Genomic DNA, 288,358 nt, shown 5'->3' on the forward strand with positions numbered 1-288,358 from the left:
TTTAATTAAATTGCTTACGAGACCAAAATGTATTTGAACACTGAACATCACATTCCTTGAAAGTCTTTGAAATGGTTTGCTCTTGTCAACATGTTCAGAAATAAGAGAGCAATTATGTCCTAGACATGGCTTTTTCTTTGAAATTACTTCACATACTTCAAGCATTGAAATGCCAGTAGAATCTATTCCAAGAAATCTTCCAAAGACTATTATTGAACACAACATATTTTCATCTAAACACAACCGTTGTTTGGGTATAAAACATAAAACCTCTACAAGTACTTACTCTATGTGTCGGCACATAATGGAATGGACTTGAAAAACAAACTCTGAAACTTTCCTTGCCAAAAAACATGCATGATGTTTTTTCTCAGATTATCAGATGTGAAAAAAACAACATCTTTTAAATAAGCATAGATTTAACACCTGTGTCGTATGAGAAATGAACAGAGCAGAAATACATTTGTCCTTCAAACTGAATAATCTTGCCATATTGTGACATAGACTGTGTAAATTAGCAGGTGGTGTTTCTTCCTTTGTTGTGCCTTGCTGCTGTTTACAAAAGTGACGAGTCACTTAGAAGATTACATGCATGGTGCCACTCTTACACTCCAATCAAAAGTGCATTTCTCTTCTTAAGGCTGACATATTTCCTACATCTCTGTACAGAAGAAGAAAATTACTGCAGGGTAAAAATAACAAACTAAGCATGAACACGTATCACTTTGGTGTTTGATGTTGACTATCATTACAATATTGTTGATGTTTTATAAATTTTGTGGTAACAGTTGTAGATTTTTTTTACTTGGATGTTTATGTAAGTTGCTTTTGCAGGTCTGTTTTAAGTATTTAGGAGAAAGATTTTTAGCTACTATTTCTGTAAGCCTTTAAAAGCGATTCAAAGTTGTGTTTAAATGATTACTGCTGTCATTTGTTTTCATCTTTGAGAGTCACTCATAATAATGTGTCTGTACAAGTTTTATGAAAGATTTATAGACTTGTGAAATGAAATGCTGTTCTTTCAAAAGTTTACTATTAGACTATTCTGGCTTTAACTTGCATAAAAAAACTCATTTTAAGCAGCCTTCACTTGTTTTCTGTAAAACCAAGACCATGGGGGTGGTTTCTGCTGGAAGAGTGGAAAATTTTGACAGTGGAATGGTTAATGACAATCAAAAATGTCCATGTCTAAAAGGAACTTTGTGACCTTTGGCTTCAAGAGGAAAGGTATCCTTCAAATCTTTTTATATTGCTGCTGTATCAAGATCTTCCCATTTCTTGGTGTTTGAATGTATGAAAAGCAAAATAAAAATAAATAAATTAAAAACATCCCCCCCCCCCCCCCCCCCCCCCCCCCTCCCCTGCTATATGCAGCTTCTTTGGAGTGTTTTTTGGAGGATTATTGGGAATTTATAGGTAAGAATAAGAATCTCGCTCTCCTTATTGTAATAAAACAGTTGGATCTGGTCTGATAGATTATAAACAAAAACATTTATCCTTGGTTGTTCTAATGAATAAAAGAACTACTACATTTATGATAAGTTGGATAAGACATTGTTGTCAAGGAAGCTATGATTAACTGAGAACTCTGCTAGAACAAAAGTGAATCAATCAGCATTTGCAAGGAAAAAACAGAGATTGAACAGGGAAACACTGGAAAGAGGAATAGGCACTTAGTCAAAGGAGAGAGAGGCTGATGATAAACATAATGTTGTTTTGACTAGGCTGAGGCAGCTCAATCTAAAAGTCATAGGCACACATCCAGATTTTTTTTAAATTTGGAAAATTGAAATCACATCTTATAATTATATTAAATTATATTTTACTGTAGGTCATCCATGTCTAAGGCTTTCCCATGAGTCTTTATTTCTGCTTGAAGTGTTTTTTTTTTCCGTTTGAAATTCCCAAATAGTTAGTCGAGCAGCCCTGAAATTTCTACACTTTAACTGACCTGTGAGTCAAAAATTAACAGCAAATCCTAACCCATAGAGGGCAGCATTATGCTATTACAATGCGCACTCTGTAGAAGTCCTGGGAAATATGTCCCTGTCGCCTACCGTAGTGACGTTTCGTCAAAACAAGAAGCAGGCTGCTGGTGATTACAGCCGGATAGTTAGTTCAAACTTGGGTTAATAGCTGACTTTTATCATAATGTCTCAGGACGCCTGGTAAGTCATTGTCTTGAATGCAAAAGTAAAATGACTCAGACGTATTTTTAAGGACAACAAATATTATTTCTACGCATTGTAACTACTTTGAATATAGCTAGCGAAAGTGGTAGCTACGAAGATTAGCCAAATAAAATAACATGTATTTTTGTTTCGTGATTAAAAAGTAATCGCTTCGTGTGTCGGGAAGTAGCTTGGTGGTTTTAGATTCGGATTAGAAAACAATTTGTTGTTGTTGTCGTCGTCGTCAGGTCTACTTATAACAGCAAATCAAATAGCGTTAGAGAATGGGGGAAAAGGAATGCTAAAAATGTCACATGATAAAACCAAAGCTTGTGCTGCGTTTCTGACGCTTTATAAGCTACAGTAATATTAAATAATAATATTTAATAACAATGATTCTGATAGCCATTTAGCTCATGCTTTTCGATTAAGGCAATACGTCATCCAAAGTCTTCACTTGATCCATTGTTCAATAGGTTAATTTTTAGTTTGCACAGTTTTATGCTTTAATCATTATTTTCATGATTAAAATATACATTTTAAGTTTAGAAATATTTTATTTATTTATTTTTCATTTGCTACATCCTACACACAAAAAAAGGTTCAAACAAGAAGTTGCCCGAAACTAAAATACAGTGCATCTGTTTAGTGATCTGAAACCTGAGTGTGACAAATATGCAAAAAAATTAATAAAAATAAAAATCAGGAAAGGGGGCAAACACTTTTTCATCAAAGACATTCTGACTTTCACAACAGTATTGATATTAAGGAAGCATAATCAAGATATATAAAGAAAATTCCACATCCTCTTGTGTCAGTTCAAAAGTAGAGGTATTTATCATTGATGGAAAGGCCCCCGTCTCCTGAGTATCTGTTATATATGCATATGCAGTTCTTCCATTTGTGTAACAGGTAACATCTTCTTAGCCCAGTGTGTGGGGGAAAAAATTCTGTGCAATATTGACGCAGGGACCCAAAAAGATTTGCGAATGACTTCTCAGCCAAGCAACATTTGTTACACTGTGAGGATGTTGATCGAAAGTTTAAATTCAGTTTGGTTTTGGAGTAATACAACCATTACACAAAGCATCATGTTTTTTATCTTTTATATTAAACACACAAAGTTTACTTGTAATGAAAAGTACTATAAAAAATAAATATATGAAATCCATGATTATATTAAAATGCTTAGTTTTAATCTTAGTTTTGCTGCTTCATCTTTGGCTACTTGATGATGTTGCAGTTCAAGTTTTCAATTCTCGTTTTTCATTTGCAGGTTACAAAATTACGATGCCACTTGCCGCTTGGCACAGGAAATAGCTGAAAACATCCATGAACGGAACAGACAACAGAGAACGGGGGGGAACCCTGCAAAGGTAGCCTCTTACCTCATAATTACAATAGTATTGCCTTCACATTCCTATTGTCTTGTTGATTGTTCTTAGTAGTGAGCTTATCTTCTGTCTTTTCAGATAAACATGACGCTACGGGCTTCACTTCAGAAGCTGAAACAAAATATCGCTCAGCTCAAGGAGGGTTTGTTGCGGGCATCCTCGTCTCGCCGCATGTATCCTTCAGTTTGGAACTGTGAAGAGCCTGCTTTGCTTACATTGGCAGAGGTGTTCCAATAGGGGGCATTAGAGTGCTTAGAAAATGACCTCAATAATGCAACACGCTTAAGTTTTAGAAACATAACTTGTCCCTGCTCATCAAAAGTGGTTAAAGCATTGCAAATTTTTTGTGTGACCTTATCATGACCTCATCAGAATGCAGTCTGAAGCTGACAGGAGGCAGAATCTCATTGATGACCTGCTAACCAGAGAGAAGCAGCTAAATGCAACTTTCAAGGGCGATATTACAGAGTCTGAACCCTCCAGGTAACATTAGGCATGTTAAGTTATTATAAACGGGATAAAGGGTTAAGAAAGTGAATAGTGCAAAAATCACTAATCACATATTGTCCCGCTTTCAAAGATCTCATTTTATCTTAACATATTTTGATCACAGTAGTGCTTGACGTAGTACTTTATTTACTTCTCCGCCCACTTTGGAATATTTGTTCACCGAAAATTTCTGTCACTTCTCGGTCAGTGTCAGAAGAAGCAAACCAAGCATCACTGATTGATGAACATCCTGCTCAGATCACGCTGCCTTTCATTTTGTAACTTGTCCTCTTTGAGAGTTTTTTTAGTACAATTTCCACCTCTGGTTGCCCAATTACAAATAATGAATCCTCATTCTCTTGTCTGTGTTCTTGACCTGAGAGGTCATAGGCTCTGGTCTCTGCTTTGATGATATGCCACCGGTCACTAACTTTCAGCGAGTCTTTGTACATCCTGTATGACCTCCCCTGGTGCTGTCACTCGGAGGAAAGTCTGTGTGCCTACCATTTTGACAGGGTGCTTAAGTTCATAGCTAATTCTTTTTCGTTAATGGATTTGCTTGCTTTGCACTGTTGATTACACATTTGGCACGCACTCACGCGCAAATGATGGAAACAGAAAGAGCAAGTTTATTACTAGCAATTGACATAGTGTACTCTATACTGTATACTTACACAGCATATTCTGCTAGTTACGGAAAGAGCTTGATACCACCACTGTATATAAAAGATATACATGGATGTCATGGATTCCATATTATAAATCCTCAATGATATTTTGGCCATTGCTATTTAGCAAGCTACATCTGTATGGCGCCATTGCACAAAGCTGTCACATATACCTGTCAGATACTTCTGTGAGGTTCTGCCTTTAGGAGTCTCCACAGAGATCATGTGCCTCCATCTCACACTTTCATTCTTTCAGTCTCACCAACTGTTTGCATGTCCTCCTTCAGCATCTGTGAATCTCCTCTTAGGCCTTCCTCTCTTACCCCTGCCTGGCAGCTCCATCTTCAACATCCTTTGTCCAGTATATCCAATATCACTTTTCTGCACATGTCCAAACCATTCTCTTACCTTCGTCCTCTTGCTTTCCTTCTCTCTCACTGTCTCCTAATATGCCCCTCCCCTTACTCTTCCTAGGAAATGCGCTAATAATATACAAAGATTACATTGAAAATGATTTGTACCAGGCTTTAAGTATATATTTCATTGCTGAAGTCGGGCCCCCTAACATGGGAGTCTCAGGGGATTGCCTCATTCTGTGAGACTGCCTCGTCTTGTGGTTTTAAGGAACCACTGTTTTACACCATTGTAGGTTGACAGTGCTGTGAGGCAGACATGATAACTAGCAAATCTTTAGGTAGAGTCATTATTTTGTGTAAGATTTTAACTGGTGTGGGCCAGGTGATATTTACTTTAACAGGAAGAGATGAGGTTATGTTGTTAACTTTCCCTGGCTTCTCATGGCTGTTTTTTAGTTGCATCCCTGGTACAGCACGCTTTATTGTGGTGGTATTTAATTTTATTTATTTTTTTGACAAGTAGCTAAAATACCAAAATACGAGAACAAAGTTTCTCAGTTTCATCAGCTCAATAGACTTTAGAGAACCTGTGTGCTGATGCCTTGATGGGACTGCCTTTCTCTGATATCTTTCACAAGCTTTGGTTTTGTGATTGATCTGCTTAGTGGTGCTTTGCACTGGCTTTCATCTTTTTACAGACCACACACCCAATTACATAAAAGGCTCTGAAAATAAAAAAAAACTCCAATAAGATTTGCTAGTAAATTAGCTCGGCAAACTGTAATTATGTGGTCATATGGCTTTTGGTTTGCTCAATGAGACCTAAATTTAATGGTGATATGTGGTGGGTAATTTGGATTTGTGGGTAGGATCCATTCCCACTGTGTGGTCTCTGAGGACGGAATGTGGGAAGGAGTAGATTTGGACATGCCTGGATAATCTAAGCTGATTTTTTTTAAACTCTTTTTTTGTGAGAACTTTGGATAGAAAAAAAGTAGAACAACATTGCCAAAGGGACACTTTAATCCATCCCCAAAACAATATATTCCAAGCATCTCCATTTCAGACTAAGAAGGCGGCTATTTTGAAGCCTGCGTTAACCCTGCTGGCCCATGGATCCATCTTCCCACTGTTATGCCTGAACCTTTCCATTGTATTTTATTGCAGTGGAAATAGTTGGAAGTAGTTAAATCTCACCTGTCTAAGTCACTCAGTCCTTAATGGGATGTTCGGGCTTCTGCAGTGGCAGTCTGTGTTTTGTGGGTACCAAGAGATCCACTTGACTGATTCTGGCGCTCCCTGCTGACTTGTTAATTGGATTTTCACACAAAACACTTGCATGGAGGAAGTGGAAGCCTGGCACATAGTCTCAGAGTAATCAAACCTGTTGGAGAGATTAGACTAAATGCCTTGTCTCACCCTCTTTTCAGATTGTATCAGCCTCCGCCTGCCTGCATTGTGAATAGCCTTAATAGCACTTTAGTGGCTACTTCAGAGGTGACTTGAAGCAGTCAGCAGACTGTGAATGGGGGTATGATAAAAGTAGTGTTCTGTGTTAGTTGTGCAAAAAAAGCAAGCTGTTTTCATCTGGGTTTGAAAGGTTGATAAAACAGCAAATACTTAAAATTAAGTACAGTCAAATTATCAGTTTCTGTCTTGATTTCTGGTAAAGCTGTATGTGGTTCAGGTCCTTTATGTTGGGTTTGACCAACAGACAGCGCTGAAGAGACGCAATTAAAACCAGCCTCACTCACAGACCCTGAACCCATCACAGCATGACAGTCAAAACTGGTGGGGGTCAGAAACACAGCTTTAAGCTATTAGGAGGAGAATAGGTTTCAAACCACACAGGGTTGTTTAGCGCAGCACATTATAGTGTAAAGAGCTTTCTTGTATGTCACATTGTCAGAGCAAAACCTCTGCAGTCCATAGTTCTGTGACAGATTAACATGCACTGTTTACATACTGCAAGAGCCGAGGCATTTTCAATCATTAAAAGACAAGCAAATAACCAGTGTTTTTCTGTGATCTGTGGGGGTGTCATAGATCCTAGAAAAAGCATAGAATTGATTGATTTTTTTCTGGTATAGGTAATTGCTGTAATAGTACAGATGTGCATTTTACTTTCATAGTTTAACTGCTGCTTGTGCTTTGTTTGGAAAGTATCAGTAATTTAATTTCCAAAGCAAATTTTTAGTTTTCATTATGGACCTATTTTTTTTTTACTATTTATGTTTGTTTTATTTCGGAAGAATGCTGGGAAACTAAGAATTGTTATGATTATATGTCACAGGTCCACATTGATGGCCGGAGGAGCAGGAGCCAGTGGAGGCACTTCAGCCAACCCTTGGCTGATCAACGAATCGGATGAGACCAAGGGGCTGACCTTTGGAGAGATTAAACAGCAGCAACAACGAGTCATTGAGGGTAACTACATGACTGTTCAAGAACAATTAAAATTATAGTAAATTTCATATATATATATATATATATATATATATAAAAAAAACACCCAGCACGCCCCTGCGGGCGGTTTATCCTTCAAGCTCGGGTCCTCTACCAGAGGCCTGGGAGCTTGAGGGTCCTGCGCAGTATCTTAGCTGTTCCCAGGACTGCGCTCTTCTGGACAGAGATCTCCGATGTTGTTCCCGGGATCTGCTGGAGCCACTCGCCTAGCTTGGGAGTCACCGCACCTAGTGCTCCGATTACCACGGGGACCACCGTTACCTTCACCCTCCACATCCTCTCGAGCTCTTCTCTGAGCCCTTGGTATTTCTCCAGCTTCTCGTGTTCCTTCTTCCTGATATTGCTGTCATTCGGAACCGCTACATCGATCACTACGGCCGTCTTCTTCTGTTTGTCTACCACCACTATGTCCGGTTGGTTAGCCACCACCATTTTGTCCGTCTGTATCTGGAAGTCCCACAGGATCTTAGCTCGGTCATTCTCCACCACCCTTGGGGGCATCTCCCATTTTGACCTCGGGACTTCCAGGTTATACTCGGCACAGATGTTCCTGTACACTATGCCGGCCACTTGGTTATGGCGTTCCATGTATGCCTTGCCTGCTAGCATCTTGCACCCTGCTGTTATGTGCTGGATTGTCTCTGGGGCATCTTTACACAGCCTGCACCTGGGGTCTTGCCTGGTGTGATAGACCCCAGCCTCTATGGATCTTGTGCTCAGAGCTTGTTCTTGTGCTGCCATGATTAGTGTGCTGTCTTTCAGTCCAGCTTTGTCCAGCCACTGGTAGGATTTCTGGATATCAGCCACCTCCTCTATCTGCCGGTGGTACATACCGTGCAGGGCTCTGTCCTTCCATGATGGTTCCTCGTCTCCCTCCTCTTTCTTGGGTTTCTGCTGCCTGAGGTATTCACTGAGCACTCGGTCAGTTGGGGCCATCTTCCCAATGTATTCTTGGATGTTCGTTGTCTCATCCTGGACTGTGGTGCTGACACTCACCAGTCCCCGGCCCCCTTCCTTCCGCTTAGCGTACAGCCTCAGGGTGCTGGACTTGGGGTGAAACCCTCCATGCATGGTAAGGAGCTTTCTTGTCTTGGTGCCGAAACCCATATATATATATATATATATAAGTACAGTACACGTGTAGCATTTATACAGTATCCTGTATTATTTGCCTTAGTAAACATAAGAAGATAACAATAAAGTGTTGGTGGAAGCAGCAAAATAAATAGATAACGAGTAAGTTCCAGGCACTACCATATGTGTATTAAACCTGTGCTGGCCGAACAAAGTATATAACTGCATCATCATAATTCACACCATGAAGGAATATCGTAAACTCACCACTGTTTTTTTTCCCCCTGTCTCTTGGCTCTGACATGACTTGAACACCCAGACATTAGTTCACCTGATTCCATATGACACTTCATTGCAATGTCTCCATTACGGCTCTGGTTATTGTCATTTTGGGATCAGAGATTCCTGTTAAGACAATGAAACCAAACCATATGGAGGTTTTGTGTCCCACGTGGGATTTCTGGTGGAGTTGGGTAATGGCAAGCCCATGAACTTGTGGTTAAAAAACATTCCTGTGGTAAAGAGTGTGTCAAACTTAGAAACCTGCAGAGGCCAAATCTCTTCTCTTCTCTTCTCTTCTCTTCTCTTCTCTTCTCTTCTCTTCTCTTCTCTTCTCTTCTCTTCTCTTCTCTTCTCTTCTCTTCTACGAGCAGCCTGTCATTCCAGTTTCACAAATATTTACGACATATATATGTCACCACTACTACATTTGTCTTTTTTGTGTATCATTCATCACATTCATTTCATTTTGCCTTGTTTTGCAGTCATGGTAAATTACAATACATAAAATCAGTTGATTCATTTTTCGTCTCATGGTCAAGCTTGTAACAGTCTTTGTTTTCTTTCCTCTCATCTCAGCTCAGGATGCAGGCTTGGATGCACTAGCAGCTGTCATCAGCCGACAGAAGATAATGGGCCAGGAGATTGGCAATGAACTGGATGAACAGAATGGTAAGGTTTTATGTGTGTGTGTGTGTGTGTGTGTGTGTGTCTGTACATATTCATCAAATTCCAGACACATTACACAACACAGTGTGAAAGCAGTCAGCCATACCTCTCTTCTGCAGTGGAACTACTTGCCTCATGGACATTAATATTCTCCCACACCACCACATAACTAACAGTGCCCAGCACACACCTACTATTATCAGAGCACCTGGCATCACATTTAGGTCTGCCCCAATGTCCTTTGTCATACATCTGCCTGTGCTAAGGCAGCTTAAATAAATGAAAAAAACAGATCTGCTCACTCAGAACTAATGGTTCTTTTGAGTTATTCCTGGCAAAATATCACTCCTCAATCCATAAATAGCTTCCATCACAGGCAGATGTGCTGTACAGAATTGAGCGCATTGCTCCAGACTTTTTCTTTTTTTTTCACTTAGATGGGTGGTACTTGAGACGCAAGATTTAAAGATGAACATCTGTCAACTGGTAAACAATTACTTTAATGCATTGCTCCCTAAACACTAGAGTGGATAATAGGCAACCTCCTGAGGGTATTGCCTTACCAAGAGGAAGTACATCCATATCTTATCACTTTTTGTAAAAAGAAAATGTAACCGTGAGTGCTATCTCTTAATGTTTGCATTGACAGAAAGCACAGATGCATTAATCTGTCAGTTCCTCTAGTGAAAATCAGGGGGGAAAAGTGAGAGTCAATAAAAGAGGAAAGTAGATATTTTAACACACAGCAATAATAAGGGAGTGGTGAGGCTGAATGACGTTATGCCTAGGATTCTGTCACAGACACTTGAGTATAAGTGGGTAAACTTCAAACTGAAGGTTTCTCTCTCCGTGGTTAGCCAGCTTATCTTAAAAACACGTAACATCAAAGTAGCAGCAATTAGCAGTGACTGTAAACATTGGTGTTGTGTATTTGCAGAGATCCATAGGTGATAAAGCCTAAATCTTATATTGTTGTTGACATTATAAAACAAATTTTCGTAGTGTGATGCCAAGTTAAAGTAAAAAGAATGATTTTTTTTTTTTTTCTTTTCGTTGACTGTCTGATTAACCTTATAGGACCTGCTCGTCTGGTGGTTTTGTTTTTTTCTTCCTTTTCCTAGTACAGTTATGGTTCTGCTTTGATGACCAGCTTCCAGTTGGGAGTAGGAGGCGTTGTACTATCCTGTAATATCCTGTCTGAGCAGTTGTGCCCAAACAAGTCTAGAGGTTGTATAACCGAATGATCTCGGTATGAAAACGTCCAACATTTCCTTCTGCTGTGAGGAAATGACAGGTGTTTAACTGATGATGGTTGACAATGATCAGTGAAGGGAATAGAAAGAAAGGAAATGTGAATGACTTTTGTCTGCTTTCCTGTTGTCACACTGAATCAGAGACAGAGTATTGCTCCAATTATCCAACTAGTGTGTTTATTGTGCCTTGAAAAGTTTTTTTTTCCCCAGCTTGTTGCAAAGTTTTGTTATTAAATATGAACCTGATTGGACAATGGGGGAGTTGAAACTTAAAATTAATTTTTCTTGTTTTATTTTAGCACTGGAAACAAAAACTTGTTTTTAGGCCTCACGTGAATCTTGAAAATAGATTTGCTGGTAGTTGAATTCTTCATTGCTGTAAAGGCCTAAAAATGTGACACCTGTGGGTAATGGACCCCATGTGTTGTAACCTGAACCAAATCTGAAGTAAAAATGTAAAAACCTTCACTTGTTACTACTTTTTTTCTCCTCTCAAGACTGCTAATCAATATATTAGGTAGTAATCTCACTGTATGTGTTGGTTATGGAAGCAGTTTGTGGTGCGTGAAGGAAACTGGCATCTGGGGACATGCGGGATGCTGTTAAAGTGTATAAACATCATTTGATGGAGCGGTCTGAGCTTCTTACAGTTTTCTTGTTCTCAGTCCACATTTTACAGCCAGGACTAAAGTTCTTTTAACTCGTTTACACCAGGTTATGATTTACAGCGCCTGCTCTTCCACTATTTCTTTTTTTTTTATTTTAACCTTCCTATGTTGCTTCCCATGATTGTTCTTTTTCTGCCCTTTCAGTTGCATCTCACTCACTGTTGACAGCAGACTGTTATTTCATAACCTTTTAAAAATGTTTCCCCTTACTCTCTTCCATTTTGTTGTCTTTTTTGTTCGTCACTTGTCAGTAATATCTGTACCCCTTAGACTGGGGGGGTGAAAACGATGAAAAGATGAAAAGGATGAATATGTTATATATTTTTATTTCGTTTTTTAATTGCAAAAACACTTTAAATTTACTTAGTGACAATGTCTCTAGAACTGATTTAGGAAAATGATACAACGGTGACTAAAACTGAAACTACTCTATCCTAGCAGCAACACAACTGTAGATCTTTTGAGTACTTGCATTAAATGTAGCTGTATTCCTAACTTAGATATATTATAATTTCTCCTGCTTAGATACAAACTGTATTTGTATATAAGCATAAAAACTTTAATTATTTGATGCTCTTTGCCATCAAAAATGAAAAATACAGAAATTATTTCCTCTGTACAAAGGATGATTTCTCAAGGCAGTTTTCTTACTTGCATTTAACATAAAAATTGACAACATAAAAAGTCAGAAGAATGTTTTCTGAGAGGTAGAGGAAATGGATTTAAGTTTTAAAGTAGGAGAATGTCAAGACTTCTACTTGATCTTGACAGTTGGCGTAACCTCGGCGTCCGGCTGTCTTTCCGTCTTGTGGGGTTCCTCTTCCCCCTGATCACTGTACTGTAGCAGTGTTTCCCTATAAATAGATTAAGCTCTTTGTAGTTTGGCTCGTCAAGTCTAGCTCATGACCAAAGTGCAGTGGAGGTTGCAGTCATTTCCTTTTGGGGAAACGATTCCGGGTGAGGTCAGCAATGAAGTTGACCCTTTTCAGAGGTTTTAAGATGAACCCAAAGCCCTCAACCCTTCAGTTTGACTGAATCAAAAAGAACTGAAATGTAGAAATGAGCAAGCAGACCATTTATCTCACTTTGCGTTGAGCAAAAGACTAAAATGAGCAAACTGCACATTTTCTAACTTTTCTTTCCAATTGCAGTAAAATACGAAATTCAATCCTTGTTGTTTATGTGGTACAATTAATTAAATGACATGTCATCATCAGTTTTTTTTCTTTTAATGTTTCTTATGTAATGTTGCCAAAGATTATTATGTTCTCATTTCCACAATAAATGTTGCCGAAAATAGTCCGACACCAACTAAAACAGCTCGCGTCAGCTGTAGTTTTCCTCACTACCAAGAAAGATCAACATTAATTTTGCTTTATTGGTGTTGATATTTCTCATATTGCGGCCTGGAGCGGTGACATCAGTCCATGTCAATGTCTTTTACTCATGAGTGACAGACAGTGGCAAGCTCACTAAATTAGCTTTTTTTTGAAAAGGGTGGCCAAAGTTTGAGGCTGTCTCGTTTGTTAGATTTTAAATTGCACATTTGAATTGGATTTGACTGGTAGTGAAATACTGCAGAAGTGAAATATGCCATGTATGGTAAAGGGATGTTCTTTCAAATCTTATATGTAATTAAAAACCAGGAAATGTAAACGCAGAGAGGGAAAGTTTTCTGCTTAGTTTTGGTCAGGAATTTTGTATTTAGCTTATGTTATTCAAATAAATGACTCATTTGATTTTTGCTGTGAGATTGTCAAACATACCAACACTGGCACTGAAACCTGCCATAAGTGTTGCCATAATATGGAATAGGTCTACTATCAGTCTGCGATCGGCAAGTTACATTTACTACTTTTTACATTTACCAACTACTATTGGTTCTTTTTGATATCATTATTGATATTTAATGGCCGCTGCAATGGGTCAGTTTGTGTAACCTTTTGATGCATGTCGCCACCCAGACTGAAGTGTGCTAATTGCCAAGTGTCCACTAATCTTTTAGCTGTTTTTTTTAAAACAGATCACAGTAGACGTAATTTTGAGCTGATTATTAAATCACTGATTTGATTCTGCTCTAGCAGAGCGTTTAAAGGGCCAATATGTGGAGGAATAATGACTTCAAATAAACAGTAGATGGAGAGGAGAGAGGCACTCACTGCTGCACAGTGACATCAGCAGCTACCCCAGAGAACGCAGACCTCTTGGTTGCTCCTACTTTTAGAAACAGCTCAGTGAGCAAATAAACTATACTAATGATGGCACTGGCAGAAAGTCTGTGTGGTTAGAGCTGTTGATTGATTTATTGTTTGTTTGATTCACTTGGTTTGAAAACGAGGCTGGTACTAGTGAGTAGTGTTTTCCAGACGAAATGGAAACGCGTAGAGTTAGCGATGTCCAGAAAAGTGTTGTCATCAAAGGAATGTCAAGCTTGCAATGAGCCGAAAAAGAGCATCAGCTTATGTGACCACCAGATTGGCTGACTGGTGTGTGACTGTGAATTATTGAGAGCTACAGAGGATGAAGGGAAAATGTTCCACACTCTCATAATTTCATTTCTCATAAGAAAATGACAACTTTAAGGACATTGTGAAGGGCTTTAAAGTGGTTTTTTAAACTTAATAGACGTACGTCTGATGGGAAAACAAAAGCCAGCCAAATGAAGACGCTCTGTCCAGCCTGACTTTTGGGGCTATCAGAAATATGCCATAATCAATCACGAGTCCCTGTGTTCTTATTTCTCTATTTATCCATGTTGGTATCCATCTTTGTCTAAGGCCTTTTTGGTGTCTTATTGATAAAGTTGCGAAGGAGAGGGGGCTGACAGTGGCATGAGGGTCACCAATAGTGAATGATGAATAATCTAGTTTGGAACAGTAAAGAAATTAACATTTTGAGACACTAATGGAAAAACGTCTAAAGACATTCCATCAATCATGCTTTCTTTGTCCCCCCTCAGTGGACTAAGACCCTTTCTCTTATTTATAAAAGCTTTCTTGACTGTTTTTGTGATTACACTGGCTTTTTTGTGTAGAATTTCTCGATGTTCCAGGAGTTCCGCCATAAACAGTGATTGATCTCAATGTGATAGTCATTGGTAGTCCTGTTCACTCTGTGGTGGGTTGCATGAAAAAATCCATACATTAAAAGGTTGAATGTTTCCTTATGTGCTTTTCTGACACGGTGGCTCAGTGCCAGTAGGTTACTTTCTATCACACATACTTGTTCTTTGAAGTAATCCCTAACTGCAAAGTTTTCATATCTTTTACTGTTTATTAACATTGATTTCTTTTTGACCGGCTTGTTGCTTGAATAAAGCATTTAAAAAATTTTAAGTACAGCAAAATATTGATGCTGGAAATTAACAAGATTTCCATGGCAATCAAGGGTATGAAAAACGTAGGTGTTTATAAGGAGATTTGACTCTCCAAAACAACCAAAAAAAGGAATAGAATAAAATAATTTCCCACATCCTAACGTGTAGGTTTTCACCCGTCTTTTTTTTCCCCAATGTGTTTTTTGCATTACAAGCAGCAGTCTTTGTTCACCATCTTGACTTTGATTTATCTCGATCCATCTGGAGCAAATGTGTGCTGGTGATAGATGTTTGCAAGAAAGGCCCCACATTAAAAAGCCAGTGGCAGGATTGCTCGTACTCCAGAAAGAAAAATGGTTTGTCAAAGTGGTAAAAGAGAGTCATGGTGGAGACACCCGGAAAAACATTTGTGCTTGCTTTAGCCATCTCACCTGCCACTGTTAAGAAGGTTAGCCATTGCTCAGCAAATACTGAAATCACATCAAAAGGTTTCACAGTAAAACAAAATCTTTTGTGAACATACAACTTCTGTACCACATTGTGACAATTTTATGCATTAGTTATTTTTTAAGCGATTTTTCCAGCCATCGAAAACAACAGGAAACACATTTGTATAAGCGTTTTACATATTCTTTATTATTTAACCACCAATAATGTCAAAAGTCCAACATCAATGGAAAAACAAAGTGTGAAATTGAAAGTGGTATTCTCTAGTGGCCAACTTATGACGAAGCCAGTTTTAAAGCAGTTTGTGCCTTTTTTATGCATCATGGTGACTCATTTTTAGTTTCTCTGTATCATAATGTAAGTGATATTGTAGTACATTAAGAACCACCCGAACCACAGGTCTGTGGATCAAATGATCCTGACGTTGCAGGTTTGTGGGTGCTGATGTTTCTTTTGAAAAGAAATCTAAAATAAAATCTTTTTATGGTCTGTTCAGCTCAAGTATTGCCTCTTTGGCATTGTGACTTTGTTAGTTCCTCTAATAAACTGTGTTGAAGTCAGCTGCCTGTGTTTTAGAAACTGCATACAAAATTGGACAAAATCATATTATCAGAATATTCTGTGTGTATAAGAAAGAGTAGAAAAACCTATAGTTATAGTACACCCCTGCTTCTGTCTCACTGAAAATGAATGGCTATGGAAAAATAAGAGTATCTGTATATCTGTAATGGACAGAATCTGCCAGCTGAGATATTAGCATGCGGCTAGTTATTCTTACTTCCAGCTTTGTAGTAACTTTATCATGTTAACTGCGGAGACAGATTGATTCGACTCCTGTGGGGACCTGATTTTGTTCTAGGTTTATTGTTTTGCTTTCTAGCTTTCATGTCCATGCATGTTTAAAAGTGCTTAGATGCACATTTAACAGACATGCTGTGCATGTGGACAGGCACTCAAAGAAGCCCAGTATACAGTATGATGCAGTAGTGAGTTGTGGTCTATCATACTTAGCTCATTTTCAGACCCGGATCCCTTCCAGATGTCTACCAACAGGCCTGTATGGAGACTGGGCGAGGTTCCCTTCCACTCTCTAGCTAGTCCATCAATTCTCACAATATACATAGCCACCATACTGGCACTTGTAAGCTTTTTCACAAACTATTAATTGTGCATATTACCAAAAAAGAGTAGACTAATGAGGAAAATGGGGGGGAAAAATCCAGAAGGTATGATTTCAACAACCTTTCCCACCACTGTCTTATAAGCAGATGAGACATCGTTGGAAACAAACACTCACTGGGCAAGGTGTTCTTTGATGAATTTGGCTTTATTGCCAGTAATCTATCTTTGTGTGCTTTAGAGTGTCTTATTCTACACCACCTTACTGCCATTTGTTATTATAGATTACACAAATTTTACATATAGTATTCCTGTAACCTTTAAAATAACGGCTTTTAGACTAAGCCATGACTCATGAGTCATCATGACCCATGATAGATAGAGAGAGAGATAGATAGATAGATAATATAATATACAGCAATTGCTAATTTTTGTGAGACTTATTGGAGCTTGTTTTTTTCTTTTCCCACACTCCCAGTATGACACACAACTGTCCAGACATTAATTCACTCATTCAGCTCAGAATGATGACGGATACAGCCTCAACCCATTGCTGCCTTTTTGAATCAGAAGAATTTAATTGAATTAGAAGATTGCCATGGGAGGAAGTCATGCTTTTCAAAATCTATTTGTGTACCACATAAACACCTTAAATAAGGCTTTATTCAGCTATTCTTACTTTACCTCTTGGTGTTACTGTCTACAGTATTAATATACATTTGAATTTTATTTTATAGTAAACCTTATTTATTAGTAATCTTAGTGTGAAAACGTTCTATGCAAAACAAGGAGGAGCTGTGAAGTATATATTTCAAATGAAATTTGACAGTACATTGATGTTTATATTTATTATTGGGGGGCAATCACATTACCTTTATAGCTGTTGGTGGTATTCATGGATGGGAACCTTTGCAATTTACAGCTGCCAGTTCCATTGGCTCTGACCAAAGGGTTCCCTGCCATTTAATGGTGCCTTAGACGGACTCCGACTTGGTCTGGCAGGTTCCTTTTGGCTAACGCAAGTGACAACGGGAACAAATCTCCTCCTCTGTTTATATAATTGCTAACCACTCTGGTTTGGAGGCTGCATTCAAAGGGCCGACTAGCAGAAAGCTGCCTTGCGCTTTCCTCAGCCTCAAGGAAGCATGGGTCATCCCACATAATGAGTGGAAGGACTTACTTTACTAAGTCTGCCTCAACCCACAGCCAGCACGTGGTTCCCATTTAAGCACAGGGGGAACATTGCACCTTCATCTTCTGGGCATTTTTATGTTTTAATGTGTGCGTGTGTGCGCAAGTGCACATATATACATCTGTTCTTTAGCAGCCTGCCCTCAGAGTCTGTGTGTGTGTTTGAAAGTGTGAGTGCCTTGTCTAAGTGTGTGATCATTTTGTTTGTGCCGAAGGTGTGGACCACATGTACAGCACATGTTGTCAAGTTGTGATTGGCACATAGGTCGTATTTATATCTGCATGAAGAGCTAAGAGACCACTGTCCAGTCAGAGAGCTAGACGTTAATGCAAGACCTCACATGTAAGTTGGCGCAATCACAGACGGTGCGGTAGAGAGCATGGTGGGCTAATCTTACAAATGTACTGTGCCGCTAGTAAGGTGAAGCGGTTTTATCCCTTCAGTGATTGAGTGGAGACATTTAAGAAGAGCAAGGGATTAAAAATGAAGGTTAGGAAAGAACCAGGAAGGACAGTATGACAGAAAGCAACGATGAGAATGTGCAATATTGAGATGTGAAGAGGAATTACAGTGAAGACAGCCTAATTGAGCTTACTTATTAAGAAGTTGGTTAACAAATTTTATTAAAGCTATTGCAAAGAAAGAAATGGACAAATGAAGAATCACAAGCAAATTAAAAAAAAATCTAAAGTGGAGGAAATGGTTAAAATGAAAATAAGAGGGAAAAAAATAAACAAGCAAGTAACAAGCACAATAGCTCTTCTTTAAATTGAAAATAAACAAAATATCTTTCGGAACATCAATAATAAAGTATTTTACATGAAGTAAAAAATAGTCATAACTGTGAACTATTAAGTGTTCTGAAATCTCACTGCTTGTTTGTACTAAAATATGTGCAAGGTACTGGTAGACATAACATGCCCCGTATTGTTATTACGCTGGTGGGGCATTTGGCAGAATCAAGCTTCAAGTGGGCCTTTAGATGATGCCTATCAGCTAACCTTCAAAGTGATACATCACTGTTCCATTATAAATTGCAACAAGTCTTTAATCATCTTTAAAAAAGTCTTCTGATCTGTTATCAGCTTCATCTGTTTCACTCTTGACTTAACCCCAGCCTGTAGTTTTGTCTCCAAGCTCCTATTGTGACACATCTGAGCCAAGCAGTACTTTAATGTTGCAGTGTGAATGGGCACACACTTTCCATACTAAGGAAGACCAACACACACCGATGTTTCTCCTAACTGGACAGCTTTGTGGGGGGCATGTTCAGTTAAGTTTTATTTGCATTTATTGAAAAGTGACTGCAAAATGCAGTGAAGACTATGGCGTTATTTTTGTGCCACTATCCTGAGCGCACGTAAAAAAAATTTGAGCACACGTAAAAAAAGTTTGCAGGTGCAAGTTGGAGACCAAAACAGCCAATCAGATTTTTTGCATCCAAGTCTGGATTGGCTGGTTTTGTGGCACAAATATAACGGTGTACAGAAAGAGTTGAGCGCGCACGGCCAGAAATGTTGAGAGCGCGAGCAACACGTTGAGAGCGCGAGCAACACGTTGAGAGCGCGAGCAACACGTTGAGAGTGCGAGCAACACGTTGCGAGAGGGGCTGCTGTTGTGTGTGTGTGTGTGTGTGTGTGTGTGTGTGGATAATAGCAAACACTGAAATACATTTTTTGCACGCAGCAATGACTTTTCACTCAAATTTAGCTTTTCTTTGCTCAAAATAAATTTCTCCTCAAAATGCAACACTTGCACCTGCAAACTTTTTTTACGTGCACTCAAATTATTTTTACGTGCGCTCAGAATAGTGGCACAAAAATAACGCCATAGAAGACTTTCACTGAACTGAAATGAAACAAGGCTACGTGAATTGTTTAAGTAAAGTGAATAAAGTAGTTTGGTTTTGTTTATTTATATTTTTGCTCTTTGCTCTGTGGCCATGATAGAAACACTGTAATTAGTTGTTCAGCAGTAGACTTGTGTAGCCCACACATGAATCCACTAGTGGGCAGTAGAGGCTGTGGCGGCACAGCAGCTGCAGGACTCAGTAAAACTGTGTGATTCCACCTACAAAGTGTAATTATTTAAACTTGTGTCCTTGTGTTGTGGGGGTGGAATGATCCACGTTTAGGCAAGATGAAGAAGGAGTCATAGGATCTCTCACAGGTTTTGTTAATTTGTTTCAATCATCTGAGGAGGGTTCTTCTTCTCCTTCAGTGATCAGCACCGCCTCCTTTTGACTCATCATCTGGAGGAACTCTGTAATTATGCGACAGCTGTAGGTGCAGCTGCTTAAATGCTTTCAGCATATACATGTAATACACTGTCATACTTAATAGGATCAGTATGATAATGACACATTTGTTAGTGTGTGTCATTGATTTATATGAGGGTAGAGTCCAGCTACTTGGGCTACAGTCACATATTTGCCCTAATGTGTTTGTGTCATTGTGTATACATGTGGTTTTCTCACTGTTTAATTGTCTGCGCATCTAGCTGTGTTTTTAAGTGCAGCAAAGCATGTGGTATTGTTGCATCATGTTTTTGTGCCGGTTTCTTTGTACCCTCCATCATTCCTAGCTGCCCACAATTATGTGGGAGGCTGTTGAAATGGGAAGTTATTTCAGCCGCACTGGTGGCCAAACTTTCATTCTGGTTTTCATGAGTAGAGTGCAGTTACCCTAAATCCACCACAAACTTCAGCAGTTCATCTCTCCTGTCAGCCTAGCTTGCCAAATGTCCCTAACTCTGTCAGTTTCAAATTCAAATATATGTTCCTGGCATGACTGTGTTTCAGCGCAATATTTTGGATCGCTTTTTAAAGTTCATAAATATAAATGACATAGAGGGAACAAATAGTTGTGCCATGCTGAGAAAGCTGAGTAAACATATGGAAAACAAATAATACTAAGCTCAATGAAATGGTTTCATAAAAACTTTATTGTTCTGTTTTGAGTCTCTGAAAAGTAATATATCTGTCCATCCCTTTTTTTTTTTTGGCGTAGTTTGCTTAAATATTTGTTTAAATGTTCAAACCTGCTCAGCTAAAACAAACAATTTGAAAATGTAACTTATTCAGATTATCATGTTTCTGTTCTAAGTGCTGCAAGTTATTTGCAGTCAATATGATTGAATTTGGTTGGAAGTAAAAACGCGGTTTGACCTTCTTGTCTTATTTCTATAAAAAACACCTATTAGTATTTAAAGGTTTCAGAGAGGCTTCAGAAATGCCGACTTGAACTCAAGAACCTTTTTGAAAGCTGTACAGACCAAGAGCCAAAGTAAAGTCCGGATTTGATCCCAGCATCTCTGAGAACTTTCCAGGCTGAAAAACACCTCTGTGATGTTTCATGTTCCATGCCCCACTGATCCCCAGAAGATAAATACCCACTGGCCCCAAACTCTTCTCTGCAGGAAAACATCTGTATTAGGTATGATACAACTCTGTAATGCTCAGTGGTGCCTCTGAGAAGCACTGTAAATTAATTCTGCTCCTCTTTGAGACATAAATGCTTGTTGGAAGCATGTCACATACAAGAACCTTGTGTCTTTCTCTAGCTGTGTGTCTGATTCTATGATGCTGATAGACCAAAATGTCTATACATGTGTATTTGTCTCAGTGTCTGAGCATGAGAGCATATGTGTCTTTATGCGTCAGAGTGCATTATGTGTGAAACAGGGTCTGGCTGGAAGATCAAAGTCCCTCCATAACTCCTCAGTCAGTCAGCCGGCCAGCGTATTGCCGGGAAGCTCCACTCACCACAGGGGATGATGAGTTATTTGACTCAGATTATTTCAATTAAAACACATTTGTTCCGTTATTGGGAAAGCCTCTAATCATTTAAAAATAGCAATTGAGAAAGCTCATGCTCAGTTTTATTAGAATGCATGTATAAATGGTTTAGTTCCAGCAACAGTGAAAATGTGTGTGATTTCAGTGTAATTTCATTTTAAAGGAATAATACTTCCTCCCAAGCCTACTTTTTTGTTTTTTAACATTCTGACAGCTAAAATATAAAATCTTGTAGTTTTTAAAAGTTATATGATTTTGAAAAAACTATCTTGTTACAAATAACAGGAAGCAAATGCAGGATTTGAACATAAGTGTTCACATTCTGTAAATGATGGTTAAAGGATCAGGCTGAAGGCAGAGAGCAGAAATCCAGGGGCAGTGGAGAGAATGGCGGGCAATTGGCACTGCAGCTGCAGTGGTGAAAGACCACAGCAAGCAGAGAGAGCTTTTGGTGGTTTGTGGATGGGCAAGGGAACAACAGAGACACAGTCAGGCTGGACATGATGCTGAAGTGTAAGAGAGAAAGTTTAGTAACAACAAACCCTGTGCATTATGTGTGAAACAGGGTCTGACTTGAAGACTTACACTACAATCACTTTTCGTGTAAGTCAGTTTGCATTTTCTTACCACTGCGGTCAGAGTCTAAGTAAATTGAGTGCACACAGGTGAGTTGGTGGGAGGCAGGTAATCGAGCTAGGACAGGGGATGAGCAGAGTCAAGTGAAGGGAGACCCCACCTACACACCATAGACACAGAGAGAGAGACAGATGGGGGGCACAGAGAACATAGGGAATAGGAAACATTGGATAGACTCTTTACCACAGGCATAGTGTTTTTTTGCATGTAAAATTGCTGAAAAGGAAAAATATTCAATGGGCTTTTGTCAAAGGAAATCCTGCATTAATTGTCTTTTTCTTTTACATGACCATTTCATTTTTAATGTAGTCTTCTTAATGTTAATTTGACCATAACAAGGAAGTGCACTAGATAACCTGATTTCTGTTCGAGAATCCAGGTACTTCCCTGTTCTCATGTCCTATGAAACTCATTCAATTAAACTGATGATATTTCATTCTTTGCTATTTCCTTGTTTCTTAATATGCCACCCACTCCCGGGTGTCCTTGCAAATGAAGTGTGATGGTAGTGATGAAGTGTAACCGCGACTGGTTTGGAGGTGCCGTGCCAGTGACAGGGTGGTCCCTGCTTTATACTGCTGCTACTGATGGTGCTGGCACCCTCATGCTCATCACACACACATTGTTTGGTGGCACCTGGCCATAAGAGGGGTGATGATGGTGAAAAGCCTGGTAATAATCAAACTTCTTCTCAGTGCTGTTGGTCTTTGTAGAGCGCTTTAAGAGTTTTAGACCTTTTTTCATCAATTCTAAAAAGTCAGAGCAGATGACTTGTGTAATAATTGTATGCAATACACTGGCAGCTATAATTCATATTCACTGTTCACTTTTCAGTGATGGCTGGCCATCATAACAGTTTAATTTAACAGGATAAAGAGCTGTTTGTAAAGTTTTTTTTCATTCCTTGTAATTCAACACTTTTTTGAGGCTTTCTTTGTGTTGTTTCTGTGGATAGTATCTTATTTAATTGTAATAAATGTTTATATTCTTTTGATGGCTCGTAACTATCTTGGAAAATGTGAGATCATAAAATGTTTTATAGTCACCACTTATCCAAGCTGACATCATTTTCTCTGCTGATGAAGTTTAGGTACTTTTGAGCCAGTACTATCAGTTTACTTTTTTTGTTTGTTTGTTTATATGTGCAGTGCTAATCATTTCCAGTAAAGAACCATGCTGTTTCCAAAGGCTTTATATTTTAATCATGCTGTGCTGCTGGAAAGACTTAGAAAAGGCCACTGCATTTACATAATGAAGTAGAGCTGCAGAAGGAAATGTAAAATTAACATTTAGAAATAAATAAGCTTTGGAATATAAACTGAGAAAAATGCAAAGGGAAAAAACATAAATATATAAAGACTGCATAAATATATATTTTTAAAATGAATTAATAAATGAACGGGAAAGTTGAGAAAAGCAAAAAATAGGGGAATTGATACAAAGAAATACTGAAGCAAGTTAAAATAGTTACATCTACGTATATCTCAAAAAGTAGATTCCTATATTTATTTTTAATAATAATGCATTTCATTTCTATAGTTCTCATTTTAATTATTTATTAGCACTTCATGCTCTCCGTAATGTTCTCACCTGTAATGTTCTTGCTCTATCCCCTTGTCAAAATCTGCCTACACACAGAATGACAAACATAGTTACAAACACCTGCTGGCATTTCAACACCACCTTTGTCGTAGTTTCACTGTCGCAGTTGGTGTTACTGTGAATGTGTTTTTCCTCAGTGACGCACACACATGCAAACACAGACTCACAAGATGAAAACGGTAACAGTCACATTGTTGCGGCTTGTAATGATACCAGCTCTGCTATCATGACTGTTAATGAATCCGAGATTAAGTTTGGAACATCCAAGAATAGGCAACTAGGATGGCCGAAATATTGAAATAAATATGGAAGGTATTGCCTGATCACCTTACCTTTGGTACGTAACATAGCTGGCAAGAAGTGACACTTTCTACATGAGAGACAGAAGAGTGGGGAGGTTGGAGGTGGGGTAGATGATAGTAAGGTTGTAGTATGGTACAGTGTAGAGTAAAAATCGATATGCAGTTTATAAGACCGATACTGTTATTTGGTGATTTAAAAATCCACTATATTGGCAAAATGTTTTTGTTTTGTTTTGTTTTTTTGTTCGGAAAGATAAAAAGATTTCCATAACATTTGTTATGTGTCTTTAAGATTTTGAAGTTTTTGTTTTGGGGCTGCAGTTGGTTAGAATTTAAAGTTTAAGCGTTATTTTCATGCTTCTTGTTGGATGTTGAAGCTCTTCTTGGAACCTTGTTAAGATCTGACCATACAAAATATGATTTTTTTTTCCATTTTGCAAGTGGTCTTAAACTTTTGATTGGGACTGTATAATGCCTTCATATTGTATTTCGAATTGTCTAGTGGATTCCATGGCACAGAGCATTAACATACTTGAACACTGTGAGCACAGTGTTCAAGTATGGTGTTTCTAATAAACTGCTTGGTGAGTGTATATACAAGTATAATTTGAGGCTGAAAGAACTGTGGTAACGTTGCCAGTTTAACTTACTTAACATGGTTGAGACAGCAGCATAACAGATGTTTCTTTGGTGCTTTTTTTCCATATATGAGTCCAGGGCTGTTGGTTTATGCTTAAGAAACATGTCCTATGAAATTTACTGTATCCACATGCATATGCTTGTGCGGAATGGCTAATAGATTATCTGGGGAAAACCCAATGTTTGGTGGGAAAAAAATGTAAAACCTTCACCTTTGTATTTAGTGTCTAACAAATATAAACCCAATGGTTAGTATCAGCTAAAACTGAACTAATGGGCAGGTTTTTGAATTTATGTGCTGTTCTTTGAAGTCTTTGTTTTTTTCTTCCTAATTTTGAGTAAGTCATTCATCAGCTGGTTGTTCTTTTTGGTGTCCGTCATGTGCGGTGATTGATCTTTTGGTAAACGTAACAGGGTTAGAGAGGTGAAACTGTCTGTGGACACACAGCCGGTTTCGGTTTCAGGTTGGCACACAAATGTTTAGGATTAAAGCACGAAATGTGAAAGCATGTATTTAATAGTATTACATGTTGTTGATCAGTGCTTTTCCAGCATATTGGTATATTTGCATCACTTTATGCCAGTTTATGTAATTTATCAGTTCAATACAAACATCCAGACTGCATAAAATAAAACGTATAAGATGAACATTTCAGGTTCATCATTTGTACAGCCACCTGTTTAATACTGTCTAGCTCTCCTTCGAGCCTGGGCTTGGTCTGGAGGAATGTTCAGATGGGTGGTATTAGGTAAAGTATCATTCTGATGAATGCCAGGACCCGTGTTTTGCTAGTTTGAAGTTTGCAGAATAATAAGATGATATTTGACTTATCACTTGAGCCCTGTCAATATTTTATGCTCCCTTGTTGAAAGACTTGCAGTCAGAAATTCAAGGAACTGCAAATCACTGATGTAACAGCGTGAATATTGTTTGAAATGAATACGCAGTAGTGGAGGGCCTCTTTCAGCGATCGTTAGGCTACGTCTTCTCCTGGTAGCATAGTAAAGTTAAATTTATTCCAAAGCTGACAACAAAAGTGCCAATGCAAAGTTTTCATTGAAAGCAAAGGTTGTCCCACAATATGTATAAACATTTCTATAATTCGATCACTGGCAAGTGTGTACATGGCATGAGTTGCAAAAGCAAGACATCCATCATCACTGTGGCAGCCAATAACCTGGTGGGAGAAAATGTAATGATGCAATAAAAGGGTATCTTACCCCCCACCTCAATGTGTTGAGTGGAGGCGTCTGTCAGTGCTTTTGAAACAACTCACTGATTTGTTGGAGCCAGAAACAATGATGCCCAGAAGTGAGACTAATCTGTTCTCATGTGGATCAGTACTTCAGAAGGCCAGATGTTGGGAGTGTAAATTGTGCGTATGTTGATACTATTACAAACCCCATCAGCACACATGCATATTTGGTCAGAAATACACAAAAATTGGTCAATTCTGGGAAGACACTAAATTAGCTTTACTTAAAAAATACGCTTCATGCCATTACCCATGTAAAACTTAAATAATTGTATAGCTTGGAGTCCATGTGTACATCTGTCTGATGGTCTTCCTTATTCAATTTCTTGTCTACATGTACATGTAGACACTTGTCTACATGTACAAGACATTTCTTGTAGTATACATTGTTTTCTACAGCGTTACATCTTTAACTCATTTTCCATCTGGTTTGCCTAAGTGGGAAGATTTGTGTATCATATTTCCACTGTAGTTAAAAAAATGCTATTTAAGATTCTCTGATGTCTAATGAATCTTTTTATGTTTGGTTAGCCCCATGATTAAAAAAAAAAAAGACTTTTGCAGAACTGTTGATGTTGGCAAATGAAGTTATAAATTATTGATCACCATTGTGAATATTTAAACAGTGATAGGAATCCCCGGAATAGAGAGGCTCACCTTTTGTAGCCTGATTGTGCATATCCAATTTTGTCTTCATTGTTTTTGTCTTTAGTTTCAGCATTAAATTGATTGTTGAGTTTTGTGCTTATGTTAAAAACAGGTAAACGCTACATTCCTCACTCATCATAGACCCTCAGGGTTTGTGTACAAAAAGCAGTCAAGGGCCAAAAAGAAAGAAGTTGAAAGAAACTTTTCCAAGACTGTGCAACTTCTTGTAAATACCATAATTGCTATGAGTAGTATCATCATGCTGAGTGCCTTTACGTGTGCCAAGTGAAGTTCCAGTTACACCCAGAGATGTGTGTGTATGTGTGTGTGTTTTAGCAGTACCCTCAAACACAGTCAGTCACACCAGGGCCAATTGGTAACAGTTGTAGCCAGGCCTCCCTGCACTGCAACAAGAGATACCACAGGAGGGGTGACTTAAAAAACCCTTTCTCTTCTCTTTCCCCTTTCTCTGTATCCTCAGGAGAAATCATCTCCTGAATAAGCACAACAAAATTAGACCCACTGACTTAGATTGTGTTTAAATTGGTCACAGGAAACAAGCATTTTCTCTGTGTGCTATGCCCTCTCCTGGAATGAGTCCTAAAATAATACAAAGTTAATACAGCGCATCCTGGAGCCACCATGGGGTGTAACTGTTTATCCAAGTGCCTCCACTGCACACACACAAAAAACCAAAGCTTTGAGCTTGAGTCAGCGTTACAGATCCTTGGGGCAGATATAGATCTGTGATGTGGAAGTGAAATTGTTCAGATTTTGATTAATACCCGCACTTCATCATCTTTGCTGTCTGATTTGTTTTAAAATGAATACATGCATACACTAACAATGACTCTGCATTGTTCTAGATCTAGGTTCTCTCCTACTGTCTATACAGAAACATACACATAGTTATATGTCTATTAAAATCAATCTTTAAAACTGTGGGATGTCCATGCTTTCGCGTAATATTTTTCTTGTTCTCTTTGTTGCTATTGTGCCTTTATTGGTCTGGATAAAGAACTGTAACACAACTTTCCAGTTCCTTATTAACATTGGATCTGGATTGTTGCTTCTTAAGTTGAATCAGACAGTCCACTAATTGCTCAGCGAGATTGGTTCTTAACACACTGAGTTTTAATTAAATAACTGGGCTAATGGAAGAGGGCGTTCTCCTGCAAGGGAATACAGCTCATATGAGAATCTGTGCAGATCAGGGAGTTTTGGCAAACCCCCTTGTGTTATTATTAAGATCATGGCTTTATAGTGGTATAAATGTCTGTTAACGATCATTTCCACTGCAATATAATGCTTTAAATTTCAAAACTCAATCTTTAACATCCTTCCAAAGATATTAGAGGATTCATGGATGGCTGCTCATCTAATCTCAAGGAGGCTTCTCCTGGAAACTCAGCCAGAAGAGGCATTGTATGGTTGTGTTTGAAAAAAATACTCTACAGACGTGTTAGTAGTTTTCTCTGTAGTAAAAATAGTAAAACTAAATATATAAATAACATTCGATTGCTAGTTGAGACAGCAGCTAGAGGGTTTGGGCTACATAAGATACCTCTGACTGGATGATGATGATGATGATGATGATGAGCTACCAGTCCTGGTAACTGGTAATTTGCATCCATCTGTCCATCGTGCCAGATGATCCTGACAGAAAAGATGGAGGAAACAGACCTGAAACTGACCCCAAATGGCAATGTGGCCATAAGATGATTTTGGTTTTTTCGTTTGTTTGTTGTTGTTTTTATTTTAAAGATTCAAGCTCTAGAAGGCACTTGAAGTGGTGTTGAGATAACTCAGGAAAAAGCAGAATAAAGTGACATCATGTGAAAGCAACATCTGTCTCCTATTGGTGTATGTGTGTGTGTTTCAGGGGTCCCATTCTGCTTTTAAATAGGGCCAGGTTTATGCCCATTGTTTTTGTGTTTTTCTTTTTTATGTAAGTGTGAAAAACGTGATGTGTGTCAGCGATAAACTTCTGTCTTTTTTTTTTCCCTCACAATTTGCACCACTGTTCTCTGTAATTCTGAAGCCTTGCTAGTTTTCTCACCCATTGAACACAGCAGAGAGAGAGAGAGAGAGAGAGAGCAGTGCAATAGGTTACTGCAAACAGCTATTTTGCTGTGTTTGGGGGGGGAATCTGCTAAAGAGTCATGACAAGTGGTAAAATCTAGCAACAAAGCTGCTTACTTAGTAACGCTGAGCTGAAGTATTTTGATCACTGTCATGAGCAAGAAGGATGTCAGGACAGGCTGAAATAGTACACATTTCACCTTAACACACAAAACAAGGAAACAACAACAACAAAAAATATCCCAGAATGGGAAAACCTATCCTAACCAGTATACGAACACTTAGATTTTGTGGTACAGAGCTCTGTATTATAGCAGGTGTAACCAAAAATTTCTGGGACTTGGTCCATAAAGTTAAAAACCTCATCTGATTTAAAGTTATTTTGACTGTTTTCTAAAGGAAAATTGTTCCAAGGAAACGCACATGGATTGCCTGGTTCTGTATGAGCTGTAAAACTACTTAAAACTTCTTGTTATGAAAGTAACTGTTCACTAGTTTTTGTTTATGTTTGCTTTGGAAATATTACAAATCGTGAGCTGTTCCTTTGCCTTTCTGTACTTTTCTCTTTGCACCATTTAGTACCAGTTAACCCAGGTTTTAACCTCCTAGGACCTGGCGTCCACATATGTGGACATCACATTTTGGGTTGTCTAGACCAAAATACTAAATATTGCTCTGCAAGGGCCTGATATCCACTTACGAGGACGTTATACTGCCACTGTTCTATCGAAATTTAAAATGAATGTCCTCATATGTGCATCCGATTTTTCTCAGAAACAAAAATCAGGTAAAAAAAACAAAACAAAAACGTAATTCTTTGTTTTTACATTCATCAGGTCCCAATCAGCCCAAATAGCAAAGAGAAATTAAAAATGCATGCCATGAGAGAGTTAATGTCTTTGGAGGTTAATTTGTACAAAGAACTTTCTGGATCTGTGCAGGTTCTTTTTGATGTTTTCTAGGAAAGCCTTATATGGACTTTTGTTTTTAATGAAATTAACCAGTGATTTATACCTTGTTGTAAAAGCTCTGTTTTTACATTCATTGTTAAAGTCTTTATTGTAGACTTTGAGAGTGATACAGCGGCTCCTTAAGAGTGTTCTTGAAAGTTATAAGGTTGTTTTTCTTAACAATGGAAATAATCCTGTCATCATCCACTTTAGACTTCAGTGGTCTTTCAGGCCTTTTGGTGTTGCTGAGCTGGTCAATGCATTCGTTCTTTTGAAGAATGTCCCATGTTGGCTAACCTAAAGCTCTTGCCATCTCTCTGATACTTTCATTTTTGGTTTTCAACCTAAAGATGACCTCTTGCTTGCATAGACATCTCTTTTGACCTCATATTGAAAGCTTCAGTGAACAGTAACTGGATACAAGTATATATCTTTCATCTGCTTATTTGCTCATGAAGTGACAAGAGAGCAGGCTTAACCTTACTGCAACTCAGTCACTGTTTTTCATTGCTTTTGAGCCTCTGAAAATGAGAAACTATGTATAAACATGTCTGTAATTAATTTCTAAACAGTTAATTCAGTACTTTGGTTAGAGACACTGAATTAAATCTGAATGTCTCTAGTTCAATCTTTTCTTGGTTGTTTCATTTAAAAACCATTGTAGTGGATTATAGAGGCCCCGCTGTATATATTTCTATACGAGGAAACTAAAGTATGTTCTTAATGTACTGCAGTGTCTTTAAAGATTACTTTAAAAATAAGACAAAAAAAACAAACAAATCAGAAATCCCATTCTAATTCAGCTACAAATATTTAAAAACAAAGTATGTGTTCAATAAGAGCGCTTGTCTTTTGCATAATTGAGGTGAAATAAGCGTATAGCAGTGCATCCTAAAAAATGACAAACAGGAGAAATTTGTGTACACACATGCCATGCTTTTCCACGCTGTGGTTTTAGAGGTTTATTCAGTGTGATAGCACATTAAATAAATAAACTCTGTCTGAAACAGGGGCTTCTTTGTGGTATAGCTAATCTAAACCAGCACCTGTCACACAGATAAGTTACAATGGGAAACTGAGAATTATGGTGTTAGAAACTTGATTTGATAATAGAGTGAACTGAAGGACTACACATGTAAAAAGGCAGTATATTGTAGTGCAGCCATTCTTAGTGCAAACGTTAATTGAGCGTTTCATTGCAACTATAGTTAAAAATCATGTCCTAGAATGGATGGAAATTCATCAATGAAATGGGATGTTATTGCTGGGCCAGAACTGAATTAAGAAACTTGGCACCAGCGACTGAAAACATCCATGACTAGTTGGAGTGGCATGCAGCACGAATGGTTCAGTGTCTACACCCCTTCTCTGCCTGTAAAGGAAATATTTCTTCCTTCTAAATTGTTGCCTGATGCTTAGATGGTGATGTGGAAGTCTCGAGGGACACTGTACATACGGCAATCTCACGTCTCCCATCTGCTTGTCCTTGCCCCTTAACATTCTGGCCCTTCAAACTTACTTGCTTTTCTTTCCTTCCTCTAATTATTTTTGCAACTTAATTATTTGGTATCAGCCAAAAGGCAAACTGTCTTGTCAAATGGCGATGACTCTAGCTGGGGGAAACAAGGCAGTTTCATTTGAGTTGAAGACATTTGTGCTCACAAAGATAAATGCTGCAGACAGCCCCGAGCCCTCATTGGTGGGAATTCGGTCATGTTGCCCAGTTTTTGAAGATCATATCAACTGAGTACTACTTTGCCATACCGTAGCAATACATTGTTGTTCCCCTTCTGAAGAACACTGCCTGTAAACTTGGCACTAGTTTGTAGATGAGTTTAGCTTCCCATTCCTGTTTAGTTTGTAGTTGTCTGAGTGAATAAGTATACAATGCCATCTTTCAACATTATTACTTTTTAATTTGGAAATTTTTCAGCAGCTGTCTGTTCCCATTTCACATATACACAAAAGAAGAAAGAGAAATACAACAAACCATCAGAAAGAAACTACATCATCGCATGAACATTATAGATTGCTTTATCTCTAAAGTTTGTTCCTTTGACATCAATATTTCATCCTGTCACTGACACATTAACATTATCCATTTCTTAAATTTCACTCTACATTGTTCCTCATAGTCTTGTCATGTGAGTCAGTTGCTCCTTAACATATATTTCACTCGCCGTTTTTAGCCATTCATGTTGTTTTCGTGGTTCCGGTTTGTACCATCTCTGTGTGATGGCTTTTTAGCTGTCTGTTTTTGTTGCTGCACCAGATCTCTGGAGATGACATGTCAACACGGTGGCTTGCTCTAACAAATCACACAGGCTTCCATCTGGACGACCTTCAAGTCAGGAACTCCTACTGAAAGACCTTAGCCACAGCGCCAAACACACACACACAAAAGGAACACACTCTCTTTCTTTGGATCCTAAGGCATAGTCCCAGAAGCCTCAGCTTACGTCTTCAAAACTCATGAGAAATAAGGATCTGATTAAATCCAGGAAGGAGTGAAACCGTTTGAAAGGGCAAGGAGTGCTTTCATATGACCTACTTCCTCTGCCACAACTTATGTCTGTTGGCAGGTTCTGTCTTTTTGTTTGCCGGTCAGGTGTCATGTAATGCAGAACTTGTCTTTCCATCATTGAGAGTCATTTTTATATAGATGGTTACCTTGGGGGGGCAATTCCAACTCCCCAAAAAGTTGGGATGCTGTGTAGCTTGTAAATAAAAATAGAAATGCCGTGATTTGCAAATCTCATTCACTCATATTTTATTCACAATAGAAGATAGAAAACACATGAGGTGTTTAAACCAAAACAAATGTTCACTTTTAAGTTAAAAACAATAGCTCATCTTAAATTTGACGCCAGCAACACATCATAAAAACGTTGGGACAGGACCATGTTTACCACTGCGTAGCATCTCCAGTTTTAGTTGAGAACTGTTGCACATTTGGAGAAAGTGATGTTGTCCCATTCTTGTCTGATATATAAGATTTTAATTGTAGTTCTGTGCAATTAAACAGTTCTGTGTCGTCCATACTTTTTATTTTATTATGAGCGTACTGTTTTCAGTTGATGGAAGCTCTGGATTGGAGGCAGGCCAATTCAGTAACTGGACTTTTCTACTATGAAGCTACGCCATCAGAGATGCAGGCTTTTTAAATGAGCACTCATAACAGGCTGAACGGTTCCTCTCTTCTTTAGTCCAGAGGATGCAGTGTCCATGTTTTCAAATTTCAGTTCTTCTGACTGGTCGATTTTAAGTGACCTTTGGTCCACAGAAGAAGACAATGTTCACATGTGGCTTCTTCTTTGCATGTTAGAGCTTTAACCTTAAATCAGCGGTCCCCAACCCCCGCTCTTTTGGTCGCGAAAGATGAAGCGTTATGCAGATATTGTTCCATAATTTGTTGATGCAGTTCTTTGCAGATTAGTGAACCTCTGGCTCTCTTTACTTCTTAGACAATCTCGCTCTGTAAGATGCTTTTTTTTTTTACCCAATTGTAAAGAAAAGCAGATACAGTTTTTGCAAAACCTGTATTTGTTTTTCTTCTTCTTTGTGCTTTTTATATATTTTTCTCTACAATATATTATGTTGTCTGTGTGTCAGTGACTTGATTAATGCAAAATAAAATCTAAATCTACTAGTGCACATGATCTGACCTGAGCAATTAGCTTGACTGACTTTTTTCCCCTTTTTTTTGTCTTTTTTTGTCTCTTAGAAATTATTGACGACCTTGCACATCTTGTGGACACGACAGATAACAGAATTCGTAATGAAACACGAAGGGTGAAGCTGGTGGAGACGAAGTCGGCCTCTTGCGGTGAGCATTCCTGTTTCTTTCACATGCAAAGCACTTTGTCATGTCTTTGTCTTTTATGCCATGGAGCACAGAAGACCACATAGATCTGTTCATTTAATTAAATATTATAAAACAATCTTTAATAGCATAAATACTTGCCATAAAATATCTGTTGCAGGTTTTTCCCATGCATTTAGCTGTTATAAAGAAAGATAATTGCTTCTGTGGCAGCTATGCACAAAAAGTGCATTTTGCAAGCTAAGCTTCTTGTGATCTTTTGGCATTACAAAGCTATCTTCACCATTAAGCCATTTCAGCAGCGTTGGTGTTACTGCTGCTTTTTCCTTATTTTCCAGAATAGTGTTTAATGGAGCTGAAAAACAATGATGCTGATGGCAATAAGCCCTCTCAGTACAGAGCATGTTGTGAATGAATGGTGGGTGGACTGGTTTTGTCTGTCACGCCTGCTAACAGTGTCCTGGCTTTAAGGGTCTCTCATGCAAGTCCTTTGAGGAATCATCAAATATCCACTGAGGGTTGGCCGTGTCATCAGCCACTGTTGTCTCAACTTCACATTTACAGAGTTGACCTCTTTCCTTAGAAGTTTTGTGAATGTATGACCCTTCTTTAGTATTATCACTGATCTGCTTTGGTTTGTGTAACTTTTGTTTTATTGTGTACAAAAAGACTGCTTCACTCTTTTCAGAGGGTCCCGCTTTTCAGAGGGAAACAGCTGCCACGAGATGTGTGTTAACTGGCTCTAAAGCCAACCTATGGAATGTGGCAGTGAGTGTGAGTGAGGCTGGCTCAGTAGGCCCTGTGAAATGCCAGACCGCATTGCTATGGCAAAGACTGCATTGTTGTGCACGGAGACCTCACAGCCAGGAACAGAGCAGGCAATAGGAAGGTCAGCCCCCCAAATGCTTCATTCTGTTGGTCTTGTCCCCATGGTGCCTGAGCGTGAGTTTGTTTGAAGATCCCAGAGCTTAGATTGTGTTAGAATCAGGACTCTTTTTCTCTTTTTGTTGAACGTTTTTTTGCGAAGTCCCTCGATCTTCACAGGCAGAAGAGTATTCCTGGGCTGTTTGTGCATTTGTTTGTGTGTCCATTCATGTTTATGATCACCTGCAAGTTTGTATGGAGCAAATACATATACATTTGCTTCCTAGTACTAGATTTGAGCCCCTTTTGCATTTAAAGCTTCCTTAATTTTTTAGGTGTAGATTCAACAAGGTGCTGGGAAGATTTTTCTCAGATTTTGGTCCATATTTACATGATACTATTACAAAGTTCCTGCAGATTTGTCAGGAGCACATTCATGACTTGAATATCCCATTTCATCACATCACAAAGGATCTCTACTGGATTTAGATATGGTGACTGTGGAGGCCCTCCTAGTGCAGTGAGCTAAGTGGCAAATCCAGTTGCTTTCATGCTGTTTATGCCAAATTCTGACAATACCATCTGAACATTGCAGCAGAAACAAGACTCATCACACCAGACAATATTTTTCCAATATAGTGTTGTCTAATTTTGGGATCCAGTACAAATTATTGCCTCAGTTTCTTGCAATTAGTTTCAGGACTGGCACTGGTGTGCTCTTCTGCTGCTGTTGGCCATCTGCTTCAAGGTTTAATGCATTTTGCAATCAGAGTCTCTTTTTTGCATACTTTTAGAGTGATGATTTGAGCTACTGTTGTTTTCCTATCTGCTTGAAGCAGTCTAGCCAATATTTTCTGACCTCTGGCATCAACAAGGCCTTTTCAACCAGAGAACTGTCACTCACTGGATAGGATTTGTTTTTCAGACCCTTCTCTGTAAACCCTAGTCATCCATGAAAATCTCAGTAGATCATGAGTTTCTGAAATATTCAGACCAGCCCATCTGGCACCAATAACCATGCCACATTAAATCATCTTTGTTCCCCATTCTGATGCTCAGTTTAATTTTCAGCAGGTCGTCATGACCATGTTTACATGCCTAAATGCATTGATTTAATACCATTGGATTGGCTGAATATTTACATTAATGAGCAGTTGATCAGATGAAACAGGTGAACCTAGTAAAGGTGAGTGCATGTTTGTATTTTTAACAGTATTTAAAGGTATTTCTTATGTCTACCTGTGTGCGTGTGTGTGTGTGTGTGTGTGTGTGTGTATACACATTTGTGTGTTTCTGATTTGTTTTGACAAATGGAAAATTCCCCTGTGGTCTTTTTCACTCTCACCTCTGTTCAATCTTTCTTTTTCTTTTTTTTTCAATCCTTTCTGTCATCCCCACGTTTGTCTTTTCATGTTTGACACTCGTCTTTGTGTCAAGCACAGAAAGAACTGAAAGTACTACATGCCACAAATTGTTTGGAGGGCTTTCCTTCTTTCTTCATGGCAGTGTGTTTGTAATTCCTCAGCTTTAAGGCTTTATTTATTTTTAAGACCACCTTTCATCCAAAACCGGTGTTTGGTGTTATGTCTTAGCTGAGTCCTTGTAAAGTTAGGAACGTCTGGCTGGAACAGCCAAACGCATACTTAACCTCCTAGGACCTGGCGTCCACATATGTGGACATCACATTTTGGGTTGCCTACACCAAAATACTTAATTTTTCTCTACAAGGGCCTGATATCCACTTACGAGGGCATTATGCTGCCACTGTTCTATTGAAGTTTAAAACAAATGTCCTCAAATGTGGATCTCATTTTTCTCAGAAACAAAAATTAGGTAAAGAAAAAAAATCTGCTAATTCTTTGTTTTTAAATTCATCAGGTCCCAATCAGCCCAAACAGGAAAGAAAAAATAAAAAGGAGGTTAACGTAGCATAATGGAAATTAGGGTAGTTTTGAAGATAGGGGCATAGCAAATTTTTGTGCATACATGCAAACATACAAAACAAAACAAAAAACACTATACCAAAAAATTTAGCTGAACGTTTGAAAAGGGCCCAGATATTGCTAAACCATGGTTGCTGGAACACACTGTGCATAACTAGTGCCCTGTAGTGTTGAGAAATATCCATTTTGCTGAAACATATTAGATTCCTGCACAGAGCAGGCTTCAATCCACCCAAGATTCAGATTATTTTGACTGCATTTATAAATCTTCTTCATTCAAAATTTCAGTTTGGTGCACCTCAGATGTTAAGTTTCTATTTCATCATCAGTACCTTGAGGCTGGTGTCTTGATTCTAATAACATGAAAAAACAACCCCAAACAGGAAGCAAGAGTTTTCAAGAGTCCTTCAATAAACATTTGAGAAGTTTGCATTATTCTAGCAAAAAAAGGGGGAGTTGCAGTTTGTTTTTTGGGCTTTTTATTTTTTATATTTTTTTTACGGAATACACCTCATAGGTTTTCCTGAATATGTGTGGCAGATTAGTCTAAATGACGCCAGAAATGCCATTACTGAAAATGTAAGTTAGAGCACATCAAATCAGATAACATCAACTTGAATAACCCTCCCAACAGAGCTTATCTTAAATTTGTAGAGGACCTTTGCGGGAACCCCCTGAATCCCACAGGTGGTTTGCATCAGACGTTGGTTTATGACGGACAGAATTTGACTCTCTTTTGAGAAGAGCGTGTTTGCTTAACATTGTCTATAATTGCAAGTTAGGAGTTACCAAGAAAAACACAAAGTGTGGGAGAGAAATATAACATTAAAACTGTTTTTTGATATTTTATGGCAGGTTTTGTTCCTCTTAACGCCCCAACATGATATACTGTTGGCAGACAGAGATCCCAGTTAAATATGTGTTATATAGCTGATGAAAGGCTTGCTTTAAATTACTGTATACATCCTGTTAATGATGTTTCCACATCAGAGGTTTTTCTCAGTAAGTGGCAAGTTCAAGTAAATTTGCCTCAAGATATCTGTAAATATTTGAAACCATTTTCATATTTCATATTTGACAGGGGTGTAGGGAGCACAGTTTCCTCCTTGGTCATGTGTTCAGACCACAAGATTACACTGCAGTGCATGCAGCTTCATCTGCCAGCTAAGCAGTGCACCAATTAATCTCAGATATATCACATAAATGTATATTTTAGATACACCCTTAAAAATAAATTGCATTTTTAAATGTTGTAAAACATATAAACACTATCAAAAATGAATGCTAGCATGCATTTAAAACAGACGTTTGTGGCACTCTTAATGAGCATTGTATTGTATACTCTGATTTATGAGGTCCCCTGATTTTCCACTTGCGTCACCAAACAGTTAACATTTTCACATAACTGCCTCAAAATTTGGTGCACTTTAATTTCCATTAATTCTTCCTCAAGTATGAATCTTAAGTCTGGCAGTTCTATAAGCTCTCCTGGAACCATGATACGGTTCTATAAACTTTATAGAAATATTACTGTCCTTAAAATAAATGTAAGAAGTTTGGCAATTATCATGGTTTTAAAGATATATATTTTCCCATGTTCAAAGCAGTCACCTCAAGTTGCTTAAAGTCTTTACAGAGTAATACAAATCTGGAAAATATATATAATGTATAACTTCTGTAGGGTTTCCAATTTTCTCCTTAAAGAAGTGCACACGACATATAATTTACAGATGGATAAAGATTTCCGTATGCTGTAGTAGATGAAAATGCAGCCACATTTTAGTTGGACACCATATGTTTTAATATATATGTCAGCAAAATTTTCAACATATTTCTAAAGCTACAATCAATTAAAAATACGTGTCTTTAGTTGTGTTTTTAAAAAATAGGTTCATGTTTATCTTGTTAGCATAAAATGAATCTTTTCTCCTTTGTTTTGTCTTTTTTGTGTACAAAGGGGCGACCGTGGCTCAGGGGGTTGGGAATCGCATCTGTAACCGGAAGGTTGCCGGTTCGATCCCTGGGCTCTCTGTCCTGGTCGTTGTGTCCTTGGGCAAGACACTTTACCCTACTTGCCTACTGGTGTTGGCCAGAGGGGCCGATGGCGCGATATGGCAGCCTCACTTCTGTCAGTCTGCCCCAGGGCAACTGTGGCTACAACCGTAGCTGCCTCCACCAGTGTATGAATGTGAGAGTGAATGAATAGTGGTATTGTAAAGCGCTTTGGGTGCCTTGAAAAGCGCTATATAAATCCAATCCATTATTATCATTATTATTAAAGGCAGGGGAATGACCAGACCAGTTTATGGGCCATCTCTTTCACTCTTTTCTCTCACCAATTATTGGTATTCTCTGCAAGTTGTCTTACTGATGTCTGGAAATTGCTAAGATGGGTTGAACCCAGACCAAGCCCTCCGAAACTTCTGGGTGGTCAGTCTATCAGCAGACACCAACTATCTCCCTCAGCATCAATGTGACAGCAGAGCCCTAATCTATTTGGGAAGTTAACGCCATTATTGTCATTAGCCTCTAGAGGCCCTCTGAGGGTCAGAGTAGGTTATTTAGTTACTGAGGCAGACAGCCATGGTCCAAGGGGAAGGGTGAGGGGCATTGTGGATGCCTAATGTGGCTTCATGACTGGCGGCTACGTGACGATAGAAAGTTAGAAAGAACAAGCGAGAGTCTTGCTTCACAGTAACATGTGTGTGTTGCACGGCTTATTACTGTTGTTGCTATGTGGTGTCAAATGGAGTTGCTGACAGATGTTGGACTAGACTGAATGAAATTCTGATGTCTGAATCTAATATAGACCAGGCCTATCATTTACACCTAAACAAAGATGATTGCTGCGAATTTATGTGTGTATTTGCTTAAAGCTTGAAGCTTTTAAAGAGTCATCACAAGTATTTGAGCATGTGTGTCTGGTTTGACTATTTTATTATGCTCACATGTGTAAGTTATCAAGAGGAGAGGGCCTGACTAAACCAGTGATGGCTCTTAGCATGAATATCCTGTGAATCTATGTAGGAACACATTCCTTTTGTATACAATAAAAAAAAAAAACCTGCTATGCTCAAAGAATTCCCCATATGTAAATAAGGTGACAACTGCCTATAAGTATAAGTAGTAAAACAAAGGAGAAGGTTGACAAGAACGATGCAATAAGATAATGGGGTATAAAGACATCTGGACATGGTACAGGCATGTCTCATATATCCCGGCAAAGAAACCAGCATCAGCCTTGCATTTCATCAAACCACCACTACCACCGCAAGCAATTTGTTCAGCATGGCTTATATCTCACTCTGTCTCTCTCCCCGTGGGAAAGACAACCAATTAAGCCACAGAGGGGAATGCAGAAAGCAAGAGCCAAAGAATGAGAGAAATGCAAACCGAAAGTGAAAGGGCTGGGGATAATACCGGCCGCATGCTAAATAACAATGGACAACTTAAGTCAGTGGGGCCACGTATTGACAGCCCTCAGACCAGCTAGATGTGCAGTTTTTTTTAAATCTTCATTCCTGTGTCACTGTAGAAGAAGTGGGAATGGTGTGGGAATCTGACTTTGGCAAAAACCTTTCCAAATTTTAAATGTGTGCCATGGTTTGTGGTCTGATATATACATATACAGAATGAAAGACCAGCATATCCTAAAGGCAATCAAATCCTCATAATGTACTCTAAACCACACACCATCACTTCTCTCTTACTCTCGCTAACACTCCAGTTGAATTCCATTCAGGTTTATTTATATAGCACCAAATCACAACAACAGCCACCTGGAGATACTTTATACTGTAAGGCCTTACAGTTACCACCGGGAACTCTGTGGACTGCCTTCTCTCATTCCTGATTATCAAAATGAATTGTTAAATTTAAACAGTAACCAGGGCAAGCAGTTACCATCATCCCCTGGATTAAAACACACCTCTCGTGCAAACCACAATAGCCATATTTCAAGTGACATATTTGATAGATTTTAGAAATTCACACTCCATGCTGATTCTATTCTGAATTTGTTATTCACTTAAATAAGGAGTTAAGTTGATATTTTAGTGTTCAAAGTATATTTGCAGTGTATCAGCATATATATAAAATGTAATTATTCAGAAATGTCTCAGATTTCTGAATCATTTTGGAAACAGAGCCCTTAAATCTGGCTGACATAACTGAAAAAACTAGTTCAAAGTTGAAAATGTTTCTATTTCATTGCTCTCTGTGCTGGACACCGCTTTTAATATGCCACAAATAACAGATTACCAGCATATACTGACCCGGCAAGTTTCAGTCAGGCTTTTATAATTTGCAAATTTTAGTTAACACTGAATAAAGTTCAACTTTTATCATCTTATTCTCTAGGTGGCAGTGTCAAAATTAACAAACTGGTATATGGAAAAAGGAATTTGAGCTGGACTACTTTAGTTATGTTAATTAATGCAGTAAATACTCTACATTACACAAGTATTTGTGGCAGTGGTTAAAAAGATAGATCCATATATCCACCAAAATTATTTAAAATATTCCTAAAGCCTTTACTGTGATTCTGTTTTACTTAGAAGATAAAATATCTACCTGTAGTGGATTTTACATGTTATTTTTTTCTTTGCCATTCTCTAGGGCGGTGGCTTTAATAATAATAATAAAAAAAAAAGTAATTTTTTTGAGGTCCCGGGGGCAAAACACTTTGATGAAGTGTGAGTGAGCTTTTGCACATTTTTTTCTCTGCTGCCATAGTATCAGAGAAAAACAATGATTACCCTCTTGAAACAGAATCAGAAACACATGCCTATCACAGTATGCGATCTATGGCAATAAAGCTTTTGTGGCCATTGAACGCATGTAAATTGCATTAAGTCATCAAGAGAAGAATGGTTATATGCTACAAGGGCACTTGGGACTTGTGTTAGATCAAGGACTTTGAAAATTAGTAGTGAGGTATGTAGGCTTCTTACCTCTTCCAAGTGTATTCCCTTGTGTCTGATGAATTCCCCTCCTTCCCTCTGGGTCTGTCTCAAATCAGGTTTGGAGTTTCTCAGCTGCTTGACATTTGACTTTTTAACTTTAAAGTTGAAATTATAATATATATATATATATATATATATATAACTTTTAACACCCAGCACGCCCCTGCGGGCGGTTTATCCTTCAAGCTCGGGTCCTCTACCAGAGGCCTGGGAGCTTGAGGGTCCTGCGCAGTATCTTAGCTGTTCCCAGGACTGCGCTCTTCTGGACAGAGATCTCCGATGTTGTTCCCGGGATCTGCTGGAGCCACTCGCCTAGCTTGGGAGTCACCGCACCTAGTGCTCCGATTACCACGGGGACCACCGTTACCTTCACCCTCCACATCCTCTCGAGCTCTTCTCTGAGCCCTTGGTATTTCTCCAGCTTCTCGTGTTCCTTCTTCCTGATATTGCTGTCATTCGGAACCGCTACATCGATCACTACGGCCGTCTTCTTCTGTTTGTCTACCACCACTATGTCCGGTTGGTTAGCCACCACCATTTTGTCCGTCTGTATCTGGAAGTCCCACAGGATCTTAGCTCGGTCATTCTCCACCACCCTTGGGGGCATCTCCCATTTTGACCTCGGGACTTCCAGATTATACTCGGCACAGCTGTTCCTGTACACTATGCCGGCCACTTGGTTATGGCGTTCCATGTATGCCTTGCCTGCTAGCATCTTGCACCCTGCTGTTATGTGCTGGATTGTCTCTGGGGTATCTTTACACAGCCTGCACCTGGGGTCTTGCCTGGTGTGATAGACCCCAGCCTCTATGGATCTTGTGCTCAGAGCTTGTTCTTGTGCTGCCATGATTAGTGCCTCTGTGCTGTCTTTCAGTCCAGCTTTGTCCAGCCACTGGTAGGATTTCTGGATATCAGCCACCTCCTCTATCTGCCGGTGGTACATACCGTGCAGGGGCCTGTCCTTCCATGATGGTTCCTCGTCTCCCTCCTCTTTCTTGGGTTTCTGCTGCCTGAGGTATTCACTGAGCACTCGGTCAGTTGGGGCCATCTTCCCAATGTATTCTTGGATGTTCGTTGTCTCATCCTGGACTGTGGTGCTGACACTCACCAGTCCCCGGCCCCCTTCCTTCCGCTTAGCGTACAGCCTCAGGGTGCTGGACTTGGGGTGAAACCCTCCATGCATGGTAAGGAGCTTTCTTGTCTTTATGTCAGTGGCTTCTATCTCCTCCTTTGGCCAGCCTATTACCCCAGCAGGGTACCTGATCACGGGCAGGGCGTACGTGTTGATGGCCCGGATCTTGTTCTTACCATTCAGCTGACTCCTCAGGACTTGCCTGACCCTCTGCAGGTACTTGGTGGTTGCAGCTTTTCTAGCGGCCTCTTCATGGTTCCCATTTGCCTGCGGGATCCCCAAGTACTTGTAACTGTCCTCTATGTCTGCAATGTTGCCTTCTGGTAGTTCAATCCCCTCAGATCTGACTACCTTCCCTCTCTTTGTTACCATCCGACTACACTTCTCCAGTCCGAACGACATTCCAATGTCATTGCTGTATAGCCTGGTAGTGTGGATCAGTGAATCGATGTCTCGTTCACTCTTGGCATACAGCTTGATGTCATCCATGTACAGGAGGTGGCTGACAACTGCTCCGTTCCGTAGTCGGTATCCGTAGCCAGTCTTGTTAATGATCTCACTGAGGGGGTTCAGGCCTATGCAGAACAGCAGTGGGGACAGAGCATCTCCTTGGTAGATCCCGCACTTGATGGTGACTTGTGCTATGGGCTTGGAGTTGGCCTCTAGTGTTGTACGCCACATCCCCATTGAGTTCCTGATGAAGGCTCTTAGGGTCCCATTGATCTTGTACAATTCTAGGCATTCCAGTATCCAGCTGTGGGGCATTGAGTCATAGGCCTTCTTGTAATCAATCCAGGCAGTGCACAGGTTGGTCAGTCTGGTCTTGCAGTCTCGGCTGATTGTTCTGTCTACCAGTAGCTGGTGTTTTGCGCCTCTGGTATTCTTGCCAATTCCTTTCTGTGTCCCGCTCATGTATTGACCCATGTGCCTGTTCATCTTAGCCGATATGATGCCTGACAGGAGCTTCCATGTAGTACTGAGGCAGGTTATTGGTCGGTAGTTGGAGGGGACCGGTCCCTTCTTGGGGTCCTTGGGGATCAGGACCGTCCGGCCTTCAGTTAGCCATTCCGGGTGTCTCTCGTTAACTAGCAGCTGGTTCATTTGTGCTGCCAGACGCTCGTGGAGTGCAGTCAGCTTCTTCAGCCAGTAGGCATGAACCATGTCGGGCCCTGGTGCTGTCCAACTCTTCATACTGGAGACCCTTTCTTGGATATCTGCCACTGTGATGGTTACTGGACCCTGTTCAGGGAGGTCGCTGTGGTCTGCCCTCAGATCCTCTAGCCACTGAGCATTGCCGTTATGGGTTGCATCCTTCTCCCATATGCTCTTCCAGTATTGCGCCGTCTCCAGCCTTGGTGGTGCTGTTCTCTTATTGTTCCCTTGCCACTGAGAGTACACCTTTGCTGGTTCTGTGGAGAACAGCTGGTTTATTCTCCTGCCTTCTATCTCTCTGGTGTACCTCCTCAAGCGGCTGGCCAAGGCTGTGAGTCTTTGCTTGGCAGTTTCCAAGGCCTCAGGTATGGACAGCTTGCTGTATTTCTTAGGCACCTTATTTGTCGCACCTTTCTGCAACTCCGTTAGTTGGCTAACCTCCCTCCGTGCTACTTTGATCTTGCCCTCTAGCCTCCTTCTCCATGGAGGGTACTGCCCCTTGTCGCTGTTCAACTTGTAGTCAAGCATCTCACTGATCACTGCTGCCGTATTGTAGATCAGGGGCCCGTTCTTCGTACGTCGCTCACTACATCCAAGATCAAATGACACATCCAAGACCAAACCATCGCGCTAACCGTGAGCTCGCTAATCCGGTTCCCCGAACACACCTGTTGTTGACGATTAGTACAGCTGGACGCAGTAATGTGACATCACTGGGTGTCGTAAAAGGGGCTACGCATCGATAGTAGAAACATTGATCGGCAACCCGCTGATTGGTCGGCGAAAATGTCGAAGGGGCGCGCTCGGTATTTTCCGGCAGCAGAGCAAGAACTCTTGATTGAGGGATTTCAGGAGTTTCAGAGTTTAATTAAAACGCAAGGGAACACTGCAAAGGCTGCAAAAGCAAGGAGAGAGGGCTGGCAGAAAGTTGCTGACAAATTAAACTCGTAAGTAATTCAATAATAACAATAATAATGGAGTGGGTTTATATAGCGCTTTTCAAGGCACTGTCGAGCGCAGATCCACTGAGCGCTCCACACAGACAGCATAGTCAGAAGGAAGAGCACAGGGCAAGCTAGCGAGACAGAAGTTAAGCTCTCCTTGCAACAGGCAAATTGAACCTCATTCAGATCTGGCGTTTGGAATTATTTTGGTTTTCATGTGACGTATGACCCTGAAGGTAAGCGAGTCATGGACTAAAGTAAAACAGTATGTTGGATGTGCCATGCAATGCTCAATTACATTGGTGTGAACTAGTGTGTTAGCGCAGTTAGCTCGTTAACGTGTTGGCCGTCTAGCCCCATGCACGGAGCGATCGGCGGTAGCTCGTTAACGGAGATTTGCCGTGTTGTGGCGTTAAGGTCATTTCAACGAGATTAACCTGAAAGCACTAGTGGGAACACAACGAATATGACTGCACATTTACATCGACATCATCCTAGTGCAAAGACAAAAACAACAAGCATGCTACTAACTTTAGCCGAGTCATTTAGACAGCTGTTAGCACATGATTCTCCTTATGCTGCTGAGAATATAGCCCAGAAGAAGCGGATAGTATAGCTTTTATTTTGGAAAGAGACATTTCTCTGTAATAAACTCTCTTTTCCAAAGATGAGTGATTCCTCAATCAGATACAGGGCTTGCAATATCGCTAGCCCGACGTCCCGGAGCTAGCGATTTTTTCAGTCGGGCTACCAAAATCTATCTCTTCCCTGCCCGTCGGGCTATTGTAGGAAAAATATATGTCAATGCTTTTGCATTCTTTCAGAAATGTAGCTGGGTAATTATGTCATTGGCATCGGTGAGCCACTGTCAATATGTGACATATTGAAGTCGCGTTTGAATTTGCGCTTGTTTTTTTGCTTTCACTTTGCAATCGTGCGAACTGTGTATAGAGAGCAACAGCACTGATCTGTGAGTGATGATAATTTGTGCACCAATTCCTCTGACATCGTCTTATTAATCGTTAGCTTACTATGCAAACATGACAAGTGAAATCTCCCGCAGCAAGCTTAAACATGTGAGAGGTTGATCGCGCAGAGAATCACTGAGCTTATGTGAGTGCGTGTGTAAAAGCATTTCAGTTCTGCTGAGCCAAATAAGACAGGTCAGGGTGAAGAAGTGACAGCCAAATAAAAGCTTACCACAAAACGGAGAAGTTATGACAAATCAGACTATAAGGCAAAAAGAAAGTGCAGCTTTATGGTTTCATGGACAAAATAATTTCTGTGGCTGCAATATGACGAGCTATATAACCAGGGCTGCACATAAGTGGTCCGCAGGTGCGCATTCGCTGTCAAAATAAAAAATGCGCACAAGGGTTAGGGTTAGGGTTAAATTTAAAAACTGTACTTTTGAGTTAAAATATATATTTATAATTTTAATAAATGACAAATTAAAAATGCATGAACATTTTTTTGTATCGAAAAAATATCGAACCGTGACACCAAAGTATCGAACCGAACCGAACCGTGAATTTTGTGTATCGTTGCACCCCTAATATATATATATATATATATATATATATATATAGTTTCAAGCTGAAATTGTTTTATCACCAGGGGCTATAGCAACAAAACATCAAGTAAGAAAATTTAGCATAAATTATCATAGCAAATGAGTTTGGAAAATTGTGTAACTGTATCTGAGCAGCAGTGATTTTTGTTTTTATTTAGCCTTGCTAGACTGGATGGGTGGTGGTTGTTGACTATGATGAAGTCTCATTGCTTTTTAAATAAATGTAGAGCAGTTCATGATTAACACAGACAAAATAAATAAACTTCTGGAGCGGGTGTCCAGTGCTTAACACCCTAAAAAATTAATGCTTACACTGTAACTCATTTTGGTTATTTGGCAACAGAGTGACACATACTGACGTCTATAATTAGTTGGATAAAGACACGGTGTTCGTAGTTTTGTCTCTGGACACGACCACAGTGGATTTTAAATCCAACAATCAATATATGATTGAAGTGCAGACTTTCAGCTTTTACATTACAGACATTTTTATACACAGTTTTTATACACAGTTTCCCAATTTCAAAGACTCCAAACTGGACAATTGACTGGCAAGCAGTTTTGTGGCAAGATGAGGTCTGTTTATTTGTTGTTTCATGACAGATGAAGCAGACATTAATATCTAAAGTTTATATTTAATAGTTTTTATATGTAATTTTAAATGTGAGCCCCAAATGTCAGCGAATGAGGCCAACATTAGGCTGAAGAGGGAAAAAAAAAACTTAATAGAAGGACATCAAAAATTTTACAAGTCACCAAATCAACAGCCAGCGAGTTCACTGGAGAGCTCAGCTACACCAAAAGCACAGAAAGTGATCATCTTGATCAGATGAGACCAAGATTAAGTTGTACTGAAGAGAATGGAGCATGGAGAAGGAAAAGAATTGCTCATGATCCAAAGCATACAACATCATTTGTTAAACAAGGTGAACGCAGTGTCACTAGTGTTTATTGATGATGTTACTGCTGGTGGAAGGAGCCGGATCAATTCTGAAGTGTGCAGGGCTACACTCTGATTCAGCCAAATCCTGCAAAACTGATCACACAGCGCTTCTTAGTCCAAATGGATGATATTCCAAAGCATACTGCAGAAGCAACCCAAGTTTGTCAAGGCAAAAATATATATATTATTCGAGTAAATCACCTGATCTCTGGCCATTATTGCATGTTATAGATTAAGTGATTTCCATCTGATTGCATTCTGTTCTTATTCACACAGCAACCTGTCTTCTTCAGAAGTGTTTTCTCACTGTGTTAGGCGAGAAAAAGCATCCAGATTTTCATTTTTGTGTGTGTGTGAAATTACTTAATGAACCTTGTAGTCTGATGTCCTTTTCCCTCCAATTGTTCTAACATGTCTTTTTTTCCCTCCTTCCTTCTGCTCAGGGATGCTGGTAGTGATCGTACTACTTCTTATAGCCATTATAGTGATTGCTGCGTGGCCTGTGTGATGAAGACAGCAGTGATCATGGACCCGTGTCGGACAGCAACAATGAAAGTCTGGAGCAGAATTTAATCAGCAGTGACATCAAACAGACAGACCCTCATTTAAGCAGATTTACCATACTTGTTCTTCACATTAAGACACAGGTCATTTTGGGCTATCTAATAAAGGAGAAGTGGGGAAAACCCCACAGACAAATGTTTTTATCCAGTATGTCACTCTTGGGTTTAAGGGTATATGTAACCTTTCAAAAGACATTTACTTTCTTTTTTTGTGGGTGTAAATTGTTTAATAGATATTCAAATGTCTTACTAATAAATTAGTAAATCATCAAACTCTTAAATTATTTGGAGATTTGTAAGCATTTTGAAAAAGGTTTATTTTACTGCCTGAACTGTGAGAATGTTGACCTAACAGTAGGACCTCCCGCAGGCAACGGGGACTTTTCTTTCATAAGCCTGTCTGTGGTTGGGCTGAGGTTTGCACTGGATACAGTAATTCCGCAAGCTTTGCAATATTCACACTCACTTATATTTACCCATTTATTACTGTAGCAGCTGTAATGTTATCATTTTGTTTGGATTTTGTAATGTTTATAGAATAGCTCATAGCCAAAACAAACAGCTCGGCTGTGTTACTAACATGGCTCTTTTCCTTCCCTGTAAATCAATTCAGCTTGTAATTTCTAATAAATGACATTTCCATTTTATAGAGCCTGGACTCCTGTCTGCGTTTACGCTCACGCCTCACTCTGAAGTGTTTTGTAACATGATCTTTAGGTAGTGTGGACCTTTGGCAAAGTTTTAACACACTAGTACTACTTTAATTCATTCCATTGTGTATTTTTTCCCCTACTACATTTATAATGATACTGCAACCAGTTAACAGGGATAAACTGAATACATTAAATTCTGTAGACTTACAATTTAAAAAAAAAAAAAAAAAGCAACAGAGGCAAATGATTTTTCAATGTAACAAGAGTTTATTTATTCTGAAAATCTGAATTTAGTTCTACCAGATTGGTGTGTTCAGTAGTTATTATTTCCTTCTTTTAATAACAACGATCTAAATAACCACAAACAAGTAAAAAAAAAAAAAGACAATAAAATCCACAATGTCTTGTGTCATTAAATATATTCATATATAATAACCATAATATATTAGTAGGCATTGTAAAACATTGCAAAAGACTTTGCAATGGTGAAAACAACATTTACAATTCATAGTATGAACACAAAGCAATGCTTTGATGTGTATGTGTATAGCGTTTCATCTGGAAGCTTGTCAAACCATTGCTCAGGAGACGGATGTCAAAGTTACAGCTAGAAGCTATGGAGACCAGAGTCGTGTCATTTTGGATTACACTGTGCCAAATAAAAATAGTTAAAAAAAAAAAAAAAAAGAATTTGACACATAACATTGTTGGTTTAACAATGAAATGCAGTACCGTGCAAAAATTTTGTGTATATGTCAGAATATTGTGATTATCAGTTTTGGAGAATTCAAGAAGGCGCCATCATGTAGCAGCATGTTGGGTATCGATAACAAATATTAAACTGATTGAACAATAAAAAAAATGTCAATATTGACTAGTACAGTCATTTTCTGTATCACAGTTCAATATGCTCAATTTGTCATCATCTAGGATTTTTACTATAAGTAAAATTACAAAATTGAGGATGTTTCCAAGATACTGGTATCAAATCTTTATCTCCTTTTTATGAAAGTTTGAAAGTTTCTTGTCTATCCCTCTTTACACTCACTTGAGCGTTAGAAATTAAATGTAACTTTAGTGAGACAACAATCGCCCATTTAACATGATGTTTTATTGTCTCACAAACATACTGCTCACGGTGTTGTGATTTGGCCTCAAAAGATAAAAAGTTCATGATAAATCAAATACACTTTGGGCTTTTTACAAACCTGAGCATTTTTATCCATGCATTCCTTGGAGAAATCCAAACTGAACTGCACACAAAGTGGTTTGAATCAAGCAGCGACAAGTTATTGTAATGCACCCCATTTGTCCCTTTGCAAGTATTGACATGAAGAGAATTAACATGGCAGGCATTTTTCTTACTGATTCGTTTCTTTTACTGAGCGTACAGTCGTGCATTGTGTTTGCAAAAGAGTGTGCCCTGTAAATGAGTTTATATGCAATCCCACCACACTGCAGGAAGTGCTACAGACGAATACAAGCTGTGAGGTGGATTCTAAAAGTAAATTTAGGTAAGCGTGTTGAGCACTTTCTTAAGGCGCAATAAGCTTCAGTTTTTCATCACTATAGGGATTATTTTCTCTGCCACGTAAGGTAAGAAATTTGTTTCATTGTATCCACTCTGTGCTTTCTACAACCTGAAGATCTTTCAGATCATCTTTTCAGATTTAGTGGTAGTAACAGGCAGGGGGTCAGTTGCAACATTTTTCTCCCTTTGTCCTACTCATACCCATTGTTGAAGATTTTGACATACTGTGGCGAGCTTTCCATAAGTTGGTTTAAAAGAACACATGTCTGAAGAGGTAAATCATATAAATATTTGCATTGTTGCACTTGCGTCATACTATTTGTCTTTGTCAATATCCTCTGAGAACATGCAGTACCAGCAGCTGCAGTGCTGCACTTTCACCCGCACAATTTTAACATTGCATCCATTTTACACAACAACAGACATTGGGTAACTTTCACAGTTCTGATCATTTGTGGCAGAGCAAGCATTGCTGATGAAAGGAAAAACAAACAAGATTTCACATCCCAAATGCCCTTTGGGGTTGCGTTAGGCAGGGCTTTCGGCATAAAACCGAATCAAACCTCCAAAGCTCCCCACTGTGGTGACGCCTCATGACAGGAAGGAAGCGGTTGAGGGTAGTTTCTTATTAATGTCTATTAGGAACAACTCAGGATTTTATGAACATTTTTGTAAAGAGGTTATCAATAAAATGTAGCTGGCTTCTTATTCCCAAGTCACTTGTTAAAGCTTCTATTTTTTTGTGACACAAAGTATATCACAGTTACTGTAACTACTAAAGGTAAAATCAGTGATTTAAATGTTTTTTTCCCTCAGAAATTGAACATTAGTACAGTACCACAAGCAGCACTATTTAGTGAACATTACAATCTCACATGCAGGTTTAGGCAAATGCTTAACTGTGAAATCTGAGGGGCACTGGTTGAAGTAACAAGGACGCTCAGGATTGATTAGATTGAAAATAAAAGTCAATACTGTCATAGATTCTTTTCTGTCACTTGCATGTTGTAAAACTGTAAAAGTCCTGACAGATGAAAATGTAAGACATGCAATTTAGTGTTGCTTGAATTGCATAATATAACTAAATTCAGACAGGAAAGGAATGGCAAGTCTTTCACAGCTAAATGTGTGCATTTCTGTGGCTTAGAAACAATAGCATTTATGGCACAAATCTCAATAAAGGAACTACATATCACTTCCTCAATTGCCACTCAACAGTGAAATCTTTTGTTGAAACAAGCTCACTTCTTAGCGAATAATACAATTTTCCAAGACAACATGCAGAGGCAAAGTTGCAGCGGTAGGTAAGTGGCTTTCTGTCATTTTTGCAACAGCGGAAAATGTCCATAAAATTCAAACATAAAATATAAGGATTTCATATTGGGATAATGAGAACAAAACAAATAATGATATATACTGGTAATAGGTGCAAATCCACAAGAGAAAGGAATCTCAAAGTAAAATAAACCAAATCTGCCAGGTGAGCTCCTTCAACAAAAGTTCGACTGAAAAAAACATATCATCCTAAATAATTCTCTTCATGCTTCTACACAAAAAAGCAGCGACATAAACAGTCTCTTTTCTGTCCATGGTCCTCTGTCTGTCACTCTTCCATTCTTTTTATTTATTTATTTATTTCTTTTTTAATATTTGCCAGCTCAGCTTTTTTTCTTGAAATCATCTCCCTCTTCAGAATCGTCTCCATCTCATCCTGCTTATGGCTTCTTGCACTTGCCTTTCTTCTCGCGCTGCTGGAACTTCCTGAGCCTGCGCGCCCATGTGTCCCTCCACTGGATAACCAGGCTACCTTTATCTGCCACTACTCCACCCTGGCCAGGGGAGTCCTCATCATTTCCCAGCAGCAAGTACTTCTTCCCAGGCTTGATCTTTGGACACTTGCAGGCCACGTCTTTGGCACGGACCCACAGAAACTGGTCCCCACGGCGGATGCGGCTCTCTCCCTGCTTGTAGACGGAGATGATGTTGACAGTAAATTTCCACCACTCACCGGATTTGTCCGCTTTCAGGATGTGCACTTGGACAGCTGCAAAGAAAAGTTGGGAAGCAAAAGACGTGACACGTGATTTCCTTTTACTGGATTCAACAAACATGCAAAAGCGTGTGACTGGTAAAGTTTAGTTTCTCTGTAAGGCTAAAAGTCTGCAGCAGAGTTGTGTGAGGCTGTAACTGGGCACGCTAGTTTTTGAGGCTACTATGATTGAATATATCATTTTCATCACAGATACAAGCATGTAGATGCCACATTCGGTTTCTGCGTTGCATCTTTGCTACTGCGATTTTTCTCAGGTGTGTTTGGATAGACTAAAAGTTCTTTTAACACTTTTACAGTTACATACATATATCAAGTTTATGCATTCAAGTACATTTAATTTGACATTTTACAAGAGGTAGTCTGTTTTTAAGGTGACTGCATGTTAAGTGGCCACACTGAATTAAGCTAATACTAGCCTAAAGGTAGCTTCAGGTAAGCGGTTGGGTATAAAAATCTGCATTTCAAACTTAACTAAATATGCTGTATCATTGCCACAGTTTTTGCATTTGTAACAAAGTAAGCCAGTTACGAATTTGTTGTAAATGGTAGTGAGTTGATGATTTTTCAAGTATATAAAGATCTCTGCCTTCAGAGATCGGGTCAAACCCAGACAGGTTCTTTCTGTTTGGAATTTTTATGTTTTTTAATTTTCTCTAGGAGCTTCTCGGTTTCTCCTCCCATCAAAAAACATGCCAGGTTAATCTTGTGTATCATTTTAAGACATCAATTTGGACGTTTGGTTCCTGCTGTCCAATGCATGCTAAGATTTACAAATCAGAGGTTGATTGACAAGCTCAAAGTCCATGACGACAGTAGGCCAGCAATAAGAGGCTTGCATGTCTGTAAATTTTTCTTTAAAGCAAATCATCCAGCAGATTTTTCACTAAGAGACATTGCGGTAGACCGACTGGCATTGCCTTCCCTACAGCTATGCAGCTAGCATTCCAAAAACACTCAAAACTGTGGCTTTACCTTCTAATTTTAACAGTCCTTCCAAGCCAAAGTTTTTGCTTAAACAATTTAGTCTACAGATTGTTTTGGTCAAATCACTATGTCACTGGATATTTATTGAGCTAATCTCCTGCTTGCATGAGATATGCAGACATTTTTATTATTTTAATGAAGGCCTGGATTTTGTTTCAGTTTCCTATATCAGTCTTACCAAAGAGTAATGATGTCACAAAAGGGGGAAAGGGTTAGCCCATGATGCACATTAGGGATTATGTCACAAAATCCAGAGCTCTGACATTTCCAAGGCTGGAAGATCAAACCTCAGTATCCCCAAGTGTTTTAGATTTAAGAAGGTTTTGTTGATTTGCGTTATTGCAGCAGAGGAAATCTTGGCATTTGAGTGCATTACAGCATTCTTGCATTGCCTCACCAAGGAAATATTTGTTCTTTTTGTATTTTTATTTTCAAAAGGGCTTTACATTGTGACTAAAAGTGCATATCAGACTAATAAGACATTGAATAGGTTGCAGAAACACAGTTTTAATTCTTTAAAGAAGGTCAAATATGATGTGTACAAATCTAAATGGTGACAAATCAACTGAAATTGATTGAAAAGCAAGTACTGAATTGATAAAAGGAGGTAAGAGACATGTTTAAATTGACACCAATGTGCTATTAATCCCAGTAAAGTAAAAATTGGTAACCTAATTCTAACCTAGATTTTTTCTCTATACCTGGTCAAGCTATCAGATGGAGCCCAGTATGCATTATGTCCATTTACTGACACAGCAGCGTGATTTGTAATGTGATTAGGAGACAGGGTAGGGCTATTAAAGACATTAGCTGGAAAGATACTCTGTTATATCACATGATTAATGTACTGATTCTGTCCTGTGAGAGGAGGAGTGAGGGAAAGTGAGAGTGAAGAAGAGGAGGAAAGAGAGCGTGTATCAATATGCATTTTATTGAACCGATCTCTTCCCCCTGTACTTATGACACCAGTTTCGGAATGAACCATCTTGTCACAAGGTCACCTTCAGCACTTATGGAGCTGAACATCTTGGTGGTATTAAGTGTATACCCCTGTACTCAGGCCAGGTTTTGTATTATTGATTTTGAATCACTGCCTTGGGATTCATTTCATAAAATGGTGAAAATCTAAAACTGCTTCTAAAACCTTTTTCCAGCTGCAACAGTGTAGCTGAATAAAGGTGATTTTTGAAAACATATCTGTATCTGCGTGTAATTTTAGTTTCCATTATGCTATTATGTTTCAGTAATACTGGTTAAACCAGATCTTTTGTGTTATGCTTGTAGCACAGTAATTACATGTGCAATTTATTCTTCTGCGATGTATTAATGTATAAAACTATTATTTGTATAATAGTTTTATTTAGGCCTCAGTGTCATGGGAGCCCTAATGACCGTTGGCTGACCTAACAGTGACCTCTGCAGCACCTTGGATATACCAGCTGCCACCATGTACTGTTTGTGTTTGCACAACAGTTGCTGTGCACTGTGGACACTGAGATGCTTAAAGTGGCTGCACCAAGGATTTGCTGAGATGAGACATTTCCCCGGGCTTTGCATCCTCCTGTGACTGCTAATGTGCGTCTGCATATCAAATGCAGAAGCTTGTAGTGTCGTTTCCCTACGCAGCATGGGACACAGATCCCTGCTGATCCTTTCAAAACAGTGCAAAGCTATGGCTCCCTGGAGCCAAGTTCTGCAGATTTACATTGTGTCTCAGTCAGCTTCGCTAAGCTTGAGTAAATACTGCACAGGGTTCTTGTTCTTGTCCGTAATTAGTCTTAAATATTCCGTTGCTAACTATGGATGGAAATGGATCCTTTAATGTATATTCCTGGCACAAAGCCACCCGGCAGAGAGAAGGTGAATTACACAGGGAATGACAAAGAACATAACACCACTGCTGGACTCACAGATTAAATTAAATATTTTAACTATGATCCAGCTCTGAAAAATAATTTAATTTAAGAGTTTGTAAAGGAAATTTAAAAAAACAAACAAACAAACAAACAAACATATATTTTGTCTGTTGTTGTGCATGAACACATTAAATCTGCATGTGTTTATTCGATTGATTGTACACCATCATAACATGGCAGCCAAAGAGAATCCTTTTGGCTTCATGTTTTGATTAAATCACACTTAACAGCAGAGTTTCTATCTCAAGGTTTACGAACCTTCTCTGTTCAGACTCCCTAATTTACACCCTCTACCTAACAAGGCTCTGTATCTACACCCAAAAAGCATTAAAGAGAATCTTTTCTTTTCATTTGTCTCTTGCTTGGCAGTCGTTCAGCCATCAGTACCAGCACACCTACGAGACATGCCAAATCAATTTTGGAGCCTCTCCTGCTGTCTTGTCTTTGGATATGTACATACTGTAGATAAGGGTACTCCGGATTGTGTTGAGTGATCGTTTCTCCAGCGCGTCATACTGATGCCTCTTTTTATCTCTGCATCTCCTCACCCTCAAATGGGTGCTGCCTACTGTTATCACTCAGTTTTAATAGTGGTGTTTTAGTGGTCCAGTGCATTCTGCCATTCTGCGCAATTCCACAAAGCAGTAAATTCATTGGCCAGGAGACTTTGTCTTTACACTCATTTTTCTTTTTTTTCTCCACTTTAAAAAAAAAAGAAAAAGAAAAAGAAAATTCATTTAACTAACTTAAATTAGTCAAGATAAGGGAACAGATTTGTCTCACCATTACCCTAATCAAAGGCATTATGGTGCCACTGTTAAAGGTCATGCATTTCTAGGACACCAGTCATCTGACAGAATGACACCGATGTCTCAGTGTTTCTTGTGCATCATTATTCCCAAACATATTTCCTCATTTGGTGTTTAATAGTAATGGTAGAGGTATTTACTGGGTTGAGATATGCTTGCTAGGCAGACCATATTATGGCATACTCATTTAGTTCCCCCTCATGCCCTACATTTGGGGTGGATTGGTTTTTAAAATTGTATTTGTTACACATCTGTGTTAATGTATAAATAAAATATAATACAACAGCACAATAAAAGTATGCATTTTTAATCTTGATTTTAGAAGAAATGCTAACTTGGTTTTGAAATTTCCAGCATTTTCTGCCTTTTGACAAAAAACAAAAAAAATCACGCGTGGACCGCAACACATTTGAGAGACAAGGTTTTTCTCACGCCACTAGCATCAAGTTAGGCACTGGTGGAAGAGGAGGTGTCTATAAGCTGACCCTTTAACTCCTGCAAATCCTAACAGAACAAAGTCCAGGCATGTCCATCAAGCTGCTGAAGTATGCTCCAGGATGCCGCTGCTTGGTTGACTAGTTCAGCAGCCTGACTTCAATCAGGGGAGGGGCCAGAGGGACAGGAAGAGGGGAGAGGTCATATGTCTTATCCACACCTTGAATGGGGTGGCAGACTGATGGTCACAGGAATTCACCAAGAAACACATCAGCTGTGGGGGAAGTGGCCTTTCTTAATGAGGATCTCTTAAAGAGCTCCCACTGTCTGTCATACTGACTTGCTTTATCCGCTGGAGTCTTATTCGACTGTTCAGAGATAACCCTTCCAGCACACACGCACACACATCTTCTCCCTCTCTGTCCTTCTGTTTGTCTGCCTCTCTCTTCCTCCTTGAAGATCTGTTGTCTTCTGTTTGATCCATTGACTCTCTGTTCTCAGAAAGCTGTAGTAAGACATCAGTAAAATGCCTCGCCTGAAAACTATTGCTGCTTCCCAGCAACGTTCTGGGCTGGATGCATAACACTGAAGGTACTTTGATTGTAGGAGCAAACAAATGCATTCAAAGAAAGACTCTGCAGCAACACTGGGACTCCCTAAAAGTGCAAATTATTTGTTCTTAGAGACAGATTGATCTCAAAGTAAAGCAGATGTCTTCATAATGTAAATGTGAGTGGTTAAACAGGCTGCGCGTTGTTTGTTTACTCACCGTAATCTTTCTTGCAGTACTTCTTCATGTTGATTTTAAGTTTGCCTTTGGATGCCTTGCAGTAAGAGTCACAGTCTGCAAGAATAACAAAGAATCAAATATGATAACGAGTCATAACGCATCAAAGAATCTCTGCAATTTGGTTGCCAGTATTTATTTTTTCTGTGAATTAAACTGTTTGCATTTTTTTTTTAACAATTTCACTGTTCTTGGAAAATAATATTCTCAATTTAAGACATTTGAAAAAAAAATACTTGCACCCACAGCAAATTAACTGATTTTGAATTTTTACTTAATCAGAAAAGAATCATCCCAGAATTTTCCACTTTGTCCTTTGATTAAAGGAAATTTTACCTTCTGAAAAAATCTTATAATTAATTAAATCATTATTAGTTAACATAGTTATACCATACTTAATATGATATTTTAGTAATACCACAATTAATATGGTGGTATTAAATTAATATTAACATGATTATAATAATTCATGATTTTAGTAGGAAAACGTTATATTTGATATTCATAATTATTTAAATAAAACATATCTATTTGAGATTTAAAGCTTTAAATGCTTCTATTGTATGTAGTAGAATCTGGAAAGCCTAAACTTGTTCACTGAGTTTCAAGTTTAGGAAGAAAAATGACAGAACAATAAATAAAGAAATAAATAAACATTTTTTTTATTGTCCAACAGCACAATCTCATCATGTGTGATGGTCTTATAAAAGCACCTGATGTTATCAGCACAGTGTTTTGAGAGATTTAAAAGAAAAAGTGCCAAGAACCCACTCAGACGGTGGGAATAATTTAGGCCTATGCAGACCACCCGACATTTACTTCATCCCCCACCTCCACCCAAATCTCACCACACTTGTCACCTCAGCCCCCGACCTTCTGAAAAAAAAAATAGCCCTGGGATCACTTCAAGGCCCCACAGAGGACCACGTCAAGCTTTTGCATTTATTGCAGGGGGGGCACGCAGGGTTGTCAGCTATTTGAGGGAGTGGAAGGTGGGGAGGTGGAGGGGGTCAATGCCACACAAAGGGAGGTCAGGAAGGGAAAATTAGCCATCCATGAAGTGTTAGGCAAAGGACCCTCATTTTGGGGGTGCGTCCATTCTGGAGCCGTGAAGAAATGAATACCTCATGCAGGCAGCGGTGTCATCCAAATCAGCTTAGAGCACTCTGCTGAGAGGAAGCTCTCAAAGACAAGTATGTATTTACATATTCTTTGAGGCAGATGAGGTGAACATTTGATTTTTCATCCACATCATTTGATGTACACTGTTCAGAAAGATTTTTGGCCAGGAAAATATATTAAAATGTATGTATTCATGAGCGGTGGGGGTCAGGGATATTAGTGTTCACTGTGGTTCAATAAAGAAAATAATGAGCCGCACACTGCAAGCACAGTATGGCATACAGCCACAGGGCTGTATTAAAGGTATGCAAATATACAAGATACGAAATCTCTGCAGGTTAGGAAAATATTTACATCTGTGACTCTACGTGTGTGTCCTCCACGTCATCATATTGTGCTCTTGCAATGGTGTTTTTTAATTATTGAAAGTGAACTGCTTTTACGTTACAGCCTTGTTCCTTGTCCAAATAGACCCACGACAGTATGCCATCAGTTTTATGGTTGGCCATAAGCTGACGCAACCTCCACTTGCCTCAGTAATCCAGAAACTATGTTGCTGCTACGATGTAGTGATTGCCCCATGCAGTGCTGTAATGCATCATCTACTTACAGTGCATGCCAAAATAATGTCATGTTAGGGGAATATCAGGGGAATGAAATCTGTTTTTTCAGTGTTTTTGCTCTCTCTCTCTTTTCAGACTGCCGACAATATTATTATTATTATTATTATTATTATTATTATTATTATTATTATTATTATTATTATTATCAATAATAATAATAATAATAATAATAATAATGATAATAAATTAAGAGAGACAAGGATGAAGAGCATGTTATAGTGTTAAAGAGTGACCAGTGTAGTGGAGGGCAGACTGGCACTTTCAGGCAAACTTGATATGAGCAAACATCATTTATGTGACCAAATCTTTGGTCGTGCTTTTTATTTTCATATTTACTTGAGTTGAATTGAGTTGAATGAGGTTGCCCGGGGAACACCACAACAAGAAAAAATGCACCCCCCCTGCGAAAAAGAGAAGGGGGTGGGAGAATAGATATTGGTAGTGAGCGAAGGGGTGGAGAGGTTGACAAAAAAAGAAAGAAAAAGGGAAATTTAAGGGAGGGGGTGGGAAGAACAAGACAAGGTCCAGAAATTTAAGGAAAACCCCCAAATTGAAGCTGGTAGTCTCGTGAACTGGTTAGAAAGGGCAAAAAGCTGGTGCTGGTGGTAGTAAACAGAGAATGTAACAAAAATAGGAAGAGTACATGAAGAAGGGGAGCCTACATGAGTTGCACCTGATTACCATGTAAATGATCGAAGGGGGAGGGTGCCCCCCCACCCCCCACCCTCCCCCTTCAATGGAAAGGAGGCTTTGTTTTCTCATAACCCCCCTCCCTCCCCGATACCATCATGATACTTCTCTTTGATAGCCTTTCGTTCCCCATTAGTGTACCCCTGAGACACAGCTCCAGGCCCCGCTGAGATCACCCCAAGATCCCCATTTAGGGCCAGGCAGTCCCCTACAGTGAGGACAAATGTTCCCTTTGTGAAAGCGTTACAAGCTGGAGAAGTGGAGGCAGTCCCCTAATACTGAGCTAAGATGTGCTTTGGGCAGAGTAGATGTAGTTACTACAGCGCTTTGTTTCCTGCCTTTCAGCACTGAGAAGTGTGTAACTGAGAGGTGGACCTTTGCCCCTTCTATTAAAGTACTGTACGACTCCTTACCCTAATCGTTTTCATTAAAGCTGCTTCGAGACAGAATGCATTAGTGCTCAGTTTTATGTGTTTGGACCGGTACTTTACAGCGCTGAAAAAAGGAGCAGTACAAATGTCTTCATTACGTTCAGCAACAAATATTCAGAGGACTGCTCAGACTTGTAGATCAAAATCTATACACAGCACTCCTCATCGTACTTTTATTGATTTGCTAATGCTGTCATAATAACAGCAAACCAGAGATATTTAAGATATTTATTTACTTTTTTTTGATGTACTGATCAGTTTTGATATTTGAGGCTATTTTGTGCTAATAGAGCGTTAATGATCAGAGGCTACTAATAAAATTTAAAATGCTTTCAGTTGGTTGTTTTATTGATTTTGTGGTTGATTTTCAAAGTTACAATATTAAAAAAATCTCTTAATTAAAAAATTTATAGTAAGAGGAAATTTCAGAGATATCTTTAAGTAAAAAATGTAAAATGTAAAATAGTATTAGTTAATTTATAAAATACATTGTATTTTATAACATATCCTTATAAGCCAGTAAATTTCCATACACATACAAGTAGCACACACTAACACCAAACCTTTCAGCTTTATTCCCATCTTTATTCTAAAATAGGGGTTTGTTCATATACCATACCTACTATAACAAAGCATTTTATTCTATTTTGTATAGTATGTTATTCTATTTTATCTGATCCTATTCTATTGGGTTTTTCATAACTTTTATGCAGAGGAACTATTTCCCTATGGGGACTAACACATACACATTACATTACATTACATTACATTACTTTCTGCCATGACCTAAAAATGGGTGGGACTAATAAAGGTTTGTCTTATCTTATCTTATCTTATCTTATCTTATCTTATACAAAAAAGTATTGCAAAATGTTTCTTTTTTCTGTCTGTTGACACTGTTTTGGGAATTATGTAGTGATAAAAAGAGTTATCCAAAATCCCTTCAGCATGAACCTTCCACTCAAATGTGTCAACAAAATGAAACGAGAATTTTGAACGTGGTTTTATCCAGTGTTCGTGTTTCCATTGTGGGAAAGTATGCAAATTATAGCAAATTTGCACATATAATGCCTCACTTACATATCTAAACATTAAAATACTCAAAAGCTTGTAAATTAAAAAATAATTGTCTCTATGTAAGTACTCAACTAGTGAAGTTTCATGGTGATACGTGTCATTTTTAGATGAAAATTGAGGCCACAGAAGAGTGCTTAATCTTTTTTATTTTCTTTTTTGTGTGGGCTTGAATTTTTATTTTTCATATTTAAAATGAAGAATGCAATTTGTAGCACTCTTATGGAGAAGTTTGGAGTGTGGCTGCAGTTTTCTGTGAGTGCAAGGTGAAGGAAACATTGCACAGAACACCCGTCAAACTATAATGGATTATTGATGTGATCAAAATTTATCTTGATATCTCTTCATACTGTAAAGAAACATTGACAGCCAGCACCGGGACATAACAGACACCTTGGCATGCAAGCTAAAGTAAACAAAAGCAGTGTGGAGAAATAGCATGGTGAAGGTGAATGCAATGCAAATGAAGCAGTCAGTACTTTAAAGTTATACAGAGAAGGACTGGAATGCAAACAACTTAACATTCAGCCAAGAAGTCTGCATCGTTTGTAGCAGAGTAAATGCCAAAGTGCCTAGCTGTCCTTTAGTATATATATAAAATTAAATATTTAAAATGATTAATAATATTAACATTTGGGTCACAGTGAGAGCTGCTCAGGGAGCTGTGTGATTGCATATACTTGTACAGTATGCACGTGCTACAGCTTTGCAGTTACAGTTGATTTTAAAACTATGCAAAGCTGCTCTTAATGTTTAAATGCAAGTGAACATGTGTGAACATGACCACAGAGGCAAGAGGCATCAAAGGTAGAAGAACAGTGAGACAAGAAGGTGTAAATGATGGCCCGGGAGGAGGGCTTTCTCCCTGAAGCAGACTGATTGAGAAACAAATTGCAGCAAATAAAGCACGTAATTAGATTTCAGAGCCCAGTGTGCTGCCATGCAATGCGCTCCATTGTTCTGTGCCGGGCTGCTTACATTAGAACTGTGAGTTTGGATCCCGTCCAGCAAAGAAAGACAGAGTAAAAAAGGGGAAAGAAAGAAAAGGAGCCCCCTCCTACTTTTTCTCATTGTATTGTCATTGAGCAAAGGATGGTTTGCTTTCAGCCACCAACAGGCAGAGAAGAGAGGCTATTAGAATTCTTGACCCGATTCGAGATTTTATTTTGGGTGGCGTGCAATCAATTCCGATGAGCTGGGGCATCGCCCATTACTGTAACTGCTCCGTTTTAAATCAGCATGGAGTCCTGTAGGGTTTCTCTGAAAGCTTAGCCGGGGGAAATAAATATGGCAAGAATTTAATGGCATAAAGCAGCAAATAAATTTCAGATAAAAGTTTAACGATGATTTGATAACGTGTGCTTCTGTTTTGGCTCTATTTTTTCTTAACTCAGTGTCTTTTTACTTGTATTTATTCTCTCTCTATCTATCCCACGTCGACACGGCCGTAAAGCACGCTGGGCTCGACTCGTACTCAACAGGGTGTGTAAAGCAAGACTCATGTTCAAAAAATCCGAGGAGGGGTTCGCCACAGATCCTGATCACTTCCAGCTTCAGACACGTCACACACACATACAGTATGTAGGGCTGAACCTTGTTATGCTTATAAGTATCATCATGGTCACTCCAATTCTCCTTCTCCTCATCATCATTAGTTACTTTCACATCCTGTGTATTCTGACGGGCCAGGGCGGCCATCGCAGGTCATCTGCAGTTAATCTCCTCCACATTTCGTTGCTGTTCAGACATCTCTGTCGTGACCCGTGGGAGTGGCGACTCACGCCATCCATGACCTACCAGCACAATGTGTGTTTTGTCTGCGCTACACCATCGGAGGTATTCTCCATGCATTCCAACCCTCCGTGTGGTCAGAAAGGGGGGAGAGCCCTACTGCAGGAGACAAATTAATATCCACTCCATGTTCCCTCATAACCTCCATTCACACCCTCCGCCTCCCGGCAAGCTCCACTCCCCGCCTTCAAGCAAGGCGCAAAGAGACACCTGCCTCATAGCTGTCAGCCCAACACCTCATACTCAACACCTCATCCGATTTTTTTCATATTTATTTCTAAATTAACTTTCCGTGTTTCTTAACTCATGCTCAAATCTTTGTCTTCAGAATCTCAATTTTTCACACACTCCATTTACATTTAATTTTTTCTCGTTTTCTTCATTTTCCAAACTTTTTGCAGGTAATCCACCATTTCTCACTTTTGTTCCTCTTCTTCTATCCCTTGTATACATTTTCTTATATGCTTTTAATAAAAAAGTAATAAATGGTAGATAAATTTAATTTAATTGTGTAAATTTAATTTAATGTGGGTAAAGTGCAAACGGCCTCGCTCTCGTGTCTTTTTTGATCTGATCGCCATCTCCCCCGAGTACATTGGGTACAACAAAAGGCATAACGCATTTCAAAAAAAGCTTTAAAAAAGTTGGAATACTCTTTCTCCTGCTGCTAACTAATAATAATGATGCGGATAATAATCATAATCACTTTTTTTTAGTATGCAGTACTGTGCAGAAAAAACGAAACTGTTGAATACTGCATACAAGCCACATCTGTTTGCAATCATGAAGTGATATCATAGCTGCAGGAATACCAGGTTGAGCAGAGGTGGGTTTGCTGTGTGACCCCATGAAGAGGCTCGGAGGATAATGTATGCATCCTCTGGGCCTCAAGACCGGGCGGGCTAGAAGACCAATCGCTATTCATGCTTCTGACATGACCAACAGAGGATGTCCGTCACCTTACAGTCTGCTTGATTTTAGCCTCAAGGAAGAACAGATTGCCTGGTGGGTCATAATTCACACTTTAACACTATCTCCATCAAAAGGGATGATTTAATTAATACAGTTAGTGGAAACGATAAATATGCACAAATTATGTGAAAGTCTATTTTCTTTCAGAATCAGAATCGTGTTTATATGTTTATATGTGCAGACACATACAAGGAATTTGTATGTGTCTTTCCTGTGTTGTCACATTGAATTAGCATTTTTTAAGTTAACAAAATAAATATATAAAAGTAAAAATCCCTCAGAATATGTCCTACACCCTAAAGTAGACAGATTCCTGACAAGGGGCGCCCAGAGAAACTCCAGATATTGTAGCTCTGCACCACCCACAGTGTTATGTGAAGACAAAGCGTGAAACAGAGGGAGACGAAGGAGGTGGAGGAGAGTGAAAAGAGACTTAAAGAGAAAAGAAAAGAGGTGGAGGAGGGTTGGACAACAGCGATAGCTGGACTGTGCTGTCAGTCAAAGCTGTTCAGGGAAGATTTGAAACCTCAGAGCACCAAACAGCTGCAGAAAGCCCTTATGCACACACACACTCGCTTACAGACATGTATATATGTTGGGCCTCTTCCATTTTGATTTGAGAGGGAGAAAAAAAACATGGCACGAGCCAGATCAGCTTTTTCCACTGTGTGTGAAAGAAAAAGTGGTACTGATTCGAACACTGTTCATACAGTCACAGCACGTCTCTTTAGGAAGTAGAAAATGTGGGTTTTTCCACTTTTCTGTTTTCTGGCAGCATTTATGCCATTTCCTGGGTAACTAATTGAGCCTGCCACAACCCTCAGTAGTGACATATCACCAGAAATCTAACCAGTTGATAAGCTGACAGTTGATTCTAGAATCTCTAAATTTGAGCACTAATATTCATTCTTATTTCAGTTACATAGTTATATTTCCCATTATTCTATCTACTCTAATAACTGTTATATACAGATATCAACACTTATATGCAGATTATAAACAAAACTGCATTTAAAGTAGTAGCAGTATCTGATATTCCATGCCTTATCCTCATCTTATGTTCCTCAATTAAAGACTGGACAGCAAACCAAATGTTACAGAACTGTTTGAAACAGAAGAATACCAATACATCCTTTGCTAAGTTACAAAATCCAGATCCCTCCATCACTCCTCCTCTTACTACACTGCATCAGAGAGGAAAGTGCGAGCTGGGAGAGATGAAATATCAAATCAAACAAACTACTGGAGCCCAATGCTGCACACTCAACCAACACCCCACTGTGCCGCAGTTAGACTGATTAATTGTGAAAGTGTGAGAGATTAAAGGAGGCACATCCCAGGGCTGCGGCTAATGGATTTAATATTCATGAACCCCCCAGTAATAAGGAGGGGAAAGGCAAGTGGGATCCAATTTATCCTGCACACTGTTTTTACACTTGTGGAAAAAATATGAGAGGACGAGGAACTAAACTGGTTAAAAAGCTCATACTGAATACATTTATCCTCCCACGGCATTTTCCTCGTTTCCTCTCGAGGACAAATGTGCTTTTATACTGATTTATAGCAACATATAGATAAATGTGTAAAAGAGATTAAATGTTTTACTCTCAGCTGTGCTTACCTGATGGCTCCTCCGTGCTGCTGGATGGGGTTGTAGGAGGTGTGACTGGAATCTCTATTCCCAGAGAAAACATGACAGAGACACAAAGAAAGATCAGTTTCATTATTATGTGTATCTGCAGTGCATGTTCTAATGTTGCTGTGTGGACGTGTGGAGGTTGTTACAGGATGTAAATAGGCACATTTATTAAAGAAGCATGAAAATGTGTCACTGTTAGAGCCAGAAACTTAAACCTCTGTGATATATTCTGGCAAGGTTTCAGTGTTAATATTATAGAAGAAAATTTAGTAAATAAATTCCTGACGGGGCGTCTGGAAGATATCCTAATGGCAATGAACTGTGTCTTGGTGACGCAGGAGTTGAGTCTGAACTTGCTGCATGTTTTTCCTCGTCTGAAGTGCAACTTAGAGACCTATTTATTGTGTATCCTTTCTTGCAAGTTTGGATTCTGGCTTTCTTAAAAGCTTAAAATGTTATTTCATCTACCTGCTGGCTCCTTCAACATAAACAAGTCTGCCCATCTCACGCTTTGCTTCTTCCAAAACGCAAAAAGCATTACTAGGTGCTAAAATTGCATTACTAGCAGGGGGAATAATATATTTAAAGCCACGAAGTTGGTAGACTTTCCAGAATCGACTAATCTTGGTGGCTAATATGTATCTACATTTAAATGTATTAATATTAAATGTCTGTTTCAACGGTTTCCCGTGATTATTTTCATATCGGCTCGAAATAAAATATCTCCCTCTACTGTAACTGCAACTTACTGCAACTTCTGCATGTATGTACATTTCACATTTTGGAGAAGCAAAGTGTGAAATGGACACGGATGCAGAAGTTGCAGTAAGTTGTGGTAGGCCGGCGTGTCTGTTACACGCTTTGTTGTAATATGTCGGTATAATGCTTTTTTTATTTTATTGTTGCATTGTGAAGAGAAAGGGCTCAATCAAAAAGACTTCTAGATTATTCACGTAGACTATGAGGAAAGAAGGAAAAGTGACATGCAAGGAAAGACCCTGATACACTGAGGGAAGTGGTGTGGTGGTTTCAGCAGTGCAGTGAAGAGTGTTTAAGTAGACAAAGAAACAATCAAGTCTTTAGGTCAATTAAAATGAGATTTTCTCAACTTACACAGACAAAAACCTGCTTTCTAAAAGTATGTCTCATCTGCATGCTTGTCCTGGAGGTCCATTTGCTGATGCTGATCTGCTCACATGAGTGCACATCTGCATTATGTGATATTTAAACGATAGGTCTAATTCTAATATTTTACTTGTGTAAATTTAAACTGACAACAGTGGGAAGTAATATAAACTCAAACTCATAAACACATGTACTGAACATTAAACTGGATGAGCAGTCAAATGTTTTGCTTTAAAGGAGAGAGACAATTCATTGAGAGAGTCCGTTAAGTTTTCTTATGCTGGATACTGCAGCCCCTCTCTCTCTTATCCTGTCTTGAGGTACAGACCTTCTCTCAAGCGATTTCATATATTTTGATCTTTTTGTCTTCATTACAATGGCTTGTAAATAATAAATTAAAAGGTAGTACACTTTAGTCATCCCATGAGACATTGTGGTAGCTTAGAGAAGCTGACACAGCTCTTTATTCAGATTAATGGAGCCAACAAGTGTGTGCAGCCATAACCTTGGGGTTCACTTTTAATGGTGTGTTTTTTTAAACTAGGAAAATTCTGGACCTAAAAAAAGATTAGAAGTTGAGAGAGATGCACTCTTCTGAAGAAAAGTGTAAAACAGTGTATGATGGGTTTGTATCACATGTTTGTGTGTGCTATTTGAATATGTACATATGCCTGTCATCACACCTGACCTTTTGCCAGGCCATGTTGTGCTACAGTGAGGCAGATGTGGTAAAGACTGGTTCAACGTACTTATGCAGGGGGCAATGGGCGAGCGGCTCTGCTGGTAGCCTTTAGCACAGCGGTTGCACGTGATACCAGTCACGCCGTCTTTACAGGGACATTGTCCTGTGGTTTGGTTACAGGTTTTGCCAGCAGCACCCACGGGATGGCAATCACATGCTGTGAGGAAACAGAGGAAGAAAGAGAGGCACAGTGAGTGGTCACACACACACACACACACACACACACACACACACACACACACACACACATGTGGGGAGACACAAACATATACTATATCTATAGAGAGTGCAGGTGGGTACACAGCAGCAGTGTGTCAACAACAATAGAGTGGTGAGAGACAGGTGGAGGCGTGCACAGAGAGACAGAACTTACACACGTCCAACGTGGACCCGACCGAGTTGAATCGTGAGTGAAGGAGCAACACATCCTCCAAGTCTACAGACACTTCCTGACATTTTGGCACTCTGTGTGTTGTAGCCATCATTTAAATGCCGCCCTAACACAGATCACAGATATGTCTGTTTATATATGTACCTCTGCAAGTGAGTGAGGCTGAATTTCTATTTGAGCTGGAGACGTGAAGTGAAGAGGAAAGTTTGTGCATGTTTACCAAATGATAAAATAATGGAGGATAATCCTAATTGCCTGTTTCTGATTATTCTCAGGCTTTGAAGGTGAGCCTAAAACGTCTGTCATACTTCCTCCCACACTGGGGGGTCTATCGAACACATATGCTTCAGGAATGTAATCATTTTCCAAAGCCCCCCCCCCCCTCCCCTTCTAATCCAAACCATTAATTTATTTCACAGCCAAACCGGTCGTGTTTGGTGTTGAGTAATAGTTGTCTTAGAGGGGTTATTTTGTGTTTTCATCTGCTTTTGGTCTAAATAGTAGTGATTCTGACATGGAGGGGGAGTTAAGAGAATTAATAGGTCTTTTATACTGCAATTCTTGACAAGCTAATCCAGACCAGACCTAATCTATCACCATTTTCACATTTTTACTTGAAACGCCTGCAAAGCCAAAAACACAGTTTGTCAACAAACTCACAGCGCCATATTCTTCACTGTGGAAAGATTAGATTTTCTGCTTATTTCCTGGAAACCTCGCTGCGCTATCTCTCCGAGTCGGGCCAACTCCGCTCACTCATCTCCCTTCCCTTAAGATTTTTTTTCCCGACTGTGTCAAATGTCACCGTTAAAATCTTCACAGGTGCAGGTTAAATAATGTGTGTCGGGTTTTTTTTAACCACACAGATTGGTCAGTTCCACTAATGTTTTTTTTTCTTTTGGGTGGTTATATGAAAAGATTGAATGGTGTGGTGTCAGTTACAATGCATTGAGATCTTGTGATTTCTTTATCTTTACTTTGATCATGAGCAGGGATGTGGTTTTTATTTAGAGATGGGTTGTATACCTGACGAGCTCTCGGGGAGATCTACGTTACAGTTGTTCTTGGGGAAAACACTGCTCTAAAGCATTAATGTAACTGTAAAAGTTTTCTTTATAACTGACTTCTCACTCTTGGAAATAACACAATTGTTGATTTGTGAGATATTCCAAAAAATCAGCCACACGACTACGGGACAACTCTGTTCTCCAGCTGAAGTAAGTGTTTTTGTGATAAGGTCTATGTGTCAGTGGGGTGCCTCTTCTCTTCTCTGTATCACACTCTGTTTTATCTCTGTTGCTTGTTTCCTGTGTTCCAGCTTCTGTGCTGCTCTTATCTGTTTTTGGTGTGTGTGCATGCATGTGTGTTTGTGTGTTGTGTGAGAGCCAGAGAGCTAGAAAGCGTACTTGGACTGTTGAGCCTTCTTATCAGACTCAGAAAGCCCCCCTCATTGTGTGTGTACCTATTAGTACCTTTATCAGACCAATCTGTCACTGCTTTCATTGCTTAGCTGTTCCCTCAGAGGAACAATACACACATATAGACCCAAACACATGGTTTCAGGAAGCCCAATAAAGACTGTGCAGGCTGCCCCGGCACGTCTTCATGCCTGTAAATTTACGAGAACGTCAGAGGAGTCCGATGCAGAGGAGGCAAAGCGAGTTTCTGCTTGGAGCTTCAGAGAGCTCAGGTTATGCTTTTAAGAGCGTGTGCCCATAATTTCAGCTCAGAGCCTCAAGCCTGCTAGTAAATCAAGGTGCACGGCACATGGTGTACAGGTGGCAAACACTCAGCCTCCTCCTCCTTCTCCTCCACATCTGGTCTTCTTCATCAGCTCGAGAGCCGACTGACTCGCTATCCTGTCCAGTGACAAATTGTCCGACTCAGTGACACACCTGTCGACTAGAAGACTGACTAACTCCAGAGGTGCAAGTGAGAGTTTCTGGTTTAAGTGTGTGTCCACTTAAACGGTTAAGTGGCCTTGTGCTGTGTTTCAGGGATACTCCAGATGGCTTGGGGAGATATGGGGACCAGAGGGCAAGAGGCCCTTCTTTCTCAACACTTCCAAGAAAGAAAAAAACTGAGAGACATCTAAAATAAGACCTGGATTATGTTTATAAGAGAACCTGCGACCATTTTCTAATAACAGAAAACCTGTAACCTGGGGGGTTAGCTATGCATTACTGCCATGTGTCTAGATGAAAAAGGAATTCCTGACACTAAAGGGAGCCTTTGCCGCTGGGAGTTGCGTTTTAAAGAATGAAAAACGTCCGCAGTTAATGAAGAGGGAAGAAGACTTTTTCAAAGGCAAGCGGTCGGGCCCAAGTCTGAGATTGCACAATGCAAGAATTTTGAGTTCTGCCTATCGTTTACCATAAAGCTGGTGTTTGAAGTCTGAACTCCACTCCCTCATTGGGTTTGTGCACACTGTGCCAGTAAGAATAATTTGTTGGCCCTGGATTAAAGCCAAGCTTCCTGAGTCTGTGTTCTATTATAATTAGGTTTCTGCTCCACAAGTATTTTTGAAGAGCAAAAGAAAGATGTGTGTTATTCAGTTGTTTTACTATAAACAGCCTTCTAAATGGCATGCGTACCTAATAGAGGGTGCATTCTTGCTTCTTGTATTTTTTAATGTTTTATTGAGGAGAATAATAGGGCTGCAATGGCCCGAGGAGTCGTGTTTTGGCCACCGCGAGAGCCGAAAATGTTCTTCAAGAGCTTATTTTGTGAATGATGTTTAATGCGCAACACATTAAAGACATGTGTGTTCTGCTAATTGATATCAGCACACCCCTGTAAAGAATAAAAAATACATTTTTAAAAGTTAAAAGCGAAGTAATGAAAAGCAATATTTTTCAAAACCCTCGTAGAAAACATTTTTATGTGTGGTCAATGAGAAAAAATTCAACTGTATCAATCGAAGACATATGCGAAGGAAGGAGGGTCGAAGGGTGCTATTCTGATTGAAACAGACTATCCCTCCGTCAAAGCCTAATTGTCCCCTGTACGCAGAATATGTTCCTCATCATCCAACTGACCAATGTAATTACATGATGGTTGATGTTCACATTTAAAGGCTCTGAAGGTTTGAACTTAATCCATCCATCGCAGAACCAGTGCCAAGCTCGAGATTAATTTGGTACATGTTTTGATGTTCTATGAGGAGAACTAATCAAGAGCAGGTCTTTTTTTATTTGCTGTGGACTTCTCTTGTATTTCTTTAGATATTGTAGTATTTAGCCCACAGAGCAAAGCTTGTGAACTAGATTGGACAGTTCACTCACTCTGCACTGCTTGACAAACATAAGACATGCCTTACTCTCCAAACACTGTATTGCTAAACACACCCTCAAGCTGGTGTATGTTAAATGCCAAATTTCCATGGTAGCAAGGCATTGCTGCTAGCTATTTTGACCCCTCCACCCTTCACAACTCACCTATAGGCTACACATTAGTCCCCAGATTCTCTATATGACATATTTTGAGGGTAGTGAAGCACTCGGAGCCTGGAAACAAAATGTAACCATATTCTGCTACTGTATAACATAATTTTAAAAGACAGGACTAACTTTTGAAATAAGTATAGAAGTCATAAATAAAAAAAATGGATCAGCTACTTAAACTTTAAACAGACATATTGCCATAGAGTTTTATGTATTATCTTTATTAAAGCATCAAAGACCACACAGACTGCTGCTTCTTGTCGTCTTTTCAAATCTGATCATTATCCCTTTAAGCTAAACTGAAATACACTCAGTATGTGTTATTTAGAGGCATCAAAGGGTTAAAGATACAAACAAGAGCTGACTGAAAATCCTTCTGAGTTTACACTCTTTCTCAATGAGGGGTAAAGTAATAAATTTCAGCCTGTGTATGTGGCCACCAGGCAGGGCTAACTTTGTAATAGATGTGCCTCTGCCCTTTTTTTCACTCCAGATGACCTCCTATGGAAACGGGCTGCTTTCTGAGAGGATTGTATTACACATATAAAAGCAAACTGGAGTTCTCCTCGACATGCCCGTGCTCCTGCAGCACTCATTCTTTTCCAAAGGCCACACGGCAAAGGGCTCTCTCTCTTTGAGTTCAATAAATAACCAGACCGCTTAATTGCTGTCACTTCGGTGCAGAGCCTACGCTGCTTGAGGAGCAGACAGAAATTAGTTCTGCGGTTTGAGTTCCATTGAATTATCTTGAGTTATGATGTGGTAAACCTGAGAGAATTTGGCAGGGCAGAACTTTGAAAGCATACGAAGGTGTCTGAGAGAGGGGGGGAAAGCGGAGTGCGGTAACTTTGCAAAGTTCATTAGCAAAGAGAGAGCGACAGACAAAGAGGGCATGTAACACAGTGACACATATCTTTAAAGTCTTCATGAGTAAGTTTCCAAATATAGTTTGGAAAAAAAATGTTTTAATTGGCAAAAGAACGAGTTCATGCTTCGTATCGTTTGTCAGCTTGGGGTAATTACCACAGATCCCCTTATTATAAGTCTAATTTGATGTAACCAAATACCTCTGTAGAACTTGGACAGTGTTTGCTTGTAATTACACTATGCTGGGAGAGGTGGGAGGTGCATAAACCCTGGCAAATTTCATGGATCAAATTGAACAAAACCGTTTGGGTAAGTTGACAGTTTTATAAACAATGATGAAATCTGTTTACACGTCACTTCGGTGAGAGGCAGCGGTGCACGTGAAGGAGCCGAGAAGAAATCAATCCCTAGTGTGGGCGAGATGATTTAGTATTCACTAGTTTCAGAACACTGATGTAATGAGTATATGACATGACTCCACTCCTGCTATGAGCCTCTGGGACTGTCATTATCCTGTAACAATAACATTATTATAGATCATATTATTTAATTGTTCAGCGGTTTCGCAGACTTCATTTATCACAGTGTTGGGTTTTGCATGAAATAAGTGCGTGCATGACAACACTAATGCTGATTTGACTGGTAATTAATATAAATAATAATAATTCCATGATCGGTTAATCTTTTAATGACTTTTTTTCAATTAATCATTCATAATTAAGATATAAATAAAACTGAATGGAATTAAGGTGCTTTTTGAAACGCCAATAAAGTGAAAAATGTTCTTTCCATCATTCTTAGTTTGGAGGGAGGTTGCAGACTGCTTGTTTTGTTTCAAAATACAAAGATATTCAATTACAAATCCAAGTCCAAAAATGTTGGGATGCTGTGTAAAATGTAAATAAAAAAAAACAAAAAAAAACAACAACAACAACAACAGAATGTTTTGACCTAAAATTGAGACATTTTACTTTTTCATGAAAAATATCGACTCATTTTGAATTTAATGGTAACAATACATCTCGAAAAGTTGGGACTGGGAATAAAAGTAAAATGTTGTTGTTGTTTTTTTTTAGGAAGAAACAGATGGAAGGACATTTCTAATTAGGTTAACTGGTTGGTAACATGACTGGGTATGAAAGAGGATCTTAAATAGACAAAGTTTGCCAGGGTTAAAGACTTTAACAAGTCACTGCATTCTAATATTATATTTTACAAAGTATTCAAACTCTTTTGGAATTGAGGTCATGCAATAAAATCAAACTGACAAAAGCAGGAAATTCTTTTGACAAACTGAGAACAGCGTCTCACATTTCATCTTCTGTTATTAGAACTGATTTAGTCAGTTCATTCATTTATTTAATATAGAATTTAAATATAAAAGGATTTCTAATGTACAGTTAAACAGGAAGAGAAGGTGCACAGAGTCTATAGAAGCAGAAGACACAGGTGAAGATGGGGGGAGCAGAGTTTCTCTGAATCCGAATCACTAGTTATCAGGAAAGCTTTACTCGGCTACAGAATGCAGAGCCAGCCCCACATACCCAGATGCACATGCTATACATCACTTTACTCCAGATGTCAGAGGTCCACACTACGTGCATTTTTCACAGCTTTTGACTCGCTGTTTTGACTTAACTTCATGACTCATTTATCCAAAGTTTCGCAACATCAAATTAGTCATCATTGTATGAGAACACATTTCCACATCAGTGAAAACAGATTATTTTTTTCTCTTTCAGCTAAAGCGCTTGCTATTGATGGTAAAAAAATAAAATAAAATAACCCAACCTTTTATTGTGACATTAACTGGGGATTTGTTTTTTTAATACTCATATTGCTTTAACTTTACCAGGATGGTAACTACAACATCATTTTCGTGTTTTATCCTTTTTTTTCCAGCCAAACACATATAATTTCTCATATAAGCGGCACCTGAGCACACGGAGAAATCACCAGTGCAAGAAATTAAAAAGTAATAAAAGTTATCTGTAATCATATGAAACATTGATATAGTTTATGGTTTTAGCAAATATGGTAAAATAGGAAAGATCGCACTACTATCTGTAGCTAATGCTGCCTCTACTATAAATTATAAGAGTGGGTTTACATTTTATATTTGCACAGCAGGACCACGAGGAAACTAGTTTTCCAGTGTGAGGAACTAGCACCAATGAATGTGAGTTATGAGATGCTGAAAGAATCAAGTCTTAGACACACGAGAAGAGATGTAAAAACAACAAAAAAAGAGGTGAAATCTCCCGAATAAGCCAGCCTGGTAGACACAGCAGTAGATTGGGGTTAAACGACACAAAACGTCCTGTCGTGATGAATGCGTGTTTGCATTCCTGGCCGACTGGAGAATGGGCCCGAAGCCATGGAAGGTGTTAAAATCACTTGAGGAATATTGGTCACGAGTGACTCGAGGCGGGGAATTACTTCCAACATTTCTAGAGCTCTTTGTTATTAATTTGTCTTTGCGCGGGGAAGAAAATGTGCTCGATGCGGTTGCTGAATGACAGGAATTTAATGTGACTGAGTGAAACATCTGTGACGTTCTTTTGCATTAGGTCAGTAAATGTTTTCGTTGCAGCAGCATGAAGCATGTCAACACGGAAAAGTGCACGTTCTCCAAGGTTTTATGGTCAATACAGAGAAACGAGCAGACGCTGAGGACAAATATCTTTCATCAGTGGTGTCGTTTGCGTTCGTAATGTGTGCAGCTGACTACAACACAACTTAACACGCCATTGTTTCATCTAAACATGTTTTTTAAAGATGTTTGATGCTTTATAGACATGCTCCCTCTTAAACTAACAAATGGGTGGTTACTTTTTTTAAATTCCTGTTGAATGATATAAGAAAACTCTGGCTCAAACTGTCTGCAGTCTTCGCTCGCTTTTAGAGCGCTCTGAAACCCTCCAACAGGTATGCTTGCATCAGTGTAGATGCTTTATCCATACAGAGTAAATCTGAGGTGTCTCTGGGCCTGTTTGCACAGGGATTCAGTTCCTGTTATCTTTCCCTGCAGCTATAGCAGAAGTGAGAAAACATACTCTCTCTCTTTTCAGTCACCGTCACTTCTTTCTCCGCCTCCACCACCTCTCTGTCTTTGACCCTTATTAGCTACGGTGAGGGCCAATGGCATGCGATTCATCCAGCAGTGAGTAGTGAGCACACCTGCGTAGGGGTGTGTCCCCTTCCTCTCGTCCTCTTCTTCTAACCCATCAGTCCTCCCTCCCTCCCATCTTTCATTCTCCTGCCATCCTTCTGGTCTTGACTTTTTTGCTTTGTTTCCTGCTCTCTTTTCAATTCGTTTTGCAGCCCTTGAACCAGCCTCCCTGGGTTCTCATTAGTCTTTGACTCGCACTGAGGATCACTTCACACCTCAGCTCTGTTTGTTTTTCTTGTCCTGTCATCCCCTCACCCCAGCGCCAACTAAGCCAAATAACTCAGCGTCGACGAGGGAACACCCAGCCCGACCCGCCCATACCACCACCACCGTCGCGACCTCCACAATCCCAAAAGACCCCCAACTCATCTTCGCTGACAGAGGAAGATGAGGGTGAGACAGGCTTAGGAATGTGAAGACCACAAATCCTCTTGTTCCTGCCTTTATATAAAATCCACTCTTGAAAAAAGCAGCGCACATCATAATGTTAACGTATGAAAGCCGAGGGACTCTTGAGTGAAATGGATCAATCCGAGCCCCGGTCACTTACAAAAGAGAAGACAAACAGAGCCCTGTACCTTTGCAGGCTTTTCTGTGTGAGATGGGCTTTGACAGGTCTCTGTAGTAGCCCTCCTTGCAATAGTGGCAGTGGCGACCTGCCGTGTTGTGGCGACAGTTGAGGCAGACTCCTCCGCTCTTCCTCCCCGACAGTTTGTAGAGCTCCATGTTGAAACGACACCTTCGGGCGTGAAGGTTGCAGTTGCAGGCTGTGGGGGAAACACAACAGAATGCAAACAGTTTAAATTAATGCAATTAGATGTTTTACTGAACACATCAATACATCATATCTAATGCACAGTTTCCATTTTCATTATTATTAATGTGTCAGTATATTTTGTGTATTAAGAATGTTTTTTTAATCTATTTGTCAGGATCAGGGTTAGTCTACCTCACTTGATCAAATATTCTGCACAGCTTTTTTCCTTTGCTAAAGGTCCTCTCCAGAGTCCATACTGTACTAGTTAGAAAGTGAAAGGCTTGTATTACCATTTCTCTATTACATGCAAATCCCCTGCAAGTATGTGCGAGACCCCTCTCTGCCTCTTGTTTACTGATGAGTACAGTTGCCAGTGCTGAGTTTAATTAGCCGGCTAATGTTTATTCATGACTTTCTGGCAGCAGAGTGAGGCAGACATGCCCAACTTCATTAGGGCCGGCCGTCCGAGACACCAGTCCTCCTCCACCACAGACACATTCATGCATTATTAACTGCAGCACTTCTGATACAGTTTGTGGCACGACTGTGTGCGGTTCTACACGGTACAGTGTGTGTGTACCTAAAGGGGGTTATCTGGATCCAACTATGTCCCACAGTTGATTCATCCATCCGCGTGTTTCGGCACTGACAGCTCGCTCTATCATCTACCTGTCATAACGGAGGAAGGCTGAGGGCTTACTTCCCTCGGCTTCCCTCAACCAGATTTCTCACTGGTATGCTCAGTGCATGTACATCTCTGAATTTTTATTTTTTTTCTGAACATATCTGGGACCTCTGAGACTTCTTCTCTCCACTCCAAGGACCTAATTACAATATCTAAAACACACACATACATATCTTAGTGTCTTATCAGTAGCGACTATTGGTGGCTTTGCTTCCAGGATGGCAGCGGTTTAATTAGTCATGCTTTTTTTTGCTTGTTGACCATCCCTGCTTTATCATTTTTGTCATAAGACTTACTCAGATTGATCCCATTTTAAAAGTAATCTAAAAAAAAAAAAGAAGAAGAATTATCACAATACTAGAAGATGGTAATATTTCCAAGACATTCAATAGCAATTAAAGATATTTTCTTAACTCTGTTTCAGTAGTCTTTGCTCCAGAGTTCTCCAGTCTTACTTATCTTATTGAGAACTATATTTGTGTCCCAGACATAATGTTTTATTATTGTCTTGAGCTTGATTTACACCTGTTCATGTCTTGATTCTCGTCCACAGCTAGAACCAACCCAGTACTGGGTGTCTATGCTGAAATGTTGTGATGAAAACGTGTTGAGAGATAAAAATGCATAAAGCATCCATTCAAAGACCTTTTATGACAAAATGTTTTGTTAGCTACAACATATAAATACACAATGGATTAGATTATAGGCTTTTTTTGAAATCTCTCAAATGATCTCTGTGTTGAAATCCTTGAGCCAATCAATCCAGACTCTGAATGCCAGGGGGTAGGCTCAGTCTTTTTAGTGTCTCCAGCGTCAAGCCATAGTTGGTGAAAGCTATCTCTGAGCATGCCTGAAGGTAAAAGAGATCACCACAGAGAGGGGGGAAACTAGTGGAGGAGCAGTGTGCAGCCTCTGACCTGCAGACATGCTTTTGTTACACTACAAAAATAGTTTCACACCCTTTCTGAACACAGCCCCCCCAGAGAATTTTCAATTTTGTACCAGAGAGCATACTTCATAAGAGATTATCTCAGATGAATGCCCATCTAAACTTTCATACTCTCTGGGACTGATGTAAGCATGTTCACATCGCTTCTTCAATGACCCTCAACTTAGAAAAAGTGGTTGATCTGCACTTACTGTTTTCAAAATTATATCAACAAGGCTTTGTTCAAATTAAAGCATAGACAAGCTAAAAATTGCTGCCTGGCATGAGTTTATCAGGAGTCCTGCAAAGTTATGTCTGTTATTTAGCCATCAGAGTTTTTATACACACAGGAAAAAAGCCAATTTTATGCCTCTAGTAGTGATTTGGACAATATCTAACACAAATAAAAAATTGTATTGTTTTGTTCTTTTTAATAAGCAGTGTTAGTAAATACTACTTTTACCTTATAGAACAAATTTGGTCTGTTTTCAATCAAGCTAATTGCTTCAGTCTGGATAGCAAGTCTGTAGTCGCCTGTAACCGCCCCCAGGTGAGCAGTAAAAAGAAGTGTGAAGTGATACCTTTTAAACAAGTGTAACAGATTTAGCTGGATGAAGCTAAGCTTACCTACAGCCTTTCAACACCTCCCGTAGAGTGAGCCATGACTATTTGAAATGACAAAATGCTGCATTTAATTGTTGCATCTCTTACAAACTTTTAACCTTCAACTGTAGAATTTAGCAGAAAATTGATTTGTTTATTCGATGCTGCTGTTTCCTGCACTTCCACTGTCTGTGTGTGTTTTGGAAAGTTGGCTAATTAGTTTCTCTGAGTGGTTCCCAGCCTCCATCAACTGACCTCAGTCTCATAGAAGTACTTAGACAGCCTTCCTGCTGCTAATTAGAGGGAAATTTCAAGCAACAGAGCTGGAGGTTGAGGTTAAGCTCATCATACTCACGATAAGCCTGGTAATTGAGCAATGTTGGTCACAGCAATGATTTGTTGTAAAGAGACACTCAAGCAAGTGATTTCTGCCACTTTTACTCCAAATTGACTAAAGCTGCCGGCTGCTCATTACCACAACTGTAAAGACACATTAGGAAGAATAAGCGACTAAGAAAACTGTGAAAAGGAAACACTGATTATACTTTTTTGAACAATATTTATATAGATTTCTAATGTCCCATCCACACATCACATATATATAGATATCTATATATGGCCATCATTCCCACTGGTCTAAAATTATTCCAGCCTACTCGCTCCTTCTCTCACCCAATTCTTACCCTAAACAAATTCAGCAAAGCAAAACCCAACACCACCGCATGCAAGCAGGGGAGCAGCCAGAGGTCTGCTATTCTTTGCCCCACTCTCAAACAAACACCAAGGGGAGTCCACACATGAACAGTTTACTTTTAATCCTATGGATGACCCAAAAGTAATCAGATTAACTTCTAACCCACCCCTAAGACAGAACGGAAAAATACTGACCTTTATACTCTCTCTTTGACTTTGGTGTGAAAACGTTTAAGGAAAGAAAGCCTAAAGTTCACAAAAACTTATCACTGAAAATATTAAGGACCTCAAATAACGTGCTACAAGCCCTGCACCGTAGTGTGCATTAATCTCTATGATGGCAGCATGTAATGCACAATTTTCTCTCGCAAACTTAAAACATACACATATATAGAACCATGCTATTTCTGGATCCACAGTGTTTGCCTGCTCCTTCACCCTTATAACACACAAGCTACAAAAGCTTGGCAGGGTCACTGCTTGTCACGTATGTCACCGAAATCAAATACAGCCACATGGTGTCCTAGTTTAATATAATCAATGCTATTCTACCTGGATATCCGTATTTAGCCGTAATATGTTTTTGATGGACTAAAGGATAATAAGATGTAAAATAAGTTAGTATATAGTATGTTAGTATGTATAAGTACTGCTTTTTTTCTTTTTGAGAAATACAATATGTCTTAATGTGGAGGTCAGGTTATTATGGCAGAAAGCATTTACCCTTAAATTTGCTTAGAGATGCATTAATGAATACGGGATTTACTGGGGCAGCGGGCAGAGCTATATCAGATATGGTTCCGTGTATTAAATAATATGTTGCTTAATTTGTAACATAACTGCAAAACCATCAAAGATGTAGTAGAGTTAAAAGAATAATACAACTCTAAACTGCAGCAGAGTAGAGATAATAATTGAATGGGAAATATTCGTCGTTTACATGTAAATATTACATGTAAATATTACATGTATATTTGAGTAAATGTAGTTTAAGTAAGTGGAGGTGAATGAGCTCAGGCATGCGTATGGCTGTACTGACTGTTAACAGACAGCAGCCGCAAAAATGTTACTGTAAGCTGAAGGATGACACTTGGCATCCTTGTGCTTATAGAAATATGTCAAAAGAAAAACAATGCTGCTATTATGCTGCGGCGTCTGGGATTTCAGCACGGACGTCACAATTGTTTTGCAGCTGAATTGAATCCTGGTTTGTATTGCTGCAACAAAGTGTGATTTAAAGGCATTAGGTTAGTGACAGGTAACTCTAGCACCACCCGTGTTTGTGTGGAGACAAATGAAAATTTCCTGATGGTGGAATTTTCCTATGAAGAGTGAATCACCCATCGCTGATCCACCGACAGCCGCTGTTTCTCCCAAAACAATGAAAGAATTTCACTTTAAAAAAAACCCACTATAATAAGTGTTTAACAAAACAATGTGTGATGTGCAGTCACAGAAATATTTACATTTAATCTGCAGCCAACACGTACTACAAATACTGCTGGTTACATGTAAGCTTATAAAGATGTTTCCACACAATCACTTTAATTGTATCCTGTTTTCAGTATCTGGTTCAAGTGTTTATTTAGTTTTCTATGCATTACATCAGTTCTCACTTTTATCTTGTGCCTGTTGATCCAGGCACGGGCACGGTAAAGGCAAGAATTACTAAATAAAAACAGAATTAAATGAGAGCGTTTTAAGGCACCAAGATGACAGACATACTAAACTCAGCGTTTGAAGTTCTCTTTGGATACAGAAACAATCATGCCATAAAGAATATTTATTATTTTAGATGATGCCACAATAGGGTTAGGGTTTTTTTGAAAAAATAAACACATGTTTCTACACATATTGGTATTAACCTGTAAATTATGTTCTTGTACGCATGAGAAGTCTGTCGTTTTCTTTTGGTTTTCTTTCTGAAATTACCAGAAAATTCTATTCTTTCATCTATTCTGAAGAGAAGAGAAATCAACTATGTTTCATACTGAGGTTTTAAAACTGGGATAAAAAGTCCATTATGACAAATAGAAAATGATCCAAAACACTTCTCACTGCAACACGGAGTTGCAAATCTCTACAGGGTGAGGTGTTGGGAAAAAAATCAGAAAGAATCTCCTCTCTAAATGAGAGGAAGCACTAATAATGAAAAGGAAGGGTGCAATGTGTGAGGGAGTTGATGGTTTTGTGTGTGTGGACCTGTTTGATGTTCATGTATGGTGTGAAGCACCCTGGGAATGCCATGGAACTAGGGTGATGGAGCGTTCGTGCAGGCGAGTGGGAAGAAGTTATGGATGGGAGAGTGAGGCGCCCGCTGCAGAGATTATATCAGGCTAATTTAATTCCTTTATTGCAGCCAATTAGCCGCAGCACTTTAGCCCCCTGTGAGCCCTCTGGCCCTCTTCACTGTGTCTCTAATAACCCCTAACTAAACTCTGGATCTCTGCCGTCCCCAAAGGAGGCCCAGTTTCAGTATTTTTAACAAGCACTTTGCCTCATACACTGCATGTACTAAGGGTGAAAGAATTTTTTTCAAAAAGGAAAAAATATATATAGATGAGAAGTGAAAGAAAGTGCCTGAGAAAAGAAAAAATAAGGCGGACAGAGGGATGGGAAGAGATCAGTGTGCTGCTGTTGCTGCTGCTACTTGCAGGCTTAACTTGAGGAGACTTGACTAATTGAGATCAGGTCATACAGAATATTCATCAGTCCTGCAGTTTTATCAAAGGCAGATTAAAAATGCAGCGTGGACTGATTTCCAGTGGACAGATTCCATTTGCTGTCAAGCAGCCGTAACCTTCTTGTCAGACCCCTTTTCAGTCAACCTGTTTATTTATCTGTCCTTTCTTTATTCCATCATTTAACATATATGGTTTTTAGTTTTAATGTTTTTTTAGTGTAAATTTTGCAACTCAGGGCGCGAGTACGGAGAGCATGATACCAGTTCTGTCGCTGTGTGATAAAATGTAGCTTAGCTGAAAGAGCTGTGAGAACTGGCACGTTTGAGTCCCTCATGATGCTATTAGCAGTGGAGTGAAGGTCAGGATTAAGCTATGGATTTACAGTAGATTGAGGTAAATACTACCAAAAAGAGTAAAACTATACAGTTCTCTATCCAGCTCTCCTCCCAGATCTAGGTGTAATTTTTGAAAAATACAATATCGCCTTCCACTGTTACCCCGATGACGTACAGATCTATTTTGAACTTACTGACGACCTTGCTGTGTCCCTGCACTACTTTCAAGAATGCACGCGGGAGGTCAAAGAATGGTTCCTGAGTAATTCTCTTGTTTTAAAGAGACTGAGATTGTGATGTTCAACAGTAAAATCCCTCGTGCCCAACTCTGTGCTGCCCTGGGTTCCTTTGCTAGCTTTTCTTGTGACTATGTCAGTAACTTGGGTGTACTGCTGGATAGCTCGCTCAAACTCGATAAGCAAGTGTCTGCTGTAGTGAGATCTAGCTTCCACCAACTGCGCCTTATCTCTAAGGCTAGGCATTATGTTCCGCATGAGGACCTGGAGAAGCTTATTCACGCTTTTGTGACCTCCAGGTTGGATTACTGTAACTCTTTGTACTACGGTCTTCCCTCTTCTCTTCTTCTTAGACTGCAAACAGTCCAAAATGCAGCAGCCCGCCTCTTGACTGGTACCAGGAAATTTTGCCCTATTACTCCTGTTCTAGCTAGCTTGCATTGGCTGCCCATAAAGTACCGTATTCAATTTAAAATATTACTCCTTACATTCAAAACTATTAATAAATTAGCACCAAGTTATCTTAGTGAACTTCTCAAACCACATACTCCTGCTAGAACACTTAGATCTGCCACTCAACTACTTCTGACCCAACCCAGATCCCGGCTGAAGTCCCGGGGTGACCGTGCGTTTGCTCTGGCTGCCCCGGTACTGTGGAATACCCTTCCTCTCGACCTCCGTGCATCTGATTCCATTGCACTGTTCAAATCACGACTAAATACCCACTTATTCAATCTTGCCTTTCCCTCTAGTTAATATTTCTTTTATGATTTTATATTATGCACTTTTATGCTCATTTAATTTCTTGTTTGCTGTGTACCTGTTGCTTTCCTATGTATCAGTGACAGCTACCTGCTTGCATACCTAGTACTTGCTTTGGTCCTATTTCTATTATCGTCCTTCTATTCTCTATGTTACTTGTTAAGCACCTTGGCATACCCTTGGTTTTTAAGTGTGCTTCATAAATAAAGTTTATTATTATTATTCATTATTTATATTATTAAAAGTCAGTTATAGAAATATAATATAAGAAGATAAAGTTTTTATTTTCTTGACTTTAATGGTAAACTTGGGCTTATTTTATTAAACAGACTTCTTTAATAGAAATGTAGTTACAAACCATCGTGTCTGATATTTTGTATGTTGTATACTTTAATAATTCCAGTAACTACGTTCTCTCCTGTTAAGTTCCCCTCTGCACTCTGTATCACAAATAAAGCTTATTACCTGTTGTATTTTTTTTTAAAGAAAAAGGAACAAAAATAAAACACAGACATGGCACTATCACTGATTTTTCTTTTTAAATTGTCTTAAAACTGTGGCTTTACTTTAAACTTACGTCAAAGTGGACGAATACTCAAGTCAGTTATGTTTGCACTGAAGAGAAAACAGTTACAGAACATATTTCTTTCTACTGATGTTTAAATACAAAATACAAATGAAACAAATGCAACTGAAAAAAAAATCCCCACAATTTTAAATGCATTTCATTTCATTTGTGTACACGTGGCCTTACGCCCTATAGCAGCGTACAGCAGCGCTAGGCCAGCCCGCTGCATGCTGAGCTAAATGGCCCATATATTCACTCGCTGTCTGCATGGGGAGGCTAATAAGGCCTTTCCTTTTTCAAGAGTCTAACTAGCCACACAGAACCACAACAACAAAGAAAGGCCTAATGGCCTCCAATTTCCCGCATTAGTGCCCATTTAATGGCTGACCTGCCCTCTCGTTAGGCAGCGCAGCATGGGAGCACTTCTCAGCCTCGATGGGTGTGCACGCACTTTCACATCAACACACACACACGTACACACACACACACAGCTTTTCACCCTCCAAAGCCACACTGCCTCAGGCCCCTGCAACACTTCCACCCCACGCTGAGACTGCATAATAGACCAGTTTGTAAAAGGGCTACCCTGTGATCAGTGGTGCATCCATTTGCTGAGTAATCAAGGATCTTTTGTCTGAGCGGTGTGCGTGGAGCAGAAAGCGTGTGTGAGAAGGTATGCGTGCATGCGCAAGTGTAAGCGCGCACGCTTCCATGAGAGAGATTCTCTCTTCCAGTCTGTCTTTATTTTTGCGTCCATCGCCGGTAAAATGTGTGTCTCCAAGTGAGTGTTTGCGTAATTCCCAGATAAAGTGGCGTTGCCTGGAAAAGATCTCCTTCAGTTTGTGTCTATGGGAAAACAACAGCTGATATACAGTGCGGGAATAAAAGGACCCTGGGTTGAGCCACAGAGGGGCTGACGAGAGTGCGTTGTGTATATGTCAGCTATGCCATAAAAATGCCATGGGTGGAGGATGACATTGGCAGGTCCTATTCAGCACTATAGTGGTGAAAGGCCTTTTAGGATGAATAAAGATTCTTGGGCCCTGTCAGGTCTCCATAGCTCCCAGCTGAACAATACCCACTAAGAGCAGCTGTCTTAATAGCATAAGGGGCTGACAGCTTTAGGAGTAATGTAATGCTGAAAGCAGTATCTACATAAACTTTGGCTGAGTCCAGACAACAATCTGCTGTGTGATCTCACAATATAGTCCAACAGTACCGAACTGTTGCTTAGATAGCTTAAACAGTGAATGTGTTCTGTATGTTTCTTGTAGACATTAAGTCTTTAAGGAACCTGAACTGATAACATTGGCAGAGCCATATGACCTCTATATTCAGGAGCCCCATGTGTGAACGGATGTAGTGGCACGATAGCAAAAGATTTCTCCTGAGTGTGATGATGATTGGAACTAACTGGATTTACAGTTCCTGTATCAGGAAGACCAAAATCGCTGGGCTCACTTAAGAGAGCTGTTGAGTTTTTATTGAAAGGCCATGAGTGGGAATAGTGTATAAATGTATTGTGTTTGACTGATGAAGCAATGTTTCCCTTACAAAGTAAGCGTGGATTATTGAAACAAGTGCCTGATGTTTCTTTCCGCCGTCACTGTCTGATCTGATAATCACAGTGTGAACTGTTTGAGACTTAGCTCCTTCTCAAGTATTAGCTGTAAATCAGTTGTGCAATGGTTTGAAACCATAGTACAGCTCCTTGTCACCTGGCTGTCAAAGCCAAGCATAATAACCTTTCTCCACAGTCTTGCTCTCTGTTGTTTTACATCCAGCCATTACCCAGCCCTGTCTCCTTTGCTAGAAGCATCACACGTCTACAAACTCCACTAAGGCATAGGAAACAGGCGAGACAGATCTCCAAATCTTCCCAAAACAAAGGCTCTCCCTGCTCATGTCAAACATCACCTCCAGTCTGTTTACTTAGTGAGTTTGGTTTCTATGGGACTAGCAGATCCATAGTGTTTTGGGTTCATATAACTCCTGGCAGGTCGTCTTGTGCGTTGCTGGCCCTGAGGCTGACGGGGATGGGCTGGTGCTGTCAGTGTTAGACAATAAGACAGAGTTTACACAAGGCTAACTCACGCTCCTCCATAGCTGTGATTCATACTAATCCCACAACCTCTGCAATTAAAGTCATCTTTGTCTTCCAACAATGTCAACTAAAGATTTTAAACCCATCATCTTATAACACAATACATTTGGCCAACATTGATTGGTGACTGTTAGATGAGTAAAATAAATGGTGTTTGAAGTTAGATGCTTTGCAGATTATATAAGCTGGTTTGGCTCTTTAGGCCGAAAACACAGAGAGCGTTTGTTCCACTGTCCCCACTCTTTCTCTTTCTTTCTTATTCGGTTACTTTTTTCCCCCTTTAAATGCATTTTTTATTTACAGCATGTGAAGCAGAGCCCCAGGGTGACGTTCACTACCTTCATTTGGAAGGCACTCCCATTTTGCACCGGCTCCGCCTTGCTTAAGGGTAAGTGGATGAGTGCTGGGGTAGGGATAAGCTAGATTTAGATTTCTTTCTGCTGGGTAAACATTTAAAAATATGATGGGAATTATTGATACAAGTGGTTTCCTGGATCCTTCTGCCTTTTTAACTTCATCCTTTGTTGACACTAAAAGTTCATTATTGACTTTGGAAGCAACAGTTGGCAAAAATATCACCAGAAGGTCCACTCTACAGCTGTCTGGAGATTTTACACGAGCACTTTAAGGACCTGTCATTCTCCCTGACTTAGGAGCAAGTGTTTATTTGGTAAATTTAAGCCAAAATGGACATTTTTGCTTTAATATTTGCATAGAAATGGAAATCAACGCTAAATGGAAGCTCTGCTCAACAATTTATTATATGCTAATTAGCAATTGCAGTGGCATGACCATACTAAGCAGGGGGGCAAACTTTCACCTACACACACACACACACACACGCATTCCTTTGCGAAGTCAGCATTACTAGGCTACCACTTGAACTGTGCAATCTCCCCTCCTCACCTTGCTTCCCTTTCCCGTGGGGAAAACCAGGCATTCTCTGCTGCAGATGTCATTAGTGACAAATTTCTCTATAAAATTTATAAGCCATGAAAATGACTTTAGTTCAGTGGTCAAACAGAGGAGATGGAGAGGAGAGGAAATCCTCTAGTGCTCTAGTAACAGAAAGGGAGTAGAGGAGTGGAGAGATGGAATGTAAAAGAAATAAATCTTAAAGTAAAACACCGTTGCCTCCTGTTCCCCATTCCTCTCATCCCTTTGTGTTTGTCCCTCCTGTTGAACCTCAGAATAAATTGGAGCTCCGCTGCTTGGCTGTCTGACCTCTTTTAAAACCTGTCAGTTACTAACACATAGCACAGTCAGGGGGCAGGTTTCGGCTAAAGACCAGGTTGGAGTATGAAAGAAAATTGTCTTAGCAATTTCATAACCTGCTTTTGCAGTTTGCAGTAGTAGTTTTTTTTTTTTAAACATTTTGCAGGACTTCTCCAAGCTGTCTTGTTAACTAACATATTTTAGTTGCAGTGGAAAAGGACACCGCATACACACAAGCTGGCTGGCTAAAACCTGAAGAATAATTTCACTGACAAACTGCTATGGGAAATAGCAGTATATTTAACAATCTGCAGTTACAGTAGAATTCAAACTGTCTATCTATGTACCTTTGCAAGGAGAGAGTTACAAATTTGCAAAGACATGGGTCGGTGCATTTCGAGCAGGTTGTGATTGTTTGCATACAGTATATAAGCTAAGCAGTAATCTTGAGCCTGTCAAAGTTTCTAATTTCTAATAATAGAAACAGCCTTAGCAAAAGCAAATCAGAAGTTAGGGCTACTAATCATCTCTGTAAGTATGGCCAGTTTTTATTACACCTAGGCTTGAAGGTGGGCAGCAGCATGCAGACAGGTTGATGAAAGAAGTGTACCTGAAGATTTTTCCTGAGCATTTCTGTGTTTGCATACACACACTGTACATTTTTGATTTCTTGCCATCAACTAAAGCACAGTCTCCTCTCCGGAGGAGGGAATGAGTGGGATAGTCACGGAAAGCCAGCTCCTTCACTTCTGTGACACATTTATTGTCCTCAGCTCTCATCCATCTTCAAAATGACACGATTTGAACTTTAACCTGAATTCCTCAACGTCGTTCTAATTCTTTAACCCATCAATGTGCCGGTGGAAAATAATTTGTCGCTGTAGCTGCCTGGCTTCACTTCAGCCATATACTTTGCTTGGTCGACTGTGGGTCACAAATGGACTGTGAAGCCAGCAACAAGCATTACTTTTACCCCAGCTCAGGTGTTTTTCTTGGAAGAAACAGAAGAAAGCAGAGCTGAATGTGGAGAGGTGATCTCATAAAGAAACAGATTTTTCTAGCCTGTGGCAGAAAAACTGGATAAATGATAGAGAAGCAATGTGAATAAGATGACCTGTGCCTATTATCGGGCCTGGAGAAGCATGACTAACAATCTGCAGCTTGTGCGAGTCTGTGATGGACGGGGAACACCGGTGACTGACAAACTCAACTTCAAAGCTACCTACATGCTGGAGGATATGATAAATGAACAGTCATTAGCAACGATCTGCAATTTTGTAGCAGAATACAATCCCCTACAATCTTTCAGACTTATTAGTACAGAACACATTTTAATTGTGTGCTTAATATGAATATGATTGCCTTCTGAAACTATGTGAGTGCATGAACAGTTACAGTAAATGCAGGCAAGCAAGGAGGCCAAATAGTTTTGAATTATTAGAAGAGAAGAAGAGAATCAAATGGATCACAATGTGTCAAGTGCGTGTGCATGCATATGCATCACTTGTGTCAGAAAAGAATTCAGATCTCAATTTGAAACTCTGCTATTGTGAGTCATAACAATAGAGGACCTTCAAGAATATGATGCTATGAATCCAAATCCAACAGATTTAGTATTATTTTCCACTGCAGCTCAAAGTCATTCCAGATTTTCCATCTCCCTGACTGGATCTTTATAACAAGTAAAATGAGCTCTGTCCAGTTTCAGCCTCTATAATTATGTTAATGTATACAGCCACAGGAATGACATGATATAACTTATATAAAAGGCTATTATTTGCAATAACGGCAAACAATAGACCTAAAAGAATAATATGCATTGTGGTAATGTTTGAGGAATTAAAAGTAATTTTTTTAACTTAAAAAAAGGTTATAATAAACGTTATAATACTTAACTTCTGTGTCTCTGCTAACTGTATCCCTGTGGATTATGTTTTTAATTAAGAAACTGCTACATTTTTTTGTACTTTATTGTCCTTTCATCACCAAATCTTTGCTCATTTGCCGATCATTTTAGCATTTATACATCTTTTTGTTATGACAGTGCATTTTAAAATAATTGCATTCATTAAAATTCAGATTTATTTTATATCCAGCTCAAAAAACAATGATCAATCTAAGCAACACTGGACAATAGCACTGTGTTCATAAATAGATACGAGTGCATTTTTTGTCAGTAAAGTAAAAAAACATTTTTTACGGATGCACACTGCCACTTTACTGCGATGTTCGTTAGTAGTGAGTCACGCTTCGGCAGATATGGCAGATGGGTTCTGCGTTAAAGCAGTTTGTCAGCTGGTTTGGTCCACGCCGATTGGTTCTGACACTGATGGGACACAGATATTTTTACTGTACTGTTTCCAGAACCACATTTACTGCACTTCTCTGGCATAGAAAACTGTGGAACAGGCCCTTGTGCACGCAGGCATGAACGTGTGCTTGTACACAAACACATTTACATACTTCCACTTGTTTAACTGCACTGCTAGAACCGAAGCTCTTTAAGTTTTTCCAACAGGAAATTGTTTTCTAACAAAAACTGAAGCATTTCATATCTTCCATAACCAGTTGTGGCACTTCTGACTCAGACAGGAAGGACACATTTGGGAAGTGGAGTCGGAGGTAAAAAAAACCAACTTTCTGATTCAGAAATCCAAAACCTCATTTTAATTTAGTCATTGGTAGAAGGTAATTAGTGAAAGGGGGGAACTGGCATTTGCCAGAGCAAGCAAACAGATGACTTACAGGGAGTAAACTGAGTATTGCGCCACTTTTTTCATTTAAGCGGAGAGGAACTCAAACAACAAGTAAGCGGTATTTTCTAAAATTGAGGAGTTATTGATGCTCCCTCTAATAAGAAAGGTTAAAGGAAGTTAAATGATGTTGTGCAGCTGCAATAGTCAGAACTCCTGCCATCTTTTGGTTCAGCTAAACGTTCTTGCACTCTGAATGACGATTCTCAGAATGATGCCTCCCATACAATGCTAAATATAAGGTATGGACTTATATTTACAATATAATCAAATACAGAAAATTTTAACAGTATGCGTACATGCTAAATAAATTTACAAAACACAGCTAATGTCTGAGTGGAGGAGGAGACGGTTAAAAAAAGAGGATCACAAACTTTCAGTATAAAGGTCTGAGAAAAAAAGGCTTTTGTTCCCCTCCACATTTCAATCCAAAGAACACTATAACCCCCAGTGAAATGTAAGTGCTTGTGTAATTTATGTCAAGAATAATATTACCCCATTGTGATTTTGAGACTGTTGATATTCTTTTATATTTGCACTGGCAGGAGGGCGACTCAGCTACAAGATGATTGTGGGCCAGGAAAATTGACTATAATTATCAAATAGGCCACTTAAACTTAATCTAATGGAAATGGCTTCAGAAAATAGTTTGACCTCTCAGTGCAGCTTTTTTGTCTTAACGTCTTGCAGCTGATTTATGAAGCCCAACAGCATTTCAGCAGCGATGGTGAAAAATCCTTCCGTTGGTATGTTGGCATTTCATACAGATCAAGTCGATGATACCATCATTTGTAAAATCATTATGGCCGGACATCCCAATCTCGCCGACCAACACGCTCACAACTTGCCTATTGTACTGTGACCGAGACCGTGTAAAATACAAAATCCCCTGTGCTGGCAAGAGAGGTGTCATTTCCGATGAGGTCACCGGCCATGGCAGCAGCCTAAACACGAGCCCGTTATTCTTTTCCTTAAACCTAACTCATGTGTTTCTTTTTTCTCTGTATCTTTATTTGTGATCTCTCCACTCTTTATTTTTCATTGACCTTGTTTGTTTTAAGGACACCGAGTTAATTTCATTTCCCGTCAACCACTACGGAAATCCCGCACAGAAACCCAATACTCTCTTTCTTTCTAAAAGTGGAAGCCGTGCCGCTCAGTGTTCACACATAATGAAACTGTGGCTGTCACAGAACAAAAGCCACAGGTTTTAAAGTAACAAGTATTTTTGATAGATTTATGAAATTGCACAGCAGGCAGAATAATGTCCCCTCTTGATGGAGACATAAGGGTTTCCTTTTGTTGTCCACTCTCCGAACATTAGGAAGTTCATGTACTAAAGATCCCACCTGGCTTTGAATGCCTCGAAATACAACTCCAGAAAGGAAGATGATAATAAAGATCATTTTCTGACCCAAAACACTGATTCCTGTTTGCCCCTGAAGGGTCTTCGCATATTCAATAAAAACTGAGTAAGCGTGTGTATCTTTTAAGGTACGATTTCATTTTCCTTTTTGGGAGCATACATTTGATTGGGATTAGTGAGGAAAAAAACAGCGACAAAGCCACAAATTACTAAGCACAGCTTACAGGAACAGGTCTGCATCATCTCCCAGACACACTGCTACATCTGGCCAAGCTCTTTTCCTCTATCCAGCTACCTTTTTCTTCACCCCAAGCTTTTTGACTTTCCTGAGAGACTACAGACCCTCCCTAGTACTTCAGCTTTCATCCCCTGCCAATGACCTGTCCTTGCCATACAGGGAGAAATAAAAATATACAAATATGACAAAAAAAAAAACAAGGAGAGGGCGAAGGGGTAAAAAAAGAAAGCCAGGTCCATTCTCCGGGTTCTTTTTATCATCAGGTAGACATCTGGATATCTACAGAAACCCGATGCATAATCATTTCAGTATCTTTTTGTGTCTCCAGAGGTTAGTGAGTAAGAGATAGAGAGAGAAAGCGAGAGCGAGGCCAAGTTTTCCTTCATGTGTCATCCAGTTCCAGGTCCAGGCTTCAGAAAAAAACACAGAGGGGCCCCTTTTGGAAATTAATTTTTGCCACAAACGATCATCTCATAACAAAAATATTACCATTCATGACTCAATTTCCTCATAATTTCCTTATCAGCCCCCCGTAATTAGCCCCATTTGTTTGCTTTGTCCTCCAGTGAGAGGGTCCCTTTGTTATTAAAACCAGTGACGAGACTCATGCAGGAACCTGATGACTTGTTCAGCTGGCGTGGGGGTCCCCACAGCTGCCGGGGAGCCCCTGCAACCCACACATGCATTCAGCATTACCACTAGAGACGACGCTCTCAACCAAGACCCGGCAGCAGTAGAAGCTGTATAAATGAAAACGACTGTTAACATATTCAGTCACGAGTCTCTTTCTGTCTTTAAGCTGCTCTCTTTTCCTTGTTCCCACTCTCCATCACTTTTTTACTGTGGTCACCCCTCTTCCCCACCACCCTTCCGACTCCATAATGGACCTCCATAAGGAGGAGCTCAATCAGCAGGGGCCAGTGCTTCAGTTCTTTCTGCACTCAGTTGGACACCAACCTTCATTAATTGGCTGTATTGTCCCCGAGGCTGGCAAGGGTTTAATAAGGAGGAAAAGGTCTTAGGTAAAGAAGGCAAGACCATGGCTTTATTCTATTACATGTGCTCGGTTTCTTCTTTTTTTTCTTTTTACTAAAGACCATGAGGGACAGAGAGGGGCTCGTTCTTGTTGAAAATAGCTAAATGAAGAGGAGAGACAAAAAGGGAAGAGAGTGAGAGAGCATATGGATTTGCAGCCCCTTACCCCACTTTTGTCTTATCTGTGAGAGCTAATGAGTGACGGATTAACCTGGGATCACCTCGGGCAAATTGAGATGACCTCGCAAACTTTTCCCCAAGCATCCTCCCAGAAGGCTGCATTCTGCTTCACATGCCAAACACATGCACACAAATATAGAATTTACACTTGAGTGTTTCCCCCCCAAAAAAATTCTTTCTCAAAGATCTTCAATTTAACTTCCTCATAGGGATTTTGTGTCCAAAAACCTGAAAGACAAACTGAAAATGCTGCGCTTAATAGTGTCAAGGACCGTGTATGCAGGAGTCTAACACCTTACTTGCCTAACACCTACTTGTAATTATTTGTGGTTGTGTCCATCATGTTCTTATCGTTGTGCATAACAGATATTTTTACCCTTTAAAAGCTGGAGATTCTGACTTATTTATAATAGATTGTTTATTTCGCTTTCTTGGATCAGATTGCCAAATTCATGGTAAGATGGCAGCTTTTGGGGGATTTGGCACATCGCATCACTGCTCCCCAGTCTCGGTACCTAACATGTGCTCACATGCACTGGCCGCACTTACCTTGGAAAATGTACAAAGCTTTAAAATCCAGCTCTACCTACTCAACATTTTCAGTGTATTTCACAATGTATCCATAAACTTACTGTATCAGATTGGATATTTGCTCAATCAACTTTAGGTAAGTGGATAAAACTTTATAAAGCTGTATTTCGTTTTTTACCATGTAAGAGAACAAATGACCTGAACAGTATTCTCTCCTCAACCTTATTCAGATCTGTTTAATTTGTGCTGACCTCTGCTGACTGACACCAATTTATGCAACTGTATAAATCTGCAACTTCAGCTTCATTTACCACTTAGTTTGAGCCAGGGGGGCTCCAGTTTTTCAGTGAATAAGATAATGGATTGTATGACTTTTAGCTGTATTTATAACTATTCATTATATAGACAACTTTAGTCCCATACAAACAAACACAACAATAATTTAATGGCATGTATGAAAACTGGGTGCTACAAACCCCTGGTGCCCTGCTGGCTAGTTACACAAACACAGAGACACACACATACACAGCCTCCACCATTTGTCACCATCGCTGACAAATTACTGTCAGCTATCCAAAAACAACTACACACACACACATTTACACACACATACACAACAAATTCCAAGGGAAGGGATCTTTTTTTTTGCTGGTGACACGTGAGCACGTGTGGTGCAAAATTAAATGGGTTAGGTCCGCTTGATCTGTCACAGGTGGTTTCTCCATTTTTTGTTTGCACGTGCTTGAGAAAAACGAAGAGAAAGAAGGAATCTGTAAAAGACAAGTGGAAGGATTTTTTTCTTTTGCCCACACATTAACTTCTGTCGATCTAATATCATTAAAACGTTAAGTGCAGAACAAAATGCTTTGAGACTTTGCATCTACAGTCTCCAAGTTTACGGCATAATTAAACCGCAACAGCAGGGGCTTTACTCCTCCGAGGATGATTCCAGCTGTTTGCAGTTCATTCAGATGACTGCAACAGTGTGCTTCAGCAACAGCGGGGGGCGCTCTGATCTGCTCAACTGACTGCTCCGTGGAGGTGTAACTTCATCCAGCCATTAATCATCTATAGCTGTGAGTGTTAAGGACCTCTGCTTCAGAGCACAATGTGCTCACGCTCATGCTAGGTGGTCCTGTCGGCGAGTTGTGCGACTGCTGCCAGGGCAGTTTTTGCCAGGACTTTCACCTTGAATCAAATGCTGAGCTGCTGCATATACAAAAGCCTGCTTCTCTTTTATGTCTCTCTCTCTCTCTCTCTCTCTTACACACACACACATAAGAGAGTATCTGTTTTTTATTGTTGTTGTTCATGCCGACACAGCCCTATCAGCTACAAGAATATTTGGAGGAACTGTTACAAACTGTGCCAAGGCTATCATTTTTAAGTGTGAACAGACCTGGGTAATTGTAGCGTAATGTAGCAACACATGCTGCACCAGCGTCAGTGCTTCTCCTACCTGGAAGTAAAAGAAGGAAAGCAACATGTGAGGATTTTACCTCACATTAGCTAATCACCGCAAGACCCAGAGCGCAGTGCAGGAGAGTTTTAAGAATTTTCTTCACTAAGAATCACTTTCTGTTCTTCTTGCTTCCTTTTTCTTTTTCTTCACATGTTATATATTTGCTTTGGCTACAAATGGCCACAAGTAGGTTGCTGCCTCAAAGAGGTGCTGAGGTCATCAGCTCTGATCCTCTACAGCACCACTGGCCCCGGCCTGAGGATCAGATCTCACATACGCACACACTCGCTGCTTTTTAACTGAAAGCATAATAATCCTCCAGTGCCAGTCTCCCTCTCTCTCTCCCTCTCTTTCTCTGTTTTCTTACTCTGTTTACTGGTCCCTTTATGACCCACGTTAACATGAGTCCGTCTATAGTGGCCATGAATCAGGATTGTGCTTACAGTGTGTTACAGACCCGATGACTGCATGAATGAGTGATCATGACTCGTGCATAAACTGAAGGGCTTAAAGGGGAAGCCTGCTGAATTCTTACATAATGTTACTTAACGTGTTTTAGCAATACTACTGTATATTTAGAAGAAAGAAAAAAGCTGCATAGAATATTTTGTGTGTTATGCACACAAGCTGAACAGATTTTAATAACCACTTAAGTGAGCACCAAAGAGTCCTGAATAGAACTCTATGGGTGCATTTTGCAATGCCAGAGATGGTAGCTGTCTGACCCACTGCCCCACCCTTCTATTAAAAAGCCAATCATCTTCTTTGGCTCAATGTGTATTCCACATCGAGCCAATTGTGGTGTATTGACGCAACTCTCTGAGTAGTGGAATGAATAGCTATCTCAGGGCATTAGAAAGATTGCTGCTGAGTGGTGGGACTTGCCATTACTTTGGTATCACTTGGGTCTGAAGAGTGTGACTGTGAAATCTGAAGGAATGGTTAGAAAACAGTAAGATTACGCAATTTCTTTGACCCAGTCTTTAGCTCTGTGTTAGGGTAAGGCTCAAGACTACATTCGCAGTCACTCACTCAAAACCAAACTACTGAGTGTAGACTGTAATAATGTAGATAATAGCATCAACATCTGAAGAAAGTTTAAATCGCTCAAATCTGCATTCTTCCTAACACCTACCACAGTGTCATTCATTTGGGATAAAAAAGTCCAGTTGTTGAACTTTATGGTTATATGACCCATTGTGTATTGTGTTATGTGTTATTTGTTCAAACACTATACTGACAAGTCATTGTCTTCATCACAAGCTTCAAGTAAAATGTTGGGCTAGCCACGTGATTGAGAAGACACTACCGTACGAGAATGCAGTTTCCTTGGGTTCTCATTCAGATCCGTAGTGAGTTTGATTATTTACACTGTCTCACTTCAGCCGTGCTGTTAGAGCAAGGAATTGCAAAACTGGTGGAGTATTGAAAGAAATGAAACAGAAACAGTGGAGGCTAAATAAATAACTAAATGTCTAAGTGGACGCTGTGAATCTGAGACAATATATGAATTTTCCAAATAATTCCTTTGTGGATAAAGCATTAGTGTAACAGTGTTACTTTTCATCCTCCCACTTATAGTAGCAAAGAGCTGAATCCTGGGAACCTTTCCCACCGAACGGTGCAGACAGTGTCCTGCCTGTCACGTCTATGTGACAGCACTTATTCTGTGGTGTAAGTGCGGGTGCTTAAAATATGTAGGAGACAGGCAGGCTGTGATTCATAGAGCTGAGGAGTGAGGCATTGAAGTGTCTTGTGTCTAATGTGTGAACGCAGACTAATATTGTCTGGTGTGGGTTTTAATTACCCCCAGTCATTTGGTACCCTCTCAAACCAAAGCTTTCCATCACATACACTCCACCACCCCTCTCCCTCCTTATCCGTCTCTTTGTTTCTCTCTCCCACACACTCTCTCTCTCACACACACACACATGTACTCAGGCTGCGATTTATGCCAAAACCACAGCACATGGAGATCCTCCCTCTGCTAAGTCGAACTTTCACTATAGCATCAAGTCATCAATTAATTCATTAAGAGACACCTCCCCAGGCGCTGAATGGCTGCTCACATCCTAGAGAGCATTACTGTTTGCATAAACACCGACTGGTAGAAAATGAAGTTGACAGAGAAATCCAGACACAGTCTCCATTTCTCACTCTCTGTCTCTCTCTCTCTCTCACACACACACACACACACACACACACACACACACACACACACACACACACACACACACACACAGATGTATGCAGGCACACACTCTACAGTAAAAACAAATACACCAAATGATGTCAAGGCCTTCTGACAGAGATGAAAGACACACTGAAACACACAAAGAGGCAGAAAAAAAAAAACAGCTTGCAGACAACAGGCAGGTATTATGACTGAAAGGAGCGTCTTCCCTCTGTCATTGGATACATACACGAGGAACATCTGGAATATCTGAGGAATATCTGTACAGCTGTGTGTGAAAAGCCTGTGTCCCTCTGGTCTTTTGCGTTGCAGAATTTGTACAGATGTTTGGGAGCCACCTAAGTCATGTTTGAACACTGTTTTGGTATATTTGTAATGCATTTAAGTTTTTGCACCTAAGGCAACCTGCCATGATTGAGCTCGCCGAGCTGTCGAAAACCAAGCCTTCCAATAAAAATAACGAAACAGCTGTCATCGCTGTAAGGAAAGCCTACTTTATGCTTGCGGTTTGAACCGGATTAATAAGATAGCCGAAAGTCTTTAGCGGGCATGTGCAGTGCGCCTAGATTTCTCCCTTGAGAATACACCTGATTACTGTGTTTGAGGGAGAAAGAAGAGGAAAAGATCATTTGGATCTCGTTGGCCAGACCAATTATCACCAGCTGCTAGGAGAGTATTGGCACAGATTGAATGGAAACATTTTAAATATGCCACACACACACACACAGAGACGCACACACACGGGGTCAATGTTTTCTTCCACAGGTATGCAGCACTGATCCTTCTGATCATAATCAAGAGCATGATGATGATTATAATGATGACTACAATCTGAGTTTCTGGGCTGTTTGAATGCTGTAATAAAAAAGCTACAGTACACAGTAAGTTGAAGCTTCAGCAAGGGTGACAAGAGGAAGTGAGCGCAGGCCAGAAGCCAACGGAGTAACGCAATATGGCATTCTTTCAGATGCAATATGGCTTCCTACCAGCGATTTCTCAAAAACAAGCTTGAAGTTCCATTTCTGGTACGAGCATGTGCCACAGGCGCTGGCTGAGAAAAGGGACTCACACTGTGAGCAGGGTCTGTGTTGCATTATGCGTTGTAGCCAGAGCAATGAAACAAAACCACAGTCGCCGAAAGGTTCGCTTTGCCCAAAGGACACTGAACTGCACAACAGATACACAGGCTGTGAAATTTCACAGCAGATTTTTGTCTTTTCCGACAGCTGAGCACGTTGCTTTCAAACCAAAAAGTAAGCCAGCCTCGCTTGTATTTTTCCTCTCAGAGCAAACACACTCGCATACACACACGTAATCTATGTGTACATTAACCACAGACATTTTTTGATATACGCTAATTTCCAGTCTTCAAAGGGCTGTCAGAGTTTATTATCAGCACAAAACTGGAATAGCATCAAAATTGAACTGCTTCTTGAACAGGCCTCATGACAAGCAACAACTAGCTCCAAAATTCCAGCTCCGAAAAGGGCCGCTGCCAACTACTGACATTAATTACTTCAAGATCTCCCATGCTTCAACATACCCAACAGTATCTACACTATTTGTCACATCTATTTGAGGGAAAATTATCGCTATTAGGAATGATCTCACTCCTGGGGATTGTACAGTCTCTGGTTGCAAAAGTGTGCAGAGTAGCTGTTTTATTAAAGTCCTCTGATTGTAATTATTTTATTAAATTATCATTATTGATTTACACAAATACTTTAGTATCCTTCTGAGGCTCGAACTCAGAATCCTGCTGAAACAGACGGACTTTTTCATGCAGAGTATTTTTCACCCTGTGCCTCAGGAACTGAATTTCACTTTGGCTACCTCCTTACACAAAGTCTAATTTTAGTTTGTTCACAATCTTACTTGAATTTTTGCTATATTGTGAATGAAACACCCACCTGACTGTACACATGTAATCAGACAGCTCAATAGTTGTACCATCAAAGTATTTTTCTTTATCAGTAAGCGTGCATTTAAAACTCTCAGATGGTGACAGGACTTAACAGCTGTGAATACTGACCAAGGGTGAAAGTTCATAAGTCCAAGTATTTACATTTCAGATGTAACTAGCTTTTGAATTCTTAGCATAGATTCTCAGCTAAATTAGCAATGCGGTGTGTGTCAAAGCATCTCATCCCAACACCTTGTGAGGATATACAAGTGCAAAAATAGAGCTTCGCACTCCCAGATGACAGCAGTAGTAGTGGCTACAGCAGCAGACACAGCTCATATAGTCTCATGTAATCCTACAACAGAAAGGAGAGAGGTTTTCATTTTTACTGCTCCTGCAGTGTGTGTGCGTGCTTCTGTGTGTCTCTCTCCTGGATGTCTTTTTTTAGTGTTTAGTTAGAGCACTTGATATACTGTACCATCAGCCTTGCTTACAATCTGCGTCCACGTTTCTGTCTGTTTGAGAGATACAGCAGGTCTTCGAATCTAAAACAGAAGGGTTCGCCAGTCGTCTGGACCGTGCACGACTTATTTTTTGCAGCGCGGTTTACAAAACCAGTCATAAACACTGATAAGAGCTCATGGAAAGAAGTTCTAGAAGTGAGAGAGAGGCCATTCCCCCCCCCCCCTGTTTGAACTGACGGATAAAGACCTGAAAGAAACTCTGTGCGCGCGCGTGTGAGCATATGTGCGTGCCTACCCATGACTGCACGTCAGAGGAAAAGGGTCAGTGAAACACTGAAGGTGAAGAAAAGTATGACAGTGCAAAGTGCAAAGCTAAGCCGTCAGTTTATTCCCAGCACTGTTTGCTGCCACTGAGACTAACAATGCATCCTGCCGGCAGCTTTGAAGATGAAGGATGCCGGTTTATAAGAGTGCACGGTGAGCTGCTTAAACATTAACCAGAACCTCAGTTTGAAAGGTTACAAACAAACAAAATGGCTAGGAAACATCCGAACTAAGGCCTGTAGGATATCTCTGTTGTCCAGCTGACAACCGACTGGCCGGGACTTCTTTTGCACACATAAAAACATGTGTCTGACTGTATACAACACAACTAAACAATGAAATCAAAAAGGGCAACAAATATCGCAAAGAAAACATGCACCACATGGGTGTAACGTTTGATCACTCTCTGGAAAGGGTTTCACAGAATCAGCCGAAAGCGAGAATACAACCCTCAGTCTAATGTGCTTGGATAGAAATGGCAAACTCTGATTAACTGTTTTGCACATAAAGAGAGCATCTGACAATAAGCCCTGTAGCCTTAATGACAAGTTTTGATACCTTAGAATACATCATTGAGGATGTGGTTTGACAGCTATTAAGAATAATTTCTGGGTTTTTCCAAAGGTAGCTGCAGAAACCCAGTCATGCTGTTCTACAAGCAGGTCTGAAATATGACAGAATCCGCTGTTCAGAAAAGGGCTTCAAGGGTTACTCCTAGTAGGCTGTCAAGATTGCAAAGAGTTAAAGAACAGCATGTCTATGGCTACAGGGCATCATTTGCATTTCAGAATTTTCAGTACTGGATTTTGTCTTATATAGTTGTTGAAAGCACCATGGTTAGCGGAGGAAAAATAAACTCTTGTGTTTTCATTGGTTACAAGAAATTTTGCAAAGTCCTGATAACATTGCTGGAAATGTTTTTGTTATCTCTCTCTCTTGTTGTTGCTCTGGAATGATCCTAAACTTTGTTAAGATGTTGGCAAAAATCCATGAAATTAAGAAAGAAATACATCACCTAACAGAAAACAGCTGTTTTAAAGAATTCATTTATTTGTTCTTCTTGATTTTTATTAATTTATTTTATTTTATTTTTTAGCCACATATCACAAGGCATTAACACAATTTCAAATATAGTTGCATGTGGCTGACACTGTCAGTCAGTTGCCTCTTAACAGCACCTGGGAACATTTGAATGTACTTTGTGTTTTCTGTTGTGTAGATCTTGATAACTGGGGGCAAAACAAGCACAGATCACAAGTCGCCCAAATGATTTAGGGATATGGAAAGAGGTGTAATTTCCACTGGAAATGAGGCTCCGTCTTACTTTCACACGTTGAATTTCTTCCAGTAATATTAAAAAGTGTCCACTTACCACGACAGAAGAGAAAAGACATTAGTTCTTAATTTTATTTCCAGGTATACCATTCAGGAGCTGCAGCAGCAGCAGCAACTGGTAGAAAAAGTGCCCTGCAGAATCCATTTGTCAAGGGTTTAGACTGACACAGTTGAAACCCAGGGCAACATGGTACCCTGTTTTATGCAGTCTAAGAGGCCTTTATAAAGAAAGACCTGCAGGCATTACTCAGTCTTTAAAAAATTATCATCCAATCAAAAACAAACAAGCTAAAAAAAAACAACCCAACTAACTGTATTCTGATTTAGTGCTAAAATTTGTCTATATGTGCTGGAAGTTGACATCAGTGAAATATAACACAGCAAAGCTTTAACTCATAAAGTAGCAGGCCTCTATCCAGGAGACTAATTGTGATCTAAGGTGCAATATGCATGATGACAATGTGGATCATAATTTGTCTAATCTGAAATCAAACCTATGTTTCAGGCTTTAGGAGTGAAAGACCCTACATGCCAACAATGAGTGAGCAAAAGCATAAAGATTGCAAACTGAGAGAGTCTCGTGGAAATATGTACAACTCTATTCTGTAGGTCATTATGGTGGTTGAGTTCAGAGAGGAAGGAGAGCTTCTTCCTGATCCTAAACTCTTTATATGTTGAGTTGTAAAATGAACAACTGAGGAAAATGTATTCACTGCCTCTCTCTTCCTCACACAGTTTCTCCATCATGTGCCCCCCCTCCAACCTATCCGACATACACCCCGCCCCTGGATTAGGTTCATGTACTTCATTTTCACTATTCTCGTCTCACGGCCAGCCCCTCCCTCCGTCCCTGCTGGCCCTTGCAGTACGGCACTTGTCCCCTCATTCTGCATGCTTTTTAGCCCTCTTCCCAATCGTCCTTAATCTTCCTAAATTATTCAAAACACTTTGTCTTCTTCTTGTACCCAAGACATCAAGTAAATTACGCAAAAACTGCAAACTAGGGGAAAAAAAGAATCACATTTGTGATTTTTTTTTCCAGAGAAGCTGAAACCTTCCTTTATCGCCTTCCTTTATTGAACAGTTGACGGGGATTTCTGTAAATGAGCTCGTCATTTAGCCTAAAAGGCTTGAGTGAGGACACTTCCACGTCATTCGTGTTATTTAGCTCATTGCATTACAGACTTAGAATTTGCTGTCGAGACACCCAAATGCATCGAGATGCACATTCAAGATTGCCCGATCTGTCTGATCATGATGGAAGTAATCAACAAAGTTTTACGAGATCCTTTCAACCATCTCCTCTCTTTTGTTCAGATGTTAGTGTGATATTTAAAGTTATCAAAAGGTTCTGTTTTCCATGTAACTCGCCCTCTTCTATTGTTCAGTTTCTTTACAAAGATCTACTTCTCACCAACATTTAGTGTTTGCTTCAGCTTAAAAATGCACACACACTTTCCCAAAACCTGCAAAATGTTAAAAACTAAAATACTTTTCTAAAAATAGCCATTTTCACACTTTTGTGAATCCAGTGCAATGTATCTATCTATCTATCTATCTATCTATATATATATATATATATATATATATATATATATATATATATATATATATATATATATATATATATATATATATATAATTTTATTTTTTCTGGTCAGGTATAAAAAAGTGTAAATGATATTGGTTAAATAAAATAGTTTATATATGATTCAGGGCTTGTGCCTTTTTTCTGTTTAATAATTTTGCCAGTATTTACAAATGTCTCCAAATGTCCCTCTACCCAATGTGATGATAGATCTAACATTAACAAGGACCAACACGTTTTTCATTTATCTCAATGTTTTGTACCTTTAAATGACCAAAAAAACAAACACTTATTTTTAAAAATAGTAAATAAATAATATTGACTAAATAAAGCTGCAAAATCACTTACTTGGGTTAGTTATTAGTTACCTTTATATTTAAAAGCATGCAGGCTAAAATGGGTTACCTGACAAGAAAAACAAACTATAAAGAGTAAAAATACTCTTTTCTTGGGTTTTATTGCTTCCTTGGACAAACTGGGACTTTCTCCTACAGTATGAACAGCTTCCACTGTTTCTGTTGACTTAGCAGCATGTTCACATCTGTCACTAGGAATGTCCCAGAGCTTTAGAAATGGGCAACACTAGCAAACAAAAACCTTTTAAACAGCTGCTATGTGTCAGAGTGGCTGACATGTGCTGTGACTGTCAAACAATATAGAGCCCCTTTCCCCCTGCAGACCTGCAGCTGAATGGAAAATATAAGGGTCTGAATTGGTTTGTGATGGATGTGTCTTTCTGTGATTGTAGAGTGTTACACTGAGGGTTTTGTTTTAGTGTCTATCATCAGTCATCTTTTTGCTTGTCCTTTTCACTCTCTGGCTGTTTCATCGACATCCTACACTGGGGGCTGCACTTCAGATTATTGCAACACTGTTGCTTTTAAGGTCCACGTGATTCTAACACCTCTGTATACAGTAATTAAAATAAAACCAAAGTTATTTTTAAAATAAAATGCAAAGAGAGAATTTTTAATATGAAGCATGGCCAAAGAAAGGACGGTGAATAAAGATCCTCATTAAAGATTTGATACAAATCACCACACAGGAACACTAAAAGAAAAAAAAACTTTTGTTTAAATGTTTTCCAACACTGAGATTCAGGGATGAAACTGACAATTTCACTAATCTGCACAAACAATTCCTAAATGACTTCTTACAGTGTTTGAAATGCCCACAAGTTTTTTCTGAATCTCTAGCCTGCATAACTTGGCCATCCAAGCCATCTGAAAAGCATTCTGCACTATCTGCAATCTACAGGCTTACTTATCCGTGCCAGCTTGTAATAAAATACAACTATTGCAACTTTGATCACTTTTATCACTCAGCAGCTGATGAAACTTGCAGACACAAAGAGCTGACTCGCTGATAAAATCGTGAAATTTGCCTCTTTTGTGTGTAACACCTGTTTCTTTTTGGTATTGCATAAAAAGAAATCATGTAATTAACTATGCTATCCGAATTTGAGGATTTTGCACAGTTATAATCCGTTTTAAAATTGATTTAATTTGAATTACTCACATTTGCAACCAATAAAGCAAATAACATCTCTTCTTCTCTGCAGCATGTTCTCGTGCTTGAATGTAACAATAAACTGTATAACCAATAGCAATAAATCTACTTTTCTGTGCTTTGTGTCATAAGACCTGATCGATTTTGTTGAGAGATACTTGTGTGATTGAGGAACGAAGAAGGGTCTGTTTTCAATTAGCAGTGTGGCGAGTTTTTGCACGATTCTTCAGATAAATTAAAAGGCATCGCTTTATTGTAGCGGTGAAGTCGAGCAATGAGAAATGATGCTGTGGGTCATTAGGCTCAGTGGTCCCGTTTGAGGTGGTTTAAAAGCCTCCATTATGGCCTGCGACGAGCTAAATGGACTTTCAAATTGCATTTCATGTTGCATGTGACTTAAATCCAAATATGCTCGTGGACGTGGGCCGAAGTATTCATTTAAACAGAACCGCAGTAAAGGTTGTATTTGAAGGGACTGTTGGAGCTTAATAAACTAAAGCAATTAAATTATTGGCAGATTTAAAGAAAATATTATTATTATTATTATTATTATTATTATTATTATTATTATTATTATTATTATTATTATTAAACCATATAATTGACACACACAATTTTGCGTAACGAAAATCTTTCCATTTCTCAATCTACCTGGTTAGGTTAATACATTTTCCACATCTCCAACACATCAGCACATCCTGCCACCGCAATTCTAATTTCATAATTTCAGGTTAAGAAACACTTCTCGTCATCAGACAGTCGCTCCGGGATGGAGGGCCGCGGGTGGGACTTACCGACACACTCGTTGGCCTCCCTGGCTGTGGCTCTCTGCCACGGTCTGTCGTAGTGAAAAGGTTTGCACCTGTCGCACTCGGGCCCGGCGGTGTTGTGCTTACACTCACACACCAGATTCCCGTCTCGGTCCTTTACGCACCGAGATGCGTGTCCGTTGCATTTGCATCTCCCTCCGACCTGCAGGTCCGACACTGAGTAGAAATACGAGTCCCGGGCCAGTTCCGAGTCGTCCTCATTCTCGTCGCCGAAAGTGTGCAACCTGCTGAAGATGACCTTAATGTCCGTGGCTGTGACCCAGTCCTGCAGCACCGGGGAGTTGTCAAAGTCATGCGCCGACGGTCTGCCGTCCAGCGTGCTGAAGGCGATGAGCCCGCCGGTCAGAGGGTAGATGTCGGTGTGTGAGTCCGTGCAGACTGCCTCCTGCTCGTTCTGTTTTGTGATAACGGCCCTGTTGGGCTTGTTATACATCTTCCTGCACTGGGTAGAGTAAAACTGAAAGGGTACCCAAGTTTTCCCGTAGTCCATGGACTTGTAAATAGCCATGGATTCGGGTCGGGGCGAGCAGAACTGTAGGCTCACATACGTTACCTCAAACTTCTTGCCGAGGGACAGAGTCAGGGTGACATTTTGCGGGTACTGGATGAAGTTCTCAGACTGCCAGCAGGTGAGGTTGTGAGGGTTGTTAAGATCCGTTAGATACGCTGGTGGGTGATACTTCTTGGGGTCAGAGGCGTCGCAGGTGTGACAGTTTCTGGTTTTCTCCTCTCCTGTCTCGGCAGAGGTCACCAGGCAGTAGCGACTCGGCGTCTTGCCGCAGGTACTGGACACCCTCACTTCCTTCCCGAAGGCGGAGTTGACGAAGTCCGGGATGCAGCGCCGCGGGTTGCCGTGTTCGTCGTAGCAGGGATCCGGAGGAGAGGTCTGTGCTGCAAACATGCTCATCCCGTACCCTCCAGAGGCGCTCCTGCACGACAGGGACACGGCGAGCAGCAAAACCAGCACAACATCCACAGCTCTTATCATGGTGGCTCCGTGATCCCCCAAGTGTGTCTGCAGAGTTGAGAGGGAACACAGAGAGCACGAAGAGTGAGTTATTTTAGTGATGACACAAAAATATATTAATATCTGATAAAAAAAAATATATAAGTGATAAAAAACTGGAGTATATTTATTCCTAATTTTGCTTATCTAAAATCTATAAAAGCTCACTTTACCTGAGATTTATTTTAAATAATGTAAAAGACCGGCGAAGACGCGCTACTTTTCTCACTCGCTGGTCTCGGTTTGTTTGTTTCTTCCAATCTCTTGCGTAAAAATAGAGAAACGGATGGATTTAAGAGTCGCTTGTGTCCTTATAGCAAGTCCCGCTCCTCCTGCCGGTCTTTTCAAAATTTCTCTCCCTCCCTCTCTCGCTCTCTCTCTCTCCACATATTCTCTCGCGCGGATCGGATCTTGCTTGGCACGGCTTTAGGTCAGCTCATCTTGGGTGACAGCAGGCGGAACAACGACGTCCACTGGTGGCGCTTCAGGAGACTGTTGCGGTAGTGGGGCGCAAATTACCTCAGGAGAGAAGACAGAGAAGTGTGAATCTGAGAGACCCCCCCCTCCCCAGTTGATCCGGTACTTTATGCTGGGTTGAGCACGTTTAGCAGAAAACAGTGAAATCACCCTTCCATACAGTAAAAGCCCTGCTATATCCACGAAATATTTGCAGTTTTCTTCCTCTTCTACTTCCTTTTTCTTTCTTTTTGCCCAAGGCCAAACTGGTCCTAATTTACCATTTACTTTAGTATTGGCATTTCACCATTTTAAAAATGACTTAATTTCATTCTGTTATGTGTAATTATTTTTAAACGACATCAACATAAAATGTTTCAGAAGGACAAAAGGAAAGGTCTTATGTCCCTCTCAGGTTTCTGTCCACAGTGGAACAGTTGGAGGGATTAGGTTTACTTAAAATGAAACAGGCACTAAATTGTGGAGTGCGCCAATAATGTGCTCTTTCTACTATGTTAAATTCGAGTGTTTAGATTATTTGGAGAGCAATTAAGCGGTTTTTTTTTTCTTGGTTTCTTATTGGAAACCAAACTGCTTCGGGATAGCAGCCATACTCAGTTGCAGAATGACGCCAGCGTTTGTACTTTCACACGGGTCGGGTCTTGAAAAATAAAACATTTGCACACCAGATTCTAGGCTTTTTTTTCTGTGCAGGGTTTCAGAATACATGCCTCTTGAGTTGGAAATCTTCTGTGACCAGCTGCTCCATGAGACCTGTTGAATATTGGCACAAAAAGTAACCGCGCCATCTTGTGCCCATAGAGGGAAACAGCAGCTCAGCGTTCAGTGACCGGCTGGTACTGTCTGTATATTCCAGGTGATGGAGGTATAACACCACGTAGAATAAAGACATTCACTGCTTAAAGGAGTGAAGGATGGGCTCTTATGATAGCCAGGTCCAGTTTTATTCGTTATCCGGGATATTGTGAGAAATTTTCAAGACATATTACCTGAAATTAACAAATTAAGGCATCAATTACTCATTTCATTCAATGCATTTTTTTTACTTTTTATCTTATACTACCTACACAACAAATTCGCTTTACAAAATCAGTCAGATTGGAAAGTTTGTTAACATGCTCGAAGTTCAGGAATACTAGAAAAGCTACAAGAAAATTCACATTAAATTGTAAAAAATAATGTTTTTGTTTTTTAGGCTCCGTGCTGGTTGAATCTGAGCGCTTTTGTAGACCTCTGCATGTGTTCAGTTGTTGGCATCAGCAGTGAAATCATCAATAAAAAGACGCTGTGCCCGTTCTTTTGGCACCTGAACAAGCCCCAACAGAAGCACAACAACGTCTGACAGATGAAATGCAATTGAGATCACTGGCAGAGTTTTATTTTTGTCCATAGAATTTTGGGGGGGATGTAGCCTACAAAAATATTGCTCAGTGCACTCCCAAAAGTTTATTTTTTTTCCACCTTGTGAGGAATTGACTGCTCATCCTCATGATTCCTCGTGCTGTCAGGTCCTTTGCCATTTCCTAATTTTCCCGTGGTGAGCTGCATTTCCAAAATGAAAGTTTATGGTACAGTACTAGCAAAGCATACACTTTGATGTTGCCAAAACAGAAGTCCACCTCAACCTAAAGGCAACTTAGTCAACTCTGTTGTAGATGAACTGAGATAAAAACCACAAATGAGAAACATTTAGAGGCTGAGTGTTCGTGGTTCCTGTGAATCCTTAACATTTAGGGATCGTGTTTTAAAATAATTTGAGGTGATAAAATTATTTTATACAGTATTGAAATGAAATCGTGTTTCTTTGTATTTTGCTTCTGATGTGCCAGACTTTTGTGTAATTTTGAATTGGGGTCTTGAACAAGACTTGTCCAGTATACTGACGTTCTTTCAAAGTTTTACTTCAGACATTGGCTGCTTTTTCATTTATTTTCAGTCTAGTCTTTGTACCAGATAATTTTCAGAGGAATGTTTTGTTTCCTCGTTCTTTACTTGACACTGACCTATGAATCATTTCGGCATAAAGGGGGACGTAACTTACTGTGCCACTTTTATGATTCATATAACAGACAGCTTTGCATAGAGACAATTGTATTTTTAGGCCCTTTGTTAGTAGCCACCTGTCTCAAAAGCATGAAAATTTTTTCCTTCTGCCCTTTTTTTCCCAAGGTGAATCTACAAAAAATGCCAACACTCTTTCATGGGTATAAAATGGTATTCTTACATCAACAAGGTGATTCCCAGAGAGTTATTAGTAAAAAAAACAAAAACAAAAAAAACTTGTTTTATTTTGGGATGGTGTGCAGCCCATCCTTCAAAAAAACTGAGGAAGTTGTGCAAAAGAAAGAAGTTGCAGGCCTAAACATAACTATCTATGATGATGAACAGTATCTGAAAGTTATGTTCTTAAGAAATGGGAAAAAATCCTGAAAAGAGTTGACGCAGGACTTGAGAGATTACCCAGCTGAAGGGCCAGATGAGACCTTTTCTGATGAAGTTTCAGGAAAACCTTATCAGAACTGGTCTCGGTGGAAGAGTGGCTGTTAAGAAGTCCTTCTTAAGGAAGGTTAACAGGGAGAAAAGCTTGAGGTATGCCAAACTACACAAGAAGTGGATATTGGTGACTACCAGTCTTATGGAGTGACTGATTCAAATGAAAGATGTTGGTTTAGCTTGTTAAAAGAAAGAGATGAGGAGAGAGGTAAAACAACGAGTGTCTACAGCCATCTGTAAAACACAGTGAAGGCTGTGTCATGGTGTGTGGCTGCATTTGAGCCGGTGGTGTTTGAGATGTAGTTAAAAATAATGGAATTATGAACACAGAAAAGTACCGTCAGAATTTGATCACCGCGCAATCTGGAAAGCATGTGACTGGCAACAAGTTTGTTTTTCAGCATGACAAACAAAGTTGTTCTGCTTCTTTGCTCATGTGTTTTAGCATTTTATCTTCAAGTTATTATTTCATGGTTTGTCTTTGGTTTTAAATCCACAAAGCAACTAGACCTATTGCAGTGTAACTAAAGGAGGGTTCAGGGTCACCTGATCCAGCCCCAACTATATGATTTATCAAAAAGGAAAGTTTTAAGCCTGATCGTAAAAGCAGAGAGAGCGTCTATCTCCCAAATCCAAACAGGGAGCTGGTTCCACAGAAGAGGGGCTTTAAAACGGAACTTTCTGTCTCCCATTCTACTCTTTGTAGTCCCACTTAATACTTTTAGTGCAGCGTTGTGGATCAATTGACTATTTTTCAGGGAGTTTTTAAAACAACCTGATAAAAATGAATTACAATAGTCCAACCTAAAAAAAAGATATTTCAGGGAATCCTTTTTTAAGAAATTCACATCCAGCACACGGAACTTTCTTTCTGTGGACAGATCTTTATAAAACATGGTCATCCTGCTCCTTATCTTTTTCATTTGTCTGTGGCTTTACGTCCTGATTTTCAAATATTATAACAATTACAAGTGTGTTTTTATTTCTCTTTGTCAAATTTTTGCTTAGTTTCCATGCACTGTTTGCATCTTCTCTATCAGTCAGTGAAGTTCTGCAGTGCATATCCTTTTGCAGTCTCCCATTCTGTTATTTCCTCCAAGCCTTTTGGCATGACATGGCTACTGAGTTTGCATCAGAGCTGGATAGTCTCATGATAGAACTGGTAGATCCAGCATGATATTTGATGTCACAGTGATCATTGTGACTGACAAAAGACAGGCAACAACAAACAACAAGCTGATAAACAAACCCTACACTAAATCTCTGCGCTCCTTTTTTCATAAATAGACTATATTTAAACATGTATATTTCCTAAAAACTGAGTTTAAGATTACATTGAAGCTCTGTGGGAATATAATATGTCGTTTTAAAATGTATTTTTTATATAAAAAATATACATATATTCTGTGTATTATGTAAAAATTACCTTTCTTTATAACTAGAAACTAAATCTAAATCAATGTTATATTCATTAACTTATATTATATAAGCTTTGGATCCAGATGCTGCTGTGCTGGTAGTGAGTGACAAGAGTTCTGAGCCGAAACGCAGACAGTGTTTACTGTCACTGGTTTGTTTAGCTTGCCATTGCATTTCCCTCTCTTTAAGAGAAGGGGAATTCAAAGTCACACAAATAGATAACATGTAAATGACAAGCAAATCGACAGGGGAAGTAAGGCTAGTGTTTCCCTGACAGAATGGGGTTTGCAGAGAAAATGAAAAACTCAGAGTCCGCAGGTTTGAGTAATTTCTCTGTCATTCAAAATAGTTATTTTTAACACTTGAATTTAAAAGACACCGAAAATACAGAAATACATATCTTGGGTTTAAGTGAACGTAATGTGCGCATAAAACGCACACATGAAGCGTGACTTCTTTTCCGAGGCCAACATCATGCACAGGTCTAGAAACACACGGATTACCACACAGTTCCACTTCCCAGCTCTACACTCTCAGCGGCAGCAGCAGCCGTCGTCATTGTGCTCACATGCGCCTCGCTCATACACTTCCTGTTTGCCGTGTTTGTGAGCCAGTTTTTGTATGTAAAGCGCAGAACGGCGTACGGCTCCGCTCTTTTTACCCAGGATGTGGGTTTGCCTATTAAATCGTGATGTGCGTGTTGAATGAATGGCAGCGACGCTGAACAGGAGACACCTTCCCTTGGATTTTTTGGACTTTTAAGACACGCACAGGGGCTATGGAGGCTGGCCAATAACCCACAGGTAAGACTGTGAAGAAGGAAATATTTTATTCTAAAGGCGACCAGCAGTGTTCCACTCGCAAATGGGTTAACTGTGTACAGATATGTTTGTGTTGAATTTCATGAACCTTTGATATATGACAACAGACTGTTTGTGTCACCTGTGCGCATCTACGTTTGCATCTAAGAGTCGACAGTTTATGACGCCGTCAAAGTGAAGCTGCTTCTGTCATTCATCTATTGTAATCTAGTTGTTCCTCATGTACGTGTGTTTTATGGCACCAGAGCTCGTTTCTCAGCAGTGTTAAAAACTGTTTTGTTTTCTGTCAGCATCAAACACTGATGGGAAACCTGTGATCTGACAGACCTCCACAGTCCTACCATTATGGTGACTTCTGCTTTTCTAGACTTTCTATGTGATTCATGCCTATAGTATTCAGTGAGGAAGTATAGAGATGCAGAAGCACGTGTTAGATGCCTGGATGGTGTCTAAAATATATGTTGTGATTTTTAGAAGGAGAAAAGTACTTGAAGCTAGTGGGACCAGGCGATCAGATGAAGGAAGAGTTGTGGGTCAGCACTTTAAGTTGCACCAATGAGCTGAAAGGTTTCCTGTCCTTGGGGTCATTTTGGTTGCCATGGAAGTCTATTGGAGTTTAACCAGGGATGCAAGCAAAGGATCCCGATTTACTCGAAGCTTCAGTTCAGGGTGAGAAGAAAGACCAAGTTTTTTTGATTGTCCACCCACAGAAATGCCACCAAGCAAACTGCTGAACTCGTGATACCTGTTACTGGGGAAAAAAACAACAACCCTTTGCTGTTCACACATGGGTTACAAGTACAATACAATTAAAGGTCACTCGAGGAGCTTTTTGAATAAAGTGCCTAGTAATTTAGATACTTGTCACCAGTAATGTAATGATGTAGCTGCATTTGTCACACTGTGATTTTGAGTGATATTGAGAAGACAAAACAAAAATATAAGATAAAACTCACTTCAAAAAAGAGAGAAGATTTTTAGACATTCTGCAACATCACTTTTCCATGTTTTGGGCTGAGATTTTGCTTTTTACGTTGCGTGGCCTCAAGCAGACCCAAGTGATGCATCTAATCATATCAGTTGTTTGCAGTTGATGAGACTTCCCACATTTTCCTTTGAAGCTATGAAAGGTTTTGTATAACTTCCTCTGCATATGCAGAAATGATCCCTGGTGATTGTCTTCGCAACCAGATTCACCAGAAATGATCTGCTGTGTTTTTAGGTCAGGATTGTGATCTTTGTAGGCGTTCTATTTGTGACTGGAGTCATGTTTCAGGCGTGCGCATGATTTACCCACTACCCCATGTCACAATTTTCTCAAGAAAGTTAAAAAATGAAAAAGAACTACACGCTACTCCGTGCTTCCACCCCACCCATTAGATGATGACATATTTGTTCTGCACAACGGCAGGAAGGGATCATCTATTTTTCATAGAAATAGTCCAATTTCACAATCGAGTTGGAATACAATCACTCCTATGTTGAGAAATAATAACTGCTGGAGCAGCTCGCGGACCATTTGTTGTATCGAAGAACACGGACAATCAAGCCTGTTGATTTGTGGGTATGAGATTGTTGACCACAATTTCACATCTAGGAGGGTTGACTGCAGAATCCTACCGCTAAAGTGTGTTATTCGTCAAATTGTTTCCTGTTTGTCTCTTTAAGGCTTTGATATCAGTAAAATCTTCGTGCTCACCTTTACGACACATACTGTTGTATATAGTTAGAACACAGACAAACATTCCTATATACTGACTATGCTGCCTATATGCTGTTGTATATAGTATATATAGTTTTTGTTATTTTGTTTGTTTGCTCAGTCTTGTTTGCAGTGCTTCTACTGCCTCCTCTGAGTTTCATAATCTGATATTAAAGAACCTGATATTTGCATTAAAATTTTCATATGTTTATCAGTGTTTATTCAGGAAGTGAAAACCAAAGTTTACATAGAGTGACCAAACAGGCCCTTTGTTTTGCTGCTGTAATTAGCAGCACAACAGCATATGTGTGCATCTCGTTGCATTATTAGTATAAAAGCTGATGATTCTAAACAGCCGTGCACATGCACGCAGAGCTGAAGAGCAAGTTCACCTTCATTATTTCCTAATGAGGTATTTTCTAGATGCTCTAAAGTAGGAAATACAGCATAATAGCATTAAACAAAAGCCACATCCACACAGTGTTACTTTTTGACCTGCTTAGCTTATATATAATGCCAAGTGGTCACCGGTAGAGGTTGTTTGGACTAAAGGGAAGCACTTAATTACAACAGAGCTTTGGAGTTGGACTGCTGTTATTTCCTAAAGCCATAAGAGGCAGGTTCACATCCACTAGGTCAGGGGAAGAGAGTAAGGTTGGATGTGAATATTGAAGTTGTGAAAGGGTTTGGGGCTGGGGTGAGGGTGATGGTGGGGTGTGTGACTGTCAATTAAAATGAGAGGCACGCATGTATTATGCACATATATACACAGAGATCTCGTCCCTGGTCTGTGGGAGTATATCTAAGAGTCTGATCACACCACAACAATAGAGAGGCACCTGCTTCCTCAGCGACGCAGGGAAGCTATCTTCCTGTTAGGAAGCATTCGGTAATGGGATCTGTGGGAGACATGGGAAGAGGTCCGTGAGGAGATGGAGGGAGAGGAAAAAGAGGACATTGTGAGAAAGAGAGGGACGCAGGCTGAGGTGAAACGTTGGATGCGCTGTGGGAAGTTTGATGAAAAACCCTACAAGAAGCACAAGTGAGAAATGGGCTTATAAAGGGAAGATAACCGGGTGGCGGGGGGGGGGGGTGTTCACTCTACACAAAAACCAGTATGTAAGAACAATGTTAATGTCATCGTGACAAAATCAAAACCCAGAATTCATCCTTTGGATTTCATACAGAAGCTGTTTCTGTTTGGATCAGCTGTTGCTTGAATGGCCGGCTTTTCTCAGTGTGGAGCAGGCAGGTAAGCGAAAGGAAAAAGGAACTAAACATTTGTGGGTGGAATAGTGGTATAGTCTGGTGGTTTGGGGATGCTATTATTGACAGAGCGGGGAGTCTATCAGAGTCAAACATTGGCTAAAAGCTTAAAAGATATCTCTGTGAGAGATTACCATTTGGTTGTATGTTGATCTCCTGATGGTAGACAGAGCTATCAGTTAATGTTTTCCTAGTTTGTTTCTTCCTAGAATAGATTGCTTCATGCAGATGTTGAAGATCAAAACATGACACCATCCGTGTTTTTAGTGCATGAACCATGCTTATTTTTTATTTTTTAAGCTCTTTAAGGACTGTCTCTGTAACATAATGCTTACTTCGCTTTACGTTTTTGAAAACTAGCTCTAAACCATAGAAACACTGCTTGTTGTTGTCAGAATGTAAGCCATGAAAAAGTGGAAGTGACCTTGTTGACTCTTAGGGATGTACTGCATACATCCTCTTATGAAACACCACAAAGTCGCTGCATTTGCAACATGACTAGCAGGTCTATGTAAACAACTTCGATGACGCTTATGGTTGAATTTTGCTGCAAAAATCCCTGTAGTTGCATAAGCCCAGAAAATCCGCAACAATCTGGATGTGGTATATAGCTGTTTTTGCCGTATTTCTATTATAGTGTTTATGATTTCCACTGACAGGTTAATAGTTCAGCAGACACCCTCGCTGTTTTTAAGATTAATAATAGCTGGATGTACATCTTACATTGCAAAAGGGTGTGTGATGGCAGCTTCCTAAAATATATCTGACTTTTCTTTGAGAAGAATACCAAACAAAAGCTTAATCATCCATGTTTGGTAAAAGAGTACTGAATAAGTAACATAGAGGGACTATACCAGTTGGTTCTTTCATATGTAACACTTTCACTGCATCATACAGTGCTATCATCTCTTTTATTACCTTTACGTGTCCTCATTGAACGCCACGTTGGATGTAAGAGTCATTACAACTTTAATTTATTAGTTCCTTCCACATCAACTGGGCTCATATCCAGCTCTGTCCAGCCCTGACAATTACCGGAGCACTCAATACAAGGATCCAACGCACACGGCTCTGTAGTCCTGCTCAGTGCCGCTGGAACACTTTTAGAGACAATACATCTCTGGGGAGGAGGGACGGCTGAGAAAAGTGCTGCATGGTGGTTTTGTTTATGCCTAGAGCTGAAGGTATTGTTATTGAATGGTAACTTTAGGAAAGTGGAGTGCTGTGGGATAATTGAGTTTCATTCATCTGGCCTCCTGAACTTGGGATTTGCATGAACTTCCTGACCCGTGCCTATGGCAAGGTTGGAAGTTTGGATGTCAGTGCTGTGCATCTGTACTTAAGCACGAGTTGTGAGTAAAAATAAGGACAATTGTTTGGGGAAACAATAGCGCACATTTTCCTAAAGGTGTTTTGTGCTGTGCTGTGTTGTCAATGTCCACAGCACTGTTCCCTATGAGTTGTTGTGGCTCATAGGGAACAGTCTGACATTTTGAGAAATATCCTTGTTAACTTGCTTGTTAGATGATGATCAACTATTGTTCTGGTTCATAGGTTAATATAAAAGTCACTTAAATACAAATTTACAGTTGGTATCTAAATGTTTTAGCTCATTATGGAGACTGGAAACAGGAAGTGCACTTTCCTTGGTTCTTTCCAAAGATAAAAAACTGCCAAATAGTATCATCTTGTTTAGCTAATCCAAGAAAAAGAGAGGCGTAAAAGCAAGCTGTTTGTTCCGTATCTTCCATAAGGTCATTATAGACATTTATCATTATGACGTCTTTCTTCAACAGATATTATTTTTTTTACACATCTTTTGTGGACACATACAAGCATGTGATTCAGTCTGTGTTAATCCAAGTTAACCAGCTGCTGCCCGTCTAACTCTGGCCAAGAAACAAGCACATTCCCAAATGCCAGCCTGCTCTCAAGCATACAGACTGTTGGTGGCCAGGGTTGTGTTTAGGCTGTGGGGACTTAAATCTAGTTTCACAAACACTAACAAACTTTCCCTTCCTGGGCAATGTCTTAAGTACTTGAATTGCAGACATGTTTTACTGTTACTCTAGAGTGGGGTTACTAATAGACTAACTAGCATTTGATACATGTCAGAAAAAATCTCCAGGTAATCAGTGTAACTCAACTTCCTGTCCTCTGAAGTCAAGGATAAACAGTTATGTGCTTATGTGTGTCAGTGTGTGTCAGTTAGAGTTATTAGGCGTGTAGGTGTATAAAGATCAAGTGAGTAATTTGGTAACACCGTTCATCTGTCAGCCAGCATGTATTTCTAGCTTTCATCTGAAGTGGGGAATTTGTGAACCTGTCAGGGGAAATTTTGAGGAGATATAATCAGACACACAGCTTGATGTCATTACTCATTTCTGGTCCTGGTCTACCATCACTCCATAACCATTCTTGTTGAAGATTACACTGACTAAAAAAAATGTGAATGTGAAATCAGTGTGGAAAAAAAGCCATTACTACTAAATGAAAGTTATTTTTTTTCTTGGTACTGTTGACACCGGTGATGTTTCTGTACACAGCATGCTGATAGTTTTTTTTAAACTTTGGCACATTCAGATTTCACTTAAAGGAATAAAATAACTCTTGAAGGACAAACTCGATTAAGCTGTTGAGCGTTTCTGTCGGGGGGAGGTAGAAGATCTGATTGGTTGCTCTGTTTCTAAAATTGTAAATCTTCTAAAAGCGCTGTCACCTTCATTTTAATTTTAATTTTATTTTTGTTTTTACAGAAGTATTTGTTCTGCTTCTTATATTTGGATGTTTCCTCATGCTTGCACATGCATTTATTGCATTTCCAAATTCTTAAGTGAGTCAGGAGAAACGTATTGAGGAGATACGTAATGCATTATCAGCAAGCTTATTTCTGACCATGTTAAACAATCTTTTTCCAACATTAACTATGGAAAACGCGCCTGTTCTATGTGTACGTGCATTAACAAGTTAGAAGCTGTTTATTGGTTTCAATAATACATTTAGGCCCCAAATTATTGAATATGTTAACCCTAAAACTAGAGTATTGCACATGAAAATGTCTCTCATGCCTCTCTCGTCAATGCAACCGATACAGAGCTACTTTTATATATTAATTAACTAGTTGCGTATGCTTCTGGAGCTCGAACTCATTGTCCAGCCAGCCAACTTTAAGCTTGTTTACATCCTCTTTTAATAGATCGTAGGTTAGTTTCCTCTTCCCATTACAGAGGCTGGTCATGTGTGAGTTTGCTCATGCAGATTATTTGGGAAAAACATGTAAAAATGCATATTCAGCAAGAAATGCTGATGTTTCCCCCAAAATGTTCAAAAAGCTGTTGTCTAACCTGGATGTGAAAACCATCTGTGTAATACAACATATCACACAGCTGGGGTCATCATTGCATCTAATGGGGTCATTACATGCAATTAGGTCATGGTAACATTGTGTAGCTGGACTCTGTTATGGGAAGTCTGGAAAAATCTAAGAATAATTAGATTCATACCATGCCATGGTGAGTTGGATGCAACTAAGGGTGCTTGAAAACCCATGGTTTTCCTGACAAATTATGAGAGAGTGCACTTTTTGTTGTATCGAAAGCAACAGGCTTCTTTGAAAATGGTTTCTGTGGCTATTCCTAATAAGAGTACAAGCTGGCCCACACAGAAACACCTGTTTAATTTGAACTGAAAGGCTAGATCGGGAAATTTTATAGTTGCCCGTGAAAAGAGATGTTCACTTTACCGTTTTCAAACCTATGAACTACTTTCTTCTTTATAAACTGTTTGGTTAGCGGTTAGGTCCAGTTTTCAGCTCTGAAATTGTGTCGTTAACCTTCTGCCACCACAAATGTTGTTCTTCTACATATAAAAACATCCAAGAATTACAAGTGACTACTCAGCCCATTTTAATTTGACTGGCGGACGCCTGTGTTTTTCCTTACGCATATGTCTTATGAGATGTGTTCATAACAGAACTGAAACAGCTTGCCACACCTGGGTTGTCCTCAGTTGCTGCATGAAAAACAGCCAAACGCGCTGATAAACTGAAAGTTTAAAAAAAAAAAGTGAAGTTCAGTACATCCTCATGAGTCAGTGGTAAAATATGACGCACATTTTTGTCATACAGGAATTCTATAACAAGCTCTTCCTCGCCATATCTCTCTCATTTATAGGATTGCAGAGTGTGTGTGTGTGTGTGTGTGTGTGTTAATTTTAAAATCACTTCGGGCAGGGGGGTTTTCTTTTATCCTGTTAAAAATGGTGAAAATTGTTTGCTTTCCAGTTTGTTTTCCTTTAAAATTTTCTCAGTCAAAGCTTGTTGAGCAATATGTAATGTCTTAAATCCAGAAATTCCCATCCTTGTACAATGTAACTGCTGAATACACTATAACTGAAGCAGGTCTGCTTAAAACCGTTGTATTAAAGTGGTCACAGATCCATTTAAGTCTTTAGATAAATATGGCTGCTTTGAGGCAGCGGAGGTTTCTGTCAAATGTGTTTAGGACATTTCAGGAACTATAGCAACAAAACAGTGACACAAATAGCCCTGTGTCTGTTTTCCTTACCACTTAGATTATGGTTTGTGTATCTTCTTCTGACTGATTTTCATACTTGCCGAGTGAACTGCCTTCATGCAAAGTAAATGCGATAACACAACACACTGTTGAGGAAAAGAGAGGAGCATGTGTGTACGTTTGCATGGGAACATTATGCATGAATGTATTTGAAGATAATCTTCCACAGAAGACATTAAAGGGCATTGAGATGCTTATCATATTTCGGTGCTTAATAATCATCTCTCTCCTGCCTCTTTCCAGAACCTGAGTGGTGAATATGCAGCACACCTCTTGTACAGAGGACCGGATCCAGCATGCTCTGGATAGGTGTCTGGATGGACTGCGGCAAAGTCCCACAGCAGCACATCACTGGAACGGTAAGATCCTGCAGTTTTACCAAGGACTTATAGGATCACCGCTAAGATCTGGTTATAAAAGAAGGTTATAATCAGACAGCTGATCCTGTGAAGCCTTAAAAAGCTTTTCTTGGACAAACGCCATCCTCTGAATTTTACAACACCATTTTTTTAATGTGCATCTTTTTAGAGATGTACAGAGCAAATGCTTGGTTGTGCTCCTATCTGCCATGGCAATATAATCACATCATTTGTTTTTGTTAGTGTCGTCACTGCACCAAATATCGTTTAATCTTTATTATTTTTATTCTGAGATAAAGCCACGAGGAGCCTGATTCAGAGTTTCATACACAGAGTCTGAACTCTGTGTGCACAGATATAATTGTTACATTTGTTATATGGAGTTATATTGGTCGCAGCTCATTCTGTCTCTCACTTCACCTCCTTGTATTGTGACTTGTATTGGTTCACTGGCATAGTTTACTGGGACAAAATGTGTGGCTAAGCCATCGTAAATGTCAATAGTTCTGACTAACTAAATCGTATCACGGCATTAACCATGGCTCTTGTTAATATGTTTGTTGTAAGTTTTGTAATTTTATCTGCTTACAGCAGGTTTTTCAGTCTAAAGTGCCATACAATGAACAGAAATCGTTCATTACAGGCGTTCATTTAGAGTGTGGGGTCAAAATTCTGTTTCTAGGAAGGTAAAGGCACCACATTTTCTCAGAAGTATCAACCTCTAGCAAGCACATTTGGACATGTGTAACATGTGGTGTTGACAGAAAAAGTTGTTTGTTCACGAGCTCTTAACACAGGGACTGTGCGCGACATACGCTCAGAAGAGTCTGAGCTGCTTGTTGATGACACTGTTGCTGAAAGATCATTGGTGGAGCACACTATTGGGTGTTGAAGGAAGTTGTGTGAATAGACAGCTGGGAGGAAGTGGTGGTACAGACCGCAGCGTGTGTGTGAGGCGTCAGAAGCAGGAGGTACTGTGATGCAGAGTATAAAAACAGGGCGGAAGATCAAACTGGCATCGGCCTCCGCACGTCAACCAGTGTCAGATAGAATGACGCATACCTGTGCAAACTGATCGGTGGTGATGATGTGATTTTGGCATTTAAAACGTGACCTGAAGGTCTTAGTTTGGTGTTCTCGTTTCATCATTCGTTTTTTCCAATTCAGAGCTTTTATTTTTATTTTTGAAATGCATTGACCGGATAAACTTCCAGGGATATGTAATGTGCTACATTCACGTAAACGTCCACATGTTGAGCACAAGCCGTCTACTGAAGCACTGATGTATTACATTCTGGATCTTAACAGGATCATTCAAAACAGGCAGCTGTATTCCCATAACCAGCAATATTAAAAAAGACTAGAGCTCCCAAGTGGTTAGGTGTGATCATGATGCAAATAGCGCACTGCTTTTTAGAGATGTTAGGTAGCGCACTTGGATGCAAAGGCCTGTTTATAGGACGGCATTTGTGTTTGACTGCTAAAGCTTTAATTCCTTAGATTGATGTGCAATCTAAGTCACGGAGATCGAGGGATCATATCAAAATAACATGCTTGTGAGGAGTCAGGTGTCATTTTCAGTTGTTTTTGTGACTGTGATACACCGCACTCAAAAAAACAGATCGGTGTGGTTTGAAATACTGTATTCACAGATCTACTTTGTTGTTTTTAATTCAGGTTTCTGTTTCACACTGTAACAGAAAACAGTAAAACATTATTATGTATACCAAAAGCTTTATATTGAGACTTTTGATAAAAAGTTAATTGATTATCTGGGACTTGCCAACTGCACTTTTACCAAATTACCCTTTGTGAATAACCTAGTGCAAAATAAATCTTTCAAACTGAGATCTTATCTTGTTTTTATTTTATTTTTTTCTAACAACAGGAAATCCATCCTGTCGTATTTGTACATACGCAAACATCCTTAGTGAAACAGTGAACAAAAGGTGATAATACACACCTATGATACGCACCAGAAGTGACAGCTTGAGACTTCAAAAAGCTGTTGGGTGTTTTTTGCAAACCAGTGTCAGAGCCTAGCACAATATTGTCCAGTGCCTTGTTTCATTACCACTATGGGGTACGTTTGATGGCTACTAAAAATATGTAGAAAATTGGAATCGTAGCATTAGATATTAAATATGTGAGAATGTCAAGCATATATGTTGTTTATAGCTGTAAAAACGCATGTATTGCAGTGCTGATGTGCTCAGTGGGACAGTCAATGAACCGATGGAGCCTGGAGGAGCTGGTGAAGAGAGATCCGGACAACTTCATCATCCTTTTACAGCAGATCATCAGGAAGACCCGAGAGGTGAGAGGTCAAGGAGAAAAGATGTATTAATCATTGATGAATGAATGCTATAATAATCAAAAGTCTACATTAACTAATCCTTACTCGCTTTATGTTGTGTTCATCTGTTCGTGCGATCAGGTTCAGGAGCAGTGTCAGTATGAGCTGGTGGCTCCTCTCGCTATCATGTTCTCCTCCACGCTGTTGCAGGTACAGCTTGTCTAAAAACAGATGTTATCAAAATATGTGACCTTTCTTCACCTCTCAGTAGCATTCAGAGTGTTCCAAGATGGTATGAGCTTTCTCCATCTTAAAGTTCAGTTAGTTTCTCAATTCAATCCCCTGTGACGTATGTTCAAGCAGTTACAGGATAATTACATAATACTAGAAACCGTAACAATGAAAGATGTGAAAGGAAGCCTTTTCATCATGCAGAAATCATGCCTACAGAAAACCTTTGATTTATCCGTTTATTCTTTCTTGCTAAATATTTTATTTTACATATATTTTTGTAATATACAACAAATGAACAACCATAGTATGACCCAAACATGACAATAAGATATGTAATACATTTCATTTCCTGAAAAAAGAGCAGAACTGAAAAGAACAGTTTTGTATTGCTTTGTGTTTCCACCTCTTATGAACTAATACATCCCACTTAATGGACCAAATGGCTCCAATTAAAAGCATTCTCTGATCCCTCTGGATCAAATTATGATTGTTGATCAGCCAGTTGCTCCAAAAGAAAATGGTCTTTCCGTATTGGATCAGTTAGGCACAGTTATTCACTATATAAATAACAAGTTATTTAAATAATTCATCGAGGTTTTATATAAAACAGAGTAATAGTTTGAGTTATGCTTCAAAGCTTCTAGATTGTAGAAGTAGAACTGAATTATGAACAATTATGATAATCGTAGTTTCAGTATGTTGTTGGTCTTCTGAGATGGATCTTGCGGTCTACAGAGCTCCTGTAGAGTAAAAACATCTTTTTGTGCTTTGGTCTTAGACACCGTACTGCACTGATAACACAGACCTGCTGGAGGAAGCCATGGATGTGTTTTGCCATTTCCTCACATGGCCTGAACCCTACTGCAGTGTGTGTAAAAAGCTTCTCTCCACAATACAGCTAGAAATGAAGGCCCCAGGTAAATATGGAGAATGTTGTTTATTTTTTGTGGTCCTTCTCTTCTTTATGTGTCTGTTTAATTCACACATCTTTGCCCTCTTAGACATACTATGCTTAATTTACCTCTTGCTTATCCACCTGTTGTAACTGTACTCCCCCTAGTGATAAGTCAAAGAAATGCATTTAGGATAACGCTTGGGGGGAAAAAAGAGCTCTGCTTGTAGCGTGTACACCTGACAGAGGCAGGATGATGACGTGGTTTCAGGTTTAAGAGAAACTTCTTCATTCTAACTGGATATTGTTTGAAAACGGATGTAGTATCAGCATTTACAGAAAGCAGAAACCACAAATGAGTGAGGAAATTCAGCTGAATGGTCAGGTATTTCAAAAGATTAAAAAAACAAAACAACAAAAGACGACTTAATGATTTGTGAATGAGTGTTAGCTGGTGTAGTGTTTTGGTGTGTATTTGTTGTTCGGATAAGGTCACAGCCAGAGGTACCCATACCTCATTTATTCATTTCAGTTGATTTTAACCGTCCCGTGAGCAGCATTGGCTAATTTTAATGATTAACAATATTAACACTTCAATAATTTATTAGTAATTAGGTCATCAGTTACCCTTCATCTGCCTCTAGTTATTCCACCACAACATTTAATGTAGTCATGCTTTTTTTTTTGGTGTCAATTCAAATGTTTGTGTTCTGTTTTCCAAACAGGAATTTCCTTTCAGAGACTGGTGAGGGACGAGCAGGGCTTGAACACATCCATCCAGTGCTCAAAAACCATGTAAGGCTTCCCTATGTCACTGCTCACTACGTTAAAGACTATAAAAATATAGAATATGCATGTAAGCATGTGCCTATGTAGAAAGAAATAGCATATACAGAAAAAAAAAATTAGCCACAACTAGTCCAAGTGCTGGTGATATTTGATATCTGCATTTGCAAAGGTCCTATGCTGCATAAGCACACTGTGCTTTCTCTACCTTTGAAGCACTGCATGCAGAGGATGGTGTATGCTTAGTTCACTTTGGTGTGTTAACTTTGCACCTTCTGCTTTCTTGTGAAAAAGTTGCACAGCCATTCGTGCTGCATTTATCCGATCCCACGTGTAAAGTAACAACAAAACTAAACTACAGGTGCCATACTTAATGACACCATGTGTGATGTGTCATCTCAGTACTTTGAAAATCCCTTTCCATCCCCTTTTCTACCCACCAAACCTCATCATGACCATAGCATCCTGTTTGCATCGTGTCCTGCATACAGTGTATAGGTTGTGTACATTGTGTACAAGTCAAGGTTTTACTCTAACACTCCGTGTTGCTGACAGGACTGTGTTGCTGATGAACCCCAGTGAAGTTCCTGCTGACTTTGTTTCAGTGGCTGAGCAGCTCAGCTGCGTTCAGCACTCACAGAGAGAAACCTACATCACTTTGATTAAACACGCCTTCCAGTCCACACTAGGCACCAAGTACCCTCTGCACAGCATTCACAGAGCTCTGCAGGTAAGTGTGCTAAATGTACTGTTCTGCAAATATTGATTGTAAAAAGCTAGGAAACTTTGTGGTGTAGTACAAAACACACATTTTGTTATAGTTGGGTTGTTTTTTTTATTCTCATACAAGCTAAATAATCACATTGTTTCATTGTAACTAAATTCATTTCTTTTAGTAAGATATTTCATTCATTTTTAACCCACAGCTAATGGGAGAAAGTATTTTTTAGTGTACTCTAAACCTAACCTGAATGAATATGTTAATCTACCATTAACCATCTTTACTTTGAATTTCTGACATTACATTTGTTATATAAAGCTACAAAGACTTAAGTACATGCCTTTTTAATAGGTTTTGATGGTTAGATAAATGTAGTTTTTATCTTGGCTCTCCCCGCTGGCAGGAACAAAGATGTTCGTTGCTAAACTGAACTGAATAAAAGGGAAAAAGACTCTAGCGTACGTACGATATCGTCGTAAGGAGTTGCTTGTCAGTAGTTTTATGTTTGAAGAATGTTTTCAGGATGTGAGATATTTGCTTTGTAGTTCCAGCCCAAGATTTAAACTCTGAGATGGTTCCTGTAGTTTGGAAATCTATAAATATTTATTAAAGGAAAATGTTATGACATCACATGGTCAAAACCTGTACTGTCCAATATGAGATTAATATGAGACCATGACTTTTTGCAGGAAAAACCTGTGAATGAGCTGGAGGAGATCTACTCCTTGGTAAGCGATGCCTTAGAGGCAGCTGCTACCATGAGTGAACCACTGAAGGGGCGGAGTCATGTCATCCAGGGACTGGAGAAACTCAGGGAGATGATGAAGATCCCTGCTTCCAATGGAAGGAAGTCTGATGGTAAGGCTAGTTTTGGTAACTGGGGGGTTGGAGGTTGGAAGTGTGTTACATGGCACTAATCCGACTGTTATTTTGCTCTTCTCTTAGGAATGTTGCAGACGCTACCCCTGCCCACAGCCAAATGTTACATGTTTAACTGGGAAAAAGATAACTTTGGTAATAAACTCAACTTGTATTTATTTGTACTTCATATTTGGGAATAAACTTTTTCCTATTAGCTGACAGAGAATTTGTAAATCAATCTCTTAAGGATAGTTTTTCCTGGATCTTTCAGCAGGTGTTTTTCTCTCTGTTTTGATAGCTAAATTTAAATATTATTTTCTAAGTAAGATTTATATCCTGTTTCCTGCAGATGTTCTGAACACCCTTTTGGAGCATGAAACTGGCTACCTGTCCACTAATGAGCAGGAAGAAGAGGGTGATATTGATGACGAGAGGTATGTGACAGAAATTGATGTGGAAGAAGACAAAGACGAGGAGGAGCATGGTGTTGAACCTTCTGCAATATCTATCATCCCTAGTGACTACCGCAACAGCCATCGTGCCTCTACCTTCTCCACGATCTCCTCCACATCCAAAGACTCCATGTTCTCCACCTTGTCTGTAGCCTCAGAATCGTACGCTCCCTCCCTTCTTTCTATCACCTCTGGAGCTGATAGTGACTACTTTGAAGATCCTGATGACTACATCTGCTCCTCTCCTGTCGCTGAAAAATGTTCGCCAAGGTCAACAAAAAGTTCAGCTCGACTAAGCCAACACTTCTACCGGCTTTTCATCAAACCCAAGAGCCCCCTTTCCCGGGCCAAAAGTTTAGGAAACACTGAATCGAAAGACCTTTTTGTGGTGCGAGAGAAGCGTTCCAACTCCCTGCCACAGCAGGTCAGATTACATATTCCTGAACCCTCACTCCAGCCACAAAGTCAAACCCTTAAACATGTCTGCTTCCGAAGGAGGCCTATTCTTAGCAGTGATGAAGACATTAAGAATATTACGCTGAGGGTGGTGGTATTTGGTGCTGATCATGTAGCGGGGAAGGTGGCCCGAGCATACAATGACCTCAGGAGAAAGGAGACTGCATGTCCGCGTCTCAGCAGGGCTTTCAATCTTCAGTTCTACTTTGTGCCAGTGAAGAAAGACTCTGCAGTAATAGCAGCTCGGAGAGGTTCTAGTCCTTTAATTCAACCTGGAGCTTCAAAGGGAACAACCCTGTGTAACGTAAGTGCAAGAACACCACCACCAATATCAAATACAAGGCACAAGGTCTGCTTTAGACTAAGCTACCTGAGGCGTAGAGCAAAGAAAACATAATTTCAAGATGACTACAGAATGATTATTTGTGATTTTTTTTTGAACAGAAAGACAAAATGTCTATAAAGGTAAATGTATGACACTTTTGCTCATGCAGGACCACATGGGCATAGGGGACAGTACTAATGACATTGCCCATCTCCTTGGTATGCTGGATCCTTGGTACGAAAGAAACACCCTCAGCCTGCTTAACTTACCAGCCAACATCGTCTGCCAGGTATAACTGTAGTATAACTTTTCCACCACCAAGCCAAAGCTATCCTAAAGTCTGTTATTCCTGTTTATCCAACAAAGAATTTCACCATGTATCATAAACTCTTTGCTGCAGCAAACCTCAAAAACAGAGTCCGAGTCCTACGATAGCTCATATGAGCAGCGTCTACCCATCCTGGCCGACTTGGTCCTGTACTATTGCCGCTATGCTGCTCGGCCAACTCTAATCCAGCTCTATCAGGCTGAGGTTGGTTACACGTTAACACTTAAAATGCTTTTTTGGGGCTTTTTGTTCCCCTTTCTTGCAACTTCATTCACAAGTTTTTTTTTTTAGTATCAGAGAATGGCACTCTGCCACTCATTAACAACAAAACACAGTTTCATATTCAGTGAATAACGGAGGAACTTTGGTCTTGTAGCTGACGTTAGCTTGTGGAGAGCGGAGGACTGAGGTGTTCGTCCACTCCCTGGAGTTGGGTCACGCCGCAGGAACGCGAGCCATCAAGGCCATGGGTAAGTCAGACGCATGCATCAAACATTTGCATTTATACATAGCCTAGCAGCCACATTTCCTTACAGTGACATGGATTATCATTTATTATGAGGCTGAGACTACTAAATTTATAGTAGGGAAACAACTGCTTTTTTTTTTTTTTTTTTTACATCATGATTCACTTCTACTTTTCAAGTTTCACTTGTCAACACTACTTGCACTTCTGATTTTTAATTTCTTTGGAGAAGTTAAAGTTTAGGGAAATGTTTTTATGTCCTCTATCTGTTAGTTACTGTGCAAATGACCTACCCTTTGTTTCCATTATGTAAAAACTTATGACAACAGTGGCTAAACTACACAAATGTCTTTTTTTCCACACCAGGAAGTACATTTAAAAATATTTTGTAGACATATTGTTTTGTAGCCCTTTTAAGTACCGTGGATTAACAGTTTATGTGTGTACGTGTGCTTTTCTTTTTTTTTCTGTAGGTGCTGCCAGTAAACGTTTTGGCATTGATGGTGACCGAGAAGCAGTCCCTCTAACTTTGGAAGTTGTGTACAACAAGGTAGGATGGCGTTTGGGTTGTATCCCTAATTAAAATTTGTTTCATAAAGCTGTGTTATAAACAAATTTTATTTGTAATTATGACATCTTATCAGGAGAAAAACAAACAAACACTTTAGTGCAGTTTTCCACCGCCTTAAGAACTGGTTTAAGTTATATGGTCGCTTCTTGAGTCACAGGAGATGACGCATCAAACTTCTGTGACAAAGCACAAAGACTTGCACAAAGGTTTGGTCTTTGTGGTCATGTGGTCTAAACCATTAGAAATTGGTAAAAGTGACATCTCTTTGTCTTTCAAAATCGACACAGTCGTCTGGAAGCAGTCATGATCATATCTGTTTTTCTCATCTCCCAAAACTGGAGTGTTTTGGGTTTTGTTTTTTTTTTGTTTAAATAAAAGAGCCGTAATCTTACCCTACTTTTCCTCTCATTCAGGTTGTTATTAGCGGCAGAAGTCAGTGGAAGCGAGAAACCAAAGTTTGTACTTCAGTAAACTTAATCAAAGCATGCAAGAATCCTGAGGAGCTAGGTATGTAACTCTTTGTGTTTACCATTAAAAGTTATGTCTGTTCACAATTTCATTTCAGGGAAACACATTCCATTCTTCACTGTCAATTCGAATCATTCACTTTCTTATTCCCGTATTACTCAAGCTAGTTTTCTAATCGAAACCCTTTCTCAAGGTGAAAATGAACAAAATGTGCAAGTGTATTCTTAATTGACCTAAAATGATGTCTATCAGACTCAAAGATGGAGTGCCTGCAGCTGACAATGACTGAAGTCCTGAAGAGACAGAATGGGAAATGCAAAAAGGGCTACAACCAGGTGAGCAATACGTGATATCAGTCTGCCTTGGTGGTTTGTGGTTATGAAAGTGCAGCACCAATCTACTTTCGCAAACAGCTTTGCAGCACAGCCATCACTGAAGATGGAGTCCTCGATACACACTCGATTTCATCTCAAAATCTCGACTGAATATCTAGTCACACACGCAAGCATGTATGGGAACCGTTTACTGTCTGACACCGTGATGGAACAGAAAGCCACAACACACAAACAAGAACACAATTCTTTTGCTGGTGTGTGCTTTGGCAGTAGTATTGTTTTGCAGCACTGTATGCTGGTGTGTTAACCTAGTTTGGGTTTGGAGCGTTTATTTATAAGAGTTTTTAACCTCATCAGCAAAATGTAGACCTGATTAAATGATTGAACCCATCTGAGTTGTTTTCAATGCAGCTCGGTCGAGGTGTGAAAGTCGTGCGTGTTGTTTAAAAATGATTCCTTTTCGTGAAGTCTTGTTGGTTTTTGGTAAAATGTCTGTTCGTGACAATTTGCTCCGCTTATCACCTTTGCAGCAACTGACTGTGACTGAGGTGAAGGTGGACAAGGTGCAGGTCAGCGGTGTTGAAAACACAACTTTTGCTGTGTGCCTGGACCAGGATGAGAAGAAGATACTACAGAGTGTCACCAGGTTTGGAATGAAAATAAACACGTGCACCCAAATGAAAAGAAACCGGAAAGAAGCTATATGTGATGGTAGCTAATTGAGACAGGTTGTTTCACATCTACGTGGTCTACATGGTAACACAACCATACGTTAAGACACAGCTTTTTCTTTTCTTTTCTTTTTTTTTTGGGGGGGGGGGGGGGGGGGAGGGGGTGTTTAGAAGAAACATTTGTCAGAAAAAAATAGTTTAGAATCACAAAGACATACAAATTAGATTTTAGCTCTTGATTTGTTCTCGGAGCAGTTTCTCTCTCTCAGCTGCGTCACCATGGCCCTCTTTCCTCTCAGGAAACGTACACAGAAATGACAAAACCCACTTACAGTACACAGTCCTTGCAAATGTTTGTTTTTCTCTAACCATATATCTCCTTCTTTGTCATCCAGGTGTGAAATATCAGTGTGCTACAAACCTGACAGCTCCACTGACTGGAGGCTACGAAAATTCCAGGCCTCTGCTCAAATCCAGCCACTCCACCCGACCTTCTGCTCCCTCCTCTGCCTGCCCATAGTCACTTTTAGTGGGGCTCTTCCCTGAGACTGCCGACCACTGATCTGGGAAAGATGCTCTGCACTGTTGTGCATATTCTGTGAAACTAGAGACTAACTAAAGAGGATATTTTAATATTTTTTGCTAATTTTTATGAAGTACTTGGACAGATTCACATGATGGTGCCTTCGACCTGCAGTGGGGTGCAACATTTGGAAACATAAAAACAGGGATAGTAACAAAAGTCACCTGATTATTTTATTTTATTTTATGTTATTTTTTATATATATTTACACGTACCAGAAGACCCAGGCAACCAAGAGACCGAGTTGATTGTGTGTTGTTTTCTTTGTACACAGCAGTCATTCTGTGTAATTAGGGAACACTTTGGGTTTCATTCATCAAGTTTCACTTCCTCTTTCTGCACTGACAGACAAACATGACTCCACCCACAGGCACATTAAAATATCCTCTGGGTAAACAGGGTGAATCTAGAGAGTCTTGGGTGAAAAGATACACAAACTAGCAACACCACATGCTGTGCTACCAGGCTCCTGGTGAGGGAGATGTTAAGACTGTGGTATATTGGAGTCAAAGTTTACCAACTTTTCTCTCTGGAAATCCATGTGGAGGTGTCTATTGGGGGTTATAATCAGATTAGGTGACAATATCTGAGAATGCACACTATTAGAGAATATGTAAATATTATTTTTGTAAATATTCTGCCGTGTACTATAACTTGAAAATCACATCATCATTTTTATGCCTGTTATACACAGTTATAACATTTCTCCTAAGGAGTTACACTGTACTGTTTTAACTGAAATTATAAGTATGACCAGCAGAGGGCCCCAGTGACTTTTTTATTTGACTTCACTTGAAGTACAGTGTACTTGGAATAAAGTGTCTTTGTAATTACTGTAACATATTTTATGAACGAAATGTTTTTGATTTTGTTTTTAAATAAGGACACCAGTAGGGGAAAAGGTGTTTAAAAATAGATTTGGATGTACACTTCCTGCATGAAAAGGAACTGATTCATTGCACTTTACACTCAGTAATCTGTGCAATTAAAATGTTATTGTTTTGTTAGTGTAAAGGGATAATATCCTGATGACTTGACTGACACTGAAATTGAAGCACTGCAGATTGGTATAATTAAATGACATGACAATCGAGCGAACAGGCGGTTAAATTAGGTACTTTTTGTGTTTAAATGTCAGATAAATGCATGACACCAGTGCCCTCCATCTACATGTGTCCTCTGATGAAAGTGTGATATTTCTTTCTGTAAATTATATTTGTCTATCTATGAAACATCTTCAATTCAGAGATCATTAAAATATGTATATGTCTGCAGAGTAAGTCGACTCAATTTATAGGCTACGTTTACAACATGAATGAACAGTGAATGAACAGAGCAACGTCGGACTGCTCTGAAACTGTAAGTGTTTCATATTATACTGCATGCCACGTCTGAGGTAAAAATGAATACCCTCTGAAATGCAGCGACACCCGTGCGGTCATCTGTAAGTAAAGATATGCACCTTCACACATATATCTTTATATAGAGACATGCATGTAAAACCAGCATTAAACAGTTTAAAATGGCTTTACTGCCACAAACACCAATTATGATCTGTGACATCTATCTAGTCATCTATCGAAGGCTCGTGCTTAGATGATCATTTCTGGTTAAGCGCTCTGATTGGTTTCCGGGCAGTGGGCGTGGTCAGCAGATTGTTCTGCTGTCAGACAGATGACTGGAGTGAAGCGACAGAGACGCAGAAATAGTACAGTAATTTAAGAAGAGCGAATGAAGCTTCCTGCATTAGCTCAACTTTAGGTAAGTTTCCCTAAAAGCTAGAATATCTTCGTTTCACCAACTGCTGACATTTTTAGTTTACTTAACCCGCTGCTCACTCGCGCAAAAGTTGGTGTCGACGACTGTTAAATTGTAGCTAACATACTGAAAGTGATGAAAAATAATTTGCATGCAGTTGTGCATTCAGTTTAAGGTGAAACTGTAAATGGCCTGCGTATTTTTATTGTTTATGCTGTTGTTTTACTTCAGAGATTGGCCGCTAAGTTTGAGATATGCTTTTTTGTTTATGTTGGCTTTTTTTTCTTTCTTTCTTTCTTTCTTTCTTTCTTTCTTTCTTTCTTTCTTTCTTTCTTTCTTTCTTTCTTTTTGCCTTAACATTGTTTGTGTTTGTACACTGGTACACGATTTTGTCAGCAGTATACACTTACTGTGATATATGGAGATAAGATATGTCAGTGGTTTTAAAGTAGAGCTCCAGGCAGAAATATTTGACAAGAAATTCTGTAGCTGTTGCTCATGACAGCTGCAGTGCCTGGTCTCTCTCGCGCTGTGTGTTGTTGTTTTTTTATTCCGACTATATTTTCTGAATAGTCTCTTACGTGCAAGCTAGCCTGTTCAAAAACCTCCCCACATCCTGGCTTGTGACACGGGGAGACAGGGGGGCGGCGGTTTATTTCAAGATTAGCAAGATTTTGATAACAGTGCCTGATCTGATTGAAGCCCCGGCTCTCTGTTGTGTCTGTTTGAGTCTAAAAGTAAGCCGGCATTTCCTCCAGCTTCCTTGTTTTAGATCTGAGCTTCCTGGCACCACTTTGGGGTTAAGTGGAATGATGGTTAGTTGTAGTTGAAGAAAGCAGATGGTCATTTGTGGGTAGTGAATCAGCAGCTATTTTGAGGGGGGAAAATGGATGATTGTCTCTTTTTAGGCTGTCTGTGAATCGTGATCACTGGTTAAGCAAATGTGCAACAATATCTAGTGAAGCAAAAAGAAATGTAATGTTACTTAAAATCAGACTACTGATGTCAGCTACTGGGTGAGGTTTTTCACTGACAGATGAAGGATGGGTGACTTCACTGCTTAAAATATTTAGGCTATTACCTCATTGACGCGGTTTTGGTTTGGACGGTGTTCAAGGGGAACTCATGAGTATCTTGCAATAGCGGGAATGAACAACAAATGATCATAATATAAATACACAGAATAAGGAAAATTAGTTGCACTTCGTTCATTATAAAGATAACCTTATCAATGCTGCGGTCACTCATAAACAGTTTCTGGGGTGAGTCAAATGCCTGCAGTGAGATAATGCAGCCAAGAAACATGTTCTGGAGTGTTGAGAGGATGACCAGAACAGGTGCACCATGAGACACAGGACCGCATTTAAACTGTCTTGTGTCAGCAGTGGAACAGAACTTACCTATTTAATTTAAGGATGATTAATCATTAAATATAGACTTTAATAGAACTTGCCTATATAAGTTCTATTAATAAGGATAATAATAATCATTAATTATATACTATACCCAATATGCTTATTGTGTAATCAATTATTAATGTGTTCAAAATAACAATAATAAACAATTAATTACATAATTAACTACATAATGCTCATGCTGTAAGCCATGAAACAAAAACAGGGTCAGTGTCATGTGCTGATGTAGTGGCGTTTCTCCACAAAGGATTCTTAGTTCTTAAATGTCAACCACTTAAGGGCAACATTTGGGAGAATTTTGGGAAATGTATCTTAAAGGCATCCTAACAATAATCTCTAAAATAATCTCTAATTTTGTTTAGTAGATCAAAAACCAACAGATGAGAATGCTGGCCCGCATGAGGGCACTGATAGCGCTAGAGACAATGCATTACATTTGTGTTCTGCTGGGAAGTGTTTGGTTGGAATGCTGAAGACAGAGAAGAAAATTCTTAGGAGGAAAAAAAGTGCTCAAGGAAATACTTTAGTTTGTGGCTACGGGCTACAGAAAATGTCTTAATTGTGTCAAGATGGGTCAAGATTGTTCCTGCATCATCATAATTATTGTTGGTCCAGGATCAACACTGAAACTGATCGATCATGTTGTGATGTCATAGCTTCGTGATGTGGGGAGCAAAAGTAAAATGAATAAATAACAAAAAATGTTTGACAATGTAGAACTCTCTTCTGGAACAAATATATTATAAAATACAATAAATTAAATATATAATACATTTGGCTTGCTGTTTGCCAAATTTGGCTCAGCCATGTTGGTTTGACACATAACCTAAAGACATGGCAGGAAGGACTTGGGTAGTTTCAGGTGTTGTGGGTCACAAACAACTTAATAAACCTTTTAATAGCTGCTGTTAAATTTAGTTGGAAGAACATCCTCCAACATATCTTCAGGCTGTGTTAACTTCTACGGCTTATTTAAGAATTTGCAGCATAGTCAGACGGCGTGACTTCCCACTACCAGTTACTTGAACTAATGTATTTTCCATATGTTGTATACCATCCTACAAACCACAGTGCACTCTATATCACTCGTTATATAAACAAGAAAATTGAGAAAACTGAATAAACATATTAACAAAAGTGTATTTTTAAAGCAGGTTGGAAAAATAAAAGAGATATAAGAGATATGAGATATATGAGAGAAAATAGGAAATAAAATAAATCCTAATCTTTACTTTACTTTAAAATGAATCAAAACAAGTTGGTCAAAATGGCAGCTGCTTTCGTAAGAACAGCTTCACACGTTTGAGCATTTGTGGCTTTCCTTATCGTGAGTGAACTATCTCTACCAGTTACGCTTTTGGACAAAACATTGCGTTTTAGGGTGCCACTTTGCACTACAAGCGTGCGATGACGGCTTGTTTTTTTTCATAGAGTAAATTTTCAGATAGCGAACTTTACTGAGAAAGCTCTGTTTTGAAACTTCTAAAGTTTTTTTTGTCACTTTATAGTTTTCAGATACAGCTTTGGACCAGTGTTAGCCCACACAACCGCTGAATTTTCCCAAACACAAATTCAAAAACACAACCTTGCAGAAAGTGATTATAAAACACACTTAGTTCCACGTATAGCAGATGCCAAAATACAGACGGCCGCAGACTGGCCTCACTTTGAGACACTACCCTTTTGTTTGTTTTAAGGGACATAAAAATAAATGGCAATACTTCTTGGCACAGTTCTGCAACTGTGGGTTCCTTGGAAAGTAGTGGCTCCATCGTAGCCACATGTGTGAAGATCTATTTGTGCTGCTGTTTTTCTTTATGTGACGCACTTGGCACATCCTGTGGCGGTAGCAGCGGGTCACTTTACCCCAAAAGATTTTTTACTTTTTCAAAGTTTACAGCTGTGATTCACTGTCGCCCATTTTTGCCCACTGTGGCTGAATAAGATCTGATATGTGGTTAGACTGGTGATCTTGGGCAGCAAACGAACAATGTTTGTTGTTGAGACCTTTGCAGTAATATTACTGACTACTGCAAGAACAACTACTTGAATTGAAAAAATATATATCAAAACATGAATGTGAGTTAAAGTCCCTATAGGCTATATACTTTCAATAAGGGCACTGCTAACACATACCTCAAACATTTATGTCAGTCAATGAATAAAATTAATTTTCTTATTACATTTCAATCAGTCTTTAGCCATGTGTGTATGAGAGACATTGCACTTGATTAAACAGATAGACTGATAGCAGGGATACCATCTCATCTGTTTGACGGACAGTACTGTAAAGTATTAGGAAACCCAGCCAGACTATTTTCTTGGTTGCCATGTAAGGGAATCAGCTGATTTGTGGCTATATAAGCAAACAAAATATGTGAAACCTATTCGCTGCTTCTTTCTAAAGATGTCTTTACAAACAAGCATGGCAGAACTGCATGTGAAGATTGAATAGCTGATTTAGCTGTCTATAAAAATAGCTTACTATTCATTAAGACCAAAAACATAAATCATTCATACTTCTCTACAGTGCTCCGGTTATCCTCAGGTCTTCTGTCTGAGGTCACAGCTGTACTGTTCTTACAATGCTGTCTGTGTTCAGAGCTGTCGATCATTGAGCTGAATGAATTTAGATGTATGACTGAATGCGAACACTGTTCCAAAATACTTATGTAACAAATGTAACAATAATATTTCAGATGAGTTTCACTTTCATAGCAATGTTTGAGGAAAAGCAGAAAAAAGCACTGTAGTCAGTGTTATGAATGTGTGTAGCTAAACTTGTAGCCTTAAGGGTTTTGCACAAAAAGTTCCTAGTTTGCAAATACTGAATTTGTGTATATCAGCCAGTACAAGTTATGTTTTAAGTGCTTTGTGCGTGGCATGATGTATTTGTTCATGGGTGACTACACACAAGTAAGTGTTAGCTTTCATCGTCATTTGGGTTAAAAATACAATTTTTTGCAAAACTCTTGTTCTTGCGTGTTACCTAATTTAAGCTAAACGCCACATCCTCACATGAACCCTAGTGGTCCAAATGACCCACTTCTTACAGGCAAGGCCTTACCAGACACACACACACAAACTCTCACATGCAGACCTTTAAGGGAAACTTCTCTCTGTCTTGTTTTGTCCAGCTTCCTGTTGCCTGATGGATCTAGCATACTACACTAAGAGGCATACCTGGTGCATGTAAACCTTTAACTTAACTTAACCAGATCCTCCGATCTGAAACTAAAAACCTAAAAGTTTTGTTGCAAATATTTGTATCTCCCCTAAGGAGGAGATAATTCCTTGTTGGGCAAGTTTACACACAAACATGTGCACATTCAAGCACCCAAAAGGACTTCCGCATATTGTCCATTATGTTGATGCAGGAAATCAATTTGATTGATATCCCTTGTTGCTCATGCAAGATTACATGTCTGTTTTTGAAATATCTTTGCAGCTTTCGCTTGTGCAGGTGTGTGTCTGAAAAATTATAGCAGTGTTCAGTTACCTTTGCTTTGTTGTAATCACAGATGACAAACTGTTGGTTATTGAAGAGAGGGACTGTTTTATTGCTCAATGTGAAGTAATTCACACGTAGAACAAAGTAACAGACAATCAGTGTCTATTCTGGGTTGTATTGTTGTCCATTTCCTGTGTTATTCTGATAACTAGTTTTCTCAATTTTTGCTTTGGGTTTTACTTTATTTTTCTTAATTGACTTCAGTGGGACTTTACACTATGTCTTTTTTTTCCTGAAAAGAAAAAAGAAGTCAAGGAACTTGTTTATGCTTTTTACTGTAAGTGATAACTCACTGTACCACACGCATTAATATTTATGTGAACGAGTCCAAAAGGTGTCACTCCACACTTGTTTTTCAGGTATTACTTGTTGTCTACTTGTGGGTAAAATTGTGCAGATATGTACTGTTGCACTCTGTCCAACTCTGATGTGAGAGACGATTAAACCTGTGTCTGTCAAAAGACCCTAAGCTATCCTAGGTTGGGGATTTCCAATCAAGCAGACACACATATAGCCTCACCTCCCCTGCATGCATCTAAACACCACCTTTCTCTTGCTCTATGAGCACACTTCCACACAGTGCTGTCAGGCCCTTCCTGTTTTCTGAGATGTCTGCAGTGTGCCTCAACGGAAATGAGCGCTCCTGTTTTCTGTTAGGTAGCACCGTCCGAGGCTTCAGCTGACCACTGCAACGCTTGCCAATGACTGCTTGTACAAGAAAGGTGTAGACAGTTGTGTACTGTAATGTAATCAGGAACTGAATGGCATTAACCGTAAATTGTCAACACTCATGGGGAAATTTGTGTCACTGGCATGAGGCCAAAAGGTAAGTGACAGGATGGGACCTCTATATTGACCTACTTTTTTTTTTTTTTAATTTTTTTAAATTATTAACTGTTTGGGTTATTTGTAAGGTTTCAGTGAAATTGGCAGGGCCAGAATGTGCTTTATTGTGGACATGGTGATAATATATCCAGAACAACGCAGCAAAAACACAGGAAGTACAACATGTGAAGTTGGAACTAAGCTGAAAACCGGACTGTTTATACACCTTGGGCTTTGGTAATGAGAAAATGAATGGGAATGAGACACAGTTAAAAACAATGAAGTTAGTCAAGAGAAATAAAGTAAAAAAAATAAAGCAAAAATTGAGAAAACTAGTTACCATCCTAGATATAGGATTGCAAAACAACAAGTCATTACAGTTATCAAAAGGGAGTCATGCTTTTGCTGCCGTTGTAACAAGTCACCTCAGGCATCAGATTTATGCATCAGTGTTTGCAAATCGAGACTGAAGGCATACCTTTTTTATCTTTGGGAACTCTTTAATTTAATTAAATCTAATTAAATTCAAATTAAATGTAATTAAGTTTATTTCAAAGCTTTTGGTTTTATTAATAAAGAAATTCTCATTCATTCCTAAATCAAAGAATCAACTTTGTCAGAAGAAGATGCTATTGGAATAGTAAAGAAATTAAAGCATGAACCCCAAACTTCAAAACTTGCAACACTAGAACAATAAACTCAAACTTACCTATATTCACAGGCAGTCCTGAATTTAAATACATGAAAGTTTCAGACTATGAAAATGTCAGAGCAGCTATGCAAACAGTAGGAATGTGGTCATCTCTACCAAATAATCACGTGATCTACTTAAATGAAAAAAGGGCTTTTTTGTTGTAAGGTGCACCATGGTAGTGGTAAGTCGATGGCACAATATGTGTGTGAGTTGTTACAGTGGAATAGTATTTGTGCATGTAGTTACTTGTTTATTACCTGTCTTTGTTTCTGTTTCAGCTAAAAAGTATGAGTGTAATAAATCACACGATCATATGTGTGTTAGGTAAATTTAACTTGACTTAATCTTGTGATTTTATGCATTTTAAATAAACATTGGGTATTTGCTGGTGTATGTCTGCAGTTGTAAATTTTAGCATTGTATTATTTTTGTGCATATATATTTTTGTCAAAAACATGACATATTGCTGCATGAGGATTGCAAACGAACACTTGATACAAAATAGTTTGGAAGAAACCTGAACGTCCAAATAACAAGTGTGTTTTTTAGGAGGTGTAAACAAACCTTTTATATTTATTTACATACCATATATGGATATTGTAATGGATATTGGTAGGACTACATAAGACGACTTAAAGTTTGATGCCTTGATCATGAACATTTTTTTCATTTCAATGTAACGCAGTTAGAAGTCCACCGTCTCACCTTTTGCAGTGCATTTATTGCAGACTGGGATTTTCAAACTGCATATTTAGAAATGCTCTCAATGATAGGGTACATCTATTTTTAAGTTATTTCTGAGTTGAAGTTACTTCTCTCTTTCTCTTCTCTCTCTCTCTCTAAATATAGAGCATTGTCTGCCCACTCATTTGACAGAAAGGAAGTGCTACGTATGTGTCAGCTCCTGTACTGCATTAATGGTTTCACTTGAAAAAGCCAACATAGAGTCTACACTTGCAACCGTGTGTCAGTGAGAGCCAATGTATGCATTTGCGATGCATGTTTATGTGCATGCATGGCTAGTTTTGTGTCTGCATTTGTTTATACCTTAGAGAAACACAAAAATGAAGATAATATCTTGAGCCCTCCTGTGTATTAAAGGGGCCAGCTGCACAGCTGAAGATCTATGAAGAGAAAAAATGAGTGAGAGAGAGAAGGGGGAATGAAAGACAGTGAGAAAGAGAGTGATCATGGTAGAGGCAACCGGAAACTTGTGGTCAAGCAGGCAGCGTTGAACTGCTGAGGCAGCGCTGTTAACACTGTTTTTGAACACGCTGCTTTTCTTAGAGGGATCAGGGCTAAATCCATCATACTAAGTCCTTTCATTGTACAGACCCATTCAGTTGAATGACCTGAATCAGTGTGTGTGTGTGTGTGTGTGTGTGTGTGTGTGTGTGTGTGTGTGTGTGTGTGTGTGTGTGTGTGTGTTAGAGAGAAAGGGAGGAAAAAGGTCAAATGGGTAAACTTAGAGATGGAAGAATAAGTGGCAGGTGTAAAAGTTTATAAACGCGAGAAACCAAGGTATGAGTAAGAAGTCTAAAAATAGAAACAAATCCAAATACGTTCATTTCAGAAACCTGCACAGACCCCCCCCCCCCCCCCCCCCCCCCCCCACACACACACACACACACACACACACACGCACACGCACACGTACCCACACACCCCTCCACACACCTCCCTTCTTCGTAACCAAAAGTAACTGAGCTCGTGCCCACAACTCTTAGCCTCATACAAAAGGAAATACATTCAGAAATGAATCGCTGTCCTCACTTGCGTGTGATTCACGGTCTCACTCGCTTTCAGTCTCTTTGACTCCTGTGACTTACATGTCAGTACAGCCTGTGTAGTGCGTGAATATAGCAGACTTGGGCGATATATTTGCCTGTCCCTATATGGAACAGGGTAAGTTTATGTTATATTATCTCTATTTTACTTTGTGTGTTAGAAATGGATTTGGATGCTTTTTGGTTATAGTGCCATCGTGTATGAAACTAAGAATATAGCTTTTGAGATTTTGTTTTTATTTGTTAGATACTAAGAGGATATCTACTATAGATTCTAAGTGAAAACACTTAGTTGTCATATTTTTATTTCTGTGAGTCTTGGTATGTTATGCTCCCGTCTTTTGCTCCTTCTCTGCTGCAGTTATTTTATTCAGCATTTTTCTGAGTAGTGAAGAGAGCAAATATTTATAACAAGCTGTCTCCATAACTGCAACAGTTCCTTGAAAAACAGGGTGTCTTCCTGATCTCATATACCATTTATCATGAACATAAAGGATCTGAAACTAAACTAACCATGGCCACAATGGGTGGTTAGTTCTCAGTCTTGGGCAAATATCACAATGAATTTGTATTACGGGAGATTTACAGATGACTCATAAACCTGTGTGGGACTTTCTACAAAGTAACTTAAGCACGGGAAGTAGGCTGTATTAATTATAGACACTTTTAATGCTTTTAGGTTGTTCGTGTGGAACCAGTTCTAATTATTTTATCTGTTAACCTTCAGTATGTGGTGTGAGGTGTGTGAGTGTGTAGGTGTTCACGTAGGTAGACTTTGAACACTTACCATACACAAATGCAAAACATGTCTCTTCTGAAGATACATTGAAATAGAGATGTATTGTCACTGTCTGAAAACACATACAGTGCTGGTATTAAAACAAGCCTTTCACTCTGCCCTTAGACAGGCAGAGTGAAAGGCCGTCTGTCCACTTCGTGTTTGTACGCAGACATGACAGAACATAAGTGACGCTCACTTTCCATGTCTATTTCCTGTCTACAGCTGATGGACACATGATGTGTGTGAGACCTGACCAACATGGCCCTATGGGATAGCTCAAAAAACATGTGTAGTATGGAGCCTACAGGTACAGATCACCCACTCAAATAACTATACACAAAGCTCAGTTATGCAAATTTAAAACAGAATCTTTCAGACTTAAACTCCCAGTGTCTCAACTTTTATTATCAGCTGACGGCTCCCCTACAGTTCCAGAGCCAGAGCTCTACCGGAGCATCCAGGCTGTGCTGCCCAGAGAAACCGACCAGCTGCAGCAATCTGACTGTTTCAACAAAGGTAAAAACAAACCAGAAAAAAATCTCAATCGCCTTATCCAAAATAATATCAGATGTAAAAGATGTGATAGTGTTTGTCTGTGTTTACAGCTGAGTCCGTTCTCATGTATAAGATTGCCTATGAGCCACATCATGTGATTATTTTTACTGTGACCAAGTCTGTTCCTTTTTGTAAACTTTTCCACTCAGAGTAGATATTTAGTGAAGCCAGTAAGTATTAGTAGTAAGCACTGTGTGGAATGTTTAGCCATGTCAGCAAAACTATGACTCATTCTGTTGGTAGTCATCAACATCTTTTGGATTTGCACTGGTATGGAGAAAAATTTGACACCTTTGGTGAGTGTGTTTAGTTTTCTGTGTTAAAAGCTCATGCGTGCATGTGTGTGTTTGTGCATGTGTGTGCAGGGATGCTGAGATGGACGCTTCATAAGAAGGTTCAAAAGAATCCTGCAAGTAGCTTGTCTCTGGTGTGGTTACTGATAAAGGAGCTGGAAAAGGTACTTGATCTCTAAGTCTCTGAAGCACTACCATTGACACTCTTAAATTACAATTTTAAAGGAAAACATCACCATAAACCAACAAATGCTGACAGCAAACACTGGAGGTTTTGAAAAACAAATGCTTCCCTTTTCACACAAAGGAAACTGCAGTTATCTGGGATTCATAGAAACTGAAATTGGATTATTTTATTGAAATATGTGCACCCTGTCATATGATGTGTTATCTCTGCAGGCGGAGAGATGGGACTCTCGCAAATGCATCATCCCATTGCTCCACACACTGATGTATGCCATTTTCCAGGTATGGTTTGTCTGCCGCATTAGTACTCTGTGAAAAGGTACACAAGAGCTGTTTGTTTCTGTTAATTCACTTATTTCTTGTTGTTTGTTTGCATTCTAGGCTTGGTTTTGTTAACGTGAATATAGCTAGCTAAATACATTTAATTGATATATGTGTGGTTATTCTTTTCAATATTTATAAAGTGGTTTACTGGACTGCAAAAATAAAATAAAACCACGCATTGCTTTTAAAGCATGTAAAGTAGTGTGTTTCACTATGGTAATGTCCGTAGCACCTAATAGAAGAATTTTGAGAATTTTGTGTTTTAATTCCTAGAACAAATTGACTTAACAACACTGAGAAAATTATCATTCATAAGCATAAACGCAAAGTTGTAGTTGTGACTTCTACTTGTATTGTAAACCTTGTGTGTGTGTGTGTGTGTGTGTGTGTGTGTGTGTGTGTGTGTGTGTGTGTGTGTGTGTGTGTGTGTGTGTGTGTGTGTCCTTAATGGTGACATTCCAGACAGCATATATTCCAGATGAACTCTACAAGCGGGTTTACGACTTCTGTAAGAGGCTGCTGACGTTTCCTCACCCCTATTGCACTGTGGGCCTTAGCTACACAAGACAGATAAAAACTGAACGCTTCATTCCAGGTATTATTTCTGACCTTGACATAGTGATTGAATTTAAAATATGGGGTAAGAAGCTTGTATATGTTAGAACAACATGTTTAAACAGCTGCTGAGGCAGATCAGGGTCAAAAGAGATTGTGCTTTTAAGATTGTGGAACTCACTTCCATTGGACTTAAGATCAACGGACATTTATACCTGTCTCTTTTATGATTATTGCAACCATATAGTACCATTTAATGCTGCTTTAATCTACAGGTCTAATGTACCAGAGGATGGTCATAGCTGAGCAGAGATTAAAAACCGTGCACTATCCCTTCCAAGAGAGGTGAGTTAACTCTAAATAATGTACTTATTGATTGAGTTAAACCCTTTTAGAACTGGATATTTACATTTCCTCAGCTGTCTTCTTTGTTCAGTCTTTAAGTCTTTTTTTTTATATCTGCAGGGTTTTTGTTTTAGCTGAACCAGAGGTCTTCTCTGAGTCCTTGGTAACAGTTGTGTCGGGGGATTTTGAGGTATCAGCTACATCTTCAGGTCAATTTCTAAATCCTCTAGATCACATGCGCAGTGTGGTACAACACTCTATACAGGCTGCTTTAGGAGATGAGCATTGCCATGGGCCAAAACTCGCTCAAGCCCTCAAGGTCAGTACACTTGTTCTTATTATTGGAGTTATGTTTTGTAGCAGTGTAAAGTTAAATGTGGACATTTTCTATATGCCTCACTTGTTTGTTTGTTTGTTTGTTTTTAATTAGACCTGGTATAGAAGTCACTGTTTCATTTGAACTTCACCATCTAGGACAAATGTGACTCACATAGTGTGAACACATCCTGGTCCCTCTCCCCACTCATGCAGAATAAATTTTCTGAGAATTACAGTTGAAATTAGTCAGTGATTGGTAGAAGTAAGATCGGATGTTTGGGTAAACATACTGCAGAAAAGATGACGATCTAGCGAAAGCATTGAGGAAGCACTGCTGAGTTTAACAGGTTCTGTAGAAAGCCATTTAATTATTTATTTTTAATAACACTAAGTCATACGAAGAGGATATTCTGTATTTTTTATTATCACGTGAATTGCGCGGCAGACCACCGCCGCTGGTCGCCCGCTAAGGACAAGACGTGAATATGTATTACACTTGTGGGGAGGCTCAAGTCAATGATGAAGGGTGCACAAAGCAATCATGCGCCTGACCTAGTTCAAGTGACATGCTTGAATCATGTTTCTGTTGGTGGCAAGAAGGAGCTCTTATATAACAGCTGGATATAAAATTGTGTAGAGTCATACCAAACATCATGAATAACGGGGTGTTGTTTCTGAGCTGCATGGTGGAAATGTCTCCTGGCACCGGTCCTAAGATAGCACCTCAGCAGAACACACACAGGGGCAGGCATACGCACATTTATGACCTCTCACCTCTTTGCTATGAATACATCATCTGTATATGTTTATTTTCCCGAGAGCGTGTGTGTTCAGCCAGTTGTTTGTCTGTTTTGCAACAGGACATGGGGCAAGAAGTTGAGCCATATTTTCAGGAAGTGTTGGCGTCGCTAGAGCAGAGCTTGGAGGAGGGCGTCAGAGGGGAGGGGGGAGTGCTGAGGAGCCGTCTTCTCCAGCTGTACAACGAGATTCTTGCCAATGCAGACTCAGGTAGGATTTCTCTGAAAAGCAAATGCAGAGCTGTGCCAGACCACATTTCTGTTGGCCAAGGTTCGTCTGTCTGAGTCATACATGAACTTACAGGTTTAGGTAGACATGAAAGAAAGTGAAAGAAGTTCAAGAACCACAGTCACATCAAGAGGCAGAAGCCAAATGGAAAATGAAAAATCAAGAAGTGATAACATCTGGTGTACCTGCTCTCTTGATATTAATTGATAAAAATAGTCATTACAGTCTCCATGAAGTAGAAAGAAGGTGCACATGTATAATTTATAGTCTTTATAGTCCTAACTACCCTTATTTAACCATCTTAAGCTTGGAATCTGCTGACCTGTTGGGCATTCAGGGCTTTTTCAGCTTGCAGTCAGGGGAGTATTGAAATGCTAAGGCTCTTGTTTTTTTTTTTACTAAAGTAATCTGTGAGTACTCTTTACATTCAGATCAAAAATGCCTGCAGTGTCACATTTCAAAAATTATTGTGGTTGGGAAAAATAGACCTTTGCAAGTTTCTAGGGCTTTGTTGGGTTGTAATTATAGCAGGATAATCAACAAAAATGAACGAGTGTAGAAATTATGTCGTTGCAAACTGTATGACAGAAGTTCTTCATTTGGTGTGTCCAAAGCATCTCAACATTAAAAGGGCCAAATCTCAGTCTAACCAAGCTGTGAACTGTAAACCAGTCAGTGTATTTTTCAAGCATTATCTCTGATGGACATGTTTTATATAACAATGTGGCCTGGATTCATCGCCTGTTGCTAAGATCAAACACGACCTTCTGTTTAGCTGTTTCCCCCATCGCCAATGTGTAAAGTCAGCTGTATGTATTATTAGTATTTCCAGGTATACATTTTCATGACACTCTTTTCCCTGCTGTTATCACATCGGTTTATCTGATGAATCTGCCCTGGCTTCATCACAGCTGGAACACTGAAGGATAGACAGGGGTGTTTACACAGAGGAAGTTGTAGAGTTAGCGAGTGCTTTTTTTAATATTCATTGTGACAGTTTTGGTCTCTTCCTCTCTCTGCTTTCCGTTGTGTGTGTTGCAGAACCATTGTCTGGTGGACCACTATGTGACTGCCCTCTTCCTAACCCAGAGATGAGCTTCCACCTGTGGACAGCGGATCTGGATATTTGTGAGTGTCTCTTAATGCTGGCGGGACTCTAGAGGATGTTGTTGCAAACAGTAAGCTGAGATGAATTAGGCCGAGACTTGGGTGATACACCAAAAATAAAAAATCCATCATCTGACTTAAGGGGAAAAAATATGTTTTTATATCTTTGCTGAATTGCTTCCTTGTTTGATACTAGAAACATGATGCCAAGTTTGGTTTTGTTCCACAAATCTACCTTTTGTCCTTTCTCGCAACAGTAATAGTTAAAAATTCAGTCCAAATCAAAGCTTATTGAGAAAGAGAAGCTTTTTTAAATAGTTAGTGCAGATATGATTTCATTCAGTTACCAAATAACACTTTTTAATATACCTGAAACCAGTAAAGTCAAACTACAAGAGTCAGTCTGACACTGAACATTAATTAACACTGATTTCACTTATCAGAGATTAACACACTTAATGCAACAACATAATTTAAGCCCATATTGAACTGAATCAGTGGAGCCCTCAGAGTGACTATAGCTGAAGCGAGTGTACGTTTTATTGAAATTTAAAATGATTTTTAAATTAAAACTAAATGTGTACACTGCAGTCTGGCACAATAGAGAATACCTCTCTGAGCACAACTAAGGACTCCTACTGAAAGATTCACACATAATTGGGAAACTAGTTTGTTGAAGATGTGACTTAAAGCAGCATCTGAAGTAGTCATGTGATTGTGTAGACAAAAGTATGACAACTGTCAGTAAGTAATGCGGTAAGACCAGATGTGACATTTATTGAAAGGACTCACATACTGTAGCTCAGTGTATATGAGTCTATATGACTCCATATGAGTAACATTATCTGTATTGCATGTGCATAACAAATGTTCAAACTGTTGACAGGGCGAGAGCTGGCCAAGTGGCTTCGATCCAGTTCCATGTCAGAACAGTTCTCCATCATTGAAGAGCAGGAGGACCCCGAGTTGGGTGAATCGCCCATTGACATGATGCCATGTGACATGACGCGCTTTTCCATTATGTCCAACGACAGCGGTATTGAAAGGGACCTGCCGCCCAGCACTGAGCCGTCCCAACTGCCATCTTTGGATGCCGTCAGCATGACTGGACCATGGGAACAATCCAAAAAGTAAATCTAATAATTTCTATTTCGTCATAATAACAAGTTTCATTGTAGTTTGCATGGTTTAATATGCAGGTTTTGTACTGTAGCATAGTGCAAAACTCCGGTCTGTTTTCCAAAGCATGCTTTTGAGCCACAGTATTTCATGTAAATTGCCCCCAAAGTCATGTGAAATATGGTTGTACCTAAAGGTCCTCATCAACAGCATGCATACTGTAGGAAGCGTTCATACAATGATTTAATGCTCATACCTTCTTGTTCCAGTGAGCAAGACTCAAAACTGTTGAGGCGCGGAGGCATCAAAATGAAACCAAGCGTAAAAGACAGTATGGTGCTGATACAGGAAAATATGGAGGACCAGGCAAGCCTCACAGGAGCGGGAGGAAGTGGAGGGAGGGGAGGAAGAAGAGGGATGACTTTGCAGAGAAGAGCAGGAAGCAGTGTGATGCACAACCCCTTCTCCAAGCAGCAGAGACAACTTACTGCCAGGATAGTCATCATGGGGACTGATAGGGTGCTGGGCCGCCTAGCTAAAGCCTATTACTTCTTCAGGTGAGGGACTACTCACATCACACAATGAATACAGTTTTTGATGACGATGCATTGAGCAATTTTGCTTTGGCGCTTTTAGTATTCTAGGTTCTTATGTGGCCAAATATATAGCTTTTATTTGTTTGCTACTGCAAGCTGTGACACATCATTTATGATTTCTGCTACTTTATTACGCTATACTGTAGTCACTTTCGAGACAGAAACCAACAGAGCAAATTTAGCAGTGTCTAAACAGATGCAGCTGGGAACTGTCTCTTGTGGTTTAAATCTACATGTAGCTACATAGGTTTTCTTTCTCATGACTTTACTGGTCAGTGTTTGTTTGCGGTTTTTTCTCACTAGATTAAGTACACAGTACCTGGAATGTCTTTTTACAGAGAAAAATTAAAGTAAGCATGAGAAGCTCAGATTATTCAAATAGAGGATATAAGCAAACTGTATTTCTGTGTGATGTTAAATGTGTTTGTTGTAGTATAACAATGACCGCTCTTTCTATTTTAGGGAACATATTTTAACTGTGTGACAGTTGTGCAGGTACATTAACTGAAAAATGAAATAAAATGATGTCATAACAGCAATAGGAAGCTACAGTAGGAGGAAAATCGTTACATCAAATCTTGAATTACAATTTGTGTTCACAGTTACTTAGTTTACTTTATTACTGGTCTATGAATCAAGAGTACTTTTTCTATTGTAGGTATCTGGCTAAATGTTAAAATCCAATCATGCTCAACACACTTTAAACTCCTCATGAATCTCTGGTTTGCTTTTGCAGAAAAAGGGAAGCACGAAGGCTTTTTCTCACAATGAAAGTCGACCTCCAGTTTTACTACATCCCTGTTTGCAGTCCCAAGAGTCCCAGCTCCCCAGTTAAAGTAAGGGAACTTCCTCTTTTCAGCACACCACTGATTATTTGGTAAATAACAAACCTCAAAAGATAAAAAAAACTGAATGGCTTCTGTTTAACCAGAAGATCAGTATGTGAAACTTCATATTCACAAAGTTTAGTTTATTCTCTGCAGTAGTGGATTGGTGCTTTGATGTAATGAGCCACATTTAAGGTATTTATGGTTTCATTTCCATGTTCCTTGTTTGTAGGAAAACCACCAACAATCCAAGGGGGATTCCTGCACTCTTGGTTCCTATTTGAGCAACGTTGACCCATGGTACAACTGCAACATCAAGAGCTTGGGTAGAATGATTCCCAACCTGGCTAAAATGGTACGATAAAACATATTTAAAAGCAGGGTTTTGTTAGATACTTAAAATGTATAACTAAATGAGAGTGGAGAATTACTGTAGACAGTGGCAGTGTGTGTTGGAGTGCTTGAGGTAAAGCACAGGAAATTGCATTGCATAACATACTGTGAGGAAAATAAATATGTTGATTTCACTGAAACCACAAGTAAAGTAAGCTTATATCAAAGATTTCTTGACACTGCTCTGTAAACTCAAACAGGAAATAGAAGACTTCTGAAACTGGAAAATGAACAGTGATATACATGCATGTAAACTACTGTTACAGTTCATTGTTTGATGTGAGTTTGGCATTTGAAAAACGAAGAAGTTTCTTCGTTGCAGAAACTTCTCAGTATACTCTGGCAAAGCTATTTCCTTCTTTCTTTTCCTCATACTTAGATTAAATTCATATGTAAAATAAAGTTTTATATGCCATCGCTTTGGGTTCGTATGGTGCATAAGAGTTCAAACTGAAACACAAACTCTGAAACTGTCAACTTAAAGAACAGTAGCTTTAGCATAGTACCAAAATTAACAAGCGCTGTTGCATTTCCTGCCTTTCGTGGACTATTTAGTGACATCTATTTCAGATACAGTTGATTGATGTGCAATCAAAATGACTATGCAGTTACAACATTGTGCAGTCAGGTTAATTTTACAGGTCTTTTGTCTTCTATAGCAACAAGCAAGCAGCGAGAGGCAAAAAGAGCCCTTCATCTCTGATATAATTTCCTATTATGTCCGTACTGGTCAGCAGCCGGTCTACTTCGCTATCTACTTTGTTAAGGTAACATTACATATTTTCTTTGTGGTCTTTTTTTTTTCTTCTTTTCATCAGTGAAAACAAAATTTATTCAACACAATGCATGTGAGCATTGTCAGTGTCTTTTTTCAAATATAAACAAATTTTTTAAACGTTGTGTCATTTCCATTAGATCTCATTCAACATCATGACGAAGGAGCCAGTGGAGGAAGTGTTTCTTACCCATCTGGACATGGAGTTCCCTGAATTCAGGCATATCATTGCGTCAGTTAGAGGTAAATTGTTCTTAGAAGTGTTTTTCCCAGTATTCTATGTTTTACTGTAACTGTGCACAGTCAAGTTTAACCACATTCCTCTAACCAACAAGGAGATAAACACAGGAAGAGCTCGGGGGAGGTATGCGGAGCTATGGTCTCAATGAATTACAGAAAGGTAAATTTCATTTTTTTTCTTGGATTGCTATTAGTGCTAGTTTAGCCAAACTTCTTAACAGTTACCAGAAGATGTGCTGAAAAATTTCCCACTCCTGATTCTGTAGCTTGTGTTGATGCATTTGTGTGAATGCTTAACCACTCATTCTCACTTGTTTGTGTCGTGGTTCTGTATGAGTGCAGGTGACATTAAGTGGCCGTGACATCGATGAAGGGATTTCGGTCAGGATGACAGGTGCTCGGATCAATGCCATTCCTTCCAATGAAGCAGAAGGTGCAGAATTTTCTCAATGAGTCATGCTTTCAGTAGTTTTGTCAATACGTTTTTAAGTTCTGTGTTTTCTTATCCTTTATGTTGTAGATCTAAACTGTCTGACACTGATGATAAATGAAACCTCCGTAAAGACGAAAAACAACACTGTGGTGAGTTGACCAGATACCACAAGCATATATATGTATGTATATATGTATATATATATATATATATATATATATATATATATATATATATATATATATATATATATATATATATATATATATATATATATATATATATATATATATATGTGTGTGCAAATATTTTTTAACAAAGTGCATTATTTTGCAGGAGCCGCCAAAGTTTCGAACCAGCAACATTAAAATTCGCACTTTGGAGAGACGTTCTTTCACTGTTATACTGGACAGAGATGATTCCAGGACCTACAGAAATGTGCAGAGGTAAAAGAATGTAGTCTAAGTTGTATTGTCAGTGTATTTTGCTTGGTGTCTCATTGGTAAAGGGAAAAAATGTGTGATGCTACATTGCTAACAACTACAACAGTACTAGTTGGTAAAAGAGAGCTGCAGTTGGTTCGGGAGCTAATTAGTTTCCACGCAGTCCAAACTGATCTCCATGTTAAATATGTTTTTGTTTTAGCATCGAGGTCTCGCCCTGTGTGGATCCAGGATACTGTGTCCAGAAAACAATGAGGTCCAAATACAAGTTGGAAGAGGATAAAGATGCTGGACTGAGCAAGTACATGAACAAAGGACTTCCTCTGCCAATTAATACATTTGCTGGCATCATCAACTGATGTGATGAAGTGACCCCACAGAGACACTTTTAGTAGTTGTGGCAGTGGCAATGACCTTTCTCTCTTTTAAACATCTAATCCAGCAAATGAATAGAAATCACCTCTGAGTCATGATGAGCTGCTTCCGAAACTAGAGTTTCACTCCGTCAATCTGAAATGACTGGCACATTGACTGGCAGTACTAGTGTCAACTTTTGCAGTTAATGAAATAACCTGTAGGCTGCTTTTATAGTCACAGGACAACTTTTTTTTTTTACTGCAGGTTATGATTAAACCTGACGGTGTTCATTCCTTTTGAATATCCTGCTGTGCCAGCCGGAATAATTCCAGAGTACAATGTTGTCTCTGACAGTGGAGAGATCAGCAACAAGCAAAAGCACGTAGCTGATGAGTATTTGGATCAACAGTCATGTGGCATAATAAAAACTCAGCAATCTGGAAATTTTGCTTCAAAAAGCTATCACTTAGTGGAGCAGATCTGATTTTGTAACAGTTGCTCTACTTCATAGACACTACCGTTTTCTGCTTCTTTGACACACACACAAACACACACACACAGTATACACACAAGAATGCTGACAAACATGACCTGTCACCTACTGAAATATTCAAATTATTGAAAAGCTGGTACGATGACAGCTGTCGCTTCCTCTTGCTTTTGTCCTGACACAATCTTTCAAATACCTTTTTATCCATATACATGTTACATAATGTAAGCTGTTAATAGGGTGCTACTGTTTACTGTAGTTTTTGGTTTAGTGTTTGGGAACTTTTTTGAATTCTAGACTCACACTGTAAAAACTAAAACACTGTGCAATGTCAGATATTACTACAAAAAAAAAAAAACAGCACGCACAGCTACTGTCTACCAAACAGAAGTGACAGATTACAGTTTGCCTGCCTTGTAATGTATGTGACAAACAGCTAAACAGTGGTCAGTAAATGTCTCCAGTCTGCTGAAGTGTGAAAATTACCCCTAAGACCAATCCACGTACTGCACTGTGTTAGATGAAGTAGATAAGTTGCACTAAAACTGCATAATTGTTGATCAATTTATTTTAGGAAAAACTTTGTGTGAGGTGTACAACATGTTACTGTGTAATTGTAATTACTGTATATGTCATAATTGTAGAAACATTCGTGTGACATGCAGTCATCATATGATATGCTCTGAGTTCTAGATGTATGGCTGATTGAGATCTGACACAATCATTGCTTCAGATGTTTATGCAAAAAGGTTGTGTGGCTATAGGTGTGAGTCTGGGGGGCAAAGGTCTCAAACTCAGGAAATGGAAATGATGCGTTACGATGTATGTGGCAAAAAAAAAAAAAAAAAATCAAGTGTGTGTATGTGTGTCAAATAGCATTGCTGGGTAAAATCACAAGTTTGAAAATCATGATATATTTTGCACATTATTTTCTTATATATCATATATTAAGTATGGTTCCAAATGTAATTGTGTAAATAACCGTGATTGTGTAAAATAAATTTAGTTTTTTTTAACTTGGAGTCTTGGATTCTTATAACAACCACGGGGGATTTACAGTGTTATGTGCATAGATTGTTGGTCAAAGTCGGCAAGATTTAATTCAAGGGATTATACAAAAAGTTTGCATTAACTGTTTAGAAATTACAGTCATTTTTATACACAGACCCCTATTTTCAGAGGTTCAAAATTAATCGACAAGCAGTTTCATGGCCACCTGAGACGTCTTCCCTTGCTTTATTGTGAAGCAGTCATTCAAAAAATGCTTTTCACTGTAATTTTAAATATCAGTTCCAAAGAGAACCTTTGGGAAAGCGAAGATTGTCGCCACTAAAGCTGAAAAAAAAGCTGCAATGACCAGTTCAGCAACACCAAACAACCTGAAAGACCACAAAAGGCAGCTGAAATGATGAATTATTTCCATGGTTAAGAAAAAAGACTTCATAACATCTAAAAAAAAACTCAAGACGAGGAGAAGGTAGGTGTATCATCATCATCATCATCATCATCATTACAGTCAAGAGACGCCTTCATTCACGAATGAATGCCTTCATGGAAATAAACAACAGGGTTCACAACAAGGTGAAAACCACTAATCATACCCAAGAACAGGAAGACCAAATAAGAATTTAGCAGAAGACATAACATAAGCATAACTGATTTTTGGAATTAATGACCAGGAAATAAATAAAGAAATAAAAATGATCCATGCACTTGAAAGTATGTTTGCTTGTCCAATTAATTCTGAGCCTCTGAAAATGGAGAACTATTTATGGGAACTGTTGTAATTCCTAAAACATTTAATTTAATCTAAAAGTCTGGGCTTCAATCACATATCGATTGTTTCAATGATAAACCCACTGTGACGTGCCACCAGATGACGCTATTTATTTGCTATCAATCCGCGTTTGCGTTGACCAGGTAGTAACACTAGCAGGCTGCAAACGCGCACACACACGTCACCTGTCGGAGCGGGTGGAGATCACTGAAGCATCTCGCTGTCTCTGCCTCAGCAGGTTGTTGACTGACTGGCGATGACTTAATGAAGCACAACAACTGCGAGACCCTCCCCTGTAGCTGTCTTTGCTGTTCCCCAGCCTCTGCGATTGGAAGCACAGAGAATAGAGGAGCAGCTGTTGGACCGATGGATAAGAAGCATCAGTACGGTTCACTGGAGCGCACTGAATGGAGCAGAGACACCCACAAAGCAGGTTATCTAGTAAACAATTGCTGGTTTATAATTACTTTTCGATAATGTCAGTCACGTTTAAATGACGTCTTAAGTGTGTATGTGTTTTGAGTTTACTGCAGCATTACTAAATTCTGTGCATTCTGGTTTTAGTGTGAAATGTTCTCATTAGCATTGCATTGCTACAAATAGTATCTCCTGTCTTAACTGTTCGGTGAACTTGTGGTGACCTCATTAGCTTTGTACACACACAAAAGGAAAAAAAACAGATTAAATGTAATAATTTAATGTATCGAGCATATTAAAAAACAGCATTGTCTTTGAATATATTTATATCATTTTGCGCTTATTAGCATACGTTCCTCGTTTAACAAACATGCATTATGTAAAGTTCATTTCTTGTGTTTATACAACTATGTAATCTAAATATATGGGTAAATTTGTAAAACACACAATAATAGGCCCTAACAATTAATTGGGAGTGTTTTCAGCACTGATAGATCAGATCAATGTATTTATCCAGTAGCAGAACAAGCTGCAGCTCAGAAAATGTCAAGAATCCACAGGTGTCTATTGAGTGGCAGTGTGTGTGTGTGTGTGTGTGTGTGTGTGTGTGTGTGTGTGTGTGTGTGTGTGTGTGTGTGTGCCTGTTTGTTTCCTTGCTTAATTAAAAGTAAGGTGAGGTTACTTAGAGACCAGCTATTCAAATAAGGAATAATAGCCCACATGTGGGTCTTGGCAGGACGCTGGCATCATCTATTAGTAACTAAAAAGATAACTCATTTATGCCTCATTATGACATTAATTCAATTTTTAATAATCATTAATAATGCCCAGTGACTTGATTTGTCTGAATAACAGTCTAGTACTCAAATAATGAATGGAAAAAAAGGCAAGTGAAAATTTATTTTCAAGGAAAGTGACTTTAACTGTTAATTAGCAGCATTTCTGTTTTTATTTTTATTTTTTTATTGTAATGTCTTTTTTTATTGCAGACTCTCTGTTAAGCCCTCTATGTTTTTCCTCTAAACTAAATGATTTTCCCACCCCTCTCTCCTCTGTGTTTGCCTTGGGGTCTCTAATCAGGCTGATCTGTCTGTCAGTATGATGGTTTGCCTCATTAGGCATAGAACGTATCAGGGCAGTGTAAGAGAGAAAGTTGGAGTCAAAGAAAAGAGTAAAACTGAGCTCATAATTTAATTCACATCTTTAGGGGTTTAGATGAAAAGAAGGGCAGGGCAGAGTAGGAGAGATACAGAGTGAGGCGAAGCAAAGGCAGATGAGAAACACTAGCAGTGAGAGTGAGAGAACGGAGAGAAGGTGTAAAGGAAGTCGAGTGATGAGTCATAACTGCTCAGTGGCAAAATTACTTGTCTTAGAGAGCCTTTGCAGCAGAGCATATTGTGTCTACTGATATAATTCAAAGTGCATTTGACTTGTTAACAACCCATGTAATAATAGATCTGACCTCAGGATACGATACAGTGTTAAAAACAGATGGGAAAATCCTTATTCATAGTGACAGAGAAATTTCCATGGTTGAGAAAAAAAACTTCACAGCATTTAACCAAGTCAACAGGTGGACGTACCATTGTAAAGGCCCACGATCACAAATGGAAATACAGAGGGTTTACAACGAGGTGCACACCACTGCTTATATATGAGAACAGGAAGACCAAATTAGGTTTTGTCAGGAAAAAATGTAAAAGACACTGTGCAGTTCTGAAAAGAAGTCCTTTTTTGCACTATAATGATGCAAAAAGAAAAGTACATCTTTGATCCAAAGTATACCGCATCATCTGTCAAACATGGTGGAGGCAGTGTTATGGCTTGGGCTTGTAACGCCAGTGGGATCAGGTTACGAGTGTTTTTTGATGATGTGACTCCTGACAGAAGTAACAGGATGATTTCTGAAGTGTGCAGGGCTATACTCTCTGCTCAGATTTGTCCAAATGCTGCTAAACTAACTGGACACACTTCACAGTGCAAATGGATAATGACCCAAAGCACACTACAAAAGCAACCCAAGAGTTTTCCACGACATCAGGACACATTATAGTGTTTAACCCAGATAGGAAAATCCATAATCGTGTTTAAAAAAGAAGCTTCAGCGAGTTTTTGAGTAATAATAATAATAATAATAATGGATTGCATTTATATAGCGCTTTTCGAGAACCTCAAAGCGCTGTACAATTCCACTATTCATTCACTCTCACATTCACACACTGGTGGAGGCAAGCTACAGTTGTAGCCACAGCTGCCCTGGGGCAGACTGACAGAAGCGAGGCTGCCATATCGCGCCATTGGCCCCTCTGGCCAACACCAGAGTAGGCATACATGTAGTGAATTGTCTGTAATATTTATCTTCAAAGTGGCTGCAATGTCTTTTTGTGACAAGTCAGTTTTATTTTTGTAGCTTATTTTAAAATAATGTCAGCTGACCAAAGTGCTGTACTGTATTCATACATCACTACATCAACAGTAAATATACACTAAAAATGATCAAATAAAGTAAATAAGGCTGTGTTAATACAAGTCAGAGTGCCCTGTTCAACTAGAATTGAAAGAGAGTGAGAATAAGTAGGTTTTAAACAGTGTTTGAAAATGACTGAGAGACTGGGAAGCTCTCAAGGTAGGAGTGTAGATTTCTGAAAGTTCAGCAGAGTAGTGAATTTCATTTATGTAAAACCCAGGTGACCAGCTGATTAAATACTCTGCTGTGTCCTGTTAGCGACTATTTTGTTTTTCTTTCACTTGCCTCTATGCCATAATAACACACTTTTTAATCCCCATATCTAAACCTTATATATCCCATCTAAGAACCAAAACTGAACACTTACCTACACCTAACTGAAACCTAAACCCCCAAAACTAAGTGTGAAGTCCTCCGATCATGCCACAATAAAGCTTTCTAACTTAAAGCTAATGGCCTCACTAAATGTTTGGAAAAATGCACACACTGCTGTGACCATGTCAAAAAGATGAAAAAACAGGTTGAACACTTAACTTAATTTTTTTACAATCCATTGTCACCTTTTTACTGCAGACATTTCATGTCTGTAATTTTGATAACAAGAAGAGCACAGTTGGCACAGCAGCTAAAGAGACTGAAACAGATTGCTTCAGTTAAACACTGATTTCCCTGCGCTTCAAGTGTTAGCTATAAGCTGAGCTAATTGCCTACTGGCTCCATAGACAGTCAGAGTAGTTCCTATTCTCTATAGTTGGAAATAAAGTGAGAAAGCACACTGGCTCAAAGGTCAAAATGCTTTTCTTGAAACCTCATGACACAAATTTCTAGTTTTTACAGTTTTTAAGTAAGACAGTAGAACCAAATTGCTGGGGGAAAAAATTATTATATTGAAACACAAAAGACCAGTCGCACATCTGTGATGTCGCACATATGTCTCTTATGCAGCAAAAAACAAAACAAAACAAGCTAATCTTTCATAGCAATGTGAGTCCATGTAAACCTGCAGTTATCGTGAAGTATGGTTAATGCTTTTACCCTGAAGTCACCCTGGAGTTTGAATTTCTATTCTGCTTTTTTGTCAGACTAGTGCAGAATAAGTGTTTTTACTGCACTTTGAACCTAGACAGCTCTGCCCCACCCCAGGGCTAATTGAGGCTTGAATAGAGATTCCATAATAAAGCTCCACTGAGTGATGGTGTGTATATAGAAAGACTTTAATGACCTCGGGAGGTAACAGGGACAGACTGTCAGAAGTGGTATCTCCCTGGCTGTGTTCCTCTCAGCCCATAATGTAAGGCTGCTCGCTGCAGGGAAGTGACAGGTGTCCAGCACCGCTACACTGATAAAAGGAACAACTCAAGACAAGAGGTGACCTGTTTCAGTTATAAAGTCACAGTAGCTGTCATTGTCGGTCTTCAGCCATCTACTTTTAAAAAGGTCAGCTTCGATTTGTATTAGGTTTTTCCCTGTGTTTTCTGATCTACATGCTAAAATAAATGTTTTGATAGAAATTTGTTGCAGTTTAATGTTTGAATTAGCAGCTGCTTATTGGTTGAGTTCAGTGAAGCTGCTTCTGCTGCTCACAGTGTACAGCAGCTGCTCTCAATGAAGTACTGTCTTTTTGTACCACACAAAATTTTCTGGATGCTTTGGGACAGATTGTGTCTATTTTCAGCAAGTTTTGCAATTTTTTATTGTGGGTTAATGTTTTAACAGTTGATTTCTTATGATAAATCTAGAGCCTGACAGATGTCAGATTATTTAGACTGATACCTGTACTGATATTTGGTGATTTAACAAGCTGATATGTTGGCCAATTACTTCTTATTTCTTTCAGACACCTGAAATCCAACATTTATTATGTTAGTTATAAGATAACCTTTATTATTATATTTATTATATGTTTATAAAAACACTGGAATAGGATAGGAGTAATAATAAGATACTGAATATGACTCCTTGCTAAGATATTATAACAGTGCAATTCAAAAATTAACTTGTTTTATTGTCACAACAAGTGCCAATAAAATGGTAGAGCTCTGCGACTTTACTGGGGGCGATCGTGGCTATGGGGCGATCGTGGCTCAAGAGTTGGGCGTTCGTCTTGTAATCGGAAGGTTGCCGGTTCGAGCCCCAGCTCCCACAGCGTCGGCCGTTGTGTCCTTGGGCAAGACACTTCGCCCGATGCCTACTGGTGGTGGTCAGAGGGCCCGGTGGCCCCAGTGTCCGGCAGCCTCGCCTCTGTCAGTGCGCCCCAGGGTGGCTGTGGCTACACTGTAGCTTGCCATCACCAGTGGGTGGATGATTGTGTATAGTGTAAAGCGCTTTGGGGTCCTTAGGACCAAGTAAAGCGCTACAGACCATTTACTCAGACCAACTGGTTGTTATGTTTACATTTCCACAAGCGTGGCCAGCAAGGAAGTTACAGAATGCCCTCTGGTGGGCAAACTATGCAAAATAAACACCCTTAAAGTGTTTTTCCTCACAGCCGTGCTTTATTTATTTTTTATTTATATATCAGCCATCAGGCTTTTGTTGGAAGTTATCAAGGATCTCTGTGCTACAACATGCCACAAATTCAGCATGTTGTAAAAATAATTTGAGAATTGTTTCATTGTTCCTTCCTATTAGCGTTCATTGTAAGTTATTTTGCGGCCAGCAGTTAATTATTAAATGTCTTTAAAGCACAGCACACACAAAAGTATTAAATGTTGTACGTGTATTCTAGTCTATGCAAAACAAGGATATCACATAGTCACATACCACAGATTGTAAATTTTATTTATGAACAGCACATGTGGAAATTCTAAAAGCAGGCAACTGCAAAATTAAAAAATGATGTGAAATATTACTAATAAACATTAAATATAACAACATGGAATAGAATGTTTTTTTTTCTTTATGCATTGTGACAGGCAGTTAGAGACTTTGTACAGCACAACATGGCAGTGTAAACAAAACTGCAGTGGAAGGGGTTGACAGCTTTACTGCCTTACTTCCTGGCCCAACGCATCATGCAATTAAAGTGTTTGTGTGTATGCAGTTATGTGTGTGTGGGGGCGACAGCCATGCAAGTTGTGCCAGCTGCTGACACATGGTAATTTGGCTGTGACACTCTGCTCTTCTGCTCATCTAGCAGCAGTTTCTGCTGCAGCTGTTTATACAGTTTAAAATGCAAATTCATATGCGTTATGGTTCTGAAATGCCACAGTAGATCATCTTCAAAAGTGTGCACACATCACTAATCTGTGTGTGGCTTGTTTTAACCTACTGAAGAGTCTATAATCTAAATGCCTTGTTAGGAATGTTGTATTTTTTTCCAGTGTGTGGTCTTTTGTCCAACGTTCAGAAAGACTAAGTCTCTCGCTGTCTCTCTTTCAGAGGACGACGTGGTGTCCATGGCAGACTCCACCATCACCGTGGATGACATCGAGGGGGAGCTCTTTAAGATTGAGAGGATCAGGGATGTCCTGGTTAGGAGAGAGTCAGAGCTCAGATACATGTGAGGACTTAAAATCATTGTTTGCTGTGGGTGTGAAAATTCATTGCTTGTTAAATTTTAGTTGAGCTGGCAGATGATTTATTTTGTCAGTATTATTATGCTTAAAATTGCACAACAGAAGGTAAAATTAATGCATGAAAAATTGAGATCCAACTGTGTTATTGTTAAATCTTTACCACTAGGTGTGTAAAAATGAGAAATCGAACCTTACAATTGACAAGTAGGGTCTTTTTTTAAATCTACATCTAATAGATAATTACACTGAGTATAATGGTAAGCCTATAAAAAAGAGGACGATGTAAAGTTATTTATATACTTTTTGTTTTGTACATCGTGCCACAATTTGCACCGAGAGCAGTCACTTATTCAAGAATGTGCACTTTCTGTATTCTGCAAAGCAGAAAAATAAGAGCAAGAAGGTTGCACAGTGGTGCATGAGTGTAAATATCCATCTTGGGCTCTTTTCAGAAGCTGCACATCTTTGAAAATGGTCTGCCTGAGATGTGGTTAGGATTGCCTTTGAGCGTGATGTTGACACTTTGTTATCATGCTAATATTACGTTAACATGCATTTGTAATCTAGGGCCTATTTTTGCTGATGCATAAACATTTTAAAACCAAATTTCCATGGCAATCTATCCAAACTTACCCTTAAAATGTTGCTAAAAAAATTAACTGATTGATCGAGTGGCATGAATTTACTTACTAGGATGTACTAGAATTTTAAATTAGATTTGTAGAAGTCAGTTTTGAAACTTGATGACTGTGTACATTTTTAGTTTAGATGCTTCAAATGCACCTCAATGTTATTTGAAGTCAATTTTTTGATTTTCTTCATCAGTCCTGGAGGGCAACTTGTAGATTCTGTAGTAAATCTGAAGAAGATAAAGGATTCAGAGTTTTTAATGAGTGCAAAAATTAAACAACCTATAATATTTGCAATGATGCTTTCCCTATTAAGAGCAGTGTAATCATTTAGGACACGTTTCAGAAATAAAACCTCAGGCATAATTCCTCTAATTTTTTTGTCTGTAATTCCCATCAGCTACACCCTAAACTACCCCCATTACAATTTCAATGGCTCCACTGCAGCTTCCACAAAGCTGGCTAATACATGGATATTTATTCATATACTCCTCTGGAAGATAGGCAATTGCCCTGCTCAGATGGCAGGGGGAATGCGAGGAGTGACGTGTGTGGAGTAGCAAGCAAGAGTCAAGCGAATGGAAAAATGGGAGACTGAAAGACCGAAAGAGTGGATAAGGAGGACATGTAGACTAGAGTAGCAATCTGAAGCAGATTTTTTCAAGGGTCCTCATGCAAACAAATACCAGGATTTATTTATTTATTTATTTATTTATTTATTTATTTATTTATTTATTTGTCTAATAAGTTACGTTTCCATTCCAAATCGCCATCTCTTGGCCATTGGCCATTTTATCAGATGCTCATGTAAGGATGGGATCTGACATAACAGGTAGACAAGTGTGGCGTTGAGTCTCTTTTTCTATTGACAGTGATGAATGTGTGTAATATGTATGAATGTGTGTGTAGCCTTTTCTGTGTGTATGTGTGTGGTTTGTAATAAAAGTCTGTTCATAGGATACAGAGTTCATGCGATGGCCTCTTGCTTGACAAGCAAGGCACGGAGGGGCTTCCATCCCTCTTCACTATCAGTAATGATCCACTCACACTGATTCTGTGAAGGGTCACTGAAACAGAGAACGGCTATCTGGCTCAGACCTGCTTCAGGGATTTCTGCTCAGAAAGATTGTGTCACCTCCTTTGTTAAATATAAGATCAATAACAAGCTTTCTCTGTTTGAATTTCATTTTTTTCCTATTCAGGAGTGAAGCAAGAATTTACTCTTGAATACGGTCGTCCATCCCCATAAATCTACTTTTAAGGGTCATCGACAGCGTCTCGCAGGGGTTGAGGCCAGACGATAATGATGACCACATTATATTTCTCTTTCTCATTTTATTGACATGGCAACCAGGGATTCAGTAGTGCTTCGTGTATGGTGAAGATGTTTTTGGTTTTTTGTTCAGCAGGCACAGTTCTTTTTATTTTTTGCCATGACAGAAAATGGTTGCTTAAGAAGTCCATATGTCTTGATGAGGTCATTATCTCATTTCCCAGTGAGATGGTAATTACAAACGATGACTCCTTGCTGATGGTAATGATGGTAATGGCCTTGCTGAACATCATGAACATTCAGGGGCAGGATGAAGGTTTATGCACAAACTCTGGAGAGCCTGGAGGATTTTGCACTGAGTGCTTGCTTTTACTCCAGAGACACTATCAGTTTCAAATACCTGTTTGCTGCTAAATGATGATGTAAAGTCCCATTAGTAAGCCTTTCTCTGACTGAATTAATCAATTCTCTGAGTCACTAGTCTTTATCCCAGGCTACATGAGAACTGTATTTGTCTAATAAGCTCTTTAAGTGGGTTTGTCTTTAAATAATATAACCCTAACCATTATACCCTGGCAAACTACTGACCATGAATTCTGTTTAACAATATATATGGATGAAGCAATATGTATGTGAAAAAAACAAGAAAAAGCCTTTAGTAAAAAACAAAATATGTTACTGACAAGTAACGTTGGAACATGTAGTGTAAAAAGTGCTGTGATTTTCATCATCTGCAGTGCTTACATAAGTGCTCTTTTTCTGTTTATGTGTGCATGTGTTTCTTTTACGCCATCATGCCTGAACAGGATGGATGACATTCAGCTCTGCAAAGAGATTACTCGTCTGAAGAAGGAGCTTCACAAATTAGTGTCCATACCAGGTAGAAGTCCTTTGGGTGTTCATGATTGCTGCTATTGGACCAAAACAAACAAACAAACAAACAAAATCATGATGACATATTGGGGAATAGGTTTGTTCACTCTGTTGCCAAGAACAGAATGAGTAGATCAATTCCACTACCACACATTTGGAGCTGAAGCCAGCAAGTGCTTAGCTACGTTAGCATAAAGAGCCAGGGCAAACAGCTGGACAGGAAATTTCTAATATTCATGCTTTATCTAAAAGTTTTATTATGGCTTAGCATAAACAAGTGGAAGTAAACAACAGGGATGCAAAAATAATTATGGACATCTTATCCGACTCTCCAAACCTGCTCTGTAGTGCTGTTTTTTATTAACAGATGAAGCAAACAATTTACAATAAATAACGTAGCCACTGATGGTTGATCAAGAACTCAACCAATGTTAGGTGCATTGTTTTAAAGATCTTGATAAAGTGTTTCCTTTGCTTCTGGCCTTTATACTGACTTGCTTTTTCCATAGGTTTCATTTTAACTCTTAACTATAAATGACTGAAGTCAACTGAAGGATCAATCAAAATTTTTGCATGTGCGTTATTATAGTTAGCTGTTCATTCATCTGCGTGCACAAACAGTAACATATTACTCAAAGTAGCTAATGTGGGACATAGTCCTGATGTCGTCTTCTTTCGTGCTATTCCAGATAATGACAAGTCCAATGATGACCGGCAGAAGGAGGAAGAGCTGCTACAGCAGATCCAAAAGCTGGTAGAGACCAGAGATTTCCTCGTGGATGATGTTGAATTTGAACGTCTCAGGTGTGCTTTCATCTCAGTGATTTACAGATGGCCTAGACTGGAGTTCTTTGGTCACTTCCACACGTGAAATCTGAGTGAATCATTAAAAATGCAGTCCAAATGCATATGCAGATCACATGGAAGTAGATGCAGGGAAAAAAGCTTGATATGTTTTTTTTTCATCTTTCATCCCTCCTTAAAATCTTCATAATGACTGATAAGCCACAGATTCGCACCTCCTCAGTAGTCACTAATGCTGATAAATTTTTCTCTCAGTTCAGCATCCAAAATATGCATGTCTCCACAAAGGAGTTCTTTTGCTCCCCATGAAAAAAGTTGAATGTTTCCTCAGGCGCGTTGCTGCCAGAGAGGGTCCCACAGAGCACACAGCAGAGAGCCATTTCAATTAAAGATGTGTCAGGGTGCATCAATGAGCTCTGCAAGGGGAGCTCCTGATGATTTAAAAAAAATAAAAGAAAGAAAGAAAGAAATAGGTTTAATGAGCCAACTGATGTGGAAATGACACATAGTGGATCATCATTGCTTATTAGTTTAAAGCAGGCTTACCATAGGTCAAACTAGTTCATGTTGTTTTTGAGATCTACTGTAATCGACTTCCAGTTTGTCCATTTTGCAGCAATAGAAAATAAATGCATCTTAAAATGTTGACCCAGATGCTTTGCTGTGAGGATGAATTTGCTACCAGAGTAGCATATTCATCCTCACAGGTTCAAACATTTCACATTTAATTTGCATAGCTTGAAATCTAACGTTGCCTGCGAGTGGACAACCACGTGTAGAATAATAAGCATGTTTTCTAGGTTTGATCTCACAGTGTATAAAACACTGTTAGTTTGTCTGAGCAGCGCTTTCTGCTGGCAGCTGACGGCATGCTGTGAAATAGCCGCAGGGCTGCTGGGAAGGTGAGAGCCGCGAAGAAGGAGAACGGCAGTGCGTTAATGGGTGCAGAGAGGAGAGGATGCATGTGACAGCGCCCAAGGCCACGTTGTCCATGCTCATAAATATAAAGCTCTCTCTTCTGTTATTTTACTTTACTTTTATAAAATCAGGACTGTTTATCACAGGAGAAATCTCTCTGTGATCTTTACCCGAGAGTTTTTATCTTTGAGACATTAATAGTAATATAACTGAATATAATTCATTAGATATCACTTTTAAATACATATGATATATATCCATATACAATAAACACTGCAAGTATCCAAGTTATATACACTTATTTGCATTTGGGCTGTATTCAAATAACACAAAATGAGACTGCGACATTCACTAATATGCACTAAGCGTATAGAAACCTTTGCCAGGAAATCTTAACTGCCAGAGGTGCATTAGCTCGCTTATTTAGTGGGTGTCTGGGGAGGATGTTTCATCTCTCTGCTTTAGTAAAAACCAGCCTTCTTGATTTTTAAGGATGCTTCGGATAATGAAAGAATACCTGTGGAAAAGATTTTCTTTTTAATATTCCTGGAACAGGGGGAAATTTAGGTCATAACAGCTTTGTCATTTTTTTGTGTTTTACTTTGTAATTGTAGTATTACATGTGTATTCATTTTTACAGGGAGAAAGAGGAAGATAAAGAAATGGCAGATTTTCTGAAGTCCAAATTGCCAAGAAATCTGAAGAAGACAGGTATTCAGTCATGAAAGCTGAAATGTTGTCTTTTTTGAAAGTATCGACTGATAAAATGGAAAATGGGTGTGCTGAGACTGTGCTTTAGACCTGACTGAAGAATGTATGTATTTATGTTCCCAAAAAATAGATTCTGTTCATCTGGATGCAGCGTTTTTCAGTGGGAGAAATGTTTCGTCCAAATGACTTCTTCAGTCTTAGCTAGTTGGGGAAACCTGCATTCTGCTGTCACTTGGGTTTCGCTTCTTCCAGATGAACAGAATCAGTTTCTGAGGAATTTCCTTAGTTAGTTGATTAAGCATGCATCAGGATATGCACTTATGATCTTTGCCATAAATGCATTAATTATCAGAACTTATTTATACAGTATACAGTGATTGATCTTGCTGTGTATGTATGTGTGCACACAGATGTAGATGTCTTTTGCAATACATAAATACAACACAGTTCACTGTACCGTGTTACAGGTATGCCAACCAGAAGGGCACCCACCCGGGCTCAGCAGACGTCTTCGCCCCTCACCAAGACAGGACTCACCCTCCTGAAAGAGTGCTGTGGCTTTACGTGCTCCATCATGTAGACTAAAGCCAAATGACAGCGCTCCTCTGCAGTGCTCTTCCACAGGACTCCTTTTTCCACTTTTAGCTCCAAGAAGGACTTTAAAGCATGGGTCGAGCAATGACAGCGTAGTGAGCTATCCATCCCAGGAATTCAGGAAGCAACTTCATCTATATTTATTTTATTATTAATTTATTAGCTGTGTCTTGGCTTTGCAGGTCAACCCAGTGTATTTGTATCTATTTGTCATTTTCACATTGGGTTTGAAGGACAGAAACCTCCTAACCCTGGTCATTGTAAGTAAGTTAGCACGTTCTCTTAAAGTAAAAGTGGAAAAAAAAAACTACTATAGCCCACAGGTTTATATCAGGATGCTTCACTGAACTATGATTATTGTCATCTCCTCAATATGTGTGTATGAGTCAGCAGGATTCTAGACACCGCTATAATGTTATTTGCATTATGAACACTACAATAATGAATCTGGCATTAATCGGGAGCTCTGTCAGGAGGAAGTTGCCTGTGATCTGACTCTAGATCCAAATAGGTATGACCTTTTGAATAGTGGTGGTTTGTGAAGGAAGAGTTAGTCATCTATTTCTCTCTATTATTCTTAAATGATTGGTAAGCTAGCCAGGCTCAAGGAGGGTGGCTTTTGGCAAGACAGGTTTGGGTAAAAGGAAAGCGCATATTGGTGTTTGAGATTTTGGCAAAAATGACTAAACCTAGCCCTAACAAGTTGACATCGATGACAGCAGTGTTGTTCAATATCGAGACACAAAGCCGTACATATGCCACTGTACTCTCAGGACGTGGGGTCTTGTAGATAAAGGTCTTTAGTGCACAATGAGTCATATATACAGGACATGGAGTTCATGGATGTAGTGACCAATTAAGCTATCTTGCATCTCTTTGTGTTGCAAAGAGGAGTTGTCGCCATGGAAACCCACATCTTTAGAATGGAACAGTGAGGAAAGTTGGACGGATCAGAGAGATGAGACTTCAAAAGTGTAACACATCCAAAGGCAATTGCTATCATGAAAGGCAGGCGGAGAACGAAATAAAATTACTATTGCCACTTCCATTATTTTTTTCAATATTCTGGATTTCCAAAGCATCTGAAACTCTCCCGCACTCTTTCGGATCATCTACAAAACAGAGATTAAGTAAACATGAGATTGTTTTACTCAGTTGAAATGTAGATATGCTGAGGATACATGTCTCTAAAGTAGATTCTGTTTGAGACCCCTAAATCTATCTAATTGGTTTAAATGATGTCTCTTCGACAAGCTTTCAGTTCTTTTCTAGACTTTGAAATGGATACAGCTGGCTCTTCACTTGAGTGATTGGGTCCTTTGATCAGTCTCAGCACTGTCATGGAGCCTCGGGTCATGTATCACTCAGCAACCACGTCTGATGGCGTCATGAAAGTCCAGAAAGGATTCAATGATTATTGAAATACTGTCTCTAACAGCCAAATTAAAATATGATGTAGCAAGTAAACTTAGCCATAATATAGGTTTGTGCAAGTTTTTTGAGAAGACAGTATACTCTGATGAAGGCTTCATTTTCTCTTTCTCCGAGATATGAAGTGAAATGATGATGTGAGCCATCTCCTAGAACAAAAGCTTTTTGTTAGTAAAGGTAGGCCAATTTACAAATTCGCATGGAAAGAAATCATCATACCGCCTTTCTTTTCATGCAGATATTGCCTTTTATGTTGGTTCCTATGACTGAGCTGCACAGTGATAAATAAAGCTTTCTGCTCTGCAAAGACCTTCATTTCTTCTGTGTTGAGACTTTGAGCGTCTGTCATGTTTATTCTATTTCAATTTTCACATTTAGACATAAAAGCAGCCCACCAACTGAAAATGAATGCTACATGCCCAGACTGGGTATCCAAGAATTTCTGTGAAGAATTCTTGGAAGAGACCACATCACGTCTTGAGTTAGGCAGAGTTCACAGGATGGGAGCCACAGAGAGAAAATGATCTAAGAAGCAGGGTTGAAGTGGCTGAAAGCAGAGGAGCTGAAGAAGACGGGAGAAAGGCAGTGGGAGGGCACAGAGTTAGAGAGGGGTCTCATCTTCGGTGTTAGTCATCTATAGTGGAAGCACTGTGACTTCTCACAAGGGCAGCTCTCAGTGAGCACCACCTGAAAAGGGCAGGCCTGCCATTCAAATGTCATAATCACACAGGCCTTGGGCACAGATACTGTGTGTATGAAGAGATGGCACGTGTCTGTTTGTAAGGGAGAATTACAGAGAATGATTGAATGTTTGTGTGGAGTGATATAAATATTCTTGCTTCTGTGCCTCGGCATAATGAGCACTATAGAGTAGCTGTCATTGCACAGTTGCAGCAACAATACTAAACTATAATAGCATATTCATCTCATTTATTAGGGCGTGCTAGATAACAAACTTTGCTGGATTCGGAGGAACAGAAGATGGCGAGAACACCTGCTGAATCTAAATGTGTACATTCAGCCCTTGAATATTATAGTGTCAAGCAGCCTGACAGTGACTGAAGTGTTCAGTAATGCATGTGACTTTGCAAGGACGTAGATGAGTAGCACTGAATAAAAAGGGCAAAAAGGAAATGAAACCCACTTGCTGCCATGGATACCACAATTTCTTTCTCTTCCTCTCTCTCTCTCTCTGTCGCTTGTTCACACGCGCACACACACACACACGCACACACAAAGAAACCTCTGCATACAATTACAAATACCACTTATACTGTTCTAGATTTATTTCTTACTTAGACACCAGATGAGAAAAGTAGAATGTGTCTGTCTCATTTCTACTCGTAGCACCAGGCATATTTTCCATCATTCTATGAGGCTTGTTTGTTACAAAGTGCTTAAAGACACAAATAGCTAAAACTGAACAAAACACTCGCACACACACACACACACACACACACACACACACACACACACACACACACACACACACACACACACACACACACACACACACACAATAATACCATGGGAAAAAGGGAGAATGGGTGAAAGGCAGAAGCATGGTCATTAAATGGAGCAAGAAAAGTTGCGAGGAGGCATTTTAAAAAGCTGTCAGATTGGTGCTAAAAGGAAAAACTCCTCATGTTGTTCTTGTGGTGGTCACTTTTCCCTGAAACACTTACTGGAAAAGTTCTTTGATCCCAGCATGACCAGCACTGTGTGTCCTGGCTAATTAACAGTCCACTGACATCTGAGCACCAAGGATGCCAGCTGCTGGCACACAGGCTGCTACAGCCTGACTGTGTCATATTCTTTTATATGCATAACCATGGCGATGGTTTGTACTGTATAAACACAGGTTATGTGCGTTTGGTGATAACATTATTCATTTTTCTCTGTTAGTCAGTGTCTGTTAGATTGCATATTGTTTCCAGCTACTAATGTATTGTTTCCAGTTCATATTACCTGTTATCTCCTTTCAGTCAGGGAATGGCCCGATAAGTCAGAGGTAATGACAGCTTTTGCAGTGTTAGCGCCTTTACTTGGAAGGCTGCCATGTTTAATTAACGCTCTCCAAAAGTAACTAATATGGGAAACTGATTTCCTGTCGTTTATAAAAAGCAACTCTGACTCATTCCCCTAAGCCCTCCCTACACACTCCCTCTGTTTCCGTCCCCCACACCTCCTAATGTGGTTGCAAAACACTCCCTCAACCAAATAATCAAATGATTGCAATGCAGCGGGTTGCCAGGTCTGGGTCCCTGTTTACTTGCCTGACATTATGTCAGCAGCAATGTCATGCTAGTGTGGTTTTGCTTGCACAAGTAGCAATGACAGAGCGTGAGTGTGTGAGCACCATTAGGTCTACCTGTGGTTTTTGGAAAGGGTATGCTAAATATGGCCACAAAGCTTAACCGAAGCAGTGCAGTTTCTTTACCTATATTTACTCCTTAGTTTTTCATTCATGTTTTTTTCTATTTGCATGTTAGGTATACTAAGAATTTGCAATGTTTGTTAAATGGCCTATATTTATATTTGTATACAGTGTTATTTACAGCCCTATAGTTTCTTACTGTAAAATATTTTACGGAGAATTAAAGCTTTACAGCATGTAGCATTTACAGCATTGTTATTATACAGTAGTTTTATTTTAGGGTTCCTACTGTAATCTCCATAAAGAGCTTTCTTTGCAAAATATGACTGCCTGTCCTTGCATATACATTAGTCCTTTTACAGCAAGGTTATTTGTATGTGAATTTATTCAACAGCCACATTGAAGGTTAACGCTGGCCTGATGTGATTAATCGCTGCGAGAATCTGTCATGGTGGCCTCTTGCTGTCTACACCTCTTCTTGGTCACACCAAGACTGGAAACCACATTACAAATGCACAATACATGAGCAGTCTGCACAAAACAACCAAAATAAACACCACAAAACATTTTCATTAATGATCCATGGAGAGCTTTTCATGAGTCTTTGTGTCCATCATAAAAATATTAAAAACAACTGGTTTGTAAAACTGCCTGGAGTGGTGGTTCCCTGTTTAAGATGGAGGACTGCAGGGTGTGCTCCAACTACAGGCGGATCACACTCGTCAGCATCCCTGGGAAAGTCTATCCCAGGGTACTGGAGAGGAGAGCATACCTGTTAGTCAACCTCTGATCCAGCAGAAACAACCAGCTCTTTATCCTCTTGAGCAGCGGTCCCTGGTTTATGTACAAAAATATTTTCATGGACCGGCCTTTAAGGTGTCGCGGATAAATATAGGGAAATAAAAACAGTACTGGTACCAAAAAAGGAAGATTTATTCATAACACACGGGGAAAAACCCAGGTAAACCGAGTTAACGATAAAAGCAAAAACCCTGAAAGCCATAAATTTCACACCCAAGCCTCAACTCTTGCGGCCTGGTACTAAACGACTCACGGACCAGTACCAGCCCAGGGGTTGGGGGACCGCTGCTCTTGAGGACATTTGAGGGTGCCCAACCAGTCTACATGTGCTTTGTCGACTTGGAGAAGGCATTCAACCTGGTCCCTCTGGTTATCCTGTGGGGGGTGTCTGGCCAGTTGTTATGGGCCAATCAGTCCCTGTTTAACTTTTGCGAGAGCTTGGTTCATACTGCCGGCAGTAAGTTAGATTTATTTCTGGAGGGTGTTGGACTCCACCATGGCTGCCCTGTCACTGAATCTGTGCATAGTTTTTATGGATAGAATACCTGGGCATAGCCAATTGTTGGAGGGTCTCATCTTTGCTTTTTGCAGATGATGTGGTTCTGTTGGCGTCATTGGGTCACATATATTGATTGAAATAGTAAGGTCACAAAAACAGGTTGCAGAAATTAGTTTTGTTGAAGAGTGGCTGAAATGCTGCTCCTCCACATTGAAAGGAGCCAGCTGAAGTGGTTAAGACATCTGACTAGAATGGCTACTGGACACCTCCTAGATGGTCAGAGGGCCCGGTGGCGCCAGTGTCCGCCAGCCTCGCCTGTCAGTGCACCCCAGGGCAGCTGTGGCTACAATGTAGCTTGCCATCACCGGTGTGTGAATGTGTTTGAATGGGTGGATGACTGAACGTGTAAAGCGCTTTGGGGTCCTTAGGGACTAAGTAAAGAGCTATACAAATACAGGCCATTTACCATTTAGGTGAGGTATTCCTTCTAGGAGGAGGCCCTGGGGTACATCCAGGACTTGCAGGAGAAATTATATCTCTCGGCCCTTGGGAACATCTCGGTGTCCCTCTGGATGAGCTGGAGGAAGTGGCTGGATGGATAGATGGATGGTTATTTTTCTCTCAGTATTTGCATACTGTTTTTATAATTAACAATACATTACTGTACAAAATGCCATGTATTTATAGTTTGTTAGAGCATTGCTAATGTGTGTGGAGTATATTACATATAGCTGTTTAGGTGTAGGTTGCCGTGCCTTTAACGTGTGACACATGGTGTTAGTTTTTAATAGATTCCCTGCAGCGCTTATCATGTCTTCCACCTACGATCGTACAATTTTATAGTTTTACATGTATTTAATAAAGTAGATCTGTTAATTGTCTTGGGTCCTATTGTTACATGTATAGAAAGATTTTGTTTTGCATTAGCATTAAACATTCCTATTGAAATGGATACCTCCTTTGGGTCACATTTAAATAATGACTTTGGAAACTAGGAGTTACTCTAAAATGCTAAGGATAACATAAGGACATAAAAGAAGCAGAAATAGAGACGCAGGAGCAAATCAGTATAGAGGGAAGGAACAAGTTTACCTCAAACTTGAAATTTGATTTGTGATTTTGGACCATATATAAAATTGACTTGAAATTTGATTCACTATATGTAACAAATGTTATATAAGCTTCATTTGACAGTTTGTAACTGTTGATACAGTACAAACAGTTTGATGGACAATGCATTGTAATGACAGTCACTAATAGCACTACAAGCATCTTTTGAGTTATTATGACCTTGCCTTCAGCAGACATGAATTATTGCTGCCTACACTGTTTTTATTATAATTTTTTTATAATGTAAAAAAAATTGTGAGACAGTTGCACAAGCATTTTTGCATGAATTAGAATTAGTCTGTTATTAATAATAGAGGCAGCCAATACAACCTTCGGCCGGCTATGATTAATACCCCTTGTCAATATCTCACGGCTGATAAATATCATCTATTTTGAGCGCTTGGTACTCTCTGGAGCCATATGCTGTTACTACGTTCCGATAAATCAGTAGCAGAAGTCATCTATACGCGTACTTCAGCATTCGACCTGCTGTCCTCTGGCTTCATCTTGTGGTCAAACAGAGTAAGCGCAACTAAAGAAGAAGAGCGGTACCACATTGTGATTCTCTGCCAAGTTGAGTTACACGTCAGTAGGGAACCGGTACTGGTGAGTGGACGTGTACCGTGCACGTCAGGCGGTTCCCGGATGCACCAAACAGAAACATGGAACGGGTAGTGGTGGAAGTGCCGATCAACAACGGTGAGATTCATTCCACCTCCACGTCTAACGCGCCTTTCAGCCACTTAAATAACATCTCCTAAACAGCATTTGCTGCTGCTCTCGATTAGTGCAGAGATGCTCCTCCTCCTCTTACGCATTTGGTTCGGCATTAAATTTGCTGTAGCCACAGTGGCGCTATCAGTGCTTTACAGGTTGTCTCGCTTCTCTGATTAATCTGTCGTAGCTGCAGGCTACTGTCAGCTTGTACACAGTGTGAGACAGTGTAGTCACAGAGTTGCTGTCATCTGTCAAATCGCAGTTCTGCAACTGGCACACTGCCTTTGCCATTTAACCTCTCTTCTCCAATACAAAGGCCCAGTTTATTCTCCATCGTGGTTTGTTATGTCTTTTCCATTAACAAGCAGTAACATGCAATTGCACAATTAAACAGGTAACAGTGAATTAAGGAAAATAATCCAAACAAATAAACAAATAGACTTTAATTCTATTTTAATCAAAACACATGCGGTTTAATATTTCGCAGGAAGTCTACGTCAGGAAGTGCAGGTTTTTTTTTTCTTTGATTTTCAAGATTACTCTAGATTTTTTAGGTGTCGTGCAAATTAAGAGAACTATAATGCCACAGAGTCAAATTCATGTTTGATTTTCAAGTAGGTCAGAGGTCAAGAGGACCTTAACTAAGCCCACTGTGTATGAAGAATATCAGATCACCAATACACCTTGCTGTATTTCAGCATGTTCTTTTCTACTATTTTGGAAAAGTTATTCTGTTCTATTTCCATCTTAAGGTTTCCCCCTCGCTTGTCCTTCCACAACCCCACGAAAGCGGCAGGTGCGGTTTTCAGCACGCCATGACATCATCCTTCTGCGAGAGGTTATTGCACAGAATCCCTTTGCCTCCAAAGAGCCAGGTTTGTCTTTTTTTTTAATGACTTGTGCTTGAATGCCGACAACTGCATTTTCTGCATGATAAATGTGTGTGGTGGGGGAAAAAAAGTTGTATAAATGTATTTTCTTCAAGTTGTTAAATGTGTCGGTATTACAAACCTCCTGTATACATTAATGAATGTGTGAACTGATTGATTTCAGGACGGATTTGGGCACGCGTGGGCGAGATTATCACTGCTGCCCTCCAAGAGGAAAACTTTGAGGTGGATGCCAGGAGATGTAGGGAGAGAACCATGCTGCTGCTAGACTACTACAAGAAACAAGACTTTCCCAGCCTACGCAGGTTGGTTCAGTCAACACAATGCCAAAGCCAGGAGTAAAGAAATCTTTGCACCGTATGCATGATGTACACTACTGGCTTTACTAGCAAGTTTTAGTTTGAGCACACGTGTGTGCTTTTCCTTTACTCAGGTTTGGAACAGAGAGATTGTATGCCCAGAAGGAGGATCTGCTCCATGAAGTTTTGGAGCTGGAAGCTGAGAAGGGACTCATAGTCAGCAATGATGGCACAAAGTACCAGGTGAGTAGTATTATTATTGTGTCAGCAGAGAGAGAGGAGCATGTGTATGTGTACTACAATGCTAGTGTAAAAAATGCCTTTTTTAATAAGGCCTAAGTCATCATAAGTGATAACCGTAATCCCAACCCTACTGCAACCCTGTATTTTTGAGAAAGGTGCTTTCTTCTGTGGAAGAAAATGTGATTTTTTTTCCCCTTTTTTACAACATAGACCTCAGAGGGTTGCTTTAGAGGGGTAGATAAATCACTTAAGTTACAGTATTTCACTTTTTTTCTATACAGTTACAGATTTATGGAAATATGGCTGACCAGATTAATGGGAACATTAAGAATGAAAACACTTTAACATTCTCTGCAACGATCTGCCTATTTTGCTGCTCATAGTTTAGCTTATACCCAGAATTACAAGTCACAAAGGAAGGGCATCTGGCATAAAAATCTCTCAAATCAAACATCTAGGAAATAAGGAAGCAGCTAAAAATCACTACATGTAGCACAATCAAGCTCAAGTCATTTGTTGCAGCATTTTTACCCAAAGGATCATATTCACAATCATAAAGTAAGCAAAGACATTGAGTAAAATGTATGTATTCTTTGTTGTTGAACAGATCTCTCCCTTATATTTCTTAGGATGAAGAGCGGAGAAATCGAGTCGCAGAAGAACTAACTCTACCAGAACAGGACAAACCCAACATCACAATCCCGCAAACAACCACTGCAGGTGAGCAGATTCGAAACACAGGGGCAAAGGATGTGTAACCATCCACACTGGTGTCACAGATGCTGTTTAATGTCTAAATCTTAGTGTCATAACAGCTGGGAAAGACAGTTTACAGAGTGTCGTGGTTATCGCTCATTAAATCACCAGGATTTTTCAGTTAAAATTGTGATTCAAGGTAAAGACCCTTTAAAAAAAAAAGATCAAATTTTTCTATTTCTGCTATGGTAGCTTTAGGAACAGTAGCCTGAATTTTCATTTAATTACAGAACAAGAAGAAGAGCGTGAGGAAATGACAGAGCTGTCAGCAGCACCCACAGCCAAGCGGCCCTGCCAGTGCTGCTGCCAGACCTACTCTGAGATTCTCAGCTTCTTGGAGAAACGCTCAGAGGCGGAGCAGCGGCTTCGAGAAGAAGAGCTCGCCTTGCGCCGTGAGGAACTGGAGATTCAGAGAAGTATGATTTTTGCCATAGTCCTTGTAATATCTGCTGGTTTTGTTATCACCTTCATACTTATAGTTATCTTAGTTGCTGTTTTCTCTATTCCCCTGTCTATGTCTTCATGTCTAGTAAGCCTTTATAGTTCAGTGTTATTTATTTATTTATTAAATTTTTGCCAGCCTCACCCTCATTAGTTTCACATGTGCTTAATTGTTCCCACTCATTTCTTATTTCCAGTAGCCCAGGCATGAGAATACTCAGTGGGCACTTAATTAGGTACACTTTGCTAGTACTGGGTTGAATGCCCTTGTGCCTTTGGAACAGCTTTAATTATGTGCGGATTATTTATTATTTATTATTTGAATTACTTGACATGTTACTTGAATTACTATTGAGTTAATGACATCAGGGACATATTTTCTCCCACCGAAAACTGCTTTCACTGGATGTTTTGTCTTTTTTGGCCATTCTCCGTAAACCCTAGAGATGGTTGTGTTGCAAAATCCCAGGGGATTTCTTGAAGTACAGAGACCATCCTGTCTGCCATGCCAGATTCAAAGCCACTTAAATCAACTTTTTTTTCCCCCAGACTGATGCTTATTCTGAACTTCAGCAGAACTGAAGCATCATGCTTAGGTTTTTATGTTATGTTTAAAATGCAAGTGTGCATGAATAATGATAATAATGTATACTTTATTGATCCCCGTGGGGAAATTACTCCTCCGCATTTGACCCATTCACTCAGTGAAGCATTGGGCAGCCACTAAGCAGGCGCACCGGGGAGCAGTGTGTAGGGACGGTACCTTGCTCAGGGGTACATCAGGGTAGCCGTTCAGTGGATTCGAATCCCCAACCTTCCAATCATGGGGGCGACCACTCTACCTACTGAGCTATCCCTGCCAAAAAAACCAACAAAAAAATACTAGTGTCTATACTAATAAAAAGAATACCACTCAACTGAAAACAATACCCTCTAAAACTTATCTGAAAAGAATTTTATGAAGATTGTCAAGCTGCCATTGTGCTGATATCCATTTTCACTTCACGTTTTCAGGTAAGATCACTCTGGAGAGAGAACGTCTGGGAGCTGAGAGAAAAGAGAGGGAGCGGAGATTTGAGCTTGAGAGCCAAGAGAGGCAGGTCATCTTGGACCTTTTAAAAGAGAAGGTGCTGAAAGGCTGACAAATTAAAACTTTATCACCTGCATTTTGATGCATTTCTTTTTAGTAAATTTGCAGAGGTTGGGAGTGGGAGGGGCAAAGTTATCCACTAAAAAGAGGAAGGAATGCAGTGAAACTAGAAATAAAAGATTATGAGCGTCAGATACTGGTTACCTAGACAAATGTGTGGAATTGCTTGAAAAAGTGTTCAGACATCTTATTTATGTGCACTTTCTTTTGTTTTATAGTCTTAAACTGGTAAAATTGGCTTTTCCTTATCAAAGTACACTCAATCATTTATTTTTACAGGACAAAACTGATAAAACCACCTGGCCTGTTTCCCCAGACATAGTAAAGCATAGTGCTGGTAGCATTATGAAATAGGGTCCATAAAGAACTTAAATATGAATTTAATTATGCATTTAAAATGCATTTTAGGGACTCCAATTTACTGAAAACAAAGCCAGATCAACCAGAAATATTGGAATTAAGTTCAGAAATCCAGGTGTGCGAAGGCTCTGAATATTTTTGCACATAGATTTGCATTCATTCATTAGAAATGAGCTATAAAGCACTGAAAACAGCACAAAGTTTGGAGACTAAAAGCAGCTGCAGAACTGACATACAGGTAATGACAGCATCTATAACAATCAGCCGGCACAAACTGCCCCACGCTAATTGTTATAAATGTTAAGAGACTAGGTGAGTTTTATTTCCCGTGACAGTCTGAATTAGGTTTTTATAGCACTACAGTAGCTGAAATTAAGTAATGGAAAGGATAAATAGGCGTGGTGTGGCATCTTAGGTGTGGTGATCCACTGAGCCAGAACTGGCAGACAGGATCATTGTGTATGTTCTGTTATAAAAAGTCAATAAAGCTAGCCTTTTCCTAGAATGACACCAACAACATTATAAGCTCTTTTCAGAGAATATAAAATTGTTTGCAGTGCTAGAATGGAAAAAAAAGCAAACATAATAAATACATAATAGCCTGTATATTTAGGAAATTGGGGTTGTGGACCTAAATGTTTCTTAGCTCTGTAGCATTTACCCAGATAATTACTTTACACATGCCTTATTAAACATTTTCTATCTGAAGGCATTTTAAAAAACATACATAGAAATAAAACTATATTTTACTGAACAAATTGCTGTATTTTGACTGGTAAGCACTTTTTAATGCAAAAATTCACACTAAAACAAGCCATGAAGTCTTTCACTTTATTCTTCAGATTGTAAGAATTGTTTTTTTTTTTGTGTTCTTGATAAAAATTACTTTGTAATAAAATATTAATGAATTGATTAATGAAAAGTTAGCACCCTTTTTGTAAGCAGTTGTTAAAGTTGCTAATCCCTCGTAGGGATCGGTCAGCCATAAAAGTTACAGTATAAGGTAGATATATGTTCACGATGCAGCACTTTTTAAAAAACATTTTCTGCTGATGTACACATTGGTGTTTTTTTTATGATTACTTTAGTTTACATGATAGCACTACTGTGAAATTATATAGAAAACAAACTTGACATGTTATTTTTCCTTACAGTGGGTCCCCACAATGTGTTGTATAAAATATAAGGCAGATAAACAAATTGTTTTAACCTAAAAAAGGCAATGATGTCTATTCTGCAAATAAAACAAATAGTAAAGAGTGTTCGTGTGGCAGTTTATAATCAACATTGTTTACATTTACCCCCTCTTATTCAAGCACAGTATTTTTTAGAATCAAATGTACTACATGTCATAGTGCTGTTATAAAGTGATTCATCATCATCATACATTAATCTCCTAAATATTTAAACTCATGAGGTGGAACATCTTAGGTCTTGAAAAAAGGACCTTTTTGTGTGACCTCACATGGAGCAAGCTACTTTCCCATTATATGCAAGGTTTTGTTTACTAGGAAATGTTACACAAATTTGCAGACTGTTTACTAGACTTGTTGTGTAACTACTAGTGATGAGGGTGGTCACTTTTAGGTAACATGTTTCTCTGTATTTCTCCTCATTTTCCAGAAATGAATTCTTTCCTTTGTTTTACTTATCAAAATGGAGCTCAAATGCAGACCTTGTCAGGAGGCAATAGCATACGCACACACACACACACACACACACACACACAAACTTATTCCATGGGGAAATTATCTTGTCTAAGACAGTAACTTGTCTGTACACCTGCACACATGTACTAAAATATGTGGATTAATAAAAATATCTTTTTAAAGAGGCTAAAAAAATATCGTAAAATTACATGTTTTTCAGTAGAAATGTAAAATTAACTTAAAAACTCAGTATTTTGTAAATGATTTGATGCAGAGGGCGTTTTTTGTTTCTTTCTTTTTAAACCTATTTTAATCTGCTGGTACTGCACCTTACACCGAGCGATTACTCACTCGCTCCAGCGTTGTCTCATACGATTTAAAGCAAGAATCTTTTTTTTCCCCATTGCAGTCCAGTGCAGGGACAGAGGGGTAAACCAATCCCCGCAGCTCCCACCACATTTCTTTTTTTACTCCGTTGCGCTTTAATTTTAGGTAATACGAATCCCGGTTTCTGATTGGTTAAAAATTTAATCACGCACGCCTGCTATTTCTAACTTCTTTCTGATTGGGCCTCTAGCTGTCAGTCGCGACTTTCCCACATCCAATGAGCTTGTGCACGTGGCGTTTTTTGTTACTGCGACGGCTAAGATACAGAAAGTTTTAACGCAGCTACGTTTTAATTATCCGGGCGACGTGTTTGCAGTAGCGGGTTGTTGCTGTACCCAAGGCTGCTTTTGGCACCTTTCAGTTCCCTTAATAGTTTCGAAAAGCAGCGCGTTTGCTCTGAATGCGTCACAACGTAAGTGACCGCATGGAAACGGAGAGCTCAGCTTTCCATCTGCTGTGGACTGTGATAGAGTGGGGGTTTCTGTGGCGGTTGGCGATTTGTGGGTGGTCGTTGATTCGCTAACGCTAGCGTTGCATCCACATTACACGTGGAGCATGTGCTCTTTGTTGGTGTAGCGTATATACAGTGTTTTTGGTTGTAGCGTTTTAGTGTTTATTGTATTTTTATTAATTTAAGAATCGTCCGCAAGGCTGAGATCTCAAACGTGCTCGAACTAGATTCAAGTATAGTAGTCGGTTTTCAGCTAAATTGGGCACTTTAAGATAAACAAAACCAGAGCCCACAGTGAGTCCAAACCAACATGCCAGTTAGACGCTTTGGGGGTCACAGGTCTTTGGTTTCTCAGTCTCAGTCCCCAAAGCTGTCCTATGGTTACACGAAAATGAACATTGCCAGAGGTGGCTACCGTGTTTTTTCTGCCAACTCTTCCACCGCATGCACCGAGCTGGCCCAGAAGATAACAGAGTAAGTGAAATTAATAACTGTTGACTTAATGTGTTCGTGTCATTGCAACATATTTAACGATTTAATAACGATGAGTACACAGTCATGTTGATTCGTGTGTGATGTTGACATGGCCTTGCTAGCAAGCCAAGTCTCTGTCAAAACACCACGTTACAGCTGCACGCGTGTGACTTTACGTTGTTTTTAATTCAGTACGACAAAAACAATCACTATTGTGAAAACTGTGGACCAAGGCATGACAATCACACTACTCTCGCCACAAGATGTTGGTGTTACTGCTCAGCGTAGTGTGACCCAGTGTACATGGCCTACATTCGTACATTACGTAATGCATGTTCAAAACATCCTTTTAACACACTTCAACAAGTTTTATGGCAAATACTGAACCAAAGAATAAAAGCCTTAGAAACGGAGATTAAAAAAAGACTTTGCACTGAACATTTTAAGAAAATCCAATTAAGTGGATATGCATCACCTCATTGTACCTGAAGATGTGACAGTAAATCTGCAAAAGTATTGATGTTTACTTCAACTAAACTGCCTATCTTACTTTTTGATAACTGATTCCAGATGTCACTGCATGCTGTGTAACTATTTAATCAGCTTATTGGCTGTAAAACCTGAATTTATGTATGGTCCAATTTATGTACCTCAATGGTCAACATAACCAAACCTGCCACTTTTCCTAAAAATCATTTTATTTTGAAGTGCTATTACATAGTAACGAAACACTGAGGACGGCACTGTACAGTGAAGTTTTTTTTTTATTAGCTAATGACAAATCTGTTTTTTTTTTCTGCAATGAGAGATAAACCTGTCAGTGGTAATCATTGTTACAAAGGGAGTATGCTTTTCAGATCCAGGTCTGTCTTCGAAGTAAGCATGGTATAGATGTACTACTGGGTATTACTGTGATAGGCAAAATACTTAATTGGCTGTGATTCATAGAGCATGTACACGAGGCAGTGTTTCTTTTGGTTAAAAACAAGTGGTTCTCTTACTGTAATTTGAAAGCATCCTTTATTTTTTTGTTGTTTTTGTTTTATTTGTTTTTTTGCTCCTGTAGCCTTGTTAGATAGCCAGATGGAAGTTGCACTTCCCACCCAGTAGGGAGGGGAAAGAATCAAGGTTTCTTAGTTTTCAGTGCTTGGCAAAGTTGCAGGAGATTTTTTTTTAGCCAGATTATGCTTGCGTTTTCATTTTGTGTTTTCTTGGGGAGCAAAGGTTTTAAAAAACAACAGAGAAAATAGAGAGAAAAATATTAATGAATACTGTACTGAATATTTATGCTAACGTGCACTCAGAGGCTGGGTGTGAATACGACTGGAACAAAAGCATCCTTATTTTTATTCTTCCCTGGATGTGATGAAAGGAAAACAACATGCTTGAAACCTTCCCTGGTTAGACAAATATATCTTTCTATGAACGGGAAAAAATGTCCCATATGTTCATCCCCTGTTTTGATTAGGCTACTTTATGGTACTGTCATAACAAAAAATTGAAAAAGTCTGAGATTTATGAATGCAAACAGGGTGAGGCAGCAGTGTAGAGTACAGACTGATGGGTTCTCTGCTTGCATTTTGGCTGTTGCTTTTTGACCTAAATAGCTTCTAGTTAAGATTTCTAAAAAAAAATTTTAAGAACCGCCAACTTATCAGAGCCCAAATTGAGGTGTTTACCTTTGAGACTAACGGTAAAGAAACAAAGTACAATTTTTATGATGTGATCCAGGGGGATAAAGCAAGTAAAGAAATTTTGTCTCACCAGTAAGTTCAAACTTCTAAATTTATATCAGAAAATAGAAAAGGTCAGTTATCAGTGACCAAAATTATTTGTTAATTAAATGTATTTCTTAAAATCATTTAAGAAACTGATCATTTCACCTAGATAAATGGATTTTGACACACACGATGTTGATAGCCAAAATATAAGGTTTATTTCCACACAATAATGTAATAATTTTAAACTTTAGTTCTTGAAGTTCTTCAGATGGAGAGCTATCAAACTGCTGGGCAGAAAATAGTGTCTTAGTACAAAAATAATATTTACACGCTTCAGTTAGTGCAGTACACCAAGGTATGTTTTTTTAACTCTGTTTTTTTTCCCCCCCAGGCGTTTGGGGGTGGAGTTGGGCAAGTCAGTGGTTTATCAAGAGTCAGATTCAGGTGAGGCCAAGCATTTAATGTCAAATATTAATGAACTATGGTTTCCTGTTGCCACAGTAACTCATGAATACATAAAAACTGTGCTTTTTATTCAGAGACTAGAGTGGATGTGAAAGAATCTGTCCGTGGACAAGACATCTTTATCATTCAGACCATTCCCAGGTGAGACAGATGTCTTCAGCAAAAAAAAAGAAAAATGATTCATCTTTTAAAGGTAGTATTTGGTGTTCTTAAATGTCTATCATCCAGCGACACCAATATTGAGCTAGAAAAAACAAAAGGACAAACAAATGAAAAAAGCTTAGATTAGCTTGAAAAGTTAGCTGGTTTTGACCATGTCTGCATGACATTGAGTTGTTGAGATGCTTAGGCAAACCTAATAAAGTGGCCAGTGAATGTATATGTTTTACAAGAAGTGAGAGTGAACGGTTGGCTGGATTAGGTGGAACCGAAAAAGATGACTCCAAATGAGTGCAAATGTATCACTTTCTGTTGGATATGTAAATGACCAATTAACTGTAAACACATCAGCTAAGACAACTTTATGCTTTGATAAAATAATAAAGTTCTGATTAGACACAACTCTTAATCTATTTATTTAATGTTCTAAAGTACTTTATTACTGAACTCAGAGTGTTTTCAAAGTTTAATGTTATAAGCACGTGCCCTTTATGCAACACAATAACATGGCCAGCTTTTTAAAATCTAGATATGACCTCAGATAGTTACTAGGAATTCTAACAGGAGTCGAAGCATATCTATTTTTGTGCTGTGACTCAGTTAAGTTTGCCTTTTCATGTCATGTGAGGTGAGTTTTCCACCTTGTTTGTCATTCTTTTGCTATGACAAAAAGACTGGCTCTAAAAAAACAACCAGAGGTATTCAGTGTTGTCGAGTTCTAGCGCTTCTCCTATTGAGTGTGCACAGAGGCAGCAGATAAGTCACCTGCCTATCTACATGTTGTGTCTTGCCATCAAAAACAAAAAACAAAAGTAGTCAAACTGGTCTAATAATAATATAAATAACTTTCCTGACAGTCGTCATCACAGCACAGTTTTGATTTGTAGTTACTATAGATCATCTGTTAGACCTTTTCTTACGTGCGAATGTTTTTCCTGAGTCAAACTTGTCATTTACGTTAGCTGACTTTTAAAGCTGTTCTTCTCTCCGGGTTCACAGGAAAAACCTGTTTCGATGGTGCAGGTTATTTGTAAACGATGCAAATAAAATAAAAAAGTGAACCTTTGTTCAGATACAGTGGTGTTTGCACTGTCTGTGGACGTGATGTTTGCAAACAAATGTTTAATGGCAGACCGAACAGTCTCTTTCATCTCATAATTATAAAGCATCGTTCTGTATTTTTTGTCCCTAGATTCAATATTCCATACCCGTACCTTACAGTCCGTGGCACCTGATATGGTCTCTTATGTCTTTCTTTCTTTTGATGTTGTGTTGCTCAGAGATGTCAACACAGCTGTCATGGAGCTGCTTGTTATGGCTTATGCCCTAAAGACGTCCTGTGCCAAGAACATCATCGGGGTCATTCCCTACTTTCCTTACAGCAAGCAGTGCAAGATGAGGAAGAGAGGCTCCATTGTCTGCAAGCTGCTAGCATCCATGTTAGCTAAAGCTGGTATATACGCTGTTCTCAATTCCTTTGTCATCATGTTTTTTTATACCCAGTAAAAGAAAGTGCAGATTAAAGTCAACAAACAGTCAATGACACTAAAAGTAGGAGGGGAGGTACATTATAACTGTAGCTTGAATAGTTAATATTGTTTTAGTAGTGATGCTTTATCAGGACCAGGTTGAATTAGTTGTTTTTTTTTTTTTCCCAGTCTGACTCAGTTTTTACTCCTCAGCCGTAAAAGGCCTGCGGGGGATTGTCGTCATCCTGCTGGCTAGGCGGGTGGCGTGGACACCCATGTTTTTGAATGCGATAACTTGAGAACGAGGAGGAGTCTTGTCTTGCCTGCTTACTGGGCCTGAAGACAAGATTTGTTGACCTTTTAAAATGGTTGAAAATGTAAATTAAAAAAAAAAAGTCAAAAGGTGAATAAACGTGATACTTTGTTGCCTGTTTCCATTCATGTTTGTTTTTTAGCACAATAACCTATAGCAGTTAGTGTTTTTGCAGGATTCATAGGATGGTCTTCTGCCAGAATGTTATTCAGTGTCTAGTTTTTCAGTATGTTCCTGGTCTTGCTCAGTCATACTGTTTATGCTTCTTCCAAAGTGCCAAATGGCAAACAAATACCTGCAAGTTGGTAGAAACAATCTTCCTGTGTGATTATAAGTCAGCCACTAGAAGTTGTGAAATCGACAAATTTTTCAAAATTTGTGCAGTATGTACAGGCTTAGGGATGTAAGAAACTGTACATGTAAATGTATTGTTTTACAAAACGTCCTACCTTTTTATTGTTAATTCCATTTTCTTATTTCAGTTGTCTTAGTTCACTGTGCTTAAAACCAATGATTTAATAATTTGCGAAGCTATCAACTTTTAAACAAATCAAAATGTTATTTTTCTGTCACCAATCTTGAAGAGCTTTAATTTCATGCTACAGGCATTTCTGAAACTATATAATCTCACACACATAAACATATGTTATGTGTTTGTACTGCAGGGCTAACTCACATCATCACTATGGATCTTCACCAGAAAGAAATCCAAGGCTTTTTTAACTTCCCTGTTGACAACCTGAGAGCTTCCCCTTTCCTCATCCAGTACATTCAAGAGGAGGTTAGGTTGCTTTATACCGTAGGCTCAACAAGATGTGCCTCCTCATCAAACATACACACAAATAGTGTTTTACTGTTATGTATAAATGGTTAGAGGTCAAGAGTGTTTTTTTTTTCTCTTCAGATCCCAAATTACAGAAATGCTGTCATTGTTGCAAAGTCCCCCTCGGCTGCTAAGAGGTAATTTGGCAAGTCTGACAATGCCGATATCTTTAAAGTTGCTATTATGAAATGCATTAGTACTGTTTCTCTTGTCTAAGGAGCTTGGAAAGCTGTTTCTCTTGACATTTTTTGCCTTAAAGTGTTACCCTTTGTGAGCTAGAAAAAAATCAGATAAAAGCTACACACACACCTTAGTACTCAAAATGTAAAAACTGAATTAATGGTGCAGCCAGGTTTTTATAAACTGTAGGATGTTTTCAAGCACGAGGTTCTTCCTCATACTTGAGTCTTGTGCTCAAAGTCACATGGATACTAAAGTCCCTATAGGGGCCTGCCTGGTGTGTGGGTCCTGTTCACAGAACATGACATCCTTTTTTTTTTTTTTTTTTTTTGTTAAAGAAAAAAAAATCACTAATCATAGGTTTACCAATCATAGCAATCATAGGTTTTGGAGCTATTAACACTGTGGGCCTGCACCATTTGATTGCTTTGCTCATGTATGAACATACTGGCATGTATGCTAATTTAAGAAAGTAATATTAAAACATATTTATGGTTCTTCTTTGCATGCTACATATTAATTGTGCAAGACAAAGCAATCACCTACAGGCTCTGTTAGCATTACAGTTACTTGTTTAAAGACATGCATGACAGCACATTCCAGTAACCCCCATGTGCCACTGCACTTAAAATTGTTTAGCAAAGTTTATTTGCAAATGATAACATACACATAACAAAGACTTAATGTCGATGTTCATTTTGTGATCAGCTACTACACATATATGACTTGTAAGGATCTGAATGTTATAAAAATAATTCCCAACACTATAAATGCAATATACATGTTAACGATCTTGGTGCTCTAGGGTTTTTTTTTTATAGTAACTTTCAAGCAATGGGAATAAGAAGAACTGAGCTGAAAGTGAAAGTGTGGACAAGCTAGAGACTAAATTAAGAAACAAAAGAATGCCTAACGCTTGTATGGCCTCCTAATTGTGCTTTTGTGTTTTCAGTATACCACTTTTTCTTTGTTGGTGTAATCTCTGTCCTTTGCAAACTTCTTTCTGCTCTCTTTTCTCTGTGTATTTTTTATGTGTTGTTTTTGTCAGTTTCTTTGACATTGTGTGTCTGCATGTTTGTCTGTCCTAGAGCTCAGTCTTATGCTGAGAGGCTGCGACTTGGGCTGGCAGTGATACACGGGGAGGCCCACCACTCAGAGTCTGATATGGCTGATGGTCGACATTCTCCCCCTTTGTCTCGTGCTATCACAGGACACACTGGCCTGGAGCTACCATGTAAGATAAATGGCGCAAACCTATCTGTATCTGTTGTTGTTGCTTTTCTTTCTTTCTTTTTTTTTCTTGAAGCCTTGATGGTCATTTACAGGTATTATAATTTTACTGAGAAAGGAAACTGTTTTATTACTAACTCTGTTTTTTGTTACTGTCTGTCTTTAGAAAAATTCATTTTTATTTTCATGTTGATTGTTAGAAAGCTTCCACAAGCTCCCTGTTCCTGTTTTGATTCTTTGCCAAGACACCAGCAGTGTTCTTTTAATGTTTGACTTCCTCAATTCCTTCGTGTGCATAATAATCATGAGAGCTGCCCTGTAAAACAGCGCTGGCAGAGTCCTGACTGAGAGGCTCTCCCATTGCGTATTATTTATTTTGACCACTAACTCAATGGTATATTTCAGGTTTAAAACATTGTGTTTTCAAACATGACATTTTCAGTAAGAATATAACGTTTTCCCAAAAGCTTGCAGGCCAGCTCTGCCTCAGACATTGTTATAACCACCTGTGAAATATTGCAGGTGCTACCTGCCACCGTCGCTTCCTTCATTTCAGCGCCAGATTTATTTCCCTCATCTCATTCCACCCTATGTACTCTCCTTCCAGCTAAACCATCTCCCCCGTTCTCCCGCCTCAACTTGGAAATATGTCAGCAATATCTTTTTGCTGTCTCCAGCAAGGGCTGAATCTGACTCTTCTTATGTCATCTCCCCCAATTTCACTTTGCATTGATTACATAAAATGTCAGACCTTCTAAGTCTGCTCTGAGTTTTTAGAATAATTTTTTGGGAGGGGTAATTTAATTATTTGTCTAACCATGCCATAATGTTTTGTACCATCCTATCCTTTTCCACAGCAAGCAGCAGACAGGTCCCATTCCCTGGGATAGAGCTTCCAAGTATGATAATATTGCCTGAATCCACTCTTGCCTCCTATTGATTGTTTATGCTTCCCTGCATGGAGTGACAGTGAGTTGCTGAAGGCTTCCACTTCTAAGTGGTGCTGGTCACCTGTAGAACCTGAATGAGCTTTCCTCTTTTTAGGATTAAATCACTATTTTTTCCTATCACACACTGTTCTGAAAGATGAATACGGCATTTGAAATTGACGTTAATGAAACCAGTTGGTGCAGCAAAAGAAGGGTTATACCCCATACCATGTCAACATTAAATACTGTGAGTCATTTTTTGACCTACAAAGTTATTTACAGTGAATTTCACATACACTGAGTGAAATGCACTGTCTTGATATTCATCTTTGAGCCACAGTGTCTCATGAGTGATCATGGTAATTGCTGGAAGCCTTCGTTTTTGCATCATCTGTTAAAATAATATCGATTCTTATAAAATTAATAATCGTTACCCGAGTGAGAAACTCTTAAATTTCTGATATTATGAATAAAGTATTAAATTATGGGCTGAAGAAAAGCCTCTAGGCCAGGGATAGGCAACTCCAGGCCTCGAGTGACGGTGTCCTGCAGGTTTTAGATATCACCCTGGGTCAACACACGCCTGAATCAAATGATTAGTTCATTACCAGGCCTCTGGAGAACTTCATTACATGTTGAGGAGGCCATTTAGCAATTTGAATCAGCTGTATTTGACCAAGGACACATCTAAAACCTGCAGGACACCGGGACTCAAGGCCTGGAGTTGCCCACCCCTGCTCTAGGCATATTAGCATTTTAGTGTTAACTCAAAACTATTGTTCATTTATTGCTTAACGTGAAAGAAATCCTGACAAACAATAACACCACCCTTTGATAGTTATGTTTTGCACTGTGATTACATCCTCTTGTTTCAAGTTTCTGTTTTTGAGTTTTAGGTGTCAGATTCTGCGTGATTCTTTCTGTCCAAAACGTCTAAATAGTATTAAGACTTTAGTTTCATGACTTCCTTCTCAATCCAGAAATAACTATTTTAAAATGTATATTTTGCACAGTAGCCTTTGTACATCTGATTTTTGACATTATTGGGATTTCCACGTGGGAAACGCAACAAATAAGACGTGTTGAGTTCTAGACCTGAATCACTTGTTGCTTGAAATCCCTTCAGGTACATTTTAATGTTATGTTTGGGTTGAGCAACTTAAATTTCCGATGACCCTTAGTGAATCTCCAAGATGAACCTTTTTATATTCTTATGGTTGTAAATAGTGTTTTGGATTACAAATAAGAATCGATTCTGGTCTGTTTTCAAAGGGAAACCCAGTTCTGCAGTCATATCTACCACTGTACCAAAAGCAGCTGTACGTCTTGGTTTGGATTTAGTTGGAAGCACAAATGTGAAAACTGTGGAATTATATATTTTGCCAAAATCTTAACAGTTTGAATGGTACTGTGGTAGCTGAAGCTTATTGGGTTAAAGCTGTCTGCATGGTGTTTGCAGGTTTTAACCAAATCCCTTCTCACCAAATGTTCATTAACTTTACTTCATTCCAATAAGCTTCCTCTGATTTGGGTTAAAAGAAAAGACCCGTCTTTTTTTCCAGAGAGCAATGCTAATATTTTTGTGTCTTTTAGTGATGATGGCAAAGGAGAAGCCCCCTATCAGTGTTGTTGGCGACGTAGGAGGCCGAATTGCCATCATTGTTGTAAGAGCTCTAAGTTTTATGTGATTATCTTAAAACTACTATTTTAACTGAATAATGGCATCTCATACATCTATGTATTGGTAGGAAACAGCTTTAGTGGGGGGTTTATAAAAAAGTGCAGTGTGATCATATCTTTTCCGTGTTCAGAATCTATTGTTAATTTTCAATAAATTAACAATAAATAATCATCTTTCCAATAAAGGATTTCAAATATGGTTAGTAATGCCACTGTATAAGCTACAGGGAAAAGGCTTCTTTTTGTTTACACCAAAATGTAAATGCTGAAATTCAGTTTTTGTCTGTATGTGTGGGCATTTTCTTAGGATGATATTATAGACGATGTGGAAGACTTTGTTGCAGCAGCAGAAATTCTGAAGGAGAGGGGAGCCTACAAGATCTACGTCATGGCTACACATGGCTTGCTGTCAGCAGAGGCTCCGAGACTAATAGAAGAATCTGCTATTGATGAGGTAAAATAATGTGCACTTGGTATAATTGATTATAATTACCCGTTACTGACATTAACTTTTAGCAGTCCATGGAAACGCATCAGCATTAGAGATCTGCTGTACTCTTTCTGTAAAAGTAAAATTAATGGGTGAAAAATATCACAACCAAACCTTTGAAGCAGTCTCATCCTAGGTATGCACTCACTGGCCACTTTATTAGGTACACACATTCATTCAACACTACTGTCTTATCAGGCAAGCACATGGCCGTGTCTCAGTGCGTTTAGGCATGTAAACTTGGTCAAGATGACCTGCTGAATTTCAAACTGGGCATCAAACAGGTGATTTAATGATTTTAAGTGATAGAATGGTTGGTGGTGCCAGATTTGCTCATCTGTTTTTCAGAAATTGCTCATCTACTGACATCTTCCTCTTCTCTGGGAGAGAATGCTTTATTGATGTCAAAGGAAAATGGCCAAACTGATTTACACCTCGGTTTCTGCTGCGTCACTGGAGCGTTAGGGTCAGAATTCAGTGTAAACATGAAAGCGTGGCTCCATTCTGCATCGTTTCAAAGCGGGTAGTGGTGATGTTTATGGTGTGGGGAATAATTGCTTGGCATACTTAGAGCTGCAAGTTAATGTTGCTTGTTACAAATGTATCTAATTATCCCAAACTGGTTTCTAGAATGTCACAGTGAGTTCATGTAGGGGTGGGCGGTATAAACTGTATACGGTAGAAACGATATAAATTTGACCAACGGCAGAGATTTTGACTATACCGCTCTACTGCGATAGCGCATGTTGATGGTGTCATCCAGCTGTGCCTGTTTTGGTCGAAAACATTGCAACGGCTGCAAACAACATCATCTGCAAATTATGCCGGGCGACAGTAATAGCAAAGAGACGAAGCACTTTTGGAATATGGGGAAAGCCAAAAACTGCGCTTCCTCCACTTCTGTACGATTGATTCATTAGTGCTGAATTCTCTCGCAGCTGCTCTATTCCCATGTTGTTGCAGTATATTCTGCCATGCAATTGCATTTGTCCCTAACCACCAGAAACCCTCACGTGAACTTTTATCGAGTGGTAAAAAGTTTGTAGCACATTATTATTTACCAGCTAGTTTGACTTCAGTAACCTTGCAAAAGTCACTGCTGTTTAGTTTTCTGTCTTTATTTATGTTGGAAGTGATAGCAGAGCTGTACGTTGTAATTTTTTCAAAAATCTCTCAGTCAGAACATGGTATATCATGTTTAGGTGGAAGCTAGCGAGCTAACTTCCTGCTAACTTCTAACTCCGTTGAATTTAATAAATTCTGTTTTCATGGATGCCTGGATGTTAAACTTAATTGTTACACCTGGTAAAGCAGCAACGCCGATCATTTTATTAAAGATGAAAGAATTTAGACAGTTTTTAACTACTCCGCAAGGCTCCTGACTACGGCAGCCGTAATGCTCCAACAATCCATCAAGCGGTGCGCCTTCATAGCTTACCAAAGTTGTACTAAAACATTTTTGACAAATTTCTGCGCGCCGTTTGCCACATAAAATCGGTTCGCGGTCAGTAAGCACAACCAGAATTCATACATAAGGCACACTGTCGATTTTTGAGAAAGTTAAAGGATTTTAAGTGTGCCTTATAGTGTGTAAAATATGTTATACAGAAGAAAAGAATATATCGCGATATATATTGTTACCGCACATGCTTCAAATTATACCGTGATATGGATTTTAGGCCATATCACCCAGCCCTAAGTTCATACTCTCAAATGGCCTCCATAGCCACGAAATCTTTATTTAATACAGCACTTTTTGGATGTGGAATGGGAGCTTCTCATCATAGATGTGCAGCTGACAAATCTGCAGCAACTGTGAGATGTCATCATATCAATATGGGCCAAAATCTTTGAGGAATGTTTCTAGAACCTTGTTAAATCTATGCGACAAAGAACTAAGGCACTTCTGAAGGAAGTAGGAATCAAATGGTAAATGGCCTGTATTTATATAGCGCTTTACTAGTCCCTAAGGACCCCAAAGCGCTTTACACATCCAGTCATCCACCCATTCACACACACATTCACACACTGGTGATGGCAAGCTACATTGTGGCCACAGCCACCCCGGGCGCACTGACAGTACTAGCAGGTTGCAGCTAATAAAGTGTGTGGTGATGTCCATCTACTATATGTCTAATGAGATGTATTCCTTCCCAAAAAGGGAAATTAACAATCATAATGTTTTGTGTATATTAAATCTTTATTTGTTCATCTTTTTATGCTTTCATGCTTGGGTGTTGTTTTGTGTTATAGCTTAAGAAAGAACAAAGCTCGAGAGTTGGGGTGAAAGAATTGCTTTTAGTCATAACAAATGTTAAAAATGAAAAATACAATTTTATTAACATGTATGTGTAAACATGCAATTACAAGATGTAATAACATTTGACACACACAAACAAAAAAATTGAAAATGCACTACTAAAGAAAGCTGCATTTATCCTTAACTTCCTGTGTTGTTAAATAATAGAAAATGTAAGATTGTGGTTCAAAAAAACCTGTGTACCTGTGTGAAATACAGCAATAAAAGGGTACATTGTGCTTTTAGGTGGTGGTGACCAACACTGTTCCCCATGAGGTCCAGAAGCTTCAGTGTCCAAAAATCAAAACCGTGGACGTCAGTATGATCCTGGCTGAGGCGATCAGACGCATCCACAATGGAGAATCCATGGCCTATCTGTTCCGCAACATTGCTATGGACGACTGAGGCAACACACACGTACATTTAGGCTACATCATTCGTAAGCACATACACTGAGGACCAATCCAGTTTGCTTTAAGCTCGGCTTTTAAGCTGTTACAGTTGGTTTTCCTGTTAATCCTTAGAGAATAACTGACTCCGTGTACTGTATGTTACATATGAAACTCAGACTTTGCTTTATTTCTCATTTTTGTTACACAGAAGAACTTTACACACTACTCAATGGTTTCACTTCGCTAATGTGTCTTTCATGCAGTCTTGACAACATAAATGTCACAAATGATGTATCACGTGGACCCTCTCATTACACTGTAGCGTTTGGCAAATAAAGCTGTTCTTCATGGGGCTTTTTATGTTTATTTTTTATCTCTATTTATTTTTTTGATGCCATCTTGATTCAGAATGATAAATGCTAATAACTGGGTGGGGAAGTAAAGCGCTACACCACATCTGGCATTTTCATATACATTCATTTGTATTTTAGATGTGTGAAGATTTTTGTGGAACTGCCAGAAAACTACAGTAAAGCCGCTTCACACCTGAACTGAAACTCTCGGTAGCAGTTTCAGTCACTGTTCAGGCGGCTGTTTTTGTGAAGCATGGAAAAGCATGAAGTACCCACCTGCAGTTAGTTTACAGTACTTCATGATTAATACTTTTACAGTTGTCATATGTGATAACGCACAATACTTAGGAGGAAATGAAATGCAGTCCAGATAAGGAAGGGGGAAAATGATTTGTGGTTTTGGAGCCAGGCCGTTGAGATTTTCTTTTTTAAAATAAATTCTGCAAATAGAAATCTTTTGCAAGCATTGTAAAGTAAACTAGATGATCAGAATTTCAAGTGTAAAGCAGAAACTTTAATAGTGGATGCTGCTTTTTATTAATTAAAATTGAATATAGTTTTCAGTTTACTTTTTTTCAACATATTTCAAGCAAAGGCAAATTTATAAGTGTGTTACTCATCGAAACATGACATTTTCACATGCGGACACCACGTAGACATTTCGTAATCTTTGTGTTTCTGTCCAAGACCCTGAACTTGTTCTAAACGCCTCAGAGTCACTTCAATCTGCTGAGGAGCTTTGACCAAGTCTAGGAGCAGAGACGTGTTATTGGAAAAAGTCAGAACTGTTTAAATAGTCACCAACCCAGTAAATCTGATCATTTAGCATCAGTAAAGCATTCTCAGTGGGATAATAAAATATGTACATGTATTCTAAAGAGCCTAAGCTATTCCTTGGTGTAAATTAAAGTACAACTCCATGTAACAAGATGACAAAAGCACACACCTGCATGACTGTGAAGCTGTTAGGCCTCCCTTCCTTCGCAAATGAGCAAGAGCAGAGTGCGGAAGAATGTTTAAATGTGGACTGAAAGAGGAACTGCCCACAAACGTTTACCAGGCCACTTCCTCAAATTAAAACAGGAAACTTTGTTCAGTCTAATCTGAATGGGGGGGGGGTGTTCGGACCAGAACTACAACTGTCTCCCAGTTGCATGTAGGGGAACCATGCACAGCTATTTCAGGAACTGCATAATGATCTGCGTTGTCACAGCTACACAGTAGTAATGCACAACTGTTCAGTATTCAAATGTTGTGATGCTAATGAGAGGCTTCATTTGTTTTGCTTAACTTTGTCTACCATTGTCTCAGGGGTGGAGACAGTAGTGCTGACCTTACTAACATATGCTAAAGTTGCTTTCATCTTAACACGTAGTTCCAGGAGACGTAAAGTCTTTTTTTTTTTTTTTTTTTTTTTTTTTATAGATTTGGCTGCAGGTGTTTTGGTGTCATACATAAAATCATTTTCCTCAATAGGCCTGCCTTAAATATGTCTGTTTTTAAAGGTTGTATTTAACCTGTATATAACCTTGTTTGCAGGTACCACAGTAAATATAGCGTACCCACATTGAGGCCTCAGTTAATGTAATGTGTGTTTTTCACCAGCAGATGGCAACAGAGGTCAGAAAATACTGGCAGGCGTGTGCAGTTAAGAAATTTAGAGCACAAATTGTGCTAATCACAATTGCTTTTACCGAATGTTCTCATTTTTTATTTTGTTTAAATCACTTGTCACAAGAAAATGAGTAACAAGAACAGTGAATACTTAATTTTGTAATTTTATGACTGCCCATGCAAAGGGAATGGTAGAGGGAACATGCTGGGGCCTCACCCAAAACAAACAGTCTTTACGGTCCTATAATGTATGCATGGCATTAACAAAGAGATGCTTCTAAGCTTTACTGCATCATATTTAACCATCTCATATTATGTAATTATACCTTTCAGTTTAGCTTTTTGTGTTATAAGAGGGCTATAAGACTCCAAAACATGTTCTAGAAAATAATTTTTGCTGTAAAAAGTCTTCTTTTTGGCTTCCAACTTTATGTATACACTACTTTTTATCAGCACGGTTTCTATTGTCTTTTTGCTTATTTTGTGACCTTATTACTACCTTATTCATTTGTAACCTCCTGACATCCTTTAATGTAAATAATAATTCCGGTGCTGTGGTTAACACTGTTGCATCATAGAAGGAAAGCCCTGAGTTTAAATCCACTGGCCTGCTGGGGCATTTCAGTTTAAGATATGCATGAGCATTTTGAAATTGGCTGTAGCTGTGAATGGTTGTCTGTCGCTCTGTGTTAGCCTTGTGACAGGCTGGTGATTTGTGCAGGGTGTATGCCTATCATTCGCCCTATGAAAGGTGGTAAAGGGTCCAGCCCCTCTGAATTGCATGGGTGGAATAAAATTGACATTGTACTTCTTCACATACATATCAATGCTTATCTATTTTTCATGTCTTTAATTATGTACCTAGGTATGTTTATTTACAGAAACGGAAACATTTTCACAAGTGTTGCTTTTCGCTTTTATTACACATTAAAGACACTATTCCACATACATTTGTTAAATAAACAGCTAAAAAATATATGAATACATGTGATGATAAAAAAATGAAATTTATAAAAACAAGCATTTTGAATGGCCACATCAAAATGAAAAGTGCATTTATATTTCCATTTGACCACAGTTTTTTTTAATGCAAGGGTAATGTTATGCTTAGTAGAAAATCCCAGTTAAAAAAAAATTCAAACAGTATCATGTGCTACAGGTGAATCACTAAGTTAAAAAAAAAATTATATGAGATATACAACTTTTGCAGTGACCACACCTGATACATATATACACATACTTCCCCTTAGTAAACAAAGGATAGCAACAGTCCAGATAGCTTAACATGAGGAAATGCAATAGCTTTACAGTGATCTGAACACCAGCAGCATGTCACCAAATAAGCAACAACAGCGTTACATCAAGTGCACATCTAATTCATTCTCTCCATTTAATTTTAGGTTCACAGATATTCATAAGGTAGCAGTCTGTTTAGGTTCGGTCTGTACTTATTTTCTTCTTCCTGAAGTGTTTTTTGTGTGTGTTTGTGTGTGTCCATAATCCCAGCCAGGCAGCTCTTATGATGTCCAGGTTTCTCTCTTGTTCTCTCTGTCCAGCACCACTGAGTTTCACAACATACCTTCCATATTCTCATCCACCCTGGCTTTTTGTGAATCAAAACACCATCTCCCCTCCTGTGACACTCACTATGACAAAATACAGCTGTTGGTCTTGTTCATGGGTGGCCGAAAATCGGTGTCTTTTGGAATGGTCTCCCTGCGTCGACGTAGTGCGGGGCTGAGGCGGCTAGGAAGGTTTGCCTGTTGCAGGAGCTCCTTGAACACTTCAACGACATTGGAATTTTCCTTTGCTGAAGTTTCCACATAACTGTTGTTCCAGTCCATCTCTACAGTTGATAGCACATCCTCGTTGGACACTTGACGCTCCTCTTCTCTGTCCACCTTGTTTCCCACCACCACGATTGGTGTGTACTTGTCCTCTTTGATCTCAAGAATCTCATCTCGGAGGCTCTTGACAGCCTCCAGTGATTCTGGGTCATCCACAGCGTACACCAGTGCGAAGGCATCACTGCTTTGGATTGAGAGCTTGCGCATGGCGGGGAAGGAGTAGCTACCGCTGGTGTCCAGGATTTCCACAGTGACCTTGACCCCGCCAATGTCATATTCTTTACTGTGCAGCTCCTCCACAGTACGCCGATGTTTGGGTTCAAAGGTGTCTTGGAGAAAGCGTCTGATAAGGGCCGTCTTCCCCACGCCTGCTGCTCCCAGAAACACTAGGCGCACGTGTGTCTTCTCCTTCACCTCCAGAGACATGTCTTATTTTTCTTTCTTGGCCCAATTGAGAAAAGAAAATGTCCCAAAAAGTGTCTTATTTAATGCACTTGCAAATATTAAACCTGTCAGTAATCTTTAACCTAAATATTTTCCTCAAGGAAATCTCTCCATGTGCAGTTTGAAAATTCTTGTTCCTGAGCTTCTTTCCTTTTTGTTTTTTCACCTGATAGTTTTTAAGCTCCCTGTCGAAGCTGCTTATTGGGTGCTTCACTGTGCCCTAAACCTACACACACTGCCTTTTATGCCTGTTTTGGTGAGAGAGCTCAGTGGCCCACCCCTGCGATTGCAGCCAATCAGCTCAAGGCAGCCTGTTGAAGTACAACATCTTGACAACCAATGATTTCAGAGTATGTAAATCAGTGTAAAGGGCCACTTCAGGCAGAGAAAGGAGGCACTATATGAGAGTGGATACATGATAAGCATAGCATAGAAAATATTGTCTGAGTAGAGCCTGATTATTATTCCAAAGAGTCGCATAGTACTTCAGTGGAAGGAAATAGTACCTCAGGTTTGATAGTATAAGGAAAGAAATGCACACAAATAATCAGGTAATTTATTTCATTAAGCAGCATTTTGACATTTTCTTTGGTTGCAGCACGATGGGCAGTTTTATCTTATCTGTTGTATTTATTCGTCATAGAGTTCATCTTGATTAGACATGGTCATCCAATATATGAACATAATTTCTGATGATAAAAGCTCTGATGTCTTATTCACCATAAATTGCTAGCAGTAACTCATTTGCAATAAATAATATAAGAATGCATTCGTAGAATGATAAACAGCCATCCCAGGTGATGAATTCATGGTGCATACAAAACGCACCATGAATTTTTTGCGAAACCAAACATTGTCCATAAGATCATCTTTACTTAAAATGAACAGAGGAATTGAAGGTCAGCTTTCAGGTAAGGTTATCGTTTGATTAGCAACAGCTGCCATTGCATATAATAATTTGGAAGTTGAGATAATAAACAAAAATCAAGCAAACAAAAGAAATGTGACTTAAGCTCCTCAGCCTTTATTATTCACTAGTGTGGCTATTACTAGCAAGTATGCCTCTAGCTGTCTAAGAATTAATCCTGCCTGCTTTCAGTTTGTTCCTTGGGTGTGAATCAGACTTGTGAGCCTTTCTAAATTCCCCTCCAGGAGATTGACATCGTCTCACAGCCTACCTGGTTTGTTAAGTTACGCAGCAGCGTGGAAACACGGCAAGCTCTAGAGAACACTGCAACCTGTCCCAGCTGCTCATATTTTTAATATGCACTCGTTTGCTTTCATCTGGGGACTGCTGTGTCCCAGAGCAAAGCGCTGTGGGAATTCAGCTGTGGACTAAAACAATGGGAGGAAGTCTGTGCTGGGGAATTTAAATTTGTAGAAACGCAATTTCACAGCTTGATTTGATCGCTTTCAGACGAGTCAAAGGTAGTTCAGTTAAATCACAAGATAAACTGTATCCTGTTGTTAGGCTCAGGTTGCTTTGTACGCATTGGATTGTATTCTTAAGAATACATTTCAGTGCATTAATAGTTTCTGAAATTACAAGATTGTCAGCATAGCAGGTGTTACTTGCATAAACTTAAATAGTGGTCTTCTTCAGGCTCTTGTCCTTTACTTTGTGTAGTATTTCATTTTATTGCTATAGTTATTAGATACTGTGTACAGTGTGCACTGTGTGCTAAAATACATCAATGACATGATCATTGCATAAAATATTTAACTGAGCAACAGCATATAGTTGGAGCATAAAATAAAAATATATTTAAACTACTCCAATCTAGACAAAAAACTTACTTAAGCGCTGTCATTAAGCACAGCTTTACTGTAAGTGTTGGCTTCTTGTTACAAGCCTTATGTATTAGAAAATGCAGTGGAAATATGTAAATTAAAAGTGGACCTCACACAACGTGAAGCCCTGCCCATTAATAGTTAACAAAGTAAATGAAAAGTGGCCTTCCCATCTGTTGCCTCTGGATGTTTTTTTTGTGTACTTCATGTGCCATTATGTCTCACATCCCAGGCATTTTTCTATTTACGGTCACGTTGCCCCGTGGAGATGATAATGACCAGATGGCGTTGCCTGACGGACTGAAACGAATTCAGCTCTGATGTGTGTTAGCGCTGTTGTATACCATAGAACAACATAATGATTCCGTGGCTGTTCAGTCCAACGTGTTGATGTTTGTTTGATGCAGAAATAGCACTTTTGTTTTATCCTCCTGTCGTCTGAACGCTTTGATTTTTAGTTTACATGCAGTTTTCAGTGGCAGCTCAACAGGTTGCTTTGTTTCCACGAGCTGCGTCGTGACACTATTGTAATGAATGTGCCATTCTACTTCAGCTTATTTCCTTTTGCCCCAGTGGCAGTGGCACACAAAATTTATTGGAGTTACAGTTTGTTTGTTTTTTCCCTGTGCAACTAAAAGAAAACTAAGAAAAGATGCAGAAAAATGCTTAAAATATTCAAAGTAGTACACCTCTTTCTCTCTTTGTTGACATTGTCGTTCAAGGCTAATCGTGAAAATATTCTGTAACTGATGGACATCAACTGGAGCACCTCTTAGACAGGTCTATCAGTTTTTGTAAAGTGACATCTTTTTTGCATTTTTACCTCTGCACACGGAAATGGTGGATCAATAAAGGTGTAATTTGATCTGTAAATTTTTCCAAACTGCTTTGGAATTAGCCATTTTATACACAGTCCCCAATTTTCTGAGAGTCATTGTCAAAGTCTGTAATCAAGAAACAGCATCATGAAAGCAATTACACGGTTGACAATGTTCATCACCATGCTGATGTACTGGAGCAAAAACGTAACTGGCCAAAAACTTACTAAGACCTAAGTGTAGGTGAAGCTTGAACCAGTACTCGGGTGAATAACTGAAGTGCATTGGGACAAACACACACTTAGTCCAATTTCTTTTTTTCTTTTTTTTAATCGCTCTTCTTTTAATTCCATTGTAGTTAATTAGAACTTTTTTTAAGCAGGAAAAAGGTTAATATTAGTGTTACTAAAAAGAACAAAAATAAAACCTCTCAGGTACTTTTTGTTCAGATATGAGTCCCCGAACTGTCTTTTAGCCAAAGTCAATTATGATTAGTTTTACATCTTTATCTGAAACAGGGCTCCTTGAGGCTATGAGCCCCTTGTGTATTATTGAGAAGCATAGGCCCTGGCTGTGTGTATTGATAGAAAGTGGCCTGTGTCTTGGCCCCTCTGGCCTGATTGTCTGCACTCCTGTTGGAAATGCGTGCACTGCACTGCTGTCTTGTCAAGATGACATGAGATGATGGTCTTGCAATCTGACAGATGCCAAATATAAATGTTGCCCTATGTCATAGTTGACCTTGGCTGCTACTCATGCATCCTTTGCCTCTATATGTTCTTATATAAAGTGAGATGTTGTTGGAAAAGTCTGATCTTTCAATACTTTCTGTCATCCCTTCTGTTGCTGTGCTACTTGGCCCTAAGGCCATTTTTTTCCTACTAAAGAAGATATAAATCTTTAAAAGTGGATCATCTTTAAAATATAATATGGCTCATTTGGACTATAATTGGCTCCAAATGAGCCAGTTGATGTCCAATGAGCCGTCGAACATTTATCAATAGACATTATGTTCTAAATAGCTTACTGTGGTAATTTTGTGCTTAGTCATATGCCATCCATCATAAACAGAACTGTGAAACTGGTTAAAGGTTTAAGTAGCACGGTTTATGCATGCTGATGATCATGATATTAATGCAGAGGGTTTGGTATTTTCCATGATTGCAGGTACTTGTCATGACAGCTTTCTGCTGTCACCATGAAATCTTTCCTCTGCAGCTGTAACACTGTGCTGATATTCTACTGTGCTGTGCAGTCAGAGTCGCACCTTGTTGAAGCAAATTGATTCGTGCATGTACAGTAGATGAGCAAATAGCAAGTAGTAAATGTTAATGGTAGAAATGATACCAACTTTATGGTCATGTTTTAACTTTATGGCCGCACAGCTGGCTTTGCCGCCCCTGTCATTTATTTCATGACTTCCTTAAATAGAAAGTAATCATCTGCCTTTTTTCTTTAGTATTTTCTGAGGAAAAAAGCTTTATTATTAAGGTGAAGTTATAAGCGTCTTGACGCATGCTCATCATCATCCAGGTAAGGAAATCTCAAAAAGTTGTCACTGTTCATCTAGGCGTCACTTGACTCCACGAAGAAGCCTCTTGGACGAGTGACGAAACATTTCTCCCACTCAAAATGCTACATCCAGATGAACAGAATCACCTTTTTGGGGTAAAGTTATAAGCACAACTAGCTGATGAAATCGTTTTTTAATTATATTTGACAATCAGGCTTGTTGTTTGTGCTCAAATATTGTAGCAGGCTATCCTCATTCAAGGACTGACAGGATGTCTCCCAGGATATTGTACGTCAACAGTCAAATCATCTGTATGGCTTGCCAACTACTATTAGGGTCATTGCATCTTTGTCAGTGTACAGATAGACATGCAGTGATAATGATTATCACTACGTTCCACTGGTGTCTCATTCATGGCAAACACATCAGGACAGATTATTATGCACATATTTATCTATGTCCTTTGGCATAGCTAATGATAGTGTTATAATGGTAAGTTAAATTATCATAATGTAATATGTGTCTGAGTCATTTTAATTTTTGGGATTACTCCAGTATCTGTCTACTGATTTTGATTTTAAGGGATGAATGTGCTGGTATTGTGATTTTTGTTATTAATAAATGCTGCTAAAGCGCTCCAAGTACTTTTTCTGCTGATGGGGTGGGCATACATCGCCCTGCTGCTGTAAATACTCACTAAAGCTTGAGTAATTTACATCAGTTTAGTCATATGTCACATGTTGACCAAAGTGCTGCAGAGCAAATAAAATATCAGATAGTTAAATAATACAAATAATTGATAATAATAATAATAATAATGATAATCCAGTCTGGATGTAATAAAAGCCTGAATGACCTTCTCAAGGTTGCTAATAGAGAGAAATGTTTTAATGTTTTAACTTTAGTTTAACGTCTTAACTGAAAGTCACTGGCTTTAACAGCTGATTTGATCTATAAGTCAAATTGAAAAAAGAAGCAAAGATGACACCAAAATTGGGGATGTATGGGAAATGTAGCTGTCTGTTGGATAAATCACAAAGGTTATAGTTTTTAGGGAATTGTTTAAATCTGGATATAAAACAATCTATTGAAAATTTTTTTTAACGTTCTCTGGAACCATGACAGAAAGGGAAATCAGAATGACAATAGTGGTTAAAATAATGAATTGTGTTTGCTTTTTTTACTGTTACGAAGTAGTTTTCCTGTTTAGTTATATTTTTGAGCATTTTGTACTGTTATATTTTTCTACTCGATGTAGTGAGATGCATAAAAGAGCAACTTTTTCCAGTGTGAGCTAGTGAGCTCTGTATTTGGTGGCTGTCTGCTCCTGCTCTGTGGACAGGAGTACGTTCTGGTGACGTACCCGGTTTTACTTACATTTCAGTTTGGTGACCAAATCCTGTAATTTGTTCTTTTCCTTATTAAAAGGTGATAGCAGCTTGCCCCTGTCTTTTAATTTAATTTGTAATAGAAAAATTATTAAAAACCTTTCATTTTGCCTCCCTGTCTTCTTTTTTCAACCCCCACTTTTTGCTGCTTTCCCACTTCCTGTGGACCTTACTGCTGGTAGTACTTTTTTAACACGATGGTTAAAAAAGTACTACCAGCAGTAGAAAAAAGATGAAGTTAAGCTAATGAAAAACCTTTCAGAATCCAATTCAACAGCAAATAACCACATACTTTGTATAAGTCCAAATAAGTTGAGATTTATTGCTACACCAACCAGTAGGAGATGCCAAGCACCTACAACACAACAAAACTTTTTAAGTGGGAAAATCACTCTGGTTATATGACAGCTGTCAGCCCTGGATGTCATTTGGTTGTTGAAGCCAGCAATGTAGCTCACCCCGTGTCTTCTCATGAGGTTTGTTTATGGTATAAAATATAAAATGCTGGCAGAATCTGCCACTGTGGACAATTCACTTGAACACTCCTGTATCAGTCACATTTGGACACTCCCACAGTCAGTGACATACAGATACACACACTGTGGAAAAAGTGGCTCTTTCATGCATCTTGTAGGCTGTGCCGTTGTGATCTTTCTATTTTTGGGTTTCCATTTTTCCCCTGTAACTGCAGTGCGATTTAGGCCAGCGAAGCACAATATCATGTCTGGAGTGATTTTTCAAAGCACTGACTGTTACTCTCCTCTTTTCAAAACACTCTTACTTGGACAGATTAGGGTTGTTTCCTGAAGCTATGCACACTTCTTCAGCCTGATTTGTTCTCTTGTATGTTTTGGACATTATAACGTTGCGCTGAAATAGTTTTCTCTCCAGCTCCCATCTGTCTCAGTGTTTTGTGGAACGGCCTCAATGAATCTATGGAAAATGACATGTTCAGTGAAAAATGTGTATTTTTAGTGTTTCACTGATAAAAACTTTATCTGAAAATCTGGGGAAAACAAAAAAATCCTGGTTCAGGTCACGAAAACATTTCTCACTTTAGGTTCATTCTCGTTGTGGATTCTCAGACTAAGTGTTGCACAAAATGTGCTCCTGCATAATCTACCCAAGCCAAGCAGAACCATTTGCAACAGCATAATTAACAGCTCCTTCTTGATTAGCACCTCAGTAAGAGTGTCAGGAAGGCTGTCACAAATCACCCGAGTTTTATTAGACACGCATCACAGTGGTCTGCAAACATAACAGCTGCTAAACAACATACTACCATACTATATCTATTGAGTATAATAGCTAACACAAACCACTATCTCACAGCAACAGCATCCTCTCAATCAACAAGAAAATCTTCAAACCAATTATGCACATGGCTATTGGATGTGGGAAGCACGCGTAGCGATATTGTATGCGAGTCTCTGTGCCTGGGGGTGAAAAAAAGACTTCATACAAATTATATTAATATCTCATTTGTCCCAAGCTACTGATTCTCTATTAAAATGTGTTGAGGTGATAAATAGATGTGGAGGATCATGGTGAACCACAGAGGATCAAGAATCCAGAAAATTAGGGTTCAGCTATTACTATGAAATCTTTTGTCATTATTTAAACCACAGAGAGGATTTTATTTTCTTACAGAGAGGGCAGCAGATTTCTGTGTCTTAAAGTAGGGGGATTAAAGCTTGGTTACAGGATACCTAAGCTACTGAAACACATTTCTGTTCATCTAATTATCCAGTTGATGATTACAAGAAGGGCTGGACCCTGCACAGATCACCAGCCTATCACACCCCAGACTTATTTATCCTATCATATTATACACAATAATAATTTTAATGGATACTGTTGCTTTTCTGATGTGTCTGTAATGGCGTTAATAGTATTTATTCAAGCCATCACAGGTAAACATTTCTGAAAAAATAAAAATAAAAACAGTTTGAGTTCAAATTATTTTAACTGGAATAAATGGATAACAGTGCAATGACAGCAAAAGATGAATATAAATATTCCTTTATTTTTTTTAATTATAGTCATTTTTCCAGATTGATTGTCATTTGATTCTTTTTTTCAAATGAGGATTAGGGGAGAGCTGCAACCATCTGCACTTTCATGTTACAAAGCAACCACTATCTGTTATTACTGAGAGCTTCCTGCTGAAGGGTTTAACTGAATTTCAGTAAACCGATCAGTAAACTGATCAGCGCGTCATATCTCATTCCAAAATATAAATAGCTCAAATAGCGGTCCATAATCAAATATTTCAACATGTTATCTCTGCTGAATGCAGTCCACAGGAAACAAGTGAAACCAATTGAGCCGGCAGCTCAGTCAATGACTCACCTCCAAAAGTGTGGCTTAATGTATCCTGTTCTATAATCAGTTCACTGTTACAGCAGTGACTCAGCACCAGGATGTTTCTGACAAGCAGAACCCTGGTACCTTCTGCAAACACTTGCTGTGTGAATGTTTTTGTGTGTCAGTGAAACAGGAAAAAGGTAGCTAATGAGAAGTTTAGGTATTTCTGGAAATCGTGTGCATATGTCAAAACAATATTAGAATCATTTTTGTTTAATTATGTCTGTGAAGGTTCTCAGTCATCCAGGTCATCGTAGTCAAAGGAGCTTGCAAAGAAAAGCGTCTGGACTTCTTTAAGTTGCTTGAAGACGTTTCACCTCTCATCCGAGAAGCTTCTTCAGTTCTAAGGTCAAATGGTGGAGAGTCCCAGATATAAACCTAGTGGGAGTAACCCCCCACAGAGGGACAAAAGGACCCCCTGATGATCCTCTAATTGCCTGAGCCAAGGTGGAAAACTGGGCGTGGGTCCCAATCAGCCAGAGTTTCGGGTGTGTTCATTGTGAAACCTGGCCCCACCTTATCATGCGAATTCCTGAGGTCAGATGGCCCAGGATGTGAGTGGGCGTTAAGGCGTCTGGGAAGGGAACTCAAAACTGGATTATAGATGGCAGAGAGTTGGTGTCGTAAACCCCCGCCTCTGTTCAAAGATGGTCGCTCACAGTGGACATAGATGGCTTCTTTCACTCCTCTTTCAAACCATCTGATTAGGTGGGGCCAGGTTTCACAATGAGCTCACCCGAAACTCTGGCTGATGGGGACCCACACCCAGTTTCACACCTTGGCTCAGGCGATTAGAGGATCATCAGGGGGTCCTTTTGTCCCTCCGTGGGGGGAAACTCCCACTAGGTTTATATCTGGGACTCTCCACCATTTGACCTTAGAACTGAAGAAGCTTCTCGGATGAGAGGTGAAACGTCTTCAAGCAACTTAAAGAAGTCCAGACGCTTTTCTTTGCAAGCTCCTTTGACTTTTGTTTAATTAGTTCTGTTTTATTTACATAGCACCAATTCACAAGTACAGTTATTCAATTCATTTTATATTGTAAAGACTACAATCACATGACCCCCTCTGAGCAAGCAGCTGGTGACAGTGGGAAGGAAAAACACCCAGTTAAAAGGAAGAAACCTCCAGCAGAACCAGGATCGGGGGGGGGGGGCAGTCCCCCCTGAGAAGGGAAAGAGAAAGGGGCAAAGAAAGTGAAGGGACAAAAGGCAAAGTATGGGAGAATGAGCCAGACTTTAAAAATTACTAATGACTAAATATAGTAGTGTTGTATAAAAACTTAGAAGAGATAAGCGTCTTCGCTTATCTCTTCTAAGCTTTTCTCTTTCTAATTCTCTTCTAAGAAACGCTCAGTGCATTATGGGAATCATTATGGGTAGGGATGGGTACCGGTGTCCGGTGCCATGATGGCACCGGTTCTGACATAAAGGGTAGTAACCAGACCGAAAAGCAGCGCACATTTCGGTGCTTTATTTCGGTGCTTTTTTTTCCTGAGCTGTGATACACTTCTAGCCAATCATTTTACGTTTCCGAGGATCGTAGGCGGGGCCAGGTACGTACGTACGTTCTGTTAAAGCAGAGCTACAGATTAAAAATGCCCAAGGCGAAGCGGTCAAAAGTCTGGCTGTACTTCATAGCAAAATATGCAAACTCAGCAGCCTGCAACAAGTGCTTTAAGCTGATACTGTGATACTGTCAAAGGAGGTAACACCTCAAATCCGATGAAACACCTGGCGACGCATAGCGTTTTTTTTAAAAGCCCAGAAATGCGCCGTATTTGATAGCTTGCTGCGAGACCTCACACCGAGCACATCTACTGCGGGTGGGTTGCCTGTTATGCAACATCCCCCAAAAACACGAAGAGGAGAGTCCTGGCCCCTAGCCCTGCCAGTGTAGCAGAAATGATGACGGATGATGGTGGCAGCAGCAGCCGTTCTTTTCTGCGTGAGTAGCTAATTTACGTTGAGTAGGCTAACCACGTTATTACATTAATGCATGTAAGGTGAACTAGCAAACATCATCATAGCTACATGCGGCTGTCCTCTTGTTTGATGGCAGATACTCCCTTCACCCTGGCTAAAAAGGCTAAAATGACCAAAGAAAAAGTGGAAAACAGTTAAACATGAGAGGTTTAGGACAAAGTTTGTGTTTTTTCCATTGATTAAGCACTGCTTCCAGCCAAGAGTGATACCATATATGCCCCATAGCTGCAGAAAAGGCTAACATTGTTATATTTTTACAAAAAACAGCTGAACATGAGAGGTTTTTGGACCAATTTTGTGTTCTCCATTCTTTAAGCACCGGTTTGAGCACCGTTTGAGCACCGGCACCGTTTCAAAAGTACCGATTTGGCACCGGTATCGGATAAAACCTAAACGATACCCATCCCTAATTATGGGTATAATGATGAACTGATACTTTGTTTTGAAGTGGGGCTTACTTCAAACAGCACATGCATACTCATTGAGCAGCATTAGGGCCAAACCTAAAATGCATCACATTTTAGTCTCTTAGGGAGTTTAACAGAACACAACAAGCAGTCTAAATTACTCCACTCAGTGTTGCACTACACACCTAAATGCATAGTTATAGAGTGGGGTTTACATCACTCAGCCATCCATCGATCCATCTTCTTCCGCTATATCCAGGGCCGGGTCCCAGGGGCAGCAGCCTAAGCAGAGAAGCCCAGACCTCCCTCTCCCCAGCCACCTCCTCCAGCTTATCCGGGGGAACACCAAGGCGTTCCCAGGCCAGCCGAGAGATATAATCTCTCCAGCGTGTCCTGGGCAGTGTTGGTCAAGTTACTTGAAAAATGTAATCAGTAACTAATTACTGATTACTTCCCCCAAAAAGTAATCCCGTTACTTTACTGATTACTTATTTTCAAAAGTAATTAATTACTTAGTTACTTAGTTATTTTTTAAAAACACGATTTACAACCTGAATAGGTGATAAAGCGATAGATCTTTCAGCCCAATTCTACTTTTTCTGCATAATCCATCATACAAAATGTAATCAAATGGAAAAGTCCCCTTTTTTTAAACTTGTTTTATCAGTTTTAATCTTTTAACTTTATGCATCAAGCAAAAATTAAATTATATGCACCATTCTCTGACTTGAAGAAACTAGTTTAACATTTAAACCTATTTTCTGCACATTCCAGCACATAAAATAAAATATTTTTTGTGTTTACACTCAGTCTTTCAAATAGATGCAAGTAAAACACAGCAGAAAATAAATAAAGTCAAAGACTCAGCGGTCCTGTTGCTCTATTTTCACCTGTAAAGCAGGAGTGGGGTAGGCGGAGGTTTACCCTCGTGCAGGTGTGCCGCTGTCAGTTGAAGAATCCGCGAGTTTCTCTGTGAATTTCCCATTACATCGTAGCACACTCGATGCTTGTTTAGGTGTTTTTTTTCGCTGTAAAAAGAAGTTTTCTAATGTTTTTGTCACTTTTTATGCAACCAAATTCAAAATAAGGTCAGTACTTCCACACTTTAAACGCTGCACGCTCATACTCTCTCCCGCGCTTGATATATTATCCATTGTTGATCTGCAGACAGCTGTTGTCACGAACGTGGCACTAGCTTATTGTCATGAGACATTCTTGTAAAAAAATCATGGTTTTAGTAACGCAGTAACGCAGTTCCTATGGGAAAGTAACGGTAATCTAATTACCGTTTTTGCAATAGTAATCCCTTACTTTACTCGTTACTTGGAAAAAAGTAATCAGATTACAGTAACTGACACGTTACTGTCCATCTCTGGTCATGGGTCACTCCTTTGCATTGCTCAAAAATCTAAAATACTAAACACTTTAAAGGGAGGGAGACCATCTGTCCATTAATATGCATCCGTGAGCCTTTTTGGGCCACCAAGACAGTATGTCTCTTTTTTTTTTTTTTTTTTTTTTAACACAGCATCTCCAGCTGTCATTGTTATAGGATTGCAAAGTTGTACAGGTACAGTATTTCAAAGTTTGTGCTCTATATATTTGAAGTAGTTTAGAATAGCAGTAAAGGATTGCAGCTTTTCACTTATGAAGACCCTTCAAACTTCTCTTACTCCAGGTATATTTCTATTTCCTTATTGTCTACCTGCAGTCTATGGTAAATGTTTTTGACATATTTTACATTTTAGAAATCTGTCATTGTGAATTGTGGTCCATATTTACCACGGGTTTGTGTAACAAAAAACTTTCTGATCCAAATAAATTCCTTTTATTAGTGGAACTCTAGAGTTTTTAAATCACCCTAGCTTTCAGTTTTATTTCTCTCTCGTTTAGTTTTTTTTTTAGTGTATAAATCTGCATGTGCGCACATGTGAGTCAGCAGCTGTCAGTTTGCACTTGGCTCAACAATGTGACAGTTGGGTAATCAGTAATGCCACATCCTGTCAGATTCAACACAACAATTCCAAGGGTCCAAAAATTTTTCAAAAGATGCATTTTGAAATCTTTCCAAGCATTAATTCATTTGTTACTGATGCATTAATAAACTATTATGGTTATATATTATATATGTGCATGTTTATGGGTGCATTTATATTCTTAAATGTTTCATGTATTCCCATCTACAAGTGCAAACGTAGTCATGGCTCCTTTATTGCTGGCGATGATTAACTCTTAAATCTGTCTGTTAATCTCAAAGTCTGTCATGTTTTCATGATTTAATGAAGGAGAGGCAGCCAATGCCAGATCCTCCCATCAGGCTCATATGACACACAGAGAAGGACAGCAGTCACGCAGAGCTGGTTTTCAGATAGAGAAGAATCATATTAACTGTAAGTAATATTTATTGGCCAAACTCACTGAGATTCATAGACTTAAACAGAAGAGATAACTGAATTACTCATTTCAAAATTATTTTTTTATTGATATTTGACCTAATTTTGACTTAATGTCGCTGAAAAGGACAATGCCACTACCTCTCTTAGCCATTATCACTGGATGAACAAGCAAATGGGATCAATATAAGACACGCTGATTATTAATTAGCAGCTATGTGTGCAAGAGAGAGGTTATTATTATTTTCACATCGAAAAAAAGAGTGCGTTGTGTTTCTAGCTTAACTAGATACCCTAACTAAAATTACATAAGTCTTTAAAAATGTCAGTAATTAAAAACTTTTATACTGTTTCTAACTAGCAGTGCAGACCATTCAGTATGTGGAACAGATGCCCCTCAATTTTTTTTATTTTTTTTTTTGGTTTGTGCTTACTGGGAATTTCCATGCATATTTATTATGAAATGGGCCATATTGAATGTGGAAGAGAGAAGCTGTTGGTCACAGGCATTCAGCTAATGAGACTCAAAGGGTGGCATATTTTGGTATTTTTTTTAATATTATTTCTTTTCATTGCTTTCAGGGTTTAGATGTTAAAATGAGTTAGGTTGTGTGACTTTACTTCAAGGCCTTTTTCCAACCCTTATGCTTGACTTGACAAATCTGTTGTTTCACAAAACCGAAGTACCAATTTACAATTCTGGTTTGCAAATGTTGCGTCTGCATTCATGTAATTCTGTTTACTCTAATTTTTTAATACAATGATTTGCAAATCTCATAAACCTGTTTTTTATTCACGATAAACAGGAAACATATCAGATGTTTAAAATGGGAAAATGTAACAATTGTAGAAAAATATTAGCTCGTTTTGCCTCGGTCCATTTTAAATTAGCTTTGGCCCAGACAGAGAAGACAGCAGTGTTTCTGGGTCATGTTCACCTATGACTTAATCTTTGCATAGCATACCTTTAACCTGTATTTATGGATGGCACAGTGAACTGTGTTCACAGATGGTGATTTCTGGAAGTTTCCTGAGCCCATGCAGTGAATTCCTTGACAGCATTATGCCAAACTTTAATGCAGTGCTCATCTCAGGGCCCAAAGATCACCTGCAATGATACTGACTTTTCTGACCTACTAAAAATCTTGGATGAGCTTGAATCTCAGTGACCTCGACCTCAAAGTCAAAGGTTATGTTTACTAAAAATCTTGTGAATGCGATAACTTGAGAACAAGGCAACGTAGGACTGAAATTGATATCACAGGTGTGTCTACTAGAAGGCTGAGGGTTAGCAATGGCAGTTGCCAGTATTTTGTTTGTTTAACTTACTTTTCCAGCCTTTTCTTTCCCCTCTCTCTTACCTTTTGAGGCATGTTGCTGCCATCAAATTCAAAATGAGCCATTAATTTTTTCTTAAAATGACATTTTCTCTGTTCATTCTGGTTTCGTTTACATTTTCAACAGAATCCCAACATTTGTGGAATTTGGTTTTTATAGAATTCTTTGGCGAATGTTTAAAAATATGTATTTTTGATGAGGTTGATGATATTTGACACATACTGTCAAATATCATCATCACAAAACAACACCAAAGTATTCAAATACTGTGTGTAGCAGTTTTACTTTATGTTGGCAGATGCAGTACAGTTAATGCTTGTGTGCATGAATTAAGTCAAGACAGCAGGAAGCAGTGTGATTATAATGGCATTAAAAAGCATTTTACATTTTGTATTATATTCTGGTGAATACTTAAAGATGTATTAAAGTCAAATCAAGATATAAATGGATTAGTAGTAAGCAAAAGGGAGCATTTTTGTCCAGCAGCTTCACCATTGCTGTGTTTGCCTCAATTTTCAAGTATTTTTTTTTTTTTGCTGTTTACACTGATTTAGAATGGATAGTCAAGCTGAACTTTTAACTTTTAAAGCCATCTTAATTTAATCATTACTTTCAACATCATAAACTGGTATAAATGCTGGGAAATTAACTGGACCGTTACTTTTGCTGTTAGGTCATTGAAGCACATCCACTTCTTAACTCGCTATGGCATTTGGCTTCTGTTGTAAAAAACAAAAAAGACCCAAAAACACCCCAAAACAAAAACCCTTTGGCCAGGACTAACCCATTGTCATTTGGTCCAACAGCTATTAATATTACAATATGCTGCAAGGAACAATATAATATAGTGTATGCATGTATTTTCTGCTTAGCTTAGCACTGTGGATGTAGATGTGCCAGTGTATATATGTATATCTATATATGTATAGCAGGCACTGTAGCTTATGTTTTACTTTCTCAGTAACATTGACTAAGGCTTAAATAAAACCTCTTGTTAATGTTTTTTCCCCCTTGGTTTAACGATGCACGTGCATTTTAATGCACAAATACAGTGAGTGATACTTATCATGCTTCTTTAATTACTTATGACTTTATGCACTGGTGCCCATTCCTTTGACAGGCTGATGTTACACTGATCCCAGCTCTGCTGGTGCTGCGTTACCCCTTAACTGGTCGATACTCTATTAATAGCAGGATAATGACTTGAGATTCAAGGCGATACATTCAGATTAGACAAAGCTTCCATGAACAGAGGATAGAGTTCAAATGACACATGCAGCTAATATTAGCAGATAACAGCACATAGCAAGCTCAAGTCATTAACCCTGGTCTGAGGTCAGTACATCATTGAGCTGAGAGATAACAGCATGTACTGTGTTAATGCTATATAAACACAATATGGAAGTACATTACATTTTAGCAAAGAAAAGCAATCATTTTGACTTCTTTGTGATCTTTTTACTAATTGGAAGAAAATCTCTTTCTCTGTAATTATAAAACCCAGATCTCATGTTTCTGTGAAAATCTGAGTATAAAAATACTTCATGCTGTTATGAGATACCCAGGTCGGACAGATAACCTTAACCCTTTCCTGGACGCATGGTGTGTCTTTAATATAATTCTGTTAAAATGAATTCAAATTGATATTGTGCTGGTTTACACATTCACTTCCAAAGAATGGGATTTCCATATCCTGTGGGAGTTTTGTCAGAAAGTGGCGTAAATATTTGCCAAATCAAACGTGCAGAGCTACCTGCAGTGGTGACCTCTTGTGAATAAGGGAGCAGCAAAAAGTAGCACTCATTCAAAACAAATCCCACTGCCCCTGCTTTCTGGCATAATGTAAAAATTAGAGCTAACTGTACTGAGCATTCAACCATGGTCTGGTCATAAATACAACATCGAACTGAGAAACATGTATGTTAACTTAGACATGTAAAACTAGGCATAAACCCCATTGTTGTGCTTTTTTTCTTGCTCTTGTTAGCCATTCAATGACTTTCCATCGTCTTTTTTTTCCCTATTTCTCTGATGCTCTGTACAAATGCACTATACTTTGCTGCTGGCCCTGAAATTTATTACAGAGACATGTTTAGAAAACAAACTGCAGATGTGTTGGCTGTAAATTAATTTCAAAGGGAACTCAAATTGTGAGCTTTTGTGAACTTTGTATGCAAAAGTTTTCTGCTTCTTTCATAATTGAGATTTCAGACTGACATCAGTGACTATGCTTTTGCATTGGCAAGCTAACAATATTATCACTGACCCATATATTTTCTCCCTCCAGTAGATTTTAAATTAATACCACGCATGCGGAGTTCTGAAGCTCTGGCCCAGAAAGTTAAAAAATGGATGTCATGTTGAGCCCCTAATAGACTTTCATTTTTTACATCCCATTATGAAGCCACGATCCAGTGACTCGCTAGAGTAATTGCTGTTATTGTGTTAAATTTGTGTCATTTTGGAAAGCCAGTATCTAGGGCACAGTGATGCTTTGCTATTTATTACATGACATTTTTGTTTATTTACTGCTCAGTGCTTTTTAATTGTAGGGTTCGGGTTTATCTGCAGGGAAATTTCAGTTTGAGATTTTAGTGCGTTTTAGTATTTTCACATTTTGATATGACGACAGTGTTAAAAAATACTATAAACACAAATTATTCTCGAAACATCACGTTTTACTTCAGCTTGCAATTTATGATTCTTATGATCGGGGAGAGTCAAAGTCTACAATGGCCGCATCACGCAAGCAGCATCTAAAAATGTCCATCTAAAATGAGCATTACGGCCTACAGCCTTACCACCACCTGTCGGAAGATTCTATCAGTGGCCTATTTTTCTGGACTGACGTGGGAGAAGTGAACATCAAGGTCCTTTTCTCGCTCACGTCCTCTCAGCTAATTCTCTTCATCACTGGCAGTCATGTTGTACTGCAGCCATTTAAGCAGGGAGGAAATGAATCAGCGTTATATCACCTCATATCAAGTGTGATAATTTGTCCTATTTGTATGTACTTATTTTTCCAACATGTTAACTTGTTACTTACACTTATTTCACAGCACAATCTAAACAACGACCCCCAAAGCAGTGTTGGCTGTTGGTGCGTTGGATCAGTCCGTCACATGACGCTGATACACCAGACGCGCCTGTGTGACTATAGGTTACTTTTCAGATGCTGTCAGAGTTAAATGTGCAGGGTTTTCTTTAATTTTTTATTTGGCAGACATTAATCTGTAACTGCTTAACAGGGCCTGAGTGAAAAACCTCTTCATATTATCCTTTTCAGAAGTCTTACCTCTATTGAACTGGTAAATTTACTGAAATCAACCACAAGCCAAACCCAGTGCCCTTTTTGACCGTTTTAAAAACAGTCACCTGGCTCCAGAACTGTCTTCTTACTCTTTTTTGCCCATGTTCCACTTTTCCATTCAGCTTGGTAGTTTTTGTCAAATACTGCTGGCAAACAGAACAGCTGTCATGGGCCATGACTTACCGCACGAAATACTATGATAATCTGCTGAGTAGCTGCCAGTAGAAATCTGGGTTTCGGTCTGAACAGATGAGTCAGGGATGAAGTAGTCAGTAGAGCCATAGCCTGTTATATCACCAACTGTTGAATACAGTCGACGCAGGTTTATTTATGTTCATTCGTTATCGCCAGAATATGAATAATCAAAAATATTGGATATAAGGGTGAGTCCCCATGTCCTCAAGGTCTCTGCTCCCACGCTTTGTCTTCATAAACTCATCATGAGGAGCCTGAGTCTGCAGAGGGTCTCAGTGCTGGGCCTTGTTCCTGTACCAAAGATGCCAGGATCACAGACCTGTGGTACTGACTTATTATGTCACGAAGACCCTGGACCCCATTCAGTTCTTTTACCAGTGTCGTCTAAGAGATGAGGACGCCATCATCCACCTGCTCAGTTGTTTCTACACCCATCTGCACCAGCTGACGAGCACTGCGCGGCTCATGTTTTTTAAATTTTTCCAGTGCATTCAGTACGTTCAGCTCGACCCTCCTGGATGACAAGATGACAGAAATGCAGCCCCTGGCTGCCTCTCTCATGTCCTGGATTGTTGATTACCCGACAAGAAGACCACAAAATGTGCATCTTCAATATTTTACGTCTGATAAGGTGATCAGCAACACCGAGGCACCACGAAGGACTATCCTCTCTTCTTTGCTCTTCACACTATTCAGCCACTACACAGAGACCTGCCATGTTCCAAGTTTTCTGATGACTCTGCAGTGGTTGGATGCATCAGTGAGGGTGATAAGACAGAGTACTGGACTTTGGTGGACTGCATGTCTTCGTTGTAATGAGTGGCTGATTGAGTTACTATTGCCTTTCTATCTGCTCAGAGCACTAGTGTCTCTAGAACTAAAACTAGTGTCCTCTGACATCAGACATCAGTAAGAAACGTTTGCTAGACCGCCGTTGAATGTTTAAGTAGACAGACCACACCTATGGGCCTAAATGCGCTGAGTTTTGCTATGTTACTGGCTGATTAGATAAGTGCTTTGACAAGCAGTCGAACCTGTTCGACTAAGTGACCAGTGAGTATACGTGACCTAGTTTTCCTATACTTTCACAAACTTTTCCGTTTCACTTGTGGAGAAATGTTCTTTACCATCACATTGCTTCCTTGTTCTATTTTTGCATGACTTCATGCTGTTTTTATCATCTGTAACGTTGTACGTTTTTCCAGATCCTCTAGTAGGGCAAGACTACTCAAATTAGTCATGGCTACGGCTCGATAAATAATTCTGTTGACACTACAGAATTTGAGATATTTTCCATAGCATTTCACTTGTTCTTTATGTATGAAGTGCCAGCTCTGCTCATAGATTTTAGTGAGACTAAGAATACTGGAGATGACAGCATCTTCAAAAAGTACACTGTCTTGTGGCTTGCAGGCTTGTATTTCATGCTCACTGTATGATTCAGAGGGTTTACTTTTCCCTCGTCTGTTTCACTGTCCTTCATTTAGCCCTTTAGCCCTCGCTGTTTGGGACTTAGACTCAGCAAGAGTCATATATACACAAAGCTGCCTCTGCATAATTGTGAGAAATAAAATAACAATTAATTAACAAGTATAAATGATCATGAATTGCCTGCTTTAATCAGCATGCACAAGGAGCTGCTCTACCTCCTCTAATCAGCTTGAACACAGATCTGTGGAGTCCTGAGAGCATAAATTCACCAAGCCAGAGCTCAGCTCTAATGGCTTTGTGGAGCAACGAGGTGAGAGGAGTAATCACTAAACATGAACACGGTACATTTCTCCGAAGCAGGTTCAACAAACTGAAATTCCCTTCATCCCCAAAGTCTGTGTTGTTCAATTAAAATGCTTCTGTTGGACAGCAGCATTAATCACAGCATGTTGGACTGCTCCATGTTTCTCAGCCTGAACGTAGCGAGGACATAGGTGTGACACTGAAAGTCTAATTAGGAATAAGCATGTCAGACATTGTAGCTACTGGAGCCAATAACAAACTGACTGCGTGTATGAGGGAACAGACTGACTTCACTTTGACCAGGGGCTAAAACATCAGTCCTCTGAGTTTTCAGCCTGAAAACCGTATTTTGTTGCTTCTTCCTTCTTTCTTATATCAGTGTAAAGATCTCAATATTTCCTCAGTTTGTTTTAGCAAACCTTATAGGAAGAATTAAATGTGTAGAGCAGAATATGAAACTGATGTGCGAGTACCAGTGCACCTGTGCTTGTGGACATTTGCTTCCCTTTCAACACTGACCACATTGTGTCTTCTAATGAAGTATCTCTGAGTGGAGGAGTTGCTTCTCTTCTTTGATGTATTTCTTTCTGCATAATTGTCAAGTGTTGGTGCCAAAAGGAACCACAGAAAACAAGATTTCAACCCCAAAGTTTGATTCCATCATGTTCTCGCTCATGCTTTGTGTAGAGATGCTATTTCCTCTATAATAATGTATCTTTTCAAATAAACTATAATACAATAATTCTAATTTATATAACCACTTGGAATCAAATGTTTCCAGTGTTTTCCCAACCAAGCTATTTCCTACATTAAGAAAAATAATTTTCATTCTCCATATATAGTATATGTGCATGACATGCGTTATGTTTTCATCTTATATTAATCCCCCTTATATGCCACAGTGCTGCTGACAGGTAAGCTGTAATAGGCGACAGTGGGAAACAGCCTGCTGGGCATTCATGTGCTAAGAAGTCACATTTGGTTGTGTAACTGTCAGCTATCTAAAGTCTTAAATTTAAGTCTTTCGTCATTTCTCTCCTCTACAGCTGCATGCTGCCTGAGGATGTACACAAGCAGAAGACGACAAACAGCATCCCTAAAAAAAAAAAAAGAAAAAAAAAAGGAAAACAAAAACATTTTTCTGATTTTCTTTAGTTATTCTCACCCAAAATATAACCAGTGCAATGTTCATTTAGGGCATTCCCTGTACCAAAAAGGGTACACGTGCATTTAATATGCGGTATGTTCTGCTGTCAGTTTTAATATCTGATTGACTGCTACCCGGACCTGCACTGTGCCATACACAAGTAACAGATCACTCTGTAACTTGGTTTTGGTTTGATTCAAGATGAAAATAATTACAACTGGATGTAACTGTTTTTTGAAAGTCTTATTTGCAAGTGTGTCAGACTACAGACTCCCTCAAATTGGAGCCAGAGCAAAATTAAATGTGTTTCCAAAGTGATTTCTGTCTGCAACAGATGCACATTTAAAATTTGATGAGAGCTTTGAAATAAACTTTAAATCTAAGCCCTTGAAAAAGTTAGTTGTTCTCTCTTTAAAGGACATTTCTGCATTGGTGCATTGATAAGCCAGACAGCTGTGAGTCAGTCAGAGAGATGTTAGCTTTACTGTCTGTGCCCGAGGAAACGTTCTGCTTATTATTCTGCTCACCCTGTAAACATTTCATTAGTGAAATGTGAAGATAGGCATTTTTCCTCTGAAGCTGATGAAATTGTTATTGTTCCTATTTGTAGGTTTGCCCCCCTGTTGCGTGTAGAGCTAATACCTGAACTCAGCATGGATGTATGTAAAAAGGCAGCTCATGTATTGTTTCCACCTCTTACTGTCTGTATAGAAAGATGCCATTCTTTTATAGAAGAAAAGCAGATCTCAAAAGAGAAAGTAGAAGAAAGAAATTGTTTCAAAACAAATACAATTATTTGCATGAAAATGTATTTTGTGACTATTTTTTGGTCTTGCCTTAAACCAACTGGTATAAAAAAAATTGACCACACAACCTTACAGTATTTATTAATGTGTGGAAAGTGTCAACATCATTCCTGGGAAGGTGATCTATGGCAAAAAAAATGTTATTCTTGCTTTTTTTGTTGTTGTTGTTATTATTATTTGGGAATGATTCACCACAAGCTAATCAGATTCCTTTCAGCTTCATGCTTGCGAGGCAGAAGGATAAGCTGGTTGTGACTTTCCACGCAGAAGTGTGCCAGGCAGATAGTAGCTTCAGCCTTATCAGTTTGTGCATATGCTTGAGCAGCAGGATTTGGGAATATACAAAGTGGGGCAGATGGGGTCTTTTGGATGCATAGAGGCTAAAGAGCTCTGGTGTAATCTTGGTAATGAATGCTAATGAGAACTTATTGCTGACGTTTGTGCTTGATACTCTGATGTGGTCTTTTACAAACAGCAGTGTAGCTGGCGAGTACTAACAGAGCGAATCAAAGAGGCTTTATGATGAAATTGAGATTTTTTTCATGCTTTGTTTAGTATTCCGCGTCTTATCACATGCATCCACTTTACTAATGCATAAAATCATTTTATTAATTTTCATGTGACAGACTGGTGCAACTCTGCTCTGCTGGATTGTAGTGCTAAATTTTTAGGGAAAAAATGACACAGTTTGTGTGAATAAAATAATGTAATATGTTATGAACATCGTTATACAAAAATGGACAAGCATTTCATTTATTGTAAAAAAAAAAAAAAAGGAAAGGAAATAACACAAAACATCTGCACTTTAAAAACAGGAAAAGCACATTTTCAGATTTCTTCAGACGAATTCGTTATTTGTAGTGGTAATTCAAGAGCTGAAATTCAGAAATTCATAGCAATGTTTATAAAAGACAGTCTGACAGTGAAGTGTTGATAAGTTATTTATTTATTCTAATGACCAGCCGGGAACGAGACTTCTGTCTCAGAAAACTAAATTCAGTTGTAGAAGTGTAAACGACCTCACTTCTCACTTGATAAATGGTCTGAGCAGTATTTTCCTCCATTATCCCAGTCACTAGTTTCAGGTCTTACTGAGTAAAGCATGATGTTCAATTTATATTTGTTTACATTTTCGAGTAAAATAATAATAATAATAATACAGAGTGTACTTGAGGTTGTGCTGTTTTTTAATTGCCAAGTCAAAACCACTACTCTCCCGTCATGTCAGGTTAAAAAAACAAAAAAAACAAGTTACTGCCAAAATGCTCTCACAGACACTCACAAAAATTATATTACAGTGGCCACTTTTAAAATAAATAAGCTTAACAATAAGGTTCCTAAAACCTTACACAGCATTATATGCATACTTTACATGTTCACACCAAACAAATAAAGGAAATTTTAATTATTATTATGTATGTGCTTAAAGAATGGCAACATTCAGTATGTTTTCTAAAAACAATGCAACCATATAGTATAATGCTGTTAGTATTTTATATAATATGGAGTTAGCCATATATAACATTGTATATAACACCTGTATTGGAATTTATTTGCACAGAAACCCGTGAAGATTAAAGTAAAAGCTAGTACAAAGAAATCTTTGCCAGTATCAAATGTTCTGCCACAGTGAGCCTTCCATCACATTTGATGACAGAGCATAGTGTTGTCCCTACTGATAAACTGCCCCACAGGTCCTTCCATTGACTGAAAGATTAAGAATCCCTACTGACATCATGAAAACTCTTAACTGGACAGAAAATGATTGTGTGCACAAGATAGAAGAAGCTAATCAGCTGGGAAAATCCTGTTCCTGTATGTTATCACACAAACCAGTGCTCACCTCTTTTACCTTAATCCTGATGATCTCTTTCTCCTCAACTCACTCCATCTTATCCTTTTATTTCTCCTTCTGCCATTTCTCATTTTGCAAACACTCTCTCTGTGTTTCATCACAATGAGGCTACAACAGAAACACACTGACAGGAACAGACAAACCTCTCTGCGCTATCTTTAAGGTTATTTCAATCTGCTGAAGTGGATTTAAAGAGCTTTACAAGCTCTTTAAATTCAGACCAATGTCTGAGTTGAATATTTGATATTTGATCCTGTCAGTTGAACCCAGAATGTGATGAATAGCCTCTCAGCAGTGCCTCAGTGATTGGTTAAAAGCTCCAACATAACACCGTCAAAGCACAAGTCCTCTAACAAGCCCAGAAGGCAAAAAGGAGCAATCAAGTGCATGTGATGATTCACAGAACATAGATAGCACTGCTTCTTTTAAGATTAATGGCTTTTCCACTTGTTGTGTTACTGACTATGGAATTGCCTTTTTCTGTTTCAGTGTGTAATGGAAATGGAGGTTAAGGTTTCAAATTGAGGTCATGCTTGTCAGGGGATGGAAAAAACTAAACCTTTTGATCCATTTTAATAGTAAACACAGTTAGCTCCATACATATTACACAGCTCGATGTTCCACATACTATGGATGTGCATTGCTTTTGGGAATTGGGGATAGAAAAGGAATGATGCACCAGGTAGCCTGAATTAAATCTGGATGGCTGAAAGTGCTTGGAGGCCAAAACACCACCTTTTCCGTTTGTACCTACTCAGATTGACTCGGCACGGTTTGCTGCTTTACTGGTCCACTGGGGGAACTGAACTAGTTAGTTTGCCAGTTTGAGGTTATTATTGCTAATTTTAAAGGATATCAGTTGAAATGTCTGTGAAGGTTCTCAGTCATCCAGGTCATCGTAGTCAAAGGAGCTTGCAAAGAAAAGCGTCTGGACTTCTTGCTTGAAGACGTTTCACCTCTCATCCGAGAAGCTTCTTCAGTTCTAAGGTCAAATGGTGGGGAGTCCCAGATTTAAACCTAGTGGGAGTGTCCCCCCCACAGAGGGACAAAAGGACCCCCTGATGATCCTCTAATCGCCTGAGCCAAGGTGTGAAACTGGGTGTGGGTCCCAATCAGCCAGGGTTTCGGGTGAGCTCATTGTGAAACCTGGCCCCACCTTATCATGCGAAAACCACCGCCTCTGTTCAAAGATGTTCAAAGATGGCTTCTTTCACTCCTCTTTCAAACCATCTGTCCTCTCTGTCCAAAATGTGAACATTGGCATGCTCGAACATAAAGGATAAAGGTCACTCTTTCGAGGATGCCAATGTTCACATTTTGGACAGAGAGGACAGATGGTTTGAAAGAGGAGTGAAAGAAGCCATCTATGTGCACTGTGAGCGACCATCTTTGAACAGAGGCGGTGCTTTATAACACCAACTGTCTGCCATCTATAATCCAGTTTTGAGATCCCTCCCCAGACTCCTTTTGTCCCTCTGTGTGGGGATACTCCCACTACGTTTAAATCTGGTATTTACCTTATTCATTAACATAAATGCTGTATGAAGTTTGGATAATGAGAAAAAAGCACCAAAATCAATGGGGTTCTCCTGGGAAAGCAGCAGATGCTGCAGTAGGTTTAAAAGCAAGAGCAGGATTGGATGTCATTAATCTGCTATTTATAGAGATCTACTTAGGTTATCATTGATTTAGTTCTAGCCTATACACAATGTGTTAGTATATTGTTGGACATGAGAGACTATCTACAGGTCTCTCCTAAAAATAGGAAATTCAATTCCAAGAGTAAGTAATATTTAATGTAATTTATAAGATGTAGTGGTATTTGGGGGAAAATAAAGTCTTTGAGATGCAGAGTAAAAGGAAAAAGCTACAAGAACAAGCAACCAGTCAGCTAGTTTCAAGCTCCTCTTTGTTATATGAGTTATATTGTGAAACACAGCCACGTTCACTTTTTAATCCACAAGTTCTTCCTCCTTGCTGAACTTATTGATTGTGTGCAGTAGTTATAATTCATTTGAACCCAGCTATTCAGTACAGACTCACTACAAAGAACTCCTCATCTCCATTTTCTTTTTAACACTCGCAAACTTTGCAGTCTTGAGACCAAACTGTCACAGACTGAAGTAACGCTACCCGAGGCAGTTTATCTGATTTGCAACAAGAGGCTTCATGAAGCTTTTTACATTTTTAAAATAAACTTTTCACATTTTTTAGCAACAGTGTAGTAGACTTATAAACAAACTTACAGATCCACTGTGCACTATTGGCACCGTGAGAAGGGAAAGCATAATCCTAACATAACCTTTAACAGTTTTTCGTGCAAACATGTAAAGGTGCTGACAGAGTTCATTCATCCCACACAGTGTGATGAAGTTTCAGTGAAGACCATTTTGTTCCAGTTTTAGAGGCATGTCAGGCTTACGGTGTATGGCAGTTAAAACACGGCAACGCTGATTTTGAAAAACGTTGATATTGACTTGATATTGAAATGAACTGATTCCACCAGTGTTTAGAAAACAACGCAACTTTAGTAAATCAGCCATAAAACTAACCACACTTGGGAGTGCTATTTGGAGATTATCCCATTTATTAAACCTGGCTTTAAGTTTGTCAGGTACATCTACTGTTAACATATTTTAGGATATTACTCTCTGATATTGTCTGTTTGCATTGTGGCTGACTTATTCCAGTATCACACTGCAATGTTTTTGCTTTGCAAAGCCAAGAACATACTGCACTGCAGGCTTCTAAATCAATATCCCAGCAGATATCCCATAAATAAATCTCTTTTCATAGATGATGAGGTTTTTCACTCCACCACTGCTGGATTCCTTGATTCTCCATAGGACACATCAAAAGGTCACCCTCTGTGCGACAAGTTTGTGAACACATTACATACACTATGAAGAATTTCTCCCTGTTTAAAACCTTACGAGTGCCACACCTCTACAGTGTGTGGCACTGGTTTTATTGTTTCCTTGGTCTCTTAAGCAGCGCGAGGCAGTGGGAGTAGTATAACTGGTACACTCTCTCCTTTCTCTGTTGGACTTCTTTACACTGCATTCACTAATCTATGCTCCTCTTGTTCCCATTATCTCCAGCATCTATCTGCTTTTACCTCACTGTCTTACATTTAAGTCCTAATTTTTAATCCAAATAAGATAATAAATAAAATGATTATTAATATCTAGCTTAATAAATACAAACAGTTAATCAACAGTATTTCTATATTTTTAATTTCTAAAATTAACTTTGGCTCCAGTGAAGGAGTTCCCTGGTAACTGCAGTCTAACTGTTCATTAGTTAACTTTTGACAATTATGTGCCAGAACAAATAATCACATACCCATCATAATGAGTTAAAAAGAGAAAATGGAAAAATAGTTGATATAGTTTGTGTCTGAATTCTCCAAATCACAGTAAATAATACAAGTTTGTGGTCTTTAGGAAGGCCCTTTTTGGAAACAGGTTTTCATCTCAGTAGTTAAGTGTGTGCCTGTAAGAGTCAGGGTAGACTGCTGTCAGCACTGCCAATACTTATATACATTGGTTTATATTCAGCTCTTTATGTGCTCAGTATGCAGTATGCCCCATGACTTTACAAGATCATCCTACTGTGGAGTAACCCGGTAGCATCATTAAAGTCCTTTTTACTGTAATGGTCAAATTAGAAAATGTAACTAATTTGCTTAAGGTGTACATTATAATATGCACTATAAAATGACAAAAAAGAAACATTTCAAATATTGAAGTGCATACCTGCACTCAACCTTAACCTTATTAATATATGGTTTTCTTCTTTTTCTTCTCTCTTCTCCTTTCTTCCTTCCCTCACACCAAACTGCTCATGGCAGATTGCCGCCCCTCCCTGAGCCTGGTAGTGTCAGAGGTTTCTTCATGTTAAAAGGGAGTTTTTCCTTCCTACTGTTGCTGTGTGATTGCTCAGTTTTCTCTGTATTATTGTAGGACTTAACCTTACAATATAAGTGCCTTGAGGTTGTGACTTGGCACCATATAAATAAAACTGAAGTGAAGTGAATTACAGTTAGTCGTACAAAAGTGCTTCAGACCTGAAATACCTCAAAGTAGCTAGATTGTTTTGTGGGTGTGTATAATGCGGCATAAAGATGGATAATGTATTTTAAACCAACTTTAAAATAATGTTGAAGCAGATACTGAGGCACTTTTAAAGTCACCCACTAAAACCAAAGTGGATCTTTCCCACTTTCACAGCTTTATTTTGAACAGCGGCTCCTGAGCGATGCAGATGTAAAAGTGAAGACTGCTGAAATTATTCATACTCCAGAAAAAAACCCCATGTAACTTTAAGCAGCTTGCAGGAGAAACATTATGAGAGATGCAAACATGCCTATAGGGGGGAAAAGACATTTACTCAGATATGGAACACAGCAAGAGCACATTTCTATACTAATGTCTCATATTACCAAATATATCACATATTCTCCAATAAGATGGATTCTGCTGATTTCACACAAGAAGCACAGATAAACTGACAAATATAATCCGCACAATTAATGGTTGATCATGTAGAACGAGGTCACAATTTTATACTTTATTAAAATCAATGTTTATTTTTAAAAAAAAGCTTCAGTGCTGTGTGTCATTAAAATAACAGCAATACCATAAATTCAAGGTAATTCCTAGGTGTGTGCACCTATCCACATTTGTGTCATGGCTCAAAGAGAAAGCAATTTAATAACACAGTTCTTCACAGTATTATAATTATAAACACTGTCTATAAACCCTGGCATCCACAGAAATCCTTCACCGGTTTTCTATAGTAAACACCACAAACTAAGAAATTTTTTTGTTAGATGTACTAAATTTATAAATAAACAATCTCCTTAATGTGTCTTCAAAGTAATGAGTTGTATCAATGGGCTTATGTTTATTGGAGTCATGTTTATACATTAATGAAGCATGTAGAAGGAATCGTTCTGCATATTTAAGCTTTATTTTTCTTTTTACACTCTTTCACCTCCCTCACTCTGTCTGTCCCCGAGTCTCTATTATTTTCCATAGGCTGACACAGTTCTTAGTCGCCATGGAAACTCTGTACTAGCATGTCCCACTTCTAATGGGAAAATGAAGGAGCTTCGCAAAAGGAGCAAGTGAAACAGGAAATAAAAAGCAGATGAAAATGAAAAAAATGAATAAAAAGCAATGGATACAGGTCACAAAAGGAGAGAACTACAGCGTCGAAACAAACCAACCACTTATGCCTTCTGGAAGCCAATATTGAGTCAAGACATCAGTGCCCAAGGATACCTTTTGTGCAGCAGGGAGACACAGGTGGCATCTGGCAAAATGGTATTACATTTGTATGGTTTGAGAACGCATTGCAAAAAACAGAGCACTTAAGTTAAAATAGATCATTTTAATTAGAGTAATAGAATAAAGCCGAAAGTCAGATGCTGTCCTGCCAGTTTATAGATTCTCGAAGTTAGTGAGGTGAGGGTGTCAAAGTGAATCCAAATGTCTGTTTCCATGACTTCAGCTAAGCGTGACTGACTTGTCTCCATCATAGCCTTAGGTTATCTTGCGTGATGCTCATGCCAGTATGAGCATACAAACAGAGCTGATTGTAAAAACAAAGGTTTGGCAGTCTCTTTAGTTCTGGCAGGGAAGCAAAATCATTACTGGGCAACTAAGAATCTGTGCAATCTTCTCTTGTTTATGTGGGTCATTTTGAATCATGTTGCATGTAGTGCTGTTTTTTGATATCACTGTTTAATACTGCAAACATTATGCTGCACTTTTCTACGTTACAGGTTTTCATTTCAGTATTATTTTACAAATATAAATGACAATGTTTTTCTTGAGTGCGTTATAATGTACTGCAAGCTGCTTGTCATTAAAATCAGTTTGACATTAGACTGTGTATATAAGGGTCATAAAAATCAACAGTCTGTCGCAATTTTTCTTACATTTTCCTGTGATGCACATCTTGTGATGCATCAGACCATATGTTAACTCATTTGAATGTCACTAAAATTATGAAATCATTAAAAGGCAGTAGACTTGATTGCGTTTGTATGCATCTGCATAGTAAATCAGTATCATTTTATTGCAGTTATAATCAGTAGAAAGAAATGTTTTCGAGATAACATTTAATGTGTTGTTTAAAGGAAACTGGGGTCAAAGTGAGGTAAATGGATGAACTAAATAAACAAGGTCAAACATAGACAGAAGCTCTCTCACGAACAGTCTGGATGCCCTTTAACATCAATCATGCATAAATATCAAATGTCAAAACAGGAGAAAAAAAGCAAGACAGAAAAACCTTTAGTGACTTGGGTTGAGTGAAAAAAAAAAAAAAACAGTGAGAGGGTTGGATTTTGGTTTGTTGAAGCATTAACACTTTTGCTGATGTTGTTATGGTAGCCTATGCAATACTTAGTAATACATTTCAGTGTTCCCATAATATAGTGTAGATAATATTCTTTCTTAGATATAGGACAAAAACATTTTAAACATTTAAATAATTAACCCCAAATAGTAAACCTTTAGTAATAATTTAAATTAATGAGTAGGAAAATCTCTGGTCAGGACTAATTCTAGTTTGAAATGATGACCTACAGGTGTGAAGTAGGACTTGTTGCTCAATCCTCATTGAGGTTAGAATAAAATACAGTTGTCTCGTAAGAACTCTTCAGGCTAATCTGTGTGGCTAAGTTTGTATTTCTGTTGTTCAGAAAGGTTACACTGACACTGAGAGTGTTTTTTACTCTGTCTACAAACCTTTCCAAAAAATGCATTTATGTCTAATATGCATGCATATATAGGACTGCTAGAAATTTTGCATTACTGATTTGTTAAGTGCTAATTCTTTGCACCAAGTATTCCAGTCTAATCTAACCTAATCTGTGTCTTAGTGACATGATATCATTATGTCAGTTTTCCTGAGTGTTGAGTTTTTGTTTTTGTTGGGTTTTTAAGCTGCTTAAAACACCCTTTAAAAGTGTCGTGCATCATAAAAGCCTCACACAGGAGTAAGTAACAATTGATTATCTGCCACAAAGAACGTCATAAAGATGCCGAATAGCCATGTTTGTTCATTTTGACCTGTTAGATGTTATAAAGTTAAAACTGGGATGTTAAATGCTGCTCAGTGCAGTGTTGGTACATCAGCATTCTCTTTTAATATTGAGCTTCAGTAAACATCTCTGTTTTGGACATCTGGGTCATGTAAGTCTCCTTCCTGCTTCTATCGATTTCTATCATAATGATAATAAAATCTGACCAGCGACCAAATCAATAACTTCATTTAAGATCCCTTTTTAGCCCTCACTTTACATGTTAATGCAATGCAGGTGGTATTTTCACACTGCAGTTCTCATCAATAGTGCAATATTCACCAGAAAAAAAACCCAGATAAATACTGTATGTAAACTTTGTTTTGGTGTAAACTAACTGAATACATTTTGGGCAGAGAGACGCTGCATGTGTCTGGGGGTTGAAGCTGTGACTAATGAACTATCACATGATGTGACTGTGATCCCAATGCATCACTCTGCTCAATGACCTATTTAGTTACATGAGAAGACTTGTATTGAAAAACAGTATTTGGTGGACATATTTTGTGTCACACCCACTCATTTCTGAAGGCTTCACTGGCCGGATGATGCAGCGCGAGGTTACCCAATTGGTTAAATTTTGACACATGAAACATGGGCACAAATAAATACTTCTGATCCATTAACAGACCTGGGTATGAGTGTTCATTTGCATTCTGTGTGTGTGTGTCTGCTTGTGCGTGTGGATGTTTACCATGTTTGTATATCTTTGTGGGGACTTCTCTTTGTTTACTATGCTTGTGGGGACCAATGGGCCTTTTAGGGACAAAATCCCTGTACCCATGAATTTGAAGGCATTTTTGAGACTCAAAGTGTGGGTTTAATGTCAGCGTTACAATTAGGTTATGGTTAGGTTTAGGCTAAGGGTTAGGATTAGGCATTAATTTTTGATGGTTAGGGTTAGGATAAGCATCTAGGGAACACATTATGTCAGTTAGATGTCCCCACAAAGAGATGAAAACACGATGGTGTGTGTGCCTGTGTCTGTATGTGTGCACCTGTGAACATGGGCCATTGCAAATATTTATCCATAAACAGGATATATTAATGAAATCGGACTGTTTGCTAATCCTAAAAGACTTTATAGATTCCCTCCCCCACATTCTCTCCTGCTAAAGCAGTGTCAATATAGACTTTTTTCCCGTTTAGTCACATATTAATGCAAATTCTGTTCCACAAGGCTAAAATAAAAATCATTACCAATACATATGTTAATAGCTTGAAAATAACTGCACAAAATCAACTTTGTAGAGTATTTAATTTTTGTCTCATTTAATTTGTAGAGATGAAATGAAAAAGTACGAAGCTGCACAGCACAAAGTAACAGTGCCTACATGCGACTTTTAAATAAGTACTTTCCCATCTCAATTTCCAGACCCAGTATGAGTCATCTATCATCATATGGTAAGTGAAAATAGTTCTATCACAGTATCTTTGTTAAAAAAAAAAAACCAATTATCTGCTGTGACAAACACCATCTTTTTAGAAGACCCTTTAAATTGGCTCTGTCATCTTAGGACTGTGACCCCCTTTCAAGAGTAACCTGCCTACAGGTTTATTAGTGCTAAATCACAACAGCAGTCACCTCAGCCTGCTATGTACTTTAAGATAAAGTTCCTTTCTCAATTTATTGTTTTTCACCATACCATTCCTTTTGTCAAAAGATCGATCTAATCTGATTGATGATACAATCTGATCATGGAAAGCAAAAGTTTAAAGCACTCAGACCAAATGACAAATGAGAATTGAAGCCCCTTGTTACAATTACTGCCATATAGGCAGGCATACCTGGGTTTTAGCGATTACTCAAATAAATGAGGATGGCAGATGGAAGAAAATTGATGCAGTGGAATATAACCTGACCATCTGGGTTTTATTCTGTGAACACACTGAACCTTCAATCAGCCACCAGTATTGTCTCTTGTGCAATGCCCTTCTGATTATGAAGAGAATGGATGGTGGAGTGTCAAATTTGCAGATTGAAGTAGGACAATGACAATAACTGCAAATTACCAGGGATAAAAAGAAAAAGGAGATATTTGGGGAGGTAATGGAATATGGTTCTTTAAAGTTCTTACCTTTTGATGAGTGTGGTTGATCAGCAGTAATGTTTAGGTGGGTGGTATGTGTTAAAGTAACATCTGCACGAATGCCAAAACCATGGTTTCCCAACAATACATTATTTTGTGCCAAGATGATAAATGTTATTTGCTTCACCTCGCAGGGGTTTTATTGTTGCGGCTGAGCTGAGAGAACACACAAAGATAGCTTTCGACATATGTTAATCAATAGCCCATTCAGGCAAGGCAAGGGAAGGTTACCCATATCTCTCAGAGTTTATGCAACAAGTAGGCTACTTGAAGCTTTAGTGATCCATGTGCAACTAAAAGCAGCTTAATTTAAGTCTGTCTCTGCCAACTATATAACAAAAAAAATGCTGAACATTTGTTAATAATATATGCAAGAAAGAGGAATTTATTTTTTAAATATAGGCTTTATTTCTCTAATCGTTCAATTAACTGTATATTTCAAAAAACAACAAAAAGAAGCCCATTCATCTGAAAATGATCAGGTAGAAGGACTGGATGGAAAAGGAGGGAAAAATCACTAAAAGACGCAAAGTGTGAAGAACCGTTACTTAATAGCACTTAAGGAAGCAAAATTCACAGAAATGAGGGGTGGCTCAAGATGGTACTGTATTGCACAGTACTTGTATATGTCTAACAGGTGAGGGTTACAGTGGTGCGTAGTATCCCCAAAGTGCATGCAGTCAAATGAAATTCTACCTTTAGCACACACACCTAAGCAAACATGACTGGTTGCTGTCCGTGAACTGCATGAATGCACAAGCGTGTTTGAGTGTTCCTTTGAGGAACAAAAAAAAAAAGGCTGTTTTAAATAAATATTGAAAAACACATGCACATGTATTTGTGGAGTCATGGCTCACTTGTTATTTTTTTTCAATGCATTTTCCATACATCTTGCTGGAAAGAACATTAGCATGAACCTGCACTTTCACATATGAACTGTAGGTCATCATGTGATTTACAGGTTGTCAGAGATTTACAGTTAACAAACAGTCAGGTGAATAAACAACAATGAGACACTTGTGTAGGTTAACGTGCTGCACGGGTGAAAAGCTCAGAGCAAATCACACCGAACTGAAGTATTCGTTTATTTTTATAGGTTACATCGTCAATATGCAAATATAATCACATTTCCTGTCACGCAGGTCCTGATGTCTGTCTGCATGCAAGCTGTGTGTGTGTGTGTGTGTGTGTGTGTGTCACAGAGTATGTGTGTTGCAGGTCAATTTCTAAGAATAATATAATGCAAGTCAACTTCTGCGGATATGTATTTCTGTGCTGGTCTCTTGTCAGTGTCACAGGGTCAGCTTCCTGTTTTAACAGAAAACTGTCTGGTGAAATATGTATAACATAACTTTTGAAGCATTAGCAAATAAAACAATAAAAACTCCCTGACACAGGTCATATGCGGTTTTTGATCGTTAGAAACAGGAACGGGCTTCAAACATGATGTTGATTTGGGGGGTGCTGATGCTGACTTCCTTTACTTTTAGGCTTATTCTGTTTAAAAAAAGGAATTCTCACAGTCCATATGCTTTTAGTCACTACACATTAAATTAAGACTTGAACAGTGACATGTATTCTACAGCTCAGGAATTGCTGTAATATTTGGAGTCTTATTATGGGTCTCAGAAGACTGGACATTCTGATTGTTAGAGGCTTTCCACAGGCAGGGTCTCTTCAGATGAATAGCTTCTGTCTTCATTCATCCAGTCTTTTTGTTGCTGCTCCGTCTCTGTTGTGAATACCTGGGGAGACAGCTCTGGCACATAGCTTGAGAGCATATATTGATGTTTTTCCATACCTTTCAACTCTTCTAATTTTCCCATGTTACCTTAACAGTTCAATACACTCCACGCTGGAGGTGAAAGGAGCTGAGGCACAGCTCAGCTTTACCACTGAGTTATTCATGCATTGGTCTTACTGAAGCAACAGTTGTTGTAGAAAGTGTGCCAGGAGTCTGTATACACAGTGAATGGTTAAAATGGACAAGCCTGCCCTCTACCAACTTCTTTGAAAAAGCCGAGAAGAATAACACAACTGTGTTCAAAATCAGTCAGCGATGGCAACAACAGAGATAGCTGAGTCATGTATCTGATATGTCATGCAATAACCATGGTGCAGCAGAGAGATGAAGTGTTCAATTACACCTCCTGTGCTGTCACCTGGGAAACTTACAGATAGTACACCCTTTTAGTGTTTGACCCACCACTGCTTCATGAGTAGCCATGACCTAAAATTGCAGTTTTGATGAGTTGAGTTGTAAAATTGTGCTCTCACTTGTAGTAACGGGAAAGGGCTAAGTGTATTTACTCAGGTAATACTTGTGTACACAGGATTTCCATTCTATGCAGCTTGGTATGTTTTCTTTCTGCCCATAATTTCAGAGCGAAATGTACTCATTACTAAAGCAACAAATGCAGCTCACTTTCATTCACCTACACCTTAATAAGATGATGAGGTTTTAATTAATGCTGAGTGACATAATTTAATTTTTCAAAGTAGCATCAATCTCCAGTTGTCTTGCTTTGCCTGTAAGTTAACTTCTCCTACTGGCTCTGCTTTACACGCTGCATTAGTACTTCTATTTGTTCTGACCAAACAAACTAAAAAAAAAAAAGTCAGATTAAAGTCAAAACACAGAGAGACGTGTTATGTACTAGAACACTGAAAGATATGATTTGTTCAGTAAACATTAATCCAGCCACAGCATGCTGCCAAATCAAACATCGCACCTACGCATGCTAGCTAACCTTCGATTGGGCAGGTTTACAGCTGCTTAATGAGAGGATAGAAATGACAGTTATTATTTTAATTTGCAGCTTTATATTTTCATTCTAGTTCTACATTAGATTAGCTTTGTATATATTACAGTTAATAATAATCTGCCTACAACAGTTGATATTGTTAGGGAATTGCCTCAAAAGCTGATATTAGTTTAATCGTAACCATTAGTGCCCATTGAATCTGTTTTCAGACTAAAATTTTCTACACTACAGCTATTTCCATGTTTATTTCCCTTTGAGCGGATCTGTGTTGTTGTGATTTATGTGTAGTTACTGGGAAAAGAACGAAACACTAACATTAGCTCACTGAGAAACAAAGATATTATGGCTCTCTGGTGTAATGTGAAGAACAAGCTTTTACGGTGATACTTTTACTAATATATGAGTAGCTGTCAAACAGTTCACTGATCATTTGCAAAAGAGGGGTTTATTTAGCTTCAATCAAGGTTTAGAGTGCATCATAGTACAGAAACAGTGAAGGTTTCAAATGATTTTCTCATGACCTCGAATTGGGGGCTCGTTTTTGTTCTTGTCCTTCAAGATCTTCTTCATATACAAAAGTTAGTCATGGAGTGCCATGTGAAATGCAGATTATTAAACATTAGGTCTCCCTCTTCTAAGTCCCTGTTAGTACATGAATTAATAATTGATCAACAAATTAATTTACTGAGATGTCTCTGAAGGTTCTCAGTCATCCAGGTCATCGTAGTTTAAGGAGCTTGGAAAGAAAAGCTTCTGGACTTCTTTAGGTTTCTAGAAGATGTTTCACCTCTCATCCGAGAAGCTTCTTCAGTTCTAAGAGCAACTGGTAGAGAGTCCCAGGTTTTAAGCCCTATGGGAGTGTCCCCAAGAGCACTGTGAATGACCATCTTTGAACAGAGGCGGTGGCTTACGACACCAACTGTATGCCATCTATAATCCAGTTTTGAGATCTCTTCACAGATGCCATAATGCCGACTCATATCCTGGGTGAAACAGAACATTTAATAGTATTTCCTGAAAACCCTCTTTTGTCTGATCATAACATTTAAATTTACAATAATGGATTAAACACAGCAGATGTCTTTCTGAAAGCACTGATAAAAATGTTGAGTCAGGCATTCCTTAAATGTTAACTTAAGGGGATTTTTAAAATTTCCTACAAGACTGCTCAAAGAAGTCTAGCATTAATTAATTATATCAGTCTTAAAAATGATCAACCTGTCTCTATTAATTGGCTATGTACCCCAGGGGGTCTCTGTTTTCTTTGGAGTATTGTAGGGCCTTTGCCTTACAATTAAAAGTGCCTTGAGGCAACTGTCGTGATTTGTTGATATATAAATAAAATTAAAATTAAATTAAAATAACACTGAGATGAATCGTGGAGCCATTTTGATCAGAATATGCCCTTTAAATTATAAACATCCTGTATGAGAGTGACACTCAAAAGTGATTTCATACATTTATTACATCTATTGCAATTCATCATTATCAGGCTGTTCTTGAATCTCTCTGAAAAACTTTGAGTTTATTCAGAACTCTGCAGCAAGAGTAATAACTGCGGCATTTCAAATCCTTCTCCTCACATACAAAAGCTTGAATAATCAAGCCCCATCATATCTTCAGATCTCCCATCCTAACACAGAACTTTGCTCTTGGACATCAGGCCTATTTGTGGTTCCTCCAGTTATCAAAAGCAGAATGGAAGTCAGAGCCTTCAGCTTTCATGTCCGTCTTATATGGAACCAGCTCCCAGTCTGGATTTGAGCAACAAATACTCTCTACTTTTAATATTAGACTTTTCACTCTCTGTGCATTTATACACCAATACTGTATTTACCCATTATCAGTAAGTGATCTTCATCGCTCTCACCTATAGTTAGTTTTGTGCCGTCTCTCTCTGTTTATCTCTTCTTTCCTTTCACCCAGTTGCAATGGTTGACCTGAGCCCAGTTCTGCCTGAGATTCCTTCTTCTTTTTTCCCTTCCCATTGCTGCCAACTGCTTGTCCATAGGGGGTCTTCTGATTGTTGGGGGTTTCTCTGTATTATTTTAGGGTTTTTACCTTCCAATATAGAGCATTTTGATGTGACTGTTGTTGTGAATTGGTGCTATAAAAATAGTATTAATTTCACTATAAATATAAAAATACACTTACAATTATATCTTTAAACATATGCTGCTTTCAGATGAATATGTTGTTATTCTGATCTCATCAGAGACATTCAGAGACTTGGGTTGTGAGCTGATATTGATGTTATCTTTTATAGATTTATAAAATATGTCAAACTTGTTTGGTTTTTTTTGTTTTTTTTTTTTTTAAATGTCTTGGGCAGTCATGTAAATGAAAGCACAGGGTTTCTGTAGCCTTCTACTAGCTTTTTGGCCAAATAATCCAAAGCCAACTCCCATTTACCGTAATGTTAGGTAACAGGCTATCAGTGCTTCGCATAAATCTCAGCAGTTTGTTGACATAATCTGGCTTTTATCTCCCCTTTCCATTCCCCTGCCTATCCCCCCTCCCGCTCTCATCTATCTTGCTTCAGTGTTTGTCGGTCAGTCCGCTTCTTATCTTGTCTCATTCGATCTTCCCCCTTGCCCCTCCCTCTGATTTTGTGTATGGTATAGAGCTGTAGCAATCGGCTTGACCAATGACCACCTGGCTGTCAAGGTGATAATGTAAACCTCCCCAAGAGAAGATTACTCTCGCTTACTGGGATAATTGGTCAGACACACACTTAAACACAGAGACACACACCGTCGAAGCCAAGGCACACTGTAAGACACCTCTCTGTTTCCATGGGAACATAACCTGAAACCTCTGTATACACTCACTAACGCATCCAAGTGAATACATAGTACACCCCCCTCTGTGTACTTTGCCCAGATGAGGTGCTCACAGGAGAAACCAACTTCCAACATTGAGAAATGATGCAACAAGACAACATGATCACTAATAAAAACAGGGACAAGGTTTTCTGGGGTAATGGAAATATCCTGTTCAACATGACTCTTTTTTTTTTTTTTGCAAGAGTAACAAGAAATCTTTAAAGAAAACAAAAGATTCAGTTCAGCTGAATTTAATTTAGAACAACACACGTCATCTCAGGGCATTTATTTAGGTCGAGATGCTTCAAATTTTATGAAGAGCACCCAGTGATTTCTGCAGTACAAACATTTAGCATAACTGGGCAGTAAACCTGCTAACAAGAAAAACATTTTGGTAGAGGATAGAAATATGTATGCCTCAGCTAAAATTAAAAAATAAATGTAATAATGCATTTGATATTTGTGTTCAAATTGTTCAGCAAACTGTTAGTGGTTTAATGTGAGACCAAATTCACAAAACTCTTAGTGAAGAAAACTGTTTGTTGTGAAGTAATATATTTGTCTGCATTTACATGGCAAGCGGACCAAGACAGCTTGGACAGTCTGAGTCCTTAACCGTGAAATTAGTTTAGGATCGTTGTTTGTCCAGAGGGCGACTATCTGTTTGTAAGTTGCTCCACCTTGTGGTTAAAAGTGGATATCACAATTAAAAGCAATGATCCATCCATCTTCTTCTGCCTCTATTTGTAACTTCTTCTTCTTCTTTTTTTTTTTTTTGAATGAGTTTGCTTTCAGTTAGTTTCCAGAGGGGCTTGCTTGTTTTAATGCAGTTTATGCAGTTAATGTAGTGCTGCTATTATATTTAGGGCATATGCCAGATGTAGGAGTCACAGTACAGTTATTAAAATCAAAACACTGAACCTTTTGAACACAGTTTTTTTTAGTTTAGTTCTATTTATCCATAATAACCTTGAGATGAATAACGTAAAATAAAGACAGCAGTTTGATGAAGTAAGGTTTTTTTTTACTTAAACATTTTGGCCATCTGCTTGCTCGTTAGCAAGTAGCATCTTCAAAAGGAACTCAATTTTGGAAAGTCAAAACCTCAGGATTGGAGGGACTGCTATGCCTCAAGTGTCTGGGTGGAGAGGAGTGTCGCTATGAGTGTGTGTGCCAATAAACCACAGATCAGAAACATGCGAGTGTGTGTGTGGGGGGGTGAAAAGGTGCAAAAAGCATAAGGACAGACCGTAAAATGTGCAAACGTCAAGAGAGAGCGGACACAAGGTAATAAAATAGAATAGAATTAGGATTGTAAGAGAGAAGAATAGAAGAGTGGTGCTCCGTGGATCATGTGAGGTCCCCAAGTGGCTGAACATACAATGAATAAGTACCAGATTTTCCAGAGTCACCTTTCTCTTTTTTTTTTTTTTGTAGACATTTTTAGTCCAGTTACGCCTGAATTGTCATGTTTGAGCAAGATTTTTGCTGCTCAATGTGGAGCTATTATGTAAAAACAAGTAGCTTTTTGTTACATTCATCTTAAGGTTAAAAAGGGAGCAATGGGCCATATATCCTCCAGCTACACTGACAGTAAGCCTTATGTAACTGAAGATGCATCTGTGATACTATATTCCAATTCTCTGTAATATTTTTTACTGCCGAAGAAGCTCATGAAATCATCATTACAAAAAGCTAAAGGCTCAACAGAGCTGTCTTTGTCTGTCTGACTATAGGAGGGCTTCCCCCTCAAAGATCAAAGTTGTGGGATTTTGGAGGGTTTTTCCAAGTAACTGCTTTGAAGCGTGTTTCTTTGGATTGCACCAATGAGCTGGTCTGCTTTGATTTATTTCTAGCATTTTCAGAAACTCGGTATATTGAGTGTCATAGTGAAAGTGTGTGAGTGCACTAATGGAGTGTATATAAAATGCATATGTTGGATGTATGCAATGCATAGACCAAGACACAAATAAACACAGACAACACAGTAAGGTTTTACTGTGTTTGCTGAATTTTGCTATGAAAGTTGAACGTTTTATTCTCAGAGCTACTGTGTTTGCTTTATTTGTTTCACTGCAGAAGGTGTTGTTTAGTTCTCCAGCAGTGACACAGCACAAATTACAAAGTTGAATAACCTTTCTTAAATGAGGTTTATAGCATATAGCTAAATTTTCAGAAAATCTAAAGTATTGTGAAAAAAAAGGAAAACGAGAAAGCAGATTTTTTTTTAGTAAGGTCATTTCCTATTGATAAAACTACAGTGGAAGTCCTTTACTGAGCTCTCCTGCTTGTAAAGACATGCATTATTCTTTTTCTTGATTAAAATCTTTATTTAAACTTCAAATGTATAACATCCGACAGAAGAGCATTACATTAAGATTCAGAATTAAACTGTTAATTTCAAATTTAATTAGCTCATTATCACTCAGTCTGCAAGAGAATTACTTTGCTGACATTTCTGTAATTTGCTTTGTTCTCTGCAAGAACACTTAATTTGCATCATTAGCATTATTTTTCAAAGTTAAATATGTGACAGATCAATTTCGGTGCAAAACACATTAAAACAACACAAACATTTTCATAAAACATATCAGGACTGATGTGCTGTGACACTGCGGGAATATACATTTGTTTATAGAGCTCCCCAATTATGGGGTGGAAAGTAAGTAAGTCCCAGTTATGGACATTAAAACCACATTATTGTAAAAACATTTTTATTGTCAAGACGATGGTTTGTGTTAGGCAGGCATTAGTTAGGCTTCCATTTGTGGTCAGGACATTGCATGTGTGTAGATGTGTGTGCTGTGCATCTGTCTGTGTATACTGTGTCAGGTTTGTACTGTAACTGGATGCATCTGTCAGCTCTCAAATATGTGACCTTGGATTGGTTTACCCACTAGATCTCAGCCAGTCTGCTACATGACACTGATTTAGTGAGAGCATTAGCTGAGAGTCACTCTGACTTGAAAAGCCTCTCAAATGTTCTGTCTGAAGAGGGTGCAGTGAGCCGTTAAAAGGCTCAGTTTTTGCCTTGGAGCGGGGTTTGTCCTCTGGCATTTAGGACTCACTAGTCAGAGATTGAAAAGCAAACTGAAAGATGAGGAGCATGAATAATGACTTGAGGCAATATTCTTGCTCAAGTTTACTGTAAGCATTTTTATGAAACTAAGGTGACCTGTCATAAAGTGTTGTGTGGCAGGAAGATTGCAGACTCGGATGCAGGACTCATAATTTGGGAAAATGAACTAAAGAAGGCAGCTTCATTGCTGTAAACTTGCTAAAAAGTACAAGAGACAAATAATATGGGGGCAGAAGCGAGAAATACATACAGTACAAGGAACTAAGAAACACACTGAGCACACAACATGAGGGAGGTCACAACAAGTGCTACAAGAAACTGGGGTCTTAAGTACACACAGGAGGTAATTAGGAAAAAGGAAGACACTAAGGAACACAGGTGAACCAAATCAGGGAAAACAAGACATGGGAAGCAAACGTTTTCACAAAGCACACAAGATGAGGGACTGGCAATATAAAACAGGAAGTAGCAGAACACCAGAGACGGAGACTTAATAAAGAATAAACTCAAAACACCGGGTCAAAGACCCAGGAGCATTGCATGAACAGGTTTTCATGTGTGGTGTGTTACAAGCTACTTAAAGAACAGCCCCAGTCAAACGAGCTGGCTATTATCACTTTTTAGCTAATGAAAAGAAAAAAAGAGAAACTTTAATCTGTATTTTGAACATGCACGCTATTACTTGTTGCTTGACTAACAGTTCAAATATGTCCTGGAGTATGACGTGTTTCAGAAGGAAACTGGTCAAAGAGGTCATCTTTTACAGTCTACATTGTGGCCGAGAGTTTTATTTTCATGGGACTGAACAGCTACACACATAAAGCAGTGCTCCAGAGACGGACCTCACACACACTTCAAAAGATATTTTCATCGCTCTGTTTAAAATTGTTGTGTATTTTTTTTCTTTTCCATTTTCATTGTTTAAGTCTGACAGCAAGTGAAATTACCACAACATTTTCTCCTGTGCTTTCCTGTGATGTAACTATTTTGATATTTGATTTACTTTATATCAATCAGCTCTCACCTGGAATTAATGATTCTGAACTAAATTGCCTATGTTTACCAGGCTGGTGCAAAGTGTGGTAAATCAGCCCGTTGAATGAAAACATATTGCTCCCTAGGGCTGCTCAATTAATCGAATTTTAATCACGATTACGATCTGGGCTTTCAACGATCATTAAAAATGACTGAGCCGATTATTAGCCCCTCCCTAATTTATCCGCGACACCTTAAAGGCCGGTCCGTGAAAATATTGTCGGGCATAAACTGGTCCGTGGCGCAAAACAGGTTGGAGACCGCTGATTAAGAGGACCCAAGGGAAGCTCGGAAAGCTAAGCAGAAGTTATTTGGAGAGTGACTGCCGTTGGTTGAAAAGAGTTTAAAAAAAAAAAAAAAAAAAACTTCAGTGGTGTTGCACACTATTTTATATTATTTTTTTTAAAGTCATTGTTAACCCTTTAAAGCCGGTCAGAGCAGCACGCTCCGTTTTGCGTAACTATTTTTAAATCCCTGTAGAACCTGAACCGTGTAAGCTAGCGCAATAATTTGTTTTGCATATGAAACCGGAGGAGTTGTACTTACATCTGATGCCATCAGCTTGTCCTAGGTCACGGTTTCGTTCCACATATAGCTTTGCAAAAATTGCATAAAAAGCGCTTGCAGGAACAAAAACATAATACTCCAGAAACACGCTTTGCCGTTCCTATCAGCTGTTCGTAACACTTCCCACAGTGAAATGATGCACATGCTGTTTTCTTTGCAAATTTGCATCATAGGATTGTTTTTTGTTTTTCCTGCAGTATATAAAAATTGCTGTATCTCCAAAATAAAACTATGAAGACACTCAAAATAAATTTCCTGTTGTTGTAAACTATTTTTTGCAACTTTATTGTATTTAAAGTTTTGAGGGATAAACCTCTTAAATTTCTCCAAGTAGAAATATATGTAAACAAAACAAAAGCGATTTTCAATTTTTTTTGTAGTTTATTGCACTTTTTTGCAATTTATGTAATTACTATGGACTTAATGCATACATATTATTAAAATATGGGCTATAACAGTTGTATTGATGTATAGCAACTTGAAATGCTCCCACAAATGGCACTACAGCATGTAAAAAAAATAATATAAGCTCTGGTGGACTTGGTTCTATAGTAGGTCTTAAAGGGTTAAATAAATATCGTCAAATAATCGTGATCTCAATTTCAGTGAAAATAATCGTGATTATCATTTTTGCCATAATCGAGCAGCCCTATTGCTCCCAAGTGGTTCCTAAAGCAGCTACTTCTAGTTAGCAGCACATATCACCAGAGGGCAGCATCTGTCCAGAAACTCTAGACAGATTTATTGCTTGACTGAAAGAAAAGGGGGTTTGCTACATGACAGTTCTGTATTTCTGAAATAAATCTAACAAAGAGCCTTTTATGGTCTTCATTCATAGAGAACTTTTACACAGATGACAGTGCTGGACATGCTTGAGAAAAAAACATCCATGGAAAGGTTTATAGCTGCTGATTAAACTGAACCAGTATAGAGTTTTTAATCACTTTAGCAATTATAAGAAAGTGCATTTTCTCTGAGAGTGTTTCCATTTAAACATCTCCTTGTGTTCTTAAAAAGATCCGTGAAACCACTGTGCATTTCTCTCCTAGCCTCTATTGAAGCCAAACAACAACACATTTTATACTGTTATGATTACTGGCTGTCTTCTTATCACCTCACTGTGGTGTGTAATTTTCTCGTTCATGTCAGCCAATAGCACAAAGGAAGAAAGATAAGCCTTTGGATTACGCAAGATGACTCACTTAATCTGATTCTCGACGCCCTGGTTTTGACAAAAAAATCCATACGTCTCAGTACCTTGTTGCTTCTAATCAGTGTTAATCATTGATTCATGCCTCCCCACATTCCCTATGTCTGGTGACACTCCGTGTGGTGGGAATTCCATTATTTAAATATAACTGGAAGTAAGATTAAAAGGCAAAAAATTGTTCTGGTACTTTCCCGGGCTGTAACTTTGTTGCCGTTGGAGTGTGTTCCTCTAGTGCTCTTCTGGGGTTTAGGATTCTGTATCAACATACTTGCGATGTATCTGTCAGACACGGTGCTCTTCAAGGAGCAGTTGTAAGGCCCGTGTGAACTGTTCCGCTCCAGGTAACTGTGGATAGTAAGCCAGCCTTGTTCGTCCACACTTTTTCCGGTGTACTGTTTCAGAGATCCATCTGAGAGGTTGCGGGAGCCGTGGAACCAGTGGACATTTCCGTCTGGGTAGACTTGCTTGAAGGTGCACACAGGTCCCGTGGTCGTTAATTTACCCTCCACGATCCCACCACACTCTGCAGGGAAAACCACGAGAAAAGTTTTAAAATGCACTCGACGCACACCGCATCATTCAATAATCTCATTTAGCGCGTGAAACTATTAAAATCCTACGCCAATTTTTGCTGTCAGATGAATCACAAGGAAACATTTGCTTAACATTTGCTTAATTATTAACATTTGTGTTTAGATGCATTTTCTTTGTATTTGGTCTGATATGTGTTCTGGTAAATTTGGAAGCAGAGGCAAAAAAGAAGACTGCAATGCAAAAGCAAAGTAAAAATGTGTTTTGTAATAAAAGTTTAAGAAGTTTAAACATATTACTCTGCAATATTATAATTTGCTTTAATAGGAAAATTTAATTGAAGAACTCTGACCTTGTAACTCCACTTTAGTAGATTCATTGAGTGCTCCTCTGTTGGAGCGTTGCTTACACGTGTATTTTTTTCCGCTCTCTGGAGGGAGCATCTTTTTGAAGATTAGCGACAGCCGTCCATCTTCATATTCACAGGTAAAGTTACTCAGAGATGCTCTGTGGAGTTCAGTAGTGATCCCTTTACTGTCCACAGAACACAAAAGTGTTTCCTCTTTGAACCACTGCATAAGTTTGATTGATATTCCATGATGAACCGAGGATGTGTTGCAGTTGAGGGAAACTTGCTCGCCACACTCTGCGGTAATCTTGGGACTAACTCTTAGTTTCACCAACTCTGCAGATAACGATACAGACAAAGAAATGTTTCATGTTTCGTTTTTTTGTGTCTTAAAGTTGGAGGAGGTAACGCCATCACACCATTATTACATCTTTATTAGAATATTCACCCTTTTACACTAACTTAGATTTAAATTTATAGTTCAGATAAGTTAATATGATCCAAAGCTGCAAAACAGTTGTCGCAGATATTTCAAACTCTACTCAGCAAATACTAATTTATAGTAATTTAGTATAGTTTAGTAATTTCACATACCTTGTGTTGTAAAAGCAAATGCAGTCAGAAGCCAGAGCGTGTGCAATGCTGTGAATCCCATTGTCAAATCTTTCACATTTCTCTGTAACATAGAGAACCATCAAACCTAATTAGCTCTCGGTAAATGCACACTAGGTGTTTTCCTGCAGACAGGATGGAAGGCTGACCTTAAAGCCGGATTCATTAACCAGATGTCTGTTAAGTCTTGTTGTTCACCAAAATGACCTCTCGAGAACTGCTGCTTCTCCTGAGCCCTTATTCAGAGCTTGTGGTCCCACAGTCCTTTTGGCTCGTCAATAAATTCTGCATATGCCGCCTCAGACTTCAGAAGATATGAAGTTAATCATTACTTTTAAGTGGAATTACCGAGAAGGCTGAAGCCGTATCCCTGTGAAAGGCGTGGTGTTGAAATCTAAACAACAGTGAGGCTGGAAAGGAAGTGTCGTATTTCTCTGTGTGAGTGTGTGTGAGTGTGTCAGTAGTAAAAAGAACAGACAAAAATGAGACAAAATGAAGACCTATTCATAAAGCAGTAAAAGCCACCACAATCAGAGAATTGTCTGACTTTCTTTGATGTGCTTCAGCAATCTTCTGTAGCTTCATTTTGCTGCATTCATCTCTGATATAGATTTTTTCCCATGGGGTCATTATCCCTGTTTAATTCTGTTCATCCAACCCCAGGGGAAATGCTTTATTGTAAGCTGTTATGGTGTGAAGAGCCACTTTCACTCTGTTAAGGACTTCATTGTGTGTCACTGTAAAGTAATGAGTCATGTTATTTAAAGCTGTTATATCATCATGGGAAAGTGACAAGTTTCTGACATCCACTCGTCACTTACCTTAACCGGGCACAGAGATGGTAAATAAGTGATTTTGCACATCAGTGGCAAATACTGTTTTCCAGCTTTAATAACAATACATAACTTGTATTCAGCAGAAAAAGACCAAAACCACTATTCATGTGTTCTATATTTCTTGTTTTGCTGAATAAAGAAAACAGGAGTAAATGAATGAAAGCCTACTGTGCGAGTAAAAAAAAAAACTCAAGAGGTTTATGAAAGATTTATTATCAAAAGATTTATCATCATTTGTGCTAATAAATTCTGCCTGTTGCAAGATTTATTATCACAAATATATATTTGGTGTTTTGCACAATTTCGTGTAGTATCTCCTAAAAGGCTGCGTCAATGTCCAGAAAGTGTACATGATAATGAGATTTCATTGATATGGTTTCATTATGGACGAACTTAAAGCTTGTGTGGTATAAATTTTAGTTTGGATCTCTACGCATCAATCTTAATTTTGACTCTGTGCTCACTTTTCCTACCAATTTGCTAAGAGCAAAAAAAAAAAAAAAAAGGAGAAATATTGCTCACAGTTGTGTAACCCAGCTAAAAAATTGAATTAATACACAAAAATCAAGATGCCTTTTATACAATTGCTTCATTAGGTACACCTTTGCAACTACATGTCAAAACAAATATCTGATGTTTGACAGATATCTGATCTACCAATCACATCACAACAACTCAGACAACTTGCTGGTTGTTGGTCCCAGACGAATTGGTCAGCTGACCTAATGGGATTTTCCCACATAACCACCTCTGGGATTTTCAGAGAATGGTGTCCAAAAAAGAGAAAGTATCCAGTTCTCTAGATAAAACGCTTATGAACCTTATGGGGAGGCAAAAGTAACCAAAATAACCACTTGTTACATACAAGACATGAGCATCTCTTAATACCCAACAAGTTGAACCTTGAAACTAAATCATTCCTGTCAGCTCAGAACAAAAAACTGAGGCTACAACTCGACAACAGATGATTGGAAAAATGTTGCTTGGTCCGCAAGTGTTATTCGGCATGGACAGCATGAAAGTGTGGTTCAGCTTGCTAGTGGTCGAATGGTGTGAGAATATTTTTTGTCACAATTTTGGACTCAGCCTACCTGAGTACTGTTGCTGACCATGTTAATCCCTTTATGGTGACAGTGTACCTGTTTTATGATGGCTGCTCACAACAGGATAGTTTGCCAGGAATCTCCAATCATTTTGACACTCCTGGCAATGACAATGAGGTCAGTGTACTCAAACGGCCTCCACCAGATGTGGTGGAATGGAAGATTCTCATCATGCATGTAGAGAAAAAAATTGCATCAACTGTGTGAAGCTATCTTGTCAATATGTAGCAAGATGCCTGAGGAATGTTTCTAGCACCTTGTTGAATTGATGTCATAAAGAATTAAAGTAGCTCTGAAAGCAAAGCGGGACCAAGCTAGTATTAGCAAAGTGTATAAAATAAAGCAGCTGGTGAGTATATATGTTTGTCCCAGGAAAGAAGTTTTTTTGCTTCACCATTTCGGAAATCTTGTGAATCTTGAAATGTGTGTTAAATTAGTTTTTGTAAAATCCAAGATAACGATGCTTGTGTTGTAGCAAGAAAGACTTACGAGGTCACACTGACCTTTTACCAAAAGTTCAGCCTCGAGTCAGTGTGAAAGTAGATGCCACAATTTTAGAAATATCCGTAGTTAGTTATAAAAATATTGCCTTTGCACAGATGTCAGATTACCCATTAAAAATCTACAGTTCTACAGAACCCAGTGTGTTACAGTCACAGGGTAACAAAGGGTGACAAAGAGCATCACTGAGTGTGAACATTAGTGTTGAGTGAGTGGGTCTTACTGCCATTCTGTATGCACCACTTACTTTTGTTGGAATTTAAATTGATTGCACCTACTTTTTTTAATGTATATTTTTGAGAAGAAATAAAAAGGTCTAGTGACAGTTATTGCTGCAAATGCACAGTACATGCACATGTGAATGAACCCAGGCAGAGATCTGTTGCCCAAAAAGAATATACAGTCTGGCTGCAAGATGAGAAAATCTTTAATTGTTATTATACTTTATAGTTGTTTTTTTGTTGCTTTCTACTTGTGTAGCTCCTCTTTGCTCCTACTTATACTGTGCACAGCTAAGTGCTGCAGTCAGGTATAAGTGGTCCAACTTTGCAAATCTTCTTCCATGTTTGACGGAGAAAGAAAGCAAGAGCAAGGAACGGAAGGAAAACTCTTTACAGTATGCATTAGCTGTGTTGCAGGTCATGAGCAAAATGAATGCAGTTTGCATGAAGTACCTGGAACTCTTCACTGGCTGCTGTATTTGTGTTATTTTTCTTTATTGTTCTATCTATGCTTTAAATTCTAAATTCTAAATTTATGAGAAAAGGTAACATCTTTGATGGATATTTATGAGCACAATACACACCGGCTATAATCTAATAAAGTTTATGAAGCAATTGTGCAATAACAGGTGAGCCTAGTGATAGTCAGCACTGGTCAGCTTGTTTCATCACCCTCTGAATGCACATGTACGACACAATGACTTCATTAGACTTGTTTCTACAAAAGGAAAACATTTATTCTCTTAGGGATTTATCTAGATGCCCATTAACTGGTTACTGTTTAAGCCACTTTAATATAGTCCTTAGGTTGTCTGCTGCGGTAATGTTTCAAGATTCAGTTGTCACGGATGCACATTTTTGCTACTTACTCTATATCCATGACTATGTGAGCACCAAGTTGTGCATATGTAAAGGTAAAGTCTTTGTTTTGCAGGTCATAAGCAAGCATTACCTTCAAACATACTATCTAGTGGTTTAAATTCTACCAATTCAAGTTCAGCAGGTGTTCACAGCCAGAGAGCAAGGCATAATAGGAAGGCTGCAGGCTAATGGCAAGTATGAGGACAACTCAGTTTGGCAGCTGTCAGTCTTGTGATATCGCTTCTTATTCATCGCTTGAGATATCAGCTGTCTTAATCAGTTAACACTGACAAAATGAGAAACACACAAACATAAACTACCTTACCTAAATTCCCTGAAAATTCCTGAAAGCACCCAAATTGTTGTTTAACATGTTATTTATGGTTACCAAATAATTGTAAACATGTAATATTGTAAGATTTGAGCATATTAAAAATGCAGTGCTTGTTCAGTTTAGCCTATATTAACCCCTGGGGCATCTTAGAAAAATGCATACACTATTGGTCTTAGAGCCACAAATCGACCCAAGACGCCCCAGGGGTTAATAAAGATGTCGAAATCACTTGAAAGCATCACTGAAGAGACAAAGAGCGATGAGGTACCCAGAGGAACCACAGGCTCACCTCTTCAATCATAATCTGTTTATTACTTGGTCAAGTACAAAGTGAAAGCAAGTGAAAGGAGTAACTGAGCTGCCATGACTGAACTGCATTACTATAGCTTAAATGATACTGTACTGCATGAATACCCATTGAACTGGACTGACAGCACTGGTGCTGACTCTATAGCAATACAGATTATTATAAATAATAATATTAAGCCAAAGAAAATTTTGGAGACTATTTTCTTATCATTTTAGAAATATTTCAAAACCCTGACCTTGCTGAAAGACACACGTACCATTTGACGTGTTTTTATTGACCCTGGATTACAACTTTTGACCTACAAAAGCTAGTGGGCTTTTACCCAGAACTAAGAGGTGTGATCATACCACTCTGGTTTTAGCTTCTTTACACAAGCTCCCAGTATGTTTCAGATTTTATTGATTTTGTTGAGACCCTTCCTGCCCTTGCTCACAGCTACATCTCCGACTTCTCAGTAATGCATGCTCCAGTATGTGCCTTGAGAACCTTGGACAGAGATGTTTTATCTGTTCAAGGAGCCCTGCTGAAAAATAAGAGGTTAAAACATTTAGCCCCAAGGCTCTGGAATGATTTGCCTGAGGAAATCAGATTGGCTAAGTTGGTGATCTTTTTGATTTCTTGTTTATGACATACCCTTTTCTGTATCCTAACTTGTTTTTCTATTGTTTTTATGGCATTTAATTTGACTTATTTACTAATTTTAACAGAGTGCAAATTTGCTTTTAAGATGATTTTTTTTCTTTTCTATAATCTGTAAAAATGACAGGATCTGATATTTATGATTTCCTCCAAATATTCAACAATAAAGTGTCATTGTTACTTTGTAATATAAAGATATTAAAAATAGGAATGATGACTAATAATATAAAATAATATGGAATTACAAATACTCACCTATATCTGATGTTTGAGGCTTTGGGGCCAGTGGGAATTTGTCCCCCTAGCAACAGGTTCATATTTTAGCCTCTATGTAATCTGGCTTTAGGCTTTTTGTATGCACATCCACACACATGCAATACATGAACACAGAACGATACACTTAAAATCATTGAGTCTCACAATCCACCGAAAAAAGCAAAAGCAAAAGTGAGACTCAGACCTCCACTTCCCTGAATGCCGGCAACACTGCAGCTTAGTAATGTTGAGTTTTATCCTGTACTTAATTGCTGTCTAGACCAGATTACACATAATGCCTAGTTTTATCTGTGGTTTTGGCACGATTTACAGAAAAGCTGCAAAACCACTCAAGTTGTTTAGCATCTGGTCTCTGGCATCAAATTAGGTTTGACAGTTCCTGCTCTCAGAAAAATACAGCCTTTGAGTCCAATTCAGCATTTGTTCCAAAAGTGATTCATCAGGTAGATTTGGCTGCAGTGAGGTGAAACCAGAAATGCTAAAATAATATCTGAATAGACTCCATAGAAAACTGGGAATTAGGGCATTTAGTGCATATGCCAATTTTACTCACGAAATCACACCAAATAGAATTAGTCAGAAGGTTTAAATGCTTCTTGTTTAAAGTTACTTTCAACAGGATTACATGACTTTCTGATATCCCATTGCATTAGAGCCTTAAAAATGCTGGTTCAACTTGTATCAGTAATTTCTCTATATCGAATCCCTGTTAGCTGCTGAAACCTCAAAAGCTCCACTAACACACTAAGCGCTAGACCAGATTTCAACTTTGGGGTCATTTTGTATCTCTCGTGGTGCCCTTAATATTTCAAACTAAAGACAGACCACTTCCATCCCAAACAGTTTTATTGTTCATTACATTACAGTCCTCATTTCTAGATATTACGCTAGGAAATTGGAAATAGGTGCAGTGATCATTGAAAGGTGCAAAAACACATGGTAGACTTCCATTGCGTGTGTGGTTCGATGGTATTGCATGGTGGATGAAAATCTGTTTTTATTTTTCTGTTTTTATAATTTCATCAATTTAAGCCAACACCATTGGCTTAAATGAAACACCACGACAGGTTCCCCACCATGTTTTAGACAAGACCTGTTGCCACTGGTCTTGTGGTTCTTGAAGACTTGTCTTGCAAGCGTTCTATTTTATAGTTACCAAACTGTGTTACTGGTGGTGTGGTTTTGTCGATTCAACTAAAGAAACAGTATGTTGCTGTGTCAACAGGTGCTGGATAGCAGGCTTATCTGCTATACTACTTAACAATCAACTCACTGACCTCACAATGAGAGCAGTAAAAAAAAGTGTGGTGTCTGTTTGATTGTGCTACATATTCAGTTTCATATCTCCAGCTAAACAAAAACAAAACTGAAGTAATAGTCTTTGGTGCCAAAGAAAAACGATTACAGGTCACCAGAGAACTTCAATCTATACACCTAAAAACCACCAACCAGGCGAGAAATTTGAGTGTAGTGATGGATGCAGACCTAAACTTAGAAAAACACATTAAGACAATAACAAAATCAGCTTACTATCACCTCAAGAATACATCAAGGATAAAAGATCTGATGTCTCAACAGGACCTGGAAAAACTAGTCCATGCATTCATTTTTAGTAGGCTTGATTACTGTAACAGCATCTTTACAGGTCTACCTAAAAAATCAGTCAGACAACTACAGCTCATTCAGAACTCTGCTGCTCGAGTCCTCACTAAGACCAAAAAAGTGGACCACATCAGTCCAACTCTGAGGTCTTTACACTGGCTGCCTGTCCGTCAGAGGATAGACTTTAAAGTTCTGATGCTGGCCTATAAAGCTCTGGATGGTTTAGGACCAAAATACATCAGTGACCTCCTGACCCAGTATGAACCTTCCAGATCCCTCAGGTCATCTGGATCCGGTTTTTTATCAGTTCCCAGAGTCAGAACCAGACATGGAGAAGCTGCATTCAGCTTTTATGCTCCATATATGTGGAACAAACTCCCAGAAAGCCTCAGATCAGCTGAAACACTCAGTTTATTTAAATCCAGGTTGAAGACTCACCTGTTCTCAGCTGCATTTGAATAAAACACCAAATCCACACTTTTAACCCTCTCAAGGCAGGCGTTGCCGATTTGCAACAGTTAAAAACTAACAACCTGATTACCCCGCATACATATTTTATGAGGTTTTTTTTACTCAGAAGTACCACTGCAGGACTTGGTTGTGCATTAGCAACAAAAAGTTTAATTTGAGCCTGAGAGGGTTAAGCTTAAATTTCAAAACTTACATTTTAACTACTGATTTTTTTTAATCAATTGTAAATCACTTTGAATCACCTTGTTGTTGAATTGTGCTATATAAATAAACTTGCCTTGCCTTGCCTATATTTCCAGTTAAAAAATATTTTCTCTGCATTATTTATGACTGAACTGAAGCTTTGAGCCTGTCAGGATCCTGGATCCTTGTCTTTTTTTATTATGTTTGATGTTTAAGGTTCTCTTCGTATCTTAATTTATTTTATGGTGTCCAGTGTTGTAGTTTAGGTTTCATGTATTCTGTTTAGTTCCCTGTGTATTTAGTAATTTCCTCTCATATAGTTGACCTCTGTGTCTCCCTGAGTCTCCCTGTGTTTCCTCCGTGGTCCTTTCTGTGCTCCTTTGCGTGTCACTCCATGAGTTTTGTTTTCAGTTTCATGTATTCAGGTTTTCCCCAGTTTAGTTATTCCTTAGTTCCTGTCCTCGCCATCTCCACCTTAAATAAACTCAGTCCTCATACCAACCTCTGCCTGCACTTGGGTCCTCACTTTACCTCCACAAGGCCTGCCTCGCCAGCCGTGACAGAGATTAAGTTCACTTTTGAACCAGGCTAAACACATTTGGACATTCAAGATAAATCTATTGTATTGAGACTGACCCAAGACAAAGTGGCCACCAATTCATCATTTATAAAAAAACAAACTTCAAAGCTAAGCATGCTGTAGTTTTGTGGGTTTTCCTGAATGAGATATCACTCACTAAGCTGATTGTTGCTTAACTTGGAACCACTGAGATGTACTGAATAGTTACCTGGCTGTTCAAACATGATCACACAAACATTTCTAGGTGGCACCATAAAGAATGTGAATTTCTTTTTGAGTTACGCCTTTGTTCAACACAACCTGACTCATGAGCCTCAACATAAAAGATTGTCAGTGTGGCACCTAAGTTTTACTCCAGTGTTCTGGTCATACTGTAAACCAATCTTAATCAACTTGAATTTGAACATCCGTAGGTGACATAATCTGTTCAAAAATTATTAATATCTATTCTCTTTCTACAGCTTTGATACTGCATGCTCTGGATGGATTAGATACATTGATGCTATGACCTGCAGGACGTCCCTGAAGTAAAAACATCAAATACTTCTGTTGCATTTGAACAGCAAATACAGCAATTCCTTGCTGGGAATCTTCTTCTTCTTTTAGTAGTTGAGCTAAGACTGATAAGAGGATAAGTGCGATACCAACATAAACAAAAGACCTGTGTATGCTGTTTACTAGAAAGCAAATATTTTACAGTAATAAATTAATTCTACATGGAATCCAGATGCTGAGAAGCCTCTGCTCACAGAGCGAAAGCAGAAGAAGGGACACAGACAGTGAACAGCAAAACAAGAGCAACCCAGCAGAGAATTCCTGAGCAATAGACATAATTTTATTAGCTGAGAAGATTCATAACAACTCGATGATTAAAACTGCAGAATAAGAATTAAACTGCTATTTCCCCCGTCAACAATAAGTAGGCTGTTTTTTTTCTTCTTCTTTTAAATTCCCTTAATGCTAAATTCCTGGTGTGAACATTTTACACCTACTCAAAATGAAGTTATTTTTCTTTAATATTGAGGTCTGCTTTTTGCTGGCTTGTCGGCTACCTCGTTTACAATTACCAGATATCTGACAGATTTATGAGCACTTTGTGAAGCAATAGCCTCTAACCACAGAATGCTGTTTAAAAATTCCCCTTCACTTAAAAGTGAAGTACAGCACAGTATTCATTACCTGCTGTGTCATATGTGATATCTCTAAAAACTGTCACTTCTTATCAGCTACCAGGTTTATGAACACATTCTTGTTGTTTTCCTCAGTCTTACTAACACACCTTCAGCTCACTTGTACTTTGTCTTTATTTCTTTTGTCTCTGCAGTTAAACATTAACCAGTTACAATGACGGGAAAAGAAGATTTTAAAAGACTATTAAATACATACGCTGAATATTCTAAGCAACAATTCTTAATGTTCACATTATCTTTCATTTTGTACTTTTTTAGCAACTGCTCATTCCAACAGTTATTGTGGATGCGACCATTAGTTGTGTGATTTCTAAAAAGTGGTGAATGCAATCAATTCTATGATCCTGCAATGAGAGCCGTAAATGAGAGGAGTCTAGGAGAACAAGAGAAATCCTTAGAGTAGTAAAGAATTTGTTTCTCAAGCAAAGACGTAAAGCAGCTTTCTTTGCTAGAGTGATTTCGTGCAGGTAGCAAGTCCCACTTCAAATCAAATTGAGCCAATTTTCCCAAACTCACAGGACAACCTCAGGGCATCTCTGCAGAAAACAAAAATCTAGTCTTTCACTGTAGTGTGTTTTTAGGGGAACAACGTTTGAAGGGACTCGTGTCCAATGTGGTTCGGGACTTTCCTTTCAGTACCTGGCAGGTTTTCAAAATGAGTTGATATGTAACTGACTTTATCTCATTTTATGGTGTAATCAAGTCTACACCTCCAATGTTAACCTTGGAACGTTAAAATGCCAAGGTGTACCAGCTGACCTTGTTTTTCTGACTGTAAATTTAACGTAAGCATTCAGCATAGAACATAATGTAATTTAGAATTTAATATATTTAGAGAGTAATGGTGTTACATTTAATTTCCATTTGTTTCCTTCTAATCAGCATGTCAGTATTTAGGAGTGGAGCTGATGGGGAATTCCAGCTCGAGTTACGAGCTTCTATGATGGAGTGTAAACTTGCTCTGCTTCCTGTTGAGTTTTCTAGCAACAATATGAACGCTGGAGTGATATAAAAAACCAAACAAAAAAACCAAATGAATGCATCTATGTGGTAAACTCTAGCCTGTGGCGGTTGAGGAAGCTTTTTCCTCTTTCCCTCGTCCTTGTGTTCCCCTCTCACTCTCCTGTGCCCTCTTAGTGGTGTCTGTGTTTTATTCCCCTTGCCCGTTCCCATGTCCCTCTTATTGTGTTCCACCCTGTCTCCCCAGTTGATTGTGTGTTTCACGTCTGCGTGTTCCATGTCCAATCATAGTCTCCATCTCACTGTGTTTCCTGTTTTACTTTGACAGTCCGTGTCCTGGGTTAGTGTTTTCAGTTTTCCTTCCCATCTCATCAGGTCTAATTTGTGTCAGCTGTGTTCCCCGTGTGCTCCCACCTCCCTCGTTACCCTTCTGTGTATTTAGGTCTGCTTCTCCTTCTGTCCTGTGTTGTTTTCTCCCTCATGGCTCTGTGAGTTTAGTTTTCCTTTTTTTTTTTTTTTTTTGTCTGTTTTAGCACTTCTGAGCTTAATTTTTCAGTTTGCTGTATGAGAATATAATACTGTGTTAAAAGCCTGTGGGTACATTACAAATAAAAGGTGAGCTTTTGTTATATAATGCTCCTGAAACCTTCATCATGGCTTCTAGAATGAATGTGAATACATGTGAATCTGACAATCAGAACTGATTTGCTCTCCAGCAGTTCCCATTACCTATGTAAATATCTATTATACAGACATGTTGGGTTCCAAATGAAACATGCCCTTGGTCAGATTTTACCAGGTTCAAAAGTAATGTATAACCTTCATCACCGAGGCATATGAGAACCACTGAGTATGTCATATACATTCATCAAATATACCATTTACACAGCTTACAGCAAAAAAGGAAGAAACTCAATTGTGTTTAGAGTTGCATCACTGAAAACATAACACATTCTTTCAAAAATGTCCTCTAAAAAACACTTTTGAGATGTTGGTTGTTTTTTGTATTGGTTTTATAGGTTGGCACTACATTAATTTGACTAAATTAAGAAACAATATATGATAAGACCCATTGGTAACCGAAAGGAGTATTCTCTTTGCAGCTAACTACCTCTTCAGTTCTCCTTCTGTTACGATGATGTTATTGATGGACTAAACCCTTTTTTCACTGTACACCTGTGAGCAGATGGAGTATGCTCAGAAAGTATTCACATTGCTTTACTCTAGTTCTGCCCTGATTATGTTTTATATGTTAACTGGATAAATATGTAGCCATGGAAATTGTATTTCTATTCTTTAATGTCAGAAATGTCTGGAGCTTTTATTTTTAAATTTGGATAGTTAGGAAAGAGGAAGTGTAGAGAACAGTGGGAAAAGCATGGCTGCACCTTTGAGGTAATTTATATGAAATTCAAAATAATCCTTGAGATGAGTCCTTCAGAAAGCAATATCTATAGGTTCTATCAGTTCTTTGTATTTCTAGAAGAGTAATAATAGTGTTTTGTGACATTTTTTCTCACTCTTTACGAATATAGTAGTTTTATGACATAACCTGTAAGCTAATGCTACAAGTGAATGCTCGCCTGTTGTTAGGTTATTGTATCAATATCAGACTGTATATCTATAGGATACTTATTTTGTACTATACTGTGTTAGTGCCTAACTATACCTACCTGTAGATTATAGGATAATCTATTAAGAGTTGTTTTTGTGTCTTTCTAGTCTCGCTCCTGTTCATTGATGTCAATTCACTGTTATGGCTGTGTATCTTCATTAAAGGAGCAAACATGCTCACTTTCCTGGCGCTTTCAAGATGAGTTTGGCTGGTTGTTTATCTATGTTCATGCTCAGGGAGTTCAGCACAGAGAGAGAACAGTACAAAAGTGCATGTCAGAGCTAAAGTCACGAAGTCTAAGGAATTGCACTGCATCACTGAAGGTCCCAGTGAGCACAGTGCACAGGGCCTCCATCATGCATAAATCAAAGTGATTCTCTGAACATGAAAAACAAAATTCCCTCGTCTGATGATACAAAGATTGAACCTTTTCACCTAGTGCCATGTCACCTGGCCAATACCATCCCTACAGTGAAGCATAGTGTTAGCAGCAGTATGCTGTGGAGATGTTTTTCAGCAGCAACTCAGGGCTGAGGCAAAGATGAATGCAACAATGTACTGAGACATGCTTGAGGGTAATATGCTCCTGCAGAGGACCTCAGACTGGGGTGAAGGTTAATCTTCCAACGAGACAACAACCCTAAGCACGCAGCCAGAATGACAATGGAATGACTTAAGGACCACTCTGAATGTCACAAAGTGGCCCAGCCAGAGCCCAGACTTGAACCCAATTAAACATCTTTTTAGAGATCTGAAAATGGCTGCATTGACGCGCCGCATCCAACCTGATGGAGCTTTAAAGATTCTGCGAAGATGAATGGAAGACACCCCCAGAGAAATACGTGTGCCAAGGTTGTAGCATAATCAAAAAGACCAGAGGATGTCGGGTGCTTCAACAAACTGAGTATTGAGAAAAGTATTGTTGAATATTTATACACATTATGTTGTTGTTGTTGTTTTAATTTGGAAGAATGTCAGCAAAACTTTTTCATTTTGTCATTCTTGTGTGTAGAATTTTGAGCTGAAATTGAATCAAATCCATTTTGAAACAGGGTTGTAGAATGACAAAATGTGGAACAAGTGAAGTGTGAATACTTTCTGGATGCACTGTACCATTACGAGACAATTTATACAGAGATGCAGTCTAAAAAAGTGAATCAGCAGCAAATAGAATCAAATGCCATTCAATCTAAATGTATTACTAACAGAGAAAAGGATGCTCTTCATAACATCTGAGACTGTCATTCTGACAGCCATGTCCGTACATCAACAAGCACAGACACTTGGATGCTGACAATCACTCAGAACAACTCAAAGAAAAGACTATTATCCTCTACCTTACCTTACCACAAGATTGCTTGCCGGCTATTCCTTCCTAACTCCTCTATCTGCCCCCTTTTTGAACACTTAAACCCTGAGTACATTTCAATCGCACACAATCATGGATAACATTTATGTGCTCATCTGAACAAACAACCTGACTCAGTCTGTGCTCAGACCACCAGCTGACAGTTACAACAATGTCTGCTTGAAGAGGTAGTTAAATAGTTGTTTGCAAAAAAGTTTCACAGTATGTTAATATATTACAAATACAAGTCAAAGGGTATAAGTCTATATATGACAGTGTGAACTGGAGCTGAGTTTGTGGGAATTCAAGGGCCTTGACCTGTAGCTTGCTTTGGACAGATTTCTTTTTTTTTTTTTTGTAAGATTGTGTTTGTTTAACAGATTTAACGCCAATCATGTATTTAAAGATATTTATTATTACTTAGCAACTTAAAATCTGCTCTACCTCCTGAGCCACAACTGCCCAGAAACAGCTCTTCATCACTGCAAACACATTAGCTCTCGATGGAAGCTTGTTTCTGCCAAAAAAAGATGAAAATTCCCATCCATAACTTGAAAATTTGATTTGATAAGTCATAATTTCGAGGTATTTTCTCAAAATCTTAAGTTATTTTCTCGCAATATTGAGGTAGTGAGTTGAAATTTTAAGTTTGCGCTGCCAATCAGGTAGCTCTGTAAATAACATAATTTTCGTAATACCCAGAAGCAGATGGCGCAGACACAGTCACATTCAAAATCGGATAATGATAGCCTCAGTGAGCTACCAATGTATAGTAAACTGAGCAAGTTGCTCATTCAAGTCCGGCACTGGTGTAGCACTGGTAGCTGATGTACCTTGACAAAGCTTCCTGACTGGCAGAGCTGACTTGAAATTTAGGGTTATTTTTTTCAAAATTTCAGCTTGTAAACTAGAATTTTGAAGATGCCTAACTCTAAATTTTTTTTTGATTAGTTCAAAATTTTGAGATACATATTTTAAAGTTCAAGATATAGATGGCAAAAAAAGAAAAAAAATAGTGGCATAAACAAGCTTCCATAGATATCTCTCTAAGCGCCTAACATTAAAATGTTTACACTGTAGCAAAGGACCTAGAGTGTATGCAGACTGCAAGAAATGAATGCTAGATTTTTTTTTTTTAAGCAGTTAACAAAAGCAAAGATAACAGAGTAAAGGAAATGACATCCAATTTTATAATAGAAATTGTGTTTCCAGCACATTCTCTTTGTGTTGTTTTTTTTTCCCCAACATTGCTGTTGGTTTTATCCATCCATCCATCCATCACTTATCTGGATCCAGGAGTTTATTTTCAGAAGGAAGACTTATTATACCCAAGCTTTTATTCCTGGCAGTTATCAAGTGACAGACCCGAAAGAAAATGTAGACCGGAAAAAGTCTACATGAGCACTGCAATCCTATATTTTGACACATCACTTTAACATGAAACAACCTTACAGCACATCTCAATGGGAAAACCCACAAAGAAATGAAAAAAATTCTTGATGCTTTTAAGCCCTGCAGTTGATTCATTCTGTAGGTTCAAAGGTCATTTTGTCCAAAATATTTAAAAAGGATTGAATACTGCAGTTGTAAGTTGCCATCCGTTATAATGACTGATGCAAACCTAAGCTGTGGCAGAGATGATCTTCACACGTTTAGAAAAAGCTGCTGCCACTATGTGAACATTGAAACATTAAGGAGCATTGTGCTTTGCCATCTGTGGCCTCATTATACATCAATTTCAGCATAATCTACAGGCTGTTACAGGCTTCCAAAGGATGCAACTGAATAATCTTGATTATAGTGCAGCTGCCTACTTCAGCTGGCAGGAATAGGACTTTGAGCAATTTGAGACAAGAGAACAACTCTTTTTGGGACAAAAATGTTGTCACATTCACAAAAGACATGATGTATACAATGCAGGAGAGAGCTAAAATGTGTAATTATTTGATCAAACAAGAATGCTGATATTGTCTGAATCCATGAAAAAAGGTGAATAAAACACTTGGTAGCTTTGGAGACTATATGTCTGGAGGGAAAAAGTACTTGAAGAGGGGGAGACAGGAAATCCATGATTTATCGCTGTCACCAGCTCAACATAACCAAATTTCTAACTCAAATATTAGCAGTCAATTTGAACTGTATAACCTTAATATATTTACAAGAGTTCCATATAGTTTAACATTAAATATGTGGTACTAAAAGATTTCTCCATCAAAGAATATAATATCTGAAACTGTATTTATGTTTGTCCCTTGTGTTTGATGAGTATGTCCGCATATATTTAGCATCATATTCAGGCAGTTGTTTTTGATGACTATCATTCTGTCCTGCATTATCACAGAATTCTGCAAACTATAATTCTCTCTAATCTGCAAAGGGCCAGCCCTGTCAGGAATCCTTGTTATCTTTTGTTTGGACTGAAAATGGATGAAATCCAGTATTTGGGGTCATGCATCCCTTGCCTCCTGTAACCCTGATGGGGTTGTCAGCGGCTTTGACACAGGACAAATTTGTGTGTGAGGGAGAGTTTATCACTTTGAAGCAAGCGTTGACAAGATCAGAGGGTTTATTTTAGAAGAACTGGGAAGCTAATCTGGCTCAGTGCATACATGGTAGCTGGCGTACCTTCTTATGAAATGCTCAAACTTGATGCCAATGTTTGCTAACGCAAAGGATTAGCTCGCTCTGTTTGATTGCACTTTGCAGTTGCTGATGTGTTCTTGCAGTAATACTGGTTGCAAAAATCATTTATTTTGGCTCAACTCCCAGATGAGATTCTAGCCTCTAAAGGTGTTTTATGATAGGAAGATTAAATGTGGTTCAAACTGCCTCAGTGAAAAAGATGACCGACTGTGTGATTAACAACACTCAGACAACCACTTCACGCTGAAGTGCCTATAGACAGAGTGCTTTCACTTGCAGAGATTTAAAGTATGAGTCTGAATTATAAAACGGAGATGATTATGGTAATTATAGCCAAAGCACAAGGGAATCTCTATGCATTCCATCCCCCTATGGGCCATCCGTGTCGGATGGAGAAATTATTGTTCATTTAAAAATAAGACCATACAGATGTCTCCAAGCTGGTGCTTACATTACAGCGCCTTTAATTAAGCTTTAGTGCTTCACCTTAGATTGGCCAGTGTGAGTGCGCACACAGCAAAATAATTACCAAGAACACAGCAAAATAATTACAAACAAAGGATAGGCCACACAGAGGAACCATCGGACACTCAAGTGATTCTGTTGGGCAATCAATTTATTTTATCTCTAGCAGCTCCGATAGTAAAGTAAATGTTACTCATCTGAGGGTTTTATTTTGTCAAATGAGAAATATGTGTACGAAATCAGTAAGTCTTGGTGAATATTTCAGCATAATGTGTTTATAATAAGCTTGGCTGTCATTTCTATACAGATTAAAGTTCATTCATAGTTTTACTAAAGCAAACTGTCTGTGGACAACATTTGACAGAAACTCTTTGCAGAAAGTTTGCAAAGGTCTTCACCAGTTGCTTGGCAGTCCATGCCAAGACAGGCTAAACGTAAAAGAAAAAATCAAGTTATGGTCATGAGCATGAATGTCATGGTATTTGGGGGCTTTAAATGAGTTTAATGATGAATTTAGATTTTTTTTCATAGGGTGTACAGCAATATCTTAAATGACTTTAAAAAACAAGAATTCGGTGCACAAGGTTAAATTTATTTGGGGTTTTCTTTAAACGTATGTATGCAGATGCAAATACATAACACCTTTTGTTTTGAAAAAGGTTTAATAAAATCAAACATGTTAACTTTATTATGTAGAACATTCTGGGGACATGAGAGGCTGTATGACATTGACATCACGCCTGTAGCATGGCTAAAAATATAACAAAAACAACTGTAAAGCTACAGTAATACTTTATTTTACAACTCAGGGTCTAAGAGGAAAATAACAAATATATCAGGAGCATTAATGTTTACCAGTAGAAATGACCCAGGTTAAATTCAATGTGAGCTCCATATACACACTTGTATTGTGTAAAGACCTTCAATATGGAAGGAAGGAAATGCATTTCCTCATCTTCTATTGTTATGTGTGATAGACTATGTGTTTGATAACCAGGAGAGTGCCATTTCTTTTCACACCCCTGGTTTCCTCAGATTGTCCCATGGTAATACTTTTTTTTTTTTTTTTTTGGTCCAAACTCTGCACAATTATCACATGCTCGGCAGCCTTTCAAGTGTTCTCGTCTCCCCAGTGGCTGCCCAACTTGCCTATCCATCTCTAAATTGACTGTGTTTAGATGTATCAAACTGGCCTCGATGCTGATGGTATTCATGGACGGTGTGTATTAGCCTTCTAGCCTCCCTGGGCACTCGCCGCTGTGATTTAGTGCAGGGGAGAACCATGAATTTAAGTCAAGCCATTAAGGAGAAGCAAAGGTGATTTATGCTTTTGTTTACACCATACGGCCGGGACCTAAATCCAGCAGCGATGAGAACGGGTGTGTCTACAGTAAACATGTGGGTATGAGAAAGTGCTTGTACACCTGTCTGAGAAAAGGAACAAAAAGTACTGAGGCAAGAAAAGTATCACATTTGAATAATACTGTATGTATGAGCACTGAAAGAGAACAGGACTGAGATGAACTCAAGATGCTTGTATGTCACAAGAGATCCAATCTCCACAAGATATGCCAACTAAAACAATTAAAACATGAAGACATCTTGGATACAAGATGGATAAAGTTACGCTGAAGCCAAGCACACCATTGTTTTTCTTGTGACATTACCAATAAGTTTGATATGTCACATGGCCCTCTTCCTATTGGAAAAACAAAAGTTGTATCCATGATGGCCGACTTCTAAATGGCCACCATGGTCATCACCCATCTTGAGGAGTTTGCCCCCTCACATATACTAATGTACCACAAACAGGACTTTAATATCACCAACCATTCCCATGTTATTACGGTGTATCCATATAAATGGCCCACCCTGTAGAATATATTTTCACTATAAAAAATTTACAGTTATAGATTAACTACAAAATTTTGAGTACAAATCTTTGAGATCATGTAATGTCGAGTTGACACTACATGATATAGTTTTCAGGCTTTTCAACGGGAAAGTAGATCCATTGAATACCATAAGGGAGGTGGTGGGGAGTACAACACAGTACAATTTAATGTTGTCATTGAATAGCCCTGTAATCTAATCTCTAATTGTTTAGTGTCACAGACAGATCAATGAGGATGTGCAGTTCTACACACAGGAGGACGGCGAGAAAGAACAGCTCTAGCATGAAGAGAAAGTAACGCATATAGGTGGCATAAGGGGTGAGATCGAACATCCTCAAGATTATCAAGATTACCCCCAGAAAGATTATTTCTTTGGGTAAGTACACATGACTTCAGCTGCAGCTGTTTCTCAGATGCATGCTGGATGTTCTTCAGTGTATCAAACAACAACTCTTCATCTGTTTCCTTAGAAGAATTCTTAGAATATACCAGCATATGCTTACAAGTGTTCTTGTCTATCTCTACATGTTGAAGGAAAAAAAGGTTTTACACATTTTACCCACTCCTTTCACTGCATTGTTGTATGAATGTAATCAGTATTATAACAAACACCTTGAAAATTAATGATTTAACTGATGACTATACTATGACTATAATATACTAGGCCAACCCAAACACTGGAACTTACGGAGCCACGCAAGGGACATGGGAGAAAAAAAAATTACGATGACCTTTTGCGAGATCTCGCAAAACAAACTCTTATATTGAAAATGTGTATATACGTATGTATGGATAGATAGAAACATATATATATATATATATATATATATATATATACATATATATGTATATATGTATATGTATATATGTGTGTATATATATATATATATATATATATATATATATATATATATATATATACACACATATATACATATACATATATATGTATATATATATATATATATATATGTATGTATATGTATATATATATATATATATATATATATATGTATGTATATATATATATATATATATATATATATATATGTATATATATGTATGTATATGTATGTATATGTATATATATGTATATATATATATGTATATATATATATATGTATATATATATATATATGTATATATATATATGTATATGTGTATGTATATATATGTGTATGTATATATATGGATGTATATGTATATATATATATATGTATATGGATGTATATGTATATATATATATATGTATATGGATGTATATGTATACATACATACATATATATATATATATATATATATATATATATATATATATATATATATACACGCCCTGCCCGTGATCAGGTACCCTGCTGGGGTAATAGGCTGGCCAAAGGAGGAGATAGAAGCCACTGACATAAAGACAAGAAAGCTCCTTACCATGCATGGAGGGTTTCACCCCAAGTCCAGCACCCTGAGGCTGTACGCTAAGCGGAAGGAAGGGGGCCGGGGACTGGTGAGTGTCAGCACCACAGTCCAGGATGAGACAACGAACATCCAAGAATACATTGGGAAGATGGCCCCAACTGACCGAGTGCTCAGTGAATACCTCAGGCAGCAGAAACCCAAGAAAGAGGAGGGAGACGAGGAACCATCATGGAAGGACAGGCCCCTGCACGGTATGTACCACCGGCAGATAGAGGAGGTGGCTGATATCCAGAAATCCTACCAGTGGCTGGACAAAGCTGGACTGAAAGACAGCACAGAGGCACTAATCATGGCAGCACAAGAACAAGCTCTGAGCACAAGATCCATAGAGGCTGGGGTCTATCACACCAGGCAAGACCCCAGGTGCAGGCTGTGTAAAGATGCCCCAGAGACAATCCAGCACATAACAGCAGGGTGCAAGATGCTAGCAGGCAAGGCATACATGGAACGCCATAACCAAGTGGCCGGCATAGTGTACAGGAACATCTGTGCCGAGTATAACCTGGAAGTCCCGAGGTCAAAATGGGAGATGCCCCCAAGGGTGGTGGAGAATGACCGAGCTAAGATCCTGTGGGACTTCCAGATACAGACGGACAAAATGGTGGTGGCTAACCAACCGGACATAGTGGTGGTAGACAAACAGAAGAAGACGGCCGTAGTGATCGATGTAGCGGTTCCGAATGACAGCAATATCAGGAAGAAGGAACACGAGAAGCTGGAGAAATACCAAGGGCTCAGAGAAGAGCTCGAGAGGATGTGGAGGGTGAAGGTAACGGTGGTCCCCGTGGTAATCGGAGCACTAGGTGCGGTGACTCCCAAGCTAGGCGAGTGGCTCCAGCAGATCCCGGGAATAACATCGGAGATCTCTGTCCAGAAGAGCGCAGTCCTGGGAACAGCTAAGATACTGCGCAGGACCCTCAAGCTCCCAGGCCTCTGGTAGAGGACCCGAGCTTGAAGGATAAACCGCCCGCAGGGGCGTGCTGGGTGTTTTTTTTATATATATATGTATGTATGTGTGTGTATATATATGAGAATAATAAAAAAAATACACATGACATATAATTTAATTGCAAGGAGGTATTTCTGTAGTCTATTGATTACTAGATAGTGGAAAAGGGGTGGGATTAAATAAGCTTATGCTTCTTCCTGCTCCTTTTTGAACATGAAAGTTATTTGTAGTTGTGGTTGCTCGTTTTCCTTTTGTTTTGCTTTGTTCATTTGTCTCTTTAATTCTATGTTGTTGTACTTTTTCAACATGTTCAAAATAAAGATTCAATCAATCAATCAAACTCTCACTGGACAGCTACAAGAATTTGTTTAAATTCAGCATAAATAGTTTAATAGTAGCTTGCCATCACCAGTGTGTGAATGTGTGTGTGAATGGGTGGATTACTGGATGTGTAAAGCGCTTTGGGGTCCTTAGGGACTAGTAAAGCGCTATACAAATACAGCCCATTTCCCATTTTAATATCAACATAGAAACATTTACAGTCCACCACATCCTCAGGTTGCAAAAACATTGTATCAACAATGCCTCTTTCATTATGTTGAAGTTGATGGGTTTCATCCAACATAATTTTCAGTGATTTATGGATAGATTAAAGCATCACAGTGTGACTCATGTCTAACTAAAATGCTGTTATTATTGTAGTGTGTTAGAATTTCTATTTCTCTTTTCTTGAAACATCTCACCATTTGCTGTAGGCTGTTAACCTAAATTCACAAAGAACAGCACAATACTTGCAAAAGATTTTCACAGCAGTTTGTTACATTGTATTAGTATTCATCTGGAGGTTACATCATCTTCATTGTAAATGGATCAGTAAAAATAAAGTGCTTGACATTATTAGACCATCAACATAACATTTTTAGGCTTACAATTCATCACATTCAGCACCTCATAAAAGCACGACTATAAATGTCATCGAACAAAGAATTGCTTCTAACAGAGTGCCGGTCAGATCATTAGTCTCCATTGATGTCCCCTTTAAAGGCATTACCCTTCATAAATGATACCCCTGTCCATTAGGTGTAGTGCATAAAATGAGCAGTTTGACTGCTGATGAAAGTGGTCTCTATCAATGCTCCCACACTTCTCTGACCCTGTGACTGAGACTCATTCTTGTGTTGGAAGAATGTGCTAAGGACATGCCATAGATTATCTTTGCCTTATAGGTCACAATGAAAACAAACATCAACACTGCTTTTGTGATGACAATCCCCATGGATTTTAAGAGTTAAGTGGTGGGCTTGTTTGTGTATTTCTACCTGAGGGCCGGTTGTTGGAAGAATGGGAACGTGGAAGCTTCAAGGATACATACAGCCACAAGAGGAAAAAAATACTGTAGGCATAAGACCAGAAGTGCTACTTTGTGACCTTTCCATCCTGCACACATACGTGCAGGCATGTGTCTGTGCAATGCTATATTTAAAACTGCCAACTTCCATTGTTCTAGGAGTCTGCCTGTGGAAAGAGAGGTGTGGACAGTTCTGTCATAATTCTTACACGACAGAATGAAGCCTCACATCTTACAGCAGACGGGGCTTTTTCCCCAGTTTGACAAAATGCTAAAAAGTGATGAGTAATATCAGTACTTCGTATTAGCGCATACCTCAAACAGCAAGCGTGTTTAAGAGTAAATGTTAACGTTTGGCAGTTCATCTACCGGTAATGCTCCCTGCTGACTTTTACATTTTCATGTGACAGCTGTAGCAGCGGGGGTTGTCTGCTGATGTCAGAGCACTGTTTGTCTTGAACGTAGCTCTAAGTGACAGTCAAAATCAATACAAGTTTGAGAAGACAGATTGCCAACGGCTAGCTGGTCAAATCATTCACGTTAAATTGCAAAGGCAATGCAAGGAATGGCTGCAGGGCTGTCTTAGGAAATACCAGAAAGTAAAAGACATCATCTCAGACAAAGGAGGATTATGAGAAGTACGGAGCATAATGCAAACAGTAAAGATGTTCAGATAATAGGTTATTGACCCCTTTCCCCTGGGAAACAGCAAAAGTAGTTCACAGTAGTGTGTGCATGTTTCATATTAACAGAGACAACGAAGAGGCATACCTGCCGGAGTTTCTGTAGCTCTCGTAGCCATACATTACATTATAATTGGCTAGAGTTAACACATTTATATTAACAATGAATCCCATGATCGTGCATATTAAAAAGTTGCCCCCAACACTAAAAGGAACACATGTTCATGCGACTAGTGTTGGAATTAAATGAATGAAAATGAAACGCAGTTTAAAAAGGAGTGTTGTTTCATCTGCTGGATGATGTGCATAAAGGAATATATTTGAAACAAAGAAAAAGCCCCACAAATATAAATGTTTTTTCTGATTATACTGATTATACAGTACATTTTTTTGAGAGTATGTTTAAAAATGACTGAAAAAGAAGTTTTTGGTTGTTTTTTTAAAATAACCTGAAACATTCTCTAACAAATATTTTCTTTAAACACAGCTGCTGTCATGTTACCTGCTTTTAAGGGGAACAACAGACTTACATTTTAGGCGAGATGAAAACAATGTCGAGTTGAATGCTACATCCCAGGTTTATAAAGCCGCTTCCTCTTTTTACGCTCGCCGCAGTAGGTATTCTTTGTAGAAATATTGTCACTTTGCCAGAGAGGATTTCCAGGACCTTCCTTTTGTTGAAGTTTGTTTGTTGATTAACTGCTTGAGAAGACTGAAGTTAGCCTGGAGCAAATACAAAGTAAAGATTACCCTTATATAAAGCCGGAAAGCGTACCATGCTGAGGCAGTCAATTTAGGAGAAGTCCAGTATATTACTTTGGTGTCAAGGGAGTCGCTCGACAGCTATTCGTGCAAAACAAACCCATCACAAATGTCATTTTAATCTAGTTTAAAAAGTTCTCTCATAAGGCTTTGGTCTGTGATGAAAGTGTCTAATATATTTTATGACAAATGTTTATTCAGCCTTTGATTTCTTTTCTTTTTTTTTCTTTCTGTTTTAAAAAAAATCTGCCTTATTGTTTGAAACTTAACAATGCATTGGAAAAAAATGGCATTGTTACTTGCAATTCTTCCTGGTTTTGGAAAGATTTTGTTGTTTTCAAATCGCTAATACTTGCTGCTGACTTGTAAAACTTTAGTCCTCCAAAGGAAAGTAAAAAATATTTACCTTGCTCTTCCCCACCGTGTGAATGTTAAGCTGCACCTCTGTTGCTGTCAGACTTTGAAATTAGCTTGTGGTTGACTTAAAGTATTCTTAAAAATATTACTGCATCATAATCAAATTTCTATTTCTGGCACGCACGCTAATGCTAACTTGCTAATCACAAAACAATTGTTCCTCTTACCTTTTGCCCTTTCTGTCTGATAGTTGCTGAGCAATGTTTAATTTCCCATGCACCTCCTCCAAGAGGAGCAAGAGGGGGACACTTATACCACTTCACCACTTCCACTGTTAATATAGTGTCACAGAGCTGACTTTTGCTGAGTAATTTCCTTTTGTGAGAACAATTGTCTCTTTGAAACTTACTTACCTACTCAGGCGTAGTAATAAATTCCGGCTGTGCTGTTTCTTGAATATCTATTGCTTGTCATTTTCATCTCTGTACAGCTGCTTTTTACTAACCTTGCCACTTATGCTATTGTTATGTCCTAACAAGAAAGTGTATAGCCAACTGCCATCACTGTTTAAATTTTGGCATATACATCATTAAAACATTCAGCATGAGCTTAGTAAAAAATGGTAGTGCAGAACATTAAAACAATTAAATGAAATGGCTTCATACCAGTCTACTTTAGACAGTGAAGATTTGTAAGGTTAACCATGGAAAGCAGTGCTGTCCAGTGAAATCTAAAAATAGACATCATTTGAAACAGAAAAAGGTAAAAGTGATTTCTCTCTTTTCATGGCACACTGCCTTGTGTCCCATAGGATTCTCTCACTGATGTTTGCATCATCCTTTAAATTACTCTTGTGGGCGCAGTTGGTTGTTGACTCTGGAAGAATTAACTCTTGTTGGCTTTAAGTTCCTTGAAATCACTATGGAATCTATTGGACCAATGTTGCATTAACAGATGAGCAACTTTATCCACATGTTTGTGCACCTGTATCGTGGGTAAACCTCTGGTCTTCGACAATCAAATTATCGCTGCTTTGTCACAGAATGCCTAACCCTAACCTAGGCGATTCAAATTCATCAGCCTGGTTCTTATTCCATGAGACCAGACAGAAGTTCTCATGCACAGTATGATAAAAGCAGCTGTTGTATTGCAGCTGAAGGCTGTGCCTAGGTTGCTAGTTAGAAAAAGATACAAGAAACCTAATGAAGCAGTAAAACAGCAGGGGATTGTCGGCATGTGTATTCAGTATATTCACTGCTGTGGTAAATATAATTCTGGTAAGTTTGGTGCTGAAACACTGACTAACACTGAGATGTTAAAGATGCTATTTAAACATTTAAGTGGAGTTTCATCAGTCATTACATTACAACCATGTACCATGCATTTTTTAACAACCTCACAGTAGGTGGTGTTAGGCTCTGAGCTGATGAAATCAGCACAAATGGCATTCATTCTCACTATCAACATTGTCATATGCTTTTACTTCTCTCTTATAAACCTTTTTTTTTTTTTTAAATCCACTCATCCACGGAAATTATTACAGTGAAAGCAATCCCTCTAAACAATGAAAAGGAGAGGAATGATTGAGTGCCGCATTCATTTCTTCATCCAACTCAGCAAATATTTCAAGATCCCAGAGTTTAAAAAGGTGTAAGCCTCTTTAATGCATTAAATAATAGATGAAATAAACATGAAATAGATAAATGGTGAGACAACTTTATCACTGATCTTTTTATTTAACCTTGAAATCACTGAACAGAAACCAAAAACAGACTCAATACATTTTTTTTAAAATTAAATAACGTGTTTCTTGATAAATATTTTTGTCAATATGAAAGATATTATGAGAAAACAGACTAATATATGGGCACAATACTCACTTGCTTACGGTTTAAGGTGTATAGAATTAGAAGAAACACCAGTCACCATGATTTAACCTTCCTCTGAATGCTGAAAGTTTTTGAGACTTTCCATTAGGCCTGCAACCACATCAGCAATCTAGCACCATTTTCTTGTCCTCAGTGTGTTGCTGTTACTGTATGTCTGGGGATGTAATGAGCTTTTATTAGGCTTCTGTCAATAACATTACTGTTTGTATCTATGCTGAACGCTTAGGAACACTGAGCACAGATTAACACTCGGCAATGGTTGATGTGGGATTTTGCGAGTTTTTGAGAGCAACGTTCCCTTTGCTTTTTGAAAGAACTTTGTGTAACATAATGTGAGTTGCTGGTTTAGTTTAGTGGACTGTGTGTTGGCTTTGTAATTTAATTTTTTTTATAACACGAGAGGGGTGAATACACTGTAATCTATGTTAGATTGCCCCATACATAGGATAGATGACTAACCTAAACACCTTACAGTAATAAAGGGTGGATAAACTTGAATGTGAGCTGTATTTTGTAACTGTACCCTCATACACACAATAATAACATGGACTGAACCACCAATCACAACAACTAGCACTTTATATAACCTCTGTAGGAATTGGCCACACATCTCACTGATCTAAACTGCACTGCTGTATAATTCTGTACAATAATAATTACAATTCTACAGCTGTTTACAACTGTTTATAACAGGGGTCCCCAATCCCAGTCCACGAGGGTCAGCGTCCCTGCAGGTTTTAGATCTCACCCTGAGTCAACACACCTGAATCACGTGATTAGTTCATTACCAGGCCTCTGGAGAACTTCAAGACATGTTGAGAAGGTAATTTATCCATTTAAATCAGCTGTGATGGATCAAGGACACATCTAAAACCTGCAGGGACACTGGCCCTTGTGGACTGGGATTGGGGACCCCTGATTTATAACTTGTATAGTTCATATTTCTGTATAGTTTCATATTTATATCCTGTTCATAGCCTGCACATAGCTTGTACACTCACTACAGCCTATACATACTTATAGCATATTCATGACATACCTTTGTACCGTTTACATTGTAACATACCCATAATAGACCCATATTTTTTTAACCCTCATACCTATAATAGTCCCATTTTTATAATATATCTATATATCTATTTTATTGCTAATATATATTTTGTAATATATCTATATTATTGCTAAGCCTTGCCTTGTACTTGTGACATGTGCAATGACAATTAAGTTGAATTATGTTCTATTCTGTTTTACAAAAAAAAAGAAAAAAAAAAGAGAGAGAGTAAAAAACATGAAGATCGTGAGTTGTTTTTTGTGACAAATTAGTTGTTGCATTTTCATGGGTGAAAGTCTGACATCAAACATTGAAAATATCTATGCACATCCTCAACACCATGTGGGGCAGGTCCAGAACCGACAAATAAATAAATAAATCAACAACAAAAGACTGTATAAAAAGATGGATTTCCTTTGGGATTAAGAAAGTATTTCTGATTCTGACAGTCATCACTAACTAGTTTGAAATGTGAAATATTTGAACTGCAGGGTGGTTTGCTGTGTGCAGCTGTGACTTTAACACCGGGGTCTTTGTGAGCTGATTCACATTTTGGGGCCAGCCTCAAGTGCAGTTTTCGGTACTTCATAATAGCTTAATTTGTGTTTGCTGCTTGGGGACAGTAGTGCTTACATAGCCATTATCCTTAACAGACTTATGAATGACCCATACATTGCACAACAGGTTAAAAACCAGGTTTTTCACTACCAGGAGTTTCTTTCTGCAAACTTCCTTGAACAGTTTAGGAGTGTGAATAGTTTACACTCTGCTTGTTACACACACTGTGATACTTTTACTGATGCAAGGACAGGAGGAGACCAGTTTCAGTATTCTCCTCTCATCTTTTCTCCAGCTCCTCTGACTTTGTTCCACTTTTGCCTGTTGGCCACAAGAGACCTTGTGGCTGAAATGAAGGGATTCCTTTCCAAGCTAGGTTTAATGTTATCAATCCTGTTTTCTGTGCGTCACTCTCTCCCTCCTTTCCTTCTTCCACCTGGCAATCCCTCAGTATACCCGTTCACATCTGTCTCTCTCTTCCCAGGTTGGAAATTGATCGCCTTGAGCTTACTGAAAAAGGCACCCTCTGGGGACAAACACTGAAGCACCAGTCTGCAAGGCTTTCTGCTTTAATGAAAAGCTAAAGCCACCACATTTATACCTGTATAAACAAAGCCCTGCCCCATACAAACGGACACACACACACAGACACAAATGTATGTGCACAAACTGCAGCAGATCTGGGTCCATAATTACCTATGCTCTGTGGAGTCCTGCTGGCATTTAACAGCTGGAGTTACCACCTTGTTTCCCTGTTGAATGTGCAATTTATTTAACAATGTGTAGTGTATTCTGCCTTGGAAAATACTGGGGTGAAAATTGGGTTCCTTATGTAAATGTGTAAATAAGGATTTTTGGTTGTTTGGCGTTTAGTATCATATTCCAATTGCTTGCTATGGCACGGGGAAGCTCTAGCATGGGCACAGTCAGAGGAACTAGAGTACTTAAGCAAAGCCTAATGTCTGACAAGTTGCTCTCTGAGAGGAAATCAATATGATGTATCGATTGCTCCTGGGGATGAAGGTTTACAGGTCAAGATACTGTTTGTTGGAAATTGTTAATATCTGTGCCATGTGTGGGTGCCTTGTGTTTGTGTGTATTTGCTATTAACTGCTTGGTATACTGTATTATTTATAAAAATAATCTATGATGGAACAACATGGAGCCAGTTTCACAATAATATCCACAGGTTCTACCATTTATGCTGCAGTTAAAAGATGCTTAATTATTCAACATAATGACATACAGTAAATATGAACTCAAGTCCATGTCATACTTTAGCATTTATAGATTGGTCTGTGTTTCATTTTTAAAGCTCTATTAATAATACGGGTCTGTAGAGGGAACTCTCAGAGTTTCTGTCTGTACTGAAACAAGTTAAACTTTGCTCTAAACTGATTTATGTATTCAGTGCAACAGCTTCCTGCCCAGGGCAGTGTTGTAGGTAAAGGGAAAGATTTGAAATTATGTATACTTGTTAAAATGCCACACAGAACAAATTAAATCAGGTGTAACCAATGTCAATTAATTTATTATTTTTTTTGTTACTTTGTTTGTTTTAACTTTCTAGTCAAACTGCCCTCAGGTGCTGAGAATAAGAAGCAGCCCACAGAGTTCTTTCTGATGAGCATTCCCAGCTATTGAAAGCTGCTTGGCTGCAGTGTTTGTTCATATGTGTGCATAACACATGGTCAACTCACCCGTGTGCCTCATGTCTTAGCCTGGCTGGAAGCATAACAGTATGTAGTAGTTTTCTTTCTTCTCCAGTTTTGCATCCTTCACCGGCACGTTGCGCTGCTGCATCTAGCTGATCAGTAATGCAATTCTTAATCAGTGGCTACTGTGTGCTGGAGTAATTACCTCCTCTATTATCTGACCACATCTCTTAGTATGCTGTAAGCAACCTTTATTCGTGCCACAGGCAAAAAGACATCGAAGGGGCGCTGAACAGGCACAAGACCAATAAGCATGCATAAGCACCGTCTTCATATTACTTGAGTGCTTGAAAAGACAAACAGATGAGACGTCACCTTTCTGCACTCCCCATTCTCACTTTCTCGGCAGGCTTCCTCTCTTTGCCCAGTCAATCAGATAGCCATTAGCCAGTATTGGTCCCAAGGGCTAGTCTCTCAAATACTGCACCTTTATGGGAGCATTTCCATTCAGCAAGATGGCTCACCTCCTTGCTTCACTGTGATAGCAGTGTAGCCCAGGGGAAATAAAGACAGTCGCAGTTAAATCAAATCCAGAGCACAGTGGGAGAGACGATGGCTCAGATCGGCATGTTACTGGCATTTTCAGGCACCTTTTGCGCTGCTGCTTGAGCCAGCCCTGTGGGGAGGTGGGGGTCTGTAATTGTTTCATATTGTTAACACTGCCCAGGCTGCATTTTGCAGGTTTGATTTTTTTGCTGTGGGCATCAACCAGAAATTGTACTGATATCTAGTTCTAAAATAATGATAATAATTTCTTTAAGAATATGCATTTTTTTTGCATTATGCAAATGTCTAAAAACATACAAAAAGAAGATACAATAGTTTGCATTTGAGGCTTTTTTATTAACTGCATTTCCAGCAATTGTTTGCTTGTTAGCCCTTTCAGAAAAGGAACAGTCATGGTGCATTAGCATGAGCTGCAGAGATAAAGGCCAGTGCGTGACAGCAACTACTAGGTCACTATATCCAGTGTCCTTTTTTGATAAGACAGTTCGTAGCACTGGAACGTGCAGGGACTGCTTTCAGTGTTTTATGTTATAATATCAGTTTATCCATCCATCTATGTATATTCACCTTACAGTTTTCTGTGTGAACATCTCTGTCTTTGCCTATTTTCTGCGCTACCTACTTTTGCATCCACCGTTTATGGTTTTGCTTGTTAAGAGACACATGCTCCAAGCTCCAACCTGTGAGAAAGACAACATTGTGTTGTTCATCATCTGCTGTCTCTCTGTCCCTCTTCCTAAGCCATCAGCCTCTTGTTATACGACTGTTTATCAGCCTGATGGCAGTTTGCTAATGGTGTCAGCGGACTTCAATTAGCTCTCTGCCACGCTTGGCTGCACCGTCCGTTCTGCTAGAGAGGGACTTTAAATTGTCTGATATACCAGAGCCATTAAATGTGAATGGTTAATGGGAGTTTAAACTGAGAGGTAGAGAAAACCAGTTGAACAAGGGGAAAGCAGCATCCTGCAAGTGGACAGTTTCAGTTTTTTCCACCTGTTATTCTGCTTACTGGCTTAAAGTGGTAAATATATTATTTCTGTGGGATGTGATGTGTTCTGACAATACACTGCAGATGACTTTCTTTTCAAAGCTCTTTTGGTTCACATAGATCACATGCACAGTTTTAGGTTATTTGTGTCAGTAAATCACATGCTGAAGAAGAGGCATTTACCTCACAATCATATAGCTACTCTATTCCAAAAGTCATTGGTAGGAAATTCAAAGGTAATCTTGTAATCATGAGCTACAGTTTGGAGGAAAAAAAATACAATATCAGAATGGGAATTCCAAATTTAGACTAGAAAAGGAAAATGCGTGACCTCTGTCACCAGTATTTACAGGAACAATACAAACAAAGCAACAGCACCATCTGCTATCTTCAAACTGTCGATAACTGTGGGTCAAGCAAAGGGCATAGGCATTGTAAGGCAGCAGGTGGTATTTTCCACTCTTGTTTGTGTCTGTGAGTACAAGGGAAGCTTTGCACAATGCTACCACCTTTAGGCTCAGGCAGGCAGAGTGGACACTTTATTTTCATTCTTCTATTTATTCATTTATTTTAGGTACGTGAGATTTGTAAAAGCTGATAGAAAAGAATCTCTTTTTATCACGTCGACTCATATTGTTGAACTAACAAAACTTCTACCGTTGGTCAAGTACAACTTTTCAGTGCTGGATAGGACTTTTGGACGTTAAGGGCACCGGTAACACTGTGCCAGATCAAGTATTGGCGTATTTAGGTTGTCTAGACACAGCAGGTGTCTCAAAATAGAAACCATTTATTTCTGTCTTCCAGCAAACAAAAGCTACAGCTTACAGCCAACCACCACTGACTGCCAAACAATAATGAACAGCGAAAATAGAAAGCATTGTAAAAATAGAAATGTAGAAGCTATATTTCCCATTACATTACTTATACATTAAAATTACATATTACTCTAGATGCTGGTAAACGATATAAATAAAATCCAATCCAGTCAATTGATGTGTAGAGTATTGAGTAAATTACCTTCATTATCCTCTAGAATTCCTGAACTCAAACCCCCTTATTCACCTCAGAAAAGTTATTGTTTCTTTCCTTCCACTTTTTAATGGGTACATTGACTTTTTTTTTTTTTTTTGATTCAGTTAAAGTCCATTTTAGCACCAATCAACCTGACTTTACTTCACAGAAGATATTCAGAGAAACCTGGGTGCAGAACCAGGATCTGCTGGCAGAAGTCCAGGTATGCTAAGGTTGTGGAAACGTACAGAGTCAAGACATGTTGCTGTAGGCGCTTCTTTAAAAAACTAGCTTCAGAATCTGAATACTTTTGTAAATAAGAGTTCATTTTTTTGATATTTATTTTGTAAGGCTACGTTCACACTGCAGGTCTTAATGCTCAATTCCAATTTTTTGATCAAATCCGATTTTTTTGTCTGCTCGTTCACACTACAAATAAAATGCGACAGCAAACGCTCTCTAGTGTGAACGCTCAAAGCGGCCCGCATGCGCAAAAGAAGACGTCATACACAACGCGCCCTGTTTAGACCCAGAACAAACTATATTGTTTGACTGATGGCCTTAATATAAAGACTTCGGACTTCATGTTTCCCGATTTTTGCTTTAAGTTATTTTGTTATTTACATAATAATGTAGATAACCTAATAATGATCCTTATTGCTGTTTTAGAGGAGCGGTGCTTCAAAGGATAGTTGCAGATTTCTGTCAGAACCTGCAGGTTATGCAGTACAAATAAAATGTTAACGTTTCTCCAACGTTGTCTTCCCAGCAGTTTCACCGGATGGCCAGGAAGCGTTCGCGATGTCTTCTCTGGCGCTGATAATTGGCGTCTGTCTTGTGTCAGTGACGTAAAAGACGGATTTAATGCGACTTGACCGTTCACACAGCAGTCGCTTTCTGAGACATCGGATATGTATCGGATTCAGTACCACATACGAAAGTGACCCAGATCGGATTTGAAAATATCGGATTTGTGCCGTTCACACTGTCGCACCATGATCGGATATGGGTCGCATAGGGTCAAAAAAATTGGATTTGATGCGCTTTCGCCTGCAGTGTGAACGTAGCCTAACAGTCATTGTTTTAGGAGACATCCAGCGCTAATCAAAAGGGTAAAACAGATGCCAGCTAAGGAAAATATGTCAAACTCTTTTGAGTGTCACAAGACATATGACTACCATAATGACAAAAACTACAAAAACATGCATAAAAAAAAGGGGGAAATTAGGTTTTAAGTTCTAAGAGGAACTCTAAGTTCTATTTTTTGGTTCAATTAAAATACCGTATATGAGTGGAAATGCAGTTAGTTTTCTCACGTATCTCTGAACCCTTTAGTTTTTTCAATCAGTATCTTAAAGTTATAACAACTTGGTATCAAATGTCTGTAATGTCAGAATTTGTACAGAGGTGGAGAGAAAAAAAACTGCTTTTCTGCTAAACTGATCAATCTTTCACATTGAGGATCATTGCTGTTGATTGCAGTTGGATTTATTGCTATAACCAGGCAGTATTCAGTCATCTTCAGCAGAAGAATCCAGACCCAAAGACATCAGGATAGCACTGAGTGGCTGGGACTTTCTTTTTTTTTTTCACATTCACTAGCTTGTGCCCTTATGTGAAATCATACCAAAGGGAAGGACGTCAACATGGAGTTGCACACTAAATGCCAGAGACCTCTGGGGGAGAACAGTCAGCTGAAATGGCTATCATCCCAGAACCTTGCACCCACCATGTTTACCTCACTGCAAATTCTCACACAAATGGAAAAGTACATTTTCAAATGTCTGTCTTTTGACACAGGGGACTTGTACTTCAGCACGTATGACGAAGACACAAGTGGAAGAAAATGCACTGGCAAGAAGCAATCTAAAAATAGCAGCTGAGCTGGAAGCTGTCCACACATACAAAACAATACCATGAAGGAGAGACTGGGGTTTTTGCTTTTTAAGGGCTAAAGCATGTTTTTATTTCATTATTGTATGAGCATTTTCTAATCCTACTTTTTTTTTTTTTTTTTCTGCCTGTCCCGTTTGGTTCTTTTGCCATCAGAATTATTGTCTAAAGGCGAGGAAAGATGCCCAACGGATTTACTTTACCAAATTGACCATCCCAGCCTTGCCGTAATGGTCTATTTGATTCATATTTTATTGTTTATTTTATTTATTTATTTATTTATTTATTTACTTATTTATTTATTTAATTTTTTTTTTATTTTCACTTGCTGGATATGGGACAGACTTGAATGAGGAAAAGAAAAGGGAGAGGGGGGGAAAACAGTGTAGAAGAGGGACAGGGATAAAGGGCAAAAAAAAAACAAAAACCAACTAAATAAGCAGACAAAAAAAACCCAAAAAAAAATACATATATCAATCACCTGGATCACCTGTTGAGAAAAAAAAAAGAGAAAAGAAGCAGAAGAAAACGAGAGCAATACAATAAACACCATCACAATGATATATGGGAATATAACAGTAAATACTAAATATTAAACATTATTGTGCAGCACATAAGATCAACAGAGCACAGTGTGCTTTGAGGTAGGAGCCAAAAAGGGTGTAGTTTGTGGGTGTGAGCACCCGTGTGTACACCTGTGAGCATGGGCGCGCTTGTTTTTAAAAGGTTCCTTCATGTAATGATCTGCTAGAGGGTGTGGGCACGTCCTCCAGGGCATGAAGCAGGTATGGAGGAGATCAAAACTCCAGACATCCAGAGGCCCCCAGAACACAAGAGACCAAGGAAGACCAACAGAGGGGCAGCCGCGCCACTGTCCCAGAAAGAGCTGAGGAGAGTCCCAGATGAGGGCTCACTCAGCAGCTGCGGAGCAGAAGCCAGGGGGAGTTGCAGTGACGCGCCCGTGAGCTCCGCCGGCAGCCAGCTGCGCCAGAGTAACCGAGCCCCAGTCCGAGAAGCCGGGGGCACCCCACCCCCGAAGTGGCCCGAGCGAGCCCCAGGCTCCAGGCCCCGATAAGCAGCCACCAAGGAGTGAGCCGGTGTGTACCCGTGCGCCCACCCCCGGACACAAAGAACCACCAACGCACCGATGTCTGAGGGCGTCTGCCACCGGCAGGGGAAGTGGTGGTAGGGGGAGATAGACCTCCATACCTTGGAGGGCCTGAGATGTCCCCAGAGAGGTGGCGTCTGATACCCAACCTGACATATAGACACAGACATACAGGCACACACAGATACAAACATCCATTCCCACCCTCATGCTCTCATATGCAATTACTCAACACTCAACCAACGTGGAGACAGACATAAAGAGACGCTGTACACACGATCACACTCCCCAAGCATACTCTAAGAATCTAGGTACCCTTGCCCCTGGAGGGGGAAACTGCACCCAGACCCAGGTGGTGTTACCCTTTTTCCCTGCGGTGGGGAGAAGCAGACCGCCCCGACTCCGCAGCAGCAGGGAGGCCCCACACTCCAGACTGCAGTCGGACGGCCAACTCCTCCTTCTAGCCCCCCCGCTCCAGCAGGTCACAGAGAACGGGGGTGTGAGAAGACTCCAAAACCTCCCTCCACCCGCTCATTGTAGTGTTGATGCATGTGTGTTCTAAGGTGCATTTAATCCTACTTCTTAAATAACATGCAGTAACCATAAGGCTGTACCTACCTTACAGGCTACATCACATTTGTTTTCAACCCTAATACAAATGGCCAGGGTTAGTCCAATTTGGTCTAATTTCTTAAGAGGTAGCAAAGGAGTCATTGCTCAAAGACTTGCTACACTCTGACATGTAATCATTTTAAACTCCATATGTGTGGTCAACAGAGATGGGCAGTAACGCGTTACTGTAATCTGATTACTTTTTAAAGTAACGAGTAAAGTAAGGGATTACTATTGCAAAAACGGTAATTAGATTACCGTTACTTTCCCGTAGGAACGCTGCGTTTCTGCGTTACTAAAACCGTGTTGTTGTTTTTTTGCGAGAATGTCTCATGACAGTGACGTAAGCGAGTGCGACGTTCGTGACAACAGCTGTCTGCAGATCAACAATGGATCACATATCGATTGTGGGAGAGAGTATGAGCGTGCAGCATTTAAAGTGTGGAAGTACTGACCTTACTTTGAGTTTGATTCCATAAAAAGTGACAAAAACATTAGCGTCCGTTGTGCGTGGGAAGAAAACTTCTTTTTACAGCAAAAAAAAAAAAAAACTAAACAAGCACCGAGTGCACAACGACATAATGGGAAATTCACAGAGAAACTCGCGGATTCTTCCACTGACCGCTGCGGCACACCTGCACCAGGGTAAACCTCCGCCTACCCTACTCCTGCTTTACAGGTGAAAATAGAGCAAAAGGACTGCTAGTCTTTGACTTTATTTATTTTCTGCTGTGTTTTACTTGCATCTATTTGAAAGACTGAGTGTAAACAAAAAAATTATTTTATTTTATGTGCTGGAATGTGCAGAAAATAGGTTTAAATGTTAAACTAATTTCTTCAAGTCAGAGAATGGTGCATATAATTTAATTTTTGCTTGATGCATAAAGTTAAAAGATTAAAACTAATGAAACAAGTTTTAAAAAGAGACTTTTCCATTTGATTACATTTTGTATGATGGATTATGCAGAAAAAGTAGAATTGGGCTGAAAGATCTATCGCTTTATCACCTGTTCAGGTTGTAAATCGTGTTTTTAAAAAGTAACTAAGTAATTAATTACTTTTGAAAATAAGTAATCAGTAAAGTAACGGGATTACTTTTTGGGGGAAGTAATCAGTAATTAGTTACTGATTACTTTTTTCAAGTAACGTGACCAACACTGGTGGTCAATGACCAGGAAAGCCATGTACATGTGAGAGAATAAACAAGTTGTATCCCTGCCACCCAATTTTTTTTTTTATACCAATCAGAATTGTTTCACTGACACAGATGTATAAACAGACATATGCAAACACATATAGGCACTTCCAACATAAGTATGTTAACCATATGGCAATACTGATTACCAAGGAGGAATGTAAATCATTTCAAGTTTCTTTGGTTTCCTCCCATGCATCAGTTCTTTCCCGTCTATCCTTATCTGCCTTCTTCATTATGTTTTTTCTCAAGAGTAATTCGTTCATACACACTATTTGCCAAAAAAGGGACACAAATTAAGTTACCAACCAGCATAAACTTTTATTTGTTTTTTATATAATCACTTCATGGAGTAGTTAAATCATTGCTTTGAGCATCGTAAATACTAAGATGAGATGCTAAAAACAAATTAGACTTGGCTTTGTTTCACTCTCTGATCCTCTCTCCCTCTTGACTTGTCATCATGATAATCCAAAGTCCTGCCAACTGACTGATGCCCAGGGCTGGCCATTCAGAGCCAAAAACATGAAATGATATTTGACCACCATTTGGATTTCATCACAGTTGCTGTTTTAAGGTAATAATTTCCTCACTTGTGTTTGCTTACTCATTTAGAAGACACATTTTAAAGTGCAGAAACACCTACACTGCATCTCTTAATAGGATTGGGATCATGGAGTCTAAGGCTTTGCTGTAGGTGTCCATCCTCAGGATCATTTAGCACCATTGATTTACAATCTGCCTCATCCAATCTGGCAAAGAATGCCTCGCATCCAAATTAAATTTAAAAGTAATGTCAAGGCAAATAAGCAGCGTACATATGGACTATTAATTGCTAGGCAAAAGAATAGCATGTGTGGTGATTTTATTTAAATATTCAAGGAATTGTTCTACTTTTTTATCCTTCCAGTTAATGTCACAGAACAGCTGTTCTATGTTCATGATGTACAAAAGCAGGCATTTATCCTGTTGTTTTAGAGAAGAGAGTTATCGTGGCAGACTGTGGGTGTCATCGTCAATCACATTTCATATTGCCAAGTATTGGCACTGACGTCTTGCCCAAACAGGATAAATGATGCAAACAGAACCGTGAAATGAAAGACGAGGATGGATTGGCTAAGGCTCTATCAGTGTGGCCAAAGGGGACACACACAGTTGTATTGCCTTCGCTTCTACCTTCTGGTTCTTTAACCTTTTTTCTATGTCCTCTATCCAAGGTTTTGTAAAGTAAGATTTATTTTTAGTTTTGCGTTTTATATCCACCTTTGTTTTGACAGTTCTTGTATGATTCTAGCTGTTCTTTTTTTTTCAGTCTTGCTTTATTGCTGTACTTTTGCATCTGGGACTGAGGCAGTGTAACGCCGTTGTTATTGCATCAGCGTTTGTTGGTTCACAAAGATATTTTTACATAGAAAAACAAAAGTTTTCCCTGTGATATACTTCACCTTAATAGACTGGTGACCTATTAACAGCACCTCCCCAATTACAGTGAAATGGACTAGTTTTCTCCAAAGTATTTGCTTTTCATGACTCCTGGTGATGCAGCACAAATGAACTTGCAAGCCTTAAAATTACATTAAAAAGATAGTGACACTATCTTCTTTTTTGTTGTAGTCTTTAATTTAGGACAATCACATACTGTAATCTTAATTTAGTGTTATTGTTTTCAGCTGAGATCCAGCAGTGCTTTTCTCCACTCCAACAACTACCTGCAAGTGACACCTGAACTCATTACAGAGCAGCATACAGCGTTACAAAGTGATTGTGACTCTCTGTACACATCTCGTTTCTAGATTTATGAGCCTTGTTTCGGCTCGTGAAGAATGAGAATGAAATTGGACACATTTATAAAGTGAAATGCAACAGAGAGAAAATAATGTGTCTAAACCGGAGCATCTTTCTGTCTCTGCCTCAGACAGATGCAGACTTGGTGTACTTTGAGTAAAGAATTTCAGTTAGCTGTTATGGGTGCCCTAAAATGCCTGCTTGTGTGTGAGATGACACCATCAGCAGCTGAGACCTCCACACTAGTGATTCATTGCTTTAATCACTCCAGTTCTCATACCTCTTACCAGCCATGGCAGGGTTTGAAACATCTCTGCCTACCCCTAGCTCTTGCACCATTTGTCCTGTTTACAACACTATCTCTGTCCATGTAGACACTTTGATATTGGGCATATATTGTTTTGTAAAGCTGGTAAAAGTACAGCACAGCTGCTGGGGGTTCAATTGCTGTGAAAAATGGTATGAGAGCTTCCTATTTACCATACATGAGGTGACAACTTTTTCTTGTGCACCTCCCAAGTCATCAATTCTATTTAAGTTAACCACTAAAAAAAATCACAGAAACTGGGGAAATAATAATAATAATAATAATAATAATAATAATAATAATAATATGTAAAAAAATTATCTTTATTTGCCTTCAAGATTGAATAGTTATCAAGCTTACAGCTCCTCTGTGCTTTCTATATCTTCACCACACTCTGTGATACTCTTATATCCCCAAAGCACCAGATAAACCTTTATAGGCCTCTGTTACTTTTGCCCTGGACTGTCTTTTTATTGCTGTATAGGTGGAAGGTGGGTAAAATCAATCACTCGTCTTCATTTGCCACCTAAAGGCAGAGACCTTATTGGCTTTAGACACAATAGTGGATGAAAACGATCTATAATGCACCTTTGTTGGTGCTTTAATGTGAGTGAAGTAGGAGAATGCAGCTGAATTTAAAGAAGAAACTTGTGTGACAACTAGGTACAGCACTGTGGCCTTGTTTGGAAAAACCTATGAGACGCTGAAGCGAAAGAAGATTTGAGAACATGGGGGCATGTACATGGCGAAACTGATTTGTTCTGCATATGGCAAATAAAAGATAGTTGATAGCTGAAAAAGTAATCCTGGGACTCCTAGCTGTTCATTTGCTTCCGCGTGGCAGCAAATCACAGAGAGATGTGATGCTGGATTATAGATTATAACAGGTAACTTATAACTGTTGCAATAAGGACATGCAGCAGAGTGGCTTTAGAGCTTGCACAATGTGGGGCTTGGATGTGTACCCGGGAAGAACATGCAAACTCCACACAGAAAGACCCCGGTCTGATGGTGGAGTTGAACTCAGGACCTTCTAGCTGTGCTAACCATCGTGCTGCCCCTGTTAGTGGGGATAGGTTTATTGATTAATTTAAATTGCTCATAGGTGTGAATGTGGGAGTGAATGTGAGAGCGAATGGTTGTCTGTCTCTATGTGTTAGCCCTGTGACAGACTGGCGACCTTTCCAGGGTGTACCCCGGCTCTCGCCGTATGACAGCTGGGATAGGCTCCAGCTCCCCCCACGACCCTGAATAGGATAAGTGGAAGTGAATGAATGGATGGATGAAGTTTATTCCTCATTATCCAAATTCAGTAGGAATCTAGGGCTACTGTAATTATGCCTTTCTTCATCTCAACCCAAATGTTGTCATCGTCCCTTGTGGACTACACTTTATTTGCCCCTCTTATCTCCCTCTGTCTCAATGCTCTCTGATGGAGTAGTGGGCTGGGGTTTTTCTTGCTGCTCTGCCCTTGGAGTAGAGTCAGTGTTGTTAGCTTCATTTTGTTGTTTACTGTGTTTTTCTTATGTGTGCTGAGTTAGTAATCTTGCTCTATAATTTGTTTCCCAGTGAAATGTCTGGTGAACAAAGGCTGAAGAAAACTCCTTTTTCCCATAGCCCAAAAGATCACAAGCTTTTTTTCCCTGTCACACTCACCTGCTTCCCTGAAAACACTCACCTTTTACCTGGAGAAATGCTGCTTCTACTCACCTGTTTGCCCTCTCTCCCCTCTACTTCATCCTCACTCCTTGGACTCCTCTGCCCACCTGCACACTCCCCTCACTGTCAAGGGCAAGACAAACCCAAATACAAAGTCAAACCTTAAATTCACTTATCCTCAGAATCAATCTCTCTTAGTCACGTGGATTTCAACTAATCCTTGTTCTCCTCTCGTGCAGTAATCTATGACCTGTTCCAGTAGTGTGTGCACTTACATGAGTCTGTTCTCCAGCATCTTCCTCCGTCACACAAACACGTCTGCATCCATGAATCTTCTAAGTGGTCTTTGTCTTTTCCCTCTCGCTGATGGCTCCATATTCAGCACCAGTATATCCACTACACCTCCTCTCAACATGTTCAAACCATTTCAAACTTGCCTCTCTAATCTCATCCCTCTGGTTTTGCTTCAGTTTTTTATAAAGAACTGTAAACTGTTCTTTATAAAAGTTGTGTTTTTTGAGCCCTTGTTGTTAGTTGTGACAAATTTACTTTCAGTTTGAGTTTCATTGCTTCCTTTTTCATTTCTAGTGTTTAAACATGTTCATTTAAACAGTTTAGTTTGGATTGTTTTATTTGGGCAAATATCATATGTTTAGAATAAACATTATAATGCAGACACAGCACAGTGTGAAGGTAAGGAACTCACAGTGTGGACACTTGCACCAGTACTACTTGGTTGTTGTCATATCTGACCAAACTGATAAAGACTAATTCTGGAGACCTTGCCTGCACATGTTAATCAAGGTGCTTATTTTAGGTACATTTCAATTTAAACTAGTGTTTCACATGAGTTCATTTTAAATTAAATTTCCTGCTTTGTTATCTTTAATATTGCTCCAGACGAAAGTTAAGCATAAGCATGACTAGTTCTCACTGCCCACTTTATTAGATATACCTTGCTAATATTGGATCGGGCCCTTCTCTGCTTTCAGAGCAGCCTTAATTCACTGTGGCATAGATTCAGTGAGGTGCTGAAAACGTTCCTCATCAATTTCGGTCTATATTGACATGACAGCATCAGACATGCCGTAGAGTTTTTGGCTGCACATCCAAGATGCAATTTTCCCATTTCACCATATCCCAAAGATGCTTTGTTGAATTTAGATCAGTGAACTCATTCAAGAAACCAGTTTGAGATGATTTAGGTTTTGCAACATGATGTGATATCCTGCTGGAAGCAGGTATCAGAAAATAGGCACACTGTGGTCATAAAGTGATGGGCATGGTCAGCTGTGGCATTTAAAAAAAACATACTTCCAGCATACCAAAGTGTACCAAAAAAGTCTCCTCACCATCACACCAGCACCATTCTTTCCTTTCTTTCATGTTTGTTTACATCAAATTATGACCTTATCATCTTAATGTCACAGCAGTAATCAGGGCTTATCTGACCAGGGTGAGTCTATGAATTATCACCTCACTTTCCTGTTTTCACAAGTAGCACCTGGTGTGGTCTTCTGCTGCTGTAACCCATCAGCTGTAACGTTTGATATGCTCTCCATTTACAGATGTTCTTCTTTATACCTTGACAGCTAAAGATGTTTTTTTTTGTGTTAGCGTTTCCTTCTTATCAGCTTGAAACAGTCGGCCCATTCGCCTCTGATCTCTGTCATCAGCATGGAATTTTCTCCTGTCACTCTCTGGATATTTTTCTCTTTTTCCAAACCATTTTCTGTACACCTTAAAAGGTTTTGTGAGAAGATGACAGTTCAGAACTCATCAGTTTCTGAAGTAAAAAGATAATTACAAGTGGACAGAGCAGAATGAAAACGTGTGCTTGTATAACATCTATATCTAGAACCAAACTAACAGAAACAACAGTAATTACTTCTGCCAGGGCAAAATATGTATGCTCTGATTGTAAGCAGCACAGTGTTTTGTGAGTCAGAACAACATTTCTTTCAGGATCACAATGCAAGAATCTGCTTTTTTTTCTGTCTCCTGGAAGATGCTTTTGGGATCTTGTTGTCACTTTTGTGTATTCCTTCCTCGCGTTGCTGTCTCCGAACGATACTGGAAGCCTGTCAGTCACACTGACAGTATTAGGACCCTCGGTGCCCCCTGCAGCCCTTTGCCCTTTAGCGTTAATGCTACACTCTGATGACTTCTCCTTTCTGTCTGAGATCAGCCTGCTCAACAACAGTGTTGGTATTTAAAGCTGTATGTGCATATATCTGTGTGTATGTAGCTAAAGATAATAGATATAATAGATGACTCACAGTAAGTAAGTGAGTGGTCCGCTATTAGTCTGTCATGTTAAGTGAAGCCATGTGTACCACTTCAATAACATTTAAAATCAGTGTTTACACTAAATATTTCATGCACATGTGTATGCTGGTTTTACTTTATGAGCCTTCCACTGATGCCACATGTAAACAGTATTTTTTATTTTATTTAAGTATCTCTCAGCACAGAAAGTGCCAATATGAACGGTTAATCATGTGCATTTAAAGCTGAAAGTAGACTCAAAACCACTTATAACAATACCTCCTTGAACACAAGCGCTCTTCAGTTTTCTCAGACTCCCCTGAGAACATCAGATAATGGCTGATGCAACATATCACTTTCTAAAAGTGGATGAAATTGGGTTAGATTTCTAAAAATATTTTGGCTCTATTAGGTCTGTTTTCATAGAAGTTGTTTTCAAATCCCACGTTATCTCACAGCGACAGCAAAAGGCTCAGCCTCTGCACTGAGGGGACGGCTTCGTGATCGCTGCCTGTTGACCACGTGTGTAAATTTATTTGCATTTGTGTCTGTTTTTGTATATATGTGCGCGCGCGCGTGTGTGTGTGTGTGTGTGTGTGTGTGTGTGTGTGTGTGTGTGTGTCAGTGTCAAACTACACAGGAGAAAGAAGTCAATCTCAGATGTAATGAAAATGCAAATTGTGTCTCTTGTGTCGACCTGCGCTGTCAGTCAGCATCACAATGCTCCATCGCTTTTCACCCTCTCACAAAACGGCCTACAGTCAATCACTGCACTAAGCCATTTCCATCATTCATTACAGATAAATCAATCTCCCTTATTGTTATGTTCTCTCTGTATGTCCATTCCCTATTCCTCCATCGATTTCTCTGAACTGTTTCGTCTTTATCGGCCTTTTCAGCAGTTTCCCTCTATTCTATTCAGAGTGAAGCTGCTTTTAATTGGTGTAAAAAAAAAAAAGTTGGGGACAAAGAAACAAATGACAACGCTATAGGTGAATGAGATAATTTATCGATTAGTTTTTAAGTCTAAGTTCTGTATGCAATTACTGCTATGAGATAATCAATTGTTTTTTGTTTGTTTTGTTGCGGGTCCACACTCCAATTAGCCTGTCTTTGTTTTGGAAGCGGCAGCAGAAGTGCAACTTTCAAAAAAAAAAGATGTCTAAATAAGTGAATGGGTGTTTTTTCAGTGCCCGGCTTTGCTCTGCTCTTGTCTTTGTTCTGCTGCTGCTCCCGTATCTCCCGTGGAGTTGAAACAAATCAATTCTGTTGCAAAACTGCAATCTGTATTATTCAAGAGTAATTTTAAAGTTTAGTGGAGAGTAGCTCGCTGGGCTGTCTTACTAAAAAGTCAAGGATTTCTGCTGCAAAATGTAAGAACAGAATCTCAAGCCTGTACTATGTCTTCTGTATTGATTAAGCAACAGGTAAGAAATCTGTGAGGGGTGAAAAATGTCCTGAGCAACTTAAGTTTAGGATGAAAAGTTTTGTTTTTTTGTAATTCAACTTTAGCTTTATATTCATGTTTTAAACCTTCAGTAATGGGGTTTAATTTCAGAATAGCCTAAAAAGACTATAAATGCACACAAATCATTGTTATTCTGAAGATTACAAATCATGAGATTTTGACAAAATATGTTTTTATCTCAGAAATATGTACTGGGTGTTGGTTATGTGCAGAGAGTGTCATTGAAGATGGACATAGCTCACACTGTTATCATGACGTGTGGAAGTCTGTGGAGAGACCTCTATTCTTCTTTCTTCTCTTTTCTTCTGCCTGTCAGCTCTAACATTGTTACACTATGCATATATAAATATAATAAAAAATATATTAGCTAAAAAGAGAAGCCTATAGTGTTTATAGAGCTCCTCTTGGCAAAGCAAATATGTTTGGCACAAAACACTGAGATGGCGACAGCCAAAAATGATTAAAGTCCTCACTAATGAGTGAGTGCGTTCACAGTGACCTTCTCTCTCTTCTTCTATACAAGAGGACCGACTCCTTTAGAAAGCAGTGGAGCAGTGTGTGTCGGTTAATGGTATGCAGCCACATGCCTTTCCTAGTTTTTGAGGGAAACGGTTGCTGAATGTGTTACTATCATCGTTATGGAGAAACCACTGGTTTGCTGTTTGGTGATGAAGTAAAGTTTTTTTTAGCTTTAGGGCTTCAAGTTGCAGCTAAAGAGCACGAGAAATGAAAATTAATTCAAACTATGAGCTCAAAGACACTAGTAGCCTATCTGTGGGTGTATAGTCTGTATATAAAGAACTTAGCCATCATGACATCACCCGTTAGTAAATGAAGCTGAATTTTGAAGTCTAGATTTTTGCATTATGGCCACAATCCAGTTTTTGAGGCCAGACGTATGATGAATGACCACTGAGCGGCTGCACTGCAATCATTAAAGGCAGAAGCAGAGTACGGTGCAGACCAACTTTTTCTAATTGATTTACTGAGCATTGTTTACTGAGCATTGTTTACTGAGCATTGTGGCCTCCACTAGCAGCAATCACTAATTAGCCAACTGGTAGCCTTTTATGCTTTGCTGCTGATTAGCCTCATTTTCCTTTTACCATGCCAGATGGGTGCTTCCATACTCACCAATGGCCAGCCAAGTCATACAACAATTCCACACATCACACACCACAGTAAAACTCTACCCAAATGCCACACACACATTATGACAGATAATAAAACACAAAAATCCCCTATATATAACTTTTAAATGATGAGGTTATAGAAATTTGGTTCTATCCTGTCTGCAACTAAGATATAAGATCTCTAAGACAGACAGGCATTCAGTACACAGCAAGTCTAGATGGAATGAAATTCTGTTGCAGTTGGATCAACACAGGATAAACGTATCTCTGTGTGTGTGTGTATATGTATATGTGTATATATATATATCTATATATCTATCTATCGATCGATCTATAGATATATCTATTTTTTTTTCGTTTTTTTTTTTTAAATCTATGTAAAATATATTAAAATGTATAGCAACAAAAAATACTCTAAGAATTCAGACATGTGCTGTTGCACTGGTTCCCCTATTTCTTTAAGGCCATGCAGCAGCTGATGACCACTGCAGGAGTCTGCCTTTTATTGCAGATACAACCACCTATGATGACTTGTTTAGTTGATTGTGGTCAGAAGTACCCACATACTGCATAAGATTTAGCAAAGTTACTCTTTGAGCTATTTGCAGGCATTGTTCTGATAAAAGTATTTCATTTCTTGAGGTATTATTTGGTTTAGATGTTGCCTTCACTCTTTCACTACCTACTTTTTTTGCCAACAGTATTACTTCTTGTTGTTTCTCCTCACCACCATAGAAAATGAAATTAGACTTGCAGGCATGGTGCTTGACACTGATACGTGATTTGTCTACGTGATCAGAGTTTAGAGCCTGATCTGAGTCTGTTGTCCTCATCTCAACTTGTCTTGAGACACCAACTTGCCTTTATAATGACCTGCATAAATCACTTGGTTAAAATCACATTTTTTCGAGCTGACTGGTCTTACACTTTGTTCCAGCATGATGCATTTAGAAATGAGGAAGTAGCTTTGACCTTTGTTGGCTCCAGAAACCGAAAATCAATTTAATGCAGCTGCCCTGATAAACAGCTTCTCGATTAGCTCGCAAAGCGGGATAACAGTTTGTAATATAATTTCACTTACACTGCCATTTGGAGATTATTTCCTAATTCATTTGTCATTACGACTAGCATGAAAATCATACATATTTTCAGTATTTACATAATTTGACACAGAGCTTTGTATTAGCTCCAAAATAAAATAAAACATCCACAGAACTTTCTGTGGAAAATCTCATATTTACAAAAACAAAAGCATATATTTGCTAACAACTCTAATAGAGTAATTGAGATTTGGTGCCACATTGTCATACATAAGACTGTTGAGTGTTAATTAATTTTATATTCATCCATCAGATTGTTTTGCTCTTTTATCTGCTCGTCAGATTCTCCGATTCTCCGGTTTTGTATGATTTATTCAGATTTAGATAAGACAAGTTGTGAAAGTCATGCTTAGGATAATCCCATTAACTGTGGAATCTCTGAACTATCACATATGACACGATTATCAGGACCAATCTACCACTGCAGACATTCCTCTCTGATTTGAAAAATACCATACGAGCATGATGCTGCTATATACATTAGGTACACCATGCTAATACCTCCTTGGACACCATTTGCTTTCAAAACTGCCTTTCTTCCATGTGGCACAGATTAAAAAAGCTCCTGGAAACATTCCTTAAAATTTTTTGATCCATAACACAAATGTCTTGTTTCCCCATATCCCAAAGGTGCTTGCTGGATTGAGATCTGAGGCTTCTTGAGTACACTAGATTCTTTGTAATGTTTGGGAAACCAGTTTGTGCTTTTCTGTGTTATCCTACTGGAAACAGCTGTCACTCCAGTCATAAATGCATAGACATGGTCAGCAATAATATTCAGGTAGGCTCAGTTAGGACAGGATAGATCTATGTGGTTTACACCATTAATACACCAAACTCTGGCTCTACCATCTAAATGTTGCAGTAGAAATTTAGAGTCATTGGACCAGGCAACATTTTTCCGGGCTTCTGTTGTTGTATTTTCTTTAGTCCCTGTTGAATTATAGCCTCAGTTTCCTGTTTGTTGTTGATAGGAAGGACGCCGGGTGTGCTCTTCTGCTGCTGTAGCCCACCTCCTACATGGCATGATGTGTTCTGAGATACTCATCTGCATAATTTGGTTGTTGGTGGTTATTTGGGTTACTTTTGCCTTCCTATCAACTAAAAACAGTCTGGACATTCTCCTCTGACTCCCACTCACTGGATATTTTCTCTTCTTTGGATGATGCTCTGTAAACCCTAGAGACGGTTGTGAAGGAAAATCCCAGTAGTTTAGCAGTTTCTGAAACACCATGCCAAATTCAAATTAATGAAATCACCTCTCTTTCACTGTCTTTCATATTCTGATGCTCAGTTTGATCTCCAACAGGTGGTCTCAGATGCCTCTACATGCCTAAATACGTTGAGTTGCTCTTTGTTTTAAGGACTAGTTGAAAACTCGTACCTAGTATAGTGGTGAGTACACAACAAGGTAGTCTAATCATGTTCTGAAGAAGACCAGTAAACAAAATTTTACAGCTCTGCTATATCAGCCAGCATCTATTAAAGCATCTTATTGGATCCTTTGTTCAATTGTTGGTGGTGGTTTTAGATTTGAAATAGGTAATGTTTAGAAAAAATATGTTATCTACATCATATAGTCCCTTAAACAAGACAATATATTAAAATCCAGTCTGACTAAAATGTTAATCCCTCAACTCTGATGTGCTGAAATGATCTTTTTAGATTTTTTTTTTTTTTAAACATTTTTGTGTATGCTGTGTATAGTGACCGGTAACAAACACAGACAATGGGAGCTTGTGTCTGAGAGGTTTACAGTGTTATTCTCAAAGTCATTGCTCCCCCTTGCTAAGAGAGTTGGTTGAGGCAGAAATCTGATAACAACTTTGTGGGGAAGATGAAAGATGTTCGTGTGAAACAGCTGAAACAAATGCCCCTGTATGCTCTCCTCTCTTTGTCCCTGTCTGCTGATAGATGGAAAGTGTTCCCCTTCCAGTTTAGTCATCCCTCTCACAAGAAAATGTGTTAAGCATACCATATGTAACAAATGCTCTCTCTTCATCTTTATTTCATGCACTCTGTTCCTGTTTTTGAGTGTGTTTGTGTGTTAGGGTCCTCCAACTCCCTTTAAATGCTGCAAAGGTTATTATATATATATAAGTTATATTCAGCTTATGCTATGAAGCACTGTGCAGATTTCTATGCATTCTCACACATGTGTTTCCACTTTAATTACACACTTTTTTTTTTACATTATTTCTCATTTGTTACAATTTTTATTAAGTGACTTTTGCAGTGATTTAACTAGAGTACGCTGTGCTAATGCACTGGAGCAGACTAAGTATAGTTAAGGGTGTTTTTAAATCCCCAATGTCGTCAGTGAGCTGGGTCTATTTCATAAACCATAAACAAGAAAAAGGAAATGCAGAAAGAAAGTCCACAGTACCAAGACTGTGTAGGAAACATGGGATAATAAACTCACTAAACATCAGGACTTTCTTCTCTTTTCATTACTAATTGCCAGCTTCTTCTGCAGCTACTGTAGCTTTACATCTGCACCTGGTTTTATCTGTGTCAGGCGATGTTCTGTTTCAAGGTAAAAACTCATTAATACTAGTGATAAGTACTACTGGAGGGAGTTAAAGTGCAGCTATTAAATGTTTAATATTTTCTGTGTCATATATTTAAAACAATATGCTGATTTTCTTTTTCTTTTCTTTTTTACATGAACACTTTTTTGTAATTTTTCTTTATGACACCACCACAATTCAATGTGTATAATTAAGGCTTAACTGCAGTGCAGGCTTTAAGCTAACAAACTAACATCATTTTACATACAAGGGTTGTTTTTAATACATGAACGAAAATGCATTGCAGAATCCATGACCATCACCAAATACTGTTTCTTTCCTTGCGATGCTCTGTCAGGCCTTTACTGCAGCTACCTTCAGTTTCTGCTTCTTTGTTTGATCGTAGTAGAGATTCAAACACTTCACAGTTCATCCTGATACTTCTATTAGCAGTCAGATCATCAGTGACGGCCATATAAGTCCATCTCATAATGCTGCCTCTGATGCATTATGTTTCATATCATTAGGAGCTCCTTTCCTTCTCCATACTGTTTTCTTCCCAACATGCTGGTTGTAACTTGCTGTAAACACTCTATGCTTAAATTCATTGTAGACTTTGACAATGGCGTGCCTACCTCCTCCTGTTGTTGAATTGGATAGATGTTGTGAAGTTGTTTTTCTTAACCACAGGAATACTTCTGTTATTCATGACTTCTCCTGTGTTTCAGGTCTTTTGGTGTCAGTGA

General features: G+C 38.9%; 9 protein-coding genes across 14 annotated transcripts; 6 read left to right on the forward strand and 3 right to left on the reverse strand.

Annotated features, from left to right (window-relative positions):
* The first annotated feature begins 2,041 nt into the window (after positions 1–2,041).
* On the forward strand, positions 2,042–48,024 carry stx8 (syntaxin 8). Its single transcript, XM_024802840.2, has 8 exons — positions 2,042–2,168; positions 3,448–3,547; positions 3,644–3,738; positions 3,938–4,048; positions 7,372–7,505; positions 9,477–9,569; positions 33,197–33,298; positions 47,254–48,024. The coding sequence occupies exons 1-8, from the start codon at positions 2,152–2,154 to the stop codon at positions 47,316–47,318; spliced, it is 717 nt and encodes a 238-aa protein (XP_024658608.1). The 5' UTR covers positions 2,042–2,151; the 3' UTR covers positions 47,319–48,024.
* Positions 48,025–48,264: 240 nt separating this feature from the next.
* On the reverse strand, positions 48,265–105,406 carry ntn1a (netrin 1a). 2 transcript variants are annotated; one of them, XM_004539277.6, is made up of 7 exons: positions 105,085–105,406; positions 103,870–104,920; positions 75,202–75,390; positions 66,758–66,907; positions 64,866–64,919; positions 56,524–56,598; positions 48,266–51,601 (listed from the first exon to the last, which is right to left on the reverse strand). In XM_004539277.6, exons 2-7 carry the CDS (start codon positions 104,891–104,893, stop codon positions 51,273–51,275), a joined length of 1,821 nt encoding a protein of 606 aa, XP_004539334.1. In that variant the 5' UTR covers positions 104,894–104,920; positions 105,085–105,406; the 3' UTR covers positions 48,266–51,272. The 2 variants fall into 2 exon arrangements, with proteins under 2 accessions (XP_076741174.1, XP_004539334.1); XM_076885059.1 differs by lacking the exon at positions 66,758–66,907 and having other exon boundaries at positions 48,265–51,601.
* A 4,409-nt stretch (positions 105,407–109,815) lies between these two features.
* On the forward strand, positions 109,816–129,747 carry pik3r5 (phosphoinositide-3-kinase, regulatory subunit 5). Of its 2 annotated transcripts, XM_004539276.6 has the most exons (19): positions 109,817–110,103; positions 117,907–118,022; positions 120,224–120,339; positions 120,460–120,528; positions 121,331–121,469; positions 122,170–122,239; positions 122,786–122,960; positions 123,641–123,809; positions 123,897–123,965; positions 124,162–124,246; positions 124,331–125,024; positions 125,215–125,334; positions 125,446–125,577; positions 125,750–125,843; positions 126,313–126,389; positions 126,824–126,917; positions 127,131–127,213; positions 127,744–127,859; positions 128,280–129,747. In XM_004539276.6, exons 2-19 carry the CDS (start codon positions 117,923–117,925, stop codon positions 128,428–128,430), a joined length of 2,553 nt encoding a protein of 850 aa, XP_004539333.1. In that variant the 5' UTR covers positions 109,817–110,103; positions 117,907–117,922; the 3' UTR covers positions 128,431–129,747. The 2 variants fall into 2 exon arrangements, with proteins under 2 accessions (XP_004539331.1, XP_004539333.1); XM_004539274.6 differs by having other exon boundaries at positions 109,816–110,103; positions 124,162–125,024.
* A 384-nt stretch (positions 129,748–130,131) lies between these two features.
* Positions 130,132–150,636, forward strand: pik3r6 (phosphoinositide-3-kinase regulatory subunit 6). 2 transcript variants are annotated; one of them, XM_004539273.4, is made up of 21 exons: positions 130,132–130,228; positions 139,461–139,545; positions 139,650–139,754; positions 140,159–140,250; positions 140,486–140,554; positions 141,059–141,191; positions 141,427–141,496; positions 141,617–141,815; positions 142,675–142,822; positions 143,882–143,968; positions 144,834–145,077; positions 145,336–145,623; positions 146,399–146,498; positions 146,722–146,844; positions 147,542–147,649; positions 147,798–147,900; positions 147,993–148,057; positions 148,240–148,330; positions 148,418–148,479; positions 148,667–148,776; positions 148,976–150,636. In XM_004539273.4, the coding sequence occupies exons 2-21, from the start codon at positions 139,497–139,499 to the stop codon at positions 149,130–149,132; spliced, it is 2,403 nt and encodes an 800-aa protein (XP_004539330.1). In that variant the 5' UTR covers positions 130,132–130,228; positions 139,461–139,496; the 3' UTR covers positions 149,133–150,636. The 2 variants fall into 2 exon arrangements, with proteins under 2 accessions (XP_004539330.1, XP_076741175.1); XM_076885060.1 differs by lacking the exon at positions 130,132–130,228 and adding an exon at positions 138,454–138,575.
* A 925-nt stretch (positions 150,637–151,561) lies between these two features.
* pik3r6a (phosphoinositide-3-kinase, regulatory subunit 6a) lies at positions 151,562–165,341 on the forward strand. The gene is made up of 6 exons (XM_004539272.3): positions 151,562–151,830; positions 157,663–157,783; positions 160,508–160,581; positions 161,264–161,378; positions 162,937–163,007; positions 163,475–165,341. The coding sequence occupies exons 1-6, from the start codon at positions 151,662–151,664 to the stop codon at positions 163,585–163,587; spliced, it is 663 nt and encodes a 220-aa protein (XP_004539329.1). The 5' UTR covers positions 151,562–151,661; the 3' UTR covers positions 163,588–165,341.
* Positions 165,342–170,397: 5,056 nt separating this feature from the next.
* Positions 170,398–175,862, forward strand: si:dkey-45d16.4 (uncharacterized). Its single transcript, XM_004539271.3, has 7 exons — positions 170,398–170,518; positions 171,289–171,411; positions 171,590–171,731; positions 171,860–171,968; positions 172,598–172,688; positions 172,955–173,140; positions 174,180–175,862. Exons 1-7 carry the CDS (start codon positions 170,482–170,484, stop codon positions 174,305–174,307), a joined length of 816 nt encoding a protein of 271 aa, XP_004539328.2. The 5' UTR covers positions 170,398–170,481; the 3' UTR covers positions 174,308–175,862.
* Positions 175,863–176,900: 1,038 nt separating this feature from the next.
* On the forward strand, positions 176,901–190,139 carry LOC101481191 (phosphoribosyl pyrophosphate synthase-associated protein 1). Of its 2 annotated transcripts, XM_012919312.3 has the most exons (11): positions 176,901–177,636; positions 179,749–179,801; positions 179,897–179,963; positions 181,262–181,434; positions 182,429–182,544; positions 182,668–182,723; positions 183,855–184,000; positions 184,854–184,895; positions 186,519–186,589; positions 186,913–187,059; positions 189,641–190,139. In XM_012919312.3, exons 1-11 carry the CDS (start codon positions 177,473–177,475, stop codon positions 189,797–189,799), a joined length of 1,194 nt encoding a protein of 397 aa, XP_012774766.1. In that variant the 5' UTR covers positions 176,901–177,472; the 3' UTR covers positions 189,800–190,139. The 2 variants fall into 2 exon arrangements, with proteins under 2 accessions (XP_012774766.1, XP_004539327.1); XM_004539270.3 differs by lacking the exon at positions 184,854–184,895 and having other exon boundaries at positions 176,903–177,636.
* Positions 190,140–192,628: 2,489 nt separating this feature from the next.
* Positions 192,629–194,271, reverse strand: LOC101480902 (GTP-binding protein Rhes). The gene has a single exon (XM_004539269.4). It carries the CDS (start codon positions 194,024–194,026, stop codon positions 193,400–193,402), a length of 627 nt encoding a protein of 208 aa, XP_004539326.1. The 5' UTR covers positions 194,027–194,271; the 3' UTR covers positions 192,629–193,399.
* A 39,636-nt stretch (positions 194,272–233,907) lies between these two features.
* Positions 233,908–239,603, reverse strand: LOC101480425 (uncharacterized). 2 transcript variants are annotated; one of them, XM_004539268.2, is made up of 4 exons: positions 239,400–239,603; positions 239,233–239,314; positions 238,642–238,974; positions 233,908–238,281 (listed from the first exon to the last, which is right to left on the reverse strand). In XM_004539268.2, exons 2-4 carry the CDS (start codon positions 239,291–239,293, stop codon positions 237,893–237,895), a joined length of 783 nt encoding a protein of 260 aa, XP_004539325.2. In that variant the 5' UTR covers positions 239,294–239,314; positions 239,400–239,603; the 3' UTR covers positions 233,908–237,892. The 2 variants fall into 2 exon arrangements, with proteins under 2 accessions (XP_004539325.2, XP_004539324.2); XM_004539267.2 differs by having other exon boundaries at positions 239,233–239,603.
* Between the last annotated feature and the right edge of the window lie 48,755 nt (positions 239,604–288,358).

Source organism: Maylandia zebra, linkage group LG6, assembly GCF_041146795.1.
Source record: "Maylandia zebra isolate NMK-2024a linkage group LG6, Mzebra_GT3a, whole genome shotgun sequence".
Taxonomy (NCBI): Eukaryota; Metazoa; Chordata; class Actinopteri; order Cichliformes; family Cichlidae; genus Maylandia; species Maylandia zebra.

Excerpts from the sequence above, each read along its gene's own strand:
- stx8 (XM_024802840.2), top strand. Across the intron at positions 3,548-3,643 it reads CGGGGGGGAACCCTGCAAAG|ATAAACATGACGCTACGGGC; the intron begins GTAGCCTCTTAC and ends CTGTCTTTTCAG. Across the intron at positions 33,299-47,253 it reads GACGAAGTCGGCCTCTTGCG|GGATGCTGGTAGTGATCGTA; the intron begins GTGAGCATTCCT and ends CCTTCTGCTCAG.
- pik3r6 (XM_004539273.4), top strand. The coding sequence starts at position 139,497 with ATGGCCCTATGGGATAGCTCAAAAAACATGTGTAGTATGGAGCCTACA. Across the intron at positions 139,755-140,158 it reads ATCTGACTGTTTCAACAAAG|GGATGCTGAGATGGACGCTT; the intron begins GTAAAAACAAAC and ends ATGTGTGTGCAG. Across the intron at positions 146,499-146,721 it reads GTCCCAGCTCCCCAGTTAAA|GAAAACCACCAACAATCCAA; the intron begins GTAAGGGAACTT and ends CCTTGTTTGTAG.
- LOC101481191 (XM_012919312.3), top strand. The coding sequence starts at position 177,473 with ATGCCAGTTAGACGCTTTGGGGGTCACAGGTCTTTGGTTTCTCAGTCT. Across the intron at positions 177,637-179,748 it reads CTGGCCCAGAAGATAACAGA|GCGTTTGGGGGTGGAGTTGG; the intron begins GTAAGTGAAATT and ends TTTCCCCCCCAG. Across the intron at positions 182,545-182,667 it reads TCCAGTACATTCAAGAGGAG|ATCCCAAATTACAGAAATGC; the intron begins GTTAGGTTGCTT and ends TTTTCTCTTCAG.
- pik3r6a (XM_004539272.3), top strand. The coding sequence starts at position 151,662 with ATGAAGCACAACAACTGCGAGACCCTCCCCTGTAGCTGTCTTTGCTGT. Across the intron at positions 157,784-160,507 it reads GAGTCAGAGCTCAGATACAT|GATGGATGACATTCAGCTCT; the intron begins GTGAGGACTTAA and ends ATGCCTGAACAG. Across the intron at positions 163,008-163,474 it reads AAGAAATCTGAAGAAGACAG|GTATGCCAACCAGAAGGGCA; the intron begins GTATTCAGTCAT and ends ACCGTGTTACAG.
- LOC101480425 (XM_004539267.2), bottom strand. The coding sequence starts at position 239,323 with ATGTTACAGAGAAATGTGAAAGATTTGACAATGGGATTCACAGCATTG. Across the intron at positions 238,975-239,232 it reads ATTTGCTTTTACAACACAAG|AGTTGGTGAAACTAAGAGTT; the intron begins GTATGTGAAATT and ends CGTTATCTGCAG. Across the intron at positions 238,282-238,641 it reads TACTAAAGTGGAGTTACAAG|AGTGTGGTGGGATCGTGGAG; the intron begins GTCAGAGTTCTT and ends TTTTCCCTGCAG.
- pik3r5 (XM_004539274.6), top strand. The coding sequence starts at position 117,923 with ATGCAGCACACCTCTTGTACAGAGGACCGGATCCAGCATGCTCTGGAT. Across the intron at positions 123,966-124,161 it reads CTGGGAAAAAGATAACTTTG|ATGTTCTGAACACCCTTTTG; the intron begins GTAATAAACTCA and ends TGTTTCCTGCAG. Across the intron at positions 125,025-125,214 it reads AGGGAACAACCCTGTGTAAC|GACCACATGGGCATAGGGGA; the intron begins GTAAGTGCAAGA and ends TTGCTCATGCAG.
- ntn1a (XM_004539277.6), bottom strand. The coding sequence starts at position 104,893 with ATGATAAGAGCTGTGGATGTTGTGCTGGTTTTGCTGCTCGCCGTGTCC. Across the intron at positions 56,599-64,865 it reads CAGCACGGAGGAGCCATCAG|ACTGTGACTCTTACTGCAAG; the intron begins GTAAGCACAGCT and ends TTATTCTTGCAG. Across the intron at positions 51,602-56,523 it reads GTACTGCAAGAAAGATTACG|CTGTCCAAGTGCACATCCTG; the intron begins GTGAGTAAACAA and ends TTTTCTTTGCAG.
- si:dkey-45d16.4 (XM_004539271.3), top strand. The coding sequence starts at position 170,482 with ATGGAACGGGTAGTGGTGGAAGTGCCGATCAACAACG. Across the intron at positions 171,732-171,859 it reads GACTTTCCCAGCCTACGCAG|GTTTGGAACAGAGAGATTGT; the intron begins GTTGGTTCAGTC and ends TCCTTTACTCAG. Across the intron at positions 171,969-172,597 it reads ATGATGGCACAAAGTACCAG|GATGAAGAGCGGAGAAATCG; the intron begins GTGAGTAGTATT and ends TATATTTCTTAG.
- LOC101480902 (XM_004539269.4), bottom strand. The coding sequence starts at position 194,026 with ATGTCTCTGGAGGTGAAGGAGAAGACACACGTGCGCCTAGTGTTTCTG.